Source organism: Phoenix dactylifera, chromosome 4 (genome assembly GCF_009389715.1).
Source record: "Phoenix dactylifera cultivar Barhee BC4 chromosome 4, palm_55x_up_171113_PBpolish2nd_filt_p, whole genome shotgun sequence".
Lineage (NCBI taxonomy): Eukaryota > Viridiplantae > Streptophyta > Magnoliopsida > Arecales > Arecaceae > Phoenix > Phoenix dactylifera.
In genome coordinates this window covers 11,732,084-11,993,988 of record NC_052395.1, presented here as the reverse complement: position 1 = coordinate 11,993,988, position 261,905 = coordinate 11,732,084, and the positions used below count along the sequence as shown (strand labels likewise).

Here is a 261,905-nt window from a genome sequence, read left to right as displayed (position 1 = left end):
CGGCCGTTATCTTAAGTCTTGGGCCAAGCTGTGATCAGTGAAATTGATTTATATTCAGTGCCCGACTCCTCTCTGGGGTGGTTATGCACTCTTTGCAGTCTGCTTCTTTGGCATTGCAACTCAATTTCCCTATTTCTTTACTCATAAATTTGCTCTCCTAATCACCAATCTTGATTAACAAGTATTGCTAGCAGCAAATAATAGTGTAAGCTACTCCTTGAACAGCAAGTATTTTGAATGCATACTGAATGTGGCACAAAGCTGCGGACAATCTTTGTCATCCATACGAATTTCATGACACATGGATTGTAAGCAACTTGGTACACCTTTAAGAGACCTCTAGTTAAATTTTTCCGAACATATTTGTCACGCCCCGGCCCGAGATCGCGAACCGGGGGTCCACGCCAACTACCGCACACCCGTAGAAAACTTTCCCCACGAGCATGCAAGGCATCTTAACCAAACATCTCAATTATAAATCTAAACTAATTTAACTGGATAAATGCAATCTTATTTTATTGACTAACTCGAGTCATAAAGTTTCACAGTTCTAAATATGCAGCGGAACAATAAAGATAAAACATCAATTTAAATAAATCCTAATCTAAGATAACTTATGCTTTAAATAAATCCTAATCTAAGATAAAACATCAATTTAAATAAATCCTAATCTTCTAGTCGTTCTTCCATTTTGAAACCCCGATAGGTTAGTTCTCGAAATATGTAAAACAACAAGAAATTGTATAATAAGTTAGACAACCTAGTGAGTAATAAACACCTTAACTAGTCAATTCATATAATAACATAAAATATAAATACAAATTACGATGAATCAATATAATAGCATAATCAATTCCTTTTCAAACACAAATTCATTGAAATCCGTATCTTTCAAATATCCATATACATAATCATAAATCTGATTCGAAACAAATCACATTCATCTCAACAGCCTTTAACTACGACCATACTTATACCCTGTAGCTAGGCCAGAAACAGAACCCCACTTATATCCTACGGAGTGGGCCAGAATACTACAATTATACCCTGTGGTGGGGCCAGAATTGCCAATGCATAACCCTCAATTGGCAGAGTCCAAAACATAGTCAGGCTGAGAGTTCCAAATTTGATGCACATCAAAATTCTTTTGTAACATAATAGATATATCATAATCCGATTTAAATATGCTTGTACGATGCAAAAACAATAAATATATCCGAAAAATATTATTCCAATTCACCTATCTATTTTTCATTCAAATCGTCATCTCGTAAAATTCATAAATCACGTATAAATTCATTAACAATTTATTCGAGCAAAAATAATATTATATAAATGAAGAGTCTAAAGAAGGCAGTTCATTACTTACTTCGAAGGCGACCCACAACAAATCTAATTAATCCCACAAATCCCTTGCAAAACCTAATATCCAAAAATCATACTTTTCTTTTAAAATTCATCACAATATATATATATATATATATATATATATATATATATATATATATATATATATATATACTTAAATCTTAACATTCTCTCAGAGCCGATCCTGCAGAAGTGTCCAACACCCCGGGTTCGGATTCGGATTCGGGTTCATACTCGTAAACCACCCTCTTCCCTTTATTTTATTATTATTATTTACTTTTCTTTTCTTTTCTTTTCTTTTTCTTTTCTTCTTCTCCAGAAGCTTCTTCCGGCAAATGTGACAATTACAAAGCAAATATTCCTCCCACACTGGAAGTTCACGAGTTCGACTTCATCTCCTCCCCCCCCCCCCCCTCTTTCTTCTTCTTTCTTCTCCCATGAAGGGAGGTCGGCGAGCTCGGGAGAGGCCAAGTCGAGGCTGGCGGCGCCCGCGACGGCCAGCCCTCTTCTTCTTCCTGCGGAGGAGGCATGCGGATGGGAGAAGAAGAAGAATCTGCAATGGTCGGCCCAGTCCCAGGTTCTCACAATATTTGTATTAAGGACTGCACGCACTTGCAGTCTCCGGCATGATTTGACACTAATAAATCTGACCAAAAAGTAATTGACAGACTCCTTACGGACTTGTAAATAGATTGCTTTGAATAAATTTATTTAAGAAGTTTGCAGCTATTAGGCAATCTTTAGAGGAAATTGACTCAAGATCAGCATCGATAAGTAATAGGTAATCTTCTCGGTGACTTACGGATATTTTTCCTAAACCAATTTTTATATAACAACTGCAGTTTAACTAATTCAGGAATTCATACACACTATGGAATCTATTTAGGGAGCTGTAGATATTTTCTATCAGATTATTTATTTGGTAGCTGAAGTCTAGTTGAGTAGCTAGAAGCTTGAGTTCAACTCGATTCAAAATACTCGGACTCGAAACTCGACTCAAAATCATATCAAGCCTTAATATCCAATCTCAAACTTTACATCAAAAATATCTAACTTCGAACTCGACTTAATAAAAAAAAATATTACTCGAGATTGACTAGACTTGAGCTCAAGTTCAAGCCTCAGTCATAATAAAAAAATATAGTTAAAATTTAAATAAAATTTAAAAATATATAAATATTATATTTTAAAATATTAAAATAATAATATATATATTAAAATATATTGAGGTCGATTCGGCTTTCGGCAGGGTTCGAGGTCAGCTTGGCCTTCGGCAGGGCCTGAGGTCGGTGCGACTCTTAGCGGGGCCGAGGTCTAGCCTGCTTGGCAAGAATTGGGTGGTTTCATTGGAGTAGGACGATCCAGTTTTGCCTTCCATCAAAATTCATAGTTTTTTGCTGTAAATTACTATTTCTAAAATCTCAACCTTTCCATGTTACTCCGAGGAAAGGCTTTCTAATTTTTCCTTTTTCAAATATGAAGATGAGTAGAGGCATAATTGACCCCAAAAGTGTAGCCGCATCTCTCTTCATAATTGCCCCACATTGAACAGACGCATGATTTATGTACTAACAAAACCCTCCATAGAACAATTTGTGTATCAAAATTTTGGTAAAAAATGTTCCGCATTGATTGACCAGCAAGCTAAAGAACATTGCTCCGTAAGCGAATTAAAACAACAAAAGAAGTATTCATTACAAAATTTAGAAGATCAGTAAAATGTCTACAAAGCGTTCACGACCTTTTAAAAATCTGGTCATGCAAATAAATACTAACGAACGATGACAATGTCAACTAATACTTGGAAATTATTCAGTAACTAAAATTTCTCAAGTAGAAGCAGAAGAAACAGCAACCACAACAGCGGCACCTGGCCGGCATCGGTCATTCTTGTGGTTCGTTTGGAACCAAGTCAAAGCTCTACCTTGCTGAGTGATATTTTGGAGCGAGATTTTTGAATCACGCTGGTACAATTCCAATAAACTCGCGTCTCTTTTGACGACATAAATCTGAATATTTTCTGACACTCACGGGTGTATGTTTGGCCCACAGGCCAGCTTGAATGATGGATGCAATGTCTTCGCTAGAACTATGGCAGCTTCGTGATCCCAAATTTCGTTTGGTAAGAAGATTTTTGGACCCCTTGACATACCTGTTGCCGCTTGTAACACCCAACCCCAAAAAAACTAAGCCTGAATCACTTGATCGGCCTAGATAGCAAATTAGCCCGAAACCAACCCAAAAAAAAAAAGGACCAACAAAATAATGATCCTTTAGTTAATCCTCCTCCATACCCTCCTTAGCCAGCGCCAACATCGACATCGCCATCCTCCCCTCTCTTTTTTTCCCTCTCTTTCTTCTTAAGAGAGGCCTTAAGCTCCGTTCGCTCTCTCTCTCTCTCTCTCTCTCTCTCCCCCTCATGATGTTTAGTGGACCCAATAGTGGTCTCTCTCATTTTCTCTCTCCCTTTCATCTGCACATTGTCAACTCAGTGGAAACGAGGTCCTGTACCGCCGTGCCGTGTGTCGACTCGTGGCCCGATCTTACAGCATCATGTAAACTCGAGTATGATTTCGTCATGTGATTTGCCTAGCTAGATTGTCCCAATTAGACCACCCCAAAACTTCAGAGGGCTTTTGCTGGGCTAGTACTGTTCTTCTTCCATCTCTACCTTATATTATTAATTATGAGTCTTAGTTTCATATAGAAATTTCAAATTTCAAGATTTCAAATTTTATTAATTATAACTAAATTTTGATAAAAATATAATTTTTTAAATATTAGGCTTGACAAGGTTTTTAAAATCAGTAGATTGTCCGTTGGTTGTTCGTGCAGGAGAAGTAATGATCCATCTTTTTTTAATATTTTATTTAAATAGTTTTATTTTTGAAATTAGATAAATTAGTCATCGATTTGTGTAATTTTTGGGCTTGTGAAATTGTATTTTTGAATAGAAAGTAAACTTGTAATTTTGAGATTTTTCAAAATTTTATTATTTATTGATTTAATATGAAATATGCATATTCTGACTGGATTATGGCAGATATGTTACTTTATATAAAGAGCTTTAATATGTATCAGATTTGAATTCTTAGCTTGACTATATTTTGAACTCTACCAATTGAGGGTTATATCGGCACTCTGATTATTACTAAGCTCATTGTTCTATTTCTGACCTCTTTATAGGATATAAATATGGTATTCTGACCTACACTGCAGGATATAAATACAGTATTCTGGGCCTTCTCAGGGTATGAGTGTGGTTATGTATCTGTTTCTATCCTAGGTATAAGATATAAGCGTGGTTATAGTTACAGAATACTGTGTCAAATATGATTTGTTTCAAATTGAATTTATATATATGTGTGTGTGTGTGAATATTTAAAAGATATTGGATACATTGGATTTGTGTTTTGGAAAAGAACTAATTATGTTTATGCACTGATTTGGGATAAAATACATATTTAGCTATCATATCTTATCTTATTATATGAATTATCTAGTTAAATATTTATTACTAACTAGGGTATCAAGCTCATTATCTCTTCTTTTCTTTACAGATTCGGATACTTTGTTTCGAACGCGAGTACTGTTTTGGGAGTGAGACTAGAAATGGGATTCGAAAATATCTACATAGTTTAAATTTAGTGTTATTATAATCTTTTCATAGTTTATTATCTAAGATTTAATTGATGTAAGACTCTTAAATTTTATTTGTGAGTTGGATTTATTAACTAATTGAATTATGGCTTTTAGTTATTTAAATTATCTTCGCTACAATGCATCTGATATCATGTTGAAATGTTTTGCATGCTCGTGGGAGTATGTGGCGATCGTCACAATCCCGACTTACGATTTCAGATTGGGAGCATGGCACTGTTAGAATCCGAATCGAGAAGCTGAGATGAGGTCCGTAACTAAGCTCCTAGCTTGAAAGTTAGGCTAGAGAGTTGGTGGAAGCAGTTGGTGACAACGGAACCAATTCTCTTAGCTTGAAAGTTAGGCTAGAGTATGCCTGGTACCGCCTAGCCGACTTGAAAATAGAAATGGAAATTCTCTTACTGGAATTTATCCGACGAAGAATTCTTTGATGTTTAAATCAGTCAAATTCTAGAAAAATGGAGAAAAACTTGAGAGCGGCAAATAGAACATACCTAAAGATTTCCTAGTCGCACCTTTATATAGAATAGGATGTTAATGAGATTGGCCGGACATACAGTAACTACTTCTTAGTAACAGTCTCACGTTACACACATAGATGATAACCGTTGGATGGTGCACTAATGGCCGAATTAGTTGCAGCAACCGCTCCTGAATTAATAAAATTATAGTTATGTCATTAACGCACATTAACCGCCTTAAAATTGGAAACACGTTGCCGTTCTTCGTTGTTCGGCTGGATAAACCCGGCACTCGAAGCAAAAGTTGAGAAAAAATTTACTTCAGCGTTTACCGAGGTCGGAATGACTTCGATGATCTATACCTATATCAACATCAGGTAAAAGTACACCATATCAAAATCATTCAAATACATCATATCAAAACCATTCAAACGCAAGCGGCAGTGGGAGGGGAGCCCATGCCGTGTCCTCGAGGAAAGAGTACGAGCACATGCTCGCCTCTTTGTGCGCCCGAAGAGGAGGAGCAGATGCCCCGATACAGACCTATGGGCCCACCCGTAGAGTCGTTGTACCAAAACGACGTGCCCCCGTCGCCACCAGCTCACCACTTCTGTACGGCTTGTAAAACTCCCAGATGGCTCTTTTTGTCCACATCCACTCCATGATGATGAGTGTGACCCTAATCCACTCGCTCTCCGATACCAAACCCCCCCCCCACTTCTCCCCTCCCCTCTCATCACATCTCATCTCATCTCACCTCACCTCACCTCGGTGTTCATATATTAAACCACACAAGCAGGTGAGCTCCTCTCCTTCACATCTTGAGAGTGGAGGAAGGAGGCTATTACCACATGGAGACCGACTCATCTCCAAAGCGCCCGGCATACTTCTCAGGCTGCATGGCCTCTCCGACGTGGTTCCCGGTGTATCGAAATCCCTCTCGTTTCCACCTCCTCGGTCACGAAGCCGCCGATAGGAGCCGGAACTGGCGAAAGCTCCTCAAGAGATTGTTGAAGGAAGGGAGGAGCATATGCGGCTCCAAACCCCTTACATTTGGTTATGATGCAGTCAGTTACTCTAAGAACTTCGATGATGGTTGCTGGAATGAGAGAGCTGGTCAGTGTTTCAAGGATGCCGGTGGGTGGCGACCGCGAACTTGTTAGAACCTTTAATAAATGCTTGTGTTCTTCTTTGAAGGTTTGTATGGTCTTTGGATGATGTTGGTGTTGCCTTTTATCCATAAGAACCTAGTTTCTCGTGTGCTTGTATATATTAGTTCGTAGTGTTGGTGCTCTTAGTGTCACGAATCTTGCCCTCCTCCTCCTCCTCCTCTCTCTCTGTTTTTTCCGCTCCTTTTTTCGCTTTTTTATTTTTATTTTTTTTTGTTGTGGAATATGGATTTGGTTTTAGGAACTGGGGAGGCAAAGTAGTTGTCAGGGAAAGGGAAGGTAGATGGTTTGGCCACCAAACGAAGAGGGGAGGGTAGATGCGTTCTAGTTCTCTGACAGTGCACGATGGGGCAGGCATTATCTTGTTGCTTGCATGTATGGCGATGGCTTTAAAAACCAGCTGATTTAGGAAGCATGTTATGCATAGTTTTGAATAGAAAAACAAGAGCAAATGTAAACCATCTGTAAACAAACAAGAAAACAATGCTAGGACTGACTCAAATAAAAATCTGTTAAGAATTTAGGAGATTTGTCCAAAGGACCATGATTGGATCGATTGTCGGTGAAGCAACTCAATGACAAAACAGTGCAGCGACTAAAGCAATCCAAAGAGGATTCAATCAATCTGAGGAGCCAATGTACTACGACATGCTACATACTTTTTGAATTGCAATTTCATGATCACTTAACAAGTTTGAGTAGTTAATACGGAATACAATTGCATTGCCCATTATCTAACACCGTGTAGTACGGCAAAACATCAGTTAAAAGAGCATTTCAGTTTATCTAATTCATAAAAAATGTACAGAACCGTATCTATTATCAAGCATTAAAATTGTGATATACAAGAGCCTGTCAAGTTTTCTGATTTATTAGTGAAGCATCTGAAAAGAGACATTTAATAACATTAAACCAAAGTTGTTAAACATTTTACCCTAAAGTTCTGTCTGATCCGGTGGCTCAAGCGCCCACGTGAGGATCAATCTGTCGTACTTTATGCTGCTTTTTAAGAAACTGATGTACTGAAGATAATAGGCTGAAACTGGAGTGACTGATGTCGTTAAGCTCGGGCCAAATACGTTGATGTTGGAACCCCAAATTATGAAGCTTTATTTTTAAACAATGCCGAAAACAACTTGAAAAGAGATGGTGAATTGGTGACCGTTTACTTTTATAATCCAGGTGTATCATGGCAAGGCCTTGAAATAGTAGGGGTGGCAGAGACTGTCAAGAGCATGAATCAGCTTCCTTCTTGGTCCAACTGCATCGGCTCCCATGTCTTTGAGCTTGCTCATTGTGAGATTGACCAACTGATAGACGCCTAGCTTTTCCCTCTCAAAAATTCGTATGAATCGATCAAGATCCTGAGACAGCAGCCAGTTTCTCAGCCCGCCAAATCCTTTGAGCTCCCTCTCAAGGTTCAATGCTCGCATTCGCTGATTCACAACATTTAATGCACCAACTGGCAGCCTAGGGGCACCTCCAATTGTTCTCGAGCGTCTAATTATTCTTGTTTTATTGGGGACTGCAACATTTCCATCACCAGGAACACGAACAAACGACAGCTGCTGCAACAATGGCTTTCCAGAAATGTGATCAGAACCATTAACGAGTGTTGGATTTTCAAGTGGAGCAACAAGGTTGTGAACAGATTTTCGAGGTTTCATTCTGACACAAGCACTCTGTATTCTCTTCTCACAAGGGGTTACAGCAGCTTCCCTGGGCTGATCATCAACTGAAACTTTGTTCTCATAACGGATGACAGCATGTTCCTTGAGCCCATCTTTGCACTGCTTCTGACGCCTTTTCTTTTGAATATTTGAGCTTCTCCTAACATTTCTCCTTGACTTTGTTTGGGTGCAGTTATTCTCAGGAATTTCAGGTTGAGGCTGTTCAGGTGATGGAGGAGGAACCAGAATGGTGATTCTTTGTTTTTTAACTATCACCCACTCATCATCTTCTTCCAGTGGACCATGGTCAATCATGGAGTAAGATGTGTCAACCGAGGCAGCAGCAAAGATGGAATCATTCTTTTCAGCTAACATGGCTTTGCCTTTTCCGCGTGAAACCTACCAGGCAAGTTGGAATCCTGAAAAATTGAAGTGGCAAGACCACCAAGAACATTTTAGTAATGGAACACTTCAAATAATTTTATTGGAGTAACCAAAAATTAAAGTGTGCATTATGAAATGGCAGACCGTTGCATGAGATTTCTCTCTTTTTTCATTATTGTGGATATCTTAAATGCAAGATGTTATAACTACAAGTAACAAATTATGGCTCGAATTGGGAAAATAGGAGTATATTTCAGTTTATAATAGCCAACCAAAAAGACATAAATCGCTAATTATGAGATAAAAAGGAATTTTAGAAGGTTATGCATGTCATTGAATATGAGCTTGCTATATGTGCATCAAATCTTTTAAAATTTGTACTGAGAGAATGATCATGCTAAATGTTTCAAGAATTGAATAGTATCCATAAAAACAAGTGGGAAGTAACAATGCATCTAGCAACAAAAACCAGTCAGATCAAACAATTCGATTGGCATGTCCAAGATCAAGAACTTTCCCTTGCAACTGATGCATGTTGAAATAAAAGTCACTCATAGCACATAGAAAATTTAACATAGTTTATATTAGAATAATAGTTAGCATCAGTTAAAATGGGAATGAATGTCATGAAAGCATGCATCAAATTGCATTTTGATCTAAATTGGATAATCTTCTTTCACCATCCAGCAGTACTTCTGCAGCTGCTCACAATACATTAGCAAGAACTCTATGTTCTGTCAAAATATTCCAACTAGGATTGTAGAACGAATCTAGTAGCTGCCTCCAATTGTTTGCTTATCTGAAAATATAGATGCTAACAGAACCTTTCTCACAGCTCTTTTGAAGCATAATATTTCAGTCATCGGTAACATGATGCCACAGGACTGTACTATTATAGCAGACTCTTTAGAACTCCATCCTCCTTTTGACTCCACCATAAAAATAATTACTAAGCTGCAATGCAGCTCTCCACAACTGCTCAAGGCATATCACAAGACTTGATATTTTCTCTATTTTGTTCCCTCATGGCCACATGCATGAACGTGCCTGGCCACTAGTTATTAATATATGAGGACATCTTTAAAGGCCCTGTCTTTTCTTGGAAAACTTATGACACTTCTTCAAATGGTTAGTGCTAAGTAGCAAATCTTGTTCTAATTCTTAAATAGGAGTACCTTTTACATTCCTTCCATAAAAATGGGGAAGCTACCTTCCTCATATCTTACAATTACAATTATATTTCGGCGAACATTTTCACATGTCCATTGATGTGATGGTGATCGGAATCTATGGTTGAAACTTGGAAGCATGGGGGAGTTTGGAGACTCCAACACAAAGAAATTCTTCTCCACATGTTTAAGCTTTAGTGCTTTACGCACAACATGCATACTCTTCTAGTGCTTTGTTCACACCCTTGTTGTCATGAGTTTTGCATGTAACAGCTATTTGTTAGAAACACTACCTGTGTAAGTCTTAGGCTCTACGAGTGGCACAGGTAGGCACCCTTGCATTTGGTATGATAAAGACAAGTGTCAAGCATGTGACCAGGACACCTCTCATGTTTCCCTAATTAATTAACCAGCATACTTAGAGGCCCCTGCTCTATATATCTCGCTCTCATAATTTGAAGTTCATAAGACTTATTTAAATTAGTTTTCAAGTGAACATTACATGGTTTTAAAACACAAATTCTTCATTAGGTCTTGTTAAGTGAACAAAGCTAATTTACTCAAATGAAATATTCCTCAATATATAGTATCAGGAGAAGGCAAAAATCACATAAGGGCCATATCCCCATCAATACTAATATTCATCTTAACAATCAGAATTAGCATGGCAACCTAGGATAATGGGCTTTCTTTCCTTCTTCCTACCAATTCTACAGCTGCAAACAAGCCCAATCGTACCATGCATCTCCATTACATGTTTGTGCAACTCTGCTTGGCAGGCCTAGACATCAGAGCTTGTCTGAGAGGTGAGAACACTTCTGTATAATGTTCAACGGGGATGGGACTTTTAAAGGTACTAATATCCATGTGCAATGCACTATCATAGTTTCTCTTCCCTTCAATTACTGACCAGAAGAATTCCCAAGTATTGTCTATTGAATAACAAAGATATTATGTATCGCAATCAAGAAAATGTGCATCTAATCTTATTTTATCCATTTAACTGCATTTGATGCTAGTAATCTATAGCCAATCTCTTCAGAAAACTAGCACAGACTTTTTGTAGATCCAGATCTACATAGAAGTCGATTTGAGCAAGCTCGATCAAAAACATGGAATCATTCTAGACTCTAGAGCCAGGCCCAAAAAGTAGCCTGATGGCACAAAGTGGAGTACAAGGAGCTTCAAGAGGTTGTTTAGTAAACATCCTAGGAAATACACAAGGACTGGCCCAACTTATTTGAATAGTTTAGATTATCAACTTAATCTAATTTATCATGATTACCCAATGCCATTATCATCAAGATAGCCTCTATTTGATCCTGAAAAGGGGCTCGGTTATCAACAGCTGGCTTCAACATGATATCATATCCAATGCTGAGTTGCATAGTTCATTATCGAACTCAACACTACTGGACAGACTAAAATGACCACATGAAGATATTCCCACCAAATGCTTTTTGTTATGTTTTTATGTCCTTAACTAGTTGTCTTCTCAGCTAATTGATTCCCATTTCACATTTTGGGCATCTTTGAAACTGCTTTTAACAATTTTAGGAGGTTATCCCTCTCTCCTGAACATACAGCCAAGACCTCCACCATTAGAAGTCCCTCAGAATCAAGATAACAGCACTAAAATCACTTCTCCATTCATAAATATGACATTCTTTCTAAAGAAAGTTGAGGATGCCCTTGCCAACACCAGGAACATAGACAGGTAGGGGAAGGCAGGGACCATGGTCTCCCCACGCCTACCAGAACTCCTTCACATATAATCTTATCACAACACTTTCATATTTCTCCCTTAACAAGCAGGGCCCCTCCTAAACATTTCCTTCTTAAGTGTGGTCCCTGCTTAAACATCTATCTGGGCAACTTAGATCCACATGAATCCCCTCCATGTACATAAGATCAAACTTTTCAATGAGTGATAATAAACATAGTCACAAGTTAAGTATTTGTAAATAATTTGTTGAAGGGAACTCAATATTAGGGAGTAATCATGTGTTTTCAAAAAATTTGAGAAAAACAAGGAAAATTAAAATTAACAAAAATAAACATAATAGAAAAATTGTCAAGACTACGGATATTTGCAATCATTTTCACCATGGCCAACTATGCTTACATTAAAACATCCAATTGAGAATCATCCCATAGAGTAAGTGAAAAAGATAATAAATCATCAATATGCTTACATTAAAACATCCAATTGAGAATCATCCCATAGAGTAAGTGAAAAAGAAAATAAATCATCAAATATAGTTCCAAATAAAAATCATCTACAACAAATGCAAGATAACTTGCATAAACAATAGCAAGAACCTTAGTCACCAAAACCAGGAGCAGATGTGGGTGTGGGCTGCTGGTCCACAAGGCAGGTATTCTGAAAACACTTAGCACCTGTTTGGCAAATCCTGCTGGGATTAGGACCTGTGGCCTCCCTGCACTCTCCCTTCCCCTCTCATGCTCTCTCCCTTCCTTCCCCTTCTCCAGCCTATGCGGTCAGATTGTGCCAGATCCAGCAGGATTTACCAAACAGACCCTTAAGGAAGTGATCAGGAACAGGTTGCAGGTTTGAGTTTCCATGTATTTAACAAATCTGGGACATTACACAAGGCAGAGGTTTCCAACTATTAATGGAACAAAACTCATAACATCACTGTTAAGTAATGATATGTTAAAAGATGGAGCATAACTTTATAACACATAGACTCCACAGATTGATGACAAACCATAGAAGCAAAACAATAGATTATAAACAGTCACGAAGAAGAAATTGAACATGAGACGTTAAAACTTGAGTTTTTTGTGAACACCACAAAGCCACTACCATCAATACTCATATAAGATGGATCCCTCCTTTATGGCATGTTAAATGGGAGATGACAAAATAGTGATTCACCAAAGCCTAAACAAAATAATGGAAAAACAGGATTACCCTAGGTTGAATGATCGCAAAAACTCCAGGAATTGTTCCTTATATAATGTGAGGTAGGTACATTGGAAAAAATATAAAATGACATGAAGATAACATGATTCTTCTTCTCAGTAATTATTTACGAAAAATGAAATATATTATGTGCACAATGCTAACTATTAGACCATAAGGGAAGATTAGTACTAACGAAGTGCTCCTTTTTATTCTTACATCAAATAGGGTTTTGACCAGCTAATTAAGGGATGAATTTTAGAATAGAAGATTTAGGGCTTATAAAAAGAATGAGGACTATAAAACAAAAGAGAACGATTGCCAATGATGATCCAATCTAAGAAGGGATTCGCAATTTGGCTTACCGGCTCTTCAGATTCGCCTCGGAAAACGAGGCCGGCGACGACGCGGCAGAATTTTCGACGGAGGTCGCAACTCGGGAGATCGATAAGCGGCGGCGTTCTCGGCGGTGGCGACGAGCGGAGGGCTCGTCGGCGGGGAGAGGCTTCCAGGTACAAGGCCACGCCCGACGGGCTTAATACCGTAATCAACGCTCCCGCGGAGAGGCCGCAGATGCGCGGCAGCCAGCGGAGAGACGGAGGAGAAATTGGGAAGAAGTCGGCGAAGGGTTTCTTCCTCAATTTGGGCCTTTGGACAAAGGAAGCCGTTGAGCTCACTTTTTAAAAAGCCTAGAATACTCGCGAATAAAACACAAATATCCCCTTAAAACCCCGAGCTATTCGTATATTTTTTAGAAATTCGGCTGACATAGCGAGGAACCATTTTTCTTTTTAAGTTGGGATTTTAATTGTTTATAAAGAAACGGTAGAACCGACCACCAAGCCAGCCCCACCAACCAGAAACCATGACCGGCCTGATTGCCCGTGTGAACAAAACAACGTGATCCCCGATAGGGCTGTTAATGAGCCGAGCTGCTCGGGCTTGACTTGGGCTCGGCTTGATAAAAGCTCGGCTCGGGCTCGGCTCGTTAGTCAAACAAGCCCGAGCCCGAGCCCAATATGAGGCTCGTTTACACCCGAGCCTAAGCCCGAGCTCGAGGCCGAGCAGCTCACGGCTCAAACGAGCTCTAGTCTCCCACTGAAAAATCTTATTTCAGCACCATAATTCATAAAAATCTGACCACATAGAGAAAAATAGCTTGTTATCGAGCCCGAGCCCGAGCTCGAGCCCGATTACGAGCCCGAGCTCGGACTCGTTGTGGAGCTCGTAATTGAAACGAGCTTTACGAGCTCAAGCCCGAGCCTTTGTTTTGCCAAGCAAGCCCGAGCTCGAGCCCAATGTAGAGCTCGTTACCGAGCCCGGGCCCGAGCTTCTGTGAAACGAGCCGAGCCGAGCTCTCCCAGGCTCGGGCTCGGCTCGGCTCGTTAACAGCTCTAGTCCCCGACCCTGTGATATATAACGGGATCAGAGCCATTTTTATTTCCAAATAAGTTGGGATTTAATTATTTATAAGATGGGGCAGGGTTGTATCTTTCGGACGGGAAAATGATTCACATTCCTTCACATGAATTCATTATTAGACCATTGTAGATGATTTAGAGTGCTTTGAGATTTATGCAAAATATTATTTTATCGGTAAAAAATTAATTACTCTTTTGTGGAAAAGACAATCGGAATCTTTGCAAGCCAAGAGACCAGAAGCCACGGCCGCCTTAATTACACATATGAACATAACAATGAGCTAGACAACCAGTGATATATGATGGGCTTCGATCTTCTGCAGTGCTTTTTCTATATTCGTAGTTATATTCCTCTAACGTGTCAAGTTACAGATTAGAGGTCTCTTAGCAAGGGCTCATATAATGGCATTGTAAGTGACCTAACAAACTCATGCGACAATCTATCATTCGGTTACCTCCTCGGCCTTCTCCAAGTCAGGCTCCTCTTGGCCAACACCATCTACTCCTCCGCCAACTTCTTGGCTTCTCCTTCCACTCTCCATCTTCCTCGCAGATAAACATTGCCCATGCGATCCTTCATCTCCAGCTATCTTGTGCCTAAGTCCTCTAGTTTAATTAAATGCTTAGGCTCAAACTATTAATATTTATATCCTATGTCACGATTGCATATGATGAAAGACTAATAGATTTTTTTTTTGTTTGTTCTTTTCAATACAATACAAGAAAGGCTAATGGCTGATATCAAATGATTGAAGGATTCAGATGGTAAGCTTGATGAATGTTGTCCACCTAGTCGAAAACTTCAAAATCATTCCGTTTAAACTCTTTAAACTTTTCGGGAGGCTCATGAGAGCCTGACAAATCTTATACAGAGTAAAATAAAAAGAAGGGAAGTAGAAACAAAACCATCAGACTTCCCGAGGTCTGGCCCGACACCGCCCTCCGCATCCTCATGTCCCAGCGAACTGTGACATCTCCCTCGGAAGTTGCCATCATTAGCAACGACTTGAAATCATTCTCGTGCACTCAGCATCACTTCTATCACGAATCATCCGAGTATTCCATTCGACATCTTAATTGTTCTATGGGGTCCAGCCTCGTGTGCGCCTCCTCTTTGTTTATTTGATCACGCCTCTCCTTTCGTACGGTGAGTGGGAGAGAGATGTGATGGGCATAAGATTCGATCTATTCTTAGCTTAAGATCTTATTCCTGGCGCACGACATGATCGTTGGATAAGGATAAAGCAGCTTACAATCTGATTTATAATCTTCTGTTGCACAGTGGATTGTTCTTGTTGCCCTGTCGTTTTTCCATGTAGAGGGTTTTCCACCTAAAAGTTGTTTCTCTTTTGCCGCTTTTATCCTTTTTTATGGTTTGACAATCACATAGATACACTCATTAAAGCATCATCCTGGTACAATAGTTTGTAAAAGTTTCAAGTCAACGATGCGCTAGTATTATGTCTGAACCTTTATTTTATTCGAAGGATTGTTTCGCCGTGTTTCTGCGATATCCAGTGGAGGCAGGTGTTTCGTGGCATAACAAATTGTATTAGAGAGCTGGTTTGGGATCCAAGTTCATGTGTGATCATGGAGGGAATCACCAGCATGACGAATGTATGGGAGAAGTGATTGGTTCCAAAGGCCAAGACAGAAGATCTGCTTTACTGCAAGGATTTGTATGCCTCTATTGAGAGAGACGTTGCCAAACCAAAAGAGTTGTCAGATTTGGAGCGCAAGAAATTGGATTGAAAGTTGCCGAGCATATTCAGCAACAATTAAAGGATTTTTTGCATGGATACCCTTCTAAATATCGAATTTTACGTGAATACTCTTCAAAATTGATATTTGCATATATACCCTCGTAAAACTCTGTTATTGTACAAATACCCTTAATATAACGATTGTTCTAACGGTATTTTATATTAATTAAGAATAAAGTAAAAATTAAAAATGATATTATTATTCTTACTCCCCCCCCCCCCTCGTGCCTAGCTTCAGCGCCCTCCCCCCCCCCGGCTTCCCCTGCCCCCCACGTATCGGGATCCCAATTGCGGGCGTTCGCCCTATTCTTGTGCCAGAAGAAGAGGAAGACAGGAGCTCCACACAGCTGTGCTCTGCTTAAGAATCTCTTGGGCCCAGAGAAGAGAGAGAGAGAGAGAGAGGACTGCTGGTTTGAGTTGGAAAGAAGGTGGCTTGTCTAAGAAACAGAAATGATGCTAAGTAGGTAGCTTTAACAGCACTGAGTTGGTGGTAATGGAAACAGAAAAAGAGAAACAAAATCAGGATAAAGGCTGCACAAAGCCACCTAAAATCCAACAAAAGCTCAGAGAGATGAGTTTGCTTTGTGATAACAAGCAAGAGAGCCTCTTCTTTTTTTGTGTGTGTGGGTGGCGGTACCATTGGTCGTTTTTAAGTGAATTTATGGCGGGTTTTCAAGGCAGACAGGAAGGAGATATGGGTTTCTTAGGAGCTTGGTAGCTTGCTCCCATGGCCTTATCATTCTCTAGAAGGGATGGGAAATGCCAACCAATGAGGAGGAAAAGCCCTTGGGGGAGTAGGGTTCAAGTGTGGGAGGATAGCAACAAGCATAGGTTCACAGAATCCAAAGGAACCGATTCTCTCTCGATCTATTACACCGTTGATACCTATGGTGTCTCGGTAGCTGACTTTTTTTTTTTTTTTCCTTCTGTTTTTTGATTTTTGTTTCTTTCAACTTTTGAAGGCAGAAAGTGAGGGAACACTCAACTAAATATGGGTCATGTGCCAGATTTCTGCAATGGAATTGGATTTTGGAAGTCGGACTCAGTTAGTAGGTCATGGGTCACGGAGGTCAATTGCAAGTCTTTCAAGTCATGGGTCGCCCAGCACCTCATAATTATGATATGACTAATTAGATTTGCCTAAATTCTTATCCAAAAATATGGTAAAGTTTCTATTTACTTGTATACCTTTATAAAAATTTCTATTTGCACGCCTATCCATTAAGAATATTTTAGACATTTTAATTTAAAACTGTTAATTTTTTAACGATGTTAGATGGCATGGGTACATATGCAAAAATAAGAATAAAAAAAGGTAGAATAGCAAAATAAATATTTTATGAAGGTATATATGCAAATATCAATTTTGAAAGAATATTCATGCAAAATTCTATATTTAGAAGGGTATCATCCATGCAAAAAACCCATAATCAAATGATTATGTTTCATCATGCATCGGCACAGTTCAGCACATGCTTTATGGAAGCAGCAAGACTGGGCTGCATGAGAGGAAGACAACTGGAAACGAGGATTTCTTGACTAAAAAGCTGATGAACCTCAAATTCCTTGAAGCCAGCTCGATTATAGAATGCTTGAATGAATTGCAGAGAATTATGAATCAACTTGCCTCCATGAAGGTGGTTCTAGATGATGAATTGCAGGCTTTGGTATTGTCTCTGGGTAACTCTTCTCCAAATGAGATCATGAGGAAGTCACAGAGAGCTCTCTGAATGATGAGATGAGCGTTGATTCCTCAAGTCATACACAAGCATTGATTATAACAAATAAGGGAAGAGCTAAAGATTAAAAACCTCAAATTCATGAGAAGTCTGATGAAAGGTCCAGATTCAAGAGGAAATCACCTGATCTTTTGTGGTGAGGACGTAGGAATTAAAAAACCACTCACTCAAGAGGCTGTTTTGATGTGCGTGGTGAAGAGCATAACACAGAGAAAAGGGAGAGAAAAGTGAAAAGCGAAAAAAACCAAAAGAAAAGAGAGTACGGAGAAGGAAAACATCCTCTTTGGTGACCTATTCTCGGCCCTACATTTCGTCTTCGGCACGCGAAATTGTTTGTGATTTAGCACATGCTCTCGCATCCTCATGCTTCGTAATAAGCCTTCATCTGTGTTTCCTCTTCTGATCCTACTATTTGGGGTGTGGGTGACACTGTACAAGTCGTGTATAGGAGTGGTGATTCTCGAGCAAGATATAATGGTATGATGAGCCCGATAAGAGACCACCACTTACACATTATTCTAGCGATCTGACAAAACAAACCACATCAAACAAATGCATTAACAACAGGACAGACTCCCATGAAATGCAAATTACAAACTATTTTTTTTCCCCTTAGTTGTCAAGTGGAAATTCAAAGACGACTATCCTAAAAGACTGCATAGCTTTGTCAGCCAGGCAAAGCAAAGAATTAGAACAACACCATGCACAAAAGAGTCAAATAAAAACTCCCCACTGACAGCATCAGTTGCAAGTCTGGCATGAACCAACTGCAAGAACACCACAACAAAGAAATGCCCGATTCAAGCACATCTTAAAACTCCAAAGCAACATAATGATCAGGCATAATAGAAAGCATACAAAAAATCTTCTATAGTTATTTTCAAAAAAAAGTTGACTGAAAATCAGAAGGGTTCAAAAGAAGATTAAAATCTAAGTGTGAAAGCGTCAACTAGAAAATATCCTCTCAGGAATATGTATTGTCACCCAAGAGCAATATGGTAATAATCCTACATCGCTGCACAATGCAACAGACAACAGAAAAAACATAAAAGCACTTGAATGAACCAAGCATTTTACACTATCAGACACTGAAGCACAAACAGATTGAAGATAACCAACCTAACTAAAAATTTAGAACTAAAGGAGAACAAAAATTTTCTAGACTACCATTCCTCAGGCAGTTTTGGAAAAATATGATACATCACAAACTCAAAATACCACAACTTACTGCACTTCCATGCAAGTAAAAAAGATAAAATCACCTTCCATAATCTCTGCATGGACATCAACTAGAGCATGTAACCTTGTAATCTCTCAATGATCAAGACATATAAAAGAATAAGATATACTGCAATAGCCAATCTGCAAAAATAGTAAACGATTGGCCATATCCACCATACCCTTCTAGCAACCATGAACATACACATAGAAACTCCAGATTCATCTTGAACTAAAATAGTTGGAAGCAGCACTGCTAAAAGACTGAAGAGATTAGCCATTAGATAAGAGAAGACCACCAAAATTCAGTTAGTTCAGAAACATCAAATAGGAAACTGCTTCCCAAGAACATCGCTTGTAACTATGCGGAGAGAAAAGGGCATTTCTATATTGCTGAACAACAAAATGAGAGGAGATACAAGGTGACAGCAAAGAAGACACACAAAATAAATAAATAACTGCAGGAAATTACCTAAGAATGAAGGATCAAACAACCACCTCAGTCACCACAATGATTATCTGAAAGAGACTCAATACTTATCCAACTGAAATCCTGGCAAGACAGTTCATTCGTTTAGAAAAAAGAAGAATCTAGAGTCCACTCTCTGCAAGAATTTTTTTCCTGAGACAAAAACCATTCAATCAAAGTAAGTCAGAAAATTATGACAAAATCATTGATGATTAATTCTATCAATCTTATATATGGTACCCTAGAAAAAAAAGATCAAACACCATGTTAACCAAGTCTAATTAAAGTACATTATAGTTTCATCATTCTCAATCCATGTTTGAAATATGTACATTGAAACTAAAATTGCCAATGTGGTACCAAACTGAAAAAAAAAACAAATGGTTGATTCTTATGAGACAAGAGCATCAATTCTGTGGACATGTGTCAGGTGCATCTTAGAAAGCCAAATAAGAAATGATTAAACAAGTTTAGTAGGTTATTTTTTAAAACAAAACACAACTATATTGATTTTTGCAAGACCATAATTATAAACCATCTCAATTCCCAGCCTTCTTTTTGATCTTCTTCTGTAGTGATGATCAAAAAAAGATCCATATAAGAAAATATAAAATATCATTTGTATCCCCAAAGGAGACGAACAAGGGAACACTCTCAGGCTTTTTGGGAAAAATATGATAGGCCACAAACTCAACATGCCATGACTTGCACTTCCAGGGAAGCAGAAGTAATAGCATACCTTCCATAATCTCTACATGGATGTCAACTAGAGCATGCAACCTTGTAAACTACCACCAGTCATGCCATACAATAGAATAAAATATACTACAATACCTAAAATACAAAAAAAGAAAGTAAAAAATTGATGATCATCCACCATTACTGTCTAGGAACAAAGATTGTACATGCAGAAACCTCAGATTCATCTTGAAATAAAATAGTAGGTAGAGGCACTGCCAAAAGATTAAATAGATCCACTGTTAGAGAAGAGAAGACAATCAAGCTTCAATTAGTGAAGAAAGATCAAATAAGAAACTGCTTCCCAAGAACACCAAGTGCAACTATGCAGAGAAAAAAGGGCATTTCTACATTGCTAAACAGCATAAAACATAGATTCAATGTAAAGAGACTCAGTTAGTCAAAGGAATGTCTGCAAGAGATTACCTAAGAAGGAAAGATCGAACATCATTTGAGATGGCTGTAATGAGATTAGTTTAAATTTTAAAGCTTTACTTCTATCTAACCATCTTAGAAATCCTAACAAATAAATTCAAATGTAAGCAACCTGACATCTTCCCCAGATAGAACCAGATGATTATTACACTATTCACCTTAGAGATCCCTTTAAGAAAGTCAAAATGATATGTAATAGCAAATGGAACAAAAAAAAAGGAGATTCTTAAAAGACAAGAAAATAAATCATATCCATATCTCAGGTACATCTCAGTTGCAATACTACTTCAAACAAAGGTAACACATCTAGAATTTTACAAGTTAAAACATGCAATTTTGGTTCTCTCTAGTCATCTTGAGTTACCAACAAGAAAATATTGGATGTGATTTGTAGTCAAATGAAATGAACTAAATGATTAACTTCAGTATCTTGTTCCTCCTATAGCAACGAATAATTGCCGTCTACTTGAATCAAGAACTGACTGGCTGAGGTTCTTGCATTATGGTATCTTCAAATTCACCGGAAACCTGACTTTACCGTATCCGTGAATATACACATAGAACAAATACGAAAAAAATCAACATGACGTGAGAAATTTTACAACACCATGTAGAAACTACTCAGAGTAAAATGTGTAATTTTCAAAGAAGCAGAATAGACTAGCAAGGGAATACCCATGAAAGCACAAACTTGATAATTCAACAAGAAGAGTAAGATCATAAATCTGCATATGCTTGCACTAACACTGACAAGAGCTCACCGCAAGAACGAACCTATGGATTGCAAAACTACATTTTCATCAACAAACTAAGTTGCAATTCAGAGAGAGAGGGAGAGGGAGACAGAGAGAGGTTGATATGAACTTATCTGTCAAAATAGTTTAGCAGACAATGACAACCCACATACTTTACATGAAATAGAAAAATTGCATCTCAAGTTTCATGGGTCAGAAAGACTGAAGATACGGGAAGCCAGCCGGACAAATAGAGCTATATGGGAGAAATAGAGCTATTGGAGGATGGATATTCTTCAAATGTGTCATTCCTCAGACTTCGAAGGATGCAGAGAGAGGAGGAGGAGGGAGGTGAACAAAATTAGGAGATCTTCAAAACTATTTTCCATCTGAAAGAACATAAGACATCACAGACAACTGCCTGCACAACAATCTCTGGAGGCCATAATGATACATGCAGAAACCCTAGATCCATCTTGAACTGAAATAGGCAAAAGAAGCCCTGATAAATAATTGCTCCAATAAATTAGTCACAAGAGAGAAGCAAATGAAAATTCAAGCAGTGATGAAGGCATAAAATTGGAAACCCCCTCTCAAGAACATCAGTTACCTGCAGAGCAAAAAAACAATTCTGAATAACCAATAACAAATCAAGATGACAGAAAAAATGACTTAGATCATCCAAAAAAATCTGAAACAGGACGTATAAACAAATAGGGGAAAAAACTCTTCCAACCAAAAAATCACATGGCACATATTTTCAATACCAAAAATTCCTGCAATAAGTTCTAGCACTATGTAGCAGGAAAAAAAAACATTCTTTTGAGGAGAACCAGATGATAATGTCTACAAAGATACCAATCGGAGGAGATAAAATTTGATGTGTCAATTCAGACAAAAGAAGCAAAATTTCTCACAAGAGTGTATCACAATTTTTCTTCATTAAACAACTTAGAAATCCTTAGGAGGAAGTCCAACATAACAAGTGGCATATAACCAACTGCAACAAAAAGAGAGAGAATCCCTGCAAGATCACAGCATTAGTTCTCATCCATCCCATAAATCATTAAAAAAGAAAAATTAAGAAAACCATGCCATATGCAGACAAATCATATAGATGATTCTTGCAGCTTATAACATATTGCAAACCTGACATAACAGCCTCGATTGCCAAAGCAAAAGATCAGCACCACCAACCTCTATGATATTTATTCCATAAACACATTTGTGGAAACTCCATGGTCATCAAGAATTGAAATAAGAGAAAAAAGTGATCAGCCATTAAACTGGAGGAGACGATCAAAATCCAAGAAGTGCAAAAACAACAATAAAAAAGAACAAACAAAAGTTTCTTTCTCCAGAACAACAGGTGTAACTTCATAGACTAAACATGTATTCTAATTTTGATCACTGAACACAGCATAATAGTAAAGTTATATCATTGTAGTGGAAGGACTTTGATCATTGACAGAATATCTGTGACGGAATGGATCATCAAATACTGGAAAGTCCAGTAACCATATTATTCAGTGAAACTGCATGAATTTTCAATTTATCAAACATCTTTGCATGACTCTAACACCTGTGGCATGCCACAGAGTTCAATCAAGAACATGATAGCTGAAGTTTCTCTCCATTTTGGGGAGTACTTGAAGAGAAGATCAAAAGTGCATAACCATGGTTTTTGTTCCTCTAAGCCATCTTAAAAATCCCAACAATATTTCTCATCAGAAAGCTAATTCTCCAAATGCTTCTGAAGAGGCTCTATAAAAGGCTAATGTATTAGGTGACTCTTATGAGAATATAGCTTACCTTCTTTTTCTTATTTAATAACCCCCAGCAGTCCCCACAAGGAAGCATCATGCTGCCATAAAAAAACTACTCAAATGAAACTTCCCAACTCTGCGAAGTTGACATTTTGACTTTCCTCTTAATCAACTCAAGAAACATTAGAAGAAAATATATCATCACGTATATGAGATCTATTTAATGAAGTAATCTGTAGGGGAAAAAAAATCTGGTGACGCTTACAAGGTCGTTAAATCCATTTCATTCACCTATCTCAGAAATCTCTATTCTTGAAAAACCCAAAAAAAAAAAAAAACACTCTACTGAATGTAGAAAAGAGTAGGTAATAGAACAAGATGAGTCGACTTTAAAAAACACAAAATAGGAAAAATAGGACATATGGAGAAAAAGTGCAAAATTTTTTATGCAAAAAAAAAAAAACTGAGAAAACAAAACAATAAAATCAAAAGAAAAAAATTCAAAGTTGAATAAATAAAGGTGGAGAAATATGAAAAATATAAGAGAATAAAAATATAAGAGAACATAAATATAACTATGAAAAGTAAGTAACTGAAAAAATGAAAATATAATTCTCTCAAGAAAACAAAAACAGAATATAAGAAAAAAAGATAAATAAAATGAACAGAAATATGGGAAATAGCTGAAAAAATAAAAAATAGAACAGAAAAAACATAAAAAAGTGAACTCAAAAATAAAAACTGAAACACCAAACTTGCAAAACCATATAGCAATACAAGATCATAAACAGACAAGAAAATAGTTTAAAAAAATACTAAAACAAGAAAGTACAAAACTAAATTTGTGAAACTGCTCATAACAACAGAAAATAAATAGGACTGATAAAAATGAATTTGCAAAATCAAATAAAAATTTAAAAAATACAAAATGAAATATATAGAAAAAATAATGGCGCAAACAAAAAATAGAAATTAGAAAACTGAATTTGCATAAAAAACTTAAGATGGGAAAAAAAATACAAATAAAATTTAAAATAAAACAAAGGTGAAATTTGCTAAAATAAACTATATTGAAATTACAAAAAAATGAAAGCAAATTTATAAAACCAGATGAAAAATCAACTAGGACAATAAAATACAATAACAAGGGGAACTAAATTTTAAAGGAAAAAAAATAAATAGATCAAATATAAGAAAATAAATTTAAAAATGAAAAAACAAAAGTGCATTACGAAAAGATAACATAAAGTTGAATAAGTAATATATGATGAAAAATAGCTTAAAAAAGCATAAAATTGAACTTAAAGACAGAAGTGCTCAGAAGTCCACCATCTTCTTCAGCCCTAGCACGTCTCCTGGGGTTTGACGGGGGATCCGAAAAATTCTAGGGGTGCCAAAGTAGGACAGGACCTGGAGCTACTTGGGTGTCCCAATCTCAGGTAGGAGACTGCGGGTATCTGAGTGCGCCGGGCTGGTGCAACGGATTCATTTTAGGCTGGAGGGATGGTTGGCAGCAACTCTATCTATGATGGGTAGGTTGACACTGATCAAATCCGTACTTGGCTCCATGCCCATCTATCTTATGGAAAATACTGTGGTGCCGAGGACAATGCTACTAAAGATTGAGCGGCTACTGCGGAGCTTTCTATGGGGCTTGCATGGAGGCAGTCGAGGGATGCACTTGGTGGCGTGGGAGAGCATCTACCTCTCATTCAATGAGGGTAGCTTTGGGGTTTTGTCTCTCCTGGAGAGACGGAAAGTGCTCATTGCCCGGCATGCAGTCCAATTCCTTTTAGAGCCGCAAGGGATCTAGGGCCGGATCATGGTAGCCCGCTATGGGCGGGTGGACCCCGAGGCACTGGTCCGAGGGTGAAGATGTTCTTTTCTATGGTGAGAGATTGCGAGGTACCTGCCTACTGCATTGGTCCACACCAGATGGCTAAAGGGCGATGTGCGCAGTATTGATGTGGTTGAGGACCCATGGGTTGATGTCCTTCTCCTGCGGCATTGGCCGATTATGGTTAGTGTCGAGGTTGCGGAGGGCCTGCGTGTATGTGATCTTCTTGTCCCCGGGAGGGCTGCATAGGACGAAACTAGGCTGGTCCAGCTTTTCGAGGGGCATCTGATGGAGAGGGTCCGATCCCTTCCGTTACCTAGGTGTGCAGGTCTAGATGTGCGGGTTTAGAGCACCTCTACCAGGACCAGTGTCAGGGTGGGCCAGACTATGCCTAGGTCTAGCGCCTGGGACTCCACCCGAGGGTTATACTGTTCCTCTGGAAGGTGGTCTGGGACCGTGTTCCGACGAGAGCAGTACTTAATTGACGAGGACTGAGGTTCCCTCGGTATGTGGAAATTTTAGTGTGGACAAGACGGTGGACCATGCCTTGTTTCATTGCAGATGGGCCAAGGCGACCTGGCGAGTGGCAGGAATCTTGCTGGAGGTTTGAGGCCGGAGGGACCAGTTTTTATAAGCCATGTGCCGATGTTCAGAGTCCCCACTGCTCCGTCAGGAGGCGACTCGAGTGATTTGCACGTCCTACTAGATTTGGCTGGCTAGGAACGCTTGAATCTTTGGCGAACGCAGTATGTCGCCGAGACTTGTGGTGGAGAGTGTCCATGTGCATGCGGCGGAAATCAATCGCATCATACCTGTCGAAGGGCCCTTGACAACTCGGGACATATGGAGTTTTCATTCTGCTTTAGCAGCATCTCGCATGGTATTTTTCACCTAGGAGCCCCCACTTCCGAGTTTTCTCAAGGTCAACTTCGATGGGTCTGTCTTGAACAGAGGTACGAGAGGTAGTGCGGGTTTTATTATTCGGAACCTGTCTACCAGAGTCGTGGCTGCAGGGGCAGTCAACTCTTTGACATATCGGTTCTGGGTGCAGAACTGAGGACTACTTGGGCGGGCCTTCGTCATGCTCGGTATGTTTTACGGGCCAGTTCCATCATCCTGGAGGGAGACTCGGCCACGGTCATCAGTTGGATCCCAGGGGATCCAAGGGGCAACAGTTGCATCCACCCTTTTGCCCCGAGATATCTAGGCAATGGTGAGGGATGGAGGGGCTTTCTAGGCCAAGCATATCTTTCGTGAAGCTAATGGGGCCGCAGAATGGGTGGCTGCTTATGTAGTCAGTCACTCGGGTAGTACCTCTGTGGGCTGAAGATGGAGAGCTGCCCCTGGCACTCCAAGGTATTTTGTTTTTTTATTTTATTGGGTGCATCCGTACTCGTCTGGTACGATCCACCCGCCTTAGCAAAAAATTTAAAAAAAAAAGATAGAAGAGCTCAACGCCAAACAAAAGGACAAAAGAATATATTGAAATATAAGAATACAAAAGAGATAACAATGATGAACTAAAATAAACTCACAAAGTTAACATGTGAAAATAGATAATAAAAATGAAAGCAAGTAAACAAAAATAACTATATATAAAAGCTTGTAAAACATATAAATAATAAACTGAAATAAAATGAGAAGCTGAATTTCTAAAAATGGATAATATTAATAAAGACAAAATATACAAAACTGGATTTGTGAAAGCAAATGTAAGGATGGAAAATAAAGATAAAAAAAGAATAAGATTATGCAAAGAAGAAAATGTAAAAATAAATTTTCCAAAAATAAAATAAATTGAATTCCAAACATATATAAAATTATTAAGAAGACTATAAAATGGACAAGAAAATTGGAATAAAAATAAAAATGAACATATTAAAAAGAAATAAATGAAAAGGCAGGAAATACAGAACAGAATTTTAGAAAGTGGGCATTAAAAAATTAGAAATTAAAAAAACATAAAATGACAATAGAAAGAAAATGCAAAACCGAATTCAAAAAGCTCTAGAACACAAAATATTGTACAATATTTAAAACAATAAAAAATATGAACAGAAAGCAGACAACAACAGAAGAAGGCACAAAATAAAATTCAAAATACAAAATGTAGAATGGAAATGGAAAATTAGATAAAACAGAAAACAGAATTAACAAGACAAAACAAAGATGCATGTCTCCATCCCCATTACTCCTCTAAGTTTTATTGTTCCTTGTCCTAATACACTCCTTTGGTAAAAGAGGATTGAGTGGAATTAATCCAGTAAAAGATTTATAACAAATATTGTGAAGCATTGCCTTTTTCTCTTTTCTAGGGGGTCTCATGGGAGGTTGGGGTGGTGGTGACAGCATCAATAGAAATTGGATTTTGATAAGAGAGAAGTAGAGAGTGGTAATTACACACTTAACTTATTTCTGCCCCGTAGAGAGGAGAGGCACAAGGGCTAAACTAAAGGGATATTAATAAAAGGTGTATCTATGACAAGTGAAATTTGTCGTTCTACCCAACAAGTTTAAATTACAATACCTTTTTTTATAGGAATTATTAAAAAGTCTATCAATGAGAACTCTTGAATTCCTCCTGCTGTCTTCTGTTTTCTTTCGGTACAAATTATAGAGCCTCTGAAGATGATAGATGATTATATCTGTATTAGAACTAGAACTGGGGAAGGAAGAACTAAGGGCCTGGGGGGAAATCATCCTCCAAAAACCCCAACTTAGCACATCATCTCCCACAATGCCCATAGCCAGATGAATGATTTGGTATTAGAACATATAGAAGATAAAATAAAAAATATGAAGGCCATAAGAAAGTTGTGAGGCCTATTAGATATCATAATAAGCACTGTCCTCAGAGTGAGAAAGACAAAGAAAGTTGTGAAAGTGTATTTAGAGAGATCAGCAACCCATCAAATTATCCTTACATAAGCAGTATGCATTGCATGAGCTAATGAAGATCTCATTAAATTATAAGGTCACAGCCTCAATGAAATCATTTGTTCTTAATCAGTTGTGCATCACATGCACTAAGTTCAAGTTCACAAAAACTTACTTTTCTGAAATAGTCTTCCTATAAAATTTCCTTACTAAAAGCTAAGGATTTTGTAACCAAATAAAAGAAAAAAGCTAATGAATTTGTAAAATATTTAACAGGTGGAAACTTTAAAGCCTCCATTTTTTGCACAACAACACAGGTTATGATTTATAAATATAACCATCAACCTTGTCCCCACAGTTCGGTTCAGATAGTAAGGTAAAATTCATATCTTTATATATATATAATATACACCTTAAGCTTTTATAGTTTCTTCAATAACTTCAAGTATATTTCTTCTTTTAGATATTTCAAGTATAGTGCATTCAACTTCCTACAAAGCAGTAGATGATAGACAGCATTTTACAATAATCTAAAGCAAACTGACACCCATGGTTACCAAAAACATCATGAATAAAATTTTGGTTTGAATAAATGGAGAGGAAATTAAAGCCACATAATATCCTTCTCTTTTAGTAAATAACGTAAAAAAGGTAAAAAAGAGCAAGGCAGCAGAAGACCTACACTAACAAATCTTCAAAAATTCTTAATATTGGACAGTTGTGACAGGGGTCCCACACCACATAACGCCAAAACCTAAACTAGAATTCAAGAACTATCTGAAATATTCACAACCAAGAATATAGGGAAAACTATCATATACTGCCAAATCCAAATTACAAGTCAAAAACATTTCAAGTTCAAAGAAGCAAGAGAATCGGACTGGAGAGACTCCTATACCAGCAAATCTTCAAAGTTCTCTGCTGAAATCCTACTTTGCCATCTGCAATGAGAAACACATAGCAAACACAAACATTGACACAGAATGAAATCTCTAACAAGATTTAGTCACATAGATCATATGAACACTACTTGGAGGAAAATGAGCAAGAAATATCGAAGTAATAAACCCAATAAAAGACTGCCACTCATTCACAAGTGTAATGATTCAACAACAGAAATCATATCCAACATCTGCATTAAACAAAATTGACTGCAAGGGTCAGATTACAGAAGCTTGCTCTAATCACCAATTTCTCATCCAAACTCAACAGTATAAATGACCACACAGATATACCCTCTAGAAAATAAAGCAAATGACAGAAGTCATATCAAATAGCTGTATTCACAGGGAAAGACCAATTGATTTCGAACCACAAATCTTGATTTTATTCACTGGCAGAAAATATTAAACAGAACTTTCCTGCAAGATTGCAAAGAAGCAACAGCAGAAGAACACAATGAAAAAGTCAAAGTGGTTAAATTGAAAAAATACCCGCCAAGAACGATAGAACAACATAAGAGATAGATAGCTCAAATCAAAACTTAAAAGCAAACAGAAACCAACCAAAAAACAAATTCTCCATCATCAATAACTAGGCAGAAAAGGCTATCAAAATCCAAGAATTTTAAAAACTCACGTAGAACAATATCCAGATCTAGACGATCACACAATTAAACCCGAGAGATAGCAGTTCAGGCACAAAATAACGGGAAAAACACCGTTTAACATCAAGAGCAGACGAGAAATCAAGAATATCCCTGGAATGCAACGAAAATTTCAAAATGGTTAGAGCACCGTCAAATTAAAAGAAAATCCCGTGCCAGGAACGATAGAACAACACAAGAGATAGATAGCCCAATTTAAAACTTAAAAGCAAACAGAAACCAACCAAAAAACAAATTCCCCATCATCAATAACTAGGGCAGAAAAGGCTATCAAAATCCGAGAATTTTAAAAAATCACGTATAACGATATCCAGATCTAGAAGATCACATTATAAAACCCCGGAAGGTTGCAGTTAGGGCACAAAATAAAAGGGAAATCACAATTTAACAGCAAAACCTAACGGAGACCTAACGAGAAATCAAGAACATCACCAGAATACAAAGAAAAACAAAGAAAATAGGAATGGGGAAGTTATCATAAAGCGCCCAAGTCAAATTTGAAATCAAGAACCAACTCTAGAATTCAAAGAACTATCACAGCATAAACACCAACATCCTGAACTGGAGAACTCAGAGAACAACCAAGAAATAGGAACAAATTACCATACGACGCTAAAACCAAAGTAAAAATCAAGAACCTTCTCAAGATTTCCAAGCAGAGGCAAGAAAATAGGGAATTGGGACGGATCGTTCACCTTGTCTCCAATGAGAGTAGCTTCTGGACCTCCTCGTCGTCGTTCTCGCCCTCGGCTGAGCTGATCTAGGGATGCAAAGAAGAAGGCCAACGCCACACCACGCTGCCCACCTCGACATCCTTTAGCCAAAGGGAAGTGTAGATTCTTTATCTCCATAGGCGCGATCGGCGGATTCCGATCGGTTGCTCGGTCGACCGCCGGATTCCAAAGGTTCGGTCGGTCGTCGGAAGAGAAGCGAAGAGAAACGGGACTCGAAAGGGCCAACGCAACGGTCTGAAGTGGCGCGGTGCGGAGGTCTATATATATATATATATATATATATATATATATATATATATATATATATATATATATATATATATATATATATATATATATATATATATATATATATATATATATATATATATATATATATATATATATATATATATATATATAGTAGTTTTAAGTCAGCAATGAAATGCCTCTTATTTGATTTTAAAATTTTTAAAGAAGAATAACGAAAAAATTATATTTTTATAAAAATATGATTTTTATATTTTATAGAAAAATCTTTTCAATGAGAAATATGAAAAAGTTATTTTTCCATGAGACGGAAATTACTTCATTTTTATTTTTTTCCAAAAAAACCCTTCAGCATTAAAGAAGCATTAAAGAGGCATTAAAGACCTAATTTTTATTAAGAGTATAATAGGAATTATACATAACTTTTTCAGAAAAGTGGATGGTCAACCAAACATAAGCATTTTGAGAATTTGTCACTTTCTCATGGTCAACCAAACATGCCAAAAGTACTTTTCTAGACATTTTCTTTCTAGGAATTTGCTTTCTATGAACCATATTCTTAAGAGGAAAAATGCTTTCTGCGAACCAAACGAGCCCTTGGAAAGAATCTCAAAATAAAGTAGGTGCTCGTCGCCGAATTAATTTAAAATGGAGTATGACGAGGATTTATTATTACCAAGTCCCTTAAGGATTTTTCCATTATTTTAAAGTTCTCAGCTCTCCGACTTGTTGATGAAGCGGAGTATAATGTGGATCAATTCTCTCCATCTTTTTTTTTTTGTAAGTTCTTGAGTTTCCAATTTTATCTAGTCAAACAAACCTTTGTAGCAAATGATGATAAGAATTTCTTTATATACAAAGTCCAATTCAAGATGGTCCTAAAAATCTAGAATGCTTTGGCAATTTATGGTACCAATGAGAGGAGTAGGAGGTAAGAGGAACAAAGTAGGTAATAAGTACCTACTTCATCAAATATAGGGCCGGTCCAATATTTAAGCGACTATGGATAGTCGCCTAAGGCTTCGGCCTAAAGAAAGGCCCACCACAGTCCACTACGGACATCCTTTCCTCCGTCCACCTTACCAAACACAAATCCAAGCATCTAGAACCATCATTCATCCCTAAAATATCTCTAAAATTTCAAATTTTCTATTACAATAAGAAAAGGTGGCCAATGCCATTTTAAGTGTTAGAGAGGATATTATAATAATTTCAACGAACACAAGTATATATATAAAGGGGGAGCGGTAATCGGTCTTTGCCATGTGAAAAGCGAAGCAAACCCTAACCCTAGATCTCAAATGGCGCCGTTCGCGAAGACTCCTCCCGGCGATCCGAAGGCTGGGGAGAAGATCTTCAAGACCAAGTGTGCCCAGTGCCACACCGTCGAGAAGGGGCTGGCCACAAGCAAGGTGAACCTCTCCCCCTTTTTCGATCTCTGTATATTTTTCTTGATCTTTTTAATGTGCGATTGCTTTAGATTTACGTAACTATGTGTTGTTTTCCACTAATTTTTGTGGGAGTTTTTTGTTTGGATTTGTTTGATCTGAACCTTCTATGATCAGTGTTCTGTGGTTTCAAAATCCGAGGCTCGAACTGCTTGAATCTTGGCAAAAAAATTAGACCTTTAAAATTTTGCTTTTTTTTTTTGTTTTTTTTTTCTCAGGTGTTTGTTGTTTCTTATTTTATTTCCAATGCTTTGGCCGTCTTTATGTGCATTCAATGCAACAACTTGATCCGTCCTTTAGCTAGTAATAGTTTAGCGTTAACTGTGCATAAATTTTTGTGACAATTTTTTCGTTTTGCTCTGCATGCAGGACCTAATTTGCATGGACTTTTTGGGAGGCAATCAGGTACTACACCTGGCTATTTGTACTTTGCTGCAAACAAGAACATGGCTGTGACATGGGAGAAGTCAACTTTGTATGATTACTTGCTTAATCCAAAAAAGGTATGGAATCCAAACTCAATATCATTGATTACATAATACATCGAACTCAGTTATTTTTTTTATTGGGCTATTACTTATAAGATATGCAACGTGTTGTGATCACACATCTCCATGATACTAACACAAGCATTCAATTCTTTTTAATCAATCGGGTCAGATTGTTTTTTCATATACATGTTAGGAAGGGTTGTGTAATCTAGATTTTCCACCTGAACTAAGACAGTAATATCATAGACGAATTGGCACTAATTTTAGTAGGATCTTCTTGGTTGCTAGAATCATTATTTTGTGGGAAAGATCTGTGGACTCTACATATTGGATATTAAGGAGTCAAGTATGTATCAATATATTTCTTTGCTGTCAGAAAATCCACTGGAATAGTGAAATATACAAGGCATGAATTATGTGAGGAACAAATTGTATTCCTAAGAGGCATAGATAGCCCTTATTCAGTATTCCTATTGATTTATAATTTGGTAAATCAACTGATTTTAGGACATACTACTTTTTGAGGTACTTTTTCTCCTTTTCTTCTTTAGAAAGAAATCTGTTGAATCAGTGAAATGATAGGTTCTGTTGAATTCTGCATAAAGTTGGATTCAGCAGTGGGTGGGGAATGGCTTGTGTTTTAGTGATTGTTCACACATTTAGGTGCTTAAATGGTTAAATATTCTAGTGGATATCTGTCTCTTTAAAGTTGTTAAAATTTTTTCATTATTTTTTTTTTTAAAAAAATTCTTAATGAGTTTGCTTTAGGCCTCCAAATGCATTGAGTGGTTCCTGATTAAAAATACAATATTTCTATACCCAAAATATATACACATGGTTTATCTAAAAAACATGTAAAAATCACATCATTCCAAACATGATAGTGATTGCAACAATCAAGACTATTAGAATAGATTTGATAAATGAACTTGTAGTCATTCTTTTTTTTTTCCTCATATTATAAAGGGGTGCAATTGTTATCAAAGAGTGTATAGGCAAAATAGAAAAAGAAAAGAGGACTCCACCTTGAGAGACGTTGCCAAACTGAGGTAATTATGCATCGATGGAGATGAAATGAAGGGCTTTAAAGTTTCCAAACTCAATATTGAACTGTAGTTTTTCTGTTCCATAGGGGTATGTTGTAGGGCTGCGGACCTCTATAGTCTCCCTAAAATTTAGTATGTTAAAATTATAGTATTAAACTATGTTGCTAAAAGCCTGGAAAAAGTATGACATATCTGATGGTATAATAAATTAACGAATCTGTAAAGGTCATAAAACGACTTCGGGCAAGGAAACAATTAAAAGGTCAAGTAAAGGAGGCATAGTTGGCCAATATTTAGTTCTCTCAAAAGCAAGTTATATATAACAACTTTAAAAATCATAGAACAATACTTGTCCACACAGATGTATATCCTTGGTTGTATATTTGGAATATAGGTATCGCAAATCGCCATCTATACTTTCAGTATTTAACCACTTCATAAAAGTGAATTAAATTTCCATAAGGTGCTTGCAACCTTGCACAAAAGTCTCAAGGTCACCTTCATCCCCATTGAACCCATGAATACCAATTTCTTTGAGGAAATACAAGCTCAATTTGCTGTGGCCTCCGGTCTTCTCCCTATCCAAGCATGCCCTGGTTGTAATTAACCAAGTGAACAAGTGCCACGATGGAGGCAGACCACAATGTCCCTTTCCTTAGGAACGCCTCAGACAACATAACTTTCTAAGTAAACAAAAGTTAATTAGATTGGCGACAGTAACATATTACCTAAATGTTAAATCAAGATATGTCATACCGGTCCAAATCAGGCGGTACGAGGCACTATACCGTACCAGTTCGATATTGATATCCGGTATGGATGATATACTAAGCCAAAAAAATTATATATCGTACTGATACTGTGCTAGTGTGACATCAGTATGGAATCCGATACCAAGATGGTGAACCTTGTGCCAAATGTATAACAAACACCTCATATGAATCAGAAGAGCTCCAAGATTAGGATATCTCCGGAGTGAGGATATTATCACTTTGAGGATGTGGCCTTTGTTCAGTTGCGCTGCAAACTACACATGCTTCATATTACAAGAAGAAAGTGTAGGCATTGTTTCAGATTTTGCACTCTAGGTGGGACCTGTAGCACATGAGAAATCACTGTTGGAAACCGATCTTCACGCCATAACATTGACATATGAAGACAAGTGGCATGACCAACTATGTTGAGATGGTAAATCCGACCAAGTTAAAACAAGCTTTGGCATTGGCATTACGATTCCTCCTCACTATTAGGTCTAGCTATGAGAAACTTCCACTTTTTACCAAGCAAATATTTTACAAGTATTTCCATGTTAGATATCTAGCATCCAACACCATCATGATCCTTAAAACAAATATGACTGCCTTCCTCACCAGAATCTTAATCATAGAATTAATAGGTTGATTATGTTTCGAATTTTTCTAAAATTAATGTCGCTAATCATGTTTGAAACCCAAAAAGCTTCCTTCAGCTTTCAGATCGTCATGTTTCTTTTTTGATTAAAATGAAGAAAAATTTATTTTATTTTTTTTAAAAAAAAGGGGCCCTTTTTGGTATTGCTTTTGTTTTCTGTTTTTATTTTAAAAAATCCAAGAACAAAATTTGTTAGGATGCATCATTATTTATTTTCAATAATCAAATCCTAAACTACAGCAAGCTGAGCAAGTGTATTCTAGTACAGACATCTCAAGAGATACATCATTTCCTCTTGAAGTATAAATAAAGCTGCCAAACTAGTTTGTCAGGATACCAACTTAAACTGAAAAATACTGAAGAACTGTGTTGACAAACTAGCATATGATCACATATCTGAACTGGAAATGAGAGATGCACAGATGACCTCCCAAAAAGTCAAAAGCCTAGCAGGGCATCATTTGTTCATTTGCTATACCAACCAATAATCACAGAAATTGCATAGGCATCCAATATCTACACATCCGTCGTCCTACAAACTCAATCCTAACCGTATTTTTCACTAGCGCCAGAGTCAAATAATAATTAATTAAGGCCATCCTTCCAACTATGGTCAATTTGTGCCTCATATACCAGCATATATATCCTAGAACTTAGATCTCAAATGATCTATTAATTTCCTGCTCATATTTAAAAGAAGGCTACCATAATTAACTTTACAGATTACCAACTTAAACTGTAAATTCCAAGGAACCGTCAGAGCATAATAACTTATTTCTTTGCTAGCATTAGTTTACAGACAGGTCTGAACACACATTTCACATAAACTAAACAGTTAATGTAAGTTAAGGAAAGTTGAACAAGAGAGGAAGTCTTCTATAATGCATATCTATTCTAGTATAGAAAGCAGCTTCCGGTTTGAACTCCAAGAAATTTAAGACAAATTTTGGTATTATAAGGAAAAATCTTTTGCTGTTCAGAACAAGGACCTTCCAGATGAACACTAACTGCATTTCATTAGAGAAGCGTGCATTCTTCAAAGCCTTATCCACAAGATAAATCTAAAAAGAAGATGAACCCTGAGATGACAAGAAACAGAGAAGAACCTCCATCAAGTACAATGGTAGTGGTAAAGAAAAAAATTAACAGCCAGAGCTTTTGTTGCGCTAAAATGCGAAAGAAACTAGTGGCCTCATTTATAACAATGATTTCTAATGACCTCGGCACAACCTAAGAAAATAGAAAGACTTCCATGAAAGAAGCGAGCAATACAATATATATGGTACTAGAACTATTATGATGTATGATAGGTAATATACTAATATCACCAGCTACAAAGACATTTAATGTTTGGGTTTTTCTAAAGTGCTCCAAGCAAATCCGAACAGTTCATATTCCGAGACACTCACTCAAAAATTGATGGCTCGGACAATTTACCATTTCAACCAGCAATAAGAGTGAAATTTAAAGGTACTTTCATAGTTCTCTAAAACTTCGTTTCCAATTTAAAAGACTCCACCACTCCTTTTCTTTTTCCTTCCTTATCATGCTGCAACCATTATGGTTGTCAGTAATCTCCCAACACAACAGTGTAAAACACTCTCTCTCTCAACACAATGTCAGCTGCAAGAGAACTGGCTGCTTCCTGGCCATTATTGGAGTCTAGGACCTCTAAAGTGGAAGATGCCATTACTCTGACAATTGTCCAAGGAGGTCAAGAGGAAAAATAATAGAAAGAGAAACCAGGTGCCAACTAATTTCCTATAAGTTCCCATAATATCCTGTATCTACCAATGGTTCAGATCAATAATTCAAACAATTAAAATAAAATATCAACGAACTGTAACAAAATCCTCAGTAATTATGGATATTCCTGGTAAACTAATGGGCACAAATTGCCGCTTCTCATTCGGCAAAATCAACAAATCAGTGAGTCTGTAGCATAATATTTGTTCCACTTGCCTATATGAAGAATAAAAATGACAGTTCGCCATGTGCAATGTTAGACTCATGTTAGACTCCAAATTAAAGAATACATCAATAACAAGGTGCAGAAAAGTAGAAAAATAAGCAGTTGAAGTACACATACTGCAAGGCAATTGGTACAAAACAAGTGCACCAAGATCCACAAATACGACTTCCAAATATACTAGCAACAAAAATCCAGGCCGCATGATATAAGCATCACTCTGGGATTTTCTAATAGACCTGCCAATTATAACCTGGATTCGGTGTTATATTCAATTCTGACACCAGGAAAAGCACTTCGCAGAAGAAACAATTCCTTCCATGCAGATTGATTGTATGACTCCTCTCTGTAACTAATAATCATCCTGTTCAGAACACGCGAGTACGACAACAGAAACCATGCCAAGTCGAGCCAGTTGTTCCAAACCTCGTAGTGAGTGAACAGCGTAGCAGTTGACAGCTGATTCCTTACACACTCTGGAGGAATCTGTTTGTCCCAATAATCCGCCTCAGCGAGTTTTGCACATCCATTGGGCTTGTCTTGCTGATATAGGCACAGTACAGATATATTTGTGAGTTTTGCAAATCAGAATAAAGTACATGATGGAAATTTGCTAATTTAATCTCAAGCAACACATAAATTCAGACAGGATTGTGATGCTTACTCTAACGATGAGCTCCCGAAGATTCGGCGAGCTATTAAGCAGGCAAGTTAAAATCAAAAGAAAATATTTGTCATCAAAGTGCATGCTTAGATCTAGCTTCTTCAAGTTCATCAAGAAATGTCCAGATGGTAAACTCTTAGGTAACGACACATTCTCTCTGTCCAATCGCTATAAAAAAAACAAACAAACAAAAAAATAAATTAAATTGGATTATGATAACAAGTTTGAAGACCATAATGATCAAAGGGATGAAGCAACTGACCATATTATACGGCAGAGGAAATTTCAGAGTAAGGCTTTCAATATGGCTCAATTGCATCAAGAATCTAATAAGTCTGCTGACCTCACTTTCTTCATCCTCATCATTGGGGTACCAACGATCGTGACTGCAACCGTCCTCATCGTTGTTCCTCCAGCTCCCGTCATAAAAGAGGTATGCGAAATTGACGGTGACCGAGGCCAGACGGGGTGCATTTTCTAGAACAATATTCAGGGGCTTGACGGTACTAATGGCCAACTTGTTGAGAACAGGAGCAGAGATCACCAGGTTGGTCAACTTGGAGCAGTAAACCACTGTCAGGTCCTCCAAGGCATGGAGACGAGAGACCAGTCTTCTAAAATCTTCATCAGTGATGAAGACAACCAGCAAGGAGAGAGAGGTAAGGCATTGGAGGCCTGGATATGTGCAGGGAATTGTTAGCCTGCAGCGATTTAGTATCAAGTGTTTGATCGTTCTGCAGCTGAGGACGCCGGAAGGGAGCCCATAAAAGGGCTTTGAAAATTGGGCGATGGATAGTTCTTCGACGCCGGAGTCGCAGAGAGAGTGGAGGACTTGGGACACCGCATCGGCGTCGTGGTCCACGATATCGAACTCGAAGTGGACGGCGACAAGGGGACAGCGGCGGGCGGCGAGGATGGCGAAGACGGTGTCGAGCCAGCGGCTGGGTTCGAACTCGCCATCGGAGGACTGATCGGAGTCCTCCGCGGGGAGGAGGGAGTAGCGGGTGAGATAGAGGGAGGGGAGGGAGGAGAACAGATAACGCCACCTCCTGGCGAGGATGGCGGTGGCGGCCGCTTCTCTGTGCGGAATCTGGGAGAGGATGGATAGAAGGACGTCGTCCGGCAGCTCGCTTAATCTATCCGGTTGTCGTAGGTTCCTCTCCATCGTCGTAACTCTCGCTTGCCCTCACGCCCTAAACCGTAATATAAGACGGCCCTACTATGTACAGTCCGCAATAACACGAAGCGAACGTTACGTTCACACCACAAAGTTATCTGACAAATTTCTAACAAAGTGAGTTCTCCGGCAATTGCCGGCACAAATCCATAGAAACGATAGCCCAAAACGAGAAGAGGTTGGAGAACTCGTACCTCAATATGACGAAGCTACCCGACGACTCTTCCTAGCAAAAACAGAAGGATGAACCTTGAGAACAAAGCTTGAAATCGAGAGAACTTTAGCCCTACTCCTTGGTGGGTCTTAAAGGGGGAGGATAGGAAGTCTTATAAAGACAAAAATTTGAACTTTTTGGTGTTTGGATTAGCTTGAAACAGAGCTACTTCAATCGCGATCGCAGTCACAATCGGAGAGAAAAGAGACTCCCAGCCGGAGTCCTCTCCCAATTTGTCATGTGCGGCAACGTGAAGGGCTGGGAGGCCTCTTTGGGCCAACCCACAAGCCAAAAACTAGTGCAGACCGGTCAATAGACCTCACATTCTTTTCTCCTTAAAAAATTTATCCTCAAAATTAACACACTTGAAGTTTTAAAAAACTGTAGATAGTTGGCTTTATCTCTCCTTCGAGCTCTCAAGTAGTCTCTATTTTCAAATGATTTCTCCACTAAACCTTCACATAGAAAATAGTGTGTCGCCTCAAATTTTGCTCCTTGCAACCAATAATATGTATAAAAACCTCTTTGTAAGTCAAATCTTCTTCAACTTGCAATGGCTCATACTCCACCACATGACTCGGATCCAGAATGTACTTTCTCAATAAAGAAACATGGAAGATGTTGTGTACACTGGAGAGCTCAGGTGGCAAGGCTAATTTGTAAAAAACTTCTCCTACTCTATCGAAAATCTCAAAGGGCCCGATGTAGCGAGGACTCAGCTTACCACGCCTTCCAAATCTCATAACATCTTTTGAGGGTGAATCCTTTAAAAAAACAAAGTCACCCACTTAGATTTCATTTCTCTTCTTTTCTTATTTGCCCAAATCTTTGTCTATCTTGATTCTTGAGTTACCTTAAGTCTTTCCCTGATCAATAAAATTTTCTCTCTGGCATTTTGGACTAACTCATGACCCAATAGCTTCTTTTCACCACCATCATCCCAGTGCAGTGGAGACCTACACTTCCTTCCATAAAAAGCTTCATAAAGTGCCAAGAATAGTGGTCCACTTACTTTGACAATCATAGAGGCTTTCACCGAACTAAAGTGGTTCGATCCAAAACCAAACAACAAAACGACTATGGTGGTGCTGGGATGACGATTATTATTATAGACAAATTCCACTAAAGCTATATGATTATCCCAGCAACCTCCATGATCAACCGTACATGCCCTCAACATATCCTCCAAAGTCTGAATCGTTCTTTCTGACTGGCCATCAGTCCAAGTGTGAAAAGCTGTGCTGAGCTTCAATTCAATTCCCATTGCATCTTAAAAACTCCTCTAGAATTTAGGTAGAAATGTGGGTCCCGATCAGATGCTATGCTTACTGGCATGTCGTGCAGGCGCACGATTTCATCAATATATGTTCGTGCCAGTTTATCAAGTGGAGTGCAAACCCTAAAGGGTAAAAGTGGGCTGATTTTGTGATGCGATCAACAATCACCCACACTGCCTTTTTTTAGTTGTCCTTAGAAGCCCAATGACAAAATCCATAGTGATATATTTCCATTTCCATTTCGGTATCTCTAATGGCTCCAACAACCCAGCAGGTCTTTGATGTTGAGCTTTCACCCGCCGACATACCAAGCACCGGGCTACAAATCTAGCTAATTTTCTTTTCATGTCATTCCATCAAAAGTGCTCCCTTAGATCTCTTTACATCTTTAGGCTATCAGGATAAAAAGAAACGAGACCGATGTGCTTCCTCCACACTTTTTTTCTTTATGATAGGATCTCTTAGTACACACAATCTGTTTCCAAATTGCAAAATACCATCCTAGTGAATTCTAAATTTGGGTCGCAACTCCTTTTCTACATCTTCTTTGAGTTGACACAAATAGACATTGCTCTGTTGTGCAGTCTTTATTCTCTCTATCAAAGCTTATTACAACCTTAAACTAGCCAGCATATTCTTAGCACCTTTTATAGTCACCTCAATTTGCATCTTATCGAGATCCTTTAGAATTTGATATTAGCTAGTAAGTAAAGCTATTATGCCCATCGCTGGCTTCCTACTGAGAGTATCAGCCACCATATTAGCTTTTACAAAATGGCATTTAATGTTTAGATCATAATCTTTCAGCAGTTCAAGCCATCTTCTTTGTCTCATGTTTAGCTCATTTTGAATAAATAGGTACTTTAAGCTTTTGTAGTTAGTGAAAACTTTACAATGCTCCCCATATAGGTAGCGTCGCCAAATATTTAAAACGAAGACTACCGCTGCCAACTCTAAATCATGTATTGGATAGTTCTGCTCATAAGACTTTAGCTGTCTAGAGGTATAGGCCGCTACTTTATCATTTTGTATTAGTACACAACCCAACCATTTCTTGGAGGCATCATTATAGATGGTGAAACCCTTAGGACTGGATGGTAAAGTGAGAATTGGTGCAAATACCAACCTTTGTTTTAATACTTAAAAGCTTTGGTCACAATCTTCATTCCATTCAAACTTTACTTATTTCTAGGTTAAGCAGGTAAAAGGAGCAGCTATCCAATAAAATCCTTCCACAAACCTCCTACAGTACCTAGCCAAACCCAAGAACTTCTGATTTCAATCACATTAATAGAACGAGGCCAGTTCACCACTACTTCTATTATCTTTGGGTCTACTAAAATTCCTTTCTTAGAAATCACATGCCCGAAAAATGCTATCCAACCAAAATTCATATTTGCTCAGCTTGGCATAGAGCTTCTCCTCTCACAGAGTTTGTCGCACCACTCTCAAGTGATTTTCATGTTCTTCCTTACTCTTAGAATAGACTATAAAAATAATGACAAATTGATCCAAGAACTGCTTGAAGATCCTATTCATCAGTTCTATAAAGGCAGCTAGTGCATTAGTTAGTCCAAAAGGCACAGCAATGAATTCATAATAACCATACCTGGTTTGGATTGCAATCTTAGGCACATCCTCACTTTTTATTTTGAACTTATGATAACCAGACCGCAAATCTATCTTTGAGAAGACTTGAGCACCTTGCAGTTAATCAAACAGATCATCAATTCGGAGCAAGAGCTATTTATTCTTCACAGTCACCTTATTCAGTTTCCTATAACCAATACACAGCCTCAAACTTCCATCTTTCTTCTTCACAAATAACACAGGAGAGCTTCCCATGGAGACACTAGGGCAGATAAATTTCTTCTCTAAGAGTTTCCATAGATAGACTTTTAATTCTCGCAATTCTGCAGGGCCATCCTATAAAGAGACGTGGAGATTGGTCCAGCTCCCGGCATGATATCAATTTCAAAATCAGTCTCCCAATCTAGGGGTTGTCCGAGTAATTCATCGAAAAAATATTTGAATATTTTCTAACAATGGAAATATCATTTAACCTCGCTTCCTTTTAAATGTCTACCACATAGGCTAGATAGGCCTAGCACCCTTTCTTAGCACCTTCCTTGAACATATAGCAAAATGATGTGTAGAGAGGGCTTACACTGCATGAACTTCACAATGGGCGCATAGCCCTGATAGAAAAATTCTAGCTCACCCGATATCTGGAATACTACCCTTTTTCTAAAGCAATCAATATGGGCATGATATTCAGATAACCAATTCATCCCAAAAATAACATAAAAAACATGCATATCTAGCTGCACTAAGTCTTTTACTAATTTTCAGTATCAACAACTATTATCTTCTTAAGATGAGTAACAACATACAATGGCTCATCTAATTTTTTAGGCATATGATTCCAAGATGCAGAGGACTTGGTGTATACAAAAGAATGCGTAGAGCCAGAATCAAACAATAGAGAAGCATCTATTAAGTTGATAGAATTATACTTGCCACTACTTCTTCGCTGGCACTGGCATCTTACTGAGTCAATGCAAAAACACGAGCACTAGATTTAGTAGTCCAAAGTCATTCTTCTTTTTGTTCGAGCAGTCCTGTGCTAAATGTCTTGATTGACTGCATGCAAAGCAAGCTTCCAAATTCTTGAGACAATGCCTAGCATGAAACTTGCCGCAGTAGGCACAGGCCTCAAATTTTTTCTTGTTGTTTGCATTGTCCTCAAGGTTCTTTGATTGGTTGTTCTGCTTTCCTGTCGTTTTGGTCCTCTTCTTGTCGCCCCTTCCCTTCGATTATCTCTTCAATTCTGATACAACCTTTAGAGCTCTTTCCAACACATCTTTATAACTAGTGAAGAGGTAAGACGCCAAACGAGACCAGATCGTATACCCCAAAGCCTGTTCAAATCTGTTAGCCTTACTCCTTTCGGACTCTAAGATCCTTCTGCCCCAAGGCCAAAAACTCATTCTTCTTTGCTAATTTCACCGACTTGAAAAAGTATTGATAATAAAATATTTTTCTTAAACTCTTCCCACGTCAACTGGTCATCCTCATTTCCATTAGCAGCTTTTATAGCAATCCACCAAAAACTCAACAATTTCCCTAAGCATCGGTATGGCCATTCTAACTTTTACATCCTCGGAATACTGCAGTGCATCGAACATCTTCTCCATCTCCTAAATCCAAGTCTTTGCGGTCAAAAGATCAGCTTCCCCCCTCAAACATCAGTAGGTTGAGCTTTTTTAATCTCTCGTAATAGGACTCTCGAGGTGGTGCAGGTCTAGGAGTGGCCTGCATCTGCTGCTACTGCTGAAGGAGCTGAGCCACCACCTGGCATACTCTAGCAATGTATGCCCGAGTGGCTGATGCGTATGGAGCTTGCTCAACCGGCAGGTTGGCATCTTCTGTCATGGTCCATCTAGCTCCTCTCCTCTTGGCAGCAAAATTTGCCAAGACTTCCTCCTCTCTGTTGCTGATTGTCACCTATGAAAATACTTAACATTAATCAATTTTCATAGTTGAGCAACAGTAAAATAAGAAAATCTATCTTTTCTTATTCAACTACACAAAATCTAAATAAATGAGACCTAACTACCTATTGCTAAACTTGAAGTTTCACCTATGATTAAACCTATTGCTTTGATACCATAAAATGTCATGCCTCAAATTCGAGACATAACACAACCATGCTATTGAGGGGTACAATCCACGATAACACGAATCCAACATTATATTTAGCTTTAAAATCTATCTCAAACAAAATATAATAAATAAAAATTTAATTTTATTATTCATTAAATGTAACCAATACTAGTTCAAAGCGTCTAAATCCAAACATAAATACCAAACCCATAATTCTTAATATTCAAAAAATATTAACTCTAAATTCATAGTCAACTTAAAATACTAAAAATTTGTATAAAATTGCCAAGCTTGCTAGCGCAAACTTCAAGCCTAGATCATCATTTGTTTCTATCGACCTTATTCGTCTGAAGAGAGAAAAATAAAAATAGAGGTATATAAGCGACACAACTCAATAAGTAAATCTTACTTTACCTTACCAGATCAAGCATAAATTTTTTCATATCAATGCATCATTTAAAAAAAATAATAGATATTTCAAAATAAGCATTTTATAGTACAGTATATCAAGTCATAAAACAAAAAAATGCATGAACAAATCATCCATCTTTCATAAAAATAGTTCCATTTATATTGCAAATAAATTCGTAAATCATGCTTCACATATTTTAATTCTATCATGAATCAAAATATTGCTCACAGATATTTGTGTCATGGTCACTATAACCTGTGACAGGGCTATCTTCGTAATCGACAAGATATTATAGTTCGTATTCGTTACCTACTTTAACTGAGCTTCACTGTTTTCGTTGGATGCTAACTTCAGGATGTCAAATGACCTCCATGTCTGAGGGTAGCCATAGCAATCTGAGAGCCTTTATCTCAGCTACATCTCAGAAAATGCAATACTACTGCTTCAAACAAAGGTAATCATATAGATTCATACAAGTTAAAACATGCAATTTTGGTGTTCTCTAGCCATCTTGAGTTACCTACAAGAAAATATTGAATGCCATTTCTAGTCAAATGAAATGAACCAGATGACTTCTACAAGATTAATAACTTCGATATCTTCATTCCTCCTATAGCAACATCTTATCTGCATGAAACCTATTAAAATTTAGATGAATCATGATAATGAAAAAGCAACCGATTTAAGGTAAACCGAACCCAGTAGGGAAAAAAAATGTCATGGAAAAACTCCAAAAACAGCCTAACATTCAAAAGAAAGCATTGTCCTGAAAGGAAACTTTTGCTGCCTTTTCAAATTAGCAAATGAGCAAACATCAGGGATATCTGGAAACACAAAAGAGGAAAAACAACTAAGGCCTCAGATAACCTGAAATGTAGAACAAATCATGGATTAGGAAAGGAAATGATTAATATCACCCGTCAGATCAGAAGCCATATCTAGTAAAAAATTACATAAGTTCATTTACCAAAGACAAATATGAAACATGCCCGCAATCAAAAAGTTTCAAGAACCACAAACTGTAAGACTGAACCATCAAGAACTATTACAGAAAATAAAAAAGACATCTCCTGTTTAAATCCCACCACCATACCACCGACAACTGCGATCTACTTAAATCAAGAACTACTTGGCACTTGGCCGAGGTTCTTGCATTATGATATCATAAAAATTCGCCAGAAACCCAGCCTTACCATATCTGTGAATATACAAGTATAACAATTAAGAAAAAAACAACATGACATGAAAAAAATTTACAACGTAGAAACATGGAGAAACTACTTGGAGTAAAATGTGTAATTTTTAAAGAAACAAATTAGACCAGAAAGGGAACACCCATGAAAGCACAAAAACTTACTAACTCAACAAGAAGAGTAGATAGGAAATATGCACATGTTTGCACTAGCACTGACAAGAGCTCATTGCAAGGACGAACTCAGATTGCAAAACTACATTTTCATCAACAACCTTCATTGCAACCCCCAGAGAGAGAGAGAGAGAGAGAGAAGTTGAAATGTACTAATCAGCCAAAATTGTTTAGCAGATGATTACAGCCCACATGCTTTAAACATTAAAAAAAAATTGCGCCTCATGGGTCATGGAATAGACTGAAGATATGGACGCCAGCTGGAAAATGAGAGCTATGGAGAAAAATAGCTATTGGAAAATGGATATTCTTCACACATACCATCGGGCGGGGCATATCGTCTTAACATACCCAAAATAATAAAGTGCAAGAGAAGTGAAGAGATACCATCACACTCCGTTACTTCTGCATGGAGATGAACTAAATTAAGAGATCTTCAAAACTATTTACCATCTGAATGAACATAGGGCATCGCAGACTTCATGCTGCAACACCCAAACCACCTGCAAAACAGAAGAATGAGCATTCCCAACAATCTCCGGAAACCATAAAGATACATGCACAAGCTCTAGATCCATCATGAACTAAAATAGGAAAAAGAAGCCCTGCTAAATGATGGATCCAACAAATCACCAACTAGAGTGAAGGAAATGAAAATTCAAGCAGTGATTAAGGCATAAAATTGGAAACCCCCACTCAAGAACATCAGTTGCATGCAGAGTAAAAAACATCTCTGGATAACTGATTATGAATCAAGACGATAGCAAAAATGACTTAAATCATCCAAAAAAAGGTCTGCAACATACCATTTAAATAAATAGTGGGAAACTCTTCCAACCAAAAATCCAGCATCGTATGGCACATATTTTCAATACCAAAAATTCCCGCAATAAGTGGTTGCACAAGCGGGGAAAGAACCATTCTTGTGAGGAGAACAAGATGATAATTAGTCTCTGCACGCTACAAAGATACCTATAACAGGATATCAAATTTGATGTGCCAATTCAAACAAAAGAAGCAGAAATCTCTTACAAGATTGATCTGCCATTTTTCTTCTCTGTTAGTCATCTTAGAAATCAACCAACTCTCCTCCCCCCCCCCCCCCCCAACACACACACACACAGAATCCCTACAAGATGATAGCATCAGTTCTCCTCATCTTTCTCATAAGTCATTAAAGAAAAAGAAAAAAAAAGACAACCATGCGATAGTAGCCAATTCGTATAGATGATTCTTGGAGTTTATAATTTATATAACATCCCTGGTTGCTGAAACAAAAGATCAGCACCACCAACCTCTATAATATTTATACCATAAATGCATTTGTGAAACTTCATGGCCATCAAAGAAATAAGGGAAAGAAGAAGTTCTTTACATTAATATAGCAGATCAGCCATTAAACTAGAGGAGTCAATCAAAATCCAAGAAGTGCAGAAACAGCAATAAAAAAAGAAGAAACAAAAGTCTCTCGCAAAAACCACAGTTGTATGTATTCTATTTTTGATCACTGAACACCAGATAATAGTAAAATTATATTATTGTAGTGAGAAGGACTATCATTGACAGAATATCAGTGATGGACTGGATCATCAAATATTGGAAAGTCCAGCAGCCATAACATTTAGTGAAATTGCATCAATTTTCAATTATCAAACATCCTTGCATGATTCTAACACCTGTGACATAAAACAGTCAATCAAGAACATGATAAAGCCAGAGTTTCTCTCCATTTTGGGGAGCACTAGAAGAGAAGATTGAAAGCACGTGACCACAGTTTTGGTCCCTCTAAGCCATCTTGCTCCGACGATGATTTTTATCTTAAAGCTAATTCTCCATATCCTTCTGAAGAGGTCCTGTAGAAACAGTTAATATTTGGTGGCTCTTATGAGAATATAGCTACCTTCTTTTCTTATTTACAACAGCAGTCCCCACAGGAAAGCATCAAGTTGCCATTAAAAACTACTGAAGTGAAATTCACTAACTTTTCAAAGTTAAAATTTTGACTTCCTCTTATTCATCTCAAGAAATATTGGAATAAAATATATCATGTACATGTGATCTATTTAATTAAGCACTCCGTAGGAAAAAAAACGATCCTCATGATGCTTCCAAGGTCTTAGATCCATTTTGTTCACCTATCTCAGAAATCTCTATTCTCAAAAAACAACAACAGCAAAAAAAAAACACTACTGAATGTAGAAACAAATAGAAAATAGAACAACAGGAATAAAATTTAAAAAAAACATAAATTATGAAATAGGACATATAGAAAAGCTGAATAAATAGAGATGGTGAAAAAAATAAAAGATTAAAAGACAGAATATAAGAGAATATTATGTGTGTGTGTGTGTGTGTGTGTGTGTGTGTGTGTGTGTGTGTGTGACTTTGAAAAGGAAGTAACTGAAAAATGAATATGCAATTCTCTCAAGACAAACAAAACTGAATATATCAAACAGATGATAAAGAAATAAACAAAAATAAATAAAAGAGAGATAAAAAGTGAAACACCAAACCTGCAAAATATATATAAACACAGATTATAAAGACAATAAGAAAATAGTTAACAAAAATATATTTGATAAACTGAAAAGAGAAATTACAAAACTAAATTTGTGAAAATGCATAACAGAAAAGAAACAGAAATTATAAAAATGAATTTGCAAAATCAAATAAAAATTAAAAAATACAAAACCAAATATATAGAAACAAGTAATAGAACAAACAAAATATAAAAGAAACGAGAATAGAAATTAACAAACAGAGTTTGTGTAAATGAACATAAGATGGGGAAAAATATAAATAAATAGAATAAGAATTGAATTTTCTAAAATAATATAAGAAAATATGAAAGCAAATTTATAAAACCCAGTGAAAAATCAACTAAAACAATAAAATACAGTAAATTGGGGAACGAAATTTTAAAGGAAAAAATGAGATACATAAAAATAACAGAAAACAAACTTAAAACTGGAAAAACAAAAGTGTTAACATAAAGTTGAATAAGTAAATATAAAACTAAAAATAGCTCAAAATGCATAAAATGGACTTGCAGATAAGGGTGAAAGTGGATCGGATAATATCCGTCAGAATCAATTTTCGTATCCGAATCTATCCGGATATAGATAAAAATTTGAGCATCCGACTAATATCCATACTTGTATCCATATCCGTCAAAGAAAAATGAATATGAATAGACAATAATCGATCTGTATCCGAATATCCGACTCCATTTGTAACTCTATTTAATTTTATATAGCACTCATGAACTTTTAGAAAAAATAAATGACCATATTAACATGCTATTAACATGATTTATATTCATTTAGTAATGTCTTTGATTCTGTGGTCATAAAATTTAATTATCTTATTTATAGCTATATTTATATCCATACTTTTGGTATCCGATTTGATCTATATCCGTTTAAAATAAATATAAATTTTTTTTTTTGCATTCTACCAACATCAATATCTGTATTTGTATTCATCAAATAAAACAAATATGGATATGGATATGCTAGTGTCCGATCCATATCCGATCCAATTTCAACCCTACTTGCAGAAAGACAGAAGAACTCAACAATATACAAAAAAAATATTCAAACATAACAATACAAAAACCGAGAACAATGATGAACTAAAATAAGCTGAAAAAGTTATCAATTGAAAACAGATAACAAAAATGAAAAAAATGTAAGCACAAACAACTAGATACAAGAGCTTGTAAAATATAAAAAAATAAATTGAAATAGTATGAGAAGTTGAATATGTAAAAATAAACAACATGAATAATAAAAAATAAAGGAAAATATATGCAAACAGGATTTGTGAAAGCAAACATGAAGATGAAAAATAAAGAAAAAAAAAGAACAAGATCGTGCAAACAGGAAAATGTAAAACAAATCTTCAAAAATAAAATAAACTAAATTCCAAACACATAAAAAAAACCAAAAATATTAACCGGACTATAAACAAATAGAAAAAATGGAATAAAATAAAAATGAACATATTGAAAAATAAATAAATGAAGAAGCAAAAAATAAAAAAACAGAATTTAGAAAGAGAGAACAAAAAGGAAATTTTTAGAAATTAATAAAAGATAAAATGATAGTAGAAAGAACATACAATACATATTTAATAAAAAAACACTAGAACATAAAACAGTATGTGCAAATTTAAAGGCGACAAAAAATATGAATAGAAACCGGACAACAAAGTCACAAAATTAAATTAGAAAAAACAAATTGTAGAATGAATATTGAAAGAATGATTAAATAGAAAACATAAGTAACAAGACAAAATAGAGACAAGTCTCAATCCCACTTCTCTTCTAGGTTCTACCATTCCTTGTCCTAAATACACTCCTTTGGTAAAAGAGGACTGAGTTGAATTAATACAGTAAAAGATTTTTAACAAAGATTGTGGAACCTTGCCATTTTTCCTATACTAGGAGGTTTGGTAGAGAGGTTGAGGGCGACGGGGACAACATCAAACAAAAATTGGATTTTAATAAGAGAGAAGTAGAGAGTGGAAATTATGCTCTTAACTTATTTCTGCACCACAGAAAGGAGAGCAAAAGCTAAACCGAAAAGGTATTTTTAAAAGGTGTATCTATGATGTGTGCAAAATCATTGTTCTATCCAGAAAGTTTGCATTACAATAACAGAGCCAACGAAGATGATAGAAGCTTATATCTGTATTAGAACTAGAACTGGGGAAGAAAGAGCTAAGAGCTTAGGGGGAAATCACCCTCTGAAAATCCCAACATAGCGCAACATCTTCCACAATGTCCATAGGTGGACGAATGATTTGGAGTTAGATATATAGAAGATAAAACAAAAACATGAAGGAACAAAGAAAATGGTGATCATCATCTCAAAGATCGAGAGAGAAAGAGAGAGAGGGAAGAAAGGGGGGGGGGGGGGAGAGAGAGAGAGAGAGATTGGGAAGGTCGTGGAGGAGATGCTTATTAGATATTGTAATGAGCGCATTCATTGGAGTAAGAAAAACAGAGGAAGTTGTCAAAGTAAATTTAGAGAGACCAACAGCCCATCAAATTATCCTTACATAAGTTATATGCATTGCATGAGCTGACAAAGATCTCTTGAGATTAAAAGATCACAGCCTCAATCAAATCATTTGTTCTTAATCAGTCCTATGCATCACCTGCACAGCATTCAAGTTCACAAAAGTTAACTTTTTCTGAATTTGTTTTCCTATAAAAAAATTTCCTTACTTTAAATGGATTTTTTTTGTAAAATATTCAACAGATGGAATCTTAAAACCTCCATTTTTGCACAATAATACAGTTTATGATTTATAACAATAATTATGGACCTTGTCCCAATTATTTGGTTCAGATAATAATTTATAATTATATCTTTAAACATATCGAAACATACACCTTATGCTTTTATAGTTTCTTCAATAACTTCAAGTATCTTTCTTCTTTTATATATTTCAAGTATAGTGTATTCAACTTTCCCATGAAACAGTAGATGATAGACAGCATTTTACAATAGTCTAAAGTAGACTAACACCCACGGTTACCAAACATATCATGACAAAATTTTATCACCAGTTTAAATATACTAAAAGACAAAATTATTTACTAAATCAAACTATAAGATCTTGGAAACACCATTAACCACATGTTTCAAAGACATGGAGAGAAAATTAAAGCCACACTACATCCTTCTGTTTTAGTAAACAAGGTAAAAAAAAGGGGGAAAAGAGCAAGGCACCAGAAGATTCATACACTAGCAAATATTCAATTTTCTTAATATTAGACAGTTGTAACAGGGATATCACCATAAAACACCAAACCCCAAACTAGAAATCAAGAACTATCTGATAAATTCACCAAGAAGAAATAGGAATGGCGAAAATTACTATATAATGCCAAAGCCAAATTGCAAGTCAAGAACATCTCATGGTTTCAAAGAAGCAAGAGAATCAGATTGGAAAGATTCATATACCAGCAAATCATCAAAGTTCTCTGCTAAAATCCTACTTTGCCACCTGCAGTGAGAAACAGATCGCAAACACAAGCATTGACACAGAATAAGAATAACAAGATTTAGTTATGCATAGATTGTATGAGCTACTTGGAGGAAACTGAGCAAGAAATATCGAAGTAATAAGCCCAATAAGATACTACCGCTCATCCACAAGTGTAGTGATTCAATAGCAGAAATCATAGCCAACATCTGAATTAAATAAAATTGTGATACGTGCATGCCATGCACGTATTCACAATAGAGCAACCACACTCCCGAGAGGGCAACGTGCTAACGCGTGGACAGGTATCCCATGATGCCACGCCTCTATCTAGGATTCTCTTAGAGTTTGTTTCCCTGTTTACCTAGTCTTAAGTGGGTTAGTTTTTTGGGTGACTCATCCTGTAGGAGGAATGGGAAGATGGGGTGTAACGTGCAACGTGGGCAGTTGCATGCCCATGCATGTATTCACATGCAACGTGGGCTGCTTCCTTGTATTTAAAGTCCAAGTGTCTGTAACATTTTTTTATGCAAATACAAACCTAGAAAATGATCCCTTGGGATCACCAATTGGAGATCTTGTCTCTCTCGAACGAAACAGCTTCTTTTTTTTCTCTTTTCTTATTTTTCTTCCATCAACGCCATCACGGGTCGCAAAACCCGTAACAGTTCGAAGTCTCTTGTGATTGAGGACGTTGCACGTACCCAATTGACTACAAGGGTCAGATGACAGAAGCTTGCTCTAATCGCCAATATATTATCCAAAATCAAGATAGTGTAAATGGCTGCATAGATATATCCTCCAAAAAATAAGGCGAACAACAGATATCATATCATTTAGCTACATTCACAGGGAAAAAGACCAATTGATTGTGAATCCAAATCTTGACTTTAATCACTAACAGGAAATATTATACAGAACTTTCCTGCAATCTAAGTAACAACAAAAAAACAGCAGAACAACGCAACAAAAAATTCAAACGGGTTACAGCACGATCAAATAAAAATTTCTTTCCAAGAAGGGTGGAACAACATAAGAAATAGATAACCCAAGTCAAACTTAAGAATCAACAGAAACCCAATCTAAAAGTTCTCCATCATCAATCACTGGGGCAGAAAAGGCCATCAATATCCAAGAATTTTTAAAACATCACGTAGAACAATATCCAGATCTAGACGGTCACAAAATTAAACCCTGAGAGATCGCAGTTAGGGCAAACAGTGAGATCACCGTTTAACATCAAAACCTGACGAGAAATCAAGAACATCACCAGAATACAAAGAAAACAACAAATAGGAACGCGGAAGCTACCGTACAAGGCCCAAATCAAGAACTATCTCCAGAATCCAAAGAGCTACCGTCCGCATAAACACCAAATCCCCGAACTAGAAGAACTCAACGAACGATCAAGAAACAGGAAATACAAACAGATTGCCACACGATGCTAAAACCAATTTAAAAATCAAGAATTGTCTCAAGATCTCGAAACAGATGCACGAAAATCGGGAAGTGAGGACGGATCAATCACCTTGTCTCCAAGGAGGGCAGCTTCTGGACCTCCTCGTCGTCGTTCTCGCCGGATTCCAAAGGTTAGGTCGATCGGTCCTGGGAAGAGAAGCGGAGAGCAACGGGACTCAAGGAAGAGGCCGAAGCAACGGTAACGACTGAAGGCGCGTGGTGCGGAGGTCTATTTTAAGAGTTCTAATTTCAAGTCGGCACGCGTGCGGTGATTAGGGATTATACGTCATCGTCCGAGCATTAAATGATTAAGAGATACGAATTAATTCTCTCCAAGTCCCTGCTTGACGATTATATCATTTATAAGTTCTCGAGCTTCTAATTTTTTGAGATCGACAACCTGCATGGCAAATAAAGGAAGGAGTTTCTTCGTATACACAGTCCATTCAAGAAGGTCCAAGGAACCCTGATTGCGTTGATACTTTTATCATAGTGATGGAAGGAGTAGGAGTTAAGGGGAACAAATAGGTAATAGATGCTAGGATGTACTTCATCAAGTACACAAGTTTTCTGTACCCAAAAAATATGCATAAGGTTTATTTTAAAAAAGTGAAATGATCATTTGAACCATGGTAGTGATTGCGGCAATCAAGAGGACACTTGATAAATGTAGTTCTAGTCTCTCTTTTTATACATAGGGGTGCAATTACTGTATGAGGGTGTATAGACAAAATTAGAAAAAGAAAAAAGGACTCTAATTTGATAGGGATTTCAAAACCGAGGCAATTATATATTGGTGGGGATAAAAATTAAAGAAATTTTGTATAAGGTGGTCATTCCAAAATCAAAAATAATATGGGTGGAGACTGTTAGATTTTTATTAAATAATGATTAAAAGTTTTCATACTTAAAACATATATATTATGTATATAGGTTAAGAAGGGAGTGTGGTGTGGATGGTTGGTGTGTCCGTTTGAGGTGCTTGAGGTAGGTGGTTTGAATCTCTTTTCCCTCCTTTTTAAAATTCTCATATGGAGGATTTATTTACGTGAAGGAGAGGCAGCTTGGTTATGTTGCTCGGTTCTGTGCCTGTGCTCGTCCGACCCGACGGTCTTTGCGCCCGAGCCTGTGCTCGCTTGGCCCTGCTCGTCCAAGGTTCCTTGTGCCTGTGCGACCAGAGGTTCTTTGCGCATGTGCCCTGCTCGTCCGAGTTTCCTTGCGCCCGTGCCTGTGCTCGTCGGCCCTGCTCGTCCGAGGTTCCTTGCGCCTCACATGCTCTGCTCGTCCAAGGTTCCTTGTGCCTGTGCGACCAGAGGTTCTTTGCGCATGTGCCCTGCTCGTCCGAGTTTTCTTGCGCCCGTGCCTGTGCTCGTCGGCCCTGCTCGTCCGAGGTTCCTTGCACCTGTGCGACCCAGAGCTGAGGTCGTCCAAGAGACTGAGGCCTTGCTCGTCCGAGGTTCCTTGTGCCTGTGCTCGTCCGAGGTGCCGAGGCTGAGGTCGGACCACAGGTGCAATGAGCCCAGAGGAGCCGAGGTCGGACAACAGGTGCGATGAGCCAAGAGGCGCATGAGTCGTGCTTCGCACCCTTAGCATGAGGAGCCACGTCGCTTCCTCGTTAGCACCTCTTCGCAACCGACCTCGCATCCACTGATCCTACTCCCAGTGTTTTTTCAAACTTTATTACTAGTTTTGACCGTTGACCGATTTTTGGTCGCGTCTGTTCCGAAGAAGTCTATAAATAGACCTCTTCGGATTAGACAGTATAGAGAATTGAAAACAGAGAACTTCTATTCTTTCTATTTGCTATTTTTCTTTCAATCGGGCTTTCTGCATACTGGTTCTGGGTTCGAAGGCTTCTTTGATCAGTGCAAATCATTGAGGCAGAAGGAACAGTGTGAGAGGCTGTTATATCTCAGGAGTAGAACGCCATCTAAGCCTAGTGCACTGTAAGGCGGCGAAATCTACTTCAAGAAAAGTGACCAACATACCACGCCTCAGCTTCTCGGGTTCCATTTTTCCACTTTCTCTATTTATTTTCTCTAAGCCTATTTCTGCCTATTATTTATTGAAGTAGAGTATTATAGATTTAAAATTTTCTGGGACAGTTTATTCCCAACATTCTTGAAGTAGATTTCTCCTACATAGAATAGGCTAGTACTTAGAGTTACCCCAATGGCCAATGCAAGTGACTCGGTTCCTCCTGAAAAATTTAATGGAAATAACTTTAAGCGTTGGAGACAGAAGATGGAAATCTTCTTAACCACACTTGGGTTATTTTCCATAATCTTTGACTCTCCTCCAAATGAGGAAGAGAATGAACCAGCTAGAACTTGTAATTTGGAGGAATTTAAGAAGAAAGACTACCTGTGTAGGGAAAGGATTCTGTCCTATCTTACTGATCCCCTTTTTGATGTCTACTGCACTTTTAAAACCTCCAAGGAGATTTGGGATGATCTTAATAAGAAATATGGTATCCAAGATGCCGGAATGGACAAGTATGCTGCTAGTCAATTCCTGTCTTATAAGATGGTTGACACCAAGCCCGTAGTTGATCAAGCCCATGAGTTAACAGTGATTTATCATGAATTAGGCTTAAGGGGAATGGGTATAACTGAGAGCCTTCAAGTTGCTTGTACCATTGACAAGCTCCCACCTTCTTGGAAAGACTTTGGGTTATCCCTGAAACATAAAACCGAGGATATGACAATGAAAACTCTATTGTCTGCCATTAGGATCCAAGAACAACACCTTGAAAAAGATAATGAGCAACTCATGAATCCTGAGCTTCTAACCAAGGTGAACTTTGTAGAAGGCCAGAATAAGACCCATAAGTTCAAGAACTCCAAATTTGAAAAGGGTGGACCTAGAAACAAAAGAAAACTTATGAAGCCAAAACACCATATCAATAAGAATGATCGGAAGCCGATTTGCTACAATTGTGGAAAACTCGGTCATATGGCTCGAGTATGCCGGATGAAGAGGAAGAAGTATCAGAACTATGAACATACGCCTTCTCAACCTGCAAATCCACAAACCAACATGGTGCTATCCAGTATTGGTCCTACTAGTACTGATGATCGGTATGTAACTTTAAGTCCAGAATTAAATTTGGCAATTTGCTCTACCGATTGGTTAGTGGATACAGGTGCGAATGTTCATATGTGTACTGATCATACCCTTTTTACTACTTATCAGGTCCGGAGTGGCCTAACAGTAACTATGGGAAACTCCACCTCGGCACGAGTGCTTGGAACTGGAAAAGTACTTCTAAGGCTTACGTCTGGGAATGTGCTTACACTATTTAATGTGTACCATGTGCCCGATGGAAGGAGGAATCTGATCAGTGGATCTCTTCTAAATAGGAGTGGTTATTCTTTGTTATTTCAATCTAAGAAAGTGATTATAACAAAGAATGGAATATTTGTAGGCAAAGGCTATGAGTGTGATGGCTTGTATATAATAAATAATGTATCTTTGGATTTTTCTTCTGATAACAATAATAAAATTGTGCTTTCAATATGTTCTTCATCTCTTTGGCATGCTAGATTAGGACATGTGAATAATAATACTATTAAAAGAATGATTAGCTCTGGTTTATTACCTAATGTTTCATTAAATGAAAAGAAAAGGTGCCAAATTTGTGTTCAATCTAAACAACCTAGAAAACCATTTACAATAGTAAATAGAAATTCAACTTTATTAGAATTAATACATTCAGATGTATGTGATCTAAATGAAACTTTGACTAAAGGGGGTAGAAGGTATTTCATTACCTTCATAGATGATTATTCTAGGTATTGTCAAGTTTATTTAATGAAATCTAAAGATGAAGCATTTGAGATGTTCAAGACTTACAAATCTTTAGTAGAAAATCAACTTGACAAGAGAATAAAGATTCTCAAGTCAGATAGAGAAGGAGAATACACCTCTAATGACTTGAATGAATTCTGTAGAGTTAATGGAATTCTACATGAAGTTACACCTCCCTATTCACCTCAGTCTAATGGAGTGGCTGAAAGGAAAAATAGGACTCTGCAAGATATGGTAAGATCTTTGCTTGCCAACTCAGGTTTACCTGAGGTTTGGTGGGGGGAAGCAATGCTTACTGCATGTTTCCTGCTTAATAGGGTTCTATTTAAAGGTTCTAATAAATCTCCTTATGAACTTTGGAAAGGAAGAAAACCTAACCTAAATTTTGTAAGAGTTTGGGGTTGTTTGGCTAAGGTTAATATTCCTTTAATCAAGAAAAGAAAATTAGGACCTAATACTTTTGATGCTGTGTTTCTTGGTTATTCTCTTAATAGCGTTACTTATAGGTTTTTAGTCATTAGTGCTGATATTAATGGCATAGATAAGAATACTATAATTGAATCTAAAGATGCTTCTTTCTTTGAAGACATTTTTCCATTTAAGGATAAAATAGAAAAGCATTTAATAGATAGATCTAATGATGCATCTTGTAGTTCGCCATCTAATTCTCTAATTATTCCTAATAATGAAAATGAAAATAAACTTAATGATATTAATGAACTTGGTAAAGGAAAAAGAATTAGGAAAAAGAAAGATTTTGGATCTGATTTCTATATCTTTATGGTTGAAGATGATCCTAAAACTTATAAAGATGCTATGAACTCATTAGATTCTATGTTTTGGAAGGAAGCTATTAATAGTGAAATGAATTCACTTATGACTAATAAAACATGGTTTTTAACTGACTTACCACCTGGTAGTAAGGCTATAGGTTGTAAATGGATATTTAAGAAGAAATTAAGACCTGATGGTTCTATTGAAAAATACAAAGCAAGATTAGTTGCTAAGGGTTTTTCTCAGAAAGAGGGTATTGACTACTTTGATACATATTCTCCTGTAACTAGGATAACCACAATTCGTACTTTAATTGCACTGGCTTCAATCCATAATTTGATAATTCATCAAATGGATGTCAAGACTGCCTTCCTTCATGGTGATTTAGAGGAAGAGATCTATATGGATCAGCCAGAGGGATATGTGGCTCAAGGACAGGAAAGAAAAGTTTGTAGGTTAGTCAAATCCCTCTATGGTTTAAAACAAGCTCCTAAGCAATGGCATAGGAAATTTGATAAAATAATTATTTCTTATGGCTTTAAAGCAAATGAATCAGATAAGTGCTTATATTCAAAGTTAGAAAATGATTCATGTATTATCTTGTGTTTATATGTTGATGATATTTTAATTTTTGGTACTGATATGAATATGGTGACTGATATCAAAACTTTCTTATCTAATAATTTTGATATGAAAGATTTAGGTCAGGCAGAGGTAATTCTTGGTAACAGGAGTACCAGAATACCTGATGGTATAATCTTTGATCAATCACAATATATTGAGAAAATATTGAAGAAATTTGATAAGTACAACTATAAACCAGTGAGTACACCTTATGAGCATGGTTTGAACTTGAAGTGCAATAAAGGTGATCCAGTGGCCCAAGGGAAATATGCTCAAATTATTGGGACACTGATGTATGTTGCAAATACAAGTAGACCTGACATTTCTTATGCTATAGAAAAGCTCAGTAGGTTTAATAGTTGCCCTAGTCTTAGTCACTGGGAAGCACTGGATAGAATACTTAGATACTTGAGAGGTACCATGTATTATGGTTTACATTACTCAAGATTTCCCGCTGTACTTGAAGGATACAGTGATGCTAGTTGGATCACTGATTCAGTGAATCGAAAAGAAACTAGTGGATACATATTCATGTTGGGTGGTGCAGCTGTTGCTTGGAGATCATCCAAACAAACTGTGATCACAAGATCCACTATGGAGGTTGAGATTGTAGCCTTAGATTCTGCAAGTCAAGAAGCAGAATGGTTTAAAAATCTTATGTCTGAAATACCTATTATGGAAAAGCCTATATCTGCTATCTCTTTGTTATGTGATAATGAAGCTGCAATTAATACCTGTAGAAATACTGAGTATAACAAGAGAAACAGAAGACACATTAGTGTGAGACATAAGACTATTAGATACCTAATTAAAAATGGTATCATAACTTTGGAATTTGTTGGATCTAAAGATAACCTAGCAGATCCTTTAACTAAAGGACTGGCTAGAAGCAAAGTCATAGAAACATCAAAGGGGATGGGATTGAAACCCATAAGGAATCATTGACAATGGCAACCCAACCTATTCTGACTGGAGATCCCAAGACGAAAGGTTCAACGGGAAAAACAAGTTGTTTAATGATTAGTTAGCACTATAATAAAATGACTTTATGTCATTTGGTCTCTCCCTGTGATGTGAGTGCTAAATACAGCAGAGGTATACGGAAGAGTTTAAAACTCTGAATGAGTCCGAGACTATGGCAAGGTGCTGTGCTGCGAGCACCCTTGGAGGACTCACCTATGTGAGTGTGACTGTGTGGCCGCAGTCTATGGGGATAAGGGTTTAACCCCTAGAGCACTCATGAAACTGAGATATTGGTGCATAAGGCTAGAAAAAGCACCACCTATGATGAACCCAGTATTTGCATTTGTCATGGGTGAAGTATATAGAAATCTGAACCAAAGGATTTGGTTCAAAGCTTTTTAGCTACCACTATACCTTTCAGATGAAAATATATTTTCACTAGGTAAAGGTTCAAAGCCACAAGCTACCTTTATTAAAGTCGTGACATAAACAAGCCCGATTTGACTATTTTCTGATTTTATAAAGTTTTGAAAACATTTTAATCAGGTGGGGAAATGTTAGATTTTTATTAAATAATGATTAAAAGTTTTCATACTTAAAACATATATATTATGTATATAGGTTAAGAAGGGAGTGTGGTGTGGATGGTTGGTGTGTCCGTTTGAGGTGCTTGAGGTAGGTGGTTCAAATCTCTTTTCCCTCCTTTTTAAAATTCTCATATGGAGGATTTATTTACGTGAAGGAGAGGCAGCTTGGTTATGTTGCTCGGTTCTGTGCCTGTGCTCGTCCGACCCGACTGTCTTTGCGCCCGTGCCTGTGCTCGTCGGCCCTGCTCGTCCGAGGTTCCTTGCGCCTCACAGGCCCTGCTCGTCCAAGGTTCCTTGTGCCTGTGCGACCAGAGGTTCTTTGCGCATGTGCCCTGCTCGTCCGAGTTTCCTTGCGCCCGTGCCTGTGCTCGTCGGCCCTGCTCGTCCGAGGTTCCTTGTGCCTGTGCTCGTCCGAGGTGCCGAGGCTGAGGTCGGACCACAGGTGCAATGAACCCAGAGGAGCCGAGGTCGGACAACAGGTGCGATGAGCCAAGAGGTGTTGGAATTTGTATCCTAAATGTCAATCGTCAGCATATTGATGATTGAATTTTGTAAATGAATTGACAAATTAATAAAGTGTTATTTGGCATTATTCATCATTTCATCTTCAAATGAACTCTTATATGATGAAGTCCTTAGGATTTATGTTATGATAAAGGAGGATTTATCTTTGAGTCCTTAAACTTGTTTGCGACGAAATGATATGTTGTTACTAGGACGACAACATTATCGAGATTAGGTCGTTGTGTGACATATACGTTGGTTGTCCTCTTAACCAAGGAGTGTGGAGACACTGGTATGCCACACAAGTGAAGTGTAGAAGTACATTTCACTAAACGTGACCAATTCCGGAACGCTCTACTGTCGAGAGATGTTCCGAGTGGATATGGGTATAAGTTTGGCCCTCTGACCTGAGACCGCAACCTATGACTAGCAAGCAACTCACTGTACTTTGGTACCGGACTACCTGAATTTCTAATTCAGTGACGGAAGGTCACTGGGTGCAGTCAAGTACTTGCGTAGTCAGTTGTGAGTCAAGATGGAATTGACCCCTCCTGAAAACAGGAGATAATGTCTTGTGATTAATTTAGCAAAACCTTGGCCAGGGTAATCCCAGTGAGGAGTCACGAGATATCTAAAGTTAATCACATAATGGATGTACTAATTATAGGGTTGACAGTGAGCTCTAAGTCATCCTGGCATTAGGAGTCAAAGGGATTGAATTATACAGTAACCATAGTTCAGGGTTCCAGAATATTTGCTTCGCATATATTCGACCTATCCGGACGTCGGGTACCATTGCTAGATGGTCACATCGATTAGTGTAGAAAATTGTTCCTATACTACCGGCTTAGGTTCGAACCTATGAGGTCACACGCATAGAATATTCCTGATTGATCAAGAAAGCTGATGAATGACTAAGAATCATTTAGGGGTAATTTGGTCAATTTGATTGGCAAATTATCTTATAAAATAATTAAAGTAATTATTGAAGGATTAATTAGTAATTAAATTACTAATAAACTCAATTTGATTGAGTAATTGTGCTAAGGATGAGCCAAATTGAATTGGATTCAAGTTTGGGCTCAATCAGGGTTTTGACCTGATTGGATTAGGTCAGAACCAAAAAGGACTTAAGCTGATCAAATTAATTTTAAATTAATTTGTTCTTAATTGGGGATTGACCTAATTGAATTAGGTCTAACACAAAGTAATAATTCAATTTGATTGAGTTTGCATGAGCCAAAATTGAATTGGATTCAATTTGAGCTCAATCAGGGTCTGACCTGATTAGATTGGGTTCAACCAAATTGCTTTGTTTTAATTCGGGTTTGATCAAATTTGATTAGGTGCAACCCAAGGGGATTAGGCTCAGATGATGTGGCAATTATTGGTGACATGGAATTGGATTTCATGAATTTTAAATAAACCAAAATTATTGCATGGCACATGGACCCATTGCTTGACACATGGCGACATTGTTTGTTATTTGAATTTAAATTCAAACATTAAGCAATGTGTTAAATGATTTTAATCACTCAAACCATCAGCCAAGGTGGCGTCTGAGTTTTTGAATGGATTAAATTCGAATTTCAAGAGGTGATTTCGAAATTATGAAGTGTTTTACCTTGTCGCATGGATTTCAAATTCCTTCCCTCTTGCACATGTGTTTAAAATTTGAATTTAAATCAGATTTGGTTGAGATCTGATTTAGGTTGTTCCTATTCCTCTGCATGTGCCAACTAAAAGAGGTTTTCTAAAAATAAATTTTGAATTTTGAATGAAAATTCGGAGGCCATTAAAAGGGGTCAAACATGGGCACCAAAAACACATCCATTGTAGCCTTCTTCCTCACCCGCCTCCTCCTCCTCTTCTTCTCCATTTTAGATAGGATTTTCAGGGTGAATATCTAGAAGATTCAAGATCAGATCTGAGTCCTCTACTTCCCTTACAAACCTCATCTCTATCTGCTTCAAGACGATTGATCAAGAGTTGATTGAATCCCGGCGGGCAGATTTCAGCTTTCAAGTGTTCTGCAGCTGCTAGCACTGTTGCGGAAGAAGATCCTTCAGGACTTCGCGTGTACTTCTCGTAGAGGCCATTCGTGTGCGTGGTTGCGAAGTCAAGAATCAGATCACAACTTTCATCCATCATAAAAGGTATTAATCTAGCATTAATCATTTATTATGGTGTCAAGGTCTAGGTCCAATTCTCCGAGGTTTTACCCTCTTTTGGGGCTCCTCACGGAGATATCTCCAGAATCCATTCGATGGATATTCGGAGATTAATTGGAATAGAGTTCTTAAGTTTTAGATCTGATAGTTAATCATGCATAAAAGTTTTAGCATAATTGTTTAAACGATTCCGGCATAATCCTATGTGTTCTTAATGTGCTGATTTCTAGATTTGATCTTGTAAGCATGCATGAATTAAATTGTTTGATTCGGTTTTTCCGCTGCGTTTTAAAACTTAAAAAGAACTACGTATGGCTTGATCCCCCTTATGAAGGGGTACGTAGGCAACTCGATCAGGTTCAGCCATGGTTTTCAAAAAAAAAAAAAATTCAGCATGCTAAACACCGAAAAACCTAGGATTCACTTTCAGTGGTATCAGAGCCAGGTTTATGTTTAAACTTTTATGTTTTAATTCTTGCAATTAAATCTGAAATCATTAACATGTTTAGATTAGATCTAAAGTACTTTTTATGATTGATTTAATTGCTGATTATGCATGATTAAGTAGATCTGAAATTTTGGATGCATATGATGCATGTTTGTGTTAGGATTAGTAACATGAATAAATCTAAAATCATAATATTGTTTAGATTAGATCTAAATAAAGTTTATGATTCATATGATCTTTGATTTTAATGAACAAATCAGATCTGAAAATAAAAGTGAAAAAACAAATACATAAGATGTATGTTGTTTGTATTAATTCATGTTGTTATGTATATGTGATGCATGAACATAAAACATAATGACTTAAACATGAATTAAATCTGATTACATGTGATTAATTACAAAAACTCAGATCTGAGAATGTGTTTTAAGAACTGAAAGATTGTAATTAATATGTAATTAAAAAGAAATATGCAATGATCAAAACTTTCATAAGTCTAAACTTAATTGAGAATTAAGTGTTATGAAATAGAATTGTAACTCATTTAATTGACATTGCATAATTCTTTGGGCATATGGGTTAGCTTGAATCAAGTTCTTAGGATTGGGTTAGACCTAAGGTTAGAATCAAACATGGTCTAATTAGAGTTAATTGATCAAATCTAATTAAGTAGTAACTAGATTAGGTCAAGGAAACTCTAGGTTAAATACAATAGTTGTAGATTGATCAATTCCATGTCTTTGATTAGACCAAGATAGAACTTGATTTAGGCTCAGAGGTGTAGCCCGAGTCATTTGAGTAATCAAATCAAAATTGATTAACCAGTCGGTGTCTAAGGTAAGTTTGGCAGTTTTGACCGGTGGTTTTTAATTGGGAGCTACTCGCACTGATTCGTCTTTGTCGAGTTAATGGCATATCCCTTCCACCGATCTCACTTACCTGGCCGACATGGTCAATCACATTTTGATTGGATCACTTAATGATTCGAGTTAGCCCATGCCTTAAGAAAAATCAGTATAACTGATTTAGGTGTCTCTTTAACCGGTTTGAGTCTAATCTGATTTGATGAAGTCAATGGGAGAAATTAGACTAACCGGATCTTCTCATCTATCCTAATTATGAAATCCTCTAAAATTATTAGGTCCTTAAAATGAAATGGTTATGGAGATAACTAGGTCATAGTCTCCCATTAAGTTGGGTGATAATGGGTCCAATGTTTTGATAATTATTGGAGGCGCCACACGCCTGGTACTTATCAAGCATTGGAATTGTCATTCAATATATGATGAGTTAAGTGTACCTTCAATAGGCGGTCAGGTGAGCCGAGCCACACTCGGGCTTGGTCGTCTATTAGTTGATTAGACTTAACCCTATCATTTAATGGTTGGATCTGACTAGGGTATTCGGTGGAGGCGCCACACGTCTGCCGGAAAACCTAGGACAAAATCATCACTAGAAGTTGCTTGGTGAAGCAATTGGTTAAGAACCTACCAATAGGTGCATATGGGTTGGCCGAGCCACACTCGGGCCTATATGGGATCTATTGGGTTCTAGTGCCCACTAAAGAATTAGGAGTAATTTTTCGAATTAGAGGTAGAGGCTACCAATTAGTATAAAATAGTGGGAATATCTTTAGACTAAAGTCCAAGTCTACTATGTTTAGTCAATTCATATACTAATAGCCAAATTTTCTTTTTATGCAGAAATGGCCACTAATTTATCACTTCGCTCATTGTTGGACAATGACAAGTTGACTGGTCCAAATTTCAATAATTGGCATAGAAAACTGAAAATAGTGCTAGAGCATGAGAGGATCCTTTATGTGATAACGGATCAAGCACCTGAGCAGCCCGCTGCTAATGCATCAAGATCGGCCAGAGACACTTATCAGAAGTGGCTCAGTGACCGGATCACTGTTCGATGCATCATGTTGGCAGCAATGAGTGATGAGTTTAGTAGGCGTTTTGAGAATACGCAGCCGGAAGATATCATTCAAGTGTTGAATGAATCATTCGGCGTTCCTGACGACGTTGAGAGGCACAAAACTAGTTGTGCCATCTTCAGCGCCCGAATGAAAGATGGGACCTCGGTAACTGATCATGTACTGTACATGATTGAGTTGATCGAGCGTCTAAGCTCTCTTGGCTTTCCCCTTCATGATCAATTGGGGAAGGATGCCATACTAAACTCATTGCCTGGATCATACCGTCCTTTTCTCACTCATTTTCGTATGACGAAACCTGTAGTGAATTATCACCAATTATTGGGGTTACTACAGACGTTTGAGAATGATCACCAACTTCTTAAAAAAACGGTGAATTTAGTGGGAGGTTCATCCAAGGGTCGCTCCTTTAAGAAAGGGAAAAAGAAAAATAAAATCCAAAAGAAACAGGTGCACCATGCTCAGCCTAGTCAGAAAAAGAATAAAAAGGCTGATCAGAGCAAGGCGGAGTGCTTCTTCTGCAAGAAGCAAGGACATTGGAAGAGGAACTGTCCTCTTTACATTGCATCCCTCGATCCGAACCGGCCTAAGAAAAGTGGGCAATCAGTTGCCAATCAAGGTACTTATATGATAACACCTTGCAATTTTTCTATTTGTGATAATTCGACCTGGGTATTGGATACCGGTAGTCCTTTCAATATTTGCAATTCGTTGCAGGGGCTACAAGTCAGTAAGAGGTTTGAAGAAGGAGAAAGGTTCCTGAATGTTGGAGATGGAAGACCAGTTCCAGTTCTAGCTTTAGGAATTCTTAAACTTGAATTCAGCTCTCATGTAAATGTCCTTAGTGATTGTCACTATTGTCCAAGTTTTCTATTGAATATCATTTCTGTAGGCCTTTTGGCCAAAAATGGTTATGACATATCAATAAAAAAGGATTATTGCAATGTCATTTGGAATGGTGTTGTTGTAATGAATAGAATTCTGAGTAATGGCATTTACATTTTGTCACAGCCTGTTCATGTAATGTATAAATCCAATAAGCGCCCTAGAATAGATAATGTCACGGATGTCTACCTTTGGCATCATAGGCTAGGTCATATTAACAAGAATAGGATGAACAGGTTAAGTAAAGAGGGAATCCTTGATGTTAATGATTGTGAATCATTGACAACCTGTGAATCATGTCTTCTTGGTAAAATGACCAAATCACCTTTTACCAGAAAAGGTGAACGAGCCAGTGATTTATTGACCCTTGTACATTCTAATGTATGTGGGCCAATGAGCACAGATGCTAGAGGTGGGTATTCATATTTCATTACGTTTACAGACGACCTTTCTAGGTATGGTTATGTCTATTTAATGAGACATAAATCTGAATCATTTGAAATGTTCAAATTATATCGTAATGAAGTAGAAAAACAAACTGGAAAGAGTATTAAAACTCTTCGATCAGATCGAGGAGGTGAATACCTCTCCAGTGAATTTTTGACATATCTAGGAGAAAATGGGATTCTCTCCCAATGGACTCCTCCTGGTACACCACAATATAATGGTGTGTCAGAAAGGAGAAATCGAACTCTGTTAGACATGGTTCGATCCATGATGGGGTTTGCTAATCTGCCCATATCCTTTTGGGGATATGCTCTTGAGTCAGCCTGCTATATTCTAAATAAGGTTCCAAGTAAGTCTGTAAATAAAACACCACATGAGATGTGGACTGGACGTAAGCCGATGCTCTCTCACCTTAGGATTTGGGGGTGTCCGACATACGTCAAACGTTTGAAGACAGACAAACTTGAATCCAAGTCTGACAAATATTTCTTTGTTGGTTACCCTAAAAAAACTAAAGGATATTACTTCTACTTTGCTGAAGAACAAAAGTTGTTCGTAAGCAATAGAGCAATTTTCTTAGAAAAGGAATTCCTTGGTGAAGGAACAAATAGCTCTAATATTGAGCTTAGAGAAGTTCAACATGTAGAAGATCCGACACCATCTACTGAACCAGTTGAGTCGGATTTGATTAGATCAGATCCAGAACCCATATTAGATGCACCATTAAGGCGATCGGGTAGAGTACCACGTCAGCCGGACAGATACTACGGTTTCTTGGTCCGGGATGGGGATCCTATCGAACTTGATGAAAACGATGAGGATCCGATCACATATATGGATGCAATGCAGAGGTATGACTCCCCTCCGTCAGGGGTAGCGAGGGGATGCAGGTGTGGGATTCTACTCTGGTAGGGTATTTTGTTGGCCCTAAACCGTCTTATTCGGCTGTGAATGCGAATCTTATCTAAATATCCCATGAATAGAATAGGGATTTCTTTCCTGCTTTAGGATAAAGCTCTTATTAGGCCCATTACCCCACAAAGAGAGGAAGGACCAGGTCCGCGCACGCCTTCTCGAGGGCCTTTGTTCACAGGCTTGGCGCCTGACCTCCCGCATCTGATTTTTGCTTGCAAATAAAAGAAAAAAAAAAGGGATATGCCTTTTAGTAAGATCGTGTACTCTTCTGTGGAGTCGCACGGAACGAGCCTTGTCTTCCCTCCAACGACTACTTATGATTCGGAATAGAGACTCCTTCATCCCATACCCCTATAATAATGGTAGAGTGATAAATGGCTTGGAGCCATGCAATCCGAAATGGAATCCATGAAGGTCAATGATGTTTGGACATTAGTTGACCCACCCGAAGGAATTAAATCTATAGGGTGTAAGTGGATATTCAAAAGGAAACGGGGCGCAGACGGAAAGGTAGAGACCTATAAAGCCCGTTTGGTTGCCAAGGGTTATCGTCAACGTTATGGTATTGACTATGACGAGACGTTTTCTCCTGTGGCAATGCTCAAGTCCATTCGGATTGTGCTTGCGATAGCAGCACATTTAGACTATGAAATCTGGCAAATGGATGTAAAGACCGCATTTCTAAATAGAGATTTAGAAGAGGAAGTGTATATGATACAACCTGAAGGTTTTACATCTGCAGATGAGTCTAAAATGTGCAAGCTTCAAAAATCCATTTATGGATTAAAGCAAGCTTCACGGAGTTGGAATATACATTTTGATAAGGTAATCAAAACATATGGCTTCATTAAGAATGAAGAGGAACCTTGCATTTATAAATGGGCAAATGGTTCAGTTATTATATTCCTTATTTTGTATGTGGATGACATTCTTTTAATCGGAAATGACATTCCTGCATTACAAGGAATAAAGGTTTGGCTATCATCTCAATTTGCCATGAAGGATTTGGGAGAAGCATCTTACATCCTAGGGATGAAGATCTATAGAGATTGCTTGGATTATCCCAATCCACATACATTGATACTATACTGAAGAGGTTCGGTATGATTAATTCCAAGAAAGGCTATCTTCCGATGGGCCATGGAATTAACCTCTCTAAAAGGGATTGTCCGACAACCCCTCAAGAAAGAGAGAGTATGGATAGAATTCCATATGCTTCGGCAGTGGAATCTATAATGTATGCCATGACATGTACTAGACCAGACGTGGCATACTCACTAGGAGTAGTGAGCAGATACCAGTCTGATCCAGGTAGCAACCACTGGAAGGTTGTAAAAACCATCCTTAAGTATTTGAGAAATACTAAAGATCAGTGGCTTGTCTATGGTGATTCTGACTTAAAACTTGAGGGATATACTGATTCAAGTTTTCAGTCAGATCAAGATGATAGCAAGAGCGTGTCAGGATATATCTTCACTCTTAAGGGTGGGGCCATCTGCTGGAAGAGTTCCAAGCAGCATACAGTGGCAGATTCTACATGTGAAGCAGAATATATCGCAGCATCTGATGCCGCCAAGAAAGCTGTATGGTTGCGGAAGTTCATCACCGAGCTTGGAGTGACACCCTCCATTGATAGTCCAGTGCCTGTATTTTGTGACAATACTGGGGCCATAGCTCAAGCAAGAGAACCCAAAGCACATCAGCGGACCAAGCATATTCTACGTCGCTACCACCTGGTTCGAGAGATCATCGATCGAGGTAATATTGATCTTCAGAAGATTGACACAAAAGAAAATCTGGCTGACCCATTTACCAAAGTCCTCGGCATCAAAGAGTTCGACGAACACAAGTCGAAGATGGGTATTAGATACTGTGCCGATTGGCATTAGGCTAAGTGGGAGTTGTTGGAATTTGTATCCTAAATGTCAATCGTCAGCATATTGATGATTGAATTTTGTAAATGAATTGACAAATTAATAAAGTGTTATTTGGCATTATTCATCATTTCATCTTCAAATGAACTCTTATATGATGAAGTCCTTAGGACTTATGTTATGATAAAGGAGGATTTATCTTTGAGTCCTTAAACTTGTTTGCGACGAAATGATATGTTGTTACTAGGACGACAACATTATCGAGATTAGGTCGTTGTGTGACATATACGTTGGTTGTCCTCTTAACCAAGGAGTGTGGAGACACTGGTATGCCACACAAGTGAAGTGTAGAAGTACATTTCACTAAACGTGACCAATTCCGGAACGCTCTACTGTCGAGAGATGTTCCGAGTGGATATGGGTATAAGTTTGGCCCTCTGACCTGAGACCGCAACCTGTGACTAGCAAGCAACTCACTGTACTTTGGTACCGGACTACCTGAATTTCTAATTCAGTGATGGAAGGTCACTGGGTGCAGTCAAGTACTTGCGTAGTCAGTTGTGAGTCAAGATGGAATTGACCCCTCCTGAAAACAGGAGATAATGTCTTGTGATTAATTTAGCAAAACCTTGGCCAGGGTAATCCCAGTGAGGAGTCACGGGATATCTAAAGTTAATCACATAATGGATGTACTAATTATAGGGTTGACAGTGAGCTCTAAGTCATCCTGGCATTAGGAGTCAAAGGGATTGAATTATACAGTAACCATAGTTCAGGGTTCCAGAATATTTGCTTCGCATATATTCGACCTATCCGGACGTCGGGTACCATTGCTAGATGGTCACATCGATTAGTGTAGAAAATTGTTCCTATACTACCGGCTTAGGTTCGAACCTATGAGGTCACACGCATAGAAGATTCCTGATTGATCAAGAAAGCTGATGAATGACTAAGAATCATTCAGGGGTAATTTGGTCAATTTGATTGGCAAATTATCTTATAAAATAATTAAAGTAATTATTGAAGGATTAATTAGTAATTAAATTACTAATAAACTCAATTTGATTGAGTAATTGTGCTAAGGATGAGCCAAATTGAATTGAATTCAAGTTTGGGCTCAATCAGGGTTTTGACCTGATTGGATTAGGTCAGAACCAAAAAGGACTTAAGCTGATCAAATTAATTTTAAATTAATTTGTTCTTAATTGGGGATTGACCTAATTGAATTAGGTCTAACACAAAGTAATAATTCAATTTGATTGAGTTTGCATGAGCCAAAATTGAATTGGATTCAATTTGAGCTCAATCAGGGTCTGACCTGATTAGATTGGGTTCAACCAAATTGCTTTGTTTTAATTCGGGTTTGACCAAATTTGATTAGGTGCAACCCAATGAGATTAGGCTCAGATGATGTGGCAATTATTGGTGACATGGAATTGGATTTCATGAATTTTAAATAAACCAAAATTATTGCATGGCACATGGACCCATTGCTTGACACATGGCGACATTGTTTGTTATTTGAATTTAAATTCAAACATTAAGCAATGTGTTAAATGATTTTAATCACTCAAACCATCAGCCAAGGTGGCGTCTGAGTTTTTGAATGGATTAAATTCGAATTTCAAGAGGTGATTTCGAAATTATGAAGTGTTTTACCTTGCCGCATGGATTTCAAATTCCTTCCCTCTTGCACATGTGTTTAAAATTTGAATTTAAATCAGATTTGGTTGAGATCTGATTTGGGTTGTTCCTATTCCTTTGCATGTGCCAACTAAAAGAGGTTTTCTGAAAATAAATTTCGAATTTTGAATGAAAATTCGGAGGCCATTAAAATGGGTCAAACATGGGCACCAAAAACACATCCATTGCAGCCTTCTTCCTCACCCGCCTCCTCCTCCTCTTCTTCTCCATTTTAGATAGGGTTTTCAGGGTGAATATCTAGAAGATTCAAGATCAGATCTGAGTCCTCTACTTCCCTTACAAACCTCATCTCTATCTGCTTCAAGACGATTGATCAAGAGTTGATTGAATCCCGGCGGGCAGATTTCAGCTTTCAAGTGTTCTGCAGCTGCTAGCACTGTTGCGGAAGAAGATCCTTCAGGACTTCGCGTGTACTTTTCATAGAGGCCATTCGTGTGCGTGGCTGCGAAGTCAAGAATCAGATTCACAACTTTCATCCATCATAAAAGGTATTAATCTAGCATTAATCATTTATTATGGTGTCAAGGTCTAGGTCCAATTCTCCGAGGTTTTACCCTCTTTTGGGGCTCCTCACGGAGATATCTCCAGAATCCATTCGATGGATATTCGGAGATTAATTGGAATAGAATTCTTAAGTTTCAGATCTGATAGTTAATCATGCATAAAAGTTTTAGCATAATTGTTTAAACGATTCCGGCATAATCCTATGTGTTCTTAAGGTGCTGATTTCTAGATTTGATCTTGCAAGCATGCATGAATTAAATTGTTTGATTCGGTTTTTCCGCTGCGTTTTAAAACTTAAAAAGAACTACGTATGGCTTGATCCCCCTTATGAAGGGGTACGTAGGCAACCCGATCAGGTTCAGCCATGGTTTTCAAAAAAAAAAAAAAAATTCAGCATGCTAAACACCGAAGAACCTAGGATTCACTTTCAAGAGGTGCATGAGTCGTGCTTCGCACCCTTAGCACGAGGAGCCACGTCGCTTCCTCGTTAGCACCTCTTCGCAACCGACCTCGCATCCGCTGATCCTACTCCCAGTGTTTTTTTAAACTCTATTACCAGTTTTGACCATTGACCGATTTTTGGTCGCGTCTGTTCCGAAGAAGTCTATAAATAGACCTCTTCGGATTAGATAGTATAGAGAATTGAAAATAGAGAACTTCTATTCTTCCTATTTGCTATTTTTCTTTCAATCGGGCTTGCTGTATACTGATTCTGGGTTCGAAGGCTTCTTTGATCAGTGCAAATCATTAAGGCAGAAGGAACAGTGCGAGAGGCTATTGTATCTCAGGAGTAGAACGCCATCTAAGCCTAGTGCACTGTAAGGCGGCGAAATCTACTTCAAGAAAAGTGACCAACATACCACGCAGCTTCTCGGATTCCATTTTTCCACTTTCTCTATTTATTTTCTCTAAGCCTATTTCTGCCTATTATTTATTGAAGTAGAGTATTATAGATTTAAAATTTTTTGGGACAGTTTATTCCCAACAGAGACAACGAAATCACCATATTTTATTGTACCACAATAATTTTACTGATTCCAAATCATCCTTAATTCTCAAATTATCGTCCAATGCAATGATAGAATGCCTATCTTGAGATTGAATATCCAAAATTACTCTAGAGCAATGATCTTGTAAATTTTGAGATAAAAATTTTCTTCAGTGCAATAGAAAAAAATTAGTATATCAATATATTGTTGACATATATTATGTCAATATATTGTTTTTATGATATATATTACATTATAATATATTATTAATCATATTATTACTATTATTATTCAATGATAATTTAAAATTACAATAGAAATATATTATTATACTTTATATTTATATAATGAAATTATTAATATATCACTACTAGTTGCCTTTATTTTCTAATCAAAATAAATATTAGTATTAAAAATAATATTATATATATAGATATAATTATTAGTTCTACAATAACACTTAATATATCTTTATAGGATTAATAATTTATAGGATTAATAAATATACTTTTAGGAATATATTAATAATTACTATATTGAAAATATGCTAATAATTTATTATAATATATTTTATGTGGTTAATGAATATATTTTATGGAATATATTAGGGGTAGTTTTGGTAATACATGTTAGTGATCTTGGATTTCTTTAGAATACCAAATATGTAATTTGTGGATATTCAAAAATCTTTAATCACTACTAGAACATAGTGATTCAGAAGAATCTCCAAATTAATGTAAACCACTTTGGCCCCTATGAGTAAGGCTGAATAGGATTTAGGAGCAAAATTCACCATACTAAAAAATCGAGTCGCAGGCCAAATTTTCGGAGGTCATAACTTGGTCATACAACGTCCGATTGAAATAATTTTTATTTAAATTAAATAGTTTTTTAAAATCTACGATGCGACATCCCACACTTTAGGGGGCAACGATCGATCCCAAATTTCATTATTTAGGGCTTGAAATAGGCCAATCAAACCGAACATTTTTTTTTCGAGTAAGACTTTGATCGAGCGTAACTTTCTGTTCGAGAAAAATCAATCAGAGCGATAGAAGGCAAAGTTGATGGAGAAGTCAAGATCTATTTTCTCAAAAATTTTAGCTTTTTTTAGAAGTTTTCTATTAGTGATGTCTATTTTAAGAAAAAGAGCCTTGATAGGATCAAAAAGAGAAATTTGACCCAAATTATGTAAGAGCATACCTTACCATTATAAATAGAGGTTATATTTCTTAATTTTTTAGTTATAAATAGAAGAAAAGGGGACTTAAGTTCAACTTTCGTAATTTTTCCATCTTCTAGTTTTCTTTTGAGAAATTCAAGTTGAGCGGATTGAAGAAAATCCTCTTTCTCTCCGATTGGATCACATAGCGTGCCAAACATTATGATTTTATACCATCAAGAATCATATCACCCCATGATAAAATCATCGGTGATCTAAGATCACTTTAGTGATCCTATTTGGATCCCCAAACGCCACCTAAGTGCTTTAAAGTTTCCGAACTAAATAATGAACCAGACTTTAAAGCTTTTCTATTCCATAGAGGTCCATTAAAGAATTTGAATCTTTGCAATGTCTCTAAATACTTGAACTTTTAGTATTAAACTATGTTGCTAAAAGCAATAAAAAAAAGCCTATGGCATATTAAATAGCGTAATTAATTAATGGGTCTGTAAGAGTCATAAAATGATTTCCAGCCAGGAACAATTAAAGGACCAAGCATAGGAGATACCGATAGTAAGCCAATATTTAGTTCCTCGCTTGAGCGTGCATTGATTATTTTGTCCATCTGATATCTACATCCTTATCTGCATATAAAATAATGCAAGAACATGTATTATGTGGTCTGCACAATTCTTTGGAAACTTCTCTTTAGGTTTTTGACAATCTAACAATTAGTTTAACCTCCACGCAATAGATCAAAAGGAATATTAATAGATCACGTGTGATCTAAGCTCTAGGATATCTAAGCTTCAGTAGTAGCACTTTTTTTCCTCTCTCTTTATTTTCATTTTGAGGATAAAGGGAGGAAGAGCTTCACCAAAAATTCATTGAGATGATGTTGAGATTGACGATTAGAGACTAAGAATGATTTCAGTTATATTATTTAGTTGACATTAGTGGTGTGGTGAATATGTGCCTCTTGAACTATTTAGGATTGATAATTGATTATAGTTGTGAGAAATGATATTTCTAAGAGTTCAACAAGCTGATTTTCTCATTCATAGAGTAGTTCTATTACATGAGCATCCACAAAACAATACAAATAAGGTTAATTCTGATTGGATGAACAGTATCCCCTTACCGATAATCCAAGTCGTTTGATATCGCATACTATCTCTAAATTGCTCATTATAAAATATCATGTGATTTGGAGATCGCGAATATATGCATTGTTTATGCATCTACTGGTCAAAATTGAGTATTTTAAATAAAATGAATAATAGATATTTTTGATCCCCTGATGAATCTCAATATTATATTATTTTTTAATATTAAGCAATTTAAAGATAGTAAATCACTTCGAGCAGCTCAAATCATCAGTGCTGGTTCCAGTCATTTTGTACACTTTTTGGATGGTTATGCAGACACAGCCCACGTAGTAGCGCTACTTTGGTATATATGCTTCAGTACTCGTCTTCGTATTAATTACTTACTAGTTCGCAATCCATTGTTAAAGTGGTCCAAATTTAGATAGCAGTAAAGCATGTGGAGGAGTGTTGCTTGTTATGCTTTATATGGTGAAATGCAGTAAATAATATATTCAGTGACTTACCGAGTGCGGAACAATAGTTTGCATCTGTTAGATTGTTGGATAAACAGGGATGGGCTGCAAATGACCTGAGCAGCTTGGGATTGGCTCGAGCACAAGTTGTTTGAGCTCGGCTCAATTAGAAAAGAGCCAAGCTCAAACAGTTTTCTGATCTCAACTCATAAATGAGCAGAGCCTAAACATTAACTGTTCTTAAAGAAATGTAAAAGCTAAGGTCAGCTCGATAAAGAACTTGGCCCAGGGTCTTATCAGAGCTGTGGCTGAAAACTATTGCGTAATTAAGCTTGGCTCAAGCTTGAGCTGAGCTTAGACCGCTCTTTTATAGAGCAAATGTAACCTGAGCAACCTGATACTCAGCTCGGCTCGACTCACTTGCACCCCTATTGTTAACTTATATCTAGCTAATTTCTGTTTCCATAGTTGTCTGTTGCCAGCCATTTGTCCTGGTACCCATACTTCTGATTGTTGTATTACTCACTTCTTTCATGCAAGTATTTCCCTGCTGTTGGGTTTTAGCCAGGGAGACGTGTGACTGGAATTTAGAAATCACTGGCCAAGCCATGCTGCTAGGCTTTTACATTTGTTAGTACTAAAAATAATCTGGTAGTTCATATTTTTCTCTCCTTCGTTACCACTATACTTGATGAATCTTACTGCACGGATTCTTCCCGTTTGAGGGTTCATTTCATCTTGTGGATGTTTTTGTTCTGTGCATGACAAGATTCACTTTGCATTCCCTCGGAAGTTGCTTGTTCTGAAATTAGCAAATGGAGCATATATACTCTCTTATTAATTTTCCTTTACAACCAACCTGTTAGAATTCTCTGTTCTTCTTTTATTTCTATACGTTAACACTGATGAAGTTTTAGGTATCCATGTTATCTCTTGAGTAAAAAGAAGGAACATGTTTTAAGTTGTTATGCTGAAAGCTGTGCTCATACCTGGCTTTGTTTAATTTGTATCCTTTAGCTGGTATACAGGAAGTTGGAATTTGAAGGAACTGTTTGGGTTTTCAACCATGACTGGTTGTATAATTCTTTAATGTAGAGCCTATAGCATGAGAAAGACCGGAGCAAGGACCTTGACAAGGAAACAAATGTGAATTTATGTAGAAAGATCATGAAACGGTGAGGTCATGGATGCCTAGTAGTTCATGCTTATGATAGGAACAAATGCACCAAAGAAACTATAAAGACATCCCAAGTAAATGTGCCAAGTCTTTCTTGTTGGCTGCAATTGAGAGTTCGCTGGACTTAACCTGGTTGGACACTGTAATCCACTGAAATGCCAAATTGAATCCAAATATTGCACTAGCCGCCATGAGAATTCCACAGTAGAAGCAAATAAGGGAAGACACTTCCTACCATTATGTTTTTCTGAAATTTTTTGTAAGATGACCTTGCCATCCTTCTGAACGTTTGCTAGAACTGAAAGATTGCTTTAGCAATGACTGACCAATTAAAGCTGAACACTGTGGCACATCAATTGCATGCTTTTCTGGCGTGATGCATTTTTTTTCCTTTGTTTTTTCTATCTTCTTTCATCATTCTTTTTTCATACGATGAAATAAACTAGCTGTCCATTTTATTTAATCACTTGCTATAGGATAAGAGTGTCGCAATCTCAAGTCAGTGCAGGAATTATGGCTTCTCTACATATTGAAGTATGAGTAGCAGCAGCATTAGTTCCATCTATAGCCCTCCGTGATGGTAAATCTATTTTGAGTTAAGCATTGGTTCTGTCTATGGCCCCATTTAGAATTTGCATCATTACCTGGATTTAAACTACTGCAAGGCCCTTCCGCTATGTTGTTCGCGCTGTATATCTGAACTGCTCTGTACTCTGTAGGGGTTGACTATTTAGTATCCTGGTTCTTGTAGCCTTATCTGGAGAAGAAAAATGATGGTCATGAGATCTGAGTTTTAGTCACACGTTAAAAAGAGTGGAGAGTTTTCTTGTGAGAAGAATGCCAACTTTCAGGATAAAATCTAGGAACCTTTTGTGGATGAACTATGCGGAAAGGTGGCAAGCAATTGACCCAAGTCTTGTTGGACAAGAAGTGTGGAAATTGAACATTGAGAAGTACAGGATAACCTTGGGGAAAAGGTATGATAGCCCCGTTCGGGCTTGGTCCACTGGACCGGCCCGACCCAAACTTGGCCCAGCCCAAGCCCCAATGATTAAAAAAAAAGAACAAATTGGAATAAGGAATCGCGATCTCCCACACAAGTGGCCCAAACAGCAGCCAAGGGAGGTGCGACCAGCCCGAAACCCCCAAGACCGATGCTAATAGCCGACAGCCGGCAGCCGGCAGCCGTTAGAGGTTGTTGCAAGTGGTGAATGGGCAGCCGTTGCCGCCGTTCAACCGAGATTGTTGCAACCAGTGAACGAGCGGCCGTTGCCGCCATTCAACCGAGGTCATCCCCTCTCTTGCAGCTTCTATATAAACCCCCTTTCTTTCGATTGATCTCCCACCACTCACCACCCTACCTTTTTCTCTGATGGCTGGTGTGCCACCTCGACTATGCACCACCGCCCGAATCCCTCCATTCTCCCTCTAGTTAAGGTACCTTGTTCGGATAACCATTCCTCCTCTTGCCAAATTCCATCGGAAAACACCATGTCGACCGTGAGTCGCCATCCACATCCCTCGCCGATGAGTCCCTATACCCCATTGAAGATTAATTCCTCGAGTCGTGTGGGCCGCCACCGAGGTAGTTAAGGGACTTGCCCCTTTTTCTTTTCTTTGCCCATTTTGGCCAAGCACGAACATTCCCATTGGTTGTCCGCTCTCCACTGTTGCCACCATCATTAGTTGCCGCCTCGCCAGACCACCATGGTCAGCCACGAAACCGCCTCCTTCCTCATATGTTTTACCAAGAAAGGAGATGAAGAAAGAAGAAAAGAAGAAGAAGAAGAGCGAGAAAGAGAACCCATTCCTCTCTCTTTTTCTCCCTTCTTCTACTCTCTAATCTCTTTATTTCTCTCTCTAAAAGACTGAAACCCTAACAAGAGAGTCCAACTACCTATCTTATGGACCTCGGATTGACCCAGCAAAGAGACTCCGAACAGCCTGGTGTCCGAGCCACCTACCAGATCGATCACCCAAGCCGGATGAATGTCCTTAAAACACCATTATTGAATCTTGTTGAATGAACCTTGGCCCCAATTGACTCCATACCCTTTGATTCATTGAGCAAATCGTCTAGACCTGATCCACATGAAACCACCGTATACCCGATCAAGTCTTCTTTTATTATCTTTTAATTTTATTAAAGTCATCAAAAAGATGTTAATTTCGTTGTTAATATTTTAAATAAGGTCTAGCGGGGTCGCCTAGTGAAGTCTAACAATTTAAGATGAAAGATGTAAGTAGATCTTATACTCCTTATTATCATATTTTCTATGCATAAGGTTTACCTATAAAGATATTATATTTTTCTTAAAATTATGGATCGACATATATGTAACAAAAATTATGCTTATTTATGAAAAATAGTGACATGAATATTTTAAGAAAAATAGTTTTATTATGAAATATGAGTCTGATCATGTTATTTAGTATTTTTTATTTATTTATGTGTATGTTTTAAGAAAAAGATATAAATTTTTCTAAAGGCTTTCATACAGCTATGTATGACCCCTCCTAAATTAGAAAAATTGACACCTGGAGCTAGCATCCATACGAAACACGGCCCTACCAATGGGTATAAAGTTGGCATACGAAACAAAAATTTTTGTTGATTACGAAATATGGCCTTGTCACAGGTATAAAGTGACCACAATACGAATATTTATGAGCAATATTTTGAAATGTAATGTGCTAAATGGCAAAAAAATGATTTAACAATTTATTTGCAAAATGAACTTGCAACCATGTTTATAAAGTATGGATGATTTATTCATGCATGATTTGCTTTATTATTTATTTTGATATATTATACTATAAAATGTATTATTTTTGTAATAATTATTATTTTTAAAATAATTTATTGACATCGAAAAACTTATGCTTGACCGGTAAGGTAGTGTAAGTTTTATTTACTGAGTCGTGCCACTTGTATATCTCTATTTTTTTTCTTTCTCTAGATGAATAAGGTCAATAGGAGCGAATGATGGTTCAGGCTTAGAGTACGCACTAGCAGGCTTGGCAATTTGTAGCAAAATATTCTTTAGTTGGTTGTTAATTTGTAGCTTAGTAATTTTCTAAATATTGAGGATTATAGGTTTTAGTATTTTTATTTGGATTTAGATGCTCTAAACCGGTGTTGGTTTTGTTATCTAATGGATGATGAAATTAGATTTTATTTATTTATTATATTTCATTGGAATTGGATTTGAAAGCTAAGATGTAATGGTTAGCTTTGTGTTATCATGGACAGCACCTCTCCGTAGTATGGCCATGTTATGTTCCGAATTAAGGTGCGATAAAAGGAAGATGAATATGCATGAGTGAGAGATTCATATGTGGGAGCTGGTCTCTTATTAGAGCTTATGATAGTAACTGGTAAGCTAATTCAGCCTCAGTTAGACTACCTCCTCTTTGTTTAGTACCTGAGGCAGACTTTCAAGCAGCTCGGTATGGTATTTGTATTGCCTTTTGTTACAAGTATAATGCGTCTCAACTATGGCTGGAAGGAGATTCATAAGGCGTGGTTCAGTGGGTTAATAATCATAACTCGGTTACAAACAGCAGACTCTTTTGAGAGATATCTGGCAGCTTAAGAAAATAATGCAGATCTTCAAGGCATCGCTTATTTTCAGGAAGGGAACCAGTGGGCGTATTGGTTGGCAAACAAAGGCTTAAAGGGTGTTTTGGATTTCGTGGAGTATGATTCTTTTACCCTCAGAGCTGGCCTCCCTGTTAGCTGCTGAAAGCTATGGAAGCATCTTCTATAGGTTCTAAGCAGTTGATCTATATGACTATATCCCTTTTTTTCTTTAGTACCGAGCTTTGCTTCCCTGGTACCAAAATTTAAAAAACAAAAAGCCTATTCCTCTTCTCTCCAAAAAAAAAAAGAATTATAAATGATTGCTACTCTTTGAAGCAGCACAAAAGAATTTTCAATGATTGCTAATGTTTAAGCCTTTGGTCATTGACTTTATTTTAATATCTTATGAGGTTGTTACTGTCGATTATAAATCGATACAATACATAAGCATGGAAAAATAGTGGGGTCCGTAGTTGAACAAACTGTTTGGGTATCTAACATTTCTTTGGTTGCATGGCAACTCTAACCATAATTTGAAAACTGAAGGGATGGTTGGTAAATTGACATTAGAAACTAGAGTATTGGAGATATCTCTGAAAGTTTTTGAAATTATTAACTTTTAACTCAAGCGCATGCCTGTAGTAGGAAATAGCCAAATAAATTATTAAGAGAGATTTCAATTTTGAAATGAGAATGAAAATGAATGGCTTCCATTCCGATTGTTTAACTGGAGGGAGTTTTATTCCATTCTAATTTTGAAGAAAACAAAAACATCTCAATTCTTCAAAATTGAATTCTTATTATTCAATTTTATTTTGATACTGATTTTAATCCTGATTCTATTTTGATCATGAATCAAACATATTAAGAGAGATATTATCATTCTAATTTTTATTTTAATTTATTCTGATTTTGATTTTAATCATGAATCAAACATATATTTAAAGTAAAATAATGAAACCAAGATGATAGGTTTCTTGTTAAGTAAATCATCTGAAACAATATAAATATCTGGAACATTCTCAAGACCGATTAACAATAAGAGCAGATCTTTTGGACAGAGAGGGCTTTCAATCACGGTCCTCTCCATGATTGACAGATTAGGCCTCTCCAGACTCACCCCGAACCCCGAACTGGAGAGGATCCCGATTCCCAAACAAATACATGGCAGGACGACAAAGGCTAGGGTTTTTTTTTTTCCTAAAAAAAAAAAAAAAAAAAAAAAAAAAAAAAAAAAGAGAGGAAGGGACAAGCCCACCCCCGCATAACAGTCCTCCACTGAGCCTCCACCCCGTTAGGAGAATGTTCGATGCGGGCAAAAATGACCGTATGTTGGGCACCACGGCCGGTTTTACTCATATCCTCCTCATTCATGGGCCCGGTTCGGTTATTTCTCTGGATTCCGGCACGAATACCACGTGTGAGTACGTCACATCTGGCACCACTGAGACTGCCAGTAGAGCGATATGCCTTTTTAGACCCCATATCCAAGCAGGAAGTATGCGGTCTTTATAATTTAATTGACGTCTATATGTTTCGAATTCGGAATCATTTAGTTGCTCACACCCTTCTCATCCATGGGCTCGGTTCGGTTATTTCTCTGAATTCCGGCACGAATACCACGTGTGAGTACGTCACATCTGGCACCACTGAGACTACTAGCAAAGCGATATGCCTTTTCAGATCCCATATCTAAGTAGAAAGTATTCGGTCTTTATAATTTAATTGACGTCTATATATTTCGAATTTAGAATTATTTAATTGGAGTAAGGCTACATTTTCACTGGGCTAGCACTAAGGTGGTAAAGAAAGGCTACTTCGAAAAAAATCAGATATAGGCTATATAGCCAACTGTTTTGGAGGGAGAGGATGCCTTGTTCTCGAAATTAAAATATTAGAGGCGGCAAATGCGATTTTGGGCCCCAAAATGATCCAATAAATATGCAACCCAGCGCGCCGCCTTCACTGAGCAGCGAGATTCCCTCTCCTCTTCCCCATCCCCCCACAAAAAAAGCCCTCATACTCCATCTCCCTCAATTCCTCTCCCTCGTGTAACCAAGAAAAATCCCTCTCTCCTTTCGCCAACCCCGGAGGTCAACATTGCAAAAGGCTTTTGAAGTGAAGCTCCATTGCCGGTCTTTCTTCACCGACGAAGAGATCAGGGTATCTAAATCCTTCCTTTCCTCCTCTTCTTCGTCGTTCTTTTTCTTCTTGTCTCTGAAAAAACAGAGATCAGGAGGGATTTTTTTTTTACCTCTTTTTTTACACTCTCGAAGGCCGGATTTAACACGGATTCGAAGCAGAGAGAGGATGGCCCTCACAGCAGAGATGCCGCCGGAGAAGAAAACCACCTCACGCCAAGAGGAGGATCGAATCAGCCAGCTCCCAGAGGAAATCCTCCTCCTCATCCTCTCACATCTGAGTATGGAATCCGCGGCCGCCACCACTATCCTCTCCAAGAGGTGGAGGCACCTCTTCTACTTCCTTCCCTGCCTCAAAATCGCCTCCTTCTACGATCGTGGGAGGTCATCACCAGATAGCGTTGCCCGCGAGTTCGCCACCATCTTCGATGTCCTCCGCTCCCGCCGCTGCCCCCTCAAGTGCTGCGAACTTTCCATCTCATTCCGTGAACAATTTGACGGAGATATGCATCGCATCATGCATCTGCTTTGCGAGGATGGCCTCGAAGATCTATCTATTGCCAACTATGGGAAAGACCCCTATAGGATATCCTCCCACATGTTCTCCTGTAGAACGATCAACAGCCTGTACCTGTACAAGTGCAGTTTATCAGCCCCCTCCGACTTCACCGGCCTCCGGAGCCTCCGAACCCTCGAGCTCGATGATGTGGTCATGACCGACGAGCAGTTCGAGATGATGGTATCCGGCTGCTGGGCCTTAGAGAATCTGATTGTTTACAATGGCTACCAGGTCAAGAACCTCGTGATATGTTCCAGGAGGCTCTCCAGGTTGGAGGTCATCACCCACAGGCCCCTCGGCATTCTCGTAGAGGAGGCCCCGTGCTTGGATTCGGTCAGTGTCTCCTACTCCTACCACGAAGCAGATTTGTACTGGAAGGACGTCGCCAACACTGAATTTTATCATCCCGAGGGTGAGATTGTGGAGAGCGATAGCGAGGACAGCGAGGACAGCGAGGATGAAGAAGTGAGCGAGATCAACAGATTCCTGTGGTTACTGGTGGGGCTCGGCCACACTAAGACCCTTAAACTGGTATTCGATACTGAAGCTGCCGAGGTTGGCCCCGTGCTTCCATTCATCGTTATAGGCTAATTGTTGTTAGTGAATTTGTTCTTCTTACGATTTTCCTTTCCTTTTGTCTAGTGCTTGGAGTTCCAAGGGCTATTACTTGTCAGTTTGCCTTCCAAACATCGCTTGATCCAGTTGAAGAAGCTAGATCTGAAAATGCACTTCAATGGCAAGTATCTTGCTTCGATTTTAGTATCCCTACTCAATGGTTCTCCAAATCTGCAAGAGCTTACAGTTGAGGTAAGTTGTCCAGAATAATTTCTTCATTGCATTAGTATCAATTTTTGGTGAAACGTATTCTGAACCTGTTCTGAATGTAACAGATAGATAAGTTCCATGTATACACTGAAATCGTTGAGGCAGATTATTGGGATAAACAGATACCTTCTGAGTGTGTGCAGAATCGGCTGAAGACTGCTACACTAATCTTCTATTATAGGTTCGTGGAGGATTGCATTGGTTTTCCTAAATTTCTGTTGATGAATGCATGTGCTCTGGAAAAGATGAGTATCAATTACACATTGAAAAAAAAGGAAAAACCTTTATTTTCACGCTTCCAGGAGGAACTGTTCAGCTTGCAAAAGGCTTCACCTGATGCTGTATTGGAGTTGACGCCTATTGATTAGGGTTAATGCTTTTGGAAAATGGGAAAAAAAAAACTTTTTGCTATGTTTCTTACATGCAGCCCACATTTTATCCATCATAGCCTCTTAGTACTTCTCTATGGACTTGTAAGCTCTTTTCTTTTTTTAATACCCCACCATCACATGTGCTGGATGCTTCTTTTTTAGTTGTAATGGAAGCTATTACATAGTACTACGGAGCTTGTATACTTGTTTGTGCTTTGTTATTGAGGTAATCTTATTTTTGGAGAATAGTCAGCATGTTGTGGAGGATTTTTTTATTTATTTTTATTTATTTTTATCTGCTTTGCTTCAGCAACAACACTTAATATTATTTTCCAGGCTCATTAGCCTGCTGGGTTTGTTGAATGAGAAGCAGGTGCTCAGCAGATTTAACGTTCAGATTTGTTAATGGAAGTGCATATTTTTTTTAGAGAAAGTTCGTGGGAGTATTTGCTGTCTTTGATGGAATCTTCTTTTTTTTGATAAGCCTGCTGGAATCTTCTATACTGATGGATTTTTGCACAGGAAAAATGCCCTTGGTGATATGTTTGATTTTGTCATATTTAATCAGTCATCGGATCTTCCTTTTGTTTGTCCATTACCAATATTCTCAATCAATCTTCCTCCACCCCTCGGTCTGTAGAAAGCTGAGCCTTACAAAAATAAAAGGTTGATAGATCTTCACTAAATGAGTAAGTTGCAAGGTTGGGAATCTATTAAAGAGAGAGAGTCATCGGCTAAGCGTTTGAACTGCTTTGATACCCTTTATCTTGTCCTTTGATGATTCATTCATTTTCCTAGATGCCTTTGGCATGAGTTATATATGAAGGCATGCTTTTCTATATGATGTTTCCTTGTTCATTTGCATTTGCGAACGATGCTCTGCTTGTTCTAAAATGAGCAAATGATTTTTTTGCTTTTCCTTGAAGTTTTGATTAAATAAATCTCTGGCACTATTTTCCACCACAATCAACCAGCACCTTCATGTCTTCCTCCTAGTTCCGTTCATTGCTAACTTGTATGATGAAGCAAATTAGTTTCTTTTTTCTTGACTTCATCAATTACTTGCTCTAGGATGTAATAGATAGTGTTGTGGACATTACAGAAAACCAAACTTTATGCTTGGAAAATTGCGGATAATCTGGCTCTTCTCAATATTGAAGTATGAGCAGCAAGAGCAACACAAAACCCTCCAACAATGGCAAATCTAATTTGTATTAATCATTCAATCTAGAGATATCATATTTACCTGCTTGTAAACTGATGCAAGGCTATGCTCTGTTGTCCAATTATTCAGGAACTTATCTATACTGCTTGGCATTCCAACAAATTTGGTCCTACCCTTTTACAAAATTGTAAATGGAAGAATGTATCTCACAAGATCTGAGTTTTAAGATATCTAAGCTGTGAAATGTAGTGCAAATTACAAAGGGTGGACAATGATTTTTCGAAAAGTATAGGATATTCTTAAGTTCTTGCTCGTCTAACTCTTGTGCTGGTGGCAAATATGTTCAGGAAAAACAAAGATGAATGTTATAGAATTTGTTAATTGCCCAAGTTGTATGGATTGGCATTTGATTTTAACTGTGAAGATATTGTACTTTTAGAAGTTTAAGAACTCGGAAAGTAAGGTTATATATGCTTTGTTACTAAAGAATTGCTTTCAGCATGTATTCTGTAGAATGGTGATTACGGATATCGATTCACAGGAATTAGGATACAATTGTTTTTTTTTAAAAAAAAATTATAAATATGAGTTTGTGAAGAATATTAATCTAAATAATTTAACAAGAAATGCAATTAAAATGATATCAGTTGAGGAAACCTAGGGCAAGGAATTCATTTCTAACATAGTAACAAGGATTATTTGTATTTTAATTCGTTCTTGGATTAACATGTAAATTGGCTGCAAGTCCTATAAACATTGAAATAAAAATTTACAAAAGTAATTTTAGAAAAACTCATTTTTAGTTGGTATGAAATGTTTACTCGAAAATAAAGTGGCAGGATATTAAGGAACTTTTCTTCGGGAGTTGATTATCTAACAGATTAGTTATAGAAACCTTATGTTTGAAAAAGAAGGGGAAAACGGTCAAGATCTGAAAACTATGATATATGTACTTCAGAAAGAGGCACCCATCAGGCAGGGCTGAGAATTGATGGCTTGCCTCTGAATCGTTTGGAATTCGTAGTTGGTATTATCTAGCAGAGAACTTTATTTTTGAAGATTTTAAAATTTTAGATGATAGATTGATGCAGTGCCAATGTCTCTGTAGGAAATATAGACCTTCTGGTTTTACAAGGCAAACTTCATGTCATGGTTAAAAGAAATTTCTTTCTAGTTTAATAGCACATTGTTCTGATTTCTGACACAATATAGGAGGCCAACTATGGCTATTATAATATTAACCTGAAATTATCTCATGATATAAATGAAAAAAACACTTTTAAATTACCATGTGGCTTAATCTTCTGAAATGCAAGTATGAAGAGAACATGGCCATGGCTTGCTTACATAAAAACTCCACTTTCATTTACCCTGTCGTTCAGAAGGCCCTATCTATACTCAAAACGTTCTTTTTTCTTCTTTTTTTTTCCGACCAAACGAACATCCAACAAACTTATGGCTCGCTTCCAAAATCAAATCAGGCCAAGAGCAGTAAATAAAGAGGACCTTTAAGTATGTCGCAAACTCCCAATCAAGCCCATTCGAATTGTGGTGAACTATTCAAGCCCGACGTTCTCTTTTTGACAGAATAACCAACTGATAACACCCGTTTTAAGACAAAAAGAAACCAAAAATTCAATGCATGATTTAGTGAAATCGACACTCGTACAACAATTTATCAGTTGGGCTACGTATAGAATATATTGTTACATTGCAGGAATGAGAAGAACTTAAAAATGTCAGATATCTGCCGGCTTCAACGGTACGAAGTGGCCACTGGCCGTAGGAAACGTCCCTTGGCATGTTGGAGCCGATGTGTCCTGTGTGATCACGATTCGGAAAACAGCCTCAAATTGAGCGGAAGGGAGGCTAGACTAATTGACTGAGCGAGACTCCATCCAACTATTCTGCTAAATAAATTTCTGTTTTCACGGCACTCTTTGTAAAGTGACTCCGTGGCCCAATGGATAAGGCGCTGGTCTACGGAACCAGAGATTCTGGGTTCGATCCCCAGCGGAGTCGCCTTCCAGAATTGTTCGTCTGGGGTGCAGAAAATGTAATTTTTTTTGCTTGATTACTTTTTTACATAAGATTTTATTCTCCGCCTTCCGGTTTAATTTAGTGAGATTTATAGTCTTAAATAACTAATTTACTAAGCCTTTTTCTATTCTCTTGGTTGACGTATAATACGTGCGATATAGAGGCCATGCAGATTTCTTTCCATTTATTTCTTTTTTTAATATAAGATTTTACTCTTGTTAAAACAAAAGGAAGGAAAACTACACTTGCATTGATTCTTTTTTTATTATTATTTCTAATTCTCAACAATTTGATAATGAGGATTTCCCAGTTGCATTATTGTGCTGACGTATTTTAAACTTTCTCCAATTACCCTTTTGAATTAGCTCATTAGTCTTTAATTAGTTCATTATTCTTTTTCCAAGATACCACCTGAAACAAAAGAATGTTTAAGTACTCGGTTTTAAGCTCTGTTGCGGGAATAAAAGGTTTGAACTTAATTCCACATCGAATATATAGCGGAGAGGTCTGTTCCTTAAATGGAGGGGGGCAACCGGGCAACCCCTTTCTCTTTGGAGGCGCCCTTTGTGGGGCAAAATCGTGCATTGGGAAGAGACTATAAAACCCCTTCAAAGCGGATAATACCTTGAAAGAGAAGCAGTCGCTTCCGCTGCCTAAGTGATGCAGGACAATTGCATGAAGGAAAGAGAAGGGGGAAGAAGAGGAGGAGGAGAAGAGAAGGGGGAAGAAAAAGATAAGAAGGCTAATTTTCATTCATCATTCATCAAAATCCTAAACATGAGGATGGACCCATATATATAGGATCACAAAATAACAAATAAACCCCTACAAATAAAATAATTCCAAAAAGGCCCTAAAACGACAATATGCAAATAAACCCAAATGACAATATGCAAACAAACCCAATCAACATAAAATAAATCTAACTAAAATAAATCAATATAAAATAAAATCAGGCTAGCTGAATCGGCTGGGACCCGCTGAGCTGGCTGGTCCTGTGGCGACCGGCTGACCTAGTACTGATGTCCGCACCAACTCTCCCTGGGTGGAAAGAAGTCGACCTCGACGAAAGCGGCTTGGTAAAGCCCAGGCAATACTCCAACAAGTCCGGGTCAATCGGCGGTCTCTCCTCGTGCTGGATCCAAGTGTAACCGGGCTTTGGTCGTCCATGCTAACGAACCAAAAAATGTTGGATGCCTCCATCACTGTCAAAATCTATTTGCTCGACTAAAATAGAATCAATATACTCTTGTTGTTCTCGATGGATGAGAAAAGGAAACGAAGATATCATGGAATCAATTATAGGATAAACATCAGGAGCAAGAGTGTGCAGCAAAAGAGTCAACAGGGATTGCAATCAAATCTTTAATATTAAGAGTAAGGTTATGACCAAAATCAAATGGAAAGTCAATGGTATATGCGTTAGTGCCATCCTTGTGCAACACCCTGAATGGTTCAATACTAAGAGACTGCAATTCCTTAAGACGAATCAGTACGTAACCCCAAGTTTGAAATTCTTTAGCATGGAAATCAGCTTGCATCTTATATTGAGTAGTATGTGCATGAATGCCCTTATGGATCTTCTGATGCAACTTATGAATGTGTTGTGCAAATGCATATGCAGGCTCAAAAATTTTAACATCAGTTTCGATGGGTTGTGCGAGGGCATAACTACACTTATGGTGGACTGGTCAGACTCACTATCTGACTGTACAAGTGAGCTAGGTGTAGTGTGGATGCATCCTAGGGTTTCAGGTTTGTCATCACAGCTTGGTAGGCCAACAGCCCAGTGAACCGGGCGGGGCACTTCTCGTCCTCAATGTCCTGAATGTCATCAAAGTTTGGTTTATAGATTTGCGCCTCTAAATCATCTATGTCACCTCCCTGCTCTTGCTGAGTAATAACGAAAGATTTGTTAGCACATTGAGAGGCAACGTGACCAAAATCTTGGTATTTGTAACACCGAATTTTGGAATGTGGTTTGGGAGGCTTACCAAGAATTTTCTTGTCATTAGTGTCTCGGCTTGGAACATGGGCAGTAGGAGGGGGCTTAGGAATAGTAGACCCTACAGAAGGTTTGGGCCCTGAGGAATTAGGGCCTGTGGAAATGCTCTGTGTGTCAGGGCGCCTTACAAATGTGGATTTAGGGTTCCATTGATTAAGGAGATCGTCTTGGTAGTTATGGAGAAGGTATTTTTCTTTAAGTCTTTCATCTCTACCTAATCAGTTATTACATATTGATATCTCCTAGATGACCAAAGTCCAGGTTAGCCGGTCGCCACAAGATCCAGCCAGCTCAGTAGGTTCCAACCGATTCAACCAGCCTGATTTTATTTTAGATTGATTTATTTTAGTTGGATTTATTTTATGTTGATTGGGTTTGTTTGTATATTGTCATTTGGGTTTATTTGCATATTGTCGTTTTAGGGCATTTTTGGAATTATTTTATTTGTAGGGGTTTATTTGTTATTTTGTGACCATATATATATATATATGGATCCATCCTCATATTTAGGATTTTGATGAATGATGAATGAAAATTAGCCTCCTGGTCTTCTTCTTCCCCCTTCTCTTCTCCTCCTCTCTCTCTCTCTCTCTCTCTCTCTTATAACAGAGATCCGGTAGTGTTCGGGTTAACGGGCACAACCCGCTCCGCTAACCCGTTTCGCGCCTGATATCATTTTTTTTAATGAAACCCAAAAGGATTCGAGTTAATGGGCACGATTCGACCCGATAACCTGTTACATACCCGTTAGCGTGTTTCTTCTTTGTGGGTTGTTGCAGGTGGTTACGCCAGCGTCCGTGGCGAACAGCGCGTTGGGTGCGGCGGCGGTTGAAGACAGTAGGGGCTCGGGGAGGAGGGGCGGCACTCTTCTCCGTGGAGCGGAGGTGGGCTTCGCCATGGAGGATGGTCTCGAAGTAGGGGACACGGCGGCCGGCGTCGTGCTAGATGGGCCGCATGCGGGGGCTCTGCAGCTTCTTCCAGAGCTTCTTCCGCCTGTGGTGATGGCCGGACTTCGCGGCGACGGCTATGGGGAAGGGGCCGCGGCGGCAAATGAAAGCGGTGGCGTTCTTCATCCGGATTCGGCCACGGTCGGCAGCAACGCGGGACGGTGGATCGGCGTCAGAGTGCTCGAGAGCAGCGCGCGGCGGCAGTGGTGGAGCACGGGTGCGGTTCTTCGCCGGCCGTCTCAGGCCTCCACGTTCAGCTTCCGTTTTTCTTTTTGTTTGGGGAGGAAGAGGAAACGGATCGCTCGGAAGGGGCTCTGTTTGGAGGCTCCGGCGTGGAAGAACAGGAACAAACCCAGCATAAACCGGATTAGGGCTTTGGCAATAGAGGCAAAGCCTGCCAAAGCTCTGATACCAAAGCTGATGCAGAGCAACTGCAGGAAGGAGAGGGAAGGGGGAAGAAGAAGAGGAGGAGAAGAGAAAGGGGAAGAAGAAGATAAGGAAGCTAATTTTCATTTATCATTCATCAAAATCCTAAACACGAGGATGAACCCATATATATAGGGTCACAAAATAATAAATAAACCCCTCCAAATAATTCCAAAAAGCCCCTAAAACGACAATATGCAAATAAACCCAAATGACAATATGCAAACAAACCCAATCAACATTAAATAAATCCAACTAAAATAAATCAATCTAAAATAAAATTAGGCTGGCTGAATCGGCTGGAACCCTTTGAGCTAGTTGGATCCTGTGGCGACCGACTGACCTGGTACTGATGTCCGCACCGCTAAGCTTGTGTGCGAACTAAGCTTCAAGGTTCCAGGGATACCCTCGACCTCGTCAATGGTATTTTCATTGAGAGCCCTTGACCTCGGCACAGACCTCTTCGCCGAGGGGGTTATGTTGTGGGAATAAAATATCCGAACTTAGTACCACATCAGATAGATAGCGGAAATGTCTGTTCCTTAAATGGAGGAGGATAACCCCTTTCTCTTTGGAGGCGTCTTTTGCGGAGCAAAACCGTACGTTGGAAAGAGACTATGAAACCTCCTTCAAAGCGGACAATACCTCTAAGGAGAAGCAGTCGCTTCCGCTGCCTAAGCTTGTGTGCGGACTAAGCTTCTAAAGTTCGAGAGATACCCTCGGCCTCATCAAGCTCCATTCCAGTTGTCAGGCAATAAGACTGTTTGGTGTCACAACCTTGAAAGGTTTTATAACTCTGAATTATTATTAGCAATATAGTATGAACTAAGGAGGCCATTTCATGACTTCCAATTGTCAGTGTGATAGAAAGGAGTTTCACCTGGTAATTTAGGGCCTAAATGCCGATCCTGACTTTGACGTTGCAGCCCTTTCAGGAATGTTCCGGGAGGAGATAAAGCACATGTAGTACATTAAACTGGAACCATCAAGCGGCATATTCTATGCATGAATTATAACCCGAATACAGAAATTTCTGCTTCCATCCACCACGCAAGGCATGGAAACCAATGTGTTTTTCCCCTTTTTGGTAGAATCTTATGCCAGCTATTGATGTTTAACATGAATCCCCCTGTATATATGGCTCCAGAGATTACTGATGCCTTATCCTGTTGCCACTTTAGGCATTATGAGCTCATCAAGAACAAATATGTAATAGTCTGATCATCTGCAGCAGTATCCATGGATGACTATCATTACATAACAATGCAGATTGTCATGATGAATGCGAGCATAAAATAGAGTATGGGTACCAAGTTTGCAGTCAATTTGCTAACTGTAAACAAATTAACCACTCTTATTACAACATTATTTCATTAATATACCAAACTTAGTACCTAAACTTGTGTCCCGATGACTCTTCATAGAGCACGACAAGCAGCTAACCAACACTGACATGCAATAGCTGTATGCTCCGAGTTATAACACCTGATTCAGGAATAGATACAGCTTCAAGTCAACGACGTTTATTACCAGTTACTACTTCCCATGCTTGTAAGATATGATCCATAATTTCCTCTACACCGACTCCATGCTTCACCTGTGCAAGTTCAATCTTTATATGAGATTCAGGTTATGAATGTAAAGCAAAAGTAGCTTGGAAACGAATTCAACCTCAAACCAGACAAGCATCTACACAAAGGAGAACATATCTTTTCTTGCCATAGTCAAATAGGAGAATCGCAAAGCCCAGTAACCTAATTCGAGGTTTTAGATATCTAGTATAATACTTTCCTTCCATTAAACTGAAGAGAGCTGAAATATTCTAAGTGAAACACAAGTTTATTTATTTATCAAGTTGGCCCAAGTTGGGTTGGGTTCAAGTCTGGTGCCAAGTTCAGGTGGGTTTCAAGCTCAACACAAGCCATATGACTCGGTTCATAGAACCTCGGCCCAAGCTCACTCCACAAGTGGGTTGAGCTCATTAGAGTTGAACCCAACCCAAGTTGCATCCACAAGACCGAAAACATCAACCACTGCTCTCTAAAAGTAATGTACTTACATTATACTTCTTGGTCTTACATCAGGAATGCAATTGGGTATTGCTTTATGATCAAATTAGAAATCTCAACATGATGAGCATTAGTAAATGAGACAATATCCAAAAAATCCTGTGTGGAAACACTGGGGCATTGCTTCATCAAGATGGGAGGACTCTTTAATTTAAAACATGGCAGGGAGAATGACAGTCTCAATTAATTTTAAGACAACATATGTTACCAACCTTCTTAAAACTGGATGTCTATTTTGAATCTTACAAGCAAATGGATCTCAGAGTTGAAGTCTGACACTCGTCTGTGTGACAAACTTAGTTAACCAAAATAATTTTGTAATTTATATGATGCTACAAAGCAATCATATGAGTTATTACAAAAATCATAATCGTCAATAATATATCAATGATCAATAATTTTGTCTATTTAATTTTATATACTAACTTTTCTGTTTTCGAAATCCAAGTAGCAATGTTTGAAATTTTCATTATGATGACATCATTTGTCAGAAATACACTTACAAAGAAAAAAGGAATAAAAAAGCATGTAAAATATATCTCAAATAATCTTTGAGTGGACTTGCAGATTAGCCATATAAATGAACCTGAGCAAAAACGAAGGGCCCTCCATCCCGCATTCGCAGTGCATCTCGTTCCATAACAGCTAAGTTAGCTCCAACCGCACGTGCAAGATCTGTCTTGTTTATTACCTAAAATTGAGATAGTTCAGATATATGAGGAGACAGCCATACTTCAAATGAATAAGCATTGCAGCAGTTTAGCAAGGTTAAGATGGGCATGCAACACTAAAAACAAGAAGAAATAGCAATATTTTCACATACCAGAAGATCTGCTTGGGTTATTCCTGGACCCCCTTTTCTAGGTATTTTATCACCACCAGAAACATCAATTATATAAATTATATAGTCTGCTAACTCTCTGCTGAAGTTAGCAGCTAAATTATCTGCATTGACAAGAGTAAGATGCTTTATTACTCCGACATTTTGACATGTATGTTTCTTGGAATTATAATAAGGGCCAATTTTGTGATGTATGAACATTCATAATAATGATAGCTGAATGTAAAGCAGAGGGAAAAAAGATGCATAGGAAAAGGATGGAAAAGAATAATTCCACGATGCATCCAACACCTAGGTGAGCAACGAACCATTATACTGCTTGACTAACAGCTGCCAATCAAGTGGAGAGCAGTAGACGCAAAATCAAACATGCCCCACTAACAGTCTTTATTCTACTACTCATCAAATTTAGTTACCAAAATCTCAAAAGATAATACTCTGGACTAGCATATGAACTATTAATAGCTGTTCACTCCACATCATTGAATGATGTAGCATAGTTATGTAATTTACAAAATGATAAGTATTTTGTGAACCGACAAAAACAAATTAGTTCCCAAAATGGTTCAATATATTACAAAAGGATGAGGGAACCATTAATTTTCTGTAGAGGCATTTACATCATTTATTGCTTGATATACTTTATATTTTCTCCTACGAACTTTTCCCCAAAATGTTTTATACCATGCATTTTGCATATTTTATTATTTTAACCATGTTAACAATAGTCCTTCCATCAGTCAAACCAGGGGGAAAAAGTTGATATTGAATGCTTGTATCAACAATATGGAATTTTCTCTTTCTTACACCTGGGTGAACCCAATAAATTAGGAAAGTATGCATTCCAAGTTATGAATCTGAACATGAACTTTTGTATCCATAGAACAACGAACATCTAAAAGAATTTAATATTAGCTCAAAGGGCAATCCTTACACACCTTTTATTTTGGAGATGAAGAGGACAACTTACGTGCAATTTTTTGGTGCCAGTAACCATCATCCTTGGATCAAAACTAATGGAAATATTTGAAGGACCAGGCAGGCGCCCCATAAAGCAGAGACCCGTACCTATACCTTATATGCTAATTGATGTCTTGTTGATGGAGGAGCCTTAACAAAGAGTCTAGCACAAGATCTAACATTATGCACTCCTCTCAGTTTCAGCACAACAATCTTCAACGTGTTTTTTCTCAACGATTACTTAGTCTCCAATCTCATTAATGCAGATGAAACCAATATGGAAAAAACTGGAAAAAATCACAGAAAGGATATTACTAGACTCAGATGACCTACAACAGCTCTATTAAACCATGTGTCCTCTCAATATCTGAGCCTTGTACCAACTCCTTAAGTAAGGTTTCTTCTCAGGAGATTAAATTCTTCAACAATTGTTTCAAACGATATGAGGTCCACTATTTCTGTTCTTTCTCTACAAAAACTTTACCACCAAATTAAAGCAACAATTCACACAGTCCCTTTCCACTTGACCCTTAATTCAGTATTGGAATCCTTCATTTCATGAGAGAAGATGTAATCATCTAATCAGCCTACCCATTTTTAGCACTGTTACCATCTCTAGGCCTCATCACGGATCACAATATGAAGGAGGGCTGACAAAAGTTCCTCAATTGGATCACCCTTCACCTGATAAATTCATAAATCGCTCTACAAACCTATTTTCTGTACTTTTTCTACCAAGGGATCCCAATGCTTTACTTTTCTTCATAATAGAAATTGCAATTCGAATTTTGTCTTTTTACGGCATCAGCACCTATAAGCATCTCAAGATAATTATAGTATAGACCACTCAATTAATTAAACATCTTGACTGATAAATTATCTGCACATTAATGATTGATGTATCTATCCATAATAGAAAATTTTACTCAGGCCCACCTTTGTTTCCTTTAAAACTCATCCTCGCATCAATTTAAACATGATCAAGAAATGAAAAAAAAGGAAGATGGACTGCATCCCCAAAAAAGAAATCATCCAAAAAATAATACCATAATTCTCAAGTTTTACTCATAAGGCAAGAAAAATAAACTATGAACACGCAGCACTAGTGCATCCTCTTCAACTTCCTCCAAATTCCATACGATTCCTCTTGTGTTTAAGAGCGAATCAACTTGAGAATATGCTTTTTCTTTTTGATATTACTTTGTAGGCAAGGCCTAGTACAGAACATTTATGCAAGGGCAATGCATTCAAGCTCCAAAGAAGGGCTCTTTTTTATTTTAAAAAAACAATATTTGATTTACTTATTTTGGAACAAGATGTCTTGACCATATTGTACAGCTTCTCTCTGAGGATTCAAGAAGGTTCCTGGTAATTATTTTATGTGATTGCCAATTGCAATCTAAGTGAATCATGTGCAATTTGTGCTTCTTTTATTCCTCGTGGTACAAATGATATACTCATATGTTCAAAAAATTTGCAATAAAATATGGTTGTACCTCTATTTGGTCTTCTCTCACCTATCTTTTCTCTCTTAAAATATTCAATGTGAAGAATCATGTTGCCCAAATTATGCAAAGGAGTTATAATTGAATGAATTAACCTAAGGGCTTTTTTACCCATAAAAAAGGTCTCGTCCTTAAAAAAGCCCTTTGAGCTCATTACTTTAAGCTCTTATTTATTCAAGGGTTTAAGTACTAGTCCATGCTAGCTAGCACATATCATGCTGGGTTAATAACAACACCAGTACCAGGTCATACATCTGACCCTCCCCAAACCCTGCAGTGATGGGAGCCTTATGCACTTCGATGCCCTTTTTTTCTCTTTTGTATCGCAAGTACATGGACATAGGATAACAAAATGCATACCATTATGGCCACTGGTTGACACACTCATGCCAACAGCACTTAAATCCTTGAATTTACTACTTATGGTGATTGCTTGACACCTTAGCAAAAATAGTAAACTTCACACCAAATTATTTGGCCAAAGTTCTTTCATTTCTTCTGGTCCAATTAAATAATCAAAGGAAAATAAAGAGCTTAGTTCGGCATAGTTCATCATGCAAAACAAATCCATGAACCTCAATAGCATTCTCCTACATGACCTCCAATATCTTCCAGAAGGAACACTAGAAAGGCATAAAGCCAGACACAAAGTAGACTCATAGTTTTTACCTCTTATGCCTCCTCCTCCCTGAAGACAGCCTTATAGTTGATTACAATGTTTAGATATGTCCACCACAAGCAATCCAATGACAAGTGGGTGCTTTGACAGTGAAAAGTTCATGAAAATTTCTACAGATGCAATGCTGTGCTTTTTCCCCTCCGTGAAGTACCTTCAACTAAGCAGCTCTACACTTTTCCATCAACAGCAACATTATAAAAAAACAATTAGGAATTAAACCATCAAAAAGAACTGAACCTTTTAATATGTATGCATAATACATGAAGCAAAATCTACAATATTACAAAGATTATCTGAAGCCTTTAAGTGGAACCAACTACATATTTCAACAACCAAAAGTTCATAGAAAGTACTATTAAGTTCATCAGAAGCTGCTAATACAAGTATATCAAAACATAACAAAGTGTATGACCCATGCATGCATGTGCATGGATGTGGGCACAGGTGGGAATAGTGGGCATGCATGTGTGGGATGCTTCATGGGTACTTGCATCAGTGTGTGCATCCGTGTCTGCATGGGCATCTGTGTGAGTGTGTTTGTGTTCGTAAATATGTATGCATCTACTGCATGGATGTTTATCATAAGTCTTTACTCATGCAATGTATGTTTTTATATACATGTCTCCCTGTGGGTGGGTGCAGATGTCTGCATGTCTATGTACATCTGCATGTGTATGTATGCCACATAAATTAGCACAACAAGGTAATTAGATATGCATTCAAGTCATTTAAACAACCCTCAACAACCTGTTTTCTCTAGGTTTATCTCATAATTATCTCATATATGATGCACAAACTTCAACAACCCCATTTATATGTGAATCAAAGGTTCTATACTACTGAATAGAAGAAGGTACCTCCTCCTGATTCACATAGAAGTAAGTCTGCACTGTATAACTTAGATAGCTCTTCAAGAGGGCCAAGATTTATACTAATATCTTCACGTATAGCAGCATGTGGGCAGCCTCCTGTTTCAACAGCACGGATCCTTTCCTCAGGAAGTGCTCCATGCTTAACCAAGAATTCTCCATCCTCTTTTGTGAATATATCATTTGTTACCTGAACCACATAACATAATGTTCATCGGATAGAAAAACCCGACATCAGCAGAATTGGTACTGATGCTTCTTTATAATAAGCATCATTTCATCCATACAACAATAACAATTTGTAACATATGTGAGAATCATAAGAATGAGCCAACTATAAGTGGCTTGAATAATTAATGATTGTGCAACTCTTCTGCACATTATTTGGGCTCATTTGTACCAACACTATCCAGAGACTCCACCTATGGATCATAAGATTTAAGTATGTTGACATATTATCATTTTTTTAATTATATAATATGTCAGAGGATCAACATTAGTAATGAAGTTGCAAGGCACCATCGTCTAGTGCACGTCCCAATCCTCTCCATGCTTAATCAACATCCTTTTTATGTTTTGTTTTGCCACAATTTTGTCTTCAAGGATTAAAAAGAACAGCACCTAATACCCAATTTGGCCTTTAAGGGATAAGTTTCAGCTGTGTTGTTCATAATGGCTATCATCTTGTATGGGTCGGACAATGGCAAAGAAAATAACCCTTCTCTTTTTATTTTATTTTTTATAATGAAACCAAGTCTTCAGCATCAGTAATTTCATGTATCGGGAGAATGAGTTCATCACCCTTGCCTCCTGTTGCTGTTTATTCTTTTTTATATGCCTTGTTAATCATTTCTTCATGGTTAAGTCTATCTTAAGCCTAGTTAGTTTCGTGTTTGTCAAGTAGTAGCAAACAGATACAGCTTGCAGCAAGTTCAGCAATTTATCAAAGCCATTTCATTTAGATACTATCTGTGCATGAATCCCAGTTTAGAATTGATGGTATAATCTTCTCTAATGCCCTAAGCATCCGTTTCCTTAGATACATTTATCTTGGCCAAAAAGTGTTGTCTTGGCTATAAAGATCAATGTGTTTTCCATTAAGGTTTCAGAAAGAAAGTTTTATAGCCAAGTCTTAATATTAAAACAACCCTCTGAATATTTTCTGAAAGTATGTCACCTAGGTTTAACAGGCCCCTAGCTGCACTGCTTATGAGCAGCCACCTAAGCAGGCCCTATACCCTAGAAAGATTAGATCTTTCTTTTCAACATAACCATCAATAAGTGTTCCACACACAAACTATTATTACACTGCAGCTTTTTTTGCCAGCAACTAGATGTTATCTAATCTGCATTAGCTCTAACTATTTAGATTCTACTAATAGCAAACAACTTCGTGGCAGATCATGAAATGGTTTTCCATAAACTATAAACAAACTAGTGTTGCCATCCTGAACCACAAATACAGATACTACCCCCCACCTCTTACAACTTTACTATATTCTTTTTTTCCACCTTCCACTATGGCAAATCAGAGTAACTAATTCTTTCTAGGAGACTTGATAATCCTGGTAAAACTTCTCATTATTGATAATATTCCCTTCCTGTACATAAATTCATTCATGTGCCTAACCGTCCTTATGCCATATAATCTCTGGATACTGAAGCACGTAACTTTTCAGTTACATTTTTTTTTGGGAAAAGGTAACATTTGTCCAACTAACACAAAAGCATCATGCAAGAGAAAAGCAAAATTCACATGCAAGATCAAATGTCCATCAAATGGTCCTATAGGTTAGCCCCCTATCTTGCTTAAATCTGCCTTTCCTAGGAACCTGGCAACAAATGCCAAAGGTTCGATGCTGCCTTGACAGGCAATCATAAAATTTGCTCAATACTTTCGTGGGGCCTTATCAACTTAGTATATTTGTGTATATACACATGTATGTACATATAAGCTAGAATGCTTTTGAGAGCATTTGGCCTCAAATGCTTCCAAAAGAAAATCAATGAGGTACCACTCAAAATCAAAATCCATACCATTGATCATGATCTAAGTTACATAAAATGCCTAAAGACAAAAAACATATTTTTTTATGATAGTTTTCATGTGCATCAAAGTAATACAAAATGGATGACTTTAACGGCGTGACCACATTTTGTTTTGATCTACAGTGCAAAAGCATCCTAATCAGCTGAAATTTAGTGCTAGTGTGTGTGTGTGTGTGTGTGCTTTAAAATATTTACACCAATATCAATGGTTTGCATTTATAAATCATGCAACCTATGAAATACTTTTGCTTATTAGCTATACTCCTACCGTTCATTTTGTTCTAGCTTGATCCATGGGAAAGAGACTTTTAATGCAAATGATTTTTAGTTTCTTAGCATTATATACAATGTAGGTCATGATCAACAGTGTGGATTTTCATTTTAAAAGATCTATCACTAATTTTCACTAGAAAACATTTGAGACCAAATACTCTCAGAAGTGTACTAGCTTAACTCAATATATGTGTTTGTGTTTGATATCCAACATTGCCCAGTTTCAGAACCACCTATCCCAAAGTCAACTAAATATGTTCTAAAAGGTGTCCACCAGGGCCACCCACACCACCTGGACTTAGGCAGTGGCCAACCACCCCGCTTAAAAGGCTCAGCTGGCCAGGCCATCACATATGGACTAAGCTCCCAGGGGTAGCCAAAGTGGCATGCCTAGGTCACCTACCTAGGCCTAGGTGGATTAGGACAGGTGGACCAGGGCATTGAGTTTGTCAAAGAAGAAACTGTAATCCGCACTGTCTTTCTCAGCAGTGCCCAAACACCTTAATGACAACATACAAGTTCCATTAACTTTTTAATTTGGTTACTAATTTCCGACTTTGTTTCTATTATTCATAATTTGCAGGAGTCATTTGTTGCATTAAATCAAATTATTGAGCATCAATTTTGAATAATAAATTTATATTATCATAAAATTTGTACATGTCATGTTGATATTATACTATAATAGGTCCACAAGTAACGGTAGATGTTAACTTCTATATTTTTTTGTAGTTATATTACAATTTATGAACTTTACTGTTTCAGCCTAAGAATGCACTCAACTTCGACCAAAAAGCTATGCCACTCCAGGTTCAGTCATGTACTGCAAACATCAATTAAAATTTTAACCACATTGAGCAATGCTTTATGTTTCCTTAAAATGTATAAGTTATCTAGAAGGTTTCGAGGGAAAGAACATGTAAAAAGTAAACATTTTAATTTCATAGGTCCATTTGCAAAAGTCGTTTGTTACAATTCAAGATTTTCCCATCGAAAAACTAGGAGTAACTTGCAAGTATCAAAAATGAATGTGATACTATACATGTTCGAATCTAGTACCATTTTCAATTTATTATTTTCCCACAAAAAAGCAAAGTCTCTCATGCCAAGGAACAATAATTTCTAATTTCAAAAAAGAAACTATAAAGTTAATAACGTCAAGATGCACCAACCCTCCGCTTGCATTGGTTCCCAACTACTTGCGCAATCCATACTACATCAAAAAAAGCATTGGAGGGTTTCTTGGGTATCTGTCAAATTTAACCTTGGGTGGAATATCAATTAGTTGGTATATAGAACTTTATTAAATAAAAATGAACTATATGGGTACATGTGGGAAAGAATTTTTTTCTTTATCCATTTAAATTCAAATCTCATAACTAACCAATTGCTATCCTTATTCATCTAAACAGCCATTTCTCCATATTTCTCTCTTTATCTTATAAAATTTTCGACTCCTTAACCACTAGTATCCTCTGATTCTCTATTTCAGAATCCTATGCATACTCAAAGCCCTCTCTCCCTTACTCTCTCTGAATGACCCCAACTACACCCCCATATTTTTTACTTGGCATTACTCTCTCTCTCTCTCTCTCTCTCTCTCTCTCTCTCTCTCGCGCGCGCGCGCGCAAACCTTCAACCCTTTTCCCCGTTTTCAACCTAACTCTTTTCCCACCCAACTCTGTCTATCTCATCCCATCTTTTTATTCCCTTTTGAATAAAATATTTTCTGATACTTATTGTTTTACAAATTTATTATTTTATCTCGCAAAAATATTATTACAAAAATCTATATCTAAATATTATTTATTTCATTAATCCAATTTCATACTTCAGGTTGTTTTGTATTTTTTATACTTAAATATTTTATTATTTGTTAGTTAGATTTTGTTTCTATTCCTCTTTGATAGTTGAGACATTATTTTTTCTTCATAACTTCTTTTCTTGCTTGTATAGTCTAAATCATTCTTTGTGTTTTCTAATTTTATTTATTTCATATTGTCTGTATTTCTACCTTTTTGCACTTGCAAATTGCATTTCTTTCTTTTGACTTATTAAAATTATGTTCTTTGTTTTTTTAAGTGTGCTTTCCACTACTAATAGGAATTTTAAACTTTTTCTATTTTTAATTTTTTGTCTCATAGAGTTTATCATGTATTTCAACTTTATTAAATTCTCTATTCTATATATTTATACCTTAAAATACTATTTTATATTTTTATGTTAACTTAGAGTTTGTTCTATAAATATTATATTATTGTATATTTAAATTTTCTATAACTTTGCATGTAATACATACCAACTTTTCACCTTTGAGCAACAAATTTATAGATATCTTTTTCAATTTCTTTTAGGTGTTTAGGTCCAACAATACAGTTTAAATTGGGACATGGAAAAATGATGCATTCGGTGTGAAGGCTACTGAGTATAAACCAAATCATAGAAACAAATGGAATCCATATGGCATCATTAAACCTATAATAACCTTGAGACAATTGAAGCATAATTTTCTAGAAAACATATATCAATGACATAGATACTTTATATTGAAAATTCAGTGAGAATACAATGCAGTGCAATGATACATCTAAAATTGTTGGAAGATGAGACATACTGCAGCCAGACTGTACTTGTAGCGTAACAAATGGCAAAGTGCCAACATCAAAGCTGTTTTCCTGAATAATTGGAAACAATATTATATTCTCATAGACGGGCATTCTTGACTTCAAAAGAGTATATCAATAATTTGATCATTTCATACTAAATAATGAAATGGAACATAAGCATAACAAAGATCACCTTAGTAATGAGATGATGATTGCTAGAATTGAATTCATGACTGATGAGTCAGTTTGGCCTCAAATATCCAAGACAACAAGAAATAGAAAAAGTACACTCTTTCAAATATAAAGATTGCATGCATTCAGAAACTTCAGCATAATATCTGAAATAAGTCAAAATTCTAGACCTGGAAAAAATTCAGTTCTGGATTGAAATTTCACATATTTAGAAAATTAATTTCGAATAAGTTTATTGATAATGATTAGATTCTGTTCATAATAGGAAGTAACTTGTATCACTCTCAAAAGCAAATAAATCTTTGAAGTGTACAAAGTACTTTTTGAAGCATGTCGATGGAGAAAGAAGATGTGATTTGAAATAATAGGAATTGTCCAAGAGCAAACATTTAGAAAGTCTTAACATTTGCTAACTAATTAAATATTGTAATAGAATTCCACAAAAGCATCACATCAAGCATCCCACCTGGAGATTCTAAATGAGATATGACATGGAATTAATTGGATATTTCCAAAATAAAATTATTTAAATTGGTAATTTAGGTAAGAAAAAGAAAAAGAGCGATACAAGATTTTACGTGTCGCATTCCGCATGATCCAAAGACAACGTAACATTAACCAATTTAAGTTGCATGAAACTAAAAACAGAACTTGTCCAAGTTACCTCAGGCAAAGACTTAATCAATTTCAAGTATACAGCAGTCAAGGTATAACCTTAAACTAAATAAAACTTTACCAGCTTATTTATTAAGCAATTACCTTTTGATGCCTGAAATTTAGGTACCGATTAACAAGACAGACAAGTGCACAAAGAATTTAAACAAACAATGACCTTAATAAACACGGCATATCCCTTTTTTGGATTTAGTTAGGAGATATTTGTAACATTCGTTTAGTGATCTTTTTCTCCTGTGTTCCAATCTCTCTTCGCAAATCCAAACCCCTATCCATCGAGCCTGTATATTTCATTGCACATCTAGCCTAGATAATGCCATAATTGTGTTGTTTGTATATGGGAGTTGAGCACATTTGTTTGCATAGCTCTGTAATAGTGTTATGAGATACACCTGTGTACACCACACAAGCACAATATGCAAGTGTATCATATATGGGAGGCTATTATATGTGTACTCCACAAGCTTAGAATATGCTGCAAACTGGATGGTGTTACATGATGTGAACCATAAATAGCCTTTACGCAAAATACATACAATCCCTGCATCATCAGGATCATAAACTGTGAGTTTACGAACATAATGAAGTATATTTGTATTTATCAATGATATATGAAACACGCACAGTTATGAAAATAAGATACCTCTCAAGTTTTGGGGACCCAAGAAATTTAAGGAAAAGATAAAAACAGTGAGTCTAGAATTTTCTGCAATCTATCAAGAATTGCTTCCAAGAATTAGAGGTGCATTGGCATCACATCCTTTATTGCATTGCAAATGGTCAGCTATCGTAATTAAAAGGGAAGCATGCCAAGTAACCATTTTATAGCCATTAGTCCCTCAAAAAACTTGGTTCTCTAATCAACTTTTAAATTGCATTGTTCCCCTTATAGACTCATAGAACCTCTCAATCTCCCATCACTACAAGAACCTACATTACTGAGAAAATTTATCCAGCATTCTATAATATAAGGTCAAAAAATTTAAAACCTATAAATAGATTTAATGATAAATAATCGCCAAGACACTGAATTTCCAACTGCTATTATCCCACATGAAAAGTAAACTAAAATCCAAAGTAATAGCCCATATGGATAGCAAAAACAAAAAAGAAAGAAAGAAAGAAAGAAAGAAAAGAAAAGAAAAAGGAAATGAATCAAATTGGAGGAGAAATTAACTAAATACACATGTGAATGCATATCCTGCAAATGCCATATTCATATGTAATGCATGCTTTCCGCATACACCTGATTGAAATAGCATTGTCTCATTAAATGCATTAAAATACCAACCCGAAGCAAGAAAAATCATCAAGGAAGCCAAAAAAAAACACAGACGTATGGAAAACTTAAAACGGAAAAACAATCAAACCCTAAAATGAAGACATGATTTGGAAATAATGAGATAGGAAGGGGCAAGAAGAAGTGTTTACCCAGTCCCGACAGGGCCGCCGATCCCGACGGTGAAGGCACGCTCCTTGAAGTCTCTGGCGGCGAGGGGGGCGCCCGTTTGCTGAAGAAGCCCGGGGAGTAGATGGGCTCGTGAAAATGGGGGGCCAGCCCGTCGTGGGAGTGATACACCCTCCGTCCGGGCCAACGCACGACGTCGCGGACCCATCGTGCCCTCCTCCCCTGTGAGCCAAATATATCAAAACCTAGCAACTCATCACAACAAGAAAAGCAAAAAAGAACGCCCAAAGACGCCCAAAAGAACGAAAGTAAAGTGGAGATTACTCGTGGGTAGGATGATGGTGGTGATCGCCATGGTGGTGGTCGTGGGTGGTGGTGTCCTTGGGTCGCCATGGATTTTGGAGGCGTCTAAAGGTTTGACGCGGTGGTCTCGGCGACAAGCGAGAACGGAAAACAAGAAGAATCGGAGGAGCAGAAGTTGACCTAGGGAAGAAAGTGAAAATAACTATATCGTCGCGTCCGTGAGGCTCTTGAGACGGGATCGGTAAGGCCCAGCGGACCGCCGGACCACTGAACAGAGTGGCAGAGACGATTCGGTACGGGACTGTTTTCTTTGTTCCTTCTCTTTTTTTTTTGCTAGATGTTTTCCTGGTTCCTTGATAAACATAAAACTCTTCAGGGAGCGTTTGATAACCCCAACAGGATCAGCACGGTGATCTAAAAATCTCCGATTAATTCGAATGCTAGGATGATTTGATCCCTAATGATCTAAAATCGATGTATTTGATAGGTCATGGTCTAGTGATTAAAAATTTTTGAATATCCATGAGTAACTTGTTTGGTATGGTACGGGGATCCAAGATCACCGACCATATAATACCATAAATATTCCTGATATATCAAGAATAAAAGAAATCAAGAACAAGAAGTCAAGAAACAAAAAATCAAGAAACAAAAAAAAAAACAAAAAATAAGAATCAGGAGATCAGATAATAAGATTACAAGAAACTTGATCTTCTCCTCTTCTCCTCTTTCTCGATCAGTCCACTTCCACGGTCTTCCCTCTTCCATGGTGGACGGCAAGGCACAGCAGCGTGGGAACAGTGGGCGGTGGCGGCGGTTCGGAGAAGAAAGGCAATGGCTTGCAAACGGAAGGGGATAGTGGTGAGAGGCGGCAAAAAGAAAGGAGCAGCGGGTTGGTGGTGAATGGTGGCGTGCGGTGCTGGGGAAGGCGGAGAAGATGAAGGAGAGAGGCGGCGAGGAACGGCGAGGCTCGGGCGAAGCGACGTGCGTGGAGCTTCGGCGGAGCGGCGTGCGTGGCGGCGGCGCATCGACGGCGGCAGCATTAGCAGAAACTCTAGCTCTAGGGTTCCTTTTCGTCGGGAAAGAAGATGAGAGCACAAAAGTGAAATTTTCATATTATCTTGATTAGTATTATAGCTTAATCTTTATTAATAAAATTGATTAATTAATATTTTAATTGTATTTGAGTGCAAGTAATTCAAGAGACCCAATAACATGGGTTTGAGCCCAATGCCTAGCAGCCCGAGCTCAACAAATCCCTAGCGTCTCATCTGAGCCTCACGTCGCCCGTTCATCCGCATCACTGCGTCCAGCTGTTTCAGCCCGCATAAGTGCCGCATCATGGAATCCCAGCTCATCCACATCGCCCCCGCGTATTCCACGCCTGTATGGAAAGTCCAGACGCGATCTCTTTCGCTCGTTCGATGCATCTAACTTCCTAAAAGCCATCCACAAATCCAACCGTCCGTGACCTCCCAGCACATGCAATCGGATCATCCATCCCACCTCCTCTATTTCGGAACAGAGCTTTCAGCCATCTCAAGAGTTTTCTCAACTTTCCAACCGTCCATGAAGAGTCTCCCAAACCGGCTCTTTATTTCAACCGTGTTCAACATTTACGTCTGCAGCTTCTCAAACTTCTGCAACGTTCCCAGCGAATGAATTTCAGCCGAGGAGTCATCTCAACACCCCAACGGCCATCCACGTATTCCATGCATCCATTCGGTTCGTCCCAGCAGCCGAACAGCTCCCAAACCGTCCGCGTTCAAGCCATCAGCCCGAGTCGCCTCCACGTCCCACATATTCCATGCATCCGATCGTTTTATCTTCTTTCAGCCGAGGAGTCTTCCTGTATTCGCAACTCCCTCCACTCCGCGTCTCAGCCGCGTCTCATCCAGCCTCTTCAACATGCTATAAGAAGGCAGCCGAGCAAGCAAGGAAATGGGGGGGATCCATCCAGGTGTTAGCGGCGCTTCTCTTCCAAGTTCCCAAACAGCCGCTTGGCTTCCCATTCTTCCCTGCTTCGGAATGAAGTATCCCAAGTCTTTGCTGGCATCCGGTGGAGGCAAAGGAGAGAAGCCAGCCAGGCGAGAAAGAGGAGGAGACGTGATCCAGGAGAAGAGAGGAAGCCAGGGAACCATCGGAAGAGAAAAGAAGAAGAAAAAAAGAAAGAAAACAGGGCACTCTGTTTTCTTAGGAGAAGGAAAGAAAAGGGGGATTTATGCTTTCCTTTATTTATTCTATGCTAATCCCTTTTATAAAAATGCTTGCATCTCATATGGAAAGCTAAATCTCTTTTAGCTGAGGCTAGGAAAAAGTCTAGCATTTTCTTCATATATTTTCTTTAATCATCAATGGGATTTTAATGTTTTTGATTTGATTTATGGTGCAGTAGATTTATAGAAATTATTTCAAACTTATATATTTTTCTGATTTGTTATTTCCTTTAGGTATAACAGATACTTAGAAATCCCTATAGTTTAAAATAGAATTACTGCATTGCTGCCCATAAAACTAAATCCATTTTATTATGATTAATTGGTATTTTCACTGCTCCACTTTCTGGTTAGATCTTCACTCAGATCTAACTGAAATAATAGATGATTTTAAGAAAAGCATGATGAAGTGCTAGGCTGAATCCTGATGCCTTAGTTATATTTTTGTCAATCTAAATATTATTTAGCCTTTAGTTTTTGTTAACTGTCAAATCCCTGTGGATTCGATCTCGGACTCACCGAGAATATTACTTTGCTACACCCTATACTTGGGGTATCCTTCGTTTAATTTCTCTTTTAAAAAGAACAAGATTAAAATCGTAGCAAGTTTTGGCGTCGTTGCTGGGGATTTGCAACGTGCGAACGAGAACAAGGCTGCAAATTTCAATTTTTATTTTTGGTTCTTTAATCTTTCTTTATTTTTAACACGGCTGAAATTTCAAATCTTTTCAAATTCAAGAACGACACAAAGCGGGACCAGTAACGAGGAAGATCAAGATCAAATTTTTGGATTCCCGGAGTGAACGAACTCCGGCCGTGAGTATTTAAATTAATTTTCTTGTTTTGTTCATACTAGTCCTATTTTAATAATTCCTAGATTAAATTTTACTCTTGTTAAAAAAAATAAAAATAAAAAAATAAAAAAAAATAAATAATAAAAATTTAGCTAGTTTGCTTGATCAACTATTCAAATGCAATTTAATGTCATGACATAAAATGTTAAAAATCTTCTGATTGTTGCATATAGTATAAAGCATTTGCATAAAATAATCTAAGGGCTGAACCCATTAAAAAGATAAGGTCGGAATTTCATCACTCGTCCTTAGCTCAAAAATTATCCCAGTGCATAAATATCCTAAGCCTAATTAAAATCAACTAGACGTTGACCCCTAAGGATATTCGAGCTTAATAGGATGAAGACCACTGAAAGTTGCACCAATTTCGCTCTGTGGCCCGGGTCGATGTCTAGGCAAGCTTTATCCCTCTAAGTGATTGAAGGAAGACAATTTCTGTTCGAGGAAAGTAGGTTTTAAGTGGAACTTTTGCTACACGCATTGTGACCCCTCCACTTACCTGGGAGCTTACCTGGTCGACTAAGGTTACTAGACCGGATTGGAGGCTTAAGTGTCCTCTTCAACCAGTTAGGAGCTGTATAGAATTTATAGGAAACATTAGAAATTATTGGGTGATGTTTAATTTTAATTAAATTTTTGTTAAGGTGTTTGTTTAGATCTCTTTAGGTGGTATTTGTACCAATCTAAATAAATAAATAAATCAAAAACTTGCTACGATTTTAATCTTGCTCTTTTTAAAAGAGAAATTAAACATAGGATACCCAAGTATAGAGTGTAGTAAAGTAATATTCTCGGTGAGTCCGAGATCGAATCCACAGGGATTTGACAGTTAACAAAACTAAAGGCTAAATAATATTCAGATTGACAGAATATAACTAAGGCATCAGGATTCAGCCTAGCACTTCATCATGCTTTTCTTAAAATCATCTATTATTTCAGTTAGATCTGAGTGAAGACCTAACCAGAAAGTGGAGCAGTGAAAATACCAATTAATCATAATAAAATAGATTTAGTTTTATGAGCAGCAATTGATGAGAGCACAAAAGTGCAATCGTCAAGCCATTTTAATTAGTATTTTAGCTAATCATTTAAAATAAAATTAACTAATTAATGTTTTATTTGTGCAAGCATCCCACATTCCATGTCCAGGTTCAACCGAGCCCAATTGCATCTGACTTGTCTTAATTCCCACGGGCATCACCCTGATGGAGTCGAGTCACTACCGGCTGCCACCCACCGTTGTCTCAGCCCAACTTTGATTCCAGCTCCCAATCGCGCGCATCAGAGTATCATTGATTCTGGTATAGCACCAACTTGACCCAAGCATGGCACGTTTCCCCCATCTCAGCAATCAGAGCACCATCCCACGGCCACATCTTTCCAAGCTTCATCCCAGCTGTTCACCGTCCGTGATCTTCTTCTTCAGCGTGCCAGATCCCGTTGGATCCCCAGCATCACGCATCCATTTTCCTCTCCCGTCTTCAACGCCTCAGCCCGCCAGCCAGCCACACCGTCCGCACCTCCCAGCGTCCCCACCTTCCGCATGCATCCCAAATCCATTCCGTGATCCAGCGCCTCACAGCCAGCCATCACGAAGCTTCCAATTCGGCCATCATCCCGCGTCCGTCCTCCCGTCGATCCCGCTCCCAAACCGGCACCCAAAGAAGGAAACCATTCACCCAAATCTCAGCTCTTCCGGACTCCAAGCCATCCCGTGATCCACGTCTGCCCACTCCATCCGCCGTGAAGCATCCCCAGCCTCCAGCGCCCGGATCTCTTCCGTAATCGGCTCCTCACAGCAGCATTTCCTTCCGCGACAGCATCCCGCGTCCGTCCTCCCGTCGATCCCACGCCATCAACGCGTTCACAGCCAGCAAATCCCAGCCTCAGCCCGCGTCTCCTTCCCGAATCGACATCGCGCCCGAGCCGGATTCGGAATCCCTCTTCCGTGATTCCGCGATCCCGCACCGTGTCCGCGCCCCCCTTCCGTGATTCCATTTCAAGTGACCCTGCGGCTATAAGAGGAGAAGAAGGAGGAGGAGGAGGGGAGCTCGGAGTGGTGGGAACCGGCTGGTCCAAAGGAAGAAGAAGGGAGCTCGGTTGGGGTCGGGTCCAAAGAAGAAGAAGGAAGGAGGAGCCGGCTGGGTGTTGAGCCAAGAAACAGAGCATACTCTGTTCTTGGGAAGAAGAAAGAAAGAAAGAAAAAAAAGAGTTTTATGTGAAAGTCCACCGTGGGAGAGAAAGGAGAGGAATTAAAATTTCTTATTTTATTTTATTTTAGTTTATTTATTTGTAGAGAAAGAAGCATTAGGCTTCATCTTCAATCTCTTACTATTGTAATCATTTCTTTTATGAAATCAGTTAATTTTCTTTCATGCAATCCATATTCTAGGTTCAGTTTAATTACTACTTTTTATGCAAGCATTAAATTTTCTTTATGCAATTATGTTCTAGGCTTTTGATCTCTTAGCACTTGTTTTCATCCATTTTAGTTTATGCCAAAGCTTATCTTTGAATAAGTTAAACATTTTCATGAATTTATAAATGCTCTTTGATTTCTAAGAACTTGTCTTTTTATTATTTTTTTTAAATAAAAATATTCTCCGGTAGACTAGAGAATTCATCAACATCCTCAAAATAATGTTTTTCTTCCATCATTCAAAAGTCATTTTGAATCCGAGTGAATGTTCTAATTTTTATGCAACTCCAATCGCCTCCCTGTGGATCGACCTCTTACAACCGCTATTCTTCGAGTAGAACAGGTAAGAGTAAAAATTTAAATTAAACTTTGTTTGTCGGTTCTAACAATGATCTGTTTAGCATATTTTAGTTAGACAGGAAAGGACGAACAAAATTTTGGCGCCGTTGCTGGGAGGCAAATCGAGAAAGTAACAACGATCACGAAGATCAAATCAAATTTTGGATGCCCGGAGTGAACGTACTCCGGTAGTAAGTTTTTATTTTTATTTTATTAATTTCCTTATTTTGATAATTTCTAGTTAATAATTTCGTAGTTATTAAATTCTGAAATTTGAAATTCAAAATTTAAAAATTCAAAAAAAATTAAAATAAAAAAAATTTCAAAAATTCAAAAAAAATAAATTCAAAATTTGAATTCTGATATTCAAATTTGAAGTTTAAAAAAAAAATTAATTAAATCAAAAAAATAATAAAAAAATTATTATTTTTGTCTAGTAATTGATAGGGTGCAATCCCCCCGAGGTATCATACCTCTATTGGGACTCCTCACGAAGTAATCTCCAGAGCTTATTCAACGGGCATTCGAAGATTGACTGACATATAAGATTAGTTTTAGTTTACATTCAAGTTATTGCTATATAAAAATTTAAATATTAAAAAAATTAAGAAAATAGTAAATATATAAAAAATAATAAAAATAAAAAAAGTAAAAGTAAAAAAAAATTGCTTGCTCATTTAATCAATACAACCTAATGACATTGCATAAACTTTGAAAAAAAACATTGATTATTTGCTGCATTTTAGTATTAAGCACTTGCATAAAATAATTTAAGGGCAAAACCCATTAAAAGATAAGGTCGGGAAGTCATTACCTGTCCTTAGCCCAAAAATCACCACCTTGCATACTTATCCTAAGCCAAATTAAATTAAAATCAAATTAGACGTTGGCCTTAGGGTTTTCGAGCTCAATTAGGCTCTTGGAAAGAAGCGGCTGAAAGCCACTCCAGTGAGAATTTAGTAATTGGTGATGTCTAGGAAAGTTTTACAACAGTGAGAACTGTTACGGGTATTGTGGTATCGGTGTATCCCTTCTAGCACCACCATACACCCCGGGACTTTCCTGGTCACTGATTACTGGATTGCTTAATTGGTAAGCTCAAGCTTAATCTGAAAGGGAGATTAGGAGCTGTCTAATCTAGGAGAGAATTCAGGAACTTTTTAACCTGATACACTCTCTGCAAGTAGATTTAAGAAGCTACTAAACCTCACTTAGTTCTAAGACTAATAGGTCAAGGTCAAATTATTGTGTGGTTGGTTGTGGTCATTTGTGTCTAGCCCTTCTCTTCTTTAGGATTTCGTTCATTGTAGGAGTCAAATCTAATGAAGTGTTGATAATGATTGCATGGTAGAAGTCATTAAGGGATAAGTTAACCCCATTTGATCCTGAGATTGACAGAACTTTTCATCACAACTTGCGAACTGTAAACCAACTGTCAATCCTACAATGGGTAACACATTAGAACTTTGAATGAGTTATTCGCACCCGCATACGCTAGTCCCCCTACTTGCATAGTATTACCAATAATAATGCAGCCCAATTCGAGATTCGGGCTGCAACAATAAACATGTTACCCAAGTTTCATGGGGTTCGAGAGTGAACAACCCTACATCATCTAAACAAATTTTTGACAATCTGTCAAACGTTTAGAAATCAAAATTTAGATGAAGAGGGTATTAAATTAAGGTTATTTCCCATGACTTTAGAGGATCGCTGCTGCATGGCTGTATTCCCTAGCTTCAAATTCCATCACATCATGGGAACAACTATCTAGGAAGTTCATGGCTAAGTTCTATCCCATGGTAAAAACTGAAAAAATTAAGGATGCCATCAGAACTTTTAGAGGAAAATCTGAGGAGGAATTTTCCAACTTTGGAAAGATTCCATGATCTTTTGGTCAAGTGCCCCACCATGGGCTTGACAAGGCTGATCTAGTACATTTCTTTTACAAAGGACTACCTCCGGCACATAGAAACATGATCGAGTCCATGCACAAAGGTAGGTTCATGGACCAAACCCCGGATCAAGCCTATGAATTTCTTGTTGACTTAGCCGAGAACGCCCAAAATTGGAGTAGCTATGGTGAGGAAGTAAATAGAGATGAGTTCGGGTCTAGAAAACCAGGTAATTATGAAATGAAAGCAGACCCAGAACTCAAAAATGTCATGTCCAATCTGGTGACTGGAATGAACAACTTAAGCAAAAAGTTTGATGCTTTCACTGTTTCCACTAGCTCGAGTTCATATAAAGAGTTAAATCCCATCATGAAAGTGGATCACGAGTCACATAGTTTATGTATCTTGTGTAATAGTTCTGAGCATCTAGTGGAGTGTTGTCCTAGTTTACCCAACATTAAGGCTGAGCAGGCAAATGCTCTTAACTCATATAGTGCCTTCAAGAAGCCCACTCCCAATTCATTCAGCCCAGTCTACCACCCTGATAATAGGTTCCACCCAAATTTCTCATACAAGCAAAATGAACCTATTCAGCATCAAGGTGGTCCACCAGGTTTTCAGAAGAATTTTCCAGGATAGGTCCATCACAAATAAACCAATCATTGGCTCCACCTATTCCTACTTATAGTGCCCCTATCCCTCAGCAAACTACATCATTGGAAGCCATGATGGCTAACATGATGAAGCAGCAACAAGACTTCATCCAACAGCAACAACAGACCAACATGGCTCAAACCCAGACTAACCAATTCCATGCGCAAGCGATTGCAAAACTTGAGGTTAGTCTGAGCCAAATAGCAACTCTCTAGGGGATAGGAAAAAGGTGAATTGCCAGTCAGCCAGTGCCTAACCCTAGTAGGCAACAGAATCAAGGGCCGAGAGGCCAGTTTCAGATTGATTCTAATGGAAACCCTACCATGAAGTCCAGGCAATTACCACTTTACGGTCTGGCAAGCAAGTGGACAACAAGTCCAACTTCCTGTGCAAGAAAAAGAAGAAAAGCATGAACCAAACCCCACCCAGAAAAAGCACAAGAACAGGGAACACAAGGAATAGAGGAGAAACCAATAGAAACTTACACACCTAAGGCTCCCTTTCCTAGTAGACTACAAGACTCAAAGAAAAAATCTCAGTACGATGAAATCATGGAAGTCTTTAAAAATGTCCAATAAATTTACCCCTTCCTAGATGCCATCAAACAGATCCCCTCCTATACAAAATTCTTAAAAGACTAACCACGGTGAAAAAAAAAACCAGTATTCCTAGGCAAGCTGTGATGGCTGCACAAGCCTCATCTCTTATTCAACAGATTGCCCCAAAATACAAGGACCCTGGTTGCCCCACTGTTGAAATTAAAATAGGAGAAACCATCATTCGGAGAGCCCTATTAGACTTAGGAGCAAGTGTAAACCTATTACCCTATTCTGTCTACACCGAACTAGGTTTGGGGAATTAAAGTCCACAAACATTACCTTGTCATTAGCAGATAGGACTGTGAAGTATCCCAAAGGAATTGTGGAGGATGTGATTGTAAAAGTTAATGAATTCTACTACCCTGTGGATTTTGTAGTCCTTGAAACTGAACCAGTAAAAAATCCAGAAAGTCACATCCCGGTGATCCTAGGTAGACCATTTTTGGCCACTTCAAATGCTGTGATTAGTTGCCGAAATGGAATAATGACTCTAGCCTTTGGGAACATGACTGTCCAGCTCAATGTTTTTCATAGTAGTAGTCAGTCAACTGAGATGGACGATTTGGAAGAAATTCACATGATTGAGAATATAATTAGCAGTTCTTTTGAAGAGTCGAGTTATTCTGACCCATTAGAAAGATGTTTGGCTAATTTTGGTCAAGATTGTGAGTCAAGTCAAGAGGTTAATGCATTGTTAGATTCCATTCCTGTGATGGATACTAGCAGATGGGCCACCAAGTTTGAATCATTGCCTATTTCGGAATCTCAGCTAGTGTCATCCAATGTCAAACCTCCACAACTAGAACTCAAAGACCTTCCCGAAAACTTGAAGTATGCATTTCTTGGAGAAAACAAGACCTTACCTGTTATAATTGCATCGAATCTAACTAAAGAACAGGAAGAGAAGCTGTTAAGTATCCTTCGGAAGAATCAGGAAGCTATCGGTTGGTCTATAGCTGATATTAAGGGGATTAGTCCTTCTGTGGTCCAACATAAAATCCATCTAGAAGAAGATGCAAAAATTTCTAGAGAACCACAAAGGCGACTTAATCCAATCATGAAGGACGTAGTTCGAGCCGAGGTCATCAAGCTTTTAGATGCAGGGATTATATATCCTATTTCTGATAGTCAGTGGGTAAGCCTAGTTCAAGTCGTACCTAAAAAGTCTGGCATCACTGTGGTGAAAATGATCACAATGAGTTAGTCCCCTACTCGAGTCCAAACGGGATGGCGAGTATGCATCGACTATAGGAAGCTTAATGCCATGACTAGGAAAGACCACTTTCCTCTACCCTTCATCGATCAAATGCTAGAACGGCTAGCTGGCCACTCCCATTACTGTTTCCTCGATGGTTATTCTGGATATAACCAATCCCTATCGCACGTGAGGATCAAGAGAAAACCACATTCACCCCGTCCTTATAGCACTTTTGCCTATCGTCGCATGCTTTTGGGCTATGCAATGCACCAGCTACATTCCAACGGTGTATGATGAGTATTTTCTCCGACATGGTGGAGAAATTTTTAGAAGTTTTCATGGATGATTTTTCTGTATTTGGATCCAATTTTGAGGAATGCCTACACCACTTGACACTTGTTGTAGAACGCTGTAAACAGAAAAACTTAGTCTTAACTGGGAGAAGTGTCATTTCATGGTAGAATCAGGTATTGTTTTAGGACACATTGTGTCACAAAGGGAATTGAGGTGGATAAGGCCAAAGTAGAATTAATTGCTAATTGCCACCTCCCAAAACTGTTAGGGAAGTCAGATCCTTTTAGGGCATGCGGGTTTTTACCGCCGCTTTATCAAGGATTTCAGTAAATGTCGAAATCCTTATACGATTTGTTGGCGAAAGATGCTACTTTTAATTTTTCGTCAATTTGTATAACTGCTTTCGAAAGACTAAAGTCTGAACTAACTTCAGCACCCATCATAAGGAGTCCTGATTGGAGTCGTCCTTTTGAAATCATGTGTGATGCATCTGATTATGCAATAGTGCCGTCCTAGGTCAGCGCTGGGGAAGCTCCCCCACGTGATTCATTATGCGAGCAAAACTCTGAATGACGCCAACTTAACTATTCTACAACTGAAAAAGAGTTGTTGGCCTGTTGTCTTTGCTCTTGACAAATTTCGTCCCTATCTGATAGGATCCAAGGTCTTTATTTTATTCTGATCATGCCGCCCTTAAGTACCTTCTCACAAAAAAGGATGGCCAAGGCAAGACTCATTCGTTGGATCCTATTGCTTCAAGAATTTGATCTTGAAATACGAGATAAAAAGAGATCTGAAAATGTTATAGCTGACCACTTGTCCAGATTAATTGTTGAATCATCTGGAGAATCCATGCCTGTGTCCGAGACCTTCCCTGATGAACAATTAATGATGATTTCCCATACCAACGTTCCATGGTATGCTAATGTAGTCAACTATCTAGTTACTGAACGAATGCCCCGTTCATGGACCAAACAAAAGAAAATTCCGCTTCCTAGCCCGTGTAAAATGGTATTTTTGGGATGAACCATACTTGTTCAAATACTGTCCTGATCAAATCATCAGACGATGCATCCCTGAACACGATCAAAGGAATGTCCTTTCTTTTGTCATGACCATGCTTGTGGTGGTCATTTTAGTGGGAAGAAAACTGCTGCAAAAGTTTTGCAGTGCGGATTTTATTGGCCCACACTTTTTCGAGATGCGCATGACTATTGTAAATCTTGCGATCGATGTCAACGATTAGGAAAACTTTCGAGAAAGAATGAGATGCCCCTGAACCCTATCTTAATTATAGAAATTTTTGATGTTTGGGATATTGATTTTATGGTCCTTTTCCTATGTCGTTTGGGCATCAGTACATTCTTGTGCTGTTGACTATGTGTCCAAGTGGATTGAGGCTGTCGCATGTAAGACCAATGATCACAAAGTAGTGATCAAGTTTCTTAAGGAGTCTGTCTTCGCTCGCTTTTGGCACCCCTCGTGCTATCATTAGTGATGGGGGGAAATATTTTTGCAATAGAATTTTTAAAGCCCTTGCTAGGAAGTACAACATCACCCATAAGGTCGGTACACCCATATCATCCACAAACAAGTGGACAAGTGATATTTCCAACAGGGAAATCAAGACCATCCTCGAAAAAACTGTCAATCCATCTCGAAAGGATTGGTCCCTTAGGTTAACAGATGCATTGTGGGCATATCGAACGGCCTACAAAACACCAATTGGAATGTCCCCATATAGGATTGTCTAAGGCAAGGCTTGCCATTTACCTGTCGAGTTAGAACAAAAGGCGTATTGGGCAATCAAACGCCTAAATTTCGATCTCGACAAGGCAGGAGAACATAGAAAGCTTCAGCTCGACGAGCTTGAAGAAATTAGGAACGATGCTTACGAGTGTGTTAAGAAGTACAAGAATCGCATGAAAGTCATGCATGATAAAATGATTACTCGTAAAGAGTTTTACCAAGGACAAAAAGTTCTCTTATATGATTCTCGGTTACATCTATTCCCTAGAAAACTTAAATCTCGCTTGGACTGGCCCATACACAGTAGAGAAAGTGCACCCGCATGGTGCAGTAGTAATATGCAATACCAAGGATGGTAGGTCCTTTCAAGTCAATGGACATCGTTTAAAATCATACCTTGAGTATCTGAGTCCAGAAGTCGAGGAGATACTTCTGACCGACCCTATCTATTATGAGTAAATCGGAATTGTCTGGCTGAAGACATAAAACTTAGCGCTCTTTGGGAGGCAACCCAACATGTAAGTTTCTTTTTATAAAAAAAAAAATCAATAAATTACTAACATGCAGTTTTGGGGGATTTTGTCCCAACTTTCAATTAACCCACCCATATCAGGTACTTCTCCTCTGTCCTCTTACTGCTTTAAATTTTCTTTAACATTGAGGACAATGTTAGATTTAGGTTTGGGGGTATTTTTACGCATTTGAAATTTTATATAAAAAAAAGTTTTTAGTTAAAATTTTTGAAATATATATATATATATATATATATATATTATATATATATATATATATATACAACACACAATGTATATAAAATCTAAGAGCCCAATGACTAGTTGGAAGTAGTGCAAAGTGAGTTTTTTTTATTAAATTCCTTTTAGTGAGTTGTAAGCTAATTAGTGTTTTGAATTTCACAACACATCTGGCCTGCATTTTCTAAGGTATAGGTTCGGACATTGTGTTGAGAATATGGTAGCAACCTCGAATCCTGATGAACCATCTTTTTCTGATCCTCCAAAAAAAAAAATGGTGGATTTAGTCAGGTACATCGGAAAGAGCTACCTATTGTCAAAGGTCAGCGGGCTTGTGATGAGAAATCCGAGCATAGGTCCGTAGGGGAGTCTTGATGCCCGACACCTCATGCCAACTGGTGTGAGAATTGTCGACTAATTGCTCGCTACATGGAGGAATCATCACAGGAGTAAAAGTGCACAATATATACATTATCATTTCTCTTTAATGCAAAAAAAAAATTGTATATTGATCTTAAGAAAGACAATAGTGTGAAAGCCGTCGTTGTAAAAATTCAAGTAAACTGGAATATTACAGATAAAGCCCATGAGGTATTAAAGTAAACATCCACAGCTCTCGAAATCCTGCAGAAAAGATGATTTTGAATCAGCAAATAGGTCTTGTCCAACCAATTCTTGGAAACTACTAATATTAGCGATATTTTGGAGATCCAAAACCTTAGCTTGTGCATGGTCCAAACTTCACTGAGCACTCAAGTATAAATAAGTCTTACAACTTCCTAATGGAAAACTTAATGACTTCAACTCAAATTGCATACTAACCTAGAAATTGGGCTACTTAGTAATTAAAACCTTGTGTGCTTTTGAAATTCTTATCAGTTATGTACTTGAAATAAGACTTTCATTTCACAAACCAAATTTTATTTTGGGATTGAAGTTTGTGGGTAACTTCACTGCAAACCCTCACGAGACAACACTCGTCCACTAGGGTAACCTAGGGGTTTAAAGGCTTGTTGCACGTGCTAAGTGCAATCGTAATGCTCTACGAAAGTGAGTATTTATCTTAATATATTTATATAATAAATAACACTTTTGCACTCTCATTTTATCATTGTCGCACTAAATTGCTAGAGACTAGCAATTAGCTGGTTGGGGGGTGTGATGAGAGCACAAAAGTGCAATCGTCAGGCCATTTTAATTAGTATTTTAGCTAATCATTTAAAATAAAATTAACTAATTAATGTTTTATTTGTGCAAGCATCCCACATTCCATGTCCAGGTTCAACTGAGCCCAATTGCATCTGACTTGTCTTAATTCCCATGGGCATCACCCTGATGGAGTCGAGTCACTACCGGCTGCCACCCACCGTTGTCTCAGCCCAACTTTGATTCCAGCCCCCCAATCGCGCGCATCAGAGTATCATTGATTCTGGTATAGCACCAACTTGACCCAAGCATGGCACGTTTCCCCCATCTCAGCAATCAGAGCACCATCCCACGGCCACATCTTTCCAAGCTTCATCCCAGCTGTTCACCGTCCGTGATCTTCTTCTTCAGCGTGCCAGCTCCTGTCGGATCCCCAGCATCACGCATCCATTTTCCTCTCCCGTCTTCAACGCCTCAGCCCGCCAGCCAGCCACACCGTCCGCATCTCCCAGCGTCCCCACCTTTCGCATGCATCCCAAATCCATTCCGTGATCCAGCGCCTCACAGCCAGCCATTCACGAAGCTTCCAATTCGACCATCATCCCGCGTCCGTCCTCCCGTCGATCCCGCTCCCAAACCGGCACCCAAAGAAGGAAACCATTCACCCAAATCTCAGCTCTTCCGGACTCTAAGCCATCCCGTGATCCACGTCTGCCCACTCCATCCGCCCGTGAAGCATCCCCAGCCTCCAGCGCCCGGATCTCTTCCGTAATCGGCTCCTCACAACAGCATTTCCTTCCGCGACAGCATCCCGCATCCGTCCTCCCGTCGATCCCACGCCATCAACGCGTTCACAGCCAGCAAATCCCAGCCTCAGCCCGCGTCTCCTTCCGTCTGTGATCAAGGAACCGCAGCCAACGTCCTTCCCGAATCGACATCGCGCCCGAGCCGGATTCGGAATCCCTCTTCCGTGATTCTGCGATCCCGCATCGCGTCCGCGCCCCCCTTCCGTGATTCCATTTCAAGTGACCCTGCGGCTATAAGAGGAGAAGAAGGAGGAGGAGGAGGGGGAGCTCGGAGTGGTGGGAACCGGCTGGTCCAAAGGAAGAAGAAGGGAGCTCGGTTGGGGTCGGGTCCAAAGAAGAAGAAGGAAGGAGGAGCCGGCTGGGTGTTGAGCCAAGAAACAGAGCATACTCTGTTCTTGGGAAGAAGAAAGAAAGAAAGAAAAAAAAGAGTTTTATGTGAAAGTCCACCGTGGGAGAGAAAGGGAGAGGAATTAAAATTTCTTATTTTTATTTTATTTTAGTTTATTTTATTTGTAGAAGAAAGAAGCATTAGGCTTCATCTTCAATCTCTTTACTCTTTGTAATCATTTCTTTTTATGAAATCAGTTAATTTTCTTTCATGCAATCCATATTCTAGGTTCAGTTTAATTACTACTTTTTATGCAATGCATTAAATTTTCTTTTATGCAATTTATGTTCTAGGCTTTTGATCTTCTTAGCACTTGTTTTCATCCATTTTAATTTATGCCAAAGCTTATCTTTGAATAAGTTAAACATTTTCATGAATTTATAAATGCTCTTTGATTTCTAAGAACTTGTCTTTTTATTATTTTTTTTTAAATAAAAAACATTCTCCGGTAGACTAGAGAATCCATCAACATCCTCAAAATAATGTTTTTCTTCCATCATTCAAAAGTCGATTTTGAATCCGAGTGAATGTTCTAATTTTTATGCAACTCCAATCGCCTCCCTGTGGATCGACCTCTTACAACCGCTATTCTTCGAGTAGAACAGGTAAGAGTAAAAATTTAAATTAAACTTTGTTTGTCGGTTCTAACAACGATCTGTTTAGCATATTTTTAGCCAGACAGGAAAGGACGAACAGCAATGCAGTAATTCTATTTTAAACTACAAGGATTTCTAAGTATCTGTTATACCCAAAAAAAATAACAAATCAGAAAAATATATAAGTTTGAAATAATTTCTATAAATCTACTGCACCATAAATCAAATCAAAAACATTAACATCCCATTGATGATTAAAGGAAATACATGAAGAAAATGCTAAGCTTTTTTCTAGCCTTAACTAAAAGAGATTTAGCTATCTATATGAGATGCAAGCATTTTTATAAAAGGGATTAGCATAGAATAAATAAAAGAAAGCATAAATCCCCCTTTTTTCTCCTAAGAAAACAGGAGGGCGGAGGCGGAAATGGCCACGGCGGAGCGGCGAAGGCGGCGGCGGCAAGGGTGGGGGCGATGCTACAAGGGAGGCGGTGCGGCGTGCAATTGGGAAGCCTGATGCCCGTCCAGCGCGAAGACTTGGGGGCAAGGGTTTCGCCACGCTTTCCGAAGTGCTGGGAGAGGTTGTGGAGAGAACGGGAGGGATGCGGGGAAGGGAGAGAACAGGAGGGGGAAGGGGAGAGGGTTTTTTTTCCGTGGAGTCTCCCACGGCTATGAAGGAGGGGTATTTTTGTCTTTAATTTTCAACCCATGATCACTGCCCTAGGGTGATCTTGGATTCCGACCTCAAGGATGGGTATCCCATCACCGGGTTGGGCGGTGATTTAAGGAGTGGAGGTGATTTAAAATCACCGCCACATAGTACCACCGTGGTGTAACCAAACACGGTAATCTCATCACCTCCACCCACATCACCCTTGATCCTGAGACGATCATCCCATACCAAATGCCCCGTCATGGTTAGGACAACTCCCACGCACATGTTGTGGTGCCATTGGCGCCTAGAGTCATGATGTTCCTAAGCAAATTCTTGCATTTTGTTGATACATCAAATAATTATATTGAGTGAAAGCTGCTAGCTAGCTTATGCATTTAACTATTTTCATGGCCCACGCAAGGGGTGGAACTAAATGTTAGCTTTCTCAGTCCAGGAATGTAACTGAGTCGAGCCAAGTCGAATAGCTAGAGGTTAGCGCTTTAACACGATTCAAAATACCTAGGCTCGAAACTCGCTTAAATTCAATCGAGCCTTAATAGTTAATACTTAAGCTCAAACTTGATTCGACCAAAAAAAAGTAATACTTGAGATTGGCTCTACTTGATTCGAATATCAACCGGCCCATACTCGAGCTCAAATTCAAACTTTAGTTACAACTAAAAAATATAATTAAAACAAAATATGACATAATATTATATTTTAAAATATTAAATTATAATTTATATATTATAAATAAAATATAAATATTATTAAATATATATATATACTCGACTAAGCTCGCAATCCTTTAGTTGAGTCTAGCTTAGATTTGAGTTAAGCTCGAGAACCTCGCAAGCTGTTTGGCTCATTTGCACCCCAAATCTCAAAAGAGAGAATATTAGAAAATTATAGGGAATGGCTATTAGCCATGTTTGGCAAAGCTATTGGTAGTAGAGCTTTTACAACCTTTAGAAATAGAGCTTGTGAGAAGTAGAGTTTTTATAAAAAGATGTTTGATGTTTGGTAACTATATTTCTAAAGTTTTGTGAACTTTAATATGTATTTGGTAACCAAACCAAAAAAAATGCTTTTGGTATGACAAAATGGTAATGAAGAATATTGCACAGTATCGTACAGTAGAGTATAATGCAATAAAATATATATTATTATATAAATATATTACAAAGTATAATATTACTATAATATAATATAATGTAGTATTGTACTATAATGCAATATAATATTATTATAATATAGTTAATATAATATTGTATACTATAGCATAATAATAAAATATAATATGATATAATATAACGTAATATAACATAGTAATGTATTATTACATAGAGTAATATTATTATAGTGTAACATAATATAATATTGTATTATTACATATTATAGTATTGGTATAATGTAATATATTATTGTAATATAATGTAAAATAGCATAACATAATAAAATAATATTATGATATAATGTAATATAATTGTATATTTATAGTATAATAATATAACATGATGTGATATGATATGATATGATAATATAGCTAATGTCAGTTAATAATTATAATACAATATTATAATATGAAGTTTACAATTATTACATATATTAATATATCATTACATAGTATAATATATTTAAGACCTAATTTTTGGAGAAAAATATAGATGCATGCAATCACACTTGCAAAAGTGAAATTTTAAAACTCTTTTCTATCCAATGCTTTCACTATTCTTTCTTTTCTCATACACAATGATATATTATAGGTTAATTTTGACAAATCACTGAATTCCACAAATACACTATAACAAAATATCAAATATATATTTGATGCCAACATGTCTATAACAAATCTGAAATATGCATTAACCATTAATGTTACCAAAGTGTTTTGCATTCTTGATTCTAATAGCAACAAAAATGCAAGAGGCAACTTTCTTGTTTACTCAAATACAAAATATGAATAATACAATCATAAAATCTATATTACATGCACAATTTCATAAAGAAAGAAGTCAACTAGTAATAAAAAGAGTAGCAATACGATCATGCAGAACATCCATCTTATAATTACTTGTTCGGCTTTGTTCTATGCTAGATTCTTGTTATGATTCATTAATCTTTAAACAATTAAGAGGAAATAGATTCTCATCAATTTCATAATTATGAAACTCAAAATTTTTAATTGCAAGATTCCTAATAAAGTTATGAATGGCCAAGGAAGCCACCATAATTTGAACTTGTTTATGATAAGGGAAGTTAGACATTGTATTCAATATTCTCCATCTACTTTTCCGACATCCAAATGTCCTACTTTTCCAACATTCAAATGTCTTCTCAATAGTGCATCTCAATGAGAAATATGCATGATTAAAAATTTTATATATACCCTTTGGTTGACTTCCATGGCAAAAATCTGGTAGATGATACCTCCCAATGTAGGTCCCCCTATATCCTGATATGTGAGAATACCTTGCATCCACCAAGCAATATTTACCTGCATATATATAATTTAACACTTGTTCATGAAAGTTAAAACATATAACTACCAATATAGTATACTTAATTAAAATGCATATCTCTAGGTGGATGTGGGAATTTGAGCTCTTCTCTACATCTAACCTCTAAAAAAATATATGTATCATGTACAGTTCCATTCAGCCCAAACAAAAGTATAATGCACCTCAAAATCACAACAAAGCCTTGATGTTTTGCGGAGCCTCTTTTCGACTAATAAATGATATTTGTTTGGATGGAGAAACTTTTACTGGCACATAGGTACCAATAATTGCTTTAATGATGTCCATAAAATAAGGCCACCAACAATTATTATCATGAATTTTACTTGGCATATTTTTCAACTCTCTACAAATCGTGTTAATAATATTTTTGGACATTTTTAAGATAGCATCTAAGATATAGATAAAACTGTCAACAAGTCTTGCCTCCCAAAAGGAAGAGATTTGTTTATGAAGCTCAGCAGATTATTTGATAGTTCCTTGGAGTATTGGCCCTTAGATCAGCATTAAGATTGCTGCGAAGCATAGATTTCGATATGATTGCTCGTACGCACCACAAATGGTGCTCTTGTTCTATTTAGGAAGTCCTAATGAGGATCCAAAGATCCGCTAGCCTTAGCAAATCCTAATGAGAATCCAAATATCCACAATGCATTAAATCATATATTAAAAAAAAGACTTTGTATCCTTCTCTTAGTGTTTTATTAAAGGAAAATTTTCTTCTCTTTGTGCGTGCCGTGGATCCAAAGGTGCACATAAAAGGGTTTTTTTTTTTTTTTTTGCATGCATGTTCCTGGACGCGCCACATGTGAGGCTCGCTTTAGCAAAGCCTAACGGTGCGGCATCAGCGTGCATCTCGTACAGATAAGTATGCTTCGATGATCAGCTTATTAATTAAGCGGAGCCTTTTCGAAGTGCTATTAGCTCAGGATGCCTAACTTCAACTCCGAGCCAAGGAGCCCCATTTCAGCAACCATCTTTCCAGTGGACTCGCTTAGGCTGTGCGTGGTGCTCCAGAAACTTATAGCTGAGCTCTCACAAATACAAACAAACATGTGGTGCTCCGTTTTTCTGTTTCTGTGGTCGATAAACAAAAATATTATAACCACTGGACAATACTCTCAGAAAATATAACCACATGGAATTCTCTAACACTTCTTAGAGAATCCATGGCCCGGAATATTGCCCCTTCTTCCTCTCTCCCAACAGCTCCCAGGATTCAGGCTCCAGAGAGGTTTCAAGTAAAGAACCATACACTAGTCCTAGTAAAGCCCACAAGCTCAGAGAAGAAATTACCTCCTTGTAAAGTAGCACGATCAGAAGGTGTTACCGATGATCCGAGTCTAACAGGTAGAGCTGTTCTTTTCAGTTTCAATTGTAAACCAAAAAAATTCATGTAGATATCCAGTGTAACAAGTGGAGCTCACAAAGCAACATATTTCTGAAAGAATATTTTTATGACAAGAATACTTGCATGGTGGTTACAAATTTAAATCATAAGGCAATAGGAACGATATCTTGTAGAAATTTAAACCATAAGAGAATTGGAATGATATCTTGATCATGGAGGAACAAGTATCCAATCTACAGCACGCCAAACTGAACTTCTAATCCAAAGAACAAGCTGAGATTGGTCAGTAGGTTTCTAGCGAGATTCAGCAAGCACCCAAAAAGGATGAGCCTTAGGGACTTTCCTCAAGTTAGATTCATGAATTAGCCATTACCAAACTGCTAGGAACTGCACAATTTTGCTTTTTTCTTTGGCAGTTTACTTCTATCAGTTGTTACATTTATTTTATACACCCACAGTTTCCCTTAGGATTTCCGTTGGCCCTCGCTGCACCAACTCCAGCCCCTTCCCTTTGCATGCAGAGGCTTCCTCTTCTCTCCCCTGCACGTCCAAGCCATCATGTCAGTTCTTCATCACTCAATTCTCTATGAAATCATCAACTTTCTTATTCTTCTTTTCATTATTCACGAGAAAGTTTAGTTTCTTTTTATTTTCTTCGAAAGTATTTAATCAGACTACACATCTAAGCGACTATTAGCTGTCACTGATGATAGGGGAAGAAGGGAGCTAATTTGTTCATTTTGCTTGCTGGCATTTGCTACCCATTAAATATTTTTTTAGAAATAGAATGATCCCTAACCTTTGAATGTTATGAAATGCCAGTTAATGCTGATGGTACACTAGCCTTTCAACTTCAACTTCAATGATTAGAGCCCATCATCTGCTTCGATGAATACATCATTTTGATGACCATGGCTTCTGAAATCAGAAGTACAAGTAATTGTTCGACCGTGTAGTAATGTTTGAACGATTCTGGAATTGATGACAGGCCAGGCCGTATCATCTAAATGGCTCTTCGGTTTATCTAGAAATGCAACTGTGGATCATGTCTTTCCAACTGGGAAAAACTATGTCTGCTTTGTTTACTGTTTCATATCTTTGTAGCCTTATCTTGTAAACAAATTAATAACTCATGCCTGTATGTGTGATTCTAACAGGGTCTTCTGCACGCACTCAGCTGGATCTCTTGGAACAACTGACATCTTCCACATCCCCTGGCAGCAGTATGTACATGTTATCTAGAGATTATCTAAAAAGGCTTTTGACATCTTATAGATTCATAAAAACCAACTCTGTTCCAATATAACTCAGGTGGACTTCCCTAACAGGTTATGAGAGTGATGGTGACACTCGCAAGCCTACAATTTGTGAACAACTTGATGAACTGGTTGGAGACCGGGAAGGTGATTTCAGCCTTCCACTAGGTAAAAGGTTGCAAGCAAGTAGGAATTCCTTGACCATTTCACAGAGAAGAAACATCAAGCGACAGGCCTACCTGAATGAAGTAGCTCGCAGAAATGATTCCATTTTCTTTGCAACAATTGGAGCATTTGTGATTCTCCCGCCTGTAGTCATATTGTCGATTGCTATATTCACCGGTTATGTCCAACTTTTTCCATGAATTAAGAGTGCATATTTTTCCTATCATTTTCTGTTAATCATAGTATACCACAACCCAAGAGTTCAGAATCTAGTGCATATCTTTCTTTGATCTAGCTACCATACAGGTTATAGTGTTGCAAAGATGGAAGCCTTTTGCTGGTGGCAGGAGTCACCAGATAGAAAGATGTCCTTTTGGTTCCTGATCTCATTCCAGCTGCATCCAGATAAACTTTAGATGCCTTTTCTTGCTTCGTTGCTGCTCTTAATTTTGCCATGCCTTCCCATTCTAGCCGCTGCAAAAGAATCAACCTGTACAATATAAGCACAAGAATTATCTGGTTCCAAATGAAAGATTTGATCTGCTGCTCTTCTACCAACCCACCAATCGACCAATAATTGAGTGCCACGAGTTCTTGAATCGAGATGCATTGAGAGCAGTTAAATTCATTAAGGAGGACAGTTATAGACCCACACAATTTTAAGACATGTTGCAGATCAATTACAGCTCGTCCTGCACGTCCAAGTAGTTATTGCATGTTTGATGGTTACGACGTACCTCTTCTTTATGGATATCAGCTCTATTATACCCACACTTTTATATATACAGGATCCGAAGGATTTTTAGGTATGTTTTTTCTCTCCTATTGTACTCAACTTAGCTTGCACATTTTCCATGCACTTTGCAAGCTCCAAGTAATGCTCCCACACAGCTGCATCCGGTTCTATTGGAATGTTTATGATAATAAATTCGGCATCATTAAAATAGCCAGCTTGTCCAAAAATGTCTATCATACAAGCTCCCTGGAGGGACATATACCATTATTTTTCTCTGTAGAATCAAACAATTTCTGATCTTCAGCATCCTCTCCCAGACAACTGCAAGCTGAGAATTATAAATGTGACGTTAATCATTATTTACCTGAACTCCTGATCTTTGCATTTTCTCATAGAAATCCGGGACTCCACTTCCTTGTCCATTCTGTGAATAGCCTGTTAACAATGCATTCCAAGATGTCATGTCACAGTTAGTCATGCTGTCAAAAATCATTTCTGCTTCACTAAGAGCTAAACATTTCCCATATACAGTGATCAATACATTCCCCACTGCCAAATCTGATATCAACCCTCTTTGGACAGTTCTGCTAAGGATTGCTCTGGCCTGTTCTAGATCTCTAATGACAGCACAGGCACTTAAAGCATGATTATAATAGAATTTATCAGGTGCTGATCTCGGATTGCCCTATCTCATAAAAGAATTATAGTGCATGTAGGTTGCTCATCCCATTTACTGCATTGCATTCAACATGTCTGCTCTCTTGAAGGTATCCAAGCACCATTTTGTTCCAAGATATCAGGATTTTCTGTGGCATTCTGATCAAAAATCTTTGAGCCTCGCCTGCATTATTATTAGAAGCATAAGCAGCCACAATTACTGTCCGTAAGACCACATCATGCCAAGGTGTCGTGTCAAAGATTAGACGAGCATCTCCAACATTTCCTTGCTCCCCGTACACAGTAATCAAAGAATTTCCTATTGAAGCATCTGATTGTAAGCCCATTTTTATAACATACATAGGAAATGTTATACCACTTCTTATATACTGGGGATTTGAGCACCCATTAAGGAGGCTTGTATGTGTGAAGCAGCTGGGTTTCATGTTATCCTTGATCACATCAATGAAAAGAACAAATGCTCTAACTTGCATTGCCTTCTGCACAAGCCAGCAATCATAACATTCCGTGAAATCACTCTCTCTGGCATTCCATTAAAAATCCTCTCAGCCTCTGTAATGTACCCATTCTGAGCATATCCTGCCAGTAAGATCGACCATGAGACTGTGTTATGCTCTGAAATTTCACCAATAACTTTCTGAACATCTAAAAGCTCACCACATTTGGCATATATTGTCATCAAAGCACATCCGACATCAACAATCGTAATCCATGCTGATTTCTGAAGGCAACTATGAACCCCCTTACTATTGTCCAGTAACTGCAGGTTTGCATGTTTTTGGAACTGCAAGACATGTGTGACTTATTAGGAACCTCACCATGTTTTCTCATCTAACAGAACAATTCAAATGCCACTTCATCGTATCCTTCTCTCTGATTGAGTACCAAGAAATCATGCTTCCGCATGACATCATATTGAACAAATCCATGGCCTTCTCCAAACTACCATTCATTGCATAGCCTGAAACCATGACCGTCCACGTGGAAACACCTCTATCTGGCATGCAGCTAAACACCTTCTCGGCATCACCCATGCTTTCGCACCTGAAATAAAGATTGACCAGCGAATTGCTCACCGCGACATCTACGGCTAGATTTTTGTTTTTCTTCATTCTGAAATCATGTATATGTTTCCCTTCATCCGATGCATTGAGGTTGGCAGAGACTGAAAGCATTCGTGAGTGCGTGACGCAAGTGGATCGAAACCAGATGTCTGGAACTGCCTAAAAAGCTGTAAATCTTCTGAATAATAGCCGTTAAGGGTATATACCCAACAATCATGGCATTCAAGCCTCCGTTGGTTTTTGATGCCATTAAAGCCTTCCGGGCTTTGGCAATTTGTCCTGCTCTACAGAATGCCGTAATCGCGGCTCCTGTGGTGGTTGGGTTAGGGTGGGGCATTTCATCGAGAAAGTCTACGGCATTGGCCGGAGAAACGTCTGAAGGATGGGGTCAAAGCCGAGCGAGGTCTTGATGAGGTTGGCCTGTGCGGATGCATTTGAGCAGCAGAGCGGGAGCTGACGAGTCCGAGGTTTCTCGATGCTTCCTCACCATTGCAGTTAGGCATGTCCTGCCTGAGATTTTTGATCGACCTACATTGACCTGATCCAAATCACTCATGAGCAGGCTGAGAATGAGTTTATGAGGAGCCAAACCAGAACAAGGGTGGATAGCATATCTAAAAGAAAATCTCGGCTCGGCTTGCTAAAAACTCGGCTTAAAACTTACATGAGCTGATCTAGATATGATGCCTCGTGCTTTCTTTTTCCCTTTTTTTTTTTTTTTTTGATGTAAATGTGAAATTGAAACGTGACGAAGATTTTCTTCTGACCGATCCTCAAACCTTACCGTACTTTTGTTGGTAGTCTTTTCTATTTAACCATAACAAGGCCAAATATTGCTTTCTCTGTTGGGTTGATTAGCCTGTTTATGCATGCACCACATTTGGAGGCAGTAAAGAAAGTCTAAAAGTATGTTAGTTCTATACTTAATATGGAATTATTCTATAAACAGGGAATTAATCTTTCTTTGCTTGGCTACATGGATGTTGATTTGGGAGGTGACTTGGATGATCGAATGTCTACATCTAGCTATATTTTCTTTTGTGGTGACACAAGTATTTCTTGGTGTAATAAAAAGCAAGATGCATTTTCTTTGCTAACCAAAGAAGCAAAATATAAAGCAAGATGTAGTTTCTTTGCCAACCAAAGAAGCAAAATATAAAGTTGCTGCTCTTGCTGCTCAAGGTTAAGAATGTGTTTGGCTTAGAGGCTTGTTGAAGATATCTATTCACTTATCCACAAGCCAACCATACTTCTTGGTGACAATCAAAGTGCCATAAAGCTTGCAATGAATCCAGTATGTCATGCTAGAACAAAGCATATTGAGCTAGAGCATCACTTCATTCACAAAAAAGTTTTTGATGGCACTATTAGTGCTTTGGAGGTCCAAAGTCCAGACAAGAGTGGCCCAACGTATTTGGGGGGCCTACAACCATTTTGTCTTTAAGGCTTTTCTTGCAGTAGGCCAACCTAAGGCAAACTCGCATAGGGGCATTTTTTTCTTTCCATTTTATCTTTGAGGCTTTTCCTGCGGTAGGCCTTCTTTGGTCCGGGGCCTTAGGCGACCACCTAAGTCGCCTAAGGATTGGGCCGGCCCTAAGTCCAGAGAATGTTGCCAACGTTTTCACCAAGTCACTCTCTAAAGGACAATTTGAGTCACTCTGTACTAAACTCAGACTTGTTTCCAAAATACCACTTTAAGGATGAGTGTTGAAATTAGTAAAGTTAATATTTTAGAATGGTCTAGATACATAATGAATCTAGATTCATGCCAAGATGGTTAATATATTCATACACTTCTCTATCTTACATCTTCCTATAGTGTCTCTTCATTTTTCTATACAACCTTAATTACATGTAATTAGTGTGGATGTATATACTAAAAGACTCCATAAAGTCTATAAAAAAACCTCCCCAATTTGTTGTATTTGGGAATACAACCACAAGCTGGTTGTTTTCCATCTTTGTATTGAGTTGCTTTAATTAATTGTTCATTCTTATTCATCTTTAGAGGTCTTTGCATGTAGCTTGCTTTTTTTTTCTTCATATTGTGGTTGGTAGTCTTGGGCTAGTGCGATCACACTATCATTTCCTACAAGAGAAAACAATAAGTGAAAGCTTATGGACTTTGAAAGCTATTATAGCAAAAGATTTGCAAAAGAAGCCCTTTAGATGGGGAAAGATCATGAGATACAAGTTCTAGCTACATCATAGTCCAAGATAATTTTTAGCATGACTCAGATCATAATCATGTTTGAACACTGTATTGTTTCAAAAGATGAAACAAACTTTAGAATTACAAAAAGGAAAATGATTGACTTGCAAATAATCCTGTTTTGATCAGTATACACATATGCTTAAATTTATATTATACAATGAATCCCAATTCCGAGCAGATGTCTGCATCTCAAACACTTTCTAAGCCACAAAGCCCCCACTATACTCCTAAATTATATTCTCCTTTTCTCAATCTAATGTGTTGAATTGAAGTAGAGGAAGAGGAGAGAAAGACCGTGGAAGAGGAGAGGAAGACGTAGAAGGGAAGAATATTTTCTTTGTTCATACTCTAAACAGTGTCATAGCCCACCTTTTATAGATGAAAGTGGGCTATATACAGCTAACATGCAGCTCGTGTATAGCTAATATACAGTTAGTAATATAGCTAATATACAGCTACTAAGTCAATTCATATACAGCTAATATCCTCCCTCAAACTCAAGATGGTAGCGAAGATGACAACTTGAGTTTGCGAACTAAATTCCGATGACGCCTTGGTGGATGGGCCTTCGTAAAAATATCAGCAAGCTGATCTGTAGAAGCAACATGTACCAACTAAAGAGTGCCTTGCTTGATATGTCGAATGAAGTGGCAATCTATCTCAATGTTCTTTGTTCACTCATGAAACACATCATTATGAGCAATCTGCATGGCACTTATATTATCACAATTGAGAGAGAAACTGTTGGTCAAAGAAACACCCATGTCATGTAATAGCCATCGAAGCCATAAGAATTCAGAGATAGTATCTGCGAGTGCACGATACTCAGCCTCTGTACTGGAGCGAAAGACAACCGTCTGCTTCTTGCTTTTCCAAGAAATGAGTGAAGAACCGAGCAAGAAACAATAGCTGGTGATAGAGCGACGATCTGTAGGGTCTCCATCCCAATCAGCATCAGAATAAGCTTGAATATCTAAGGTAGAGTGGGCTGAGAAATACAGACCGTAGAACAATATACCCTTAACATACCCAAGGATATGTAGGATTGCTGCATATCGTATAGAGCATAGTACATGCATAAACTGACTAACCAATGTGACTGCATAAGAGATATCAGGGCGTGTAACAGTCAGATAAATGAGACTACCAACCAACTAACGATACAAAGTCGCATCTGTCAATGGTTCATCATTAGTGGGAAGAAGCTTAACATTTATTTTCAGAGGACTCTACACAGTCTTGCTATCTATCAATCCAGCACAAGATATCAACTCGGAAGCATACTTAGCCCGAAAAAAATAGTAGCCATCTGAGCTGGATGTCACCTCGAGATCAAGAAAGTAGCTAAGGGATCCTAATCCTTCATCTCAAACTGTCGTCCAAGAAATTGCTGAAGTGCATAAATTCCTAAGACATCATCTTCTGTAATAACCATATCATCCACATATAACAAGAGGAGAACAATACCCGCCTCAGATCGGCGAAAAAATAGTGCATAATTATATGCACTAGGAGTAAAACCTTGCTGAGTAAGAACTGAACTAAACTTGGAAAACCAAGCTCAAAGAGACCATAGATGGTAGAGCTTAAGTTTGTTTTCAAAGGAACTAAGGATGAATCAGAAGTCATGTGATTACAACAGACGAAGTCAATGAACCATGAGGAAGGTTTACTTGAGATGGTAGAGAGGGCAGTGCGAGATAAAACATGATGAACTATTGCCTCAATATCAATTATAGTAAGGGATGAAGGGGGCATAGAAGAATAAGAAGATGCAGAAGCTAACGAATCAGTAGAAGCAACAGCCGCAATCCGGTGTGACAAGAGCACCTAGGTCTCTTGGGATCTTAGTCCCCAGAGCGGAAGGACGACCCCACACTTGACCAAAGAGCTTTGGTCAATGTCACGTCTCCAGCGCCTCCTAAGAGAGGAGGGGAGGAGCGCATCAAATCTGGCCCCGCCGCCTCATGCAGCAGCTTCTCGACCACCTCCTCTAAAGAGCTTTGGTCATGTCTGTCTAACATCGAGACGTGACACAAAGCCGCTTTGCCCTTCTCCTCGTGCCAGGTACAGAGGCATTATAACGGAAGAGTTTCGATCACATCTTCTGAATCCTGTTGTCTGATAAGCTAGGTAAAGGGATGTGACACAAAGAAGTTCCTGTCACATCTCAAAAAAAAAGAAGGAAGACATAAGTTTGCTTGAGATTTCAATTATGGTTTTGTCAACTGATGTTACACGCCCTATTAAGGTCGTTCTGGATGGGACCAATTATAATATTTGGTCCCAACAGATGTCTGTTTTTTTATTGGGCATAGATAATTGAGAATTGTCACCTGAGATAAGAAGGCTCCTACACAGGGTTCTACAGAGTCCAATGCTGATTTTGCAGAACGACGGAAAGAGTGGGAGAGTACACATTGTAAGATTTTTATCTTGGTTTACATCTGTGCCTTCTATTCAGACTCTACTCGCAAAATTTCGAAATGCCAAGCTTGCATGAAAATTTCTGGTAAATCATTACAATTGTTCAGTGACTTGGCTCTTCAGTTTTAGTTGGAGTCCAGGGTTCATCAGTTGCATCAAGCATCTGGTCAATCTATTCTTGACTTCCATTTACAAATCAACAGTCTTTGGGATCAGCTTTTCCTGGCTGATCCTAATTTTACAAATGAGGACTCTACTAAGAAGTTTCAAGAATATAGGGATTGTCGGCAATTTATTCAGCTTATGATAGACATTTGCGATGAATTTGAGACCACTAGGGCTTTCTTACTTCATCGATCTTCTCGACCGACTGTGGAGGTAGCCCTTTCTGAGGAGACTCATTAGGCTACTCGTCGAGGCTTCTCTACTGATATGGTTATAGCCACATCAGCTGGTATTTTATCCACTCCCTTTATCTCCTTTGCTTCTGTTCTAATGGCTGCAACTACCTCTTCGAAGTCAGACAAGAAAAATCTAGTAAATTTCAGAAACAGTGTTTCTATTGTGGCAAAATAGGCTATAAGATCTCAGAGTGCAGGAAGAAACAAGCTGAGGAGATGAAAGCAGCTTAGAAAGCCCAAACGCTCTCGTCACCGGATTGCGACTGTTGTTTCTACTGATTTGTCATCTGCATCCTCTTCTTCTTCTATGCCCACTTCATCCCTTACTACAGTTGATATTGAGGCAATAGTTCATCAGGTTCTATCTCGCACAACCCTCTCTACCATCTCAAGTAAACCTTCCTCTTGGTTCATTGACTCCGCCTGTTGTAATCATCACATGACTTCTGATTCATCCTTAGTTCTCTTGAAAACAAACTTAAGCTCTGATACCATGTTGAATTGAAGTAGAGGAAGAGGAGAGAAAGATAGTGGAAGAGGAGAGGGAGACGTAGAAGGGAAGATTATTTTCTTTGTTCATACTTCAAACAATGTCATAGCCCACCTTTTATAGATGAAGGTGACTATGTACAGCTAACATGCAGTTCATGTGTATAGCTAATATACAGTTAGTAATATAGCTAATATACAGCTAATATACAGGCATACAGCTACTAAGTCAATTCATATACAGCTAACACAATGCTCCCATTCCATCATTACGGTTTCCAAAATACTCACTATTACAACTTGGTAAAAGAATGCACTGGCGGAAGGACAAAAGAGTTTGAGCCAATGCTAGAGCTAGGATAATTCATGAGCGCTGAAAGCAAGCCCAAAGAATCCTGGCTTTCCACTAAGATATTGATGCTTACTCCTTTTGACTGGTACTTGGAGATGTTATATGGTCCGTGGGTCTGATCTGCTCGTCACCTAGGATCACTCCCTGCTTCATCAAATAATCCCACCTGTCTTGGAAAAGATAGATGATAGCAATGATCACAACCTCTGCGGTGAAGAGAAGAGTCCACAACCTTACACTTCTGGAGGTCCTCTCGTGGTAGGTGTGCAGGCCAATGTAAATGTTTATGATCCCCAATATAGGAATTCCAGTTCCAAGTAGCCAATGGACAAAGTACCATATGCTCCTTACTTTCACTCCTCTAAGAAAAAAATAAAACGATAAACAAACCCTCAGTAACTAGTTCTTGATCCAAAAAATACATACATACATACATACATACATATATAAGCAAGCAATAGACACATGTTATTTGTTCATTTTAATGCGTAAAATTGTATTCCATACCTGTGAGGCCTGAGAAAGCCGATCAAAGGTTGAATCCATATCATCGAATAGAGTGCCAATCCTGTCCTCTGATGAATATTGTTGAAAGAATTCTGAAAGTTCATTATAGAAAGAACTGCCCCAGCAGTGGCAAGCAGGACAGCTATCATCTGTCACTTGAAATGAAAAGAAAATATAGTTGCGAGTGTGGAAGTTTACAAGACAAAATGTTATGGGGAGACTTTGTGGAGTAAAACCAGTTATTTCTTGTTTTTTTTCAAAAAGCTTTTCAAATCATCAGCAACAGTTGGCGAGACGTGGACAAGAGACCAGGTAGATTAAATATACTTCGGCGCACTGCGAATGCTATAGATAATGTAACATGCGATTGAGCTTACCTGTACAATGACATGGGAGTAGAAGAGAACCTTGAGCCTTTTGCCACATTCAACTCTGTTCGACATCCTGATTATGATTATCCCAACAGGCATCAAGAAACCAATGGAGGCCCAGAAGAGGAATGCATGGAGTGTGATTTGGAATGAGAGTTTTGGAGTAAGCTGCATGCAGAATCCCAAGGAAATCAAACACAGAGTTTTTTTGGATTATGTATCTACACCTACACTAACACATTCAGTCAACATAATAAAAAGGAATAATGAGGCTGACATGTCTCCTTCCTTTTTATTCATGAATAATTAGGAAACTTTACCATCTCCCACCTCAACCAACAAAAGAAAGAAAGCTGATGGAAAGGCAACAATTATAATTCAAGTATTAATAGTTGTCGCTTTCATCATGCACTTGAATTAGAAATATCATGAAATGCCCATGGAGAAGAAATCCTTTTAGATGTTCACTAACATGCTAAATTTCAAAGAACTGCAAGCTTGAAACAGAATGAATTACCTTCAGTGGTTCAGGTTGGCTGGCCTTGTGGCTTTGAATTGGTTTGTGAGGGTGTCGAGATGAATCCGCCGGCCATGCAAGAAGAATAAGAATCAGAAAACTTGCTAATCTCACGAAGACTCCTCTTTCCAGAGCAAGCATTCTTTCAATCTAGAGAGGCTTCTCTTTCCACACAAAAAGAGAACCAAAAATATCAAAAAGAAAAAAGAACTGAAATTTAGTTTCAGCCTGTAGCACTCCTCAGCCTTTTTGAATTGTGGCGACCTAACCTCTACACAATGACCAAAGTAAAACAAAAATCTCTTACAAGTCTAGAGATCACTAAAACAGATTTATATATATATATATACAATAGCTATCCCTCAAGCTTAACCCAGAGCTGCAAGCAAAACCTCTCCTATATCTTCATGTTCTGATCTCAACAACTACCAATATTTATTTGAAGATCAATAAAAAGCAGTCAGATGATATCCCCTGAAAGAAATCCCTCCCTTCCGAAGTATGCTCAGATAATTATAGTAACATTTCAAGCATAAACAATACCCATCTGAACATAAACAATGCAGAAACAGACGCAAATTCCTTCACCACCTCTCAACAACCAACCGCATTTAGTTTTCCATACGGTGAAGAATCCCAAGCTAGCTTGCAGGCCAATAAAGGAATCCCAAAAGCAGGCAACCTGAGGGAGATCTCTAAACAGACCAGAGGCCTGGGATGGTTCGGCCGTCAATAGCTTTTAAATATATTAAGAATCTCTATGTAGGGACTGGAATGTGAGGCTTTACCCCCTGCTTTCTCAGGTTTTTGGTATGATATGGGGAGTTTTGTGGAGTTGCAGAGAGCACAAAAGAGAAGGTAGGCATACTTTCAACCGGTAACAGAGTAAATACGCTTGAAATGGTTGGTGGGATGTAGGGAAGTGGAATTATATTCTGTTAATCTTTGGCATTTCCCCACCGAGGCCACAGTAGAAAGCAGTGCTCCTAAAACAATCTTTTCGAGTAGTTACTCTACAAGAGGCTAAGGTTTTTGGTGATGCCATGGTGTCATCTAGGCTTTTTAATTAATGGTTGGACTGATAAGAAGGTGCACCTCAGGAACTCGTGAGAACAAGTTTTTAGAGGAGATGCCATGTGCCGTTTGTCTTCTGAGGAAGGAAACGAAGTTGGGAGAACCGCAGTTCACATGACATTCGTACGTAATCGCCGCTTGTTCAAAGATTGCGATCGGACTTGGCGTATCTACGAAAGTTGACCACGCTGGAAGGTCGGCGGGGACCCAAACTAGTTGTGACTTGCGTCAAAATTAGAACCAGGTTAGATAACGAGTGGAAGTCATTGTTCAACATAGTGCGAATTCAAACCCAGGTTGACAAATTAAAGCTGGGCCACAGCTAACCTTGACAAGGACTGATCAATGCCAATGATTGAATTTATTTGGCTCCTAATTTTGATAACGAGTTTTAGTTTAGTTGTTTTCAATGCATGAATATGGATCAGAATGCCTAAAATTAAATATTTTTGTTATCAATTGCCAGCTTTTCATGCTAGTAAAATTTTTGATTGTTATCGTAGGAGTCCTCTTTAAAATATATCTGAAGTTTTGCACCTAGTGTCACAATTCTGCTTGATTCATGATTTCTGCGAATCTGAACTACGTAGCTTTTTAGTCCTTGAACTTCAAGTCATTTACATTGTAAACTCAATTGGCTAATATCCGGAAATGGATTTTAACACCAGCATGCAAATGCATAGATTCTGATTGTTTTCCAAAGGATGCAATCATATCAATCATGCATGCAACATGACAAACTTATGCAATATGACAATAAAATATATCTCTTTTATGTGCCGGGAAGAGAGACAATATTGTTGTAATTAAAGCTGGATTACTTGGGGTTTGAACTAGCCTGAGATCAATTTTCAGAAGAGTTCGATTATTAATGTGGATTGGGAAGAAGCAAAGTATTTGGCCAATTTGATAAGGATCCTTTCTCTTCACATACCTCAGTCTGCCCCTTAGTGACAAGAAGCTGCCTAGACAATCTTGGATGCCTCTGATTGAAAGAATTAGCTCTAGACTGGCTTCCTGGAAAGGTAAATTCTTTAGCATAGGTGGTAGAATAATTTTGATTAATCCAGTTCTAATTGCTTTGCCATCCTATTGTATGTCCGTCTTCAAGCTTCTCCGGTGGTTTGTAAACAGAATAGATCAGTTGATAAGATCCTTCTTATGAAAAAGTAGGGAGAGAGTTTGTGAAAAGGAGCGTGGTCTTGGCTTAAAGAAGATTAGCAATTTAAATCACTCTTTATTGGCAAAGTGGGCTTGGAAATTAATCAGAGAACATAAGGCACCTTGGACTGGTCAGATTAAAAGTGCCTATCATTATGCCAGAAGAAAATTTGGTATAAAAGTAAGGAAATCATTCTCTACCATCTCCCCCATTTGGAAAGACATTAAAGACTTGAATGGTAACAAAAAAAAAAAAAAGGACTTGAATGCTGGTTGTAACTACACCTTCTTCAACTTGGGTAATGGTGAAAATATTCACAAGCCACGGCAACTTCTCAGTCAACTCATTTTACAAATTCATCAATCATGGAGGTCTTCTTTGGCCCTTCTTCAAATTAATTTGGAAAGCAACTGTGCTCAAAAATTAAGGTTTTCATGTGGTTGGCTCTGAAAAATAGTTTAACACTGGGGAAGAAAGCTTCCATCAACTCCTTCACTTTACACAAAGCCCTTCACTCCTTTTACCAGTGGAAGGTCATTTGCAGTGAAAAGACCAAATGGAATCATCAGAATGCTGCTCAATGCCTCTATTCTCTTGCGTCAAAACAGGGATTTTCACTGCTTCTGTTTTGTTGTTCAGAATCTCTGAATTTCTCTTCAATGTCTAAAACAATTCAATGGTTGTAATCTGCTTCTCTGCAAACCTTGCAAATCCTCTTCTTTCAATAAATCCAGATAGAAGCTTTTCACTTCCTCCCTCTTCACATAAAAAGAAAAAAGACAATTAAATACATTCAGTTGTGTGATCTAGCCGCTTAACTCAATTAATCCAGTCCACCATGTGTAGCAGCTAATTCTGAACGGAGTTAACTATTTCATTAGCCTTTTGGAACTCACAGCAATCGCACTTCACAAGATCGCCTCCTCCTTTAGCTTCTTTCAAAGTCATTATACTGGCTACAACTGTTACTTCGTTTATAAAAGACTAATCATGACTAGAGAGGAAGACAACATTAGGCAACTGGTACAGCTAATTAAACTCTATCTTACACATGAAGTTTAATAATTATTATGACATTTTGATCATAATTTGACATGATAAAAGATGACAGGACAAATAGAAGGGAGACATGCTATTCTATTCACGATTTGCCCATACGGCCTTACAACCATCCTGATTAGGCTTTGGACCACCCACACGATCTAGAAGCCTAATGATGGCAAAGTGGAAAAGCAAGCTAAAAATCCACCAACCTCTATTATATGTTCCCTCTCTTGGTGAACAATGTCAACCTTATCATTCCAAGACGACACCCCACTAAACCTTTTTTGACAGTATGATCATTACCCTCAAAAGAACAAAACCATGGGCTGATGTAATTGGTTTTCTTCCCCTATCAATATGTTAAGATGATTACTTCTTTGGTTATGAAATTGAGGCTTTTTGCCCATTATGCATTATGGGGCCATAACAAATGGGAGAGTTCTTTTGAAGCATAATCATGGGTGAAGTTTCTTTCTTAACAACCACCAATTTAAAAAAGGATCATTATTGATTAACATTCGGTGACAATTCTAAAGGATCTCATGTGGGTCTCTGAGATAGAATTATTTTGGGACGAAAGGAATTCTGTTAGGTGTGGTCATACGAAATCTATGATCTTAACTTTGCTTTTCGTTGGGAAAACCAGGGAGTTGTAGCTTGTTTTCTTTTAATAAAGGTCTTGCCACTTTGGTGGCGCTTACCTTTGGAAGGAGAATGTTTTGTCCACTTGGTTGTCCCTTTTCAATAATAGGGAATTTAAGAACAGTCTCTTTTGAAGGCATCGACATATTTGTACGTGGACACTCTCGGATGCATGTTGTTAGAATAAAAAGATAGCTAAGATAGAAATCTACAATTGATTTTGTACTTAATATCCTACAAAGCATGTAATCCAAACATTTTTTTAATATGAGCACTTAGTAAATTGTATTACTTTGTGAAAAAGAATTTCAGCTGGTATCTCTCCTCAGAGAAAAAAATTCTGGCGTTGGCATTTCTGCTGTGAAAACACAAAATATCATGCAAATTTGCTTTGGTTGCTGCTTTGAAGTATCTTCTAATAGAGCATTTTGAACATTGTTTTTCACCCTTTTGTAACTCTTTTTAATGAAACACTATCACCCAGCACTGCAACAAATTGGAAAGCATGCCAAGTGACATGAGAAAAGATAAGCATAAAGAGCCGTAGGAGTTGGTCAAAATAGAATATTGCAATTTGCACTGCGAAGTATCGAGCAAAATTTAATATATACTAGTTTTGTGAGATGCAACAACAACAACAAAAAAAAGATAATAATAATAATAATAAAAAGAAGACTCCTTTCTCTCCCTCTCTCTCTCTCTTTCTCTCTCTCTCATATATATATAGAAAATGCATGCGATTGTTCTACGTGTTCAACTGTTTTGAGAGCATCACCATGCCTTTTTTTTTTCCGGCACAGCATCACCGTGTCTTTTCATATAAAAGTCCTCTTTGTGTCCGCTTGATGCACAGTTTCTCTCTTTTCTTTTCATCTAGATAAATAGTCAACGTTATTAAAACATTTTATTTTGCAGTCAGACGTTTCTGGTGTCATAGTTCATTAATTTTCCACAATGCAGCATACTGACTAGCTCATCAAAGGATATAAAGGATATAGAACGCTTTCTTCCAAAAAAGAAAGAAAGAAAGAAAGAAAATCAAAGGATATAGAACGCCGTAGTTAGTGGTGCAATAACCATTTTATTTCCACTCATCAAAGGATGGAAGAAAATTTTGAAATAAAAACGAGGAGAGGCGACAAACAACTTTAAGCTTCTACTCACAGAGACAGACAAACTGAAACAGAAACACCAACAACCATATCCATTGGGAGACCAAGTAATTATTCTAAGTGCCCAGGGACAAAAGGCATCAAAGTTGCTCCTTTTTGCATGTTAAATATGCTCCTAGGCATGACTTTCCGCCTACTGTCATACGTTCTCTTTGGAGCCCTCCTTTTTAGTTTGGTAATTAGGTCGGAGCTACCATACTACTTTAGTGATTGGGTGATTATTGGAGTGTCGAAGGAAAAGGTAATAATTAAAGCCTCCTTTTCCTTGTCCAAAGATGTTCTTGTACGTGATATGACATGCCCACCTTAATACGTTTTGTTAGGAGCTGCACATTCCTTTGGTGACTCGACTGGCCTTTTATTAGTGGCCATGGTCAAGGAGATCAAACGGGCTGCTTTTGCTTGTCTAAAGATGCTCTTCGACTTGGTACTGCGTCCCCATTTCAGCTGCTCGTTGGAGCTCGAGAAAGATGATGTTATCAGTGGTTGTGATTTCATCAGTGGAGGAATCTTCCAAAGATACAATCATCTTACTTTAGCCAAAAGAGAGAAAAAAAGGAGTGACAGTTCCTCCTTTCTTTGCTGCGAACCTTGAATTAAATAACTGGTATCTCATTCAGAGTTGTAAACCATCTGTTTATTTTTTTTCTAATGAGCCATGGGATTTTATGGCAGCTAGCCAAAATTATTTATATAATATGACCTTCAGATCATGCATAAAACTAGTTTTGGAGTTGCACCAAGATTTTCTTCTCGCATTTCATTATGAATGATGTTGTTAATCATCTCTGATGAAAAGCCCCTAAGTTCGAATGGTATCCATGTTTGGATCTGCGCTGATAAATACAATGTTGGTAGTCCCCGAACCTATTACAGTTTATAATTTTAAAAACTAAGAAGGGAAGCAGATAGTCATTAAAAGATTTTAAGATTCAACAGTCTCTGAATGAAAAAGTTTATTTATTGTTTTCATGATTGTTTTCATCATTCACTATTGTATACCTGCATATCTCATGCAAATTCATATTCATCATCAGTGTCCAGCTTGAAAAGTAGTGTGTTGCTCTCATACTCACACAGCAAGATGCAAAATAATTGCTGCCGTTCTCAGCCTACAATAATTGTACTCATCTTAGAGCAAAATTGCCAAAAATATGCTTAATTTAATGAAATGAGATAGATATACGCTCCTTAACTTCATTAAATCGATAAAACGAATACAACTATATTAGACTTGATAACTTTCATATAAAAGTGCTGAATGTAAACACGAAATGATGATGGCATGATGATTTGATGGTATGAAGTGCATAATGCTGATGACATGATGATTTGATGGTATGAAATGCCGAGTAGTATGAGATATTCTTAGCATCCAAGAAGACCCAAATATTGGTTAGTGTAGTCAATCTGATAGAGATGCTGCACCAACAGCAAGCTTTTTCTCAAAAAAAAAACAAAAAAAAAGGTTTCCAGCAGACAGCTGGTTAAGGTAATAGTAGGCTTGGTGCAAATAATGCAGAAAATTGGATTTTTATATGAAAAAAATAGTGAAATTACTGGAGAAATCTTGCTCGCATAGTTCACAGCAGATGTTAATACAGTACCTTTCAGCACGCAATGAGAACTGAATGACAGGTTCAGAATGCTTGTTGAAGACAAGCATGATATGAGTGCAAATGACGGATCAGAAATTGATATTCACGGATGTAGAATGCTGAATTGTTGCAGAAGGTGAAACTTTCTAAAGTTTCAGAAATGTCGTGTATTTGCTAAAAAGAACTCTACAAATACGGGCATATGCTTGTGTTCATGAACACACTCACACATTCACACATCCTGCTCGCCGGAAGAACATAGAAAATTGATATGTTATTTACTCACTTGGACGAGTTGCATGAAACATGGCTCATCAAAAGTGGCATTATGGATCTCATTATGGGCATAATCAGCATTCAGCAGTTGTTTGTATACTAAATCATTGAGAAACTGTTCCTGGGAACTGGGTAGCCAGCATTAGTAGCAATAGGAAACCCATAAATTTTGCAGTCAATGTTATTAAAACATTTTATTTTGCACTCAGATTTTATGGAAGAAACTTTTAGAAGAGCAGCAGCAAACAATTTAAGTTTCTACCCAGAGAAACAAACAACTGAAGTAGAAACGCCACTGACTTCGGCCATTCGAGCTCGTCTTTCAACCAGGGGACCATATCATTTGGGGGGCCAAGTAATTATTTGAAGTGCCCCAGGACAAAAGACATCAAAGAAGCTATTTTTTTTTGCATGTCTAAATATGCTCCCAGACATGACGTTCAACCTACTGTTATACGTTCTGTTTGGAGCCCTCCTTTTTAATTTGGTAATTAGGTCAGGAGCTACCATACTACTTTGGTGATTGAGTGATTATTGGATTGACAAAGGGAAAGGTAACTAAAGCCGCCTTTTGCATGTACAAAGATGCTCCTGTACATGATATGACATGCCCACCTTAATACATTTTGTTAGGAGCTGCATATATCCCTTCGGTAAAGGAGATCGAACAAGCTGCCTTTGCGTGTCTAAAGCAGCTCTTCCACTTGGCGCTACGTCCCCATTTCAGATGCTCATTGGAGCCAGAGAAAGATGTTGTCGTCAAAGTGGTTTTTGATTTCCTTAGTGGAGAATCCTCCAAAGCTCCGGTCTTCTTTTCTTTATCCAAAAGAGAAAAAAAGAAAGTACAGTCCCTCTTTTTCTTTGCGGCAAACCTTGAATTAGGCAACTGGTATCAGAATTGTAAATCATCTTCGGTACGCTTGGTATCGTAGCTACCGTCCGGTTCGAGCCAGTACGGCGAACTATGTGCTAAACAGATCTCAGAGACGGCATAAAATTAGACAACAGTGTTGAGTTTCACAGATTTAAAATCTAAAGGACTATCATGGTCAAGCCTGGATCGGCATTATATAGAAATTATTGTCTCTCATCTTAGTTGGGATGTACATCAGCTGTTTCGAATCTTCAAGAATAAACCAATAAAAAAACAGTTAAATACAACAGAACATGCACAATGCTCTAGTCAAAGGACAAAAGCCGCATCCTGTATCTTTGTCCATTACCATGGCTTTCTTCATCGATTGAGCCATTACAGAATCTCATAGCACTAATAGTCTTCTAAGCTGTAGCTGGTTTCACCACATTTTTTTATTTACCATTTCACCTGACTGTAGTTCGAGGGAAAAAAATCACTAAAAGAACAGGCTTATTAATCTCTACTACATATATTGAGGATGCCAGGTCACCTTAGGTCATAAAAGTAGTTCTGGAGTTGCACCTACTGTATCACCACAATAGCATGAAAATGATCTTTAAGCAGAGATGACCATCATACAACTCCAAGGTGAAAACAGCTACAACACCAACAAGCCTTCAAGATATTCTTCTCGCATTTCATTATCAATGATGTTTTTAATCATCTCTGATGGGAGAAGCCCCTCAGTTCGAATTGCATCCTTGTTTGGATCTCGGCTGATAAAATACAATGTTGGTAGTCCCCGAACCTGTTACAGTTCATATTTTGAAAAAATAAGAAGGGCAGTATATAGTAAGAAGATGCTAAGATTCAAGAGTCTCTGGATGAAAATTTTATCATTTTCACAGGCCGCTATTGTATACCTGCTCGTGCAAATTCATATTCATCATCAGTGTCCACCTTGACAAACAGTGCATTGCTCTCATACTCCACAGCAAGCTGCAAAATAGTCGCTGTGGATATCAGCCCATAAGAATTTCATATTAAATTCTCTATGAAATTGTGCTCATCTTAGAAGAAAAATTGCCACATATATGCTTAATTTAATGAAATCAGCTAAATCTATGCTCCTCAAGTTCATAAAATTTAATAAAATGATTGCAAACTGTTATGTTAGACTTAATAGCTTGCACACGGAAGTGCCAAAAGTAAGCACGTCAGGATGATGGCATGATGATTTGATGGTATGAAGTGTCAAGAGCATCGTGAAGTGTTCCTAATGTCCAACACATTAGAAGACCCAAAAGTTAGTTTGTGCTGTCAAACTGATAGAGATGCAGTACCAACAGCAAGCTTTTTTTCAAAAAGAAGTTCCAGTAGCCAGCTGGTCAAGCTAATATTGAGCAATGCGCACATAATGCAGAGAATTGGGTATATATGAAGAAATGTTAAAACTAATAGAAAAAGCCTGCTCGTATTGTTTCCAGCAGATGTTTGTAAAACACCTCTCAGCGTGCAATAAGAACTGAATGACAGCTTCAGAATGCTTGCTGAAGACAGAAACCATGATATCAGTGCAAATGACTCATCCAAAAATTTATATCCACAGATGTAGAATGCTAAAATGACACAGAAAGCGAAACTTTCTAATGTTTTACAAATGTGGTGTACTTGCTAAAAAGAACATTACTGGTACAGGAATACGCTTGCATTCGTGAATATGCACATTTACACACCCGCTCACCAGAAGAACATAGAAAATTGGGATGAAATTTACTCACTTGGAAGAGTAGCATGAAAAATGGCTCATCAAGAGTGGCATTATGGATCTCGTTATGGGCATAATCAGCATTCAGCAGTTGTTTGGATATTTCACCATCGAACCTTTCCTAAATCGAAGATTTGTATCTTGGAAGTGGGTAACTTGCATCAGTAGCAGTGGGGGTCAAGTGCGTGTGAAAATTGGAAAGTGGTGCTCCAGAGAAAGCTCGAAAGCAACTATACTGCAGAATTGTCTAAGCAAACTGACATGGTGGTTAAATTTTAAAGAACCTAGTAGCTGACTGAAATAAGACAACATAATACAAAGTCTGAGTATAACTAACGCTGGTGAGTGACTAATGAAGGAGTTGAAGCATAATGGAGAATGTGCATGAGCAGGAACAAGAGTGAGATAAAACTCACAGCAGATGCAGCATCTTCAATACAAGATACTGATTTCAGCGTGTCAATGGGTAGGGTCGGGCCTAGACCCGAAACAAACACAGGTTATAAACTTGAGACCCAAGCCTGGCCTAAGGGTACCAGGCCCCAGCCCAACGTGAACCAGTAAACTTTTGGGCTGGGAAGGGCTCGAAAGAGGCCCCTATTCATTTTTCTGTCAAAGCCCCAACCTGGGGCAGGCCAAAATTAACCAGGCTTGCTAAAAATTGGCTAAATTGGACTTTTGACCTAAATTTCCAGCCTGATCCTGGTTTTTTCAAGGTCAGGTCTTCAGGCTGCTCAGGCCAGCCCGGCCCATTGACAGCCTATACAGGTTTGCGGATGGTTGATAATTTTTTCTCTCTGACTTTTTTCCATATAAAGGATTCAGCTCGGTTTACCCAACAACTAAAATCATCATCAATTGACAGCAACATCAATCAAAAACAACAATAATAAGAAACATCAACAGCAACAAGGACAACAATGAAAGCATCTATTGAAACACATATGCATGTCTTACTTGCAGAAGTACAAGTGCAACTAAGAAATAAATAAAGCTAACAATATTCCATATCTCATCAAATAAGTATATTTTATTAAGAAGTAAGAAAGAAGCGACATTCATATAGAATTTTTAATGCTAGCCATCATATCTTGAATAATTTCCATCTGTAGATAAGGAAATGCTGACAAGATGAAGTATGGATTCGGGCATATCATTTACATATTGCACTTCTTCTGTCAATAAATCAGAAAAGGCTCCTCACTAAGATCGCAAAATAATGCCAGTGTTTAGTAGCATTAGTGAAATAAAATATGGGAAGTCAGGATATCTGATGTTTTGTGCTTGTTTAATTTCTGAATATGAAATATGTGCAAGAAGAAGATTGCAAAGAGATTCTGAAGTAGGTGTGGCACCCAAGGTAAAAGATTCCAGCAGCTAGGATCTAGCCAGAGGAGAATATTACCATGCTACACTAGCTCATGGGAGGTCATATGATATTTCTACATTCCCTTTTATCTACTCCTAGAAGAACCAAAGAGAGGGAAAAACATAATTCAGAAGAGAAAGGAAGAGATAGGCGGTCAGCTGTTTTTCCACATGGTAGAACTATTTGTTCATCTATTTAAAACTTGTAGCAGCCATATCTTTCAAGCACCAATGATTGAACAAGAGCAAGATTATACTGGAAAAAGCACCATGAAAGTTCTCGCTTCCCACTTAACCCAACCATGAAGAGAAGGAGAAAGGACAGCAATTAGACAAAGGCTGTCAGCCGTACGAATTGCTTTGCTCATGCTCTCCAGTTTGAGTAAAAGAACAAGAAGAATTGTGTATTGAATGAAACATATTATTGCAGGAAGATAGTTTGCCTCTTTGACGCAGGCGTCCACTCCAAATCTCCTATCACGATCTCAGTCGCACCTAGTTTGGAGAATCCAGCCAAAAGAGGAAGGCCAACCAAGGCGTCTACTCCAAATCTCCTACCTGCGATCTCAGCCGCACCTAGTTTGGAGAATCCAGCCAAAGAAGAGGAGGCCAACCAAGGCGTCCTCTCCAAATCTCCTACCCGTGATCTCGGCCACACGTAGTTTGGAGAATCCAGCCAAAGATGGAAAGGCCAACCAACCCATTGAATCTTTTCAGCATTTTTTTAGAATTATTGCCCTAAAATTTTGCTGCAGCCAACACATTGAATCTTTTCAACATTTTTAGAATTATTGCCCTAAAATTTTGCTTTATTTTCTTTGTCTTTCTACTTATGTATGGCTCGCCCTTATTATATAAAGGCCCCACTTCCTTATATTGAATTCATTAATGTTTTGAGTAATAAAATTGTTTCACAAATTTTCTTTTGATGTGATCACAAGAGAGCAACGTGCTTGCTCTTCCTCTTCCATCCTTCATCGAAGGCGATGTGCTCGCCTCGACCCGCTTCTCCTACATCAAGTGGTATCAGAGCAAGGCACTCTTCCTCCAATGGCCGGTGCCACCAACGGATTGGGGGCTCCAACTCCGCGGACGGTGCTCCTGGAGTGCTAGCTGTTGAAACCCTTGGTGCGGGTCAACGAAAGATGCAACAAGATTTAGAAAAGATCCAAAAAGCTTTGGTGATGATAACCCAAGCCCTTGGACTTGCCCAAAACCATGATGACGGCTCTACTCTAGCACTTGCTCCTAATGCCAGAAGGCAAGTTCGTCACGAGGATCCAACTCCTAATGTTGGATGCAGAGAACGAGACGAACCTTCCCTTCCTCCTCTTGGCCTACTTCGCCCTAGGCCCACAGCTCGTCCTCCTCCGCGCACACCCTACGACAACTCCTCTAGCGATAAGGAACCCCTACACAATCCCTACAGTGGTGAAAACCGCTTCGGGGGTGGAACCAACTGCTATGGTGGCAGCAACCCGTACGGAGGTGGTGACCGCTATGGAGGCCGCAATGAGAGGGACTACCGCATGAAGGTAGATCTCCTACCCTTCAATGGCCATCTACACATCGAGGACTCTCTTGATTGGCTCGCGAAGGTCAAACGCTTCTTCGACCACATGGAGACCCCGGACGAAAAAAAGGTCAAGCTTGTAGCTTACAAGCTTAAAGGAGGCGCTTCGATATGGTGAGAGCAACTACAAATCTTCCGTACGCGATAAGGCAAAGGACCCATACATTCCTGGCCACGAATGAAGAAGATGCTGCAAGCCCAATTCCTTCCCCTTGACTATGATCAAATCCTTTTCCAGCAATATCAAAATTGCCGACAAGGATCATGGTCCGTCAATGACTACACCGCCGACTTCTACAGGCTCTCTGCTCGCAACAACTTGGAGGAGACAGAAGCGCAACAAGTTGCTCGGTTCGAGGGACTCCGACTTCCTATCCATGATAGGGTCTACCTCCAACTGGTCTACAGTCTCCACGACGCGGTCCAACTAGCTACAATGGCCGAAAAGCAGTTGAAGCGGGCTACTCAAAAGGGCCCCGCCTACGGATGAGGCGCCCCAACCCATGGTTTGCCGTACCGGTCCGTATCGGCCGGTACGGGCCGGTATGTACCGGTCCGGCCTGAGACCGGTACCGGATCAGCGTGAAATCCGGTACCGGTAATTTATTGTTGAAGAACCAGTACGGGACCGGTACGGGACCGGTTCGGACCGGTTCGGACCGGTACGCCACCGGTTCGGATCGGTACGCCACCGGTAAGGACCGATACGGGATCGGTTTCGTACCGGTCCGGGACGCCACCGGTCCGCCGACCGGTACCGGTACGGCGGACCTTGCCCCAACCACTTTAACAAGCGAGCTCACCCCAAACAAAGAAAAGGCTCCTCTTCGAGAGGCCTCACCCGTTGTGAACAAGGAGGCTGGCAATCACCAATTCAAGTCAACCGAAGGAAACAACGCAACACAGGTTCCTTCCACCAACCCGTATGCTCCATCACGAGGAACCAAATGCTACCGGTGCAATCAACCAGGACACCTATCCAACCAATGCCCAAAACGAGCTACTTCTAAAGTCAAGTTGAGCACCCGGACCTCGAAAACGTCAGGGGCATTCCTTGATCCAAGATATTCACCTGTGATGAAATCCGAGTTCCTCCAATGCGCGGAGCAAAAAATCGCGATTGACCGAACTAACTCCTCTGTAAGGTAAGTGAAGTGAAGGGCATCGTCGGGAATGATGCCCGAACTGAACGCGGATGATCCATTGGATTCATTGCAACACCACGAACAATGGGGCGTCTGCCTAACCACCGGCTTTGTCCTGCTTTTCTAAGCTTACGTGCACCATGGTTGGGATTGGACACTATACCAATAGTAGCTCGGCGATGACCAATCTCGCTGAAGCCGACGACATTAACGAGGAACATGACGATGCATTAAACAAGGAGGGCTACGATGACGAGGCCATCACCTACGAGGATGAGGGGGAAGCTCTCTCCCCGCGGTGCAACGATTGATGTACGCACCATGCCAGAAACTTGACTCCCAGCGGCATCGCATCTTCCGAACTAGATGCACCGTCAATCAGAAGGTATGCGCCCTCATCATCGACGGCGGAAGTAGTGAAAACATTGCTTCCAAGTACATGGTGGAGATACTCCAACTCCCTACAGAGACACACCCGACACCCTACAAAATCGGGTGGCTTAAAGACATTAGTGAAATCAAGGTAACCTTGCACTATAGAGTTCTCTTTTCTATTGGAAAATATTATGAAGATGAGAGATATTATGTGATATAGTGGATATGAACGTCTGCCATATTCTACTAGGCAGACCTTGGCAGTTCGATGTAAACACTATCCATAGGGGTCGAGACAATACTTTTGCCTTCACCAAAAATAAGCATAAGATTGTCCTTGGACCTATACGAGAAGAAACTCGTCCCAAGCCTTTTCGAGTAGAGGGACGATCCTTCCTAGTTACTAATAATTTTGAAAGTGATCTGAAAGACACTGAAAAAATCTATACCCTTGTGATTAAAGAAGAGGAGGCCAAACGGGTGGAGTTTCCAAAAGATGTGCACCCCCTACTCCAAGACTTCAAGGACATCATGCCCGAGGAGTTACCTAACGGATTCCTCTCATGCGAGACATTCAACACCAAATCGATCTCATACCCAGTGCTAGCCTCCCAAACCTTCGACACCACCAGATAAGCCCCAAGGAGCACGAGATCTTGCAGAACCAGATAAAGAATTTGATCCGCAAGGAACTAGTTCGCAAAAGCATGAGCCCTTGCGCGGTACCAGCACTGCTGACCCCCAAGAAGGACAGAAGCTGGACACTATGGCAACGACTCAACACCACCATCCAGTACACTAGCACGTGCCACCCGCAGACGGACGGTTAAACGATGGTAACCAACCGAACCCTAGGTAACAATATCCTCCGTTGTATTGCAGGAGAGAGACCAAAGCAGTGAGACCAAGCACTAGCCCAAGTAGAGTTCGCATACAACAACATGCTCAACAGATCGACCAGGAAGACTCTTTTTGAGATTGTGTACGGTCGCGTGCCGAGTCATACTCTCGATTTGGTTTTCCTCTCAAAGCTCCTAGGGATGAACGTCTCTGTTGACCACATGATTGAAAAACTCTCCTCCATGCACTCCGAGGTAAAGGAAAAGATTGAGGAGGTAAATGCCAAATACAAGCACGACGTAGATCAGCATCGACGAATCAAAACTTTTAATGAAGGTGATCTCGTCATAGCACACCTACGAAAAGAACGCTTTCCAATAGGCACCTACAACAAGATAAAGCTAAAGAAGATTGGACCCTGCAAAGTTCTTTGCAAAATCAACGACAACGCCTACATCGTGGACCTTCCTGATGATTTGCATATCTTCCGAACATTTAATGTGAAGGACTTATACGAGTACCAAGGATCAAACATCACTCAATTGAACTTGAGGTCGAGTTCTTCACAGGAGGGAGGCCCTGACGCAGGCATCCACTCCAAATCTCCTACCACGATCTCAGCCGCACCTAATTTGAAAAATCCAGCCAAAGGAGGAAAGGCCAACCAAGGCGTCCACTCCAAAGCTCCTACCCGCGATCTCAACCGCACCTAATTTGAAAAATCCAGCCAAAGAAGGAAAGGCCAACTAAGGTGTCCACTCCAAAGCTCCTACCCGCAATCTTAGCCGCATCTAGTTTGGAAAATCCAGCCAAAGACAGAAAGGCCAACCAACTCATTAAATCTTTTCAACATTTTTTAAAATTATTGTCCTAAAATTTTGCTTCAACCAATCCATTGAATCTTTTCAGCATTTTTAGAATTATTGCCCTAAAATTTTGCTTTATTTTTCTTGTCTTTGTGGCTCGCCCTTATTATATAAAGGCCCCACTCCTTTGTATTGGATTCATCGAAGTTTTCAGTAATAAAATTGTTCCACAAATTTTCTTTTGGTGTAATCACAAGAAAGCAACGTGCTTGCTTTTCCTCTTCCATCCTTCATCGAAGGCGACGTGCTCGCCTCAACCCGCTTCTCCTACGTCACTCTTACAGCAACATCAACATTGAATCAACCATTCTATGATTTTTGTACCACCCTGGGAGTGTTTTAGGAATCAATGTAGATGTCCTTCATAAAAGAGTTCTCCACCTATGAATTTCCTTTTCCCCCCAATGTATAGGATTCCTTCTGCAAATAGAAATAGTTCATAGGATTCCCCCTAGCGGCATTAAGATTCCCAATTTAGGAATTTATAATAAATTGAAGGTTTTATGATATTTCAAATTTTATTTTGACTAGGAAAGTGTTAAACTTCCATACTTTAGTACATGAAATTAGTTGTTAAAGTTCACTAAGAATAATTTTTAAAAAAGCTAAAGTGCCTTTCTATATGAAGCTTCATAATCCTTTGATTCTTTTGTCAGTTAAAAGGGTTGGTGTTTTTCTTAGTTTTCTTCCCAGTGCTTTTGGCCAAGGACTTCAATTACTAGAGATAAAGGAAAATACATGTGAGACAAAAGAGGGACATTTTTTTATGAGGTTATCAGAAAGGTGGCCATCATCATTGAACTCTCTCTCCCTCTAGCACCGCCCCCCATTTCTCTCTCTCTTTGGACTTCGATACTCTAGCTTATCCAACTACAGAGCTTCTTCTTGTTAGCCAATAAGACAAAGTCTGTCTCTGGAGTTTGGGAATCCCACACACTGTCCTCGGCAATCTCTTAACAGATTTCTATTCATGAGTCACGAGTCCTGCATATGACTTAAAGTCAGAGAGGCAAAATTCCTTTCTTTTGAAAATACGTGGCTGAACATCCAGTGTGCTTAGATGGTGGCAAAATAGTACGTCTATCCATGATGGGTTTGAGTTTGTGACTGACACAACCATTGCTTGAACTCTGTTTCTTAGAAAGGAAGCAAATATTGTATAGCAAAGATGCCTAGAGTCCTAGTTTAAATCAACAAAACACAGAATCAATTTTCTAACTCAAAAATGAATGAAGGAAACAACATCCTGCAAAAAGGAGCTAGATGAAATCTTGAACAAGGAAAAGCTTTCATGGAGACAGATCAAAATCCCCATAACTGAAGAAGTGAAACATAATACTGCATATATCCTCAAAGATTCCTCAAAGTGGCAAAGGGTAGAAAGCTTGGTACCATCAGCACATTTCACAAAGATGAACGGAAAGAAAGATGATATTGTGGATCGTCTTCATGACCCTTTAGGAGAATGGCTTGATTAAATTATTGAACAACAAAAGAACGTGCATTCCCTATTTTCTATCAGGAGTGACTCCATGTATTGCTTGATATAATACAAATAGTGCATTTCTTTGTCCATGGTGAATCTTTCTCACAACTTATTAAGCGAATGATTTTTTTCAGTTTCAAACTAAGGTTAATGTATGAATCGCCCGCTTTAGCCAAAAAAAAAAAAAAAAAAAAAAAAAAAAAAAAAAAAAACTAAGGTTAATGTGAAGTATTTGAAGTAGAAGAAAGAAGTTTCATTCTGGTAATATTTCTAACAGAGTTCCAAATGGATCCACCAATTCACCAATCAATGAAAGTTCCAGAATTCCTAACCTATGTTACATGCAACAAGAGTGCCTGGAAATACTATTAGTAGAATTTTTTGGGGTGCTTAATATGTTTTGATGTCAAAAATACTGATCACTGTTGTAATGGCACTTTGAATGACATTTGCTCCTAGTTTTGTATTCTCTGTGTCGTCTGTTCTACACAGAGTCTATTCAATTGTGTAAATCCTGGAAAAATGATTTATTTTCATTCAAACATATTAGATTTTTGAAATGTTATCAATTTGACTTAGCAGTTTATGAACCAATGTTGTTACTTCAATTTTCTTCAATTATTTTTCTATAACGAAGCTAAAATAACAGATTAAAAAAGTTACGGTTGGTTTCGTGTTATGAGACACGAGTTGCATCTGAATAACTATTAGCTTTGATAGGAAAGAATTCTTCCTAAGTAACTGATTTTAGATTAATTATCCTAGACTTACCTAATGGGTACTTGTCTTTGGATTCTTTTTCCTCATACATCGTTTTATGACTAAATGTCTTTACTCAAACAATATCTACTATGAACATACAATAATGTGGTGAGTAAAAGTCTCTTGAAAACATTGTTCCAATGCACCGATTCCAAATTGCAACTACTTACAAGTTTTGTTAGTTCAGATACTGAGATCTCATGCTTCTTAACAAGGAAAAGAAAATGCCTCTTATACTGCTTGCAAATTGCACTTAGTAAAAGCAATGCCACGTTCCCCAGATATAAACACTTTCCAGCACAGTGAATCAGAAAATGCATCCGTCAACTGTAACCAAGGAGCCAGAGCAGTTTCCATGATCTCAATCGTTCATTTGAAATATATTTTTCTTTCAAATGTAAGATCAAGCACAAAATGATAGACAAACCAAAAATCAAACAGTTGGCATGCATTATGAAGTTTGACCAAAATCTCCATTTACTCCGTGTCAAAATGTGCCTCCAAAACAACTGCTCTAATCACCAACAACTTATACCCGAACTTCACATTTTTTCACCATTCGGTTACCGTATTATGAAGCATTGGAAATTCAAAAAAAAATGAACTTCTTTCCCACAAATATGACTTTCTTTCATCTGGATGGGATTCCTGCCATCTTTCATCTCATATAATTAAAAAAAAGTTTGATTTTAGATCTCTGCTTCTAAAGGATCCATCTTTTTGCAAAAGAGACACGAATGGAAAATAAAAGAACTGGTATGTTAAACTGTCTATATTCCATGACACGATATCGAAAAAGAACTAACAAGAGGAGGGGAAAGGAAGATTAAGGAGAGAAAGATGCACCATTTCGAGCTGCTGGACCATTATAATATACGGCCCACACCAAGTAACATAGAAACCTACGATGAGCGGAACGCTCCTCTCCCCACTCACAAGCTCCTGCACGTCCTTCGCCGACACCTTCTTCTACTCTCCACCCCCAACCCAACACTCGCCAAAACCCAGAGAATAACAGTAAGAAAGGAAGTAAGAGTGGAAACAGAGGAGAGAAAGGAGATGGGTATGTAGAGATACCACGAGATAATCTTCTCGGATGTACTTGGCCGAGAGGGTTTTGGAAACCAACCTTCTAACGCTGCTGCTGCTCCTCCGGCTAAGCGAAATCCAAAAGGAGAGAGGTTTGGTGTTCGAGAGGCCGAAGAATGTGCTTCGAGGTGTTGAGAGACGAGGGGACACGAAGCCGGATGAGGTGGAGCTCTGAAGAACCGCGGCCATTCCCGTCGTCGTAGAAGAGCACGGCAGAGCATAACCGACGCGAATGGATTGATGTCTCTCCGACTTCGGAACGTAGCGGCCGAAACAATTTTGATGGCTCAGTCATTAGGAGAGGGGCAGAGTTTGTCATTGGGAGTCCGAGCTCCTGCATGGTAGCAGTAGGGATTGCCAGATCTTCGACATTTCGATCCTACAAGCAAAGCTACAGGCGGCTTAGATAGAATTATGGTATGCGCGACATATACTTCAAATAAGTTTCATCTTTCTGAAGGACAATTCGGCCACAGTGATCAGCTAGAGCCGGAAGAGCCCTCATAGCGATGGAGAAGTTCATTTTTTGCTCCATGAGATATGATTGATGGTGAGAAACAGGATTATTTTTCAGGCTATGCATGTATATCATGAGGCTAACGGGGCGATGGACTGAGTGGTGGTGTATGTTACGAGCCACTCAGGAGGCATCCTATAGATTGGTGAGGATGACTAGCCCGGTGCATTCCAGAACCTTTTGTTTGCAAATTTTGTTGAGTATATTCGTACCATACCCGTATAGTATGAAATACCCGTTTTAACCAAAAAAAAAAAAAAAGGATCGGATCGGAACCAGGTCGTTGTTGACCGCTTAACCCGAACCCAACCGACTCGTTGGGCCAGCTTGGACTTGGAAATCTTTGGACGACTTTGAAACCGCCTCGTCTGGTAATCGAAAGCATAAATAGAACTGAAGGACACATGACAATATGGGATCATTGGTGAAGGCCCAAGAATCACAAGGAAGTTTGTGCTATAATATTCGAGATTTTGACTCGTGATTAGTTTGAATCCCATGCTTGGCTTTTTTTTAAAAAAAATTTTCGGAATAGTTAAACAAATTGAATATCAACAAAAGATTCATGACCATGTAGGCTTTGGTCAATGTATGCAAGGAAGAAGGCATTTTATGTGGAAGCTTAAGAGCCCATGGATTAGAGAGATGAAGGGGGACGGCAACTCGGCAAGGCCGAAAAGGATGGAAAGGTTGAGTGAGAAACTATTTTTGACAAATTTAAAATGATAGAATATATGAGAATAGTGTTGTATTGAGACCCATGATAGAATATGCGAGAATAGTGTTGTATTGAGACCCATGCAATGTAGGGTTTAATCATGCCATGCCTGTTTTGGTAATCTTAGGTTCCCATCATTAGGTCACCGTTGCAAGGAAAGCTTCTCTGTCAAATCCTTTATTCAAGTTGGAGTATCCATTCACATCGACAATCTCTCTTCCAGAATCATATTTTGATGGTGCAAGGCATCTTATTTCTGATAAAGGATTAAATGGACATTCTATAGGAACCCTACTGCGATGGGGGAAAATGATGAAATAAGAAGAAAAAACAGATAAAAAAAGATCACATAATATTAATATGGTTCAATCTATCGACCCATGTTCACGAGTAGAAATACGCAAAAGTTTTGTTAGAAGGAGAAGAGATGTGGAGAAAGGAGGAAAGTAAACTTCTGTTCTTATTACTTGAAGAACAGCTATAGCCCTCCTTTTATAAGGGAAGATGGTTTTCGTGTACAACTCATGTACAGCTACAGCTACAGTATTGGTCATCTACAGCTATAACTACAGTACAGGCTCCAACGGCTAGTTTACAGCTACAGCTAAGCTAACATCCTCCCTCAAACTCAAGATGGGAGCGAAGATGCTAACTTGAGTTTGCGAACCAAATCACGATGACGCCCCGGTGGATGTACCTTCGTAAAGATATCAGCAAGTTGATCCGCAGAAGCAACATATATCAACTAAATAGTACGTTGCTTGATATGATGCCGAATGAAGTGACAATCTACTTTAATATGTTTTGTTCGCTCATAAAATACATCGTTACGAGCAATCTGCATGGCACTCATATTATCACAATGAAGGGGAGAACAGCTAGTCAAGGAAACACCCATATCATGTAGTAGCCATCGAAGCCATAAGAACTCAGAGGTAGTATCTGCCAGAGCACGATACTCAGCCTCTGTACTGGAGCGAGAGACAACTGTTTGCTTCTTGCTTTTCCAAGAGATAAGAGATGACCCAAGTAAGAAACAATAACCTGTGGTAGAGCGACGATCTGTAGGATCTCCTGCCCAATCAGCATCAGAGTAGGCCTGTATATCTAGAGTGGAGTGGGCTGAAAAATAAAGGCCATGAAACAATGTACCCTTAACGTACCGAAGGATACGTAGGACTGCTGCATAGTGTGTAGAGTGTGGGGCATGTATAAACTAACTAACCAGGGTGACTACATAGGAAATATCAGGGCGTGTCACGGTCAGGTAAATGAGACTGCCAACCAATTGCCGATACAGAGTTGCATCTGTCAATGGTTCACCATCGGTGAGAAGAAGCTTAACATTTATTTCCAAAGGACTATCCACGATCTTGCTATCTGTCAACCTAGCACGAGATATCAACTCAGAAGCATACTTAGCCTGTGAAAGATAGTAGCCATCGGAGCTGGATGTCACCTCGAGACCAAAAAAGTAGCTGAGAGATCCTAAATCCTTCATCTCAAATTGCTGTCCAAGAAATTACTGAAGTGTATGAATTCCTAACACGTCATCTCCAGTGATAACCATATCATCCACATATAGCAAGAGAAGAACAATACCAGCCTCGGATCGGCGAATAAATAGGGCAGAGTCATATGCACTAGGAGTGAAGCCCTGTTGAGTGAGGACTGAGCTGAACTTGGAAAACCAAGCTCGAGGAGACTGCTTGAGGCCATAGAGCGCCTTTCGAAGATGACAAACTTTTCCATGTGGATGAATAAGACCTGGGTGAGGTTGTAGATACACTTCATCAGCTAAGTCACCATTGAGGAAAGCGTTCTTAACGTCCATCTGATGCATCTTCCATTGCTTAACAGCTGCAACTGCAAGTAAGGAACGAAAAGTGGTAAGACGTGCAACTGGAGCAATAGTTTCCTCATAGTCAATACCATACTCCTGGGTGAATCCTCGAGCCATAAGACGGGCTTTGTAACGTTCCACTGAACCATCAGCATGAGTCTTGCTCTTATATACCCACTTACATCCTACTGCAGTCTTTCCAGGAGGCAATTCAGTCAGATCCCATGTATGCGTATCATGAAGAGCTTGGAGTTCATTAGACATGGCCTTCTGCTAAAGGGGATTAGAACTAGCCTTGCGATAATTGCGAGGCTCATAGAAGGTAGCAAGGGCATAAAAACAGTGATAATCATTAAGATGAGACGGGGTGGATCTTACCCTATTAGAGCGGCGAAGAGTAGGAAGAGGCTCGGAAGTTCCGGTTGTGATGATCAGATCAGTGGATGATCCAGACTCTGTGGAATCGGACATAGAAAGATTACCTGATGAGCTCTCATTACCTGCATCAGAAGGGGAATCTGGAAAGAGATCAACAGTGGATCTATTGAAGATGGGGGAATACTGAGGAGGACCTGTGAAGAGTGGAGATATGCTAGTAAACATCTTGTGTTCCCAAAATTGAACATGTTGGGATATACGAAGTCGCTTGGCTATGGGGTCATAACATCGATAGCCTTTATGTTCAATACCATATCCAAGGAAACAACAAAGACGTGAGCATGGTCCAAGTTTGGTATGTTCATGTGAAGGAAGGAGAACAAAGCAAGCACAACCGAAAACTTTTAGAAAAGAGTAATCAGGGACTTTTTCATGAAGAACTTCATATGGTGATTTATTTGAGATAGTAGAAGAAGGTACCCGATTGATGGTATAGACTGCTGTAAGAGCAGCCTCTCCCCAAAAGGACTCAGGTAATGCGGCAGAAAGAAGGAGAGACCTGACAGTGTCCAAGATATGTCGATGTTTTCATTCGGCACGACCATTTTGCTGAGAAGTATAAGGGCAAGACCGATGGGATACGGTTCCATCTTGTTTAAGTGCTTCCATAAATGAGGTAGAGGTATACTTCATAGCGTTGTCACTACGAAAGACTTTTATAGGCCGACCAAACTGGGTTTTGATTATCTGCTGAAAGCCACGAAAAATGTCAAGCAACTCAGAGCGATCACGTAAAAGATATAGCCATGTATACCGTGAGTAGTCATCGATAAATATCACAAAATATCTTGATCCTCCCTTAGTTGGAACAGGAGCAGGTCCCCAAATATCAGAGTGTACCAAGTCAAAAGGTGCAGTGGAGAAAGAAACACTTTTAGTAAAGGATAAAGCATTTTGTTTTCCTAATTGACAAGAGACACAATCAAAAGGTTGAAAATGAACTTTTCCTAAATGACCACTCGAAACTAAAGACTAAACGCGAGATAGAGAGGCATGCCCTAATCGAGAATGCCAGAGACTCGAGGATACAGCAGCAACTGATGGGATAGGACTAGAACTAGGTACATGTAACTACAGCAGACGGAGTCAATAAACCAGGAAGAAAGTTTACCTGAGATGGTAGAGAGGGCAGTGCGAGATAGAACCTGATGGACTATTGCCTCAATATCAGCTGTAGTAATAGATGAAGTGGGCATAGAAGAAGAAGAAGACGCAGAATCCGGCAATCCAGTAGACGCAGCAGCTGCAATCCGGTATGGCGAGACTGTATGGGCTTTCTGAGCTGCTCTCTCGTCAGCCTGTTTCTTCCTGCACTTTGAGATCTTATGGCCTAGTTTGCCACAATAAAAACACTGTTTCTGAAATTTACTAGTCTTTCCCTTGTCTGACTTTGAAGGAGTAGCTGCAACTACCGGAACAGAAGCAGAATGAATAAGAGGAGTGGGTAAAATACCAGCTGATGTGGCCATAACCATATCAGTAGAAACACCTCGCCGAGTAGCTTGGCGAGTCTCCTCAGATATAAGCTCGATGAGGGCCACCTCAATAGTTGGCCGAGGAGATTGATGAAGTAAAGAAGCCCTGGTGTTCTCAAATTCATCTCGAATGCCCATCATAAGTTGAATAAATTGCCGACGATCCCTATATTCCTGAAACTTCTTGGCAGAGTCCTCGTCTGTAAAATTAGGATCAGCCTGGGAAAGCTGGTCCCAAAGACTGCTAATCTGTGAATGAAAGTCAAGAATAGATTGACCAGATGCTTGACGCAACTGGTGAATCCTAGACTCCAATTGAAACTGGAGAGCCAAGTCACTCAAGCAGTTATAGCGATTTGCCAAGAATTCCCATGCGAGCTTCGCATTTCGAAATTTGGGGAGAAGAGTTTGAATAGAAGGCATAGATGTATTAATGAACCAAGAGAGAATCTTACAGTGTGTACTCTCCCATTCTTCCCGTCGTTCTTCAAAATCAGCATCGGACTCTGTAGAAATCTGTGTAGGAGCCTTCTTGTCTCCAATGACAAATCTCCATAATCTCCGCCCAATAAAAAAAATAGATATTTGTTGGGACCAAACATTATAATTGGTCCCATCTAAAATAACCTCAATAGGGCGTGTAACCTCAGTTGACATAGCTATGATTGAAATCTTAAGCAACTTCTCTCTTCCCCTCTTCTTTTTTTTTTTTTTTTTTTTTTTTTTTTGGAGAAACGTGATGGAGACTATTTGTGCTACGTTTCTTGTAGCTCGCTTCTCAGATCATGACCAATTTTTTTTTTCTATTTGCCTCTGTTACTTGGGACATGAGGATGGGCAAAAGAATGTACCTTGGGCAAAATGGCTTTGTGTCACGTCTCGCGTGTCAGAAAGACGTGACCAAGGCTCCTTGATCTTTCGCCTACAGAGACTCGAGAAGCTGCTGTACAGGGCGGTGGGAGCAACAGCTTTATGTCACCTTTTGCGACGGGATGTGCTGCTGCGGGCGCCCAAGATCACGTCAGGAGGAAAAGATCAACGCGGCAGTGCAGCGGCAAGTTCTTGTGGCGGTTCCGGCTGTCGTACAACGTGAAGACGAAGAGGTCACCAAGGAGAAGAATGGAGTGCTCACGGCGACCATTCCCAAGGAGAAGACCAAGAAGCCGGAGAATGAAGTGCTCACGGCCACCGTTCCCAAAGAGGAGACCAAGAAGCCGGGGAATAAAGAGCGAAAGAGAGCCGGTTGCCTCTACAACTGGCAGCGGACTGGAGCCGGCGCCTGACGTCAAACGGGCTTCTCCTCCAGCGACGGACGGCGGAAGCCCTTGCACTGCTAAGGTAGGCCGGTTCTCCACAAGAAAAGGTATGGCTTCTGATGGAAAGCCACAATGAGAGGAAGCACGTGCCAGATCCCAACGATCCCGGCGATACCACCGCCGCCGAAGAAGAAGTGGCCGGCAGTGGCCTACGAGATGGAGAGAAAAAAAAAGATTGCTTCAGGATTTCTATGGCTCTGATACTATGTTAGAAGGAGAAGAGATGTGGAGAAAGGAGGAAAGTAAACTTCTTTTCTTATTACTTGAAAAACAGCTATAGCCCTCCTTCTATAAGGGAAGATGGTTATCGTGTACAACTCATGTACAGCTACAGTATAGGTCATCTACAGCTATAACTACGGTACATACTCCAACGGCTAGTTTACAGCTACAGCTAAGCTAACAAGTTTCATCATAGAAAACTGGATATAACAAAGAAAAGATTTCTTCACAAATTCTAGCTCCTAATACACTCGATATCTGGAACACTCAATTGCTCATGTATTTTGGAGTTACAAGAGATATGTATAATATAGTAAGCCAAGTTTGACTTAAACTAGTGTTCTATAATAATTAGGTTAATCCAGCTAGTTGGCACTCCGCTTCTGCACCCTCGGCTGACTAATCATTGCACTATGCTCTACTAGTTTCGCTTGCTCCATTCCAAGCAAAAAAAAAAAAAACACTTTTTGTCTTCCTTGAGCATGTAAACTCAAGGCATATTCAACACGCTTCATGTTTTTGAGGGAGAGAAATTTTGAAGTCGTATTCTTTGCATTGATCTAGCATTGCAATCTTACATCGTATCAAGAATAACTATCATGGATAGTTTTTGGCATGATGATAATCATTGGATCACTTTGCTACGTACACTATGGGCACTCAGGATAACCGTATGCTTTATGGAATCAATCTCCATACCAAAAAGATAGGATGAACTTTCTAGGACAAGACAATAACGAATGATGTAGGTACATAACGATCCATGCATAGTGATGCAAACCATGCATGTGACATCACCATTGTCATGCATCATGATCAGGGGCGGCTCAATACATTCTAGGGCGTAAGGCGAATCCAACGAACGAAGCCTTTTTTTTAATAATAATTTTTTTAATAAATATAAAATACTTAAAAAAATATATAAAAATAGATAGCTATCAAGTATACTATTTCAATAAAGATATATAAATCCACCAAAGATAGACAAGAAATCTTTTCAATTTAATATTATTCTTGAAGGAAAGCACATAAAAGTAATTACTCTAAATGAAGGGCCATAAAACTGATTAAATAATCGAGATAATGCTTGGCAATACTTTTTATCATGTCAAGCAAGAGCCGAATAGGAAAAGGTCATCCCATGGCACTTCATGATCAAGGTAAATAAAAGAATTTGTCTATAAAGAAACCTCTCCATAAGAAAGTAAGGTTATTATGGGAAATTCACTCTATCTAATTAATAAAAGTCCCATCCCACAATCTCCCAGCAGCCATTCAACCCCCTCCCTCCTTTTCTCTCTCTACCACCTAAGAGGGGAGAAGAAACCGAGAGGAGAAAACTAAAAGAATCTCCACCCTCCAAGAAGTCCATCTCCTATCCCCCTATCTTTCTTCCCGATGGCCCAGCTGGATCAGGAGTAATGTGAGGGAAGGAAAACCAAGACCAAAAGCAAAAAAGAGAAGGGATGAAAGATAAGAGTTGCTTCAGGCGTCTATCAAAGAGAAGGGATGAAAGATAAGAGTTGCTTCAGGCGTCTATCAAGCCAACCAAATCCCTCCTCTCTCTCTCCCCCCCCCCCCCCCCCCCCCCCAAAACAAAACTACTGTCCCCAACTTTCCAAATTTCCCCTCTGCATGGCCAGGAAACTCTCCACCTCCTTTCCATCAAGGGGGAAGACTCGTAGCCAGCTCCAGATCCCATTTTATATGGGGCCTTTGCTTTCTTTTGGTCAGCCTTCCGGGGGCCTTTCATTGGCCCGGGACCTTAGGCGACCGCCCTGGTCGCCTAGGGCTCGGGCCGGCCCTGATCATGATCATCTATCATATTAAACGGTAGCTTCAACCTTTTCATGGCGGTCGCCTAAGATCCCGGGCCGGTCTGATCATGATCATCTATCATATTAAACGGTAGCTTCAACCTTTTCATATGCATGCAGAAAAACGATGCAAGGAAAACCATGCTGTTTAGCGTCACCAAGCAAGAGGGTTTTGAAGTTGGCAGCCTTGCATTCCGTAAGTTCTTATGTTCCAGGTAACGAATCACCAGGTGCTGGTTGCCCACGGTATATGTATATCCTTATGTTCATTTTCCAATAAATTGGATGGCTATGCCTCCTTTTTCCTTTAAAAAACAAAAGAAAAAACATTCCGATACCTATGATGGTGCTTACAAATCTCATTACATGGTAAGAGAAAACAGAGGCTTAACCATGGTATCAAATTTAGGATGCTTTTGAGCTTGTAAGGGAGCTGAGTGAAACCTTTCCTTTGGATGCGCCCCAAGACTGTGCTAGTCCCCCAACTTGCTATACAGTATTTTGTCTTCAATTTTATAAACAAAGTTTCATCTATTTTTATCTCTATTTTCTTTTCTTTTCTTTCTTCTTTCTTTCTTCTTTTTTTCTTTTTTTTTGCTAAAACAAAGAGGGGGGGGGGGGGGGACTTAACCCCACCCGCGTACAGAAGCAGCCTAATATATTTGGAGGCCTAAGGCCATTTGGTCTTTGAGACCTTCCCAGCAGTGCGCCCGAATTCATAGAGAGCCTTTTTTCTTTCCATTTTATCTTTAAGGCCTTTCCTGCGGTGAGCTTGTTTTGAGCCAGGATCTTAGGCGACCGCCTCAGTCGCCTAAAGGTTGGGCCGACCCTGCCCGCGTAGCAACCTTTACTGGGCCCTCCTTTCATCAGAAAATGTTTGATGCAGGTAGATAATATATTCATACCCTCTCCGATCCGTGGGTTACTCCAGGTGTGAGTACGTCACCCCAGCGCCACCTTAGTGCCAGTTGGACCAGAAAGCGCTTCCACAACCGTGTTCAGACGAAGGATATCCGATCCTTACATTTAATCGACGCCCACGCGTTTTAATTTTGGGCCACACCAGTGAAAACAAAGTTCCGTACAAACTATGCTACCATCTTGTTTGCTTTTCTTGAACTTTTTCCCTGCGCATCAAGGCAGATCAGCATGAGACTCCAACATTTTTCACTCTCGGATTTGTTGCTCCCCATGCCAAATAAAATGTGATGCTCCTGATTTGCGACCAGTACTACGTAACATTCTCGAGAACAAATCAGTTACCGTTAAGGAAAACCGTCAAGGAACCAATATGAAAGCGAGAAATGCAAAACGATGGTTATAAAAAGACCCTTCTATGAAACAGGGTTCCCTTTGCTTTCCACGTCTTAAAGCAAGAAACGCGACCTCTCGGTCCTGTAATAGGACTCCTATTATTAGCTCAACGGACCCGTCCGTTCATCAAGAAGCCCCTTTCTCCTATTCTTCTCCTTCGCCCCTTCCTCGACGGAGTTCTAGGGTTTCCGGCCATCGATTCGAGGCCCAGATTTTTCCCATCTCGCAAACCCTAGCCATGGCGGCCGTCGCCGTCGCGGCGGAGTGGCAGCTTCTCCACGACCGCTATTACCGCAAGCTCGAGATCTACTCCATGCAGTGGGGCCGCATGGACCTCGCCCGCCACCGCGTTGCCTGTGCTCCCTTCGGCGGCCCCATCGCCGCCATCCGCGACGACTCCAAGATCGTTCAGCTCTACGCCGAGTCCGCCCGCCGCAAGCTTCACATCTTCAACTCCGCCGGCGTCCACCTCGCCTCCGCCGCGTGGGACCGCCCCGGCGGCCGTCTCGTTGGCATGGCCTGGACCGACGACCAGTCCCTTGTCTGCGTCGTCCAGGACGGCACCGTCTACCGCTACAACCTCCGCGCCGAGCTCTCCGCCCCCCAATTCTCCATGGGCAAGGAGTGCTTCGAGCAGGGCGTCGTCGAATGCGTCTTCTGGGGGAACGGCATGATCTGCCTCACCGAGGACCGCCAGATCTTCTGCGTCCCTGACTTCAAGAACCCGAAGCCGTGCAAGCTCGCCGACCCGGGTATAGAGGAGTATCCTTTGTGTGTTACCGTCGTCGAGCCTCAGTACACGATGTCGGGGAACGTGGAGGTGCTTCTTGGGGTCGGCGATTACGTCTTGGCTGTGGAGGAGGACGGAGTCCAGCAGCTCGGGATCGGAGTGGGCCCGTTGCAGAAAATGGCTCTCTCACACAATGGGAAGTATCTTGCTACCTTCACGCATGATGGGCGGCTCCTGGTCATTACCACGGATTTCTCCAGGATCATTTTGGAGTACAACTGCGAGGTTAGTCGCGCAATACTTTCTCTTCTTTATCCTTTGTCTTCTATTTCATGTTTTCTTTACTTCTCTTTTTTCATCTATCTATATTTTATGATGTTTGTTTGGGGATTTCTGAATGTATAGAATGATATTCATGAAACTCCAATCTTATGACCATTATATCGATTATTACATTGCTTATACTCTACATAGAACAAGCAAAAGCACTTCCTTTTCGCCAGTAAAGGGAGCCGAATGGTAACTTCATTAGCTGTTTAGAAGGTTCTCAAACCGAAAACTTCATGTTCAGTCACAATTCTTCCTAGTAACCCAGTTCTTGCTTACATGGAAGTGTTGAGTCTGCAAATTGGCTATTTGGTCTGCAGTTTTTATTTTTTAAGCGCAGTTTATGTAAAGTGCTCAGAAGAACTGTTTGATTGTGGTAATTACATGGATCTTGGCAGCCAAATTGCAATTGCATCCATTTAAATACCAGAGAGAATAAATTCTGATGTTGTATTAAAAAAAAAAAATTAACCCAGCAGCTAACTTCCTCTCTCTCTCTCTCTCACACACACACACACACACACACACACAAAAAAAAGCAAACTTATTTTGTTTTGTTTGTTTCCTTAGAGATTTTGAGCTACTAGAACACTAAAATGTATTTAGGGGGTATAAAACAAGAAAACATTTGAATTGCTGTCATGATTTGAAGATGCTATTGTCTAGGGCTTCTTTTGTCAGTTTACTTTGTTAAGCATAGTACATTATCTGTTTCTTAGTCTCCACTGTAGTATAATTTTAACAAACTTGCCACTATTAAGTGCTCTTTATCATTAACATGTCAAACCATATTTTCCCAAATTTACACAATACAACACCTCATGCTGCTACTTAATGTGGTATAATTCTCTGCGAATAACTTTGAGTCTACAGTCAACAATTTGTAATCTGATCTTAAATGTTTTAATTATTCGTTTAACAAGAATGAAAGACCAGAGATAGACACTTTTATACTTACCTTTATCTATTATGAATGCTTCTTACTGTTTGATCACTTTGATCTTGTGTCATTTATGTTCCTGAAGCCCTCTGGATATAACTAAATATTAGGAGAATCCTCTTCCTCCCTTATGAATTAACTTAAGGTGTTGTCTTACATTTATTTTTTATTGTACAAACTGGATTCCAAGTGCGTTATGTACTTCTGGATATAAATTTTACATCTATCTCGCAGTCAGCATTGCCCCCAGAACAGATAGCTTGGTGTGGGCTGGACAGTGTGCTACTCTATTGGGATGAAATGCTTCTGATGGTGGGTCCCCGTGGAAATCCAGTTCGTTATCTGTATGATGAACCAATAAGACTCATTCCAGAATGTGATGGAGTAAGAATTCTCTCAAATTCATGTATGGAATTGATACAACGAGTTCCTGATTCCACTGTTTCAATCTTTCAAATTGGAAGCACATCTCCGGCAGCTTTATTATATGATGCTTTGGATCACTTTGACAGGCGAAGTGCTAAGGTATCTTTGTAGTTTTATAAATATAAATTAAAAGAACTAGTTCAGCTTTCTTATATATAGATGTTTATGTTCTTTTCGTGTTATTGAACAGTTGATTGCATGCCACTTAAGAGACATCGTAATATGATAGTATTTTGGAAAATATAGATAGAGGGTGAGATTGTATAACTTTTTGAAGGAAACCAACCACTACTGAACCAATCAACAAATTTCTTGGAACTCTTGGTGGTTGATTTAAGCCTTCAAGGACTTAAAAAAGATGAGTGTAATTGAAGTGAACTCTTTCTACTATTTTGAGTTGGAAACCTTATCTTTCTTTTTCTAAGAAGTTATTGATAGATCCTGCAACTGTTCTATTTCTTACTGGTAAGAATGCACATGCATAATGTTGTCTCATGTGCGACAAGCTAAATCTGAAGGCTACAGTCTATTTCACATGAAGTCTTCCAATTCTAATAATCCTTATGCAGGATGTGCTGATGCAAATCATGATAGCTGCACATTGTTATATCAACATGCGATGAGATTTGTTACTATACACACACACAATTATATATATAATATAATGTGGATATAATATATAACGTAGATGTATAGTTACTATAGTATATAGTGTATACTATATATGGTATAATATGCAATACATAATATATAGTCTATATAGCATGTGTATATACAAATGTGTCTATGTAATATGCATATATCTATCTTGGATATTTTTTCCCCATTTTTAGAAACACATATGGATTATTGATGACTTATCCATTGGAATGACATGTATCTAACTGTTGTTGAATAGGAAATAGAAGCCTTTATTGCTACTTAGTTTCAATTATAAAGGTAATGTGAAGCCATTTTGTCAATTTTTGTTTCAAGAAAGAGAATGAATCTATTTTTTTCTTAGACATGTTTATAGGGTTAAGAGCTCCTGCTTTTAGGTTTGCTAGATTTATATGGGCCTGGAAGAAGAGGAATAAAGAAAAAGTAGTAGTTAGAGAAGGGTTTGCTTTGAACTCTAGAATTTGAGAAATGATACTGATTTTAATTTGTTGAGGAATTTTACTACTGTTTAATATGGATGGTCTCATCACTACATATAATCATATAAGTTGCAAGTTACATCAATCTCTGAGATAGCATATTGATCCTCTCTAGTTAATACGCTTTAACCTGGATCGTGGAATAGATCATACAAAATAGCCACTGCAAGCAATTGATAAGAAAAAATGAAATGCATTTTAGAAATTATAAAAGGTTTGTTAATAAGCTTCTATAAAACCTCAATCAACCTTCTCCAATTTTATCCAGATTCCTTTTCTTTTATTAATCTCAAGAACTTAGTCATGCATGCGTTATTTCTTCTTTGACCCTTATTCAGAAAATAAGAAATATATTACTAATTGATGCATGTTTTAATCCTGCCCTGGTGAGCAGGTGTGAATGCTATGATCTGCAGTCCTAAATGAACAACCGATGAAATATGGGTTGGCTTATGAGTTAAATAAACCATTATTTATACCGATGAATCATAGCATTAGTCACAGCAATCTATATTTTAAACAACTGTTGGGCATTTAACATACTCGCATGTGACCTCACGTGACTACTGGAATGACATATGGATAACAGGGACCAGTCAAGAGTCGGAAAAAAATCTCAAAGAAAAAAAAAAGTTGCTTCAACTGGCAAAAGCCCAAAATAGCTAATAACCTTACATATTCCCCATCATGTGCATCTTATGTGCTTAATTCCAGTGCCAATAAACTTGAGTAAGACCTGCACTTGCTTGTTCTTCAAATCCAAAAGCTAAAAGACTCGAGACGACCTTGAGCAACCTGCTCTTGGCTTTCAGTGCCTCGGTTGTATTTTTGGATACAAACTAAACTTTTACTAGCCGATTTTATTTATGTTAGACTTTTAATTCATAGTGAAAATTGGTACCAATTCATGGTCTGTTTAAGTTTTTTTTGCTTGCGCAGTTCTTTGAACCTATTCTATTCTGTTGGCATTTGGCAGGCTGATGAAAACCTACGATTGATTCGATCCTCTCTGCCAGAGGCAGTGGAGGCTTGTATAGATGCTGCTGGGCATGAATTTGATGTTTCACGCCAACGCATACTACTGAGAGCTGCTAGTTATGGCCAGGCTTTCTGCAGGTTGGTTTTCTTGGGGTTTACTGCTCATGTTTAGAAAAAGAAGATATATGTTGCCCTATGATAGAAGCTTTCTCAATTATACCAAGTAACCCCCTTTTTATATGTGAAAAGATATTGGGGTTTTGTCATAGTTTATTCTTTTTATCAATCTCATTTAGGTTTATTTGGTAACGTTTCATGTATTTCCCCTGTTCAATTTTCTGTTTTTTACACATTGCCTAACATCAAATCAATTTCTGATTTTTCTTGTTTTACCATAATTTTGAACTGAATCTAGTAGCAAATGTACTATGTATAGAATAATTATAAAATGGAATAAAATTGAGAATGTTCCTTAGTCTTTTAACTTTTCCTCAAGAACACAACACGCATCTAGATCTAGAATGCATACATGTATTATTTTGATATTGACCTGTATTTGGTTTATTCTAATATCACTAACTAAAATCTAACAACATCGTCATCAATTTGATATCTGTCATTGTAATGACACGATTGACATTTTTAAGTATGTAAATAATCTCATATGTATGTTGACTATTAAACCGTCACTTATTCTTTGAAAGCATTTGCTAACATGTTGATATAGAAAGATAAAAATTCATTCATCATTCCTTGATGTAGGAAACCAATCTTTCATCTTTTTTCTCTTCCTTAGAAGGATATTTTCATTTGTTTGTAAGAAATAATCCCAGAAACAGATGAATATTGGAAATCATACCCCATCGTAATCTTCCTAATAAGTTCCTATCAAGAGATTCGTTGTTTATCATCGCAATCCTTTCAAACCCTTTTTTCACAAATTCAACTCATTTTTCCATATTGTTCATCCTCAACTTCCTTGTTCCCTTTGTGCATTGCTATAATGTACCTTTTCTTACATGTACTACTTTTGCTCCACATGGCTACGGTTACACCATGGTTTCAAATACAGTCGAATACGACAACTACTGTACCATTCTGTGTGAAACCAGCACTACTAGTACAGGTGCTGTGATCCTGAAAAAGCTGTAATGTTATGTACAGCCACATTAGTTTGTACCAGTCCATACTGGTGTTTATATGCAACCACCATACTGGCTGTACTATTCCACACCAATGATTTTTTTTAGAATCTATCAGTTTTGGTTCGTACCATTGGTACTAGTACTATACTGTTCCGATAGAAAAGCGGTATAGGGTTCAATACCGGTGTTTAAAACCTTGGGCTGCACCATCTCAATCCATGTTCCAATGGTGATCTTTTTGTTGGTGCAATATTTTATTGTGATCTAGTTTAGTTATTAATAATTTAATAATTGTAATCACAGTGTACATCAACCTCAATATTTTTATCTTTATAGTGCTTCACGACCTCTAGGGGATGGACTAGAGTTATTCTCTCGGGAAGCTCAAAATCATTATTAACCAAAAGATTTTCTATCAATAATCTTTTTGTTGCCCTATAATTATAGGTCTGGATTGGAGGAGCATCAAGATTGAGCAAGAGGGCATTTGTATTATGTTAAAGGCAATGCTATCTTTCTACTTGAACGCATAAGAAGTAGGATTTAGACTAATATAAGTAAAGATTTGAGCTAATATGAATTTTTAAATATGTAACAGTGTTACACCATCAGACATTCCAATACAATGTAAGGAATCGTGGTCTTTATATTACCTTACAAAAATTAATTACACTTTGTAATTGCCAGAGATTTCAACAATTCTTTCAACAAAAGCTAGTTGTTGGGCAAACTGTTGTTTTAGGGGGGCCTAGGTCATGGGTCATGACCCCTTGTGTCATGGCTACATCCACCATCTTCTTTTAACTTTATTTGTTAAGAATTTTTATTTTACTCTTGATGTGCCAACTCGATCTCTGTAAGAACCTTGAATAGTTGAATGTTATATACAAAGCTAGATTTGAATTCTCCTGCTCAAATTTGAAATTTTCTGATCCAGTTGCTGAATATCAGAGTGAGGAAGAAGGAAGAAGGATAATTTTTTATTTACTTGACATAAAGTCTGTTAGAGCACTTCTTTGAAAACTAAACATGATCCCTGATTAGATCTATGGCCCTTAGGATTTTATCTTGTTCTAACCGTTGCAAGTGTAGGAGCAGATAGGCACTGAGAGAGGGGGGAAGAGAAAATAAGGGAAAAGGGGGAGGAGAGTGTGGTGGGGTGGTTGGCATGATGGAGCAGGTTGCCTTTCCTTTTGTTTTATTTCTTACATATCTTATATTGGTTTGTTTGTTTCTTATTTATTTCTCTCTTTGCTTGTCCTTCTTCTTTTTCTTCTTTCCCCCATCCTTTTTCTTGCATCTCTCTCTCTCTCTCTCTCGCTGCACCCCCCCGCCCCCTCTTTTATTTATTTATCTCTTTGCTTGTCCTTCTTCTTTTTCTTCTTAGGATTTCACTTTTATTCATAGGATTGGTATGTCATAGTTTCTTCAATCGTGTGTTTGTAATGCAAACACCAAGTAGTGCCATTAATATCTTCATGCCGCGACTTCTTCTTGAACATTCTGTGCACCTTGTTAGCATGAATCATCTAGGACTGTAGTTTCTTGAGTTGGATATTAAGGACTCTTTTGGTTTGCGGGAAGAGGGGGGGGCGAGTGTTGGCAATGGGACAATGACCAAGTGGCTTATGGTTGGTTGGAGGTTTCAAATGAGAGAGATAGGAAAGTAGCCTTCCCATGGGAATAAGCTTCCCACCTCCCATAGGAAATAGAAACCCGTGCGGGACAAGGGAAACCCATTTTCCCATGGGCTTGGGAACTGAGTTAAAATTCTTTTCTTGTCGAGAAATGCCCTTAACACTAGTGGCTTATGTCCTTTCTCTCCTTGTAGTCAGTTTATAAAAGGCATAAAAGGTGTTTTACACAAGTTTTCCAAGAAAGTAGACGCTCAACTAAACTAAACATAAGTAACTCCAAAAAGTGTGCTTCCGATGCCACTTTCATATGGTCAACCAAACGTACCAAAACCACTTTCCTAGTTATAATATATCCAAGCATCAACTTCCTAAGAAACACAATCCTGTAAAGTAAAATTCTTCCTGCGAACCAAACAAGTCCTAAGTTTTGGAGGAACAACTATTTAATAGCCAATGGAGTCATTGTTCATGGTAACCCATCAAATGTCTCATAGTTATTTGGTCTTAAAAGAGCAACTTCTTTCTAATTGTGATCTTGGCAATGATATCTAGTTGGCTTTGGCAGTCATTTTCCACAAGACCGTGATCGCTTTCAAGAAGTGTGCAAAATACTGCGAGTATTAAATGTTGTTCGCAACCATGAGATTGGGATCCCACTGAGCATTCAACAATATAAGGTCTTCATTGTTCTGCTAGAATTGAATTGTTTATATAACATGCATTTCTTTTGTCATTGTTTTATGTTAACCATGGCATACATACTCTTTATTTCAGGTGCTTACAGCACCAGTTCTGATTGGGCGCTTGGTTAATGCCAACCACCACCTTGTGGCTCTTCGAATCTCTGAGTACCTTAACTTGAACCCTGTAATTTTCCTTATCCTTATGTTTTTGTTTGCCTATATTTTTCTGTTGTCTGATAGTAAAGGTCAAATAGCATGTAGACTTATGTTCCAAGTAGAAGAATGCTGGGAGCAATTATGCTAAGCTTGCAGTAAAAATAACTAATTCTTCTGTACATTATTCAAGACTCCAGTAATATAGTAATATGCAAGCTTACTGGGTCTTAGAACATAGTCGACCATGTATTGTTGCGTAAAGTCTTCTAACAACATGTAGGAATATGAACATGCTCTCGAACCCATTGACTTAATCTAGTGTTGCATCTAAATGCTGGCAGCTGGTTACTTAAAAAATTCTTTTTATTTAGAAGCTTGCATCGACATAGGTTACGCTTAATAAAAAAGTAGCCATCTGTAGATTAGTTGTGATTGGGCTTTTACTTCAAACACACACACACACACATAAACGTGCATAAACTAATCTACAGGCACGTGCAGTGTACTTTGGTCTAGAGAAGGAAAATATGAAAAAAAATTGATAGCAACAAATTATAGATGAGAGTGGAAGTTGTTAAGGTGTGCAGCAGAGAGAGGGGAATAGGATGAAGTAGTTCCATCTTTAAATTTGAATAGGATACATATACACTAAAAGAACTATGCCTTGTTCCAATCTTGTCGATAGATATAACTGATCTCATATAAAATTTTAATTAACAGTTAGTTATTATCCAATATGGGCAAATATGACGGACCCAAAGCTCTTAATGTGCCTTTTGATTTAATGTGTCTTAGTTTGTCAGTGTGTCTGTGTTTGCTTGTATTATTGTACGCATGTATGTATCTATGGGATATGTTCGTTGCTGGTGTTGAACTATTCAGAGAAAATCATAGATAATTAGACATTAAGCAAGCTTACATGTAATTTTCACTTTTGTGAAAATCTTTTGTAGGAGGTGGTTCTAATGCATTGGGCATGTTCTAAGATAACAGCTTCACCAGCTATTCAAGATGCTGCTCTTCTTGAAATCTTGCTTGACAAGGTCTGCATTTCCATATATATGGAGTTCTGCTATTTTTATTTTCTTGACTCTTGCAATGTCTGAAGCATCAATGGTTGAATTACAGCTGAAATTATGCAAAGGCATATCTTATGCGGCAATTGCTGCTCATGCGGATAACACTGGGCGGCGAAAGTTAGCTGCATTGCTTGTTGATCATGAGCCATGTTCTTCCAAACAGGCATGCTAAATTGCTTAATCTAAGAAATTCTTGTTCATGTGTATATTTTTCTGTTTGTTTGCTACATATTGCACTTGATAAGGCTGACAAGTTTACAAAATACTTGTTTTTCTGAAGAAAGTGAAAGTGGTGCTGCTTAAGATTGTGATAGACATGTCTAATAAATAGAGGTTTACTTGATTCATTTTTTGTTTAAGAATATTTGTTATAAATATAGAGCCGAGTCCATGGCAAATTTCTTTTGCCAATACACTATTACCATTGGCCACCATGGATATGTTAGCAGTGGATGTTTCTAACCTTGGGTTTAAACCTTGTTTTCATGTTTTCCTTGGTTGATTTGTAGAAGACATGAAATTGATTCTTAGGCATGCTAATATAAATGTGTGTTGACATGCATATGCGCATGCACTTATGCAGATATATTATTAAACAGGTAGTAGCATCTTATTATTCATTATTCATTTTATACATATTTTTGTGTCTTGATTAGTTATTTTATTGGATTGGGTGAATCATTGTCAGGGACTCAGGTCAATGAAGGATCTCATGATTTGGCTGTGAAACTTGGGGAGCTACATTTGCAGTGAATAGAACAATCAACTATCTGTATGCGTGTGCGTGCGTAAAGTAACTAATTTGACTAAATTTCTTTTAACATATTTTGCCCTCGTAAAATTATAAAGGATTATGTATTCCATGTTTGCCTAGTGAATGTTGAAACTTTGAGGTTGTATGTGTTTGTGCCAAGAAGACTGTGAACTGAGTAGTTGATGGGATTTGTGGTAGTGAGTGTTGCACGTAGCAGTGGCAAAGAAAGTTATTCTTCATGTCAGTCTAGTAGTGAATGAAAAATTGTTGGCGATATCAATAGCCCTATTGGTTATCACCACACTTCACCTGTTTGTTTGAAATCCAATGTGAAACTAGTTAGTGTTGCATCTAGTGAAACGATCATCTAGTGCCTAATTTAAATGCACACACGCATATGTATATTCATAAATACATGTACATACTTATGTTATATATACACATGTTTATATGTTTGTATTTTGGAAGGGGGGGTGGGGGGAGTTATTTATATAACCTGACTATTGGGTTCTTTTTTTGACAAATTGTCTACTTGTACAATGTTTGAAAGTAAGCGAAAATAAAACTTGGATTTATCAGGTCCCTCTGTTGCTAAGCATTGGGGAAGAAGACACTGGACTGCTTAAGGCAACTGAAAGTGGTGATACTGACCTTGTTTATCTTGTTCTTTTCCACATCTGGCAGAAGGTATATTTGTTGGGAATAAAAGTGTATACTGTATGAATGTAACTATTATGTATTTTTCTATTTTCATATCATGTGGTGCTGCTTTTTTATTGCAGAAGCCTGCTTTAGATTTCTTTGGAACAATAAATGCAAGACCTTTAGCTCGAGATTTGTTCATTGCATATGCAAGGTATTGCATCAAGCTTTTTATAGGATTCGATCTTCTTTCTTCTTGGTGATTAAAGACTGTATCATTAAAAGTTAACATTTTGAAAATGCATCCATTGTTTCTCTGCTTGCAGATTCTATAAGCATGAATTTTTGAAGGACTTCTTCCTGTCAACAGGGCGACTTCAAGTAGGTTGAGTTATTGAAAGGTCCCAATGAAATAAATTTGATTGCTTACTATGTTTTCTGTATCTGGATTCTGCAGAACCATCTTAATCTTAGATTGGCATAACTTTAAAAGCAATCCATCTTGTGATATATTATACTAAGTATAGTTCCTTTTGATTAGGAATGAATATAATTATAGTTGTCACTTATGTTTGTCAATCATTGATTGACTGGATTGCTTTTGGTATTTTGGTCAGTTTGACTTGATAACCACTGGATGCTAAACAGTGACCTGCTAACTAATTCACAACTATTAGATGGGTGGCCCAATGCACGAGACTCCCGCCATTGTGAGGTTTGGGGAGTGTCAGATATATACAGCCTTACCCCCTCGTGCAGAGAGGCTATTTTCATATTCCAAACTTGTGACTTCCTAGTTCCTAATGATGATGGAACAGTCTCACCATTGCACAAAGTTTCACCCTCTGGAAATTTTAGACTATAGACGGACTAATTAATTGTTATATGGCATTGTTGTTTTTTATTTGTTGGTAATATTTGTTTGGTTGTTTTTTATATGGCCTTACTTTTAATTATTACTGTTTAGTGCAAGTAGAAAACATTGAAGAGCACATAGAGTAAGGCATTATGCCTAGACAAAATACCATATGAGGTATGCTACATCATTGGGGAATTATATGATTTATGTATTTGTAGATCAAAATGGATAACATGCTGAGTTAAATCAACTATCATGTTGATGTTATCAATGGGTCGCGTCATAAAGATGGAGATTGACCAAGTCTGAGAAACTGTCAACATACTTTGTTAATTGTTTGGCTTTATAATAGTTTGGTCAGTTGTTGATGCCGTTGTTTTGTTTAGGCAATTGATGGATAGGTTTAGATAGGAAAAAAGATAAAAACTGCACATGATTTCTATTAACTTAGAGTTAATCATGTGACAGGTATCAGAAAGTGCCTCATGGAGCTACATGGTAGCTTTATGGATGAAAGCTGAACTTAAAGAGAACGTATTGAGATCTAAAGAATATTTATGATTTACGAAAGGCAAGTGTGAAAATTTTTGTGGTAAGACAAGCAAATTTTGGTTGCACTTGCCTGAAAAATGATTGAACTTAAAAAGCCTACTATCAAATGCATCATAGATTGGTTTAAATCTTGATAATTAGATGACATCATTTTATAGTGTGTTATATTGATATAATATAAAGTTAATTTCTGAGACAAGAACATGGTTAGAATTGTATAAGAAATAGGAAAAGGTGAAGTTTAAAGAGGAGCATAGCCAGAATGAAGAAATTTAGTTGGAAATGAGTGAAAACTAGCCGTTGATCAAAGATAACGGTGAAGAGATACCAATGTGATTCTTCATTTTTTTCTTTTTTAAATGTGAACTGATAGAAAAAAGATAAATTTGATAAAATTGGGTGAGTGGATGAATGAAGAAGATATGAATTTGGTTAGAAATTCTAGTATGCGATCGAATCTGGATACAAATTCGAGTATCTACTTGTAAATATTGTTGGATCCAGTTCTGAATTCGATTTTAAGGATTTTTATATCCGGATCCGGATAGCCGGTAAAAAAGTTCGAAATAACCTTTACAAAGCAATGACCTTTCACTTGGATAACAAACGCTCAATAACCAAGCTGCAAATCATTTGTTGCTATTTTAAATAGGTAGTTTATTTTACTTATTCATATCTATTCACACTATTAAATAGTCATTTGATGTATATTCTGATATGTCATATTTGAGGCATTAATTTTTCTAATAATAAATCCATTTCTCTTTGATAAAAATAAATTGAATATACTTTATATTATTCTTTCTAATATTTTCAGAACTTTATTGTTAAAAAATATTTTAAAATATTAATAACTTTTATGTGTTCATACATTTACATATACTCTTTCTTACATGCTCTCTAGAAATAGATAGTTCATGATTAGTTTTTATTTACACAATAATTAAAGAGTAATGGCGGTATTTGATGCAAAAAAATTAAAATTTTGTATTATATATTTTTATTCTTTATTTTTTATTTTTAAGTTTTAATATTTTAATGCAAATTCCGTCGGAACAATGACATGGACCCTTGACTAGGTCGGTCTTGGTGTGTTTTAATAACTATGCCTTAGATTCTTAGCTGCGTGTGTCACATGCAATCTAGATAGCGTATTATGAAACTATGTTAGTTTTTGTTATTGAATTCACTTAAAATCTGATTTATATCCAAATAATGTCCGACATGTATGTTTGGATAGAAAAAGTATGGATGTAGCCAATATCCGACTTGTATCCGGTATCCATTCAGAACAAATATAGATATACTTAATATCTGCTTCTTATCTGTACTGATTTAGAACAAATATGGATACTAATTGTGGCATCTGTTTAATATTCATATCAGTTCATACTCATTGATAAAATGTGTGCATGTATGCATATGCTAGTATCAGATCCATATTCGTTTTCAGCCTTAGACCTCGCTAAGTCATAGGGTTGCTATTTCAACTATTGGGTCAACTAGTGCGGCCAGTTACATATTAAGAATGAAAAATACTGATATGTAGAGTGGATGGCATGGTGACAGAGGAGAGTGGTGCTAGTATATTGGCATCAGGAGGTTAGGGTCAAAGACGTGGAAGACGTGGTGAAGGAGTGACATTAGAGTTTGGACTTCAGTAAGCAAGGATGTGATGGAGAGGTGGCATTGACGAATCAGGTAGTGGTTGGTGCATCCAATTTATTAAGTCGTTTGGGCACTCTATTTGTTAAAACCCTGGTTTAAATAAACCATAAAGGGCTTGCTTGGATACACATCAAACCCATGGTATTATCAAGGAATCATGCATCTGAAGAGAATCCTAACCATATCATGATTTTTTCCTCAAATTGCTGTTTAGATTGCAATATGGAGTTTAAGTTAACCAGGAAAAAAACCTGACTCCATGTGAAATAAAAAATCTACTCCATCTCGATTTTTCTTTTCCTACATTTATCATGTGGAGCTTTCCTTCATGGGTTCCCCATTATTAGAGGTAGCCCTTCCACCCCCAAGTCTCCCTGTGGGTGACCCCAAGATGTCTTCATCCTCCCTCTCCCATCCCCATGGAACAACAATAGGCTTTTAAGTCTAATCTATGTTTTGGCTATTGCCCTTCAAATCACTATTGTCCTCTCCCTTTTCATCTAGTAATGTTTTTTGAGGATAGAAGGCGAGATGAAACAAGATAAGATGAAGAGATCACATATATTGGTCTTTTCCAAGGTTTTAAAACTTGGTTTCATTTTCAGTTCTGGTCCTTCCAATAGAGTTTTGATTTTGACAATTCCGGCTGTATCACACCAAGTTTTGGACAAAAAAAATCAGAATAAAATTTTTAAAAAAGAGAAAATTAGAAGTAACAAAACTAGTTAAGGCAAGTTATTGCACATCATCTTATTGTGTTTTGAGTTATCTAGGATCATAATTTTGTAGTTTGAGTAATCAAGCACCATCCTTTTCACCATTTTGTAGGACCTCTTTCCATACTGGAATTTTTCAAAGTCAACAAAATGAAAAATAATTGGAGGCTTCTTGGATAAGTATTTTGAATTTCACTCATTCCTAATCATAGGATTGACAAGATTATGCCATCTAGCACATAATTGATAAGTCATAAGATGCAAAGTTATGTGGTATGTCTTTTGGATATATTATGAAACAATTTCATTCACCAACACACTTGAGTATGATATGAAACTATGACCATGCTTCCACCAAGTACTCCAAGCACTTATTCAATGAAATATATTAACTTTTGAATTGCCTCAAGTTTGATGCCTGCTAATTTATGATAATAACATTCATTAGTTCATCAATAGACATGAAACAGCATATTGTTGAAGACTTGTATCAAATCAGCAAGATAGATTAGAAGTTATCCAATGCTTAATACATGCAAAGAATGTTTTATGAACATATTTTGTTTAAAGTCTAATCATAACTAGATTAACAGAATGTTGAGAGGCTAGAGAGGCTCCGTAAATTCTACTATAAGAAAAAGAAAGAAACAACATTTTTGGTTAGTTTCAGCCGAAACAGGTTTGGCCAAAGCTGTCAGATACCACCGAAACTGACTGAAATTGGCTAATTTTGGATTGAACTTGACCGAAATGATCTGTTTCGGTTGAAAAATGGATCAGTTTTGGTTGAAACTTAAAACCTTGGTCTGTCCCTTTTCAGATTGTCTGACACCTGCCCTGGCCCTTGGAAGATGAAGGCACCATCTCTCTTGGGCTTTGTCCTTCCAAGCCATAGATTGGAAATTTGATACTTAATTATTCTATTCTTATTAGGGAAGATTCAACATTCAAACGTAATGAGAACCATGTAGATTGAAATCATGAAATTGGAGGGGAATGAGTGGAGCTAGAAATGCACCTACTGTATTTCAGTTTGTTGGATTTTGTGTATTTTTTCCATAAAAATTTCCATAGTTATCCAAACAGCAATTGAAATAGAATTTCAAATTAATCTTTTCTTTTGGAATCTCGCTATAGCAACATTCTATTGTATGGCTTTAGAATCCTTTGGTAATTTCTGCCTGAGCGTCCAAATATTCCCTGGAGGTGGGGGCTTTCTTCCTAGGTGATCTGATAACATACCTGGACTAAGCCAAGCCAAGTGGCACGTACCAATCTGTGCAGCAAATCTGATCCTGGTATGATAATAGGTTTTTTTGATCAAAAGATGCCTCTGAGACTATAGGGAGTATCTTAAATGACATAGAATATTGGCAAAAAAGAGGCTCCTCCCACATGGATGTTGAAGTATGCGAACACCAAGGGGTATGTGGGGTGGTTATGTGTAGTAAAATTGAGTTGATAGTGTTAAAATCAAGTACATGAGTTGAAGCAGGCTGGTTGAGAACATATTGAGATGGTTTGAGCATGGTAAGGGGCTTGAATTGTTCAAGAAGTCAAGAGAGAGGAAAATAAATTCTACAATAATTGGGCCAAAACTATGCTCATGTAGGCAGAGTAAAACATAAATTGGATATTCAAACACCGAGTAAATGGAATTATGCTTGTTGGTTATGGTACTGTATAGATTCATGTAGCCAAACCAAACTAGTTTAGATTAAGGCTTAGTTGAGTTGAGATGAGTTGAATATATGGTATTGTTTATAGGTTCTCTGTCTTGGTGCTGTTATTTAACTGGACCTGGCATTGTTCTTCTGCTAGAAAATGTACCAAATAATTCAGTATGTTTGTGCGGATAAAAGGCAGAACATCTTTCGGCAGTATAATCATTTATGATAAACAGATTGATCATTGTAATAATTAGAATGTGTTCTTTGTTTTTGTCTAATAGATTATTAAAAAACTACTAAGCACAATCTTTTGTGTGCTATGTAAGTATGGCTGTGAAATTTGTCTCGTAATTGGCAAAAGTTTGATATCTTGACAATGTGATTTGTCTAGCAGGATGATAACTAGCATTTAACTTGTTACATCCTTAACATATTCCTTTTCTTATTGCTTTGACATATTCCTGCATTTGGATGCATATGTCCATAACATTTGTTTTCTGCTGTTATCGGCAATGTTTACAAAAATACTTGTTGAAATTTGGAAAAATTTCATGTTTTTTAAGCATTTGATGATTATATACACTTAATACTATTTTTATTGATTTTATTGTCTTGCATGTTAACTGCTAAAGGTAAATATCAATTTCCTATATAATTGGAACTGCATGAGCAAGTACCATATGATCTTTTTTGTCTTTCTAAAGCTTTGTCTTTTTATCTTTCCGTATGATAACTGGCATGAGTTGTTCTTTTGATTAACCTTGAACAACCTTTCTATTACCCCCTTCAATTTTAAAATGCTCGTTCAATATAGTCAAGATACTGGTTTTTGCAGGATGTTGCTTTCCTCTTGTTAAAGGAATCATGGCACCTAGAAAAGAATCCAATGGCAAGCAAAGGAGGATCTCCTCTCCATGGACCACGCATAAGGCTTATTGAGCAAGCTCAGAAGCTTTTCTCTGAGACCAAGGAGCACACCTTTGAATCAAAAGCTGCTGAGGAGCATGCAAAATTGTTGAGGTAATAAAATATATTATTGACTAGTTTTCACACTATTTTACAGGCTAAATATGTGATTCCTTAACCATCTCCAAGCGTATATAAATGAGTCTGAAACACTATTGCCTCAGGCAGGGTTGAACAAAATACAAGCAAACAGCAAAAGCAATCTTGATGTGACAAGCACTGCAAGTTATATTGCAAAATATAATTCCATGGAACTAATTTAATGACCATCTATCATCATCATTCTTGAGGTGTTGATGTGGTGGTTGTTTAGGAAAGTTGTGAGAAAACCTACAAATTTGACAAAATTACACAGATTTCTATAAGGAAAAAGGAAGGAGCAATAGGACTAGGAAAAACTGTAATCAGATATACTCATTCTGGAAATATATATAATGCACCATACTTTCTATTAAGATGTATATTATATGATTTAGTTTAGGGCATCAGAATTGTTCAAAGAAATAGGATAGCAACTTTTGGATCTAGATCTGTAAGTCCTTTCTATAATGATCTTTTCTCGGCTTTTGGAGAATTAGTTTGAAATTTTTTTCATTTCTTTCAGCTAAGGGAATCTTGTTTGACAATGGTTTGAGGTATCTAGAAATAGAGAGTTGATAGTAAGCTTCTCTATGGGGATTGGTGGAGTGTTACGTGTTGTTCATTAATAATTATTTCTTTTTATTTGTACATTGTTCGAAAATTCTTTCTTTTCTTTCAACCAAGAAATGCTTGTTTGACAATGGTGTCTAGAGATAGAGAGTTGATGTGGGGATTGGTGGAGTTTCACATGCTGTTTATTAGTAATTTTTTCTTTTTATTTGTACATTGTTTGATATGATTTTACAAATTACAACTTTCTCATCCCGGTGTATCCTTTTTATTGAGAGTACAAGCATGGCATTGCAGATGACTGAAGATGTTGACCTTATGTGATTTAACTTTCTAAGCCTGGATACCAAGGATACAGTTTGTCACATCTTGGTGGATCCAGAAGTTGCAATTCTGGGGACTTCTTGGTTCTTAGGTTCTTGATGAGTGAAAAACTTTCTCTGATATGCATTAGGTTTATTGATGTGTTAAGGTTGTTAAATTTCAGTTCTTGGACTGGAAATCCACTCTACCTCTCTCCTAACTCAGGATTAACTAAGGCTCTATCTGATCTGTGGATGATGCATCTAGTTGCACTGAGTTTATTGCTCCCAGGCAATGTGTTGGGACGATATAATGGGCACATTTCTATCGTGAGGCCTTAATCTGAGTTCTGTTCCATAGGCAACCCCATCTTGATGGGACAAAGCTGGGCTGTTATTTTTAATTAAGGAATTTCTGGTATCGAGCAAATTGGTATTTCTCCTACATGTTCAAGGAAGCTCAAATTAGCATGGTTTTCTTAATCGGGTACTTTGGGTTTCTGTTTGAGTCCAGTCATGTCCTAGTTACTTGTGGAGGTATTCTGCAGCTTTTTACGAGTCTATGCTTGTGCTTATGGGTTACAATTATCATCAGTTTTAACATGAGCAATCTTAAGAAACTGATGGTGTTCCTTCCAGCAATATCGTTGGGTGACGACACAGCCCTTGAGGAAGGGTTCCCTGAGAAAAGGAGAGGGAGAATTTAAGAACTTCTGATAAGATGCTTGCATTAGAAACTTGGATGAATGAGGTAAACATATGACCATTAGATGTTTCAATTATTAAATCATATTGACATGAATTTCCCATGACGGACCTACATAAAGTATACTCTCCACCTGAAGGAGTTCCCTAACTATTGTCTTTGGAGGACATGAACAGACACCAGTCTTGGTTTAGATGGAGGCATGCTGGATTGACATGCCTGTGAGGTAGAGAGCATCCCACAGTTGCTGCGCACCACATAGCCCCATAGCCTGTCTAGATAGATCTCAAGCCAATAGTCAAGTGGGGCCCACACAGAATATGGTATTTGGCTGCCATTCGTTTACTGCTTGTTTTTAGCACCATGATTATCAGATTTACAAGAGGCTCAAACAACCTTTTGATGTGCCTTATGTGAAATCTCTGACATCAGAAGTTTTTGCTTGCCTTTTTTTTCACTTAAATGTCAAACTGCTTCTTGTGTTTTATCGTTGGATGATAACCATCCAAAGACAACAGCTTGATCTTGATGTTTTCAAAATGTAGTACTCCATGTTGTTAGGATCAGGATTGGGTTGTAAATCATAAAGGGGATAAGATCAGACAGGATCACAGACCACAAGATCCTTTCTGTTGAGTTAATTGTTACGTAGATGAATTAGAATTTAACAAATGATTGTAAGACTTTGAAAATTTGCCTCTTGCTTTTAAGTCCACAGATCCTAAATTTTTTCTTTACGTTTTAGAAGTTAAATGCTCCTTGCTACCTTGAGGTTTGTTAGCAATAAATAACTGATTCATAAAGCCATATAATCAAATAATTTATAGAAAATGGATTTTCATATGGTTTAATGAAAGTTTTATGATCAAGTTGGATTATATGATCCATGCAATAGATCTAAATTTTATGATCCTAACTGATCCTTATCAAGGTCTGCTGAACCGGTCGGTTCCGACCTGTTCAGCCTGTACCGTACCGGTACCAGCCTTCACCGGTATGGTAAAACCATGTTTGGGGTCGGAACCGGTTCGCACCGGTACTCGCGAGGAAGAAGGGGGAAAGTGAGGAGAAGAGAGGAGAGAGAGGGGAAGACCTCTCGTGCGCTACCAGGCCTTTTTCTTCCTCCCGAGCACCTCGTGGGGAAGAAGACCTCCCTTGCTTGCGGGAGAAGGGGGGAAAGAGAGGAGGAGAGAGGAGAAGAAAAGAGAGGCTTGGAAAGAAGAAGAGACGAGGAAAAGAAAAGAAAAAAAAAAGAGAAGGCTGGAGGAATAGCGCCCGTGTGCGGGGGCGTGGGCGCGAGTGGGGAAACACATCCCCGACTCGCGCACGCGCGTGTTCCAAGCGATGCGAACCGCGCGACCACGCACGGGGCAACGAGCCCACGCGCTGCCCCGCGTGGGCTTTTAATGCCACAGAGTGACATTAAATGCCATTCTGTAGCATAATGCGCGCGCGCACCCGCGCGTTTTCTTTTCTTTTCTTTTTTTTTGAACCGGTTCCAACCGGTAACCGGTACGTCGGTTCGGTAGGTTCCACATACCTTGATCCTTATCCAAGGATGAGATCCAGATGGTTTTAGACTATTTTGATGTTTGTAAGATTTTAATAACAATGGTAATTACTTACTGTTGTAAGAAGTTTCTAAATGAAATGATTGGTTCTTAGACGTACTTAAATAATTTATAGTGATCGGATTACCTGTTTTTTTCAGTACAAAAACAATTTTTAGTTTAAAATCGATGGTTACAAAAGAGATTACCATTTCCATCAGACAAGGGTCTACCCATCTAACCTGTGGAGGCCTCAAATGCCCGTTCCAGAGCACCTGGGAGCTTCCCTTATGGTCAATGTTAATTGAGCTCTAACTATAAATATTCCTTGTGCATTTCCCATCTTTTACCTGCATTTTTTTTTTGTAGGTTGCAACATGAGTTAGAAGTCTCTACAAAGCAGGCTATATTTGTTGGTTCTAGCATCAGCGATACAATTCGAACTTGCATTGTACTGGGAAACCATCGAGCTGCAATGAGAGTGAGAGCAGAATTCAAGGTTCTTACAATTTTCTCACTTAAACAAGTCTCAAATATAGTAATTTCATCTTTCATGATTTCTGCTATAAAGATAATATTTTTGCAGGTTTCAGAGAAGAGATGGTACTGGCTGAAAGCGTTCGCATTGGCTACTGTGAGAGACTGGGATGCTTTAGAAAAGTTTTCAAAAGAGAAGAGGCCACCGGGTGGTAAAATTTCCAAGTTCTCTTAGACTGCCAGAATTTTTCATGAATTTACACATCAGCATTGTAGTACAAATAAAATTGCAAATAAAGGATCTTTTGAATGGGCAAAATGTTATTTTAAGTTGCAGATATATAAATAAAATCACTTCTTCTCTTACCTCTATTTTTCGCTTGCATATTTTCTATATAATTATCTTATTCATTTAGTAATTCTCCATTTCCTTTATCTAATTGATAGGTTATAAACCCTTTGTGGAAGCCTGTATTGATGCTGACGAGAAAGCGGAAGCTCTCAAATACATTCCAAAACTTGCAGAACCCCGGGAAAGATCAGAGGTATAATATATATGTTTCTGGTTAGCTTTATATATCAATAGGAGACCTTCGGAAAGCTCTCTCTAAGTACTGGTGTTGACTTTTATAATGAAGTTTCATGTATTTCATTGCCATGCCTCTGGAGCTTGCTCTATACATAGCGGTCTTAATTCAGATACTCCAACATCCAGTGTCATGGCAAGTTCAAACATGGACATGCTGGGCCACCATTCCAAGTTCTACTTCATATGGTTTTTATTACATCTGGTTTTATTCTATTTTTATTTTTTTAAACCAGGCATATGCGCGAATTGGCATGGCCAAGGAAGCTGCAGATGCTGCATCACAGGCTAAAGATGGTGAACTGTTCGGTCGACTAAAACTAACCTTAGCACAAAATGCTGCTGCGTCCTCCATCTTTGACACCTTGCGGGACAGATTATCTTTCCAAGGAGTTTATTAACAAATCTTTTGGATACATTTAAATTTATGTATGCAGCTCCATGGCAATGCATGAAATAGTAGTCAACCTTGATTTCATGCATCATTCCTCTGTTTTTAGTCTGGAAACTTTTTGGCGCTATATTGCGCGATGCCCTTGTTTCCTCGTTGGCTGCCTTCCCTTTTTTGGCGTCAATGTTGGTAATCTTCTGTTTGGCTTTTGAAGGAAGCATAAATGTTAGCGCTGTTCTGAATGGCTGAAATATTTATAGTTACAACGTTTGCTAGCTGAGCAATCGTTGTTTAAGAAAGTGTTGTAAAGAAATGGTTTGTGCTTTAAAATTTTTTTTGGTAAATCGGATATAGTATTGTGCGATAAAATTTATGACACGGTTCCATCCTGCAGCGGTTGCAAAGAGCTGTACGCTGACGGTCGACAGGTCATATTTAGACTGCACTGTCTGGTCTCCCTGTTTTGCATAATCTCTCACTGGTCTCACGAACATTATTCAGTTATGCGGTGGAACTTACGTAGGTCCTTTTCTTGAATTAAAGACTAATATGCGAATTCCCCTTCAGCTAGGACCGAAACTCCTTTTGTCTCCAAAAATTTTAACCACGAGGAAGTGCAACTCGTTGTTGTGTACCACGATAGTCGCATGGAAGGCGTCTTAAGTCAACCAAACAGGGAAAAGGGCAAAAAAAAAAAAAAAAAAGGTGAGCGCCTGTGAAACGAGTTAAGGGGCTCCTGGGAAGCGCTGATTGGCAGCGAGATTTGCTCTGCCCCTGGCAGGAAACAACTAGAGAGATCAAGAATTGATGCCAGGTATGTTTGCAGGGATGCTGACGAGTCCCACAGTGTATGGTATCACAATCATTGATTAGGAGCGAGTGCGAGCAGATGACTCATTTAAAAGAAACCGGACCGGTGTTTAGCACATATACCGACTTGAAGAGCACAAGAACTAGATAAGCCAAATGAAGCGTGGGGGAAGCAATACTGCAGGATGATTTCAATCGCAAATCAATTTTTGTGTCATGGAGGTCTTTGTGTGTATATGAACTTTCAATCTGCCGTCTAACTTGAAGCCATTCCATCCATTTGCCAGATATCGCACGTGGGCTGATGCAATTTGATTGATGAGAAACCCTCAAGTTAAATTTAGTGCTTGAATAGTGTTTTTGATGTGCACTTTGGAAGATGCAGTCTGTTAACATAGAAAACTACAAATGCAAAGCAAAATCAGAAATAAGCAATCACTCATGAATCCTAGACGGTAATCAGGTGCATGTGTTCATGGAAACCTGCAAATCGCAAGGCGAGGGGAGTTGGTCGAGGCCGAGGGAGACGAGGGCTGATGCCCGGTTCTCCAGGGCCGGGACAGGCAGCAGACGAGAGCAGCGTTGTTGCTGGAGAGCACCTCATTGCCGGTAAGTCTCGGCCGGATGGTGCAACCATGGGTAGGTACCATAGAACTCTTCGAGTTCAAAAATTTTCAATTATAACCGTTACGAGTCGATGTTATACTTTCATCCAACTCTATTAAGGAAACTTCAATAAAAAGACTCAGGTCGTTACCGTTCAGGTCGACGTTACACTTACATCCAACTCCATGAAGCAAACTTCAATAAAAAGACTCAGGTCGTGTGCTTTTCTCCGTCCTAACGCATTTGGATAGCACACAGACCCATACACGTCCGAACATGTAGATTAGCATACAAGCTCGGCTGCCTCAGTAGACGGGGAGCACAAGACTAGAAGGCTTGCAACCATTTAGCTTTATTTAAGCGGAATGGAAGAATATTCCGCAGCTGGGCAGCAGTCATAGCACGCTCCTCGTGACTTTTACAACAGTTGGCTCGTCATTGCAACAGCAACGCCCTAACAAGTTTCAATTAAATATAGCCTCTACCGCAAGTAATATCTTTTCATCATGCAGCTTGCACCACTTAAAATCATTCATTTGATTCCAAATAATTATAATGCACCTTAATTTATTTCAGTTGTGTGAGAAATATCTGAATGACTAGATCCAATCTTCCATCAAAAAAGGGAGAAAAAAAAGACTAGATCCAATCACAAGCTGTTGGGTGACATCATTAGAAAACCAGAAAAAATACAGCATTAAAGCAGCTAAAATGTTTTCTACAGAATCCGCAGCAAATCATCATATATCCTAAAACAATAACTAAAGCAATTATTGCTGGACAACAACCTTACTTGCTTAACTGTCTTAAATATTCATTCAAATTTATATCATTTTTAAAGGGTCATTGCTGGCAAATAGAATCTTCGAGAATCTAAAACAATTCTAATTAAAAGAAAAGACAAATAAACTAGTTTTCCAAGGAAGGCAAGAATGCAGCGCCCGAATCTGCATCAATCCTTACAGCCTCCCTTTACAATGCGACCCACATCAAATTTACGCAGGGCCAAAGATGGGGTAGGGTGGGGTTTGTTGCTGCAAGCAGGAAGGGTTCACCTACATGTTTGTGTTCCTTCAGCTCTATCCTTCATGAGACCATAAGCCTGGAGAGCTAGTTTCTAAATCATTATTTCAACTCATATTTACATTTATTTAGTACTGGAATATACAGAACTACAAGAACAAATGCCTCTCAAATTAGGTTTACAGAACAAATAATACATTAAGCCAATCATAAGGTCATCTCCATGTAGTTTCGCACTAATACCACACAAAACAAGCAACATTGTGCTTATCCATCCAATCATCAAATTGAAACTTCAGCCAAATCTCACAAAAAGCACATAGTAAATACCATGTGTCATGAATTATGAGAACAGGTATAAAAAGCACGTTGTAAATACCATGCGTCATGAATTATGAGAACAGATGAGAGAATATGCTACCAGACTGGTATCAGACAACAGGCGTGCATTCAATACAAGCCAGAATGACCAAATAAGCAAATAGCATCAGCAAGACAGCATACAAAAAGCAGGTTTATGAACGTGTCCAACCTTTTTAGAATGGTGAGGTTGTTTTCCATCAACTAAACAATAAGACCCGTAACCCACCATCTATATGACATGAGAAAAGATTATAAAGGGTAAATAACAAGGAAAACAATCAATCTCACCTACATTGCTGCTTTGAACACAGCTAGGCCGGGAGGGGAGTGGGAGACAAAAATCTGATACTCCACCTTGGCAGGTCAAAAAAATGAAGTCATTGAAGCAGGAGGTAAATATTTATATGTCAAGCAATTACAATTTCGCAAGCCATGCTGACGACTTAAGTACCCCTAGTCAACTAGACAAAACCTAACAGCAAGACAAGCAATGTGAAAGGTTGTTAAAGATAATATGTTGGCAGTGGTGTTTGCCATCAATCAAACTAGAAGGCAGGCAAAGTAAAACACCAAATTGCCAAGAGATATAGGCAACAGGGAAAAAAAGGAAACCAAAATTAAAAATTGGTAACCTCGGCAAAGTTGCCCTTCTGTGGAAGGTTATTTTCAAGTCTTGTTTAATAATGAGACACAAAACCTAACAGCAAGACAAGCAATGTGAAAGGTTATTAAAGATAATATGTTGGCAGTGGTGTTTGCCATCAATCAACCTAGAAGGCAGGCAAAGTAAAACACCAAATTGCCAAGAGATATAGGCAACAGGGAAAAAAAGGAGACCAAATTAAAAGTTGGTAACCTCGGCAAAGTTGCCCTTCTATGGAAGGTTATTTTCAAGTCTTGTTTAATAATGAGAAACAAACCCTAACAGCAAGACAAGCAATGTGAAAGGTTGTTAAAGATAATATGTTGGCAGTGGTGTTGCCATCAATCAACCTAGAAGGCAGGCAAAGTAAAACACCAAATTGCCAAGAGATATAGGCAACAGGGAAAAAAAGGAGACCAAATTAAAAATTGGTAACCTCGGCAAAGTTGCCCTTCTGTGGAAGGTTATTTTCAAGTCTTGTTTAATAATGAGAAACAAACCCTAACAGCAAGACAAGCAATAGGTTGTTAAAGATAATATGTTGGCAGTGGTGTTTGCCATCAATCAACCTAGAAGGCAGGCAAAGTAAAACACCAAATTGCCAAAAGATATAGGCAACAGGGAAAAAAAGGAAACGAACTTAAAAATTGGTAACCTCGGCAAAGTTGCCCTTCTGTGGAAGGTTATTTTCAAGTCTTGTTTAATAACGAGGAAGGTAAGTAAATCAGGCAGATATAGAAGTGCCCCATCATTAGATATTCTATGTATCACTATGGCACTATTTAGTGTCTTGATTGCCTTGAAGAACAAAAAAGGATGTATCACTTGAATAGGTAGCTCAGTATATTCAAGGACATTACGACACATGCAAAGATCAACCATAATTTTACTAAGAAAACACAAAAGCAATGAAATCCTTCACAGAAGCAGAATATAGCTTGTTGATGGAATGCATTCAAATACAAGACAAAGCATGTCAACACACTATGGTCTCAAGCAGGTAGCTAAAATACAAGGTAGTCAGTCCACAAGAAATATTAAACTAGCTAAACTTTGCATATCAGCAGTTATATCCAGGACTTCCAACCACAAAACTTTATAAAAGTAAAAAATAGCTCATTAAATAAAGTAAACCAAAATTTCCAGCCACAGATTTGACAAATCAGAGAACGTTCGCTAAATAAGTTGTCTATCAAGAAAAAGGACTGAATAAACTTTTGACTCATCTGAACTTCTACCTCGATGTAAGAAGATCAAGAATGGAGAACTAGTAACTAAGCTGAATTACATAAACAAGTTTGGCCTTGATGCCTTATATGTGGTTTTCAGCTTCCTGCTTGGCGGTCTAACCATCTTAAACACCAGGGGAAACTTGATTTTGGAATCATGAAATTGCTTAGTGCTCTCTCTCTTGCAAAGCTTAGCTGGAATTGTGGCTGTTTTGATAATTTGTATACAGTGACACCTTACCCGATGACGAGAAGCCATCTCATTGTACATTTGCTCTACAGCACCATTTAGAGTGGTGTCACGGAATTCCTTGTACATATTGTGATAGCCTGTTCTGCTCTGATAACGCAGCCAAATTCCATAGTTCTTTATCTTGGTCGGTTTCCGCTCAAAAATCTGCAATTCACTCCAAATGAATCATAACAAACACAAAAGAAGCCCTGAAAGAATGAGTAATCAAGAGTATAAACTCAAACCATCAGTACATTGAAATGTTAAGCAACCCGAATGATAGATATATTAAGGAACAGTACTGTCACCAGTCACCCTCTAATGATCTCTGCTAAATTCATGCGGGATGTGGCAGTTGGAGATTGGTGCTCAGTGTTGTCCGTCAGACCCTGCCTGTGCTCAGCAATCACCAGCTTCCACATCTCCTAGTGAATCGAGCAATGATCACTAGTGGGTGACCAATGGCTTTTTCCAATAAGGAAAGCAGGCTAGACATATAAAAGACTATGCAAATTATTTGTTTCAGTAGTTCCTCAAATATATCTAGCCTCACCAACTTTTTGCCACTATCATCACTTTGGCCGATGCCACCAGTTAATTGTTCCCTTCCTTTTTATTTTTGCCAATCTAAACAGTAATTCACTAAGACTGACATTATTTGCGTGTAATTAAACCATAGACATAATCTTCTATATTCACAATTTAGAACACTAGAAATGTATAGCACGAATTAAAGGGCCTGGGACATCTAAGAACAATAATTTGCAATTATAGTTGTGAGCATGGAAATAAGTCTCACTATGATGAATGATCAATCAACAAAAAAATAGTCTTTCGAAAAAAATGCCCGCCTTCAATCTTTCCCTCTCAGAAACACATGAAAACAAAAGCGGTTACAGACTGCACCTAAATCTATATCTTTGCAATGTAGAGAATCCATTTCAACAGGGGTGCTCATACTATTCCACACATCCAAAAGAAAAGAATCTATTGGTCAAGCAATTGTCTTGCCATGTGACATCCCCTCATCTTGCCAAGTGTAATCAAGAATTATACAATCATACAATCAACCAACACATTCGTAACCCGGACCAAAAGGGAGATGATGGTGACAGAATAATATACTCTCAAACTATAGGAAGAACACCGGATCAAATTATCAGTTTCAAACTGAAACCAGAACAACGTTTATATTAATCGAAGAGAAATCATATAAGAAAATGAGTTTCACAAATCAAAGCTAGGTAAATGAAAAGAGGGTAAAGACACGGAACCTCGTTGATCGCCAGAACTTGTCCATTGCTCTTCTTAACTTTCTTGAGCTTCCTCAAGAAATACCTACAATGCGAAATTGTAAAGAATTAGAAAGGTTCTTGAAACATCGCAAGCCAAAACACAAATCAAAGAACCAAGATTTAACATCCAGAGTACTGCGAATCGGGTTCTCGAACGCCTACCAAAACTTGGATTTGGCACGGACCTCGTTGGTCGCCCACAGCTTCATCCGATAGATCTTCGGGTGCTCATCGGTCGGCGAAGGGAGCGCTCTCCCCACCACCTGATACTGATGGAACTGCGATCAACGAGCAAAGCAACAACAAAAACCTAGAACCGTTAGATCCACAACATGGAGAACGCGAAGAATCGAAATGAACCCTAAAAAACTCCACGGGATTGGACGGAGAAGGGAACGAATGAGCATCCAAGAACGCATCAAAACCCCAAAATATGCATGGGGTTGGACGGAGAAGGAAGGAACTCACCCTAAACACCACCATCGCGAACTCTGAAAGCCCTAGAGATCGCCTTCTCTTCTTCCTCTTCCCACCCTTTCCCCCGCCTCACGGTGAAGCGCTGGCGGCTGAACCGATGGACGAGTTGGCGGTGTATATTTATAGCCTTGGTTTATGAACGGGTGATGAAGGGGATCGGCTAAACCCTAATGGGCCATGTAATGGGCCAAGATAGGAGTTGGGCTCTTTCAAGAAGGCCCATTCATAGCCTTCAGCTCCGACGGTGGTGCAAATGGATTGGCTTGCGTTCAAGTAGCGACATTTTCACCCAATCCTGACTGCATCCAATTGTTGGGCGGATCGTGTCACACATTTGACTCGGTCTAATTATGTGATGCCCCCATTCTGAATCTAGGGACCAGAAAGTAAATAGAAAAAACGAGAAAAATATTAAAATATTTGTAGAAGAGGAGAAAAATAAAGAGAGAGAGAGAGAGAAAAGTGATTTTATTTTTGGTTATATATACTCATGTATAGACTCCATACAAAAAATAATACTCACTGATATAAGTTGTTATGTGATCACTAAAAGTACTCTAATAAAATTTTGCTGACAAAGAAAAATAATAATGACTAATAAAAGATCATGCTGATAAATAAAAATAATATGTATTACGTGATTTCTAAAATTATACTAATAAAAAAAAAAGAGAAAAAGATTGTGCATTTGGTGTCTGCTTTTCTTCTACCAGTCCACTTTTTTAACTAAATTAAAAGGCATATGAATTAATTTTTGTCCCTTACAGTTACCAACTATAAGATGCTATCCGTTCCATCAAAGTTCCCTTTTCTCAAATAAACAAAATGCGCTCTCCAACATTTTTTTTTGTTAAATTGCGGTCTCCATCGTTCGGCTTGGTTTTTTTCCAACAAAGCTCAATAAGAAAGTCACAGATCCATACTGAAATGTAATTGTAAGAGCAGGCCAACTTTGCCATAGAGATCCATACCTCATTACCTGGCTTTCCTCCCGACGGATGTGAATTGAAAAGCTCGCCAGCTATCCGTAGCAACACCTATTATCTTAAAATCACAGAAATAAGAAAAGCTTAAACTATCCCTACTATTGATGCATGAGGTTACAGTATTTGAATCATCATCCTCTACCAATATGTTTAAATGCAGTGCATGAGGGCATTTCAGTGTTTGCAGCCTTTTGACCACATCACATCCTTTATATGCAGTTGTTATATATGGTCAAGCTGCATGCAGACTCAAAGATTAAATCACTTGGCACTAATTTAGATACATTCGCACAATGGTTATAATTGCCTACTGATCACTGTGCAGTCACGTATATAACCTCTTCAACGTTCCTAAAAAAAAATTTTTAAAAAAAATCAGAAGAATCCAGTCATACATCTAGCATTTATCAGAGTATATTAAAACTATAAAGTTTCCTTGGCGGGCTCAGACCAAATCAGCCCTACGAATTGGTGTTAGTCCTACTTGCATCACAATTGGAATTTGGAAACAAAGCTCCCAGCGCTCTTCCCATACATCCATTCCTTCTCGCATACATGCTCAAAATGCATGCATTAACTAATTGGAAATCTTGGATTAAGTAATTTTGATTTTGATTTGATAATTTCGCAGTCCTAGTTACTTTCTTATCATCAATAAGGTGGGTTTAATTTTAATTAAAACAATTGAGGTTTTAACCAATAATCCGGGGAAGCTCCCTTGTTCAGTTTGCTCTCTTGTGGTTGTTGTAGTAACAGCATTTCACTGGTCGATAGGCCTATGGATAGGATTGAGGTGTGCATGGGAGGGAAGTGCAAGAAGTCAAGTGCATTACAGTTATTGGAGGAATTCGAGAAGAAGATAGGTATTGAAGGAGCTCTATGTAAGTTAGATTTTGAGCCAAAAATCTAACTTACATAGAGCAGCTCAATGAACAACTAGCGGCAGCATTTTGAACTTGGATAACGCATCCATTACCACAAAGCCATAAACATCTCAAAGCCAAACCCATGCATCAGATGGGTTAATCGAATCACTGCCATCCAGCAAATGCTCTTTCATTCTCAATCAAGGACAGGCATTGCATATTTGAGGAGAATATAACTTGATCAAACCTATTGTTACCTTCCCACTGCTAGAATCACATAATATGATGTCCAAGGAAACAGCCGATAAAAGATAACAAAATAGTTCAATAATGTTTAAATATACGATTTTTTACCCCAAATTTGTCAAATATGCTGAGAAACAGGCTGCATCAATGCAAGGAGTCCCACCTACCAATCATGCAGGTGGTCACTCAGATGCTTGGAGTTAATTCATCAACATGCGATAAGTCTTGACAAATTAATCGCTTCACTTATAATTGTGGAGGCTTCAACCTAGATTCTAATACTGAAATGAGACATATTATGTGCGATTCCACATGCTTCATCTTAACGCAGCCAAAAAAGGATCCTTTGCTTCACATTATACAGTCACTTCTTTGGTGCAAATCCAAAGCTTCTGGAGAATATCTTCAACAGTGTATGGATGCCATAGGAATTGATGAACAGAAAATAAAATTTCACGAAAACAAAAGAAAACATGTCAGCCAAAATAAATATTTGCTGATATTTCATTTCTTTCCCGTCCGAGAGAGGTTAAAAATAGCAACAACAAAGTCACAAGGACCTTCAAAAGATTCTTTTCCACCATGAGCTTAAATCTACACTGAACAAGGGAAGCAGGTAATATGTGAAAGAAACCATTGCAAACAGCAGATATAGCTATGGGACTTTTAATCACCCTTTAGTTACTTGCAATCTTATTAACAAATAAAAAACCTGCACCAGCTTATGAATTAAATAAAAAACTACAGATTGTTTCCAGAATTTACAATATCGGGTGAATATAAATACGCTAAAGGTGACCAACTGCAGCTTTGTAAATGAATCACCATACATCAGTTCCCTGTGTTACTCCCAGAAGAATAGCAATTGCAGCAAGAATTGCCTGTCAAGACAAGTCAAAATTTAGTTTAAAAAATCTGTGATTTCATTCCTTTCTCATAAATTTTAAATCATAAATACATTGGGAAAATCACTCTTGACATGGATAATATTAATTTTTTAAAAAACTATATAACTCTCTCTTGCACATAATTTGCATAGAAATTTGCATATTTCATCACCCAGTATTGACCATGTTGGAATAGCAATCTATTAATATGAAGGATCATAACTAAAACCAGCAATTGTTGCCCATTAACTCAAGAATGGCTGTTTAAGGTGCCGAGTTTTATGCCAGAAGCTTGGTGCAAACTCTTTGCAAAACCTACCTGAACAACTTCACTACACATTTTTCTAGATCTTCTCCCTTCTCTTTTTGATCTTCCCGTTAACAAAACACTAAAACCACAACATAGACCTATATTTGTCAATATCAACTGCCTAATTTACATACGGTGCAAGTGATGGAATACCAGCATGTCAAAAGCTGTACATTTTAGACCTGATTCCCATCATAAACTAGCATCCAAAAATTAGCATCCATCTTGAGATAGTGACATTGAATGATGTTCCAGAAGTTGCATGCCACTTAATTGAGGAAGAGATGCCACCAAACGACTTCATGTGATAAATTGCCCCCTGGGCTAGCCAAGCCCACCAAACCTAGAATAACATGCTCCCTCTGAGTCTTGACACATAGACCTTAAAGGAGGTGTGGTGAAAGGGTGTAATAAGATTGCATCTTAATTGCCAAATGAAATAGTCCATATAGAAATCCCCAAGCCAGGTCCACCAGTTCTGGAAACATGGGCTACAGCACTATTGTTGTATTACACACTGCCATGGAGGCCTTTGTTATGGTCCAGTAAACCTACTACATTGATCATTTATAAGACGTAAAGATACAAGTTAAAACTATAAAGAGTTAAATGTATCTTAGGAGTCAAATCATCTTAGAATGTGAAGCCTCTTGCTATTAAGGCCAAGAAACATCTAAAAAAACTAGAAAAACAATGTATGAATGCACACCTTATTAAGATTTTGGACAGGCTATGATTAAACTGACCCCCCACCCCAAAAATACATAACGGTCTGCCATATTCAAGGACAATAGTCGGGCACAGAGTAAACTCCAAGCTGATAAGTATGACTATCGGATGCAATCAGCAATGTAAGGAAATATGGCTGACAGTAAGTTGGACCAACTTTTAGGAACTATGTCATTATTATTTCTCTGTAAAGCTCCTCTAGAATCAGTTATTTGACAAGAGAATTTTTCAACAAAAAATCTTTTAACCAACCAAGAAAATTGAGAAATGGAGGTGCTCCATCTCCAGTAAAGGCCTCTATTGCTGGAATTTGGACCCGGGGGCGACCGCAGACCGAGGAAGAGAAGCTCCGGCTTGGCGGCGGACGGCTGTCTCTGGCAGACCTGCAAGAAGCCAGTGGCTAGGGTTCCTGGCGCCGACCCTCCGATGCTTAAGTCAGAAAGGGGCTTTTTTATGGAGAGAAGTAATGGAGAAGGATGATATATGGGTGTATTGGTTGGGGTCGAAGAAGTTTCCCCTGCTTAGAGCTCTCGCCCCTTTTTATAGGAGGGGTGTAGCGGTTACCTGTGATCAAGAGTGATTGCGTGAATCAATGAGTTACCATAACGATCCGAGATTTCGGGCTAGCTGGCGATCCGTTGAGATCGGGTGCATTCAAATGTAGACAACCGTTGAGGCGGAGATCGTGGGATTGATCCCGGATATGGAGAGCTTGATTTTCAGTATGGTGGGGAGATCTGCTTCTTCCTTTGACTGGGTCTTTCCTGGTCATGAGGTCGACCGGGCTCAACTCTGCCGAGACTGTGCCTGCAAAGGTCGTGCCGAGATCGAGGTCGTGAGCTCTGTGGTTGTCGATGCCGAGACTGGGCGCTCTGAGGTCGGGCACCCTGAGGCCGAGCGCTCTGAGGTCGGGACTGCCGAGAGCATGTTCGCTATAGTTACATTCACCATTAAGTGCCGGCAGTTTGACCGCGCGCTTCGGGTGATCCATTTTTCCCCTCAATACTACCCTCCGACTTCCAAGTTCGAGCTGTTTCGGAGCTCGGACGAAGAAAGTAATTATCTTTATCATGCTGGTGAGATCAGACGGATTTGAATTGTTTTGTCGTTCCGAACAGAGGGGAAAGGGCGCTTTTGGGTGTCTTTAATGAGAGCACGAGGTGGCGGCTTTTTACTTTTCGAGGCGGTTTCGAGCCGCGGGCTCATGATGAGGCTCCAGTGTTCGACGAGATGCCGCTTCGATTCTGCCTTTAAGGTGACGATCCGATGTTGATACGCTGGTTCGGTTTCTAAGGTCGGCGCGTGGCGCGATCTGGACGGGGGGTGTGGCTTGGCCTTGTCGATCTGAACCGTCAGAAAGGTCTATATAAACCCTGGCCTGACCCTAAAATCTTTTATTTGGCCGCCGTAGTTCTTGTCTCCTTTCGCTTTCTTCTTCTCCCAATCCTTATTTAGCGTTCTCCGGCTGCGCTTCGAGGTGCTTTCCGGTGATCGTCTTAATCCCTCGCTTCCAGCCATCAACGCTTTCGGTGAAACCCACAGTAGGCCTCTTACCCACGTTTGCTCGGAGGGCTGTCGCTTTTCTTTTTCTTCTTCTCCTTCCTTCTTTATCTTTTTCTATTTGGTGAGCACGGCAATGTCGGATGGTGCTTCATCTTCCGGTAGGGACCTTTTTCGTAGAAAGGGGGTCGTATCGGAGGTGGGCCATGACCCAGATGGAATCGGGTCAAACTTGGCCGAGGAGGAATTGGACCTGATTCGAGCTCGGTTTTTCCCTCAGCGCGGGTTCTGCCTTGAGCCAGTGAGGCCGGAAGATCGGGTTACGAGACCTCCGGGTCGGATTGGAGTGTATGTGGAAACGCTCTGGGCCGGCTTGCGATTCCCTCTGCATGGGTTTGTGAACGAGCTCTTGACGACGTACCAGCTCGACCCAGCGCAGCTCGCTCCGAACTCGTGGACTATCATCGATTTTTTATCACTTTGCCTCGCGCACGAGATACCGGCCTCGATAAACATCTTTCGTTGGTATTTCATGTTGAAATCTAACCCCGCGGATGGAGAATGGTTTTACCTTGCCCTTTGGAGTGGTAGGCCGTTTTTCCGAAGTGCTCCTTCCTCCATTCGTGGGTGGAAGGAGAAATTTTTCTTCCTATCCTCCGAGCGCACGTGGGAGTTCGACCCATCATGAGGGCTGACCCAGCTCAAGGCCATCAACAAGCCCCCCAAGCTTTTGGTGAGCGAGCAGAAGATTTTCGACGCTCTTCGCAGCCTCGAGGGGGACATTCTTCTAAACGACCTCCTGAGCAATGAGGCTCTGGTGAACGTTGGCCTGAGCTCGGTGCGCCCTATGGGTAAGGGTGGTCGTACTGCTCCTCTTCTATCCCGTCATCCTAATATTTATTTTTCTTTTTATTTTCTCAGTCGGTTTGGGGACTTTGCTTGGCTTTAGCTTTTTTTCTTTTTTTTCCAAAAGTTTCGAGGATGGTGTCCAGCAATAGCGCTCTCCTCACTCGGTATAACAAGAGGGTGGCAGAGGTTGGCGGAGCTCGTCCAGTCCCGAGGAAGAAGCCTAAGACCACCTCGACTTATGCTCCCATCGAAGATCTTGAGGTTGAAATCCCTCAGCTTGTTCGAAAGAACAGCCGACAGGAAGCAGGGGAGCCTAGACCGGAGGAGGTTCACCCTACTGAGCGCGCCACTTCTGTCAAGCGCGCAATTTCTGCCGAAGGCCGCGGAGGAGCCATCGGCTCGTGCTTGCCCGACCTCGGGCCCTTCTAGGGCCCCCGCAAGGTCATCCGTCTGCGGCGCTCAGGACCCGAGGCGGGGAGTGGCCTAGGGGTCCTGAGCTCTTCTCGAGCTCCTTTGCCGGATCCTTCGGGGCCCGATGTCCCGAGCTCCTCGGGGGTTGAAGATCGCCCCGAGAGAAACCTTTATTGCCCCGAGTGGGTGATATTTGAGGACGACTCCGCGCTTCATAACAGCGAAGTCGCTCGCCAAGTCATCCGCTGCGCACTGCTTTCAGTTGATCGTGTCGAGATCAACACCATCGGGGTCAGCAAGTTTGTTGATCAGGCCTTCTGCTCGGCCATCCGGGTAAGTCTTCTTCTTTTTTTTCCTTTTTTCTTTTGCTGCTCCTTTATTCCCATACCCAGCTGGGTTTTTAATCTTGGTTGATCTTTACTTGTTCTTGTTACAGCACCTCCATGATATCGATGTGTTAGTCACCGCGGCGGCTGACTATCAGGCTCGGGCTCGAAGGAGCTAGAGAGGGGAGGAGATCGCCGAGAGGAAGCTCACTGGGGGCAAGGCCAGGTGGGAGGAATCCACCGTGAGGATAGAGGCTCGAGTCTGAACTCGGGCTTATGGGATAGTCAATTATTTTTAAAAGAAGATAGTGGCGGCAACGGCGATAGTGGTGGCGGCGGTGGCGATAGCAGCGATGCTGGCAAGGTGTGCCGGTAGTATGGCAAAGGCGGTGACGGCACCGGTGGTGCTAGTGGCAAGGGGTAGCAGTTGTGTAGCGTAGGCAACAGAGGCAACTTTATTGGTGAGGATGGCAGCACGGTATGGTGGAGATATTAGCAATGGCTACGATTGTGGAGGCAATGATGGTGGCGATGGCAGAGACAGGAAAGCCAGCTATGGTGACAAAGGCAATGATAAAGGTGGTGGTGTTAGCAAAGATAGCAAAAATCATGAGTTTCTTATTTTTCAAAATAATAAAAGTAACAAAGTCTTGTTTTCATCTTTTAAAATAATAAAGACGACTTTGAAAAATAGAAAATAGGAACAAATACGTTTTCGAGAGGAGGAAACTTCGCATTCCCTCGCCAGGTCAACCCTTCATGCTGCCGAGGCCCGCTTGGTTGATGCCCAGTCTGAGCTCTCGGGCCTTAAGTATGAAGCGGGAGTTCTCCAGCTGAGGATCGAGCAGCTCGAGGCTCGAGAGAAGAGGGCAACAGAGCAAGCCCGGAACGCGGTGTAGATCTTTCGCGAATCGGCCGAGTTCCGGGACTTGATGGAGGAGAAGGCGGTCGACGAGCTTATCCACGGCTTCGAGGATTGCCGGTCCCAAGTTTGGAAGCTTTGCCCTAAGCTCGACCTCAGCGGTCTCCAACCTCGTCTAGGGGTCGCCGAGGATGGCAGCGCGCCCGGGAGCCCTGAGTACTAAGGCATACTTGACAGCGCACCCAAGAGTCCTGTAGCTGAGACCGAGCGTGCCGTTGTCGAGGCCGAGGCAGCTGAGCAAGTTGCCCGTGAGGATCCCTCTGGAGAAGTGACTCTCGAGTCCGCTCCCGAGGTCGCACATGAAGCTGCTCCCGAGATTGCGCCTGAGGCCGCTTCTGAGGTCGCCCCCGCAGTCAGCTCCGCTCCAGAGGCAACCTGATTTTCTTTTTCTCTTTCTTCTGCTTGTATTTTGCCCGTGAGGTTGGCTGCTGAAAGCATTGTATAGGCCAACTTCAGTTTTTGTACTTAGCCTTAGGGCTTTTTCATTAATGAAAGCAATGTGTTTTTCAATCTTGTCGTGCTTCTAAACTTGCTTCTGCTTGCTTTCTCAATGGACCCTTGTCTTCAATAGTTTGGGTTGGAACTTGCCCATCACTGGCTTTCACAGTTGATTCTGACGTTTGTTTTGGAGAATTCTACTAAGTAATCATGCTCGGAGTTTTGAAGAGTTTCGCTAGCTCTGTAGGCTTGGACTTAGTGTAGTGTGAGTCGAAGCTAGGTTGATGTTCGACCGTCGAAACTTGGGTGCTTCTTGACTTGTAGTTTTTGCCTTAGGTATTTTAGACTATGGCTCTGATTCCGTTCATTAGATAGGACTCGAGGTCGTCATAGGGGGTCACCTTGAACCTAGTTGAAACATCCGAACTTGGTCGGGCATTCCGAGCTTAGTCGAGGCATTCTGAGCTTGGTCGAGGCATCTCGAGCTTGGTCGAGGCATCCAAATATCGCTAGATTCTCCCTGAGGACTTGAATCTGAAAGTGAATCCTAGGTTCTTCGGTGTTAGGCATGCTGAATTTTTTTTTTTGGAAAAACTATGGCTGAACTTGATCGAGTTGCCTACGTACTCCTTCATAAGGGGGATCAAGCCATACGTAGTTTTTTTTAAGTTTCAAAAATGCAGCGAAAAAATAGAATCAAACAATTTAATTCATGCATGCTTACAAGATCAAATCTAGAAATCAACACCTTAAGAACACATAGGATTATGCCGGAATCGTTTAAACAATTATGCTAAAACTTTCATGCATGATTAACTATCAGATCTGAAACTTAAGAACTCTATTCCAATTAATCTCTGAATATCCATCGAATGGATTCTGGAGATATATCCCTGAGGAGCCCCAAAAGAGAGTAAAACCTCAGAAAATCGGACATAGATCTTGACACCATAATAAATAATTAATGCTGGATTAATACCTTTTATGATGGATGAAAGTTGTGGATCTGATCCTTGACTTCGCAGCCACACACACAAATGGCCTCTACGAGAAGTACACGCGAAGTTCCTGGAGAGATCCAATCCTGCGGAAGTGCTAGCTTGCGCAGAATTTCTTGAGGCTGAAATTTGATCTTCCCAACGCTATCAACTTTTGATCCGCCTTCTTGGAAGAATTTGGAGGAAAGGTTTAGAGAGATTGAAGAGGACTTAGATCTGATCTAAAGACTCTTATCAGGGACCCCTAAACCTAATGGCATGATCGACTTAGAGGAGGAAGAAGTCGGCTAGATTGAATGCAGAATTTTTCCATGCATGAACTAGGGTTCCTCTCTTTTCTTTCTCCCTTTTTTTTTCTTTTTCTCTCTTTTTTCCTTGAATTCGACCACCAGCTGATGGAGGTCCTTTTAATGTTGCTATCCTATCTAACTTCATGCCAACCATCCCATATTTGGAGAGAATTTTGTGGGGTTTTGAATTTTGAATTCAAAATTCAAGTTCATGTGTCATTACATGATGAAGCTTGATCTAATCTAAACCATTCATCATGTTGCCACTTCCCTTTATCAATTTCGAAATTTTCATGCCTCCAATCAGATTAGAGGGTCACGTGGTGATTTTATGGTGATTAAATTCGAAATTCAAGCTTAATTAGAAGTGAGATAAAGATAAGGATGACATATGCCATGAAGAGAGAGAATTTGATCTTATCCAATTCTTTTCATGAATTTATCTCTCCATGTCATCCCATCTGATGATGAAAGAGGTTCCTGATGTTGCCAAGTGTCCCATGGCACCATTAAATAAATTAAATTAATTTTTAATCATATTAAAAATCAATTTATGGCGCTATGCATGGATATGTGACATATGGATTTCGAGATCTGAACAGTTTCAGATCAAACCCATTTAATTTAATTAAATTCTAACAATTAGAATGATCCAATTACCATAGGTTGAACCTAATTCAATTAGGTCAATTCCTAATTAAGCACAAATTTAATCTAATTTAATTTGGTCAACCTAAGTCCTCTTGATTCAGATCTAATCCAATCAGGTCAAAAACTCTGATTGAGCCTAGAATTGAATCTAATTCAATTTGGCTCATGCTTAGTCTAATTACTCAATCCAATTGAGTTCATTAGCAATCTAATTACTAATTAATCCTTCGATAATTACTTTAATTATTTTATAAGATAATTTGCCAATCAAATTGACCAAATTACCCCCGAATGATTCTTAATGATTCATCAACCTTCTTGATCAATCAGGAATCTTCTATGCGTGTGACTCCAAGTCGACTCCAAGTCGCCTTCCCGATCTTCGAGTCGACTCCAAGTCGCCTCGAGTCGACTCCTTCCCCTTCGAGTCGACTCTAAAGTTTTGCGGGTCGATTCTGACAGAGAACATTTTCTCTGATACGCCCAGCGAGTTGACCCCTTCATAGCTCGAGTCGACTCCAAGTCGCCTCGAGTCGACCCCAAGTCGCCTCGAGTCGACCCCAAGGAAACTCGAGTCGACTCCACCTGGGAAAAACAGAAGAGGTCGTCTCTGGATTCTCTTCTCGAGTCGACTCTTAGGAAACTCGAGTCAACTCCAATCAGGTCAAAAACTCTGATTGAACCCAAAATTGAATCCAATTCAATTTGGCTCATCCTAAATCCATTTACTCAATCAAATTGAGTTTATTAGTAATCCAATTACTAATTAATCCTCCAATAATTACTTTAATTATTTTATAGGATAATTTGCCAATCGAATTGACCAAATTACCCCTGAATGATTCTTAATCATTCATCAGCCTTCTTGATCAATCAGGAATCTTCTATGCGTGTGACCTCATAGGTTCGAACCTAAGCCGGTAGTATAGGAACGACTTTCTACACTAATCGATGTGACTATCTAGCAATGGTACCCGACGTCCGGATAGGCCGAATATATGCGAAGCAAATATTCTGAAACCCTGGACTATGGTTACTGTATAATTCAATCCCTTTGACTCCTAATGCCAGGATGACTTAGAGCCCACTGTCAACCCTATAATTAGTACATCCATTATGTGATTAACTTTAGATATCCCGTGACTCCTCACTGGGATTATCCTGGCCAAGATTTTGCTAAATTAATCACAAGACATTATCTCCTGTTTTCAGGAGGGGTCAATTCCATCTCGACTCACAACTGACTATGCAAGTACTTGACTGCACCCAGTGACCTTCTGTCACTGAATTAAAAATTCAAGTAGTCCGGTACCAAAGTACAATGAGTTGCTTGCTAGTCACAGGTTGCGGTCTCAGGTCAGAAGGCTAAACTTATACCCATATCCACTTGGAACATCTCTTGACAGTAGAGCGTTCCGAAATTGGTTACGTTCAGTGAAATGTACTCCTACACTTCACCTGTGGGGCATACCAGTATCTCCACACTCCTTGGTTAAGAGGATAACCAACGTATATGTCACACAACGACCTAATCTCGATAATGCTGTCGTCCTTGTAACAACATATCATTTGGTCGCGAACTAGTTTAAGGACTCGAAGATAAATCCTCCTTTATCATTAATAAGTCCTAAGGACTTCATCATATAAGAGTTCATTTGAAGATGTAAAATGATGAATAATGCCAAAAAATACTTTATTGATTTGTCAATTCATTTACAAAATTCAATCATCAACATGCTGACGATTGACATTTAGGATACAATTTCCAACAGAATCATCTCAGGATCTTGGAGTTCACAAGCAAATTATCATCAGAAGAAGCGTTGAATAATTAAGAGAAAACCATGAGAAATGTCTTATTAGCTGCGTTCTCAAACACCGGAGACCCCTGGGAAGTTTTACTGATAATACATTCGAAGATTCTCGGAGTACTAGCTTTGGGGAATGGGGGTCCCATCAAGGGACTCTAACTTGTATGCTTCGGGCCATTGGACTCGAACAATTCGATACGGTCCTTTCCAGTTCGGGGCAAGCTTCCCTCGCTCGGTAGTTTGAGAAGCCTCAGCTTTCCTTAGGACAAGGTCTCCTTCTTTGAAGAGCTTGACTCTCACCCTAGAATTGTAGTATTGTGCCGTCTTCTGTTGATATCTTGCCATGCAAATTCGAGCGGCTTTCTTTATTTCTTCGAGAAGATCCAGGTTATTTCTAAGTCGTGATGAGTTCGAAGTCGCGTCGTAGTTTTCTACTCTTGGCGAAGGGAGCCCGATCTCTAAGGGGATAACTGCTTCTGTCCCGTAGGCCAAATTGAAGGGAGTTTCGCCAGTTGGGATTCGGAACATTGTTCTATAGGCCCAGAGGTTGTTGTAGAGATCTTCGACCCATTGCCCTTTGGATCAATCGAGCCTGGTCTTGAGTCCCTGGAGGATGGTCCGATTTGTCACCTCCATTTCTCCATTCACCTGTGGATGAGTGACCGAGGTAAAACGATGATCGATGCCAAGCTCGGAGCAGAATTTCCTAAAGCGGGCATTGTCGAACTGACGGCCGTTGTCAGATATGAGGATGTGGGGGAGCCCAAATCTGCAAATTATTGATTTCCAGACGAAATCTCGCACTTTCGGCTCGAAAATTTGGGCCACTGGCTCAACTTCGACCCACTTGGTGAAGCGGTCGATGGAGACGATGAGAAACTTTTTTTGTCCCGTGGTTTGAGAAAATGGCCCCAAGATGTCGATTCCCCATTGGGCAAATGGCCAGGAGGCGCTGATCGAGGTCAGTGGGACCAAGGGTCAGCGCTGAATGTTGGTGTTTCGCTGACATCGGTCGCACCTTTGAATGAAGTCCGCAGCGTCTTTCTGAAGTATAGGCCAGTAATATCCTTGGCATAGAATCTTGTAGGCCAGTGCCCGACCTCCTAAGTGGTTCCCATAGATCCCTTCATGGACCTCTCGCATGGCATAATCCGCTTTCGAAGGGCGGAGGTACCTGAGGAGGAGGGAGGTGAAGGACCTGCGATAGAACTTGCCTTCGTACAAGAGGTATCGGAAAGCCTGACGCTTGATTCGGCGGGTCTCGAGCTCATTATCGGAAAAGATTTCGTTCTGCAAATAGTTGACGAACGCATCCATCCAGCTTGGTTCAGTTTCAATGCAGAGGACCGGTTCGGGCTCCTCAATGCTCGGTATTTTAAGGTACTCGAGCGTTGTGGTCTTTGGGAGCTCGCTCATGCTGGATGTCGCCAACTTTGATAGCAAGTTGGCCCTTGCGTTCTCCACCCGCGGGATATGCTAGATGTCAAAGGTGCTTAGCGTGGAGGTGATGTCTCTTGCACCTTCTAGAGGTATTTTTGCATCGACGACTCCCTTGCTTCAAAGTCTCTCAAGATCTGGCTCACGACCAGTTGGGAGTCACTGAGAACCTTCAGCTTTTCGACCTTGAGCTCCTTCGCCAATTTCAGCCCGGCGACGAGCGCTTCGTATTCCGCTTCGTTGTTCGAGGCAGAAAATTCGAAGCGTAATGCTTGTTCTGCGACCACCCCATCTAGGCTAGTGAGAATGAGGCCTGCACCGCTACCCTTCGAGGTCGAGGAGCCGTCGACATGGAAGATCCATGGCTGCTCTGGGGCATCCCCTTTTGGTGTGAGTTCGGCCTCGAGGTCATCTGGTAGGGTGCATTCCACAACGAAGTTGGCAAACACTTGTGCTTTGATTGCTGGTCTCAGGCGGCACTCGAGGTCGACCTCTCCGAGCTCGACCGCCCACCTCACGATTCTCCCCGCCTGATCCGACCGTTGCAAGACTTGCTATATGGGTTGGTCGGTTAATACGACCACGGTATGGGCCTGGAAGTAAGGCCGGAGTCTTCGGGCTGGAATGAGCAATGCATAGACTTTTTTTTCAGCTTGGAGTATCGGGTCTCGGCGTCCCTCAGAACTCGGCTGGTGTAGTATATTGGTCTCTGAGACTTGTCATCTTCTCGAACTAGGACTGAGCTCACTGCTACTGGGGAGACGGCCAAGTATAGATAGAGGAGCTTGCCCTGCTCAGGCTTTGTGAGCAATGGAGGGGAGGCAAGGTGGCGTCTGAGCTCTTCAAAAGCTTGTTGGCATTCTTCAGTCCATGTGAATTTCTTCGGCCGCTTGAGGATCTTGAAGAACGGGAGGCACCGTTCCGCTGACTTGGAGACAAACCTTCCTAGGGCCGTAACTCGCCCAGCGAGCTGTTGCACTTCTTTGACCGTCCTCGGTGGTGTCATCTCCTGCAGTGCTCGGATCTTTTCAGGGTTGGCTTCGATTCCGTGTTGGGTTACCACGAACCCGAGGAACTTGCCCGAGGTAACTCCGAAAGCGCACTTCGTGGGGTTGAGCTTCATCCAATAATTTTGGAGGGTCAAGAACGCTTCGTTAAGGTCGGCTATGTGACATTCAGCAGTCTGGCTTTTTACCAACATGTCGTCTACATAGACCTCCATGTTCCGACCTATCTGATTTTTGAAGAGCTTGTTGACCAACCTCTGGTAGGTAGCTCCAGCATTTTTCAACCCGAAGGGCATTACCTTGTAGCAGTGGAGGCCCTTGTCGGTAATAAATGTCGTCTTCTCCTCGTCCTCGGGTGCCATTCGAATCTGATTGTATCCCGAGAAGGCGTCCATGAAGGTCAGCAGCTGGTGTTCTGAGGTGGAATCGACAAGCTGATCGATCCTAGAAAGGAAAAAACTATCTTTTGGACAGGCTTTGTTCAGGTCGGTGTAGTCCACGCACATGCGCTATTTTTCATTAGCTTTCTTTACAAGAACTACACTGGCAAGCCAATATGGGTAGAAGACTTCTCGGATGAAGCTGGCCTCGAGGATTTTGTCGACCTCCTCGGCCGCTGCTCGCTGTCGTTCAGGTGCGAAGCTCCATTTCTTCTGCCTCACGGGCTTGTAGGTTGGTTTCACCTAGAGTTGGTGGACCATGACCTCGGGATCTATCCCCGGCATATCAGTGGGTGACCGGGCGAAGACGTCCGTGTTGGATCGGAGGAACTCGATCAAGCGATCTCCATTCGCGAGGGCTCAGGCTAGAGCCAATCTGTACGGTCTGCCTCGGACTGTCTTTTCTCAAGGGGATTTGAATGAGGAGCTCGCCCGGTTCCGTCCGTTCCCTCTTAGGCTCATCTCGTGCCTTTAAGGTTTCAATTGGCAGAGCCTGGTCCGAGACTTGGGCTAACGTGTTAATTGGTTGTTCTGCTCGGCTTGGTGTCTCGATTGGTTGCTTTGCTTTGAGGGTCGCCGTGTAGCATTGCTTGGCTATCATCTGATCCCCTCGAACTTCGCCAACTCCTCGCTCGGTAGGGAATCGCACGAGCAGATGGTAAGTCGAGACTACGACTCGGAGGGCATTGAGTCCTGGTCGGCCGAGGATAGCATTGTAGACTAAAGGCAGACGGACCATTAGGAAGTTTGTCCTCACGATGCTTTCTCGAGGAGATTGAATCTCCGGTGAATCCGACCAGCGGAGCATTCATTCTTCGGAGCTGGCCCTCTGTCATTCCCATTTTTTGGAAAGCATCATAATATAAAATGTTTGCCGAGCTTCCATTATCAACTAAAATGCGTTTTACATTAAATTTATTTATGACCATAGAAACGACCACAGCGTCGTCATGAGGAGTTTCAACTCTTTCTAGGTCCTCGTCCGAGAACGAGATGGCTTCAAAGGTGCGTTGACGCTTCGGAGGGCCTTTCCTCTCGGTCAGTTCTTCAGCTGAGCTCCCTTCAGTCGGGCCTCTCCCTATGGTGTTGATGGTGCTAGCGATGGGCCTGTTATTGTTTCGACCTTCAGGCGGCGCAGTATTCTCCGCTGGTCTTCCTTCGTCACGCCGGTTCCGCATGAACCGGTTAAGCACCCCTTGGCGAATGAGTGCTTTGATCTCGTCCCGGAGTCAGAAGCACTCGGTGTCATGACCATGGTCTCGGTGGAAACGACAGTACTTTCTAGAGCATTGCCGAGCTTCTGAGTCCCGCATCAGTAGCGGTGGTTGGAGATAGCCTCGGCCTTTTATTTCATGAGAATCTCGGACCGAGTAGCAGTTGGGGGGGTATAGTTTCCGTACCTCCTTGGGGGTGTTCTCTGCCGAGGCGGTGATCTCGGCCGGGGCCGTGGTCTCGGGCGAAGAGGACTCCTCAGCCGAGGCATATTTTTCTCGCGGCGGGGCGACCGGCTCCTTGGGCGACCGCGTTCCTCATGACGTCTCTTCTGCCCCTTCGCGAATTTTTCGGCGGTATCCCACCGAGAAGCCATGGCCTCCTCGGCCTTTGCATACTTCCAAGCTCGGGCTAGCATCTCCGTGAAGTCAGTGGAAAAATTCTTCTCGAGGAAAAAGAGGAATCTGTAGGACCGAGCTTCTGTTTTCAGCGCAGACATGGCGATCGACTGATCGAGCTCGCGGACCTCTCAAGGTTGCGGCGGTGAAACGATCGATGTAGTCTTTGAGGGACTCTCCTTTTTGCTTGATGTCGTGGAGAGAATCTGACGTTCGTCGCGAGCGTCGGCTGGCGGCAAAATTGGCAGCAAACTACCTACCCAGCTGCTCGAAGGACGACACAGTGCTGGCAAGATTCGCCGTATCGGTACCGAACCCCGTATCGGTGCTGCACTAGCATAGGCGTACCGAGCGTCGGTACGGTATGGTATACGGTACGCCAAGCGTACCGACACTGGCATATCGATACTGGTATCCATCGGTATGGGTACGATACGTCCGGTACCGACCAGTACCGATCGGTACAGCATACCATGGTGCTCGGCTTCAGACCGGAGAACCAAAGCCAAGCCGTTCCTCGGAGAGTTGTGGGAAAGGCCCTGCAGAGCACGGCCTTTGAGGATCCCTACAGCGCCATGAGAGCTCGGTAACTTTCCAAGTGGTCCAGAGGGTCGGTGGTCCCGTTGTAAGGCTCTATTTGAGGCATTTTAAACCTCGATGGGACTGGTTCGTTCTCAATCTGGCGGGAGAAAGGCGACTTGGTGGTGAACTCTAGGTTGCCATCGCGCCTTGCCCTCTGGTCCTGGAGAGCTTCGATTGGCCGCTCGAGTTTCTCGACCTTCTTGTCGAGTTCTCCGCCTTGGAAGATCGCCATGGTGGTCTGCTTCGGTATTGACTGACCCGAGGTCGATTCGGCTTCGGAAGGTTGCAGTCTTTTGTCCTGGTTCTTCCCTAGTGGCTCTCTTTGGGGGGACGCCTGGGTTGAACCCTGGTGACAGCGCGGTCCTCCATTGTTGACCCTCGAGGAGTCATGGGGGTCTCGGCCTTGGGACACAAGTCCATCTGGAAGGAGCGCCGATGGAACATGATCCCGCGGAGGCGGCGCGGGAGGGGCCTCCATGCGTTGCAGACCTTGGACTGCTATTGCCAGGGTCTAGACTTGCTGCACCAGCATGTTGAATTGTTCTGGCTGGATCTGAAGAACTTGATCCGCCAGAGGCCTTGGTGGCAGATTCTGGACTGAGTAGCCAGGACTTTGTGCGTGATGCCGAGAGGCATTAGAGGCTCCTCTGCTCCTTAATCTCAAAATCACGACTCGGCCCCTTCCTCTAGCGCCAATTGTTGCTGAAATTTGGACCCGGGGGTGACCGCGGACAGAGGAGGAGGAGCTCCAGCTGGCTTGGCGGCAGACGGCTGTCTCCGGCGAGTCTGCTAGAAACCAGTGGCCGGGGTTTCCGACACCGGCCCTCCAATGCTTAAGTCAGAAAGGGGCTTTTTATGGAGAGAAGTAATGGAGAGGGATGATAAAAGGGTGTATTGGCTGGGGTCGAAGAAGGATCCCCTGCATAGAGCTCTCCCCCCTTTTTATAGGGGGTGTAGCGGTTACCTGTGATCGGAAGTGATTGTGCAAATCAATGAGTAACCATAACGATTCGAGATTTCGGGCTAGCTGGCGATCCGTTGAGATCGGGTGCATTCAAATGTTGACAGCATTGAGGCGGAGATCGCGGGATTTGATCCCGGATATGGAGGGCTTGATTTTTGGTGTGGTGGGGAGATCTGCTTCTTCCTTTGACTGGGTCCTTCATGGTCATGAGGTCGACCGGGCTCAACTCTGCCGAGACTGTGCCAGCAAAGGTCGTGCCGAGATCGAGGTCGTGAGCTCTGTGGTTGTCGATGCCGAGACCGGGCGCTCTGAGGTCGAGCGCTCTGAGATTGGGCGGCCTAAGATCGGGCGCTCTGAGGTCGGGACTGCCGAGAGCATGTTCGTCGTGGTTACATTCACCATTGAGTGCTGGCGGTATGACCGCGCGCTTCGGATGATCCATTTTTCCCCCAACAGCCTCCAACAAGCTTATTTCTAAAACCTTGATTCCAATCAATCATGTTAAAGCATAAAAGGTTAACAAATTAAGATGTAGGTGTCAGCCAAGGTACGTATATACAACATTGTTCTCCTTCCATACTGGCTTTTTCCCCTTAAAATTTCATTTACCTCCCAGCAACCACCTATTTTTTATTTTCTCGAAAACCTAACGACAGGTGGTTCCAGGTAGGCCTGTAAATGGATCAAATCTGGATCAAAATGTGGTCTGTCCAAATCCAGTTATCCAACAAATTAGCTGAATGGCAAGCTGAATGCAGATCGGTGAAGAATCAAACTTTCAGTCCCAAAACTTAATCCAATTCAATGGTAGTTTCAAAGGTTTGGGTCACAGACAGGGATATCAGGTATCATTGGTTAGCCATATCCCATGGGGGGTGGTGAATTGGCCATGGGAAGTGTGACTGGCACAAGGAAGAGAGAAGGAAAAGAAAAGGGAGAGGATTAGAACGAACAAACACACATACACGCATGCTCACACATGTGGCCAGTTAGTGAGCAGTGAACTTGAATCACCATATGGCTGTTACCTCTCCTGGTCATGGTGGTGATGAAGGAACTCAAACAAATTCATCTCTAGACCTTGATCTAATAGTTCATATAATGTACCAAGTGATCCAATTTGGGTTATTTCCGAATCAGATTGATGTTGCTGCTAGGTGATCATTAATCAAATACAGGTCATACACAGATCAACATGGCAAAATTGTGCACCAAATCCAGCTAATTTAAGTTGAATTTGGATTACAGCTGAGTTCAGAATCCCGATGCAACCTAATAACAGCATAATTCCAAGACATAATATACATCGAGCCCAACTTGTAAATATCGCAGGCACAAAAAGAATGCATCAAACCTGATACCAGGAATAGGATCACTATAAGGTATATACATGGACTGCACAAGACTTGTCTTTCATAACAAAGAATGCAGGTTAACTTGTATGGTTGTACTCACAAGGGCACGTGAGATATATGTTATGCTTTGATCCAGCCCTAACTGTCATGTGCTATATCGCTATTGGTATCAGTAGAAAAATTTATAAAATGTTCAAGAGCATTTCATGAAGAAGCATTTATAAAATGTATAAATGAATGGTCGCAAATAATTAAGACGTGCGAACTAAAAGAAATATTCTGCAAAGTGATGATTTGCAATCTCAATGATGTAAATAATGATTCATAAAAAGCTAATTCAGAAGATGAAAGAACAAGCTCAAAGTAAGAAAAAACTTGAAAAATGGTTAAAGAAGCAAGATGGATCTAAAAGGCATTGCACAAAAGTTGCAGCTAAGATAGGGTTATGTGATTCAAATCAAAGACCAAGAAACATAGGATTCCCTGATACAAATATCCTAGTTTATGGGGTTGTTTCATATCATTATTTATGTATTGTCTTCTTGAAGGAGCGGGTTCAATTTTGAATTAAATTTTCAAGTACAAGTAATTAGATATGCATACCCATTTTAGGCACATAGATACTCTATTTGCAGGCATCAAACACCATAATTTTTGTTTAATCAACTTTATTTGTATGGTTGTTACAAGCTAAACTTTCCAGTATAATCTACTGACAACTAAATGAAAAGTATCAGTTTCTTTATGACTATTGATGATTATTTTCACTTTTCTAAGTCCTCTGGTCCGAGTTGGGTTATCATATTACTACTTAAATAATATAGTAAGAGTTCCCAAGTAAGTGACAAGGAACTGTGGAAAATAATGACAGTCAACTCTTTTCTTTTCCATATGCATCAACTGTGGGCGGGATCTCTTAAGTGTCAGGATTTACACCAGAATATGTCCAGAGCAAAACTGCCAATACCAACTTCATATCTTCTTCCTAAACTCAATTAGATTTCAAAAGATACTTGGAATTATGATCTAGTATCAGTAACAGGAGTTTATATTGGCAATACATGGATTTAGTAATAAAGCATGTCCGGGTGTTTTACGTTCGTTAGAAATTTTTATGCAACTTAAGACAAAAACAAATACCATAGCATTGACGATAATCAATCCATACTATATCAAAATTCTGAAAACATTGATGGAGAATCATGGCTATAGAGATGCAGGCATAAAAAAGAAGATGAAGCCCGTAGCAACTAAAATCTAGGTCAGAGAGTATTAAATAGTAGAGAAATAAACAAGATCTGTGATTACCACATTTTATCAGTGCGCATGAATGTATAATGGCAGTTAGATAGACATATATGACAGAAGTTTTACACAGGAGGCTAGATTGGATCTTTCACTTACAGCAATAGTGCAAGCAATGAACCCTGGTTTCTCTCTGTAATCTATTCTGACCCAAAGTAGAATGAAAGCTCCAACATACCAGGGAATAGCAGCAAGAAAGAAGCCAATGATAAACCTTTCAAAGATATAAAATTATTATAATTAGCCATCCACTTAGAATCAATGCTTTGAAGTTTCATAAAAAGTTTCACAAAAAGTAGGTTAAACAGTCGATTAACCAACAATTGTAAACAGCACACATCAAAATTCTACAGATTTAGTCTTCAAAAGCATTGGTAATAGTTTAAATAGAATGAAAATTATGATTACTTACAGAAACCAGCCAATACCAATGCCACAGCAGGGAAGGCGTGGCATTCTTAAAGGTCTTCCTTCAGCAACCGTAGCATAACCTACAAGAATCAGAAAAATCAAAGAATATGGTCAAGTGCAGACAGTCGGACATCTTTAATTTTCATCACATCGTATATAGTTATTTATTCAAAAACAAAATATGCCCAAAATCATTATAACCAAGAACATGGAACAGTAAGACATGTTTGTCCCAAGCAGCAATCCAAATAAAGCTCACTTTCATAAGTCATATGTAGCAATCCAAATAAAGCTCACTTTCATGAGTCATATGTAGAAGTGTGGAACAATGTTTGAACTTTGAAACTTTAGAAATACGAGATAAGCTCCCTATATATAGCCTAGAAATCAAGCATGCATCCACACAAATATGGCTGTTTGATGCCGCACAAGTGCGGGGAAAGAGGAGAAGAAGGAAGAACAAGAGAGGGAGAAGGGAGAAGGAAGAAGAGGTTCTAGGGACGCAGGAAGAAGAGAAGGGGAGGAGGAGGAAGAAGAAGAATAAGATGTGGGGGAAAAGAAATTCTTAATCATTCATTCATTCATTAAAACTCTAATCATGAAAGTAGTCCCCTATATATAGGGCCAAATAAACACAATTAACATAAAACCCCCTTACACAAAAATAACTCCTAATAAGCCCACAAATAACACAAATAAGCCCTAAAATGCAAACAAGCCCAGAAATAAAAATAAAATAAATATGCAAATAAACGAGTCTGGCTCAATCCGAAGGCTCAGGATCATCTGGATGAAGGGCTCTGATATCCCCATCAACTCCTCCCGGGTGAGAAAAACTCGACCCCGTCGAGTACAGGTCTGACCGGCTATCGTACTGCTCCAAAAGATCGGGGTCAAGGTGCTGCAACTATGCTCTGAAAATCCACATCACATCAGACTTTGGTCGACCTTTCCACCGAACAAGGTAACGTTGGTAACCACCATTCCTGGTTGAAATAACCTGCTCATCCAATATATGTTCTATTTGTTCTCTGCGTGCATGAAATTTGGGAGGTGATGGCTCAACAGCAGGTAATAGATCAGGGTGTCCAACATGGGCAGGTATATCAATAAAGGGGTTAGAAGGCATGAATATTGTCTTTTTGTATGGGACTAAATCTTCAATATTAAATGTCGCACTAATCCCATAGTCATCAGGAAGATCCACAACATATGCATTCGAACTGATTTTCTTTAAGATTTTGAACGGTTCCGCACTACAAATTTGCAATTTCTTAAACGTATCTGAAGAAAATCGTTCAAGCCTAATTCTTATCATGACGTAATCTTTTTCACTTAACTCTGTATAACGTCTGTGTAAATCAGCAAGAAATTTATATTTTAAGTTATCAAAGTGAGTACAATTGCTGACTTCTTGATGCAATGAATGTGGATGTGATGCAATTGATTGTGCAGACTCAAAGACTCTATATTGATGAGACATGAAAAACAGATCTATGGGTTGCCTAGGTTTGTAATCATGCACCACTTCGAATGGACTCATACCTATGGACTTGTTAACCGAACTATTACATGCAAACTCAACTGTCGGTAATATTAAATTCCATGTCCTAGTATATGCATTTGGGTTGAGCCTATGGTGTGGAAGGTTGGGCAGAAATACTCCGAAAACTAGATCAATTGCGTGTTGGATATCATGCATCGGAGAAAGTGCATCCGAAGATCATCAGGGACTACATCATTAAACTCCTCTAGAAGGAAAACTACTATAGGGGAATGTTCAAGATTGGACTCCACATGGGTATCTTTAGCTACAAGTGCCAATTCAGGTGACTGGCTCTCAATATCTGTCACTACCTCTTCCACAGTAGTGATGTGAAGTGACTTGGTTTTACTTAGATCAATAGTCTTCCTTTGGAAATCATTTTGGACAAAATCTAATTCTATAGGTTCGTCTTCAAAGTCTTCTTCATAGTCTTCTATATTTGGTTCATAGACTTCTTCGACATATTCGACCTCTTGGCTCCTAACTTCTGATTTTCTAACTTCTGGTTTAGTAATCAGGTAAGTCCTAATGGAACATTGGGATGCTATGTGGTCGAATTGTTGACACCTTGAGCATTGGATTTGGTGCCCAAAAAAATGGGGAAGGATTACAGGTGGTGCAACCAAACCGATTTTAGGTTGGGCTGCAACAAGGGTTGGCAGTGTAGGGGTCCTAGAATTTTGCATGAGCTCACGGATCTCTTATGTGAATTCCTTGTATCCAGCCCGCATGGCAACGATCTGTTCCGTGATAGACCTCAAAATGTCGGAATTCATGGTAGCTACAGGGGTTTTAGGTTGACTGAGATAGTACTCCATATCACTACAGGTTGGCATGCAATGATGACACTGGGTGATGATGTGAAATGCAGTGTCACTAATGAAACCCTAATAACTATGATGTAGGACCAAACTTGATGCAGGACAACCTACTAATGCAATCTATTATGATTTCAGAAATCAGCAAGTCTTCACAAGAATAACTTAAAATTTAAATGTTGCTGATTTTTACTTCGGTTATTCAGAATTAAGGATTGAGATTATTCAATTTAAGAAATTAGATTGCAATCAAGTAGTACAGTTGTTCTGATCCTAAAGTAATCTGATCGAAGAATGCCGAGAAATGTCCAGTTGCTAGGGTGTGCTAATTTAATATCTAGATTTTAAAAGGCGAATAGGATGGGTTTGAAAGTAGGGTTTCTATGTTCTGAATTTGGACAGCAAAAGTAAGTTTTAAAATATGGCTATCATGCAAGAGAACTAGAACATAATTAAATGAACAAGTCCAAGAAAAGTAGAAATCTATCACCTGTCGGGAAACAGGAATGGTGCGCTCGAGGGCTGGGGCGACGATCAGGAGCGACAAGTCGGCTCGTCAGATGGCACGAATCTGATCGAATCACAGCAACTCGGTGGACCTGATAGCAGCAATTTGGGAGCCTGATCAAAAAAATTCGATGGGTCTGATGATGGGCCTCAGGGGCATGGCTCGGGCCTGATGAGTTAGCTGGGCCACAGGTGGGCTGAGGTCTGATGGGGCTCGGGTGAGTGTAACTACAGTAGTGGGAGGGTGAAATGGGTTGAGGGTCTTGGGTGTGTCCCGTGGCAAAGGGAAGGGGAATAACAGCAGGACGGCGGCCGCGGGATGGAGGTGCTCGGCCGCAGGTGGGCGGCGTCTCAGGCGACGAAGCAGCGCGGAAGACAGGTGGTGGAGGGTGGTGCTCGGGGAGCCAAGGCGGCGATGGGGGTCTTGAGGTGGGCGCGGACGGCAGCGACTTGGCAGTGACGCGACGCAGCGACGGTGGAGCGGCGTTGTGGGAAGAAGGCGCACGAAGGAGGCGCTCGGTGGGGAAGGCAACGGCCGAAGGGGCGCTTGATGGAGGCGGCGCTCGGAGGATGGAGGCGGCGATCTTCCAGCGGTGGCGACTCGAAAGAGGAGGCGGAGCTCGGCTTCAGTGACGACGCGGCGAGTCGTGCGCAGGCGGCGCGGATCGGTAGGGAGGGCACAAGGGCAGCGACGGCGCATGGCAGTGGAGATGGCAAGGTGGCGGCGGCGTAGGCGGTGGCGGGGAAGCGACACAGGCGGAGGCGGCGAAGGCAGAGCGGCACGGGCGGAGGAGCTTGGGTGGGATGCTCGGCGGCGGTGTTCGTCGGCGGCGAGGCGCAGGCGGTGGGGAAACACCGTGGACGAGCGGCGGCTCGGCGTAGATGGCGTCGATGGCGACGGCGGTGGAAACCCCTAGGGTTTCCCTTCGGCAGGAACAGAAGTAAGTTTTTTTTTTTTTAAAGACACGTGCAGGTCACGTGATTCTAGGTTTTTTTTTTTTTTTTTTTTTTTTTTTTTTGGCAAGCACGTGTGACTCACGTGCAAGGATTTTGTGGCAAGCACGTGTGATTCACGTGCAAGGGAAGCACACGCAGATCACATGCGTCTCTCTCTCTCTCTCTCTCTCTCTCTCTTTTTTTAAAGCGGAGCCGGGCTAGCGGGTTAACGGGTTTGGATCTTACCCGTTAATAAAGTCTGTCTTCAACCGCCAACGGACTCGGTGTAACTCCGTGGTCTTCACGGCGGTGGTTGCGGGACAGAGGCAGAGGCCCGGTTGCAGCTCCGTGGACGGTGGCGCCGGGGTAGTCGACCATGGGTTTCCGGCGGGCGGTGACTTCTTCCGACGATCAGTCACGGGACCGACGGTGGCAGAACCGTGGAACTCGTGGCACGGTGGGTTTCCGTGGGGCGCGATATTCTCCGGCGGCGACCCAGTGGCACGGCGGCGTCGTGAGGGGAGGTGGCGGTGGGTGTGGGCACAGTGACAGGGAAGGCCAATCACGAAGGGGCTGTCCTTTTTTTTTTTTTTTCTGTTTTGAAACCGAGGGTTGGTTCCCCTCTGTTCTTCCCGTGAAAACCGAGAGAGCGAGGGAATATTTTTCTGGTGAGCAGCACTGGTGGAGGGAGGACCCTGTCCTAGTTGTTGGTGGGATTCGCGCTTTGGCAGGGGCAAGGCCGACGACCAGCATAAACCGGATCGGGGCTTTGGCAACAGAGGCAAAACCCGCCAATGCTCTGATACCAAGTTGATGCCGCATAAGTGCGGGAAAAGAGGAGAAGAAGGAAGAACAAGAGAGGAAGAAGGAAGAAGAGGTTCTAGGGACGCAGGAAGAAGAGAAGGGGAGGAGGAGGAAGAAGAAGAATAAGATGTGGGGAAAAAGAAATTCTTAATCATTCATTCATTCATTAAAATCCTAATCATGAAAGTAGTCCCCTATATATAGGGCCAAATAAACACAATTAACATAAAATCCCCTTACACAAAAATAACTCCTAATAAGCCCACAAATAACACAAATAAGCCCTAAAATGCAAACAAGCCCAGAAATAAAAATAAAATAAATATGCAAATAAACGAGTCTGGCTCAATCCGGAGGCTCAGGATCATCTGGATGAAGGGCTCTGATATCCCCATCACTGTTTCAGCTCCTAAATAGGAACTTATAAATTATTGATTAGAAGAGGAAAATCATGCTTGCTTTCGGATGCCCAACTTTTACAAGAATAGTTGCCATACATTGGCTGCAAAAGAGCTATATCCACCTTCAGATTTTGCAGGCCGTATCCACACCCGTAGGGTGTGAGCCGCCGTTGTACCCAAAAAAAAAAAAAAAAAAAAAAAAAAAGAGCTATATCCACAAAGTGTTTAATTTTGATGCAACAGTCGAGACTTTGGGGCTGTCATAGGCAAAAACATACAGCAGCTTGGAAATTAGCCAGATAATGAACTGTCTTGCGAATGTATAGAGGAACTAGCTAATTCTAGGTAGACAGAGTACTGGTTTCGTCTAGTTCATCAGCTTGCATATTTTAAATGCCCTTGTCCTATTTTACTCAAAGAAACAAAAACAGATATTTTTTTGGTCTGACGCACATTTACTGTCCATAACTAAGCTAATAATATGGAAATCACATCTTTAACTTCTTCCGGTTACATTATACAGACTGAATACCCTTCTGGTTTATTTGAATAAACCAGAAGGGTATGCATCATATTTTAATGCAAGAACTTAAATATGATCAAAATTTAGGAGCAGCAATGTATTCAGATTCCGAGACCAACACAACTCCACTAACTCAACCCGATTTTGTTGTAACCCACGACAGATCAAGAAACTTGGCTCCTCATCGGCCCCACAATTGGCCATTAAATAACATCAAAGAAACCGTAATTTTAGAAATCAAGAACACGTCTTTATCACAAATTCACTAATTCCGTTTCTAAAAGTAACCCGAAACAATCAAATTTATCATTTTCGAGGTTATTGTTCAAACAAACAGATATTTGGATTAATCAAAACATAATTTGTCTGGAATTTCGCTTGTCGTCTAGGTTTAAAGATACCTGGAACGAATTGGTAGCCATGGGAATAGTATAGAGGGCCGCCGGAATAAGGAGGGAGATAAGTAGAGGGGGCCAACGCGGGCGGAGGAGCCGGCTGCGGGAACCCGATTGCCGGCTGAGGATAGCCCGGGGCGCTGCCCTGGAACGTCCCATACTGCTGCTGATGGGGGTGGCCGCCGCCGCCGTAGTGATCGCCCGTGATTCCCCGGCTCTTCCCGTCGCCTTCATTCATCTTTTTCACTTCTCCTCGCTAGCTTTTTTTTTTTTCTTCGGTTGAAGGGGGATGGCTATGGACTCATGGAGGCAAAGAAGACGTTATTACCAAATCTTTCCCCTCTCTCTCTCTCTCTCTCTCTCTCTCTCTCGGAGCTATATCGGGTCAAGAAAGTCGCAGGATATTCCGGAAGGCAGCACCGATGCGGTTCAAATATTTGTCTCTCTCTCAGCGTATCGGGAAGCGGATATTTTCTTGAAAGAGCGCCGATACGCTTCCCAAGTCTCATCCCCAAGCTGTTAGAAACCGGGATAGGATACGGTCATGGGGGGGCGGGAGTTTTTATTTTTGGTCTACATTCCCGTTTTACCCTTCTACGAACCTATGGTGCGGCGAGTTCAGATAGCGTAGATGAATTATTTGTGAAGCATAATAAATCCTTGGGAGATGAGTCGGCCACAATGATCGGTTGGATCCTAAAGATTTCAAGCCATTTGGGACATCCACGCAACTGGTAGAGATGGAATAGCTTTACAAGCCAAGTATATATTTAGAAAGGCAAATGAGGCTTTAAATTGAGTGGCTGCTTATGTGACCAGCCAATTCGATGGCACTATGTAGCCCAAGGAGGAAGAGTTATCTCAGGCACTCCGTGACATTTTGTTTTCTGACTTTATTTAGTGTATTTGAAACCGTGTTGTATAAAACACCCGCTTTAAAAAAAATCTTTGACATAATAAAAAAATAATTTATTATTAAAAAAATTAGCCGATTCAATCTATAGCTCACCTGTAGACCAGACTAATAATATCGAGCCACATCATTTAATTTTCTACTAAATAAAACATATATAAAAAAAGGGAACTTGCTTAGCGGTCCATTTATTGACCAAACTTTAACATTAAATCCCTATTGACCAATTGTTTAACAACCGGTCCATATATATTTCAACATTGCTTTATGGGACGAAAATGCCCCCGCCTCTCCCATTCCCACCGAAGAAGGAGAAGAAAAAGGCAACCGCCGGCCACGGCCCGCCCCTCTCGAGCCTCCTCCCGCGCCTGCCGCCGGCCATGGCCCGCCCTCTCCCGCGCCCGCTGCCCCCTTCCACACCGCCGGAAATGCCACCGCCCCCACGGTGGGGAGGTGCCGAAGAAGAGGAGCCGCTGGCCAGTCGCGGCTGCCACAGGCGCCACCGGCTGCAACTCGCCCCTCCGGTGGCCCCCTCCTGTGGCCGCCACCGTCCGGCCCCCTTCCGTAGCTGCCGGCCTCGCGAGAAGAGAAGGAGAAGGGAAGAAAAGAAGAAAAAAAGAAAAGCAAAAAAAGAAAACAAAAGAAAAAGAAGAAAAGAAAATAAAATAAAAATAAAGTTAACTGTATTTCTAGACAAGTTAACTGTATTCACAGACCTGGGGTCGACCCCTGCTCACCTGGAGTCAACCCCTTAACAGCACGAGTCGACCCCTGCTCACCTGGAGTCGACTCTCTCAGGCTTTCCTAGACAAGTTAACTGTATTCCTAGACAAGTTAATTGTGTTCCTGGACAAGTTAACTGTGTTCCCAAATAACTTAACTGTGTTCCTAGACAAGTTAACTATGTTCACAGACAACTTAACTGTGTTCCTAGACAACTGTATTCCTAGACAAATTAACTGTGTTCCTAGACAAGTTAATTATGTTCCTAGACAAGTTAACTGTGTTCCTAGACAAGTTAACTGTGTTCCTAAACAACTTAACTATTTTTCTAGACAATTGTATTCCTAGACAAGTTAACTGTGTTCACAAACAACTTAACTGTGTTTCTAGACAACTGTGTTCCTAGACAAGTTAATTGTGTTTCTAGACAAGTTAATTGTGTTCATAGACAACTTAACTGTATTCACAGACAAGTTGACTATGTTCACAGATAAGTTAACTGTGTTCACAGACCTGGGGTCGACCCCTGCTCACCTGGAGTGTAATAACCCCAAAATATTTTTTTTATATAAAAAAAGGATAGAATAGTCCTTTAAAATTGATATGAGGGGTAAAATTGGAAGGAATCAAAAGTTAATGGCATAACGGTAGATATGTTGAAGTGTTAGGGGCAAAATGGGAATTTTTGGTGTGTGATGTGACTTAATTAGGAGGGTTTGGTGGCTCAGACGTGAAACAGAGAGGAGAGGGAGTTCTCAGGCGACAGAGAGGAAGAAAAAAGAAGAAGAGGAAAGAAAAGGAAGAAAGGAAGAGGAAGAAGAAGAAGAAAAAGAAAGGGAAAGGAATCTCGGTTGCACTTCCAGCTGAAGGGAAAAGTGTAGATCTCCTTCCCCTCTACGCAAGGACCTCGATTTCCAAAAAGAAAAAGGTAAATGTCCATCCCTATCTAGTCTTTTGATAACATTAGGCTTTACAAAGGGTGAATATAGTCTAGAGGGGTCGGATAAGGGTTGTAGAGGCAGTTAAAAGAGGAAGAATCGGATTTTGACAAATTTTTCCGGCACTACGGAAAAACTGTGTCGAAGTCCCAACTTCGGCGAATTATTTAGGGGGTCAAACGACCTCCGATAGCAATGCATGTTACCTCTTTGGAATCCCCTATGAGTGTAGAATGTTAGGTAAAAATTTCATCAAATCTGGAGTTTGGAAAGTGGATCAAACCCGGGATGAAGTAACCGGCTGTCGGTCCGGGTTACTGTTCATCCGGGTGGAAAATAAGGGATTTCATGCTATAATAGAGTATTAAGCCTAGATCAAGCTAAAAGGGACCTTGTACTCATGCAAGGAAATCCCTAGTATACATAAATGATGAGTTAATTAATAGAAAAAAGAAAAAAAAGAAAGAAAAGAAAAGATTTAGGGAACGGGGGAGTTGAATCAATTAAAGTTCCCTATATTATAATTGGCACGTAGATTATGACCTTGATACAAGACTAAATGTATTGTAAATGCATGTATCAGTTGGGCAAGAAGCTAGGGAACAAGAGGAAGAAGTTCCCCACTGCCAGCTGTAGATTTTTGGAGGCGTATCAGGGCTGTGCCAGATTGACAGGTGAGTGGGAGTCATGTACTTTGCACCATGAGCATCCTTAATTCATTTTCATGAATGTCGCCAAGTGTGAATTGATTCCACTTGAGCATATTGATTGATATTGTAGTAGATTCCTCTATAATCTTGATTCTCCATGCTTGATTATTCTGTACATGCATTTGAGGGAACATTGAGAGGAATTATGAGGGGTTGATGAGTAATCAAATTGATTCCGAATTGTGAAATAACTTCTTTTGTAAATTGATTTCATTTCCTCTATTTCAAAGACTTGTGAGTGGTAGCTTTGATTATACTCCTTTATGAGTAATTAAATTGGATCTGAATTGTGAAATGACTTCTTTTGTAAATTGATTTCATTTCCTCTATTTCAAAGACTTGTAGAGCCCTTCTCATGGTATATTGAGTTGCATTGTACTCCCGTGATTCCTCACTCCCAACCCTGATGTTAGTTATAATTGGGTCGTGGCCGAGTGAGTGGTAGTCTTGATTATGCTCCTTTTTAGTAGAGTATTGGGAGGGTGCATTATGACATTTATGCATGGCTTGGCAGTATCTGCAGGACACCTATAGTCGATGGGGTTGAACATCGGCCTTTGTGCACATAGTAGCCTTCTGGGTGGGCGGAGCCCAGTCCCTTCCTAGGGGGGGACACGGCCCTAGGCGTAGGATCGGCCGGTCCTACGACTTATATTCTGCTTGCCGCCGGGCATAGTAAGACCCCGCGAGGTGCAGTATGGCTTTCCGCGGATGTAGAATTCCCGCGAGGTGCCGTTTAGTATGTAGATGTGAGATGGATTTCTGTTCTGGATACTGGCCGGCATTTACATGATTAGTGTGATGTCTTATCCTACATATGCATGTGACAGTAAGGAGTTGTTGCTGGTTCGCCTGGGGCGTAAAACCCACCTCCCGACAGCTGTCTAGTGATGATTTCAGCATATTGACACCTGATTTGTATGTTCCAGCATTATGATCTGTTGAGCATATTCATGAGTAGCATATATGTTTGCTTGATTATTCCATATATGCTTCAGATGAGTTGATATTGATTGAGGTGATATTGATGATTTATTCCATATTCTCTATGTTGAGTTCATGTTCATGTTGTTATTGATCTTGAGATTTCATCTCGAGCCATGATTATATTTGTCTCATGTGCATAGTACTCTCTACTCCACTCACTGAGTATTTATATACTCACTCCCCAGTTTGGTGTTTTTGATTGCAGGGCAGGTATTGTATAGAGAGGAGCAGGATTAGTGGTTGCCTGCTAGCTGTGCCGCTCCATAGTATAGTATAATATAATGTAGATAGAGGTTTATACCTTTTGGTGTATTATAAACCTTCTATTGTATATAGTGCATAGTTACAGTCATAGATCCTGTTGTGGATATGGGTTTGACCATGGATGGATTAGGAAGCAGGTATATATATATATATGTGCAGATGAGTTATATGCCTGAGATGATGTATTGATATATATTGTCCAGGTTCATTATGTGACAGATTATGTGATTGTTGCTCTGACAGGTAGTGTTGTTGTATGTATTGAGATAATCCTGACAGGTCACTATAGAAAAAGTGATCATTTTGTGCATGTATCATGCCAAATTTTTCAAGATTTATTGATGATTGATAGGTAGTAGGGTTCTACGTGGTGGCTGGTGGCCTTATGCCTACCCGCACCCTAGGACCGTCGCGGCGGCCCGCCGGGAACGGGGCGGGGGTCGTGACAAAGCTTGGTATCAGAGCAAAGGTTAAACAAGAGTCCTGTCAGAGCAATAGGATGAGTCAGGATTAAGTATAGGATTATACTATGGAGCATAGGATTTTTCTGTATGTTATTTTATGAGTCATTTACAACTCAGTAAAATATATCATGACTCAGTGTGTAACGACCATCCTCTCTTTTTGACTTTTTTAGAGAGATATAAAGAATACCTCCAAGGAGAGGACCTGCTCGTCCTGGAAGGAGGATGGAGCCAGATATAGCATTGGATGCGGGTTCTGCACATGTCGAGCCCCAAAGAGAAAAACCTCCTCCTGCTGATAGACGGAGGGTTGATGATCAAGGAGATGTAGGAAGTAGAGATGCATTGATGGAACAGTTACTGGCGGAGAATCAGGCTCTGAGGGAGCAAATTGCTCGGGGGAAATCTCCTGCCCCGTCAGTAGTATCCATCCCACCTCCTGTACCTGTGCCAAGAAGTTTGGCCAGGCGGGCTCTAGATGATGAGGGGATTACTGTACAGGAATTTCTTAGGCTCAGAACCCCGGAGTTTAAAGGGGAAGAAGGTGAAGATCCTCAGAGATTTCTGGAGGAGACTGAAAAGATGATACGGAGACTGTCCTGTTCTGATGCAAGAGCTATAGAACTTGTAGGGCTTACAATGAAGGAAGATGCCTGGGGCTGGTACCAGAGGCACGTGGAGGACAGATTGTACAGTAGGAATCCTCCAACCTGGGAAGAGTTCAGACAAGCAGTGATGGATGAGTTCTTGTCTCCAGCTGAGAGGCAGAATCGGGCTCTTCAGTTTGAGAGGCTGAAGCAGATGCCCGGAATGAGCGTATCTGAGTACGCTCGTGAGTTCACTAGATTGGGGAAGTATGCTCCTTACATCATCCCCACTGAAGCTGCCAGGATAGAAAGATTCAGGCGAGGTCTGATTTTCCCGCTTTATAATGCAGTACTGGCAGTAGAGGTCCCCACTTTGTCTAGGCTGATAGATAAAGCAAAACACTGGGAGACCAGAAATAAAGAGGAAAGAGCTGAAAGAGAACAGAGAAAAATGAGTATGGGAAAAGGGCAAAGCAGTAGAGATAGATCTGAGGGAGTAGATCTCTCGGAGGGCCCGACGGAGCTGTCTGTACGCTCAGCTCCACCTACCCCACGTAAGAGGAAATGGAGGGAAAGAGGTCAATCACAAGATACTTTTCTACCATCAATACCTCGTCCTCCGGTCACTATGGCCAGAACTGAATCCAAGTTCCAATCATGGCCAGTGTGTGGCATATGTGGGAAGCAGCACCCTGGCAGATGCAGAATGGGTCAGGGAGTGTGCTACAGATGTGGACAGCCGGGTCATTTTGTCAGAGAATGCCCGCAGGGTGCCACCCAGCAGTTTGTGTCTTTGGCATCCTATCCTTCTGTGCAGATGGACAGGCCTAGTAGTAGGGAGCCTGTAGGCAGAGGCAGAGGTCAAGCACAAACATCACAGCAGAGTGCTGGACCATCTCAACTGTCAGCTCCAGTAGGCAGAGGGCAAGGAAGGGTGTTCACGGTAAATCCACAGGAGGCACGGGCATCAAATGCAGCTGTGACAGGTATGCTCCTCATTGATAAGATTAAAGCTAGAGTGTTATTTGATTCTGGAGCTACCCATTCATTTGTGTCCCCTTATTTTGCTAAAAAGTTAGCTAAGGATAAGATATTGATGCATATTCTCTTAGCTATTAGTACACTTGTAGGGGATAGTATAAAAGCGAAGTATGTGTATCCTACCTGTGTGGTAGAGATAGAAGGTAAAACACTTCTAATTGATTTGATTTCCAATACCACACCGAGCAGAATATGAAAAGCAGATACACTCACCCCTTTGAGTAATCAGGTAATTTACTCTTTTAAATTCGAGGACGAATTTTATATAAGGGGGGAGGATGTAATAACCCCAAAATATTTTTTTTATATAAAAAAAGGATAGAATAGTCCTTTAAAATTGATATGAGGGGTAAAATTGGAAGGAATCAAAAGTTAATGGCATAACGGTAGATATGTTGAAGTGTTAGGGGCAAAATGGGAATTTTTGGTGTGTGATGTGACTTAATTAGGAGGGTTTGGTGGCTCAGACGTGAAACAGAGAGGAGAGGGAGTTCTCAGGCGACAGAGAGGAAGAAAAAAGAAGAAGAGGAAAGAAAAGGAAGAAAGGAAGAGGAAGAAGAAGAAGAAAAAGAAAGGGAAAGGAATCTCGGTTGCACTTCCAGCTGAAGGGAAAAGTGTAGATCTCCTTCCCCTCTACGCAAGGACCTCGATTTCCAAAAAGAAAAAGGTAAATGTCCATCCCTATCTAGTCTTTTGATAACATTAGGCTTTACAAAGGGTGAATATAGTCTAGAGGGGTCGGATAAGGGTTGTAGAGGCGGTTAAAAGAGGAAGAATCGGATTTTGACAAATTTTTCCGGCACTACGGAAAAACTGTGTCGAAGTCCCAACTTCGGCGAATTATTTAGGGGGTCAAACGACCTCCGATAGCAATGCATGTTACCTCTTTGGAATCCCCTATGAGTGTAGAATGTTAGGTAAAAATTTCATCAAATCTGGAGTTTGGAAAGTGGATCAAACCCGGGATGAAGTAACCGGCTGTCGGTCCGGGTTACTGTTCATCCGGGTGGAAAATAAGGGATTTCATGCTATAATAGAGTATTAAGCCTAGATCAAGCTAAAAGGGACCTTGTACTCATGCAAGGGAATCCCTAGTATACATAAATGATGAGTTAATTAATAGAAAAAAGAAAAAAAAGAAAGAAAAGAAAAGATTTAGGGAACGGGGGAGTTGAATCAATTAAAGTTCCCTATATTATAATTGGCACGTAGATTATGACCTTGATACAAGACTAAATGTATTGTAAATGCATGTATCAGTTGGGCAAGAAGCTAGGGAACAAGAGGAAGAAGTTCCCCACTGCCAGCTGTAGATTTTTGGAGGCGTATCAGGGCTGTGCCAGATTGACAGGTGAGTGGGAGTCATGTACTTTGCACCATGAGCATCCTTAATTCATTTTCATGAATGTCGCCAAGTGTGAATTGATTCCACTTGAGCATATTGATTGATATTGTAGTAGATTCCTCTATAATCTTGATTCTCCATGCTTGATTATTCTGTACATGCATTTGAGGGAACATTGAGAGGAATTATGAGGGGTTGATGAGTAATCAAATTGATTCCGAATTGTGAAATAACTTCTTTTGTAAATTGATTTCATTTCCTCTATTTCAAAGACTTGTGAGTGGTAGCTTTGATTATACTCCTTTATGAGTAATTAAATTGGATCTGAATTGTGAAATGACTTCTTTTGTAAATTGATTTCATTTCCTCTATTTCAAAGACTTGTAGAGCCCTTCTCATGGTATATTGAGTTGCATTGTACTCCCGTGATTCCTCACTCCCAACCCTGATGTTAGTTATAATTGGGTCGTGGTCGAGTGAGTGGTAGTCTTGATTATGCTCCTTTTTAGTAGAGTATTGGGAGGGTGCATTATGGCATTTATGCATGGCTTGGCAGTATCTGCAGGACACCTATAGTCGATGGGGTTGAACATCGGCCTTTGTGCACATAGTAGCCTTCTGGGTGGGCAGAGCCCAGTCCCTTCCTAGGGGGGACACGGCCCTAGGCGTAGGATCGGCCGGTCCTACGACTTATATTCTGCTTGCCGCCGGGCATAGTAAGACCCCGCGAGGTGCAGTATGGCTTTCCGCGGATGTAGAATTCCCGCGAGGTGCCGTTTAGTATGTAGATGTGAGATGGATTTCTGTTCTGGATACTGGCCGGCATTTACATGATTAGTGTGATGTCTTATCCTACATATGCATGTGACAGTAAGGAGTTGTTGCTGGTTCGCCTGGGGCGTAAAACCCACCTCCCGACAGCTGTCTAGTGATGATTTCAGCATATTGACACCTGATTTGTATGTTCCAGCATTATGATCTGTTGAGCATATTCATGAGTAGCATATATGTTTGCTTGATTATTCCATATATGCTTCAGATGAGTTGATATTGATTGAGGTGATATTGATGATTTATTCCATATTCTCTATGTTGAGTTCATGTTCATGTTGTTATTGATCTTGAGATTTCATCTCGAGCCATGATTATATTTGTCTCATGTGCATAGTACTCTCTACTCCACTCACTGAGTATTTATATACTCACTCCCCAGTTTGGTGTTTTTGATTGCAGGGCAGGTATTGTATAGAGAGGAGCAGGATTAGTGGTTGCCTGCTAGCTGTGCCGCTCCATAGTATAGTATAATATAATGTAGATAGAGGTTTATACCTTTTGGTGTATTATAAACCTTCTATTGTATATAGTGCATAGTTACAGCCATAGATCCTGTTGTGGATATGGGTTTGACTATGGATGGATTAGGAAGCAGGTATATATATATATGTGTGCAGATGAGTTATATGCCTGAGATGATGTATTGATATATATTGTCCAGGTTCATTATGTGACAGATTATGTGATTGCTGCTCTGACAGGTAGTGTTGTTGTATGTATTGAGATAATCCTGACAGGTCACTATAGAAAAAGTGATCATTTTGTGCATGTATCATGCCAAATTTTTCAAGATTTATTGATGATTGATAGGTAGTAGGGTTCTACGTGGTGGCTGGTGGCCTTATGCCTACCCGCACCCTAGGACCGTCGCGGCGGCCCGCCGGGAACGGGGCGGGGGTCGTGACATGGAGTCACCCCTTAACAGCACGAGTCAACTCTCTCAGGCTTTCCAGAGAGCTGTTTTTTTGCCTGATTTCAGGGGTCAACTCCAGCTCTTCAAAGGTCGACCCCAGCTCTTCAAGGCTTGACCCCAGCTCAGCATGAGTATACAACAATTTTCTAATAACACTTAATCATGTGCACAGTTCTATTTACTGTGTTCGCAGACAAAATAATTGTGTTTCGATATAAATAACTATGTGCACAGTCGAAATAATTGTATTCTGTTGTAGAATAAGTGTGTTCCGGGATGATTTAACTGTGTTCCAAGCTTATTTAACTGTATGCTATGCTAGATTAAGTGTATTCCAAACTTATTTAACTGTGTTCCAAGCTTATTTAACTTTATTTTTATTTTTTTCTTTTTTTTCTTTTTTTTTCTTTTTTTTTCTTCTCTTCTTCTCTTCTTCTTCTTTCTTCTTTCTTCTCCTCCCGCAAGCCGGCGGCACACAGTTAAGTTGTCTGCGAACACAGTTAACAGGACTGTGCACACAGTTAAGTGTTCTTAAAAAATTATTGTAGAAGTGGGCAAGTCGATCCAAGATTCTCACGAGTCGATCCCAGCAGAGCAGGAGTCGACCCCAGTTCAAACCTTTTCTTTTCTTTTTCTTTTTTTTTCTTCTCTTCTTCCCTTCTTCTTCTTTCTTCTCCTCTCGCGAACTGGCGACGCCGGAAGGGGGCCGGGCCATGGCGGCTGCAGGAGGGGGCCGGGCCACCGTCGGTGGCGGCTGGCCACCGTCAGTCGCGGCTAGCCAACGGAGAACTCCTCTCCTCCCGCGAGGGCGGCGGCGCCGGAAAGGGGCTGGGCCGCGGCGGACGCCAGAGGAGGGCGGGTTGTGGCCGGCAACAGTTGCAAGACGTGAGAGGGCGCTCTTCTTCCTCTTCTTCGGCACCTTCCCACTGTGGGGGCGAGGGCGGAGGCATTCCCGGCGGCGCGGCCGCGGGAGGGGGCTCGGGAGGAGGCGAGCCGGGGCCGGCGGCGGCCGTGGGAGGGGGCAGGCCGCGGTCGGCGGCCGCCGCGGCTGGGAGATTACAGTTTGGAAAATCTCTGAAATTCTTCTTCTTCGGAAGGATGGGAGATCATGAGGGAAGGAGCATTTTCGGTACCTTATTTTAAAATAAAAGGACCTCAGGGACCGAGAATTACAGTTTGGAAAGTCTCTAGACCAGATGTTTTAGATTTAATTAACAAGGACTTTTTGTTGCAGTAGAGTCTTTAGAGGGATGGAAAAGTAATTTCTTCGTGCCCAACACCCCCCCCCCCCCCCCCCCCCCCCCCCCACAAAACAAAAAAAAAGCAACAAAACACATTCCTTTGTGCTAATTCTTTCTGTTCTGATCACAGCATTGCATTGTATCTTTATAACCATCTACAGCACCCGTGCTGCCGAAAAAGAGACTCTTAATACTTTTAAGAAGTAATAGCATTTCATAGTCAGCAACACAGATCAGTAACCATCTGTTCGGCCCATTAAACTTCCTAAATGAGTCAATGGCAAGTGAAACCTCGTGCTCTGCTTATGTGCTCATGGTTGAACTGACAAGTCGATAAGAATCTCTGTCACAGCGTTCGAAATAACATTAACAGCAATCTTGAAGGGACAAAATTTCATGGTTCTGCTACATGTTTGTCCATTATTTCTATAGGAAAAACACAGAGCTTACATCCAGCATGAAGATAAGAGAAGACTGACATTAGAGTACTGTCTACAGTAGCAACGAGGAGTTGCAACATTTATTCTCAAATAAGGGAAGGTTATGCAGATAGACTAGCATCCTATTAGCAATGATCCACACCCAAACAAAGTGTCCAAATTATTCAGGTACGTACAATCACATCCCTCTTCTATAATACAGTACTGGAGAAGCGACACCTGCTAAGTTTTCTGAAGGATGCTTATTAGACCTTTGTTTTTAGATCTTGCAGTCCGCCAGCCAAATTTGCTGGTACTGCTACATCCATCATCTTTGGGTAAGCCAAGTTCAGATCTGGACACGAAAAGGAAAAGACATTCAACTTACAGTTCAAGAAGATAGATGCTAAAATAGTTCAAAATTATAACAATGAATTTATATCGGTCCAGAACAATATGATTACTTACTTTCCATGATACTCTTGAATGTTTCCTAAAAAAATACAAGGAATAGTCAGTAACAATTAACACTGCCTGGAAAAAGAACTGCATTCACTATGTATAATGAGTATAATACTGCAGTAGGATACAGATACAAGATAGAAATAGCCTATTTTCCCATTTGAAAAATCATAGACACATGAATCCAGTTTCAGTTGCCAGAACAGTACCATTCAATATCCACAATAACCAGACAAGGCATCCCTTAGATTGGAATTATTCAACGAAGTTGTCATAAATACAAAAAAAAAATGTCTACAGTAACGAAAGAAATACAAACAAAATCCAGTACTTACCTCATCCTTAGTTAGCCGAGGATTGTAGAGCATCTCCTCTCCAACTGTAGTAACCTGAATGTCAAAAGAGTATGCTTATGATACCATTAATGATGAAGGTAGAAGTCAAAGCTGTTGCCGGTGAGATTTTGTTCTGCTGATTGGCACCTCTCTCCTCAGTGCTTGCACTTGGGAGAGGTTCCAAGTTCCACTAAGAAAGGTGGCACTCTCACTGATATTTACACAAACAATAAAACAGTAAAGAAGGGCCAAAAATTTTACTTACAGTGAACCCTTTATAGTCATGAGCAGGATATAACAGAGTATCATCCGGCAAAGTAAATATCTGAGTATGTGTAAGAAAATAAATTAGTACATCTATGTTATAAGTTCAACCTTTATCTAAAATTAGTCAGCACATATCAGATACTTGCCTGTGAATGCACTGATTGGTAGAGCTGATGCGAACTTCCTCCCTGTAAATCATACCAATGCACAAGTGGGTTTTTTTTTTCAACACAGAAAAAAAAGAAACTGATGAGTGAATACACCTGACTTGCACTAACCCTTAAACTAGATTATTTTCTTCCACAAGTGGTCTCCCACTTTATACATATACTTGAGTTGATGATTTTAACGAGAAATATCGAGTATTCAAAATTTTCCTAGCTTCTACTAGCAGTATCAAGAATTATTTTTAAGTTTCATTCATCTAAATACTGCTTCCTGGCATTAACATAAGCACCCTGCGCTCTGGAATCTTACAATCTCTGCAGTAAGGTGACCTGGCTTGTAAGCCTTCCAGCCATTTGCCCAAACCTCTGTGTTGATGTCCCTTGGACCAACTCCTAGTTACTTTCCTACCAAATACACATAAATTAATAAAATACATAAAATAATTTATAAACCAAATAAAACAAAAGAAGACTCTTCGACGCCTGACTTTGTTTACCACTCTATGGACCGAAAAGATGCTCCCACTTCAGTACGTCAATCTGAGATTTGATGATCAGGTCAATAGTTGGGAAAAAATTGAAATGAGATTCGTGGACAATCAAGTAATTAGCATTTAAATTATTTATTCACTTTGTGATCGGAGGTGACTAGAACATATGTATGAACATGATCAGATTATTTCCACTCAAGGTTTGCCGCATACAAAGTCTAATGTTTGCAGCACACAAAAATGTCCATCCTTGAGAGAATTGTTGGTTCCACCCGGTTATACCACTTGGCTTCAACATAACATTTTGAGAAGTAAGCTGACGGGCTTCACATAATTAATCTACAATTATCCTGTGCAGTTGCCATAGTATAGAGTATGTTAAAATTTTCGGGTAGTGAACAGTGGACGACCTATACAGCTTGACATTTTGTAGGCAAAGTAGTAACACTTTTAGTATTTTAGAAAATAAGGAAGATATTCAATTATGATACCTGAAAATCTGTCCTTCCACAGCCACGTATCAGCAAGGCATCACCAGTAAAAGCCATTCTTGGATGCGGCTGATCAGATTCATCTCCTGTTACATAAGTAACACAGCCCACAGTATGACCTGGTGTAGCACGGACCTGCAAAATTTGAAGTGTTCAGAAACAAAGCATGTGAAGATACATGACATAATCTAAAATTAGCTGATCAAATTCATTCGTGCATTATTCTCCAATTATGCTAATTCACAACTATGTCCTCTGACAAAGATCATCATCAAGAACAAAAACTTTTCCTCAAATGACTCACTAGCTGGCATGGAACATGGACAGCAAAAAAGAAAAAAAAAAGTTATTTGGTGGTTGTCCTACATAAAAACAAACAACAATAATTTATGTTTTTGTGTACAGAATTCTGAAGAGAAAAATTATCCCTTAGCAGTAACTAAGATAAATGATGACAAAAGAATTTTGTCTTTTTTTCATTTTGGTTGGAAGAGATTTAATGACTAAATTTTTGAATATGAAAAAAGAAAATACATGTTAAATTAAGAATAACAAGACATATTAATAAAATAGCAACAAGATCTGTGGTTTTCTTAGACCTCCATAATCACTTCAAGAAGATTAATCAACTTGATTTTAAACCTCAAATATTTTCTCCTTCAATTAACTATACACTACAAACTCTTGACTTGGGAAACTGAACAAGACTCTGTGAGAAAGGAAAACACAATCCAACCTCAGGTCTCAAAAGCAAACGAAACTAAATAAGGTTCTAGAAAAACCAAACTAAGATACATGTGGAAATGTTTATTAGTCTCTTCAGTGCTTACCCGCACTCATGACCTTCCTACTCCAACATGTACCCTAAAGCATCATCTAACTTCATGTTTTTAGATGTAAAATTCAAGACACTAGTGACATATTCAGACTTCTGCTAGCATATCAAATTATCAACTCTCTTAACAATCTTTCTCCCTGAGTCAGAGTGGCAATTCATCTATGGTCAATCAATTTTTCTCATGGAAAACCCTTGAGGCATTAAACATGAAAGCACATAAGGTTCTCAAAAAAGTAGAGTATCTTGCAGCTCTGTGTTTGGCAGTGTTGCCAAATGTAGAAGTGTACAGTTTTGAGTATATATGTGTGTGTGTGGATTTTAAGCATTGCATTCGATCCAACCATAAATCAGCCCCTGGTGTGGTGTCAAACTCATAACGAGCATGATCTTTTAGTAATTGTCCCTCTAAATCCTGCAGGTATTTGCATTGGCTCCAGGCTACCAGCACTTGCTCCTCAAGTTTCCTGATAATCAGAACTGTTCGCGTCCAATAGGCCTCTGTATTTTCTTATATTACAACTCGAGAGATTGCCTTTGCAAATGCACACTATCCTCCTGCTATCAACCTAATCATCATTTTAAAATAATAAAATTCACAATTTCATTTGGTTATTGCACGGTCAAACAAAATGGATCAACATATATGCCTGCATGCAGTCAGAACATTTAATATGCCAGCACTAAAAGAAAATGCTTTACAATCATAATAAGAAATAGCCAGAAGCTTGTACATGAACACGTTGTCCATATATCCCACTTAATTATAACTATATGATGATATTAGCTTTTTCATAGGATTACCAGTGCCCAATGAGCAAACAAAAACACTGAAAATGAGTAATTTCTGTATTGTGCTCACTTGAGCAATGAGAAAATATTACAATCGATCGTACCTCCAGGAAAAGATTGCCGAAATATATTTTATCATCATGTCCAACCAAAAGATCTGCTTTTGCATTGCTAGCTTTGGAAATCACAGACTTCACACCTTGCATCTTACCCTGCAAGGAATAATTCCCATATATACATAAAGCTCTAATCCCATGAACTTCGTTAATTTATTTGATTGCAAATGGATGATTCAATTTATTTGCCAAGCAAACAATTAAATCGATTGAGAAAGAAGACATAACTAACCTTTATCATGCCTGTTCCAGTGACATGATCTGCATGGACATGAGTACTCACGGCATATATGAGCTTCAAGCCCAATTCTTTGATAAGAGTCAGATCTCGGTTCACAGTTTTGTCCACCGGATCAACTAACTATCAGAAAAGGAAAAACCAGTGATAGTTGAGCAAATATATACTCCACCATTAAAATTGAAAGAGAACCCATCCACCATTACTTGAAATGCATAGCTTGACATTGTAGTAATGTACATATAGAAATTGGCGTGTCGCGGCTAAATTAAACCCGAGAAAGAAAGCATCAAACGCTCCGCATGAATGGTTGAAAACCAAATGAATGTGTGAAGGAATTAAGCGATTCTAAAGAGATGGAAGACGGGCGGCCTCACCACGGCAGGCTTGTCGGGGTGGCCGAGATCGGCGAGAAGGTAGGTATAGGTGGAGGAGTCCTTCTCGAAGAGCTGGCGGAAGAGGAGCCTCGGAGCCTCCGCGACGTTGTTGTAGGCCGCCATTGTTCCCGATCGCGGCGTCGAGCCAAAGAGGGAAAGAAGTGGGGTTGTTTTAGTGGAGGAGGAGAAGGGAAAGGACGGAGGGCGGCGAGAGTGGCGGAGGAGGAGGAGGAGGTGATGGAATCGAAGCTGAGGCATTCTCAGCTACGGAGTTTTATATAGAGGAAGGAGCGAGGGAAAGAGGCTTCCCTCTTCTTTAGATAGAAGTATCATCGTATCAAAACAACGGCGATTTCGTTTCCTTCGGAATATTCTTTTAAAAAAAAAAGAACAGGAGGATGTTGGAAGCGAAGGGATAGGCGTTTGAGGATTGGATGAGGCTGGCGGGAGGACGGCGATCGACTTAAGGAATCTGTGGGCTTGAGGTGGTTTTTGGCCCCCTGCTTCCACTGAGGCTGTAGGTAGCCCATACATATTATATTTATCTCCCATGCTCAAATATTTATTCATATTCCGTTGGATTTGAATACGAAAATAAATTTGAATAGGGAGTGCAAAATTTACTTTTATCCCTATTTGTGTTGATTTTTTTTTCTTCAGAGTTGTGCATAGATTAGAGAACTAACCCAAGTAAGCATAACTTGAATTATTATTATTATTATTATTATTATTATTATTATTGATAAAAATGGTAATTCATATAGAACTCGAATTTTTTTTCAAAGTCACGTGAGTCAAGGCGGGTCGAAACAAGATCCCAATTTGAATTTCTGATTGAATCTGAATTTGTATTATTTTTGACCAAATCGATCTAACCCATGTATTATTCAAGTTTAGTTTGGGTTGACAAAAAAATTCAAATCAATCTAACCCATGTATTATTCAAGTTTAGTTTAGGTTGACAAAAAAAAGATCAAATCCTATCTAACTCAGCCCAACTACCCAAATTATATAAAATTCGTTCTCTTTTCACTGTATCTTTCCAAACATTAGATGAATCTTATTTATCTAACCCTCTTTGTTCATCTCAACAATCCCATCTCCTCTCACATACTTTCACTTGATTTTAATTTATTATTTATTAGATTTATTTATGATATTCTTGTAGACACGGATAATAAAAACTCGTGTTTAAGTTGGCTTTCATAGTTTGATAACTTTATATTCAATTATAAAAATATTACAATTTATAGCTATAAATTTGATTTTATCATAAATCTGACCCAACTTACTCCTGCTAAAATTCAAACCTTTCAGATTAGATTTGGATCATAATTGGCATCGACATGATTTGATTGACCTATTGGGTCTAAATACTTTTTCTATAGTCCTAACTTGAGCTAACTCGGTCAACCAACAAATTGGGTCCGAATCCGTAATCAAGACTCAAGCATAACACTTGATCGGGTCACAGTCCAAGATACCCCATTTGAGCCCGAGCCATTTGCTACCTAGATTTCATATGTTAGCATATATTTATACGCATCCGTCATCAATATATTTACAAATCTTTTGTTATTATAAAATAACCTGATATTCTAGAATTTTGAAACAATTAAAATGCAAGGTACTCTCATTTTGATGGAGGATCAATTTTATGAAATAATTATTATTATTAATTTTAATGGAACCTAAATGCCGCATAAAAAAATAAAAAATGACCAAACCAGCCTTAAGGGATATGACATCCATTTAGAGAAGAGAACAACTGTGAAGTGCAATGCATCGAAACTTGATCTTGATGAATTATCAAAAATGTGTCATATGCCAAAAAAATAATAATATAGATCTCTTAAGCAAGTGGATACTTTTAAAATTTTCTGCTGGAAGAACTAACATTAAGAGTTTTATCATGAAGCACTCATGTTCTAATACAAATAAGGAGATCTCCCAGACGACTGTATATAATTATTCTGGTACCAAACGCTCGACTACAATTGCTCCTTGATTTCATCCAACATGCTGATTTCTAGACGTCTTTCTGCACGCAGTAATTAAGTGCGGAACTTTACCTTGACGAGCTCTTCATATCCCACCTTTGCTCGCGACGTGGTTTGGTTGGATGTCTATCCTTTTTCACAATCTCCCATCCCCATCTCTCTCTCCCCTCAAAAGGCCGCCGCCATACGATGAATTAACATTAGGATTGGCTACGAGGAGCCAAAGCGGATGGACGCAAACCGGTCGCAAGAAGTAGACGAAACTAGAAGCAAACCAACAATGACATGAGCCTTGGGGCCGGCGCACCCTAAAATTGACCGTTGTTGAGGCAGAGTTATAGGCAGTTTGAAAGGATATCTTCTATACGAAGCATATTCTTGGAGCCGATAGGATGTGTCTTGAGAAGGATTCCTCCTCGGTGGTTGACTGGATCTGTGGTATGGATACGTATGGGGATGACCCTCCATTGATTGGTGAGATACATCGGCTGACCAGTGAGTTTACCTTTTTTCAGGCAGCTCATGTATTGTTTCAGGAGGCGAACAGAGCAGTAGGTTGGGTCGCCTCATTTATAGCTCGCCACTTCGGAGAGTTCATCTGGACGCCATTGGCAGTTTTACCACTTTTTCTGTATCTTTTACTTTCGTTTGACCTAACAGGTTGTACTCACGTTAGAGCTATATAAAATATCGTTTTTAATTCAAAAAAATAAATAAATAATAATAATACCAACGAAGTATATCCACCTTAGAACCCAACAAAGCGATCAGCACGAAGTCTCCGCCATGCCATCGTGCATCTCTTTTTCAAGGCATCCCAGCGGCCACGCAAAACAAAACGTTACGTTTTAATGACAACGCTACCTGGCTTCTAGTTGGATCCCTTGTGAGTTGAGTTGGTGGGAGATTTACACAAGCATCATGACTTCGGCACCAGAAATAATTGGGTCCACCGGTTGGCGCATGATCTGACGTGATTACGTTGGGAGGGGTCCATATTTAGAGACTAGTAATTAGTACTGATTGCGAGATGGGTAGGACTTTTTTGTACTAAGGTACGATATTATGTGCATGGTTGGTACTAGGGTACGATACTCGACAGGTACTATCACCGGGCTCAAGTCATGCTCGTGAATGAAAGCATACATACGACAAGTTGGCTATGGCTGTCATTTGAAACATGAATAAATCTTCCTCGTGCCCCAAAAGAATAAACCATATTATCGTATTATAGATTGAGAACTAATTGCCTGGGGTGATTTGATTCTGGACCTACTGCTGAACTTTTGGATAACATTTCTTTCTCTCTCTTTCTTCGTGATGATCTTGGGATTCTAATAAAATATACGCGTATATGCCAGATTGAGTTTGGAGGCTAGTGTTCTTTTTTTTTTTTAAGACTTTTTTTCCTTTAGCTTCTTGTAGGTGTGTGTATATATATATATATAAAAGGAAATATAGTTTCTTACATATTTATCTTTTAAAAATAACTACTTGCATATATCTCTTAAATTATGCTATTTTTGTATGGATATTCATCCTCTTAGATTTTTGGCTAGTCGTGGTAATAAATGGCCATTTTAATTATGAAACAATTTTATTACGCTTTTGGATCAATACATTTGAAATTTCATACAAAATTATAGATCTTTTCAGCATAATTGAATGCTAATTTTTCAAAGATATTAAAATAAAAGGGTGATATCATCAAATAATACTCAAAATAATTATCTTCATGCCAAAAAAAAAATATTGATGATTTAAGAGTACATATACAAATAGCAGTTTTTAGAGAGTAAATATATAATGAGCTACATCTGCCCCATGTGTATATTAAATACTTTTTCTCCTATTTTATATAAAAAGAAGTCTAACTATAATTATAGAATAATTAGACTATAAATTGTACTCCAGTGACAAAGAACACGTCAAATCATAAAAAGAGTGGCAAGTACATCTTCAAGTTATATGGTTCAAGCTAGGCCTCAGTGAATATTTGACTATAAATTTTGTTTGGTTTATTAAATAAGGTTTCATGAGATCCAGAGCAGTTCAGGGAGATGAAGCTGATATAATTGCTTGCGGTACCTAAACAAGAGTGGACGCATGCCAGACTGCGAGCTGCAGGCTGGGATTAATGAAATGAGTATAAGATTGACATGTTTATTGTTTTTTTTGATGATGACAAGTTTATTAGTTGCAAGTGGCTTTATAAAATAAATACAAACGGTTGATTGGCTTGTGAACGTAAATGATATTTGATCCTCTCAGCATTGGAGTTTGTGGCCAATTTTTTCCCATTTATGCTATGTTTCTTGCCTAATTAATTAGGTAAGCTAGCTTGGACCAACATATAAGGAAAGCAACATACACAACAATTTCAATCAAAATAGCTATTTTATTTTGTTCACTTGTAAATAATTTAGTTGGGACCTTGCCTGCCTCTACATTGAAGGACTCTTGGTGGTTGTATTATTGGACGACTAGAATCAAATCCCGTCACCACTAGGTTTGGAGACAAGAACATGAACTTTATGATGTGTGGAAGCTAGGCTTGCTAGAAGCAATTGATGCTAATTTTCATTGTTTGAACCAACAAACAAGCATCATCATTAGATCGAGTCCACACACACGCACAAAAATAAAATTTAAATTTGCAACATATATATGATTTCATCGTATGGAATTAAACATTAATTCAGATCTTCGAATCCCATTCCTTTATCTTGTGTCACTGAAACAACGGCAACTATATAATTTGTAGGGAGAGAAATTCTTTTCCAGATGAACTAAAGGTCAAGTCCAGATTCTAAGGATTTTGTGGATTCCATCATCCATAGATGCATTTGACAATGTTAAAATTGGCAAGTGCTACTTTGCGCACCGCCTAATTGCACAACCATGTTCCCATGCATGTAATTTCTTAAACTTGCGGAGGTTCAAGATAGGAGGGGCGGCCCTTTTTATTTCCCTCGAGCAAATTAATTCATGTTTGTTCGGATCCGGTTCGGATTGGTCGAACTTTTTGATCACCAAATTCGATACAACCCGGAATTACCACATCAACCCCACACGAAGTTCCACAAATGACGACCATGTTAACCAGATCAGCAGACATTAAACTTATGTTGCGTGTTTCTAATAAATGGATAAACATGTCATCCCAAGCCACATATGCAGGACTATCTTTTTTTTATAAGGGCTGGATTCAAGTTGACACTAATATTAACATACCAAAACTTCTCAATGGAAACACCACGCACATACAAAATGACAAGACTCGAAAAGATAAATAAAAGGGATTGCACATCCTTTCCTCCTTGACGTCATATTGTTATCTATAGGTAAGAGTGAACAAAAGCCTAAACTGATCTCTTTTCTTGAAATCAGGCCTAGTCCGTGCACCTGAAGATGGGCCAGCCCAAGCTCACCATATGATATAGACTGAGCACGGGCAGTATGATAGGCCTTAACGGGATTCGCTTGGCTCTAGCTGGATGTCCAACATCAACAAAGAAGGGGCACCATTCCAACATCAAGAAATGTGAAGAAAAGTTGAGTAATGTTTAGCTAGATTGGTTACTGCCATTTGATTATATGTTGTTGGTTGTTCAAGTGTTATGATTCACATCATTTGTTATGTTAACATGTTCCCAATCACACATTTAATGATAGACAAGTAATATGTTCCTTAGTTAGAGGTTCTAAAACATGACCTTGCCTGGGTCAGTGAGGGGGCAAGAGCTCCTCTCTCCAATCAGCGAGTCTCCTATCTTGGTTTCCCAGCTCCTCTGCAGCCTGTAGAAGATAATTTCTTATATCTACCCTGAAACTATGTTGAAGCATCTACCAAGAGCCAATTCAGATCATTGTCCATTGTTAATTTTCGCAGATCGTAAGACCAAAAGGTCAACCACCATTTCATTTTGAGAAGATTTGGATGGAACATGAAGCTTCATGGATGTAGTCTTTGATGCGTGGAGGGGAAATAGTTCAGGTTCTCCAGCTGTTAGGGTCACCTAGAAGTTGCAAGCTAGGAAACTAGCACTGAGACGCCAAAACAGGAACGAGGTAAAATTTTTTTTTTGATAAGGTAGCTGTATTGGATAAAACAGTCAACGACCTGAAGCTTAAAGAACGTGCTTCTTCACTCCAAATTGACTGGATATCACAGTCTTAAAGAAAATCTGTTCCAAATTGACTAGTGAATTACTAGTCACATACGGTTAGCAGATGATTACTTTTTTAATATCCAAAGCCAGAGTGCAGGATGCTAAAGCATGAAGCCTTCAAGGCCATCCAGTCTTATTGCATGCAATCTGGTCAGCGAGTGATTCGGCCAAGTCTACTGTTACTTTTAATCTTCAAGCTTCTCTACAAACAAAGGCAGCAAGCTCAAGTCAGTGCAGTTCTTGGCGTTCGTTGCAGTGGCGGCCCAGGCAAGTATCTTGGTATTCCTCTGCGGAAAGTTTGTCTAAAATGGCATCGACTGCATAACAATATATCTAAGCGGTCGGACATATAGAAGTGAAGGACACCGATTTTCTATGCGAGGAGGGGCTGTCATATGCGAGGAGGTCCCTTGGAGCCAAGAGGGTATACCTCGAGGGGAATTCCTCTGTGGTGATTGACTGGATCCGAGGTATGGATAGATATGGTGATGGCTATCCTCTCATCAGAGGGATTCGTAGGCTAGCTCAGGAGATGGATGGCCTGCAGGCAGCACATATATTTCAAAAGACGAACAGGGCAGCAGATTGGGTCGCCTCCTTCGTCGCCCGATACTTCGGAGATTTTTTATAGACATCTACGGAAGACATTCCCTCCTTTTTGTACTCTTTATTTTCTCGTGATTTGGCAGGATGTACTCAAGTTAGAGCTATATAAATTGTCCTATTTATCCAAAAAAAAAAAAAAGATACTGGTCTTTGCTAGTCGCCTCACTTTGGTGAAGTCCAGTTGCATGCCGCCTCATCTGCATGATGTGGCTTGGGATATTCTGGAAACCAATACAAGGGACTTGGGTGTTCCAACACTTTGAACGTAGCATCATGCATTGCTGTCCGAAATTTCAGGAAATATGCCATGTCCTCAAAACTTTTATGTTCAAGCTTGTCGTGCGCCATGCATCACTCTACAGGAGATTTGAATTGTCTACAATCCATCCGACGGAGCTCCAAGCGAGCGTTGGAAGAAGGAAAACTATCGAGTTTTAATTTTAGATAGCTGATTGGTAATGAAAAGAGTATCGACATTTTGAATGACCGATGGTGCACTAAGATACCTTTAGCTAAAATGGCTGCTACTCTAAATCTGTCAGCAAGCTTATTTGATTTATCAGAATTTTTCTTAGATTATTGCTTCTTCCATTGTCACAATTCCGGTTAATAGAGCTGGTGGTCAAGAAATCAGATGCTGGGGTGCCAATTTCAGAACTACAATTCAGTAAGTGAAGTTTATAGCTAATTTTGCAATATATTTGATACTCTTCTCCTTGTTATTTTCTCTTGGATAAGGAAATTGTGAGGAGTCGTGCTAACGTATGTTTAGTCGCATATTAGTTATTCACTGGATAGATTTTGAGTATTTATACAGAATCAAAAAAACTCAAATAATACCTTCTGGATAGCCATTTTAGATAAAATCCTAGATTATTATAAATGGTATTAGAGCAAATCCGACTCATAATCTATATAAACTACGAGACACTGCAGCACATATCTATTGAGACTGATCATAGACCAATCGTGGTGCTTATGAATGGATTTGAATTCTTAGTTTTATAAAAGATTCGAACTTTCTAGTTCATTTCTTACCTCACTGGGCTGAAAGGAAAAGACATCGGCACCACATATTTTTATGGGTATGGCCCCTATTATTTTTTTATTGTCAATACTTATCTATCAAGGTGGCAACTAGATTCCTCTCCTTAAATTATGCCTTTAAAAAAGATAAACTCCGAAGAGTTTACTTTAAGGAGATTGCGTTTTTATCATCTTTCCCTACAATCCTATTTTTATTTTTAACTTTTTTTCTGATCGACAAAACTTGGTTTCATGATTTAACTTTTTTTTTTATTGTAGCTCGGCGAGCACATGGCTCTCTCAAGTCTCAACTCTCTATATGCAGCGGCTACTTCGGTGCTGCGGCGCCAATGATAGAATCCTTCTTTTCATCCCAAGTTTCATCATAGCTGGGCGAGCACATGGCTCTTCCGACACCTCTTGATCCCCGTTTCAATCACGTGAGGTTTAATCACTCTCGTCATTTTGCTATTAATTACTCTCGTCGTGTTGCCCGACAAGCCTCTCAGAGACCGGACCACGTTTGGGCACAGTTTTCTGAGGCAATGACACCACCTGGCTCGCGTAGAACAAAACTCGCATGGGGCCGACACCAAAGAGCATGGACGGGACTCATTATTTGCGGTATTTTTTTCTTGCGCCCGTTTAAAAGAAGAATCCAGCAATCCAATAAGAATTTTGTTGCTGCAAATTGAATTCGAAAACAATCACTGGCTGAAAAGGAACAGCTCCAGCAAAAATGATAGGTGGTGGTTCATCAGCAGGCTGCATCTTTCGGAGAACTTGTAAGAAGCCGATGGCCGAAATTTCCGACGTCGGTCCTCCGATACTTAAGTCAGAGAAAGTTATTGTGTAGAGGGAGAGAAATTATCTTCAGAAGTTTTTAGAGTTTGGACCTCCTTCTAAGAGGGAGAGATTTTTCTTTTATAAAGGAGTACAGGATTACATGTGATGTGACGGGGCAAACGAGTTACCATCATGATTGAGCACGATCGTGTAAATTAATGCATTGTCGTGGAAGATTTGGCTGGAGTCAATGAGTCGTCGTGGGTGATCGGACGCAGTCGAATGGGTCAACTGGTTGCCGTGGAGGGCCTGAGGTCCGTGGATAGCATGCGCATTAATTGTTGACAGTGGTAGCAGGGCATGGTCTCCGGTTGAGCTGCAGAAGGATGTAACCGCAACGGGTGGATGGTGAGGTCGGGCTTTCGAGGCCAAGAATGCTGAGGTCGGGGACCCAGGTCAAACGCCTTAAAGTTGAGCGCCTGGTCGGACGCCAGGTCGGGAGCCCTGAGATCGGGCGCCTCAGGTCGGGCGCCTCCATGTCGGGCGCATTGAAGTCGGGCGGCTCCAGGTCGGGCTGCTCCAGGTCGGGCGCCTCCAGTCACGTGTTGGCGATACGTTCACGTGTTTCGGGGCAATCCATTTTTTTCCAACACTACCCCGACTTCCGAGTTCGAGCCGCTTACGAGCTCGAACGAGAGAAGTAGTTGCCTTTACTGTACTAGTGGGGGCCAGGAAGCTTTAAATTATTTCGGCGCTTTGGGGCATCTTTAATGAGAGAAGACGGGGCGACGCCCTTTCGTCTTTCGAGGTTGCCTCACGTCGTGGGCTCATGATGGGGCTCCGGGATCCGACGGGACGCCGCCTTGATTCTGTATTCAAAGCGTCGATCCAGATTAATATGCCGCTTCGGTCTTTGAGGCTGACACGTGGCGGAATCTGGGCGGAGGGCAGGATTCGGACCTGCTGATCTGGGCCGTCGGGGGGCTCTATATAAACCCTAGACATGGCCCTAAAAGTTCTCATTTGGCTGCCGCATTTGCTGCTCCCCTCTTCTTCCTTCGTCTCCTTTCTTCCTTTCCCAGTCGTGATTGAGTCTTCCCGGCAGTGCCCTAAGGCGATTTCCGGCGGCTCCACGTAGGTTATTTTCCTACATCGGCTCGGAGAATTTTTCTTTTTCTTCTTCTTTTTTCTTCCTCCTTCATCCCTTGTTTCCTTCTTCGTCTTTCCTTCTAGAATGGGTCGTGGTCCAGGTGAGATCGGGTCTAGCCTGACCGAGGAGGAACTGGAGCTAGTCCGTTCCCAATTTTTCTTCCGGCCCGAGTTTCGTCTCAAGCTTGCGGGGTCGAAGGACCAGGTAACGAGACCTCCTCCAGGTCGGATCGGGGTGTACATTGAGACACTCTGGGCCGGCGTTAGGTTCCCCCTACACGAGTTTGTGAACGAGTTGCTGGTGGCGTACCAGCTCGTCGCAGCACAACTTGCTCCGAACTCATAGAGGACCATCATTGGGTTTCTATCCCTTTACCTTGCGCACGAGATACCGACCTCGGTGAACGTCTTCTGCCGACGCTTCATGTTGAAGTCAAACCCGACGGATGGAGAGTAGCTCTACCTCGTCTTTCGGGGCGGTAGACCACTCTTCCGAGGTGCCCCTTCCTCTATTCATGAGTGGAAGGGAAAATTTTTTCTTTCTTTCCTCTGAGCTCTCGTGGGGATTTGACCCGAGGTGGGGGCAGCCTCGGCTGAAGGCCCCCAATTAGCTCCCCCAGCTTTTAGCGAATGAGCAGAGGGTTCTCGACGCTCTGCATGGCCTCGGGGGTGATATCCTTCTGACCGACCTCCTGAGCAAGGAGGCCTTGGTGAACGTCGACTTGAGCTCGGCGCGCCCCGAGGGTAAGAGTGATCGCATTGCTCCTTCTTCACTTTGTTGTCTTTTGTCTTATTCGTTTCTTTCTTTTTTTTTTGGTGCTGATCTAACACTTGGAAATTTTTTTCTTCTTTTCAGACATTCCCAATATGGTGACCAGCAACTCTGCACTCTTCGCTCGACTAAAAAGGAGAGCGGCCAAGGCCGGTAGGGTTCATTCCGAGCCCAGGAAGAAGGTCAGGTCGGCCTCGACTTCCGCTCCTACTGAGGCGAGGGGCCCTAGGGTCGAAACTTCCGGATCTGTCCGGGAGAAGACTCCATCTGCTCAGCATGCAAGCTCAGATTCTAGGAGGGCAAGGGATTCGGCACCATCAGCCTGCCCTGCCCCCGTTTCCCAGCGGCCGGGTCGGCCAATCGTCCGCCTGCGGCGCTCGGGCCCCGAGCCGAGCAGGGGCCCTGGGGTCTCGAGCGCACCTCGTCCTGCCATTCCATGCCCGGGCAGGCCAAGCTCGTTGGGGGCCTACATCCCGAGCTCGTCCGGGGTCGGAGATAATCCTAGAAGGGGGTCTGACGACCCAGAGTCTCCGATTCGTGATGGCGATTCGGTCCTCTGTGATAGCAATGTCGCGCGCGAGGTATTTCGCGACGCATTGCTCCCAGCTGACCGGGCCGAGTTCGAAACCATCGATCTCGGCAATCTTGTCGATCAGACTTACTGCAATGCCTTCCGGGTAAGTCGTCTCCTCATTTTTGCTTCGATTAATGGCATTTCCTTAACTTTCACTTATCGTCGCTTTTCCTACAGCATCTTCATGAGATCGACATGCTGGTGCTTATAGCTTCGGAGTGCCAGAATGAGGCTCGGAGGGGCCAAAGGCAGCTGGAGGGGGCCGAGAAAAGGCTTGCCGACTCTGAGGCCACGCGGTTGGAGAACATCGCACGGATGGAAGCAGCCATAGCCGAGCGGCGATCAACGGTCGACCAGCTCGAGGAGGAGAAAGCCTCGCACACTCTGGTGAGGTCGGAGTTGTGCGCCTTCGAGGCGCGTCTAGTTGAGGCCCGCTCCGAGGACGCCGGCTACAAGTATGAAGGGGGGTTCTCCGCCTGAAGGTCGAGTAGCTCGAAGCTCGAGAAAAAAGGGCGCTGGAGCAGGCTCGAGATGTGGTGGCACTCTTCAAGGAGTCGGAGGAGTTCCATGATTTGATGGAGGAGGAGGCCGTGGACGGATTCCTCCGCGGCTTCGAGAACTTCCAGAGGCAGATGCAGCAATTCTGCCCCCAGCTCGACCTTAAAGGTATTCGGCCAAGAATGGGGGTCGGTGTAGAGAGCGAGCTCGGAAGCTCCGACAATGGGACCTTCGATGTTCTTGCGATTCTTGAGGCCGAGCAGGAAGCTGTTGAGGCCGAGGCTAGCGCGGCCGAGCAAGCGGTGCGGGAGATTCCCTTCGGGGAAGCCACCAAGGGCGCTCTTGAGGCCACTGGCGAAGCCCCTTCCGAGGCTGTTGTAGATGGTCCCGAGATAATTTCTGCCGAGGACCCTCAAGTGATCATCGTGGACGATCTCGAGGTCGGTGCTGAAGCAGCCGCCGCCCCTTAGGACTTAGCCTCCTTCCCTTTCTTTTTACTTGTTCTTTTGTAGACGAGGTTGACCTCTGCGGCCACTGTCCGGTCAGATGAGCCGACTTTAGGGTCGAATTTTGTACTTAGCCCTCGGGCTTTTATCAATGAAATATCCTCTTTTCAGATTCTGCGAGTATTTATGCTTGCTTTTGTTTACATAGTTGATAAACTTTTATTTTGGCTGCTTGAGTTGGATTTCTGTTTGGCGCATTTCACCAAGTCTTCAAGCTCGACTAAATCTTTAGACCTAGGCTCCAGTAGAATTCGGTAGGATTCGCTAAATCTTCAAGCTCCGCTTCTGGAGGCATTATACCAAGGCTCTAGGCCTAAACTTTAGGAGGATTTGCTAAGTCCTTATGCTCGAGCTTCGAAGAAGTTCTGTTAATCCTTCAGGCCTATCCTCTGAAAAAATTTTGCCAAGTCCTTAGGCTCGGCTTCCAGAAGAAGTATGTTGAAGTTTCGAGCTCGGGCTCAGTGACAATATAGGCCGAGGCTGGGCTATTGTTGGAGCTTTCATGCTCTTTGATCTCGAACTCGGTCGAAGTGTCATCAGGCTGAACTTGAGCTCATGGCCAGTGACTTAGCATTTCCGAGCTCGGCCAGGGCATCATCGGGCAGAGCTCGAGGTCGTCGTTGCAGGCTGTCTCAACTTAAGTTGACGTTCGGACTTAGCCGGGCCCTCATCCAGAGAAGTCTGGAGTAAATGAAGACCGAGCTGGAGATTGGTAGTAAGGAGCTTCCCGAGCTTGGTCAGAAGATTATGCACGAGATCGAGGGAACCTCGGCTCATGGTCGATTCAGGAGGGCGTCCTGGCCTTGGTCGGGGGGGTCCCGAGCTTGGTCGGGGCTTTGTTGACCGTTCTGTAATATAAGCAAGTAAGTGTGATAACATAGGTGTCGGGTAGGATATACCTCTCGCACCATCGGAGCTGGGCATCTCAGGTTGAGGTAATCGACTCCGCTCTGAGGTCGACTATCAGTGGCGTTCTTTGGCCCGTAGTCGACCCGGCAGGGTGCCCTCATTTAGATCGGGGCGTATTGTCGTAAGGGGCGTCGAGCAGCGCCGAATATTGTCGAAGTGCCGTGGGGATGTTGCGGGGATGTCGTCGCGAGGTCGAGGGAGACTTGGCTCGCGGTCAACCCGACGTTGTTCGGTGGTGCTTTCCGAGGTCAAGAAAGCTTGGGCTCGCTGTCAACTTAGCGGGGCATCCCGACATTAGTCGGAGGATCGAGCACGAGGTTGAGGGAGCTTGGGCTCGCTGTCGACCCCGCCATGCTTTCCGAGGTCGAGGAAGCTTGGGCTCGCTGTCGACTCAGCGGGGCATCTCGACCTTAGTCGGAGGATCGAGCACGAGGTCGAGGGAGCTTGGGCCCGCTGTCGACCCCGCGACATTGTCGACCTCGCGACGCTTTCGAGGTCGAGGGAGCTTGGGCTTGCTGTCGACTCAGCGGGGCATCCCGACCTTAGTCGGAGGATCGAGCATGAGATCGAGGGAGCTTGGGTTCGCTGTCGACCCCGTGATGCTTTCCGAGGTCGAGGGAGCTTGGGCTCGCTGTCGACTCCGTGGGGCATCCCGATCTTGGTCGGGGACTTTGATGGAAATCGAGACCGAGCTCGATGTCAATGCAGCGAGGTATCCCAAACTTGGCTGGGGCACTCGAACTTGGTCGGGCACTCGAACTTGGTCGGGCATCCGAGCTTAGTCGGGTATCCTAAAGTTCACAAGCTTTCCAAAATCAGAAAGAGTATGAAATAATTAAGGGAGAGCTGTGAATGAATTAACGTAAGAAGGGGACGAGAGTTGCGTTTCCAATCGTTGAGGGCCCCTGGGGGCTCTACTAGTAATACATCCGAAAGTTTTCGAAATTCCAGCTTCATGGAATGAGGGTCCCTTCGAGAGACTCTAACTTGTATGCTCCAGGCCGCTGGACTCGTGCAATCCGATATGACCCTTCCCAGTTCGGGGCAAGCTTCTCCTGCTCAGCAGGCTGAGAAGATTCAACTCTTCAGAGGATGAGATCTCCCACCTTAAAAAGCTTGGCCTTTACTCTGAAGTTGTAGTACTGTGCCGCTTTCTGTTGATACCTCGCCATGCGGACTTGGGCGGCCTCCCTTGTCTCCTCGACGAGGTCCAAGTTGCCCCTAAGTTGGGAGGAGTTGGAGGTTGCGTCGTAGTGCTCTACTCTTGGTGAGGGGAGTCCGACTTCCAGGGGGATGACAGCTTCCGTTCCGTATGCCAGGTTGAAGGGGGTCTCGCCGATGGAAAGTCAAAATGTGGTTCTGTAGGCCCAGAGAACATTGTAGAGGTCTTCGATCCATTGCCCTTTGGATCGGTCGAGCCTAGCCTTGAGTCCTTGAAGGATGGTGCGGTTCGTCACCTCGGTTTCTCCATTCGTCTGTGGATGGACGACCGAGGTGAAGTGGTGGTCGATGCCGAGCTTGGAGCAAAATTCTCTGAAACGGGCGTTATCGAACTGACGGTCGTTGTTAGATATAAGGATGCGAGGGAGTCCGAATCTGCAGATTATTGACTTCCAGACAAAGTCTCGCATCTTCGGCTTAGAGATCCGGGCCACTGGTTCGGCTTTGACCCATTTGGTGAAATAGTCGACGGAGAAAACCAGAAATTTTCTCTGCCCGGTGGCCAAGAGAAATGGTCCTAGGATGTCAATCCCCTATTGGGCGAATGGCCAGGGGGCACTGATCGAGGTCAGCGGGGCCGAGGGTCGGTGCTGAATGTTGGCGTTCCGCTGACACCGATTGTACCTTCGAATGAAGTTCGATGCATCCTTTTGAAGTATGGGCCAGTAGTATCCTTGGCACAGAATTTTGTGGGCCAGCGCTCGGCCTCCCAAGTGGTTCCCGCATATCCCTTCATGAACCTCTCGCATAGCATAGTCCGCCTCTGACGGGCGGAGGCATCTGAGGAGGAGAGAGGTGAATGATTTTCGGTAAAGGTTGCCTTCATATAATATGTATCGAAAGGCTTGACTCCTGATTCAGCGGGCCTCGAGCTCATCGTTGGAGAGGGCTTCGCTCTGCAGATAGCTGACGAGCTCGTCCATCCAGCTCGGCTTGGTGTCGATGCAGAGGGTTGACTCGGGCTCCTCTGTGCTGGGCGTTTGGAGGTATTCGAGCACTGTTGCCTTAGGGAGCTCGCTCATGCGGGAAGTCGCCAGCTTTGACAATTGGTCTGCCCTTATGTTTTGTGTTCTGAAAATGTGCTGGATTTTGAAGGAGCCCAAGATGATCATGAGGTCTCGCACCTTTTGGAGATGTCTCTGCATCGACGACTCTCTTGCTCCAAAGTCTCCCAAAATCTGGCTCACGACCAGTTAGGAGTCGCTGAAGACTTTCAGATTTTCCATCTTCAGCTCCTTTGCCCATTTGAGCCCGGTGATAAGTGCCTCGTACTCTGCTTCATTATTCGAGGTAGAAAACTCGAAGTGTAGAGCCTGCTCCGCGACTACCCCATCTGGGCTAGTGAGAATGAGGCATGCTCCGCTACCCCCGAGGTTGAGGAGCCGTCCACATATAAAATCCATGGTCGCCTCGGGATCTCCTCCGCTGGCATGAGTGAGAACTCGGGATCGTCCGACAAAGTACACTCCACGATAAATTCAGCGAGCGCTTGGGCTTTGATCGTCGGCCTCGGACGGTATTCAAGGTCGAACTCCCTGAGCTCGACTGCCCACTTCGCAATCCTCCTGGCGCGATCCGACTGTTGCAGAATTTGCTTCATAGGTTGGTCGTATGGCCATAGTGTGGGCCTGAAAGTAGGGCCGGAGCCTCCGAGCCGAGATGACCAGGGCAAAGATTGTTTTTCTCCAATTTGGAATATCGGGTCTCAGCATCCCTCAGGACCCGGCTGGCATAATACACCGATCTTTGAAATTTGTTCTCTTCTCGGATCAGGACCAAGCTTACCGCGATCGGGAAGACGGCCAAGTACAAATAGAGGAGCTCATCCTGCTGAAATTTTGTGAGTAATGGAGGGGAAGCAAGAAGGCGCCTAAGCTCTTCGAAAACTTGCTGACATTCCTCCGACCATAAAAAGTTCTTCGGTCGCTTGAGAATTTTGAAGAAGGGAAGGCACCGCTCAGCCAACCAGGCATGTCCGCGGGTGACCAGGCGAAGACGTCCATATTGGATCGGAGGAACTCGATTAGGTGGTCCCTCTTGCGAGACCTCAGGCCGGAGCCGACCTGCACAGTTAGCTTTGGGCAATTTTCTTTTAAGGGGATCTGGATAAGAAGCTCACCAGGCTCTACCCGTTCTTTTCGGGAGGCATCCCGCACTTCCAAGGTTTCAATGGGCAGCGTCTGATCTAACGTTTGGGTTGGCGCCTTGGCCGGTTGCTCCTCTTGGCTTGGTGCTTCAGCCGGTTGCTTTGCTTTGTGAGTCGCCATATAGTATCGCTTAGCTATTGACTGGTCTTCATGAACCTCGCCTACTCCTAGGTTAGTAGAGAACCGCATGAGCAGGTGGTAGGTTGAGACTACAGCTTGGAGGGCGTTAAGCCCTGGTCGTCCAAGAATAGTGTTGTAGGCCGAGGACAGGCGGACCAAAAGGAAATCTGTCCTTACAGTGCTTTCCCGAGGGGCGAGCCCGACCATGACAAGAAGGCTTATCTCGCCCTCAACCAGGACCAAATCTCCGGTGAATCCGACCAGCGGAGCATTTATTCTCTGGAACTGGCTTTCTGTCATCCCCATTTTTTGGAAGGCATTATAGTACAAAATATTTGCCGAGCTTCCATTATCAACTAAGAGTGCTTTACATCAAATTTATTTATAATCATGGAGATGACCACAACGTCATCATGAGGAGTCTCAACTCCTTCTAAGTCCTTGTTCGAAAATGAGATGACTTCGAAGGTGCGCGGACGCTTCGGAGGGGTCCTTCCCCCGGTTGGTTATTCAGCCGAGCTTCCTCCTCCGATGGTGTTGATGGTGCCGGCGATGGGCCTATTATCATTTGGATTTTCGTGCAGCGCGGCGTTATCTACCGGCCTCCTTTCCTCATGTCGGTTCTGCACGAATCAGTTGAGTACCCCACGGCGAATGAGCACCTCGATCTCATCTCGGAGCTGGAAGCACTCCTCCATATCATGGCCGTGGTCCTGGTGGAAGCGGCAATACTTCCTAGGGTTGAACCGGGCTCCTGTCTCCCGCATCGGGGGTGGGGGTCGGAGGTAGTCTCGGCCTTCTATCTCTATTAGGATCTCTGCTCGGGGTACATTGAGGAGAGTGTAGTTCTAGTACTTCTCCGAGGGCATTCGTGGCTGCGGGGGAGATCTCGGTCGAGGCGGGGACCTCGGTCGAAGCTGTCCCCGCTGTCGAGGTGGACTTCTTAGCCGAGACAGATTCTTATCTCGGCGGGGGACCGGCTTCTTGGACGGCTGCGCTCCTCGCGGCGTCTCTTATGCTTCTTTGAGGCCTGCTCGGTCGCGCCCCGCCTGGAGGCGATAGCCTCTTTAGCCTTCGCATACTTCCGAGCTCGGGCCAACATCTCGATGAAGTCGGTGGGAAAACTCTTCTTAATAGAGAAGAGGAACCTGTAGGATTGAGCCCCAGTCTTCAGTGCCGACATGGCTATCGACTGGTCGAGCTCGCGAACCTCTCAGGTTGCAGCGGTGAAACGGTCGAGGTAGTCTTTGAGGGACTCTCCCTCCTTTTGCTGGATGTCAAGGAGGAAATCTGACGTTCGCCGCTGGCATTGGCTGGCAGCAAAGTTGGTGGCGAACTGCCTGCCGAGCTACTCAAAAGAGGATACCATGCTCGGCTTTAGTCTAGAGAACCAAAGCTGAGCTGTTCCTCGAAGAGTCGCTGGAAAGGCCTTGCAGGGCACAACCTTCGAGGATCCCTACAATGCCATGAGGGCTCGGTAACTTTCCAAGTGGTCGAGGGGGTCGGTAGTTCCATTGTAGGGCTCCACTTGGGGCATTTTGAACCTCGGTGGGACCGACTCATCCTCGATCTGACGGAAGAAGGGGGACTTGGTGGTGAACTCAAAGTCGCCCTCGCGCCGTGCCTTCCTGGTGCGGAGCACCTCAATCTGGCGCTCGAGCTTCTCAAGCTTCTTGTCGAGTTCCCCGCCCTGGGGGATTGCCACGGTAGTCTGCTTCGGTACGGGTTGGTCCAGGGCTGATTCAGCTTCCGAGTGCTGTGGCCTTCTATCTATGCTCCTCCCTAGCGGTTGTCTCCAGGGAGACGCTCGGGTTGAACCTTGGCAGCATCACCGTTCTTCATTGTTGGCTCTCGAGGAGCCATAGGGATTTTAGCCTTAGGGCGCCGGTTCGTCTGGAGGTAGCACTGACTGGACCTAGGCCTGTGGAGGCGGCATAAGTGGGGCCTCCATACATTGCAGGCCTTGGACGACAACGACCAAGGCTTGAACTTATTGTACCAGGATATTGAACTGTTCCGGCTGGACTTGAGGGACTGAGTCCGCCGGAGGTATTGGTGGTGAGTTCTGTACAAAGTGTCCAGGGTTTGGTGTGGGACGCCGGGAGGCATTGGAGGCTCCTTTGCTTCTTAACTTCATGGCCACAACTCGGTCCATTCCTCTAGTGCCAACTGTTGCTGGAAATTGGACCCGTGGGCGACCATTGGCTGAGAAGGAGGAGCTCCGGCAAGAGTGGCGGGTGGCGGTTCGTCAGCGGGCTGCGTCCTCCGGAGAACCTGCAAGAAGCCGGTGGCCGGGTTTTCCGACGCCGGCCCTCCGATGCTTAAGTCAGAGGGGGCTATTATGTAGAGGAAGAGAAATGATCTACAGGAGTTTTTAGAGTTTGGACCCCCTTCTAAGAGGAAGAGGTTTACCTTTTATAGAGGAGTATAGAATTACCTATGATGTGACGGGGCAAACAAGTTACCGTTATGATTGAGCACGATCATGTAAATTAATGCATTGCCGTGGGAGATTAGGCTGGAGTCAATGAGTCATCGTGGGTGATCGGACGCAGTCGAGTGGGTCAACTAGTTGCCGTGGAGGGCTTGAGATCCGTGGATAGCATGCGCATTAATTGTTGAGTGAGCCGAAGATCTGTGGAGGCATACGCATTAATTGTTGAGTGAGCCGGATATCTACAGAGGCCATGCGCATTAACTATTAATAGCGGTAGTAGGGCATGGTTTCCGGTTGAGCTGCAGAAGGATATGACCGCAGCGGGTGGATGGCGAAGTCGGGCTTTCGAGGCCAAGAATGCTGAGGTCGGGGGCCCAGGTCGGACGCCTCAAAATCAAGCGCCTGGTCGGACGCCAGGTTGGGAGCTCTGAGGTCGGGCGCCTCCAGTTCGGGCAGCTCCAGGTCGGATGCCTCCAGGTCGGGCACCTTGAAGTCGGTCGCCTCTAGGTCGGGCGGCTCTAGGTTGGGCGCCTCCAGTCATGTGCTGGCGATACGTTCACGTGTTTCGGGGCGATCCATTTTCTCCCAACAAATTCTATTAAGGAATCAATTTTATAATTTAAAAAATAAAAAAAATTATATATCAGTAAAGACTGCATGTGAAGAAAACTGCCATCTTCTCTTTCTTTTTCGTTAAGTGATATACACTTATCAACTTTCTAATACATACTGTAAGCTTTTTTTTTTATATATATCCAAAGCATACATTCAGATAAATCGATATATTGTTTCCAAAATATGGTATCTACTAGTACATAGTATATAGATAGTTGATACACAGTTAGCAATATGACCATCCAACACTTCAATACATTTTTAGGAAAATCGATATACAGTTTTTAGAATACGATGCTCACTAGTACACACTACATGATTAAGTAAACCCACTCGTCAGCTTCTTGATACATACGGTAAGCTTTTCGGATACATACTCAGCAGCAGCCCAATACATACTTTCAGATAAATTGATACAGTTTCTAGAAGCTGGATAGGTTAGAGATTTTGTATGGTGTTTGCATACTATATATTTATTTAAATATTTAGATTTTTAGGTAGAATATTAAATAGTATCGGAGTTCGTTATCTTTCTTGCCTATTGAAATCTGGACGCTCCCACTCATAATCCATCAAAATATCCAGATTTTATATAGGATCTTAACAAGTTGCATATCAAATTTTTTTTTTAAGATTTCCCTAATATTGTAGACCATTCTTTCCATGTTATTTTTAACTTAGCACTTGTGCTCCATCTGAGGGTTAGCACAATACACGCATGAGAAGATAGTTTAATATGCGGATTAGATCACTCACCAAGCTCTAAATTATTATGCGGATAACATAAAAAAGAGATTAAGTAAATAACTAAGCCATCCTTTCATATAAATTTCTAAATTATTTTTATATTCAAGTAAATTGTCTTTGATTGGTTTGAATTAAACTTTTATAATTTACTTATACTTAGTGAATCACATAACTATTTTTCAATATATAATGCCCAAGGCATGGGGTCACCAAGCAAACATGTATGACTAATGGTGCTAGTGTCAATTCCCAAATTCGAGATGCATTCTAGGTCTAAAGCCTTTTAACCCAAATGATACAATTTCCAACCTGCCGTGCATCACACGTATCGGAATCCATTTTTTTATAATTATGACGTACCCCATAATGTGACACCATCTATTTAGCAATATTTTTTAAAATATTTATTATTATTATTATTATAATTATTGTTATTACTGCTACAACTACTATCACCGTCTCCACCATTACTATTATAAATATTATTACTGCCAATGGAAATCCTATGCTTAACAATGATCCTCAATAAAGGCTTGGTCTTTTTAAATCGAGCATATGCGTTTGATATGGTGTAAATTTGCTTCCTTGCTCGCAATTCGCAAATGGTAGGGTCCAATTTGACTAGCCTTGGCCTTTTTTCGCCGTTTATTTCTCTGACTACCGAGTCCCCTTCCCTTCTGCATCCCACCCCTCCTCTCAAAATCCAACCTACCTCCAGTCCCCCCTGTCCCCACTCTGTGGCAAATCCCACCCCTCTTCTCTCAAAATCCAACCCACCACCAGTCCCCACTCTCCCCACTCCATCGCTTCCTCTGCTTCTCACTAACTCGAAGCTAAGGGCCTCGCAGCGCCGCCTCCCATGGGCTCCAACGCCGCCTCCGCCGGCCCCCTCCACATGCTCTTCTTCCCCCTGATGAGCCCCGGCCACATGATCCCCATGGTCGACATGGCCCGCCTCTTCGCCACCCGCGGCGTCCGCTCAACCATCGTCACCACACCGCTCAACGCCACCAACCTCCGCCGCACCGTCGACTCCTCCGCCGCCCACGGCCTCCCCCTCTCCCTCCACGTCATCCCCTTCCCTGACCCCGCCGCCACCGGCCTCGCCCCCGGCCAGGAGAACCTCTCCACCGTCCCCACCGCCCACTTCAACACCTTCGTCATGGCCCTCTTCCACTTCCAATCCCCTCTCGCCGCACTCCTCCGCGAGCTCCGCCCCGACGTCCTCGTGTCCGACTCCCTCTTCACCTGGACCGCCGACCTCGCGCTCGAGCACGGCATCCCTCGCCTCATCTTCCACGGCGCCGGCGCCTTCCCTCTCTTTGTCCTCACCAACCTCGTCAACTACCTCCCTCTCGATCCCTCAACGGAATCCTTCACCATGAATGGCCTCCCCCATCCAATCCGCCTTCACAAAAACGGCCTCCCCGAGCTCGTAGACAACTTCTTCATGCTAAAACTCCTCGGCGAGGCCGAGGCCAAGAGCTACGGCGTCGTCGTCAACACCTTCCACGACATGGAACCGAGCTACGTCAACTACTACAAGAACAAGAACCAGACCGGCATCAAGGCCTGGTGCGTGGGCCCTGTCTCTCTCTTCTGCCGCGCCGCCGAGGAGCGGGCGGGACGTGGAGAGTCCCCGGCCGACCGGGAGCGGGTTCTAGGGTGGCTCAACTCTAAGCCGGCCGGGTCGGTGGTGTACATGTGCTTCGGGAGCCTGTGCCATTTCAGTGGGGCCCAGCTGAGGGAGATCGCGCTGGGACTGGAGGCGTCGGGGAAGGCGTTCCTGTGGGTGGTCCGGCGGGAGGCGGCGGAGGACGCGGCGGCGGAGGCGGAGTGGATGCCGGAGGGGTTCGAGAAGAGGGTGGAGGGTAGGGGGCTGGTGGTGAGGGGTTGGGCCCCGCAGGTGGAGGTGCTGGGCCACGCGGCGGTGGGGTGGTTCGTGACGCACTGCGGGTGGAACTCGCTGCAGGAATCGGTGTGCGCGGGGGTGCCCATGATTACCTGGCCGCTGTTCCACGAGCAGTTTATAAACGAGGCGCTGGTGGTGGACGTCATGGGTGTCGGGGTGAGGATGTGGGAGGGCTTCCGGCGGAACCGGCTGGAGGAGGCGAAGGTGCTGGTGACGGCGGAGGAGGTGGCGGCAGTGGTGGGAAGGGTGGTTGGCGGCGGGGGCGAGGAGGAGGTGGAGACGGTGGCGAGGAAGGCAAAGGAATACGGTGAGGCGGCGAGGAAGGCGGTGGAGGAGGAGGGGTCGACCTACGAGGATGTCACCAGTTTGATCAAGGAGCTCGACGCGAAGCGGAAGGAGGGCCAGGAGGATGTATGAGTAATCCGGCAACCGCTGGCCGGAAAAGCGGCGGCGGCGGCGGTGCTCCTATTCTGTCGCTAGAAGACGATGCATATTATCCGGTTTTGGATTTGGACTCAAAACTATTTGGAGATTTCTGCTTTAGTGTAATAATAAGCGATCGGTTCCGTTCCGAATTTTCGCTAGTCACGGCAAAACCTACGTTCGATCATGTCCTTGGTAGCAGTCTTCTTAGAGTTGTTGGCGTGGAAGCCAAAACCGGCAATGAAACTCTTAATTTGGTTGGGAAATGTGTGGGTCTCTTGGCTAAGAGAAGATGTTGGAGTATTTTGATATTTTCAGCATTTTTTTTGGCTTATGGTGGTGCTAAAAATGTGCTATTCCAGTTAACTAGCGTGGTTTTCTTTTTCTTTGGGATTGGCAACAATGTTGCTTGGCCTTTTAATTTTAGACTTGTTAATTAACTACAATAGCCTACTAAACTGCCCATCTCCAATTGGCACATTTCTAAAAATAAAAGTGTATATCTAATACTATATATATAAAAAAATTGGTGTATTTTCGAGAGTTTGGTTTCTCGTAAGTGGATAAATGGGTACCGACTTAGACAAAAACGATTTCAGGGCCCTCCAGCCGAAGTTACTTCAACATTTCAGTTGAGCTCCTCTTGGATTGGAAATCTTCCAGATTTCAGGACGATCAAATATCCAAATTTAATTTCTGCGCGTCTGTAATGACTTCAATGGTCCCTTTACGGCAACCGAACACTCCACAAAAGCCAGCTACCTCAATAGTATTACAAATTAGTATTGCATCCTGTTGGGGGGAATAAAGTTTCCCCCCAAATGACATAAATGCCCCTAAGAAGCCGTACAACCTCCGACCCCGGATAGCCGAAGTCAGCGTCCGACCTCGGAACGCTCGGCCACAAGACGACCGACCCCGAAACCTCCGACCTAAGAGAAACCCCGATGTCCGAGGACCGTACTCTAACACCCCTCCGGCATTTATTGCGCATGGCCGCTGTAATCTTCCGGCACACTCAACAATAAATGCGGATCTCCGGCTTACTCCACCATTAATGCGGATCTCCGGCTTACTCCATAATAAATGCGGATCTCCGACTTACTCCACAATAAATGCGCATGGCTCCTGACATCTACGGATCCCCAGCTCTCCACGGCAAATCGACCCAGCAGGGTCTAGTCGACTATGATAAGTCTCTGATCTCGGCCATACTGCCGACATCAGTGCAATGATTCGCCTGACCGAGCGCCGACCTGAACAACATGCCAAGCCGTACTACGGCCTCGCCCTGTTACATCACAGGTAAACCGACCCCCGCATATAAAAGGGAGCCTTGGCCTCTCAAGAGGGGATTGGAACATTCATACACCCAAAAATCACTGTTTATCTCCTTCTCCCCACTATTTGCCCCCTCCCTGACTTGAGCGTCGGAGGGCCGGCGCCGGAGAACCCGGCCACCGGTTCGTGTGCAGGCACCCGGACGGAGGACGCCGCCAGCCAACGGATCGCCGCCCCGCTGCGAGGACCTGCTGTTCCTTCTCTCCGACCGCCCCGGACGGAGGACGCCGCCCGCCGACAGACCGCCGCCCCGCCGTGAGGACTAACAGTCGTTCCCTCTCCTCGACCGAAGATTGCCCCCGGGTCCAATTTCCAGCAACAGTTGGCGCTAGAGGAAGGGACCGAGTAGCAGTCATGAAGTTGAGAAGTAAGGGAACCTCTAACGTCTCCCGGCGTCCCCCGCAAAGTCCTGGACACTCCGTCCAGAATTCTCCAACTCCGGCTGACCCAGCTCCTCAGGTCCAGCCGGAACAGTTCAATGCCCTGGCACAGCAAGTCCAGGCCCTGGCCGCCGCCGTTCAGGGCCTACGGCGCGTGGAGGCTTTACCGGCACTTCCCCCGCAGGCCCAGGCCCCGCCGGAGTGTCTCCCCAACGGCCCGGTTCTCCCCAGCCAAAATTTGCATGGCTCCTCCAGAGCCAACAATGGAGAACGAGCTTCTCCCCGGAGAGAGTTACCGGGAGAAGGTTTCGACCGGAGACCCCAACTTTCTGAGGCGGAGTCAGCCCCGGATCACCGTGAGCTGGCGCAAACCACAGCGACAATCCCACGGGTGGGGGAGCTCGACCGAAAAGTCGAGCATCTGGAGCGCCAGATTGCGGCACTCCACAGCAAGAAGGCAAGACAGGAAGGGGACTTTGAGTTCACTACCAAGTCCCCCTTCTCCCGCCAGATCGAGGACGAGCCAGTTCCCGCGAGGTTCAAAATGCCTCAGGTGGAGCCCTACAGCGGAATCACCGACCCCCTCGACCACTTGGAGAGTTATCGGGCCCTCATGGCCCTACAAGGGTCCTCGGAGGCCATACTCTGCAAGGCCTTTCCAGCAACCCTCCGAGGGACCGCTCGGCTTTGGTTCTCTGGTCTGAAGCCGAACACGGTGTCCTCTTTTGAGCAGCTCGGCAGGCAGTTCGCCACCAACTTTGCTGCCAGCCGGCGCCAGCGACGGGCATCAGACTCCCTCCTGGACATCAAGCAGAAGGAGGGGGAGTCCCTCAAAGAGTACCTGGACCGCTTTACCGCCGCCACATGGGAGGTTCGCGAGCTAGACCAGTCGATAGCCATGTCGGCTCTGAAGACTGGGGTCCGCTCCTACCGATTCCTCTTCTCCATCGAGAAGAGCTTTCCGGCCGACTTCACCGAAATGCTGGCCCGAGCCCGGAAGTACGCCAAGGCCGAGGAGGCAGTCGCCTCCAGACGGGGGGCAATCGAGCCCACCT

The 261,905-nt window shown here is 40.2% G+C and overlaps 13 protein-coding genes, 2 long non-coding RNA genes, 1 other non-coding gene and 1 pseudogene across 25 annotated transcripts; 6 read left to right on the top strand and 11 right to left on the bottom strand.

Annotated features, from left to right (window-relative positions):
- Positions 1-7,459: 7,459 nt before the first annotated feature.
- Positions 7,460-8,743, bottom strand: LOC103709869. The gene has a single exon (XM_008795394.4). The coding sequence runs from the start codon at positions 8,701-8,703 to the stop codon at positions 7,846-7,848; it is 858 nt and encodes a 285-aa protein (XP_008793616.1). The 5' UTR covers positions 8,704-8,743; the 3' UTR covers positions 7,460-7,845.
- An 8,637-nt stretch (positions 8,744-17,380) lies between these two features.
- LOC103709870 lies at positions 17,381-30,378 on the bottom strand. 3 transcript variants are annotated; one of them, XR_005511490.1, is made up of 3 exons: positions 30,109-30,378; positions 18,996-21,808; positions 17,381-18,500 (listed from the first exon to the last, which is right to left on the bottom strand). It is a non-coding gene; the product is annotated as an uncharacterized LOC103709870 (long non-coding RNA). The 3 variants fall into 3 exon arrangements; XR_005511489.1 differs by lacking the exon at positions 17,381-18,500 and having other exon boundaries at positions 18,872-21,829; XR_005511488.1 differs by lacking the exon at positions 17,381-18,500 and having other exon boundaries at positions 18,872-21,808.
- A 1,127-nt stretch (positions 30,379-31,505) lies between these two features.
- On the top strand, positions 31,506-32,409 carry LOC120110476 (annotated as a pseudogene).
- A 1,993-nt stretch (positions 32,410-34,402) lies between these two features.
- On the bottom strand, positions 34,403-53,217 carry LOC103709871 (F-box/FBD/LRR-repeat protein At3g26920-like). Of its 2 annotated transcripts, XM_039125559.1 has the most exons (6): positions 53,062-53,217; positions 45,528-46,039; positions 38,796-45,368; positions 37,687-38,699; positions 37,425-37,592; positions 34,403-37,303 (listed from the first exon to the last, which is right to left on the bottom strand). In XM_039125559.1, exons 4-6 carry the CDS (start codon positions 38,587-38,589, stop codon positions 37,007-37,009), a joined length of 1,368 nt encoding a protein of 455 aa, XP_038981487.1. In that variant the 5' UTR covers positions 38,590-38,699; positions 38,796-45,368; positions 45,528-46,039; positions 53,062-53,217; the 3' UTR covers positions 34,403-37,006. The 2 variants fall into 2 exon arrangements, with proteins under 2 accessions (XP_038981487.1, XP_008793618.1); XM_008795396.4 differs by having other exon boundaries at positions 38,796-46,039.
- Positions 53,218-81,297: 28,080 nt separating this feature from the next.
- Positions 81,298-83,947, top strand: LOC103696290 (F-box/FBD/LRR-repeat protein At1g13570-like). Its single transcript, XM_017840411.3, has 4 exons — positions 81,298-81,781; positions 81,895-82,873; positions 82,961-83,125; positions 83,209-83,947. Exons 2-4 carry the CDS (start codon positions 81,929-81,931, stop codon positions 83,509-83,511), a joined length of 1,413 nt encoding a protein of 470 aa, XP_017695900.1. The 5' UTR covers positions 81,298-81,781; positions 81,895-81,928; the 3' UTR covers positions 83,512-83,947.
- Positions 83,948-86,628: 2,681 nt separating this feature from the next.
- On the top strand, positions 86,629-86,701 carry TRNAR-ACG. Its single transcript has one exon. It is a non-coding gene; the product is annotated as a tRNA-Arg (tRNA).
- A 4,620-nt stretch (positions 86,702-91,321) lies between these two features.
- LOC103696289 (urease accessory protein G) lies at positions 91,322-104,895 on the bottom strand. Its single transcript, XM_008777856.4, has 7 exons — positions 104,548-104,895; positions 104,247-104,445; positions 101,957-102,017; positions 97,009-97,210; positions 92,990-93,111; positions 92,753-92,857; positions 91,322-91,694 (listed from the first exon to the last, which is right to left on the bottom strand). The coding sequence occupies exons 1-7, from the start codon at positions 104,576-104,578 to the stop codon at positions 91,611-91,613; spliced, it is 804 nt and encodes a 267-aa protein (XP_008776078.2). The 5' UTR covers positions 104,579-104,895; the 3' UTR covers positions 91,322-91,610.
- A 19,830-nt stretch (positions 104,896-124,725) lies between these two features.
- On the top strand, positions 124,726-129,618 carry LOC113463761. Of its 2 annotated transcripts, XM_026810493.2 has the most exons (5): positions 124,871-124,955; positions 125,779-125,892; positions 126,114-126,179; positions 126,285-126,554; positions 126,684-129,618. In XM_026810493.2, the coding sequence occupies exons 2-5, from the start codon at positions 125,862-125,864 to the stop codon at positions 126,791-126,793; spliced, it is 477 nt and encodes a 158-aa protein (XP_026666294.1). In that variant the 5' UTR covers positions 124,871-124,955; positions 125,779-125,861; the 3' UTR covers positions 126,794-129,618. The 2 variants fall into 2 exon arrangements, with proteins under 2 accessions (XP_026666293.1, XP_026666294.1); XM_026810492.2 differs by lacking the exon at positions 125,779-125,892 and having other exon boundaries at positions 124,726-124,955.
- On the bottom strand, positions 127,347-128,825 carry LOC103722351 (pentatricopeptide repeat-containing protein At2g33680-like). Its single transcript, XM_026810490.2, has 6 exons — positions 128,628-128,825; positions 128,309-128,575; positions 127,893-128,267; positions 127,655-127,798; positions 127,478-127,548; positions 127,347-127,434 (listed from the first exon to the last, which is right to left on the bottom strand). The coding sequence occupies exons 1-6, from the start codon at positions 128,823-128,825 to the stop codon at positions 127,347-127,349; spliced, it is 1,143 nt and encodes a 380-aa protein (XP_026666291.2).
- Positions 129,619-134,626: 5,008 nt separating the features above from the next.
- LOC103722344 (cytochrome b561 domain-containing protein At2g30890-like) lies at positions 134,627-137,201 on the bottom strand. The gene is made up of 4 exons (XM_008812872.4): positions 136,135-137,201; positions 135,624-135,785; positions 135,247-135,395; positions 134,627-135,100 (listed from the first exon to the last, which is right to left on the bottom strand). The coding sequence occupies exons 1-4, from the start codon at positions 136,273-136,275 to the stop codon at positions 134,809-134,811; spliced, it is 744 nt and encodes a 247-aa protein (XP_008811094.1). The 5' UTR covers positions 136,276-137,201; the 3' UTR covers positions 134,627-134,808.
- A 6,942-nt stretch (positions 137,202-144,143) lies between these two features.
- On the bottom strand, positions 144,144-155,622 carry LOC103722352 (thioredoxin-like protein CITRX, chloroplastic). 6 transcript variants are annotated; one of them, XR_003388581.2, is made up of 4 exons: positions 155,219-155,621; positions 154,988-155,134; positions 144,882-144,957; positions 144,144-144,766 (listed from the first exon to the last, which is right to left on the bottom strand). XR_003388581.2 is itself a non-coding variant. In XM_039125557.1 (4 exons), exons 1-4 carry the CDS (start codon positions 155,449-155,451, stop codon positions 144,702-144,704), a joined length of 483 nt encoding a protein of 160 aa, XP_038981485.1. In that variant the 5' UTR covers positions 155,452-155,622; the 3' UTR covers positions 144,144-144,701. The 6 variants fall into 6 exon arrangements, 3 of the variants coding, with proteins under 3 accessions (XP_038981485.1, XP_038981486.1, XP_017701966.2); XM_039125557.1 differs by having other exon boundaries at positions 144,882-144,971; positions 155,271-155,622; XR_005511487.1 differs by having other exon boundaries at positions 154,988-155,617.
- Positions 155,623-164,946: 9,324 nt separating this feature from the next.
- On the top strand, positions 164,947-186,989 carry LOC103722345 (protein VACUOLELESS1). The gene is made up of 15 exons (XM_008812873.4): positions 164,947-165,905; positions 167,122-167,412; positions 169,429-169,568; positions 172,778-172,889; positions 172,987-173,079; positions 174,005-174,094; positions 174,180-174,293; positions 175,464-175,571; positions 175,667-175,740; positions 175,853-175,907; positions 181,827-182,011; positions 185,536-185,665; positions 185,753-185,855; positions 186,091-186,188; positions 186,466-186,989. The coding sequence occupies exons 1-15, from the start codon at positions 165,129-165,131 to the stop codon at positions 186,628-186,630; spliced, it is 2,535 nt and encodes an 844-aa protein (XP_008811095.2). The 5' UTR covers positions 164,947-165,128; the 3' UTR covers positions 186,631-186,989.
- Positions 186,990-191,100: 4,111 nt separating this feature from the next.
- On the bottom strand, positions 191,101-193,428 carry LOC103722346 (60S ribosomal protein L18a). Its single transcript, XM_008812874.2, has 4 exons — positions 193,290-193,428; positions 192,984-193,099; positions 192,801-192,864; positions 191,101-191,691 (listed from the first exon to the last, which is right to left on the bottom strand). The coding sequence occupies exons 1-4, from the start codon at positions 193,302-193,304 to the stop codon at positions 191,350-191,352; spliced, it is 537 nt and encodes a 178-aa protein (XP_008811096.1). The 5' UTR covers positions 193,305-193,428; the 3' UTR covers positions 191,101-191,349.
- A 2,444-nt stretch (positions 193,429-195,872) lies between these two features.
- Positions 195,873-220,955, bottom strand: LOC103722347 (60S ribosomal protein L18a-like protein). The gene is made up of 4 exons (XM_039125555.1): positions 220,566-220,955; positions 214,631-214,709; positions 214,318-214,432; positions 195,873-196,277 (listed from the first exon to the last, which is right to left on the bottom strand). Exons 1-4 carry the CDS (start codon positions 220,795-220,797, stop codon positions 196,218-196,220), a joined length of 486 nt encoding a protein of 161 aa, XP_038981483.1. The 5' UTR covers positions 220,798-220,955; the 3' UTR covers positions 195,873-196,217.
- Positions 217,359-220,555, bottom strand: LOC120110475. Its single transcript, XR_005511486.1, has 2 exons — positions 219,860-220,555; positions 217,359-219,763 (listed from the first exon to the last, which is right to left on the bottom strand). It is a non-coding gene; the product is annotated as an uncharacterized LOC120110475 (long non-coding RNA).
- A 10,925-nt stretch (positions 220,956-231,880) lies between the features above and the next one.
- Positions 231,881-237,005, bottom strand: LOC103697046 (persulfide dioxygenase ETHE1 homolog, mitochondrial-like). Its single transcript, XM_008778813.4, has 9 exons — positions 236,510-237,005; positions 236,127-236,255; positions 235,883-235,990; positions 234,152-234,286; positions 233,149-233,190; positions 233,001-233,060; positions 232,736-232,789; positions 232,407-232,431; positions 231,881-232,293 (listed from the first exon to the last, which is right to left on the bottom strand). Exons 1-9 carry the CDS (start codon positions 236,765-236,767, stop codon positions 232,205-232,207), a joined length of 900 nt encoding a protein of 299 aa, XP_008777035.1. The 5' UTR covers positions 236,768-237,005; the 3' UTR covers positions 231,881-232,204.
- Positions 237,006-257,544: 20,539 nt separating this feature from the next.
- Positions 257,545-259,512, top strand: LOC103697047 (scopoletin glucosyltransferase-like). The gene has a single exon (XM_008778814.4). The coding sequence runs from the start codon at positions 257,654-257,656 to the stop codon at positions 259,121-259,123; it is 1,470 nt and encodes a 489-aa protein (XP_008777036.2). The 5' UTR covers positions 257,545-257,653; the 3' UTR covers positions 259,124-259,512.
- Positions 259,513-261,905: the final 2,393 nt, after the last annotated feature.

Coding starts and splice junctions, on each gene's coding strand:
- LOC103722346 (XM_008812874.2), bottom strand. Junction 192,865..192,983: donor CGTGCCAAATCCAAGTTTTG/GTAGGCGTTCGA, acceptor TTCGCATTGTAG/GTATTTCTTGAGGAAGCTCA. Junction 191,692..192,800: donor AAGTTCTGGCGATCAACGAG/GTTCCGTGTCTT, acceptor AGTGAATTGCAG/ATTTTTGAGCGGAAACCGAC.
- LOC103709869 (XM_008795394.4), bottom strand. CDS start 8,703: ATGTTAGCTGAAAAGAATGATTCCATCTTTGCTGCTGCCTCGGTTGAC.
- LOC103697047 (XM_008778814.4), top strand. CDS start 257,654: ATGGGCTCCAACGCCGCCTCCGCCGGCCCCCTCCACATGCTCTTCTTC.
- LOC103696289 (XM_008777856.4), bottom strand. CDS start 104,578: ATGGCGATCACCACCATCATCCTACCCACGA. Junction 93,112..97,008: donor TCTATGTGAATCAGGAGGAG/GTACCTTCTTCT, acceptor TTGTCAATGCAG/ATAATTTAGCTGCTAACTTC. Junction 91,695..92,752: donor GGCCCTTCGTTTTTGCTCAG/GTTCATTTATAT, acceptor GAACTTGCACAG/GTGAAGCATGGAGTCGGTGT.
- LOC103722347 (XM_039125555.1), bottom strand. CDS start 220,797: ATGAATGAAGGCGACGGGAAGAGCCGGGGAATCACGGGCGATCACTAC. Junction 214,710..220,565: donor TGGCTACCAATTCGTTCCAG/GTATCTTTAAAC, acceptor TGATTCTTGTAG/GTTATGCTACGGTTGCTGAA. Junction 196,278..214,317: donor TCATTGCTTGCACTATTGCT/GTAAGTGAAAGA, acceptor TTGTCTTGACAG/GCAATTCTTGCTGCAATTGC.
- LOC103722344 (XM_008812872.4), bottom strand. CDS start 136,275: ATGCTTGCTCTGGAAAGAGGAGTCTTCGTGAGATTAGCAAGTTTTCTG. Junction 135,786..136,134: donor GCCAACCTGAACCACTGAAG/GTAATTCATTCT, acceptor TTCTGCATGCAG/CTTACTCCAAAACTCTCATT. Junction 135,396..135,623: donor ACTCCCATGTCATTGTACAG/GTAAGCTCAATC, acceptor TTCAAGTGACAG/ATGATAGCTGTCCTGCTTGC.
- LOC103696290 (XM_017840411.3), top strand. CDS start 81,929: ATGGCCCTCACAGCAGAGATGCCGCCGGAGAAGAAAACCACCTCACGC. Junction 82,874..82,960: donor TCGATACTGAAGCTGCCGAG/GTTGGCCCCGTG, acceptor CCTTTTGTCTAG/TGCTTGGAGTTCCAAGGGCT. Junction 83,126..83,208: donor TGCAAGAGCTTACAGTTGAG/GTAAGTTGTCCA, acceptor TGAATGTAACAG/ATAGATAAGTTCCATGTATA.
- LOC103722345 (XM_008812873.4), top strand. CDS start 165,129: ATGGCGGCCGTCGCCGTCGCGGCGGAGTGGCAGCTTCTCCACGACCGC. Junction 175,908..181,826: donor TGTCAACAGGGCGACTTCAA/GTAGGTTGAGTT, acceptor TGGTTTTTGCAG/GATGTTGCTTTCCTCTTGTT. Junction 186,189..186,465: donor AACCCCGGGAAAGATCAGAG/GTATAATATATA, acceptor TTTTTAAACCAG/GCATATGCGCGAATTGGCAT.
- LOC103709871 (XM_008795396.4), bottom strand. CDS start 38,589: ATGGAGAGGAACCTACGACAACCGGATAGATTAAGCGAGCTGCCGGAC. Junction 37,593..37,686: donor TTCCTCTGCCGTATAATATG/GTCAGTTGCTTC, acceptor TTTTTTTTATAG/CGATTGGACAGAGAGAATGT. Junction 37,304..37,424: donor TTCGGGAGCTCATCGTTAGA/GTAAGCATCACA, acceptor TGCCTATATCAG/CAAGACAAGCCCAATGGATG.
- LOC103697046 (XM_008778813.4), bottom strand. CDS start 236,767: ATGCCTCAGCTTCGATTCCATCACCTCCTCCTCCTCCTCCGCCACTCT. Junction 236,256..236,509: donor ACCCCGACAAGCCTGCCGTG/GTGAGGCCGCCC, acceptor CTTTTCTGATAG/TTAGTTGATCCGGTGGACAA. Junction 234,287..235,882: donor TCGGCAATCTTTTCCTGGAG/GTACGATCGATT, acceptor CAAATTTTGCAG/GTCCGTGCTACACCAGGTCA.
- LOC103722351 (XM_026810490.2), bottom strand. CDS start 128,825: ATGGGTGATGCCGAGAAGGTGTTTAGCTGCATGCCAGATAGAGGTGTT. Junction 128,268..128,308: donor TTAATGGAATGCCAGAGAGA/GTGATTTCACGG, acceptor CTTGTGCAGAAG/GCAATGCAAGTTAGAGCATT. Junction 127,435..127,477: donor TGCAAAGATCAGGAGTTCAG/GTAAATAATGAT, acceptor CTCAGCTTGCAG/TTGTCTGGGAGAGGATGCTG.
- LOC113463761 (XM_026810492.2), top strand. CDS start 124,775: ATGGCCCGGAATATTGCCCCTTCTTCCTCTCTCCCAACAGCTCCCAGG. Junction 124,956..126,113: donor CGATGATCCGAGTCTAACAG/GTAGAGCTGTTC, acceptor TGATTCTAACAG/GGTCTTCTGCACGCACTCAG. Junction 126,180..126,284: donor TTCCACATCCCCTGGCAGCA/GTATGTACATGT, acceptor CTTCCCTAACAG/GTTATGAGAGTGATGGTGAC.
- LOC103722352 (XM_039125557.1), bottom strand. CDS start 155,451: ATGCTCTGCCGTGCTCTTCTACGACGACGGGAATGGCCGCGGTTCTTC. Junction 144,972..154,987: donor TGGTCCAGCAGCTCGAAATG/GTGCATCTTTCT, acceptor TGATATCCACAG/CGACTATTTTGCAGCTTGCT. Junction 144,767..144,881: donor ATATGAATTTGCACGAGCAG/GTATACAATAGC, acceptor GAACTGTAACAG/GTTCGGGGACTACCAACATT.